At 41.9% G+C, this 280,828-nt stretch overlaps 8 protein-coding genes, 1 long non-coding RNA gene and 4 other non-coding genes across 22 annotated transcripts; 9 read left to right on the top strand and 4 right to left on the bottom strand.

Moving 5' to 3' along the window:
• Nucleotides 1–23,477: 23,477 nt before the first annotated feature.
• Nucleotides 23,478–59,762, bottom strand: rprd2a (regulation of nuclear pre-mRNA domain containing 2a). Of its 2 annotated transcripts, none has more exons than XM_063010975.1 (10): nucleotides 59,570–59,762; nucleotides 35,702–35,831; nucleotides 35,477–35,607; nucleotides 34,381–34,436; nucleotides 34,164–34,290; nucleotides 33,867–34,042; nucleotides 29,933–30,260; nucleotides 29,359–29,580; nucleotides 28,032–28,223; nucleotides 23,478–25,681 (listed from the first exon to the last, which is right to left on the bottom strand). In XM_063010975.1, the coding sequence occupies exons 1-10, from the start codon at nucleotides 59,760–59,762 to the stop codon at nucleotides 23,652–23,654; spliced, it is 3,585 nt and encodes a 1,194-aa protein (XP_062867045.1). In that variant the 3' UTR covers nucleotides 23,478–23,651. The 2 variants fall into 2 exon arrangements, with proteins under 2 accessions (XP_062867045.1, XP_062867053.1); XM_063010983.1 differs by having other exon boundaries at nucleotides 34,381–34,433.
• Nucleotides 59,763–61,904: 2,142 nt separating this feature from the next.
• Nucleotides 61,905–66,681, bottom strand: mrps21 (mitochondrial ribosomal protein S21). Its single transcript, XM_062990073.1, has 3 exons — nucleotides 66,663–66,681; nucleotides 66,309–66,413; nucleotides 61,905–62,362 (listed from the first exon to the last, which is right to left on the bottom strand). Exons 2-3 carry the CDS (start codon nucleotides 66,389–66,391, stop codon nucleotides 62,182–62,184), a joined length of 264 nt encoding a protein of 87 aa, XP_062846143.1. The 5' UTR covers nucleotides 66,392–66,413; nucleotides 66,663–66,681; the 3' UTR covers nucleotides 61,905–62,181.
• A 9,301-nt stretch (nucleotides 66,682–75,982) lies between these two features.
• Nucleotides 75,983–78,919, top strand: crabp2b (cellular retinoic acid binding protein 2, b). The gene is made up of 3 exons (XM_062985537.1): nucleotides 75,983–76,291; nucleotides 77,873–77,989; nucleotides 78,869–78,919. Exons 1-3 carry the CDS (start codon nucleotides 75,983–75,985, stop codon nucleotides 78,917–78,919), a joined length of 477 nt encoding a protein of 158 aa, XP_062841607.1.
• Nucleotides 78,920–89,622: 10,703 nt separating this feature from the next.
• Nucleotides 89,623–115,317, top strand: scamp3 (secretory carrier membrane protein 3). Its single transcript, XM_063010973.1, has 9 exons — nucleotides 89,623–89,687; nucleotides 89,770–89,850; nucleotides 97,058–97,162; nucleotides 97,428–97,551; nucleotides 99,280–99,408; nucleotides 100,554–100,713; nucleotides 102,035–102,136; nucleotides 103,998–104,115; nucleotides 110,299–115,317. Exons 1-9 carry the CDS (start codon nucleotides 89,637–89,639, stop codon nucleotides 110,446–110,448), a joined length of 1,020 nt encoding a protein of 339 aa, XP_062867043.1. The 5' UTR covers nucleotides 89,623–89,636; the 3' UTR covers nucleotides 110,449–115,317.
• Nucleotides 115,318–119,623: 4,306 nt separating this feature from the next.
• On the top strand, nucleotides 119,624–135,899 carry rnf115b (ring finger protein 115b). The gene is made up of 9 exons (XM_062990071.1): nucleotides 119,624–120,682; nucleotides 122,390–122,448; nucleotides 125,750–125,822; nucleotides 125,923–126,161; nucleotides 129,398–129,466; nucleotides 131,124–131,196; nucleotides 131,320–131,413; nucleotides 132,880–132,995; nucleotides 135,378–135,899. Exons 1-9 carry the CDS (start codon nucleotides 120,599–120,601, stop codon nucleotides 135,489–135,491), a joined length of 921 nt encoding a protein of 306 aa, XP_062846141.1. The 5' UTR covers nucleotides 119,624–120,598; the 3' UTR covers nucleotides 135,492–135,899.
• Nucleotides 135,900–141,283: 5,384 nt separating this feature from the next.
• Nucleotides 141,284–209,397, top strand: ash1l (ash1 (absent, small, or homeotic)-like (Drosophila)). 5 transcript variants are annotated; one of them, XM_063010971.1, is made up of 28 exons: nucleotides 141,284–141,442; nucleotides 143,661–143,744; nucleotides 157,965–158,169; nucleotides 161,950–162,739; nucleotides 165,527–169,817; nucleotides 175,010–175,685; nucleotides 176,016–176,189; nucleotides 178,865–178,959; nucleotides 180,708–180,781; nucleotides 180,898–180,943; nucleotides 181,030–181,138; nucleotides 184,255–184,461; nucleotides 185,247–185,393; nucleotides 186,219–186,327; nucleotides 187,700–187,861; nucleotides 187,946–188,016; nucleotides 188,122–188,291; nucleotides 189,019–189,171; nucleotides 189,389–189,443; nucleotides 190,493–190,625; nucleotides 193,197–193,442; nucleotides 195,564–195,650; nucleotides 195,858–195,948; nucleotides 196,131–196,269; nucleotides 198,281–198,453; nucleotides 199,733–199,899; nucleotides 203,902–204,334; nucleotides 206,808–209,397. In XM_063010971.1, exons 4-28 carry the CDS (start codon nucleotides 162,149–162,151, stop codon nucleotides 206,897–206,899), a joined length of 8,691 nt encoding a protein of 2,896 aa, XP_062867041.1. In that variant the 5' UTR covers nucleotides 141,284–141,442; nucleotides 143,661–143,744; nucleotides 157,965–158,169; nucleotides 161,950–162,148; the 3' UTR covers nucleotides 206,900–209,397. The 5 variants fall into 5 exon arrangements, with proteins under 5 accessions (XP_062867041.1, XP_062867040.1, XP_062867038.1 ...); XM_063010970.1 differs by having other exon boundaries at nucleotides 157,962–158,169; XM_063010968.1 differs by lacking the exon at nucleotides 157,965–158,169.
• Nucleotides 209,398–211,243: 1,846 nt separating this feature from the next.
• lrrc71 (leucine rich repeat containing 71) lies at nucleotides 211,244–236,114 on the top strand. Of its 2 annotated transcripts, XM_062990069.1 has the most exons (16): nucleotides 211,244–211,615; nucleotides 215,184–215,222; nucleotides 215,326–215,451; nucleotides 216,425–216,544; nucleotides 218,157–218,232; nucleotides 218,299–218,373; nucleotides 219,318–219,386; nucleotides 219,507–219,666; nucleotides 221,069–221,152; nucleotides 221,849–221,923; nucleotides 222,767–222,868; nucleotides 223,518–223,605; nucleotides 231,827–231,906; nucleotides 232,907–233,018; nucleotides 233,129–233,214; nucleotides 234,265–236,114. In XM_062990069.1, the coding sequence occupies exons 1-16, from the start codon at nucleotides 211,540–211,542 to the stop codon at nucleotides 234,358–234,360; spliced, it is 1,464 nt and encodes a 487-aa protein (XP_062846139.1). In that variant the 5' UTR covers nucleotides 211,244–211,539; the 3' UTR covers nucleotides 234,361–236,114. The 2 variants fall into 2 exon arrangements, with proteins under 2 accessions (XP_062846139.1, XP_062846140.1); XM_062990070.1 differs by lacking the exons at nucleotides 231,827–231,906; nucleotides 232,907–233,018; nucleotides 233,129–233,214; nucleotides 234,265–236,114 and adding an exon at nucleotides 225,350–225,517.
• trnap-ugg (transfer RNA proline (anticodon UGG)) lies at nucleotides 225,048–225,119 on the bottom strand. Its single transcript has one exon. It is a non-coding gene; the product is annotated as a tRNA-Pro (tRNA).
• Nucleotides 226,502–226,573, top strand: trnap-agg (transfer RNA proline (anticodon AGG)). Its single transcript has one exon. It is a non-coding gene; the product is annotated as a tRNA-Pro (tRNA).
• trnap-cgg (transfer RNA proline (anticodon CGG)) lies at nucleotides 229,422–229,493 on the top strand. Its single transcript has one exon. It is a non-coding gene; the product is annotated as a tRNA-Pro (tRNA).
• Nucleotides 229,697–229,768, bottom strand: trnap-ugg (transfer RNA proline (anticodon UGG)). Its single transcript has one exon. It is a non-coding gene; the product is annotated as a tRNA-Pro (tRNA).
• Nucleotides 236,115–236,364: 250 nt separating the features above from the next.
• Nucleotides 236,365–238,349, top strand: LOC134304861 (uncharacterized). Of its 2 annotated transcripts, none has more exons than XR_010008244.1 (2): nucleotides 236,365–236,773; nucleotides 236,992–238,349. It is a non-coding gene; the product is annotated as an uncharacterized LOC134304861 (long non-coding RNA). The 2 variants fall into 2 exon arrangements; XR_010008238.1 differs by having other exon boundaries at nucleotides 236,365–236,779.
• Nucleotides 238,350–238,783: 434 nt separating this feature from the next.
• On the top strand, nucleotides 238,784–275,241 carry setdb1a (SET domain bifurcated histone lysine methyltransferase 1a). Of its 3 annotated transcripts, none has more exons than XM_063010965.1 (21): nucleotides 238,784–238,975; nucleotides 242,080–242,274; nucleotides 244,166–244,401; nucleotides 244,516–244,550; nucleotides 244,633–246,121; nucleotides 246,204–246,344; nucleotides 248,011–248,215; nucleotides 248,324–248,397; nucleotides 249,976–250,166; nucleotides 250,330–250,438; nucleotides 252,444–252,792; nucleotides 254,853–255,075; nucleotides 259,255–259,619; nucleotides 259,707–259,823; nucleotides 259,923–260,092; nucleotides 264,624–264,860; nucleotides 266,112–266,327; nucleotides 269,340–269,438; nucleotides 269,524–269,744; nucleotides 274,677–274,765; nucleotides 274,858–275,241. In XM_063010965.1, exons 2-21 carry the CDS (start codon nucleotides 242,084–242,086, stop codon nucleotides 274,973–274,975), a joined length of 4,875 nt encoding a protein of 1,624 aa, XP_062867035.1. In that variant the 5' UTR covers nucleotides 238,784–238,975; nucleotides 242,080–242,083; the 3' UTR covers nucleotides 274,976–275,241. The 3 variants fall into 3 exon arrangements, with proteins under 3 accessions (XP_062867035.1, XP_062867037.1, XP_062867036.1); XM_063010966.1 differs by lacking the exon at nucleotides 238,784–238,975 and adding an exon at nucleotides 240,998–241,042; XM_063010967.1 differs by lacking the exon at nucleotides 266,112–266,327.
• The last annotated feature ends 5,587 nt before the right edge of the window (nucleotides 275,242–280,828 follow it).

The following is a 280,828-nucleotide window of genomic DNA, read 5'->3' as shown; positions in this document are numbered from 1 at the left end:
GGTGCTGAAACTCTTCTCTCTACAACGCCATCAGCATTCAAGTGGTTTAAAGAACATCTGATCCGAGCAGATTTACATCCACACAGTCAGACCTCCACACGGCCTATTTAGATTTAATTACACACCGGACAGAGCTGGGAGCAAGCGTGTGGCTCACACTGAAGAGTGTAAACACCACCAGCTTTCTGGATTAGTGACTACGGTGAAAAACCTACACAGATTGTTTTAGGGAATTTAAGCTTTCCTTTTGACCCCAGATCCTCTGTTACCACAGCAACCAAGGTGCAAACAAGAAGGTTAATCACCTTTCGACCCAAGTCCACACTTACATCCACAGATGCTTATGAGCAACCACCGTTCAATACACAACCAGAGCTGATTTTTATACAGCCACTGAACTGGCACTATGATTAACCTGGCATCCAGCCTAATATCACTAGCAGATGAGACACAAAGAAAAACAAGGCTGAAAAATTCCTCATCTACATATGTATCCGTTTATTCAACAACATTTAAAATAATTAATGAATAAATAAATGGATGGATGGATGGATGGAGAAGAAAAAGAAAAAGGAAGTAAAGGAGAAAAAGAAAAATGAGAGGAAGGAAGAAAAAGAAAAAAGGATGCAAGAAAGGACTAAAGAAAGGAAAGAGAAAAGTAAGAATTAATGAATCAATAAATTAATAAATAGAGGGAGGGAGGAAAAGAAAAAAGGAAGAAAAAAAATGAAGAAGGAAGAAATAAAGAGGAAGAAATAAAAAAAGAATGAAGAAATGATTGAAAGAAAAAAGGAAGAAAGAGAAAGAAAAAAGGAAAGGAAGGAAGGAAGGAAAGGGAAGAAAAGAAAAAAGAAAAAGAAAATGAAAGAAAAAGAAAGGAAGAAAAAGAAAGAAAGAAAAAGAAACAAAGAGAAAAAAGAAAGAAAAAAAGAAAAAGAAAAAGAAAAAGAAAGAAAGAAAGAAAGAAAGAAAGAAAGAAAGAAAAAAAAGGAAAAAAAGACAGAAAGTAAGAAAGAAAGAATGAATGAAAGAAAAAGAAAGAAAGAAAACAAAAACAGAAAGAAAAGTAAAGAAAAAAAAGAAAGAAAACAAAAACAAAAAGAACAAACGAAAGAAAGAAAGAAAACAAAAACAGAAAGAAAGAAAGAAAAAAGAAAGAAAACAAAAACAAAAAAAACGAAGAACAAAGAAAAAAAAGAAAGAAAACAAAAACAGAAAGAAAGAAAGAAAGAAAGAAAGAAAGAAAGAAAGAAAGAAAGAAAAAAGAAAGAAAAAACAGAAGGAAAAGAGAAAAAAACAGAAAGAAAAAAAAACAGAAAGAAAGAAAACAAAAAAATAAAAAAAAACAAAGCAAAAAAGACAGAAAGAAAGGAAAAAAACAGAAAGAAAGAAAAAAGAAAGGAAAGAAACAAAGCAAAAAAGACAGAAAGAAAGAAAAAAAGAAAGGAAAAAAACAGAAAGAAAGAAAAAAGAAAGAAAAAAGAAAAAAGAAAAAGAAAGAAAGAAAGAAAGAAAGAAAGAAAGAAAGAAAGAAAGAAAGAAAGAAAGAAAGAAAACAGTATGCATCTAAATTTTTAAAAAATCAACTTTTAATGAATATTATCCCCGATTAAACGAGCTGAGTCTTTTCAGTTTAGGATTCCCTCTATACCAAGAGAAAGTGGTAGCAATTTTGACGTCTCACCAAAGATTTCAAACAATGTTTGCTAAGCTTCAGATCAGGACTACATCAAGTGTCCTACATATCACTGTTGTTTATTTAAACCACTCAGCATGGTTTGTGCAGTGCAGCTGGGCTCATTGTGTAGCAAGAAGACCAGCTACTCCTTGTTCTGTGTCCTATTTATTTCCGCATCATTCCTGACCGAATTGCAAGTCCCTGGTGCTTACAAGCTTTTCCAGAATGCAATACTGCCACCAACATATTTCACAGTACGTACAGTATTATGCAGCATTGTTCAATTTCTACCAAAATACTGTCTTGCCTTATATGCAGCTGGACAGACTTTAAAGTGGAGTAGAGTACCAGTTGATGTTACAATAGCTATTCTAACCAGTAGTATTTATTTCGATTCAAACAGTGTGGTTTCTACTCATATTGTACGTTTAGTGATTACATCTTGGTTTGGTAATCTGGGCTTTTCTATGACTAGAGCCCTGACTTGTTCATTTTGCTCTTTTGACTTTGTGTTTGGTCCATGGATCGTTTATCAAACCGATAGACCTTACAAACAGACTTACATCAAAGTCCTTTCCCCAAAATACACAAAGTACTGTTGTGCCCCATCAAAACTAATTCCCATGTCCTTTATTTCACTATTCATAGACATTTTAAAACGATTTAGCCTAATTTTTTTTTAAATGTTCATTATTCACAGATCATCTGACAAGTTTAATTCGAGACAATATTTAAAATGTGCAAACTGAGACAAGGAAGTGTAAAACTAGGGCACTAAATAGTCTTCATGTGATTGTGAATCAGATCCACCATCAATTCAACATGAGTAGGAAATAAAGAGATACAGAAGAGAGGACAATTCAAATCTCTTGATGCCCACATGTATTAGAAGAGAGGATATGAATCAGAGTGAGTCACACAGTGACTCTGAAGCATAAAGAACATTCAGTGGCATCCATACCTCAAAATCATTTTGTGTATATAGACTGCCAAGAGGCCTGAGCCAATATTAAAGGAACTAAAATAATTTTTGCTGGTTGTACTGGTTGTGTACTACAGGGTGTCCTTATTTTCAATAAATATTTCAACAACATTTTATTTTATTAGAATATTAATCAATAACATCTTCAATGTGTTTCCACTATTTGTGATGCAATATGGATGTGTGTGTATTTTAGTAAACATATAGTTAGCTATAGTTAGTAATAAATTCAGTACATGTGACACAATCTCTTATATTCTTCATATGTCTGGGCTGTGGGGATTAAGGTGGCGTGAATAACATCCAACCCTGGCTACATTTTGCAAAAACCTATATAAAGTCTGCCAAAAGCATGTGGTTAATGTGTTTTGATCTAATGAGACCAAGGTTGAACTTTATGGCCATTATTTCAAAAGTAAGTACACTATAAGTACTTACAGTGAAGCATGGTGGTGGCAGCATTATGCATTGGGGCTGTTTTTCTTTATCTGGAACTGAGGCTTTAGTCAATGTGCAGTTCCAAAAATCAGTCAATTATGGCACAAAACCTTCAGGCCTCTGCTAAAAAGCTGAAGATTATGAGAAATTTCAGTCTTCAGCATGACAACAACCCAAAGCATACCCCCAAATCAACAAGAGAATGTCTTCACCAAAAGAAGACCAAAGTTTTGAAATTAACCCAGCCAGAGTCCAGACCAATCCAATAGAAAATCTGTGGGGTGACCTGAAAAGGCCTGTGCACATAAGATGCCCTTACAATCTTACAAATTTGGGGCACTACTGCAAGGAAAGGTGGGTGCAGATTGCCAAGTCAGGATATGCCATGCTGACTCGTACCCAAAAAGACTAAATGAAATCAAAAGGACTTGGCGCCCAGGTGGCACAGCGGGATATTCTGCTATATCCAGGGATACTCCTCGGTTCGGAACTCGGCGTTGCCACCGGTCAGCTGGGCGCCATCTAGCGGGCATAATTGGCAGTGCCTGCAGCAGACACTAATTGGCCACCGTGTCTGCTAGGGTGGGATGACCGGACTATGTGGGTGGGGTCTTCAAAAGCTGTGCAAACACCCTGATTAGCAGATAGAGGCGCCTGTGCAGAGGGCATGGGCGAAAAGAAGGGGTCCGCTAGGACTGCGAATGCAATGCAATCAGGGATCCCCCAGCAGCGGAAGATAAAAATCCGACAATGCTAAATTAGGAGAAAAAAATGGGAGAGAATGCATAAATTAATAGAAAAAAATATAATATTGAAAAGGTGATTCAACAAAGTATTAATTTAAGGGTTTGTACAACTACTGAATTGTTATTTTTTTATTCCCCCCTTAAATATTTCAGTTTTTTTTTTATTGTACATACTGTATTATATGTCACATTAAAGGTGGAAAAATTGTAAAATTATTGATCTTGGTCTCATTTTTTTTTACATCACATAAGCCTGACATTTTAACAGGGGTGTGTAAACTCTCTCGACAGGGCCGGCATCATTTGCATGTTTTCCTATCAGAGCCAGGACATTTGATGCCCTTGAAGTAAAGCAGAATGCACACCAGGACACACCCAGTATAAATGAAATCAGTTCTAAATAAACAATTAAGTTAATCTACAATCCATTTGATCCTTCCAAAAGTCCAGCAGTATACAGAGCAAACAGCACTTCTTGTTAACGTTTCTTTTTCGGGTCATATTTAAATACCAAGCAGCCAATAGATCAGCAGCAAAAGCTGAACACATTTATCAGGGGGGTAAGGCATGCAAATCAGACTTGAGTTCTGTACTGTGGTGTCTAAATGCCGCCTAATGGAAACAGCAATGCTCTGCTAAACAATTAAATAGGAAATTTGGATTGTTGAAAGATTTGTGCCTTAAAACGTGGATTTGGATCAGTTTTACTCACTCATTCACTTTCTAAACTGCTTATCCTAATCAGGGTAGGCTAGAGCCTATCCCAGCTCTCACATCACACATACACTCATACATCTAAGGGCAATTTTAATATCTCCAGTTAACCTGACTGCATGTTTTTAGACTGTGGGAGGAAACACATACAGACATGGGGAGAACATGCAAACTCCACACAGAAAGGACCCAACCCGCTCCACCTGGGAATCAAACCCAGGATCTACTTACCGGGAGGCGACAGTGCTACCAGTTTTAATCAGATAAATGAAAACCTGTTAGAAGAATAGATGGAGATCTGACCTAAGCAGCGTGGTTGTAGCTTCTTATTTTCCTCCATCTCTTTACAATGGACTGCACCTGAGTGCACCTGAGTCCTGAGTTCTTTGTGTTCTCATTATTAAGGCGCTCAAGGTGGTGCGCAGTGGACAGTTTGACACCCCAAATGTCTGGGTGCCTGCTGCCTGGTGATCAACAGATCCATTTGGCTGTGTATGAGGGTCGGACGGTTGGATGGTTTGGTTCTCTCTGAGAATACACTGCTGGCTGGTGTAAAGAAGTGGCCGGTGATTTCATAAGTATCAAGGTATGGGTCTGTAGTCATCCACCTCCATCATCTGACACGTTTTGCTATGGCACTAAAACAACTTCTAGGCACTCAGGTGGCGCAGGGGTGCAACACACTAGCACACCAGAGCTGACATCTCCAACTCGTGAGTTCAAATCTCAGCTCTGCTACCGGCAGGCTGGGCGACTACACAGACAGTTCGTTGGGTGGGATGCCGGAGGAGGTTCCTCATAACTGATGCAATTACGACCTCTGCTGGCTGATCGATGGCACCTGCTTAGAGACGGGGGATAATGGAGAGCAGTGTGTGACTCTCCATACGTGATACCGAGCCCCATATGAACTCGCCTTGAGCAGGTAAAAAGAAGAAGTCACATGTGACGGAGGGGCCGTTGTTAGTCATGCCTCTCCTCGGTCAGGAGTGAAAGTCAGCAACAGTAAGAAGGAAGCAAAATGCAATCAGGTACAGTGGTACCTTGTAACTCAACGTCACCTAAACTCAAAAACTTTAAAACTCAACATCCTTCATCAAGAAATTTGTATCCCTAAACTCAACAGTCGCTTTGTTCAGCACTCGGCTTGAGATGAAACTGCATCTGTGTAGAATAACCGTCAGATTCACTCTGAAAGTGTCCACATGTATCTTTGTTTAGCTGCATTTTCCTCCTGTTTCACTTTTAAACTTGTGTTACAGCTCGAGGTTCTGATCAATTGTAAGAATTAGCTTTTTATTTAAGTGTTTTTTTATATTATATTTGTGTTATTTTCAGTATGTAAGTGTCAAAAACAACCCCATTATTTTATATTAGCCTAAATTACATGCAAGTCCATGTGACCATGGAACACATTAACAGGTTTCCCCATACATCCTTACATCCATACATCCAAAAACACTTTGAAACTCAACGCCTATTAAACTCAATGCCAGTGCCAGAACCAACTGATGTTGAGTTTCAAGGTACCACTGTAATTATACAGTGTATCACAAAAGTGAGTACACCCCTCACATTTCTGCAAATATTTTATTATATCTTTTCATGGGACAACACTATAGACATGAAACTTGGATATAACTTAGAGTAGTCAGTGTACAGCTTGTATAGCAGTGTAGATTTACTGTCTTCTGAAAATAACTCAACACACAGCCATTAATGTCTAAATGGCTGGCAACATAAGTGAGTACACCCCACAGTGAACATGTCCAAATTGTGCCCAAAGTGTCAATATTTTGTGTGACCACCATTATTATCCAGCACTGCCTTAACCCTCCTGGGCATGGAATTCACCAGAGCTGCACAGGTTGCTACAGGAATCCTCTTCCACTCCTCCATGATGACATCACGGAGCTGGTGGATGTTAGACACCTTGAACTCCTCCATCTTCCACTTGAGGATGTGCCACAGGTGCTCAATTGGGTTTAGTCCATCACCTTTACCTTCAGCTTCCTCTGCAAGGCAGTTGTCATCTTGGAGGTTGTGTTTGGGGTCGTTATCCTGTTGGAAAACTGCCATGAGGCCCAGTTTTCGAAGGGAGGGGATCATGCTCTGTTTCAGAATGTCACAGTACATGTTGGAATTCATGTTTCCCTCAATGAACTGCAGCTCCCCAGTGCCAGCAACACTCATGCAGCCCAAGACCATGATGCTACCACCACCATGCTTGACTGTAGGCAAGATACAGTTGTCTTGGTACTTCTCACCAGGGCGCCGCCCCACATGCTGGACACCATCTGAGCCAAACAAGTTTATCTTGGTCTCGTCAGACCACAGGGCATTCCAGTAATCCATGTTCTTGGACTGCTTGTTTTCAGCAAACTGTTTGCTGGCTTTCTTGTGCGTCAGCTTCCTTCTGGGATGACGACCATGCAGACCGAGTTGATGCAGTGTGCGGCGTATGGTCTGAGCACTGACAGGCTGACCTCCCACGTCTTCAACCTCTGCAGCAATGCTGGCAGCACTCATGTGTCTATTTTTTAAAGCCAACCTCTGGATATGATGCCGAACACGTGGACTCAACTTCTTTGGTCGACCCTGGCGAAGCCTGTTCCGAGTGGAACCTGTCCTGGAAAACCGCTGTATGACCTTGGCCACCATGCTGTAGCTCAGTTTCAGGGTGTTAGCAATCTTCTTATAGCCCAGGCCATCTTTGTGGAGAGCAACAATTCTATTTCTCACATCCTCAGAGAGTTCTTTGCCATGAGGTGCCATGTTGAATATCCAGTGGCCAGTATGAGAGAATTGTACCCAAAACACCAAATTTAACAGCCCTGCTCCCCATTTACACCTGGGACCTTGACACATGACACCAGGGAGGGACAACGACACATTTGGGCACAATTTGGACATGTTCACTGTGGGGTGTACTCACTTATGTTGCCAGCCATTTAGACATTAATGGCTGTGTGTTGAGTTATTTTCAGAAGACAGTAAATCTACACTGCTATACAAGCTGTACACTGACTACTCTAAGTTATATCCAAGTTTCATGTCTATAGTGTTGTCCCATGAAAAGATATAATGAAATATTTGCAGAAATGTGAGGGGTGTACTCACTTTTGTGATACACTGTATATGGCTAGATTAAGGAAAAATGCTAAATAACTGAATAAAATATAATAAAAACGTATACGTTTATCTGTGCCAATGAACTATAAACACAGCTTAGGAAACTGAAAACTGGCATTGTAAATGTGTGCATGGTTCATGTAACACACAGGTTACCTTGAATTTCAAATAGCCGGAACACACTGGCATTCGATGTCCTCTAAGCCGCTGTTGCCGGGCAGAGAAAACCAGTCTTGACATCGAGGAGTGTCCACTGGCACAACTGGAACTGAAAAGGAAAGAAAGAGATTAAAATAATAAATACAATTTAAAGGACACTGGATATAAATGTCATGATCTTGAACAGCACTTGATCAGAATCAATAGTGGGTTCAAACTTGAACTGGATTGCATTTGACTTGGATTATCCACATAAACATGAGACAAACCAGCCCAAGAACACATAAATATCAGGGTAGGCTAGAGCCTATCCCAGCTCTCAATGGGTGCAAGGCACACAGAAACACCCTGGACAGGGCGCCAGTCCATCGCACATACACTCATACATCTAAGGGCAATTTTAGTAGCTCCAGTTAACCTGACTGCATGTTTTTGGACTGTGGGAGGAAACCAAAGGAAACCCACACAGGCATGGGGAGAACATGCAAACTCCACACACCCGCTCAACCTGGGAATCAAACACAGGATCTTATTTTTTTTTTCAATATATTCTTTATGCATTTTTTCCCTTTTAGTGTGTCCAATTGCCCCATTGAATCATGCACCCTCTCCACCAATGCCGATCCCTGCTCTGATTGAGGAGAACGAAGGCACGTGGGCAGCATGCCGTATGCATCTTATCACCTACACTTTGACTTTGATGAGCAAAGATGATCAGAGGATCTCCAGTTTGTCAACAAATGTGTGAGAAAACGTTCCTCAAAGAAATATTGGAAGGGATTTGCATATTTCTCCCTCTACAGTGCATAATATTATTAAACGATTAAAAGAATCGGGAGGAATTTCAGTGCGTAAAGGCAGAGAGCGCAAGCTTAAGCTGAACGCCCGTGATCTTCGATCCCTCAGACGGCACTGCATCAAGAACCGCCACTCAACAACAGCTGATATAACCACATGGGTGAGGGATTACTTTAGCAAACCTTTGTCAAGCTCTACAATACAGAGTTACATGCACAAATGCCACTTCAAACTTTACTGTGCAAAAAAGAAGCCTTATGTTAACCATGTCTAGAAGCGGCGTCGACTTCTCTGGGCTCAGAGGCATCTAGGATGGACCATCACACAATGGAAACGTGTATTGTGGTCAGATGAATCAGCATTCCAGGTCTTTTTTGGAAAAAAATGAACGCCGTGTGCTTCAGACCAAAGACAAAAAGGACCATCCAGACTGTTATCAGCAACAAGTTCAAAAGCCAGGGTCTGTCATTAAAAAGCATTTGTCTCTGTTCCAATATCTTCTATTTTTCTGATTCAGATCACAATTTAAACAACAAAGCAAACACAAATAAATTATGAATATTATCTACTGAAAGAAAAATACTGGTCAGCCCTAACTAGCCCTATGTGAAAAAGCAGTTGCCCCCTAACCTACTAAATGAACCAGTTACCCAATTCAATCGGGAGTTGGGTTAAATTTTACTAGTCACATCCAGACACGATTACTGCCAGACCTGTTGAATCTGAACGTCACTTAAATAAAACCTGTGACAATTTAAAGCGGGCTATAATGTCCCAAAAAGCAGCCCATGATGCCACATTCACGTTCGTGTATCAAAGTCATTAAAATCTACCAGTCTGGAAAGGGCTACAAAGCCATCGTGAAGGCGTTGGGACTCTAGTGAACCACATTGAGAGCCTTTGTCTACAAATGGCAATTAACCAGCCTAAAAAGTTATACCAGTATGAATGTCAATGTAAATGATTCCACAATGAGAAAGGCACTGGACACTTTAAAGGAAATGCCAGCCACCCATGACCCCTGAATATCAGTGGTAGTACGCTAGGGTCACCCCAATTAAACAACACGTCAATATGGTCTCCTAGTCCAATCCAAGCTGGTCCAAACAACTGTGATGGTATAACACTTGTAGATCAGGTACAGCAGAGAAACTCTCAAAATATACCAACAATTTGGTGTACATTTTTAATGTCTGTGTATTTACAGTAAGTGCAGACATTGTCCCCCTGTGTAAGTGTTTTCAGGGGAACTGCAATATGAAACTGTTGTCCCCACAGTTCTGTGTAAACAGTGTAATAGAACATTTTAATGCTCTTTGAGCTTTTATACGCTGGCTTCTGTTCAAGAAGCACTTACAGTGGACAGTGTACTCTACACATGCAGTCTGACTAGGTATCGTTACCGTCCACATTGTTGAGGAACGTATACGTCCAAAGTCCAAACAAGAAAATTATTGGCACCCTTGTAAAGAGAACTAAATAATAGTCAGAAAGGTTGTATTTAATTGGCTAAGAATAAGAGAAATGTAATTTTTAAATAAATTTATATCAAGAAATGTACTACTATTTTAATAGTATCTAGTTGTATCCAATTACCCTGATTGCGTTGCGCTTCACCTCTACCGATACAACCCTCCACCGCTGACTGAGGAGCTTCGCAACTGACACGTGCTCAGTACCGACTGCCTCTTTTCACCTGCACGAGGCGAGTTCATATGCGGATCAGCCTTGTGCACGGAGAGCCACACCCTGATCAGCATTATTCCTCAACTCTGCGCAGGCGCCATCAATCAGCCGACAGAGGTAGCAACTGCACCGGTCATGAGGAACCCTGGTCCGGCTTACCCACCCTGTGAACAACAGCCAATCATTGTTCATGTCACCGCCCAGCCCAGCCAGATGGCAGAGCTGAGGTTCGATACGATGTAGCTCTGGTGTGCTAGCGTGTTTTACCACTGTGCCACCTGAGCGGCCCTACTATTTTAATATTTAACAAAACATTTATTCAAAATTATTGGCCCAGTCAGACATTAGTACAAACAAAACATATGAGAGTTCTTCAAAAAGTTTCCACACTAACTTTTTATTAAGAATTTAAATTATGAATATTATCTACTGAAAAAAAATACTGGTCAGCCCTAACTAGCCCTATGTGAAAAAGCAGTTGCCCCCTAACCTACTGAATGAACCAGTTACCCAATTCAATTGGGAGTTGGGTTCAATTTTACTAGTCACATCCAGACATGATTACTGCCAGACCTGTTGAATCTGAACGTCACTTAAATAAAACTTGTGACAATTTATTAAGAATTTCAAAAACAAATGACAGCACTTAACTACATAGTAACCTTCCAATGCATTTTTCCAGCGTCGTACCAAAATATGTTTTTTTTTAGCGTGTAGCCACTGATGCACCGCTGCTTTCACATCATCACATGAAAATCTTCTTCCCCTTACAGCTTCTTTGAGCGTCCAAAAAGGTAGAAATCATATACCGCTAAATCCAGACTATAAGCTCTCTCAGTCTCTCAGACATGACCAATTACTACTACTCCCACCCTCACCGTTTCCAACCAAAATATAAAAGTGCAGAAACTTTTTGAAGATCCCTCGAATTTTTCAAGGATGTTCCTGATATATATCCCAATAGATCACCCAAGAGTGTAAAAACTTTGGGTCACCATTTTTGACTTCATCTTTCACTCAGGGTGACTAAAATTCCCTTTTTATCTCATGAAGACATGAAGGTTAAAGAATACACAAATGAAACGTGACAGTGTGTTGACCTTTAGAAATCAGACAGCTAATTTCCACCAATAAAACAATCTGAGCTGTATTAAAGCTTCTTAGAAAAGGACCCAAATATATACTGACTACAATCAGTGAGGAGGACAGTTGTTAGGGCGGAACAACTCTCTCTTTCATCTAAGCACAAAGCAGAACATCTACAGCTCACTAGATGCCACTGGAGATATCTATGATCGTGTTTACACACTGTTAAATACAGAGGAGGAGTAGTGCCAGAATCCTGTGCCATGAGGCGTCTTCACTACCCGTTGCACCAACATGCCAGCCACTTGTTAAATATTCTGCTTTCATTGTCACCGTTTATCCTGACAAGGGTCACGCTGGGTCCGGTTTCATTGGGTAACACAGGACACCAATTCATTAAAGGGCTTTGGCAATCCTGCTCAGACATAGCCAACCATGTTAAGACCAACCACCCAAATCCCAGCAGTGGAGGGCTAGTGCCCTTGTTCTATGTCTACATTAGCACTGAATTGGTCATTTTGCTGTAGCACTGTTCGAGATTTTTGAACATGGACTCTTCACAAGAGAGTGGGCAGTGATCTTGGGCAATAAAGTCTCAGTTTGCAAGAATTCTTAAGGGCCTTTATTTTTTTATATGGTTTCACAAGAAACCTGGTAAATCATTTCTTTATACACCATACTTGGCACTTTCATGCCTGTACAGTTGTAGCCCAGCGGTGAAGGTTGCTGGTTCAATTCACACCATGGCCAGGTTGCCACTGTTGGGCTCTTGAGCAAGACCCTTCACCCTCAATTGCTTGGACTGTAAGTCGCTTAGAATAAAAGCGTCTGCTAAATGGCAAAAATGTAAATGTACAGGCAAGGGCCTGTGTGCTGTAGCACTAGTAGTGCCGTACCTGTTAGCAACACACTTTGATAAAAGTCATGAGATGGTCATCTAGAACAGTGGTCCCCAACCACCGGGCCGTGGACCGGTACCGGTCCGTGGATCATTTATTACCGGGCCGCACAGAAAGAATGAATAATTAGAGATCGCTACATCAGCAATGATAACACTGCTTTTACACCCCTAGGTGGGAGCAGTGCCTCGTTGCAGCGAAAAAAAAGCTAATTTGTGAGTAGTATAGTTATTCTATTTGAAATCCCCCCGCCTCTGCCGGTCCGTGAAATGATATCTTATATGAAACCGGTCCGTGGTGCAGAAAAGGTTGGGGACCGCTGATCTAGAATATGCTGTTATACTTTCATTTGAACAAAAGCCAACAGATATTGGACTTGGTCAACTTGGCTGATCAATTTTGTTTCTCACTAGGTTTGGGATCCTAAAATTTGACTCTATGAAGCACCAGGAATCATGGCTATTAAATAGTCAACTGCAAAACAGTCAAGTTTCTTTTAAACAAGCCGCTCAGGTGGCGCAGCGGTAAAGTACGCTAGCGCACCAGAGTCGAGGTTTCGAATACATCGTATCGAATCTCAGCTCTGCCTTTCCGACTGGGCTGGGCGGCTACATGAACAACGATTGGCTGTTGTTTAGGGTTAGGGGTAAAAAGTCGGATCATAGGTCCTCATAACTGGTGCGACTGCGGCCCCGGCTGGCTGACTGATGGCGCCTGCACAGGGCTGAGGAATAATGCTGATGGGGGTGTGGCCCTCCGTACACAGTGCCCGTCGGTGTATGAACTTGACTGACTGCAGATGAAAAATGCAGTCTGTACTGACTGTACGTGCCGGAGGGGGTATGTCAGTTGAGAGGCGTCTTTAGTCAGCGGTGAAGGGTCGACTCAGTATAGAGGACGCAATCAGGGTAATTGGACATGACTAGATTGGGGGGGGGTTCTTTTAAACAAAGGATACTAGTTCAATCACCACTACTGCCAAATTACCACTGTTGAGCCCCTGAGCAAGGCCGTTAACTCTCTCTCAATTGCTTGCATGGTATTCGGTCATTATCCACTTTGGATAAAAGCGTCTGCTACACGACATAAATATATACCTACAAAGTTAAATATTCCATTATTTTATGGTTTATATTATATATAAACACCTGTTTTTTTTAACTGAATGAGATTTATAGCAAACATTGCGACCTAATTTTTTTAAAGCATTTTCTCCACCGAGTTTTAGCTCGTCCAGTTTTTTTTTACCCAATTGCGTTATGCTTCCTCTCTACTAGTGCTGACCTCCGCCACGATTGTGGAGAGCGAACTGACACACGCACCCTCCGACATGTGAGCAGTACCCGACTGCATCTTTTCACCAGCACGAGGCGAGTTCATAGCGATCAGCCTTGTGCACGGAGAGCCACACCCTGATCAGCATTAATCCCCTACTCTGTGAAGACGCCATCAATCAGCCAGCAGAGGTCGTAATTGCACCAATTATGAGGTCGCTATCCGGCTGCCTCCCTGGATGAACAACAACCAGCTTCGATACGATGTATTCGAAATCCCAGCTCTGGTGTGCTAGCGTATTTTACCGCTGCACCACCTGAGCGGCTATTTGAACCTAATTTAAAGGTTGTAAATTTTGTATTTTGTATACATTTTTATACAAATCTGTTTAAATCAGTCAAGCAACCCAAACAGAGCATTCTAAACATAACCTATAAAAATCCAGCTCCCCAACAGTGTTTTTCTGTATTTTTAAGCACAAACTTTTAATTTTGTCAGGCTGAAGATAAATAAAAGATAAACATCCCTTCACCACACTAAAGGGTTCTAGGTGAAATCGAGGAGAACTAAGTACCTGTCTTGAGGTCTCCTGAGATATCTTATATAAGATGTAACTAGCATACCATTAAAGGTTTGATCGTCTTCAAACTGCCAAGCAGTAAGACAGATCAATATCTATTATTTGAGACTCCACTTTTTGTACCACAAATTCAATTTAGCACTTAAGCTAATACAAACTTTCCAAAACCAATTTAACTTTTAATGATTTTATCAGCTATTTTTGGTACTACACAGCAACACTACCTGGCAGGTTCAATGCAACTAGCTTTATGTTTTATCCAAACTATGGTGACAATGCAAAATTCAAAAGCCTGTATTTATTTCTACCTTATAAACATCAACCACATGGATACTACTTGATCAAAAATATTTCTTGGCACATACAAAGCAGTCAAGGTCAAACTGCAACACTTACTGTAATGCTGTGTACAGTGTGACCCTATAGAGTTTCTGTAACTGTTACATACACTATAAATTTCAATTAACTATTTAGTTTAGAACTAAACGCATATTCATACTTTTTATTGTCAACAATTAAGCTGTAAAGGTTATACTTAAAATCGACACCTATAAGTATTATTGCTTTGGCCAACATGCATCAACTATTTTTACTTAATACATTTTAATCCAAACAAATAAAAAACTTAAGTCTACATAATTTACCACCAGCACTTTCCTGGGGTTAAAAAGTCAGAATGCCAAGTCCTAAACATGACTGATTTGACTGTGGTTACCTAAAGTACCTTCTTTACTACTACCTTTCTTTACTATCTCAGTTCTGATCAAACTTCACTGTAAACTATCACACACCCAATCACCAACCACTTATCATCACCTGGCAGTGTTGGGTGTCTACACAGAGCTGTATCGCATACTGAGAGCCACGCTATGCTCCATACACCAATCAGCCATAACATTAAAACCACCTGCTTGTTTCTACACTTACTGTCCATTTTATCAGCTCCACTTACCATATAGATGCACTTTGTAGTTCTACAATTAGTTAGTAAGTCCATCTGTTTCTCTGCATGCTTTGTTAGCCCCCTTTCATGCTGTTCTTCAATGGTCATGACTCTCCCAGGACCACTATAGAGTTGGTATTATTTGGGTGGTGGGTCATTCTCAGCACTGCAGTGACACTGGTGGTGGTGTTAGTGTGTGTTGTGCTGGTATGAGTGGATCTGACACAGCAGCGCACTGCACTGCTGGACTGAGAATAGTCCACCAACTAAAAACATCCAGCCAACAGCGCCCTGTGGGCAGCGTCCTGTGACCACTGATGAAGGTCTAGAAGATGACCAACTCAAACAGCAGCAAAAGATGAGTGATCGTCTCTGACTCTACATCTACAAGGTGGACCGACCAGGTAGGAGTGTCTAATAGAGTGGACAGTGAGTGGACACGGTATTATGTTTGTTTGTTTATTAGGATTTTAACGTCATGTTTTACACTCTTTGGTTACATTCATGACAGATACACGGTAGTTACTCATTACACAAGGTTCATCACTTATCAAGGTTATATCGAACACAGTCATGGACAATTTTGTATCTCCAATTCACCTCACTTGCATGTTTTTGGACTGTGGGAGGAAACCGGAGCACCCGAAGTAAACCCACGCAGGCACGGGGAGGAACACGGTATTAAAAACTCCAGCAGTGCTGCTGTGTCTGATCCACTCATACCAGCACAACACACACCAACACCATGTCAGTGTCACTGCAGTGCTGAGAATGATCCACCACCCAAATAATACCAACTCTTTAGTGGTCCTGGGAGAGTCCTGACCATTGAAGAACAGCATGAAAGGGGGCTAACAAAGCATGCAGAGAAACAGATGGACTTACTAACTAATTGTAGAACTACAAAGTGCATCTATATGGTAAGTGGAGCTGATAAAATGGACAGTAAGTGTAGAAACAAAGAGGTGGCTTTAATGTTATGGCTGATCAGTGTATGACTACTCTCAGGGATTGCATATCGCAGTGGGAACCTGTTTGCCAGTTCAGACTTTGTTAGAATTTGCTAGACTGCCACCCAAGAGCCCCAATGCATGGCTCTTTGGCATTTCGGAATTTATGAGACCCTTTTATTAGCTAAGAATCACATTATTTATGTGAAAGATTCTGATGTAAATGTGTCTGCCTTGGAGTTAAAGAAATCACACATTTACTGGGAAGGTAATAAATGAACTTGCAGTACTTGATGAACTTGATGTTCAAGGCATCAGCTAGCCAGTAAGCTAAATATTAAAGCTTAGTGATTTAGCCGCCAAGTCATCTTCCAATCTAGCTAATATAAAGTAGCTTATGTTTGTTAAAGATAGTTTGGTTAACCTAAAATACTATTTAATGGAACTGAGCTTTAAGAATACATTTTGATTTGTGAATTGTCAATTCACACCTATTAAAATTGACCAGCTGTATTGCCTGAAATATGTAGTGGCTCTATCTGGTAAATAAAAGCATTCTTGACTAATAATTGTTTAATAATTAAGTAAAGTGTAAAGATAAAGCCAGTCAGAAATTTGACAATAGTTAAATTATGCTGTACCGTAGCAAGCTAGTTTAGGTGAGGAATGCCCACCTTGGAAAGATGTTAGGGTTAGGGGATTTGGGTAAAATAGTGTTAAAATCCCTAAATAAGCCGCTCAGGTGGCGCAGCGGTAAAGTATGCTAGCACACCAGAGTTGGGGTTTCGAATACATCGTATCGATGGGCTGGGCGGCTGCATGAACAACGAATGGCTGTCGTTCATAGGATTAGGGGGTAAAAAGTCGGATCATAGGTCCTCATAACTAGTGCAACTGACTGATGCCGCCTGCACAGGGCTGAGGAATAATGCTGATGGGGGTGTGGCCCCCATACACAGTGCCCGGCGTATGAGCTCGACTTGTGCAGGTGAAAAATGCAGTCTGTACTGACTGTACGTGCCGGAGGGGGCGGCGAAGTCAGCGGTGAAGGGTCGAATCAGTATAAAGGACGTAATCAGGGGTATTTGGACACGACTAGATTAGGGGAGAAAATCGGGGGAAAAAAGTGGGGAAAAAAATCCCTGAATAATAAACATTAAAATGTTTAGACTTCGCTCATCATTGGGTCTGGTTATTTCTGTATTTCCTATACATTTAACTTCTTTGTTTCGTCAAGCTTGTGAAGCTGAAGGACCTTTTACATTTGGTTTTTGTAGACTTGTAGACACCAGTAAAAATCTTTTAAGGATCTTAGGAAGGTTGAGGAAGCTAAAATTCCTTTCTGTCTAACCAACTAATAAATGTCTTTTAAAAAGATGAATTAAATGTTTTATAGGAAACCAAAAGAGGTTCTTTCGAGATCCCCTCAAAGACCAACTGGCCAGGCACCTTATGTTCAGGTAGTATTTGCTTGCCAATGAGCTAAGACTGCAGAAATTGTTGCGAAAGGAATCACTGCGCTCCTAAAACACACTATATGTCCAAACAAGAACAGGGATCCTATTAGATGTTTGTTTGTTTGTTTATTAGGATTTTAACGTCATGTTTTACACTTTTTGGTTGCATTCATGACAGGAAACGTAGTTACTCATTACAGAAGATTAATCAGTTCACATGGTTATATCAAACACAGTCCTGAACAACTTTGTATCTCCAATTCAACTCATTTGCATGTCTTTGGACTGTGGGAGAAACCCAGAGCACCCGGAGTAAACCCATTATTCTCTGGAATAATGTAAGCCAAGCATTGTAGCTTGGCTTACATGTAGTGAACTACCTTCAACATTGCTATTGAGGCAAGACGACAGCTTTTGATGGGTCATTTTAAAATGTAGGGTTTTAAACATTTAAAATCTACCTAAATAAATTTACTTAAATATAAAGAACCTAAGTATCATAAAGCATCAACCTTAAAAAAGCAATTTTGCTTTTTTTAAAAATTCAAATAACAGAATATTATATTAAACAATATTGAATTGAATGTTTGAAGCTTTAAGTTTTATTAATTATTTATTAAGTCACTTTTTCTAAGCATTTATTAACATACTCTAAATTTAAAAACACGAGGCACGGGAGTAGTAATATAGCACAAAAATATGATTTTTATATCAACTACATTTGCTAACGGCTATGCTATTCTGATAGCATAGGGCCAGTGATAGCTCAGTGGTTAAGATACTGGACTAGTAAACAGAAGGTTGCCGGTTCAAGCCCCGCCACCACCAAGTTGCCACTGTTGGGTCCCTGAGCAAGGCCCTTAACCCTCAATTGCTCATCGTGTTCCGCTCATTGTGTAAGTCGCTTTGGATAAAAGCGTCTGCTAAATGCTGAAAATGTAAATATACTGCTCTTAGCATTGACGGTTTTGCTACCCAGTAGTGTATTAGCGAATGTAGCCCCCTAGTGGCTAACAGACGGTTTTAAACATGAAGACACGTCCAAATATTGGTTAATAACTTAATTTATCGACAAATTAAATATTATTAAATTCTGTTAGGATGTTTTAAACTTAACAGTTTACAATTTTAGTACGGCTGTTTAAAAAAAACATGTGGTATGTAGATGCTATTTAATAGCATTCCTGCGTTTGCTTAGCAATTCATTGGTATCAGGAATGGAAGTTTAGGTATTGTGCAAACTAAAGCTTTTACGAGTCACTAACTTCTCCACTGTTTTGAAATAAACGTTTAAAAATAAAGACCTACAGTGGTGTTCAAAAAAATAGCAGTCCAACACCATTAACCTGATAAATCACTGTTTTTAGTAGAAATGCTATTTCTACATAGCAAATAATTTACTTGAAAGTGTAGAAGAGTAATGAAAACAAAACAAACCCAACAATTAACACATGCATGCCACTCATTCTGAGTAATCGAAGCATTGATTGAAAGTGGGTTGTTCAAAATAATAGCAGTGAGGAGTTCAATTGGTGAAATCATTCATTCTGCAGAAGAACGGGTGTCAATTTTGGCCCTTATTTAATTTAGGAGGGTGGCAAATGTTGCACAGGTTGGTCATAGCGCGTTTCCTTCTGAAATACTGGGTAAAATGGGTTGTTCCAGACATTGTTCTGATGAACAGCGTACTTTGATTAAAAAGTTGATAGTAGAGGGAAAAACATACAGAGAAGTGCAGCAAATTATTGGCTGCTCAGCTAAAATGATCTCAAATGCCTTGAAGTGACAACCAACACCTGAAAGATGCAGAAGGAAGCGTGGAACTACTGTTCAACTGTTCAACTACTGTTCAAAGCGTGGAACTACTTTACTGGATCAAAGAATAGCCAAAATGGCAAATACTCAGCCAATGATCACCTCCAGAAAGAATTAGGAACATCTGAAGTTACCAGTGAGTACAGAAGATGATTAAGTGAAGCCAATTTACCAGCAAGAACTCCTTGCAAAGTCCCGTTGTTAAGAAAAAGACGTCCTGAATGGGTTCAAATTTCCCAAAGAACACATTGACTGGTCCAAAGAGAGATGGCTCAACATTTTGTGGACTGGTGAAAGCAAAATTGTTCTTTTTGGGTCTAGTGGCTGTAGACAGTATGTCAGACGACCATCGAGCACTGAATTCAAGCCAAAGTTCACTGTGAAGACAGTAAAGCATGGTGGTTCAAAATTATGATGTGGGGATGTTTTTCATACCATGGTGTTACGCCTGTTTATCTCATACGAGGGATCATGGATCAGTTTAAATATATCAGAATACTTGAGGAGATCATGTTGCCCTATGTCGAAGAAGAAATGTCCTTAAAATGGGTGTTTCAACATGACAATGACCCAAAACATCTTGGTTACAGACAAACAAGATTGAGGTAATAGAGTGGCCAGAACAATCCCCTGACTTCAATCCCATAGAGAACTTGTGAGCTGAAATCTGAAACGTGTTTTTTTGAGGCAAAACCCAAAATTGCAGAAGAACTGTGGAATGTCGTCTAATCATCCTGTACTGGAATACCTGTTCAGAGGTGCCAGAAGTTGACCGACTCCATGCAACACAGATCTCGGAAACAATTGTTTTGCCACTAAATATTCGTTCAGTAATTTAAAGTAAAGTAAAACCTCAAACATTTTTTCATGTTATAGATCCTTTTTTTGAGTTTTTAAAGAAAAATGCTGGCACTGCTATTTTTTTGAACAGTCCAATTCATTTTTCTTAATTTTCTGTAAAGGATTAACACAAACTGGCAAAATGTTGTTAATGTTTTGATTTAGAATTGAAAGTGTAGTATTTTCAGTGCATTTGCATTTATGGAATTAAAAGTTATTATAATGATTTTGTGCTTTATTCACTTTTTTAAAATCACTGCTATTTTTTTGAACACTACTGTATATCTTCAATTGATGCAAGTATGAATTGTGCTGAGGGGAAATAAGGAAAGGATCCTGTCATACAAATGAACTCAGACACACCATGGTTGAGAAACGATACACTCTTCCATGGAGTTTTTTTCCAAACACTTTATTTACATCAGTACAGTAAAGAATCTTTATGAACTAAGAAAGAATGCTGGGTCGATTCCAGCTCCAGGACAAAATAACTTCTTTTCTTCAGCTTCTTCAGTCATTGTAGAAAACCGCTCGTCACACCTTTGTGGCCTTCGATGCCCACATCAACCCACGAAAATGAGGCTTTTTTTTTGCCATCTGCGGTCTCGAACCTCGTCTCCATACACTCCTTTAAAGATCATGAAACTTTACCAGCTCTAAGTGACACACTCATTCTCTATGAGTTTAGCTTAAGGATGTATAACAATTTCTCTCATAGCTAAAGTAGACCAATTAATAAATAGTCCAATGAAAACAAGCCTGTTTTCTGTATAGGTTAGGCACAAACTGTACATGAAGATTTATATATGTTTATTACTGTTATCATCTTTAACAGAAAACCAATGACCCCGTTTACACCTGGTCTACATTACATTTTGTCTAGTATCTAGATAAGATTGAAATTACATGCAGTTACACATGTTCTAAAGAGATCTCCAAGGTAGCCAGATTGTAATCTGATTGCTGTACCACGTGCAATGCAAATCAGTTGACCATCAGCTGTCTGCACATTATGTCCCATTTCCATTGTTATGCAAAACATGACCAACATTAATACAGTGGGTTACGACAATTACTTTAAATGCGATGCGACCATTTCGTGGTCAGATTTAAAAGCTGACGTTAGCTGCGTTAACCTATGCATTCTGATGTGGCTGGATACAATTCTACTATGCATTAAAATGACCAAGAGTAAACGGAGTCAAGCCACCACAATGGATGTTTGAGTTACTTGCTTAAAGCTAATTGAAAAGTTTTAGACCAAAGGTTCTCAACCCTTGATCAGCTGGGCCGCCGCTGGCCGCATCAGTGGCCAGAATCAAGATCTTGCAGGCTGCCCCTGTTTTAATAATGATACATCTTGTATTGCAGCTGACCACAGGGCTGGGGTTGAAAACCCCTGGTGTAAACCAACGCTGGACATCATCTCTCATTGTACTGCCAGATTCAGGTACAGTTTGGTAATTTCCCCACTATTACACAAAGCCTTGAAACAAATATTCTACAATTTTCAGTTTATATATTTTAAGGTGTTTTATACCTTTTGTAACCTACAAAATTGTGCATTGTCAAAAAATACTAAAAAAAATAGCTTTAAAAAGCATTTATACCCTTGTAAGGTATACAACCTCAGAGGCTCTCATAGAGCACCTTGCTAAGATATAGTAAGATATAGACTAAGCAAAATGAAAACTCAATTAGAGAAGGCACTGAATGTACCCCAGGGCCCAGTTCAGTCCATCATACAGATATTGAGAAAATACAAAACTACAGCCACCCTGCCTAGGTCAGGCCAACTTTTTAAATGTAGTAGCAACCCATAATCTTAAAAAAAAAAAAAAAAAAAAAACAGGCTACTTGGTGACTAGTCAGTGGCTAGGACCAAAAATGATGTTTCTAAAGGTTTTACAGCAAAAAAAGAGGGGAGATGGACGGGTGTCCGAGTGAAGTTAATATACACCGATCAGCCATAACATTAAAACCACTTTGTAGTTCTACAATTACTGACAGTAGTCCATCTGTTTCTCTGCATGCTTTGTTAGCCCCCTTTCATGCTGTTCTTCAAGGGTCAGGCCCCCACAGGACCACTACAGAGCAGGTATTATTTAGGTGGTGGATGACACTCAGCACTGCAGTGACACTGACATGGTGGTGGTGTGTTAGTGTGTGTTGTGCTGGTATAAGTGGATCAGACACAGCAATGCTGCTGGAGTTTTTAAACACCTCACTGTCACTGCTGGACTGATAATAGTCCACCAACCAAAAACATCCAGCCAACAGCGCCCCATGGGCAGCGTCCTGTGACCACCAATGAAGGTCTAGAAGATGACCAACTCAAACAGCAGCGATAGATGAGCGATCATCTCTGACTTTACATCTACAAGGTGGACCAACTAGGTAGGAGTGGACAGTGAGTGGACACGGTATTTAAAAACCCCAGCAGCGCTGCTGTGTCTGATCCACTCATAACAGCACAACACACACTAACACACCACCACCATGTCACTGTCACTGCAGTGCTGAGAATGATCCACCACCTAAATATGATAATACCTTCTGTAGTGGTCCTGTATGTAGAGAAATAGATGGACAACAGTCAGTAATTGTAGAACTACAAAGTGCTTCTATATGGTAAGTGGAGCTGATAAAATGGACAGTGAGTGTAGAAACAAGGAGGTGGTTTTAATGTTATGGTTGATTGGTGTCAATCCCACCTCAATAAGGAGGTCCAGGTCACCTGACTCTCTGAAATGGTGGTTCACTTACTGGGATGCAAGGTAAGCGGAGGAGGATGGTGATGAAGAGGTCTTTCAAGGCAGTGTACATAGTAAACATATTTAATTATTTAATTTAAACAGATTTGCATGTTTGGGACGATTACCAAACTGTACTGAACTCCGGTCTTCCATGGCCAGAGCTGCGCATCTCTGGTTTAGACAGGCGAACGCTTGTTCAAAGACAGACAGATAAGCAAGGACACACCCACACACACATTCATGCACGCACAACTTTTAAACAGATGCGTGGATAAAATCACTTGAGTGTCGGCTTATTACTGGAAATAAAAATAAACGTTAAAGAATTCAATCAAATTGGGAAAAAAAAAAGATAACCACCTCAGCTTCTCTTTATCTTGAAATTTCACGGCTCCTCCGCTTGCTTGATCCATCTCGTCAACGGCATTGCCAGAGCGATTCTCTTTACTTCTCCACTCCAGCTATGCTTCACTTCTCTTGCTGATTCGGCTCTCATCATGACGGCAAGCACTCTTCCCTTCAGACCACATACAAAGTCTAACGTTTGGGGACTTTTTTTTATTTTTTTTATATTCCATTCCAAGTTCAGTTCAGACAAGTTATTTAAGCTGCCCAAGACCACTCTATGCCATAACTTGTACTCCATCATGTCGTGCTCTAGTAGATCTACATTAGGTTGTCAGCAGTTCCCTCTGGCTGCAGCAGTTGATCAACAGTTCAGTAGCGCGGTTGAAAGAAAGGTCTCTTAGGGGGGTAACATGGACCACCGGGTCTTGGACCTCCACCAAAAGGAGGCCCAGGTCGCCTGACCCTCTGAAACGGAGGTTCACTGGGATGCAAGGTAAACGGAGGAGGAGGACGACGGAGGGGTCTATGCATTGGAAAGTGACCAGGGCGTGGACCACGATAGTGTTGAGGCGGAGGGGGTCTGTGCTCGAGACGAGGTCTATGTTGAGGTTGGTGCTGTGGTAAAGGTCTCTTGTCAGCATAAAATGTGTGTGACTGAGGCGAGTGGGGTGGCTCAGTGGGCAAGTACGGGTCTTCAGATAGGTCCTCAGATTCACTACTAGGCTCATGGACTCTCTTTCCACCAGGAGACTCAGTGACCCTATTTTCACTAGGAGGTTCGTCAAGCTCACTTTCAGCAGAAGGTTCTTGGACCCCACTCCCACTAGAAGGCTCATGAACGCCACTCCCACTAGAATTTGCATGGAAGCTGTTTCCACTAGGAGGCTCGTGGACCACCCTAGATTCGGAAGGCTCATGAATCCCTTCTTCACCGGGAGGTTCATGGACCCACTTTCCAACAGGACGTTCATGGACCCCTCTTCCTTCAGGTGGCACATGAACCCCTCTTCCACCAGGAGGTGCATGGCCGCCCCTTCCACCGAACTGTGCATGGGCCCCCCTTCCACCGAACGGTGCATGGGCCCCCCTTCCAACAGGAGACTCACTGAATTCTCTTCCACTAGGATGCTCAAAGTATTCCCTTTCAGGAAATGATGGACGACCAGGGCGCATACCAGGGTGGCGCTGAGGGAGTACAGGTACCCTGGGATGATGGTTATAACCCGCTGGGCCGTTTTGAGGGGCAGGGGGGAAAAGACGTGGTGGGACACCACCATGGTTATGTGCAGACACATTCTGATGGGGATGGAAACGCTCATTAAAATTATTTCCTGGTACATATGGCGAACTCCTTCTACCTGCCTGGAAATTGTCTGCAGGATTTGGACCTCTGATGCCACCTACTTCTGACGGAATAAAGTCTTGCGGAGGAGGTGGGAGCTGAGGAATTGGTGGAAGTGGTGGTAAGGGGGTGTTAAAGAAATTAGGGGGGTTAGGGTCTTGAGATTGCTGCTGGTTTTCTCTATACGATTCAGTTGGGGCTGCCACACGCTGCTCTTGACCGTATGTTTCACCATACCAGCCTTTATCTTCCAACATAGCATTGTTTGTCCTTTTGCCACCGATGGAGTATGGTGTTGCCTGGCCATGCTTCACTGGATTAGTCATAGCTGGCATCTGTTTGTTGCTTGCCAGAGATGACTGTGCCAAAGATGCTGCATGTTGCTTCTGACGTCCCACTTCTGCAAAATCCCTCTGGTACTTGTCTCCTCCACTTTGTGACCCAGGACCATACTGTGAACCATGGCTGTTCTGCTCCTGCCAGGAATTACTTCCATAAGAGGACAAACGGGGTCCACTTACAGAGCTGCCAACCAAAGCAGGAGATGCTGACGTTTGCAAAGGCGCTACATGGTATGAAAGTGTGTTCACTGCAGGATCATCCATGACTTCATCTTGAGTTGGTGTAGCACCAGACTCATCCCTCACAGGAGTTCCTCCCATGTTATCCGTGCTACCTGAAGGACTATCGACAGCCCTAGACCAGGGAAGAACGGTTGGAAAACCCATATTAAAGCCACTCAGTTTTGGATTTTCCTGAAGAAAACTATCAATCTTCGAGTCCAGTGTAGAGCTGACAGAGGTAATAGGTTCTACTTTCTTTTCCTCCACTTTTTTTGGAAGATCGCTGGGCTGAGCAACGTTGGGAGGTTGAGAATGGAGAGACGCATCTGTCTGAGGGGCGGAATTACTAACCGATGTAGCTGCAGATGGCACTTCAGTGGTCTTGGGAGAGGCATAAGCGTAATTTGTGTTGTTGGGGTCTGGGGATGGGTTTATATCTGAGCCTGAAGTGGTTGAGGGTGTTCCAGTCTGATTGTTGCGCAAGGAAGACAGTCCTGAGAGAGGTGCAGAAGAAAAAGATGGAAAAGGACATTTTGGAGGCCAGTATTGGCAATTCTAAAAATCTATCATCTACAATGGATCTGATTTGACATTTTGATTTGATCTATATTGGATCCAGTTATATATATACATTTTCTCAATCTCACAATCCTGCAGCAGACCCAGGCACAGTGGCATTACTGCTGCCTAAAGACTGAAGCACTGTGACATGAAAGAAATAGTACTTACTAAACATGGTGAAAGTAGTAATAAATTCATTAGTCAGTAAGCAAAATGGTAACACCTTTTTTTCTCCCCCATATGTGCTAAACCCTATAATGGTCTCACCAAGAAAGCTTAGAATTGACATGTACACCGATCAGGCATAACATTATGACCACCTTCCTAAAATTGTGTTGGTCCCCCTGTTGCTGCCAAAACAGCCCTGCAACTGTGATGCACTGTGCATTCGGACACCTGACATCTATCAGAACCAGCATTAACTTCTTCAGCAATTTGAGCTACATTAGCTCGTCTGTTGGATCGGACCACACTGGCCAGCCTTCCATCCCCACGTGCATTAATGGCCCTGTCGCCGGTTTACCACTGTTCCTTCATTGGACCACTTTTGATAGATACTGACCACTGCAGACCGGGAACACCCCACAAGAGCTGCAGTTTTGGAGATGCTCTGACCCAGTCGTCTAGCCATCACCATTTGGCCCTTGTCAAACTCACTCAAATCCTTACGCTTGTTCATTTTTCCTGCTTCTAACACATCAACTTTGAGGATAAAATGTTCACTTGCTGCCTAATATATCCCACCCACTAACAGGTGCCTGGATGAAGAGATAATCAGTGTTATTCACTTCACCGGTCAGTGGTCATAATGTTATGCCTAGTCGGTGTAGGTTAGAAAGGCTGTTTTCTTAAAATCATCTACCAGTATTTTTGGAGTAGATACAACCCAAACAAGATTATTTACATACAGCTTATTTTTACCCAAGTATTTAGACTCAAAGTAAGCTCAACCAACCATTACAGGATTAAGCCACTTTCGGATTGTAAAGACTTACCTTATAAAACAATATACTCGGATATTTAAAATAAATTAAACTTTTGTGTGGCTGCATTTTGGACATTATTATTAAACAAAGTGGGAAAAAATAGCTGTTTAGGGCTCCTATTAGATCATGTTAAAAATATTTACTCTACATTGTGAAAAGGCACAAGTAATGCTAAGTTTACAGTTAGCTGTACTTGTTTGTTTATTTTATGGTTTAACGCCATGTTAACACGTTGGTCACATTCATGGCAGGATCATTAAAGTTTTATTTATTTATTTTCCAAGTCTTAGTCTTTCTTGTTTCATCTTAGTTTTATTTATCTTCATATGTAAGTTCTCAGTTTTTTTGGTTTTTTTTCGTGATTTGTTGATTAAGGGGTTTAACATCATGTCTTCATGTAATTAATAATTGTGGCTGAGAGGTGCTTCGTTAGATTTTTCATGTTTTCACACTTTTGTGATTAGTTCAGTTATTGCAAGAAATTTTATAACTTTTTTATAGTGTTTAGAGTTGAAAATTTCTATCAGATTATTCGGGATTCCTAACAGATTTCTTATTGTTCTGTACTTGTGACATTCGATAATGATGTGCTTTATTGTTAAGATGGTATGGCATAGTTCACATGTTGGTGGGGGTCCCCCTATCAATAGGTGTGAATGAGTCAATTGGGTGTGTCCGATGCGGCATCTAGTCCGTACAGCTTGCTCCATTCGGTTTGTTGGCATAAGTTTCTGGTGTGCGTTGATATTGGGGTATATTTCATGAAGTTTATTGTTGTGTTGTAATTCCCATTCAAGCTGCCATTTGTTTCTGATGTATTTAATTATCTGTGGTTTGGTGTCCGATATTAATAGTTTATTTTTTGGTTGTTGTATGGTTGGAGGTTTACGTGCTAGCCTGTCGGCCTCTTCGTTTCCTTGAATGCCAGTGTGTCCTGGGATCCAGCAAAATTTAATTTCAAAGTTTTCTTTAGTTAGTCTTTGGGTTTGTTCTAAAATTGTATTTATAGTTGTAGCGGTACTTGTAGTAATACTTGTAATAAGTAGTAATAAGTATATAAGTATAAGATAGGCACCGAAAAACAAGGCTGGAGGGGGTTCGACAGTTTGGTAAAGGCCTATTCCTGTTCACCAAATTTTGCTCTGGGACATTCAACAAGTTAATGGTCCCTATACTTCTACTACACTGGGTATTATTATGCAAGACAGTGATTTTTTTTAATCAAATTAACATATGCACATGTTAATCAATAATCAGATATTGGTTTTACTGTACATAGATTCCCTTTATTTCTTACCCTGGGTTTTAGACAGGATGTTGAGCAGGGTGCTGGGTTTAATGTCCACCCGGGAGAGTATGCTGGACAGGGGTTTGGACCCAGGGGCAGTTGGTGAGGAAGAAACAGTAGGGCTCTTTACAGATGAACTTGCTGTGGAAAGGGTGCTTGAAGTGCTAGTGGAGGGGCGGGATACCGGGCTTACACCCGGACCTAAAAAAAGGAGAAAAAATCAAATACATTTAATAGAATGCCTTAATTTGTCATATATACATATTAGGGCTGTCGAAGTTAACGCGATAATAACGCATTAACGCGATCTCAATTTAACGCGATTTTTAAAAAGTGCCGTTAACGCGAATTCTATTTGGCCCTGCGAGTCATCCGTAGTTCATGTTGAGACTTGACCGTGCACGGCATCTCTCATTAAGACAGCGTTTCTCTAAGTGTGGGGCACGCGCGTCTGGTAGAACCAACGTTTTAACGTCGGACTTGCCACCGTTTGTTTCATTTGCGGTTTGTTATCATAATGTAACCGAGCATCGTAGTGATGCACTCGCTTAATAAAGAAATAAATACACGGTATATTCACAAGTTGTCGGAAGCAGAACACTTTTATTAACTTCTTCTGTTACGGTACCGAGAGTCATCGCGTTAGCCAAGCATGCTATTACATGAACTATGGAAGCCCCAAAGGGTCAAAACACACTCACTTCGAGTAGAAACGTCCATCAAACCATTGTCACGATACAAACACAGAAAAGTCTGTTACAATAACTACGCCTTATCCCACCTAAAGCACCGCTGATCTACAATGTTTGCTGATGGAGAAATTTTAACCTACAATCTGACATATATACGAAGTCAAGGGTCTCTGCTGGATAGTATTACTGCCTAGTATGTGAGTGAATAAAACAACCTTTCAGTTTTCTCTTGTCCCAGCAGTTTTTAACATTAGTACATTTAGCATAAAATGTGTTCACCATTTTAATGGTAACATTTCACTTAAAAATCCTTGTTTTCTATAACATTTACACAGATTTTTTTTAATGCGATTAACTATATGAAATTCTGAGATTAATTGCGATTAAAATTTTTAATCGTTTGACAGCCCTAATACATATACGGGTGTACAGTACAATTAAATTCAGAGCGCACGTTGGGCTCAATGGCCCAACAGTGGCTGCATGGCAGAGATAGGATTCAAACTCCCAACCATTCAATTGATAGCCCAAAGCTCTACCCACTAAGCTACCACTGTCCCAACTAAATGGTTTCAATAGTTCCCTTTCCCCACAAACGTTAAAGTTTAGTATTTGTTCTAACGGTTCTATCCGTATGCTCTTACCAGAGTTCTTCATGACATTTGTAAGTGTACTGAGGATGGAACTGATTTTGGCTAAATCCACTCCCGCCAGGTTAACAGGAAGCGACGGGGCTGCTGAAGTCACAGTTGGCGCAGATGTTGTGACCTCTTTCACGGGTGCAGCCTGTGTGAGCGGAGTGGGTTCGGCAACAGGGGTTTCACTAGTCCCGCTGTCAGGGACAGGATTCTCCACTCGCTCTTCCACTGTGGGTAGATAAAGGGGGAAAAAATGTTACCGAAATGTGTACACAGAGGCCGTGTGTAAATACCATTTGTTGCGGGTGTGTTTATGCACCCTACCCTTAATCATGTCCAAATATGCACTTGTATTAATTAAAAACATGTTTTTTTTAAACTATCTTTTGGATTTGAACCTACAATCTTCCGACTGATAGCCTAAAGCTCTACCCACTAGGCTACCACTATCCCCACATCTGTGGACACAGGGTGTGACATCAGGACTCCACTGGTCCCCTAATCAGGCAATCTGGACTACTTTACTTCATTCAAGTGAATATTTACCTAAGCAATGATCGAGACAAAGCTCCCCTCATACCTATGATGGTTGCCTCTGCTGACTCGTCCACGTCCGAGAGCTCCATGTCCTCCACATCCCTGTTGTCTCTGTCCCCGGGGGAAGAGAGCGGGCTGGGAGCATCACCCAGGGCAATCAGATCCTCCTCCTCAACCGCCAGGCCATCCAGCTCCGGGTCCGGGGAACAGACGGGTTGTAGGTCATTCTCGGGCGACTCGGAACTCACCGGTGACGGGGCGTCCATCGAGGGGGACGGAATTGGCGAATCGTCTGGGTCAGGTAAGGTAGCTTTGAGTGCATCAAGTTTCCGCTTGAGATGCACTACTCGGTTGGCAAATGTCTGATAAGCCTAGAGAAATACAGAGGTTGATGGGATTTTTATTATTCCATATATACAGTGCCTTGCAAAAGTATTCAGCCCCCTTGAACTTTTCAACCTTTTGCCACATTTCAGGCTTCAAACATAACGATATGAAATTGTAATTTTTGTGAAGAATCAACAACAAGTGCGACACAATCGGGAAGTGGAATGAAATTTATTGGATATTTTAAACTTTTTTTAGAAATAAAAAAACTAAAAAGTGGGGCGTGCAATATTATTCAGCCCCTTTACTTTCAGTGCAGCAAACTCACTCCAGAAGTTCAGTGAGGATCTCTGAATGATCCAATGTTGACCTAAATGACTGATGGTGATAAATAGAATCCACCTGTGTGTAATCAAGTCTCCGTATAAATGCACCTGCTCTGTGACAGTCTCAGAGTTCTGTTTAAAGCGCAGAGAGCATCATGAAGACCAAGGAACACACCAGGCAGGTCCGAGATACTGTTGTGGAGAAGTTTAAAGCCGGATTTGGATACAAAAAGATTTCCCAAGCTTTAAACATCTCAAGGAGCACTGTGCAAGCGATCATATTGAAATGGAAGGAGTATCAGACCACTGCAAATCTACCAAGACCCGGCCGTCCCTCTAAACTTTCAGCTCAAACAAGGAGAAGACTGATCAGAGATGCAGCCAAGAGGCCCATGATCACTCTGAATGAACTGCAGAGATCTACAGCTGAGGTGGGAGACTCTGTCCATAGGACACAATCAGTCGTACACTGCACAAATCTGGCCTTTATGGAAGAGTGGCAAGAAGAAAGCCATTTCTCAAAGATATCTATAAAAAGTCACCTGGGAGACACACCAAACATGTGGAAGAAGGTGCTCTGGTCAGATGAAACCAAAATCGAACTTTTTGGCCACAATGCAAAACGTTATGTTTGGCGTAAAAGCAACACAGCTCATCACCCTGAACACACCATCCCCACTGTCAAACATGGTGGTGGCAGCATCATGGTTTGGGCCTGCTTTTCTTCAGCAGGGACAGGGAAGATGGTTAAAATTGATGGGAAGATGGATGGAGCCAAATACAGGACCATTCTGGAAGAAAACCTGTTGCAGTCTGCAAAAGACCTGAGACTGGGACGGAGATTTATCTTCCAACAAGACAATGATCAAAAACATAAAGCAAAATCTACAATGGAATGGTTCACAAATAAACGTATCCAGGTGTTAGAATGGCCAAGTCAAAGTCCAGACCTGAATCCCATCGAGAATCTGTGGAAAGAGCTGAAAACTGCTGTTCACAAACGCTCTCCATCCAACCTCACTGAGCTCGAGCTGTTTTGCAAGGAAGAATGGGCAAAAATTTCTGTCTCTCGATGTGCAAAACTGATAGAGACATACCCCAAGCGACTTGCAGCTGTAATCGCAGCAAAAGGTGGCGCTACAAAGTATTAACGCAAGGGGGCCGAATAATATTGCACGCCCCACTTTTCAGTTTTTTATTTCTAAAAAAAGTTTAAAATATCCAATAAATTTCGTTCCACTTCACGATTGTGTCCCACTTGTTGTTGATTCTTCACAAAAAATTACAATTTCATATCGTTATGTTTGAAGCCTGAAATGTGGCAAAAGGTTGAAAAGTTCAAGGGGGCTGAATACTTTTGCAAGGCACTGTATATGGCAGTGTAGTTAATCTTTCCGAGCTCACAAATGCCATATAATAATTTTTAGGTAAAAATCCTTTATGTACAAACCCCATTACCAAATAAGTTGGGACATTAAGTAAATTGTAATAAAAGGAAGAATCTTTAAATCTGTTTTAAGTGTTCACACAAAAAAAAAAAAAAAAAGATAATGAAGTTGAACTTGGCTAATAATTAATGTTTTTTTTTACCTTTACGTTTATGAATGTCTGTGTTTTTACTTCTACGTTTATTAATGTCTGTTTTTTAACATCCTTATCGTCCCGTTCTAACTTTTTTAAATGCATTTTCACCCCTTTTTCTCCCAATTTAGTGTAGCCAATCCGCTGCGGGGGACCCGATGGCGTCCAAGGAGGGTGTATATTCGCCTGACACACACTCCCTCCAAACTGTGCACAGTACACCAATCCCTTCTTAAGCCCGAGTTATACTTTCGCATCTGAGCGTAGCGCACGACTCAGCACACTGCGCGCAAACCTGCGAGAAAACCTGTGAGAGCGACAGAAGCATTTATACTTGATGCGTCATTCGTTGCAGTTTTCTCCGGAGCGAAAGGTGGCAGTGCAAAAAGAAAGGCGTACCTGTTCCACAAGAGCTCCTTCAAAAAAATCCTGCTGAAGCGCCGCGCGCGATACGCGCAAAGTTTCAAAGATCGAGATGTGCACGGCCAACGCGCATGGGCGGAGCCACCGCGCGACTGCGTCATTTTTGCCGCGCGCACCCTCGCGCCAGTCGCGATGCGTGAAGTATAACCCTAGCTTTATTCTCCCACTTCATTTGCGCGTGAGACTGGCTTAGTGTCTGGAGAGTCACGCCGCGATCTCTGCGCCCCTCCACTTTCTGTACAGGCCCCCTGGCCAACCAAGGTCCTTATTACACAGAGTTGATAAGCCCACCCTTTAGTCCGGTCTTTCCCACCCAGCTAGAGGGTGTCCAGCTGACAGGTAGCAGAGCTGAGATTCGAACCCAGGAGCTCAGATTCTCAGCACTGGTGTGCTAGCGGGTTATCCCCACCTGGGTGCCCCGACTTTTTAAAATGATGTTTGTGAAAACACTGAGATTGTGAAATCTTGCTGTTATTCAACCGTATGATAGTTGTCACAGGTCAAGCTTCATTTTTAACCATGTTACCGCAATGCTAATTGCTAAATGTTGTTGTGGACCATGCAGGATTTTTGCCGCCAACAGACTGCACACTTTTTATTGTATTACGCTGTTATAAGTTTGATTTGTTTGTTTTATTTATTTTCCCCCATTTTTTCTCCCGACCTAGTCGTATCCAATTACCCGATTAGATTACGCTTCCTCTCTACTGATGCTGATCTCCACTCCTGACCGAGGAGAGCCGAGACCGACACACGCCCCCTCCAACAGGGGTGCAGTACCCGACTGCATCTTTTCACCTGCACGGGGCGAGTTCATGTGCGGTTCAGCTGTGTGTACGGAGAGCCACACCCTGATCAGCGCTTCATCCCCCTGTGCAGACGCCATCAACCAGCCAGCAGAGGTCATAACTGCATCGGTTATGAGGTCCCGTCCGGCTCCCACCCCGTGTGAACAACAAGCCAATCGTTCGTGCGGGCGCCCAGCCTGCCGGATGGCAGATCCGAGTTTCGAGTCAACAAGTTCGAAATGTTAGCACTGGTGCGCTAGCGTGTTTTATCACTGAGCCACCCGAGTGCCCCTATTCATTTGGGTTTTAACGCCATGTTGACACATATGTGTCATTTAATGGCAAAACAGATATTATGTTTATGTCTGATTATTTTACCTTGTCTTTATATTTTAGGGACGTTTAAGATTTTCATGGCTGCAAGGTAGGTTAAAATCGGTCATGTGTTGGAAAGAGTAAAATATCACATTAACTCACAATCAGATCACCCACCCCTGGGAAAACCCCAACCAAAAAATAAGCTTTGACTTACGTTGGCAACTATTTTGACCTCTTTGTACTGCATCTCGTAAAAGATGTCCGCATTCTCCAGCGTTTCCATCAGCGCAGGCCCTTTCTCTACCTCTCCGTTCAGAAAACTCACAAAGTCTCGTAGTTTTGCACTACCATCCTCAAAATCCTTGGAAAAGCGCTTGCCGCCGGCCTTATCTACAACGAAAGATTACAAGAACTCAAAATCTAGAAGACACTAGGCCAATATGGCCAAAACAACCTAATAAGGAAACGCTTCATTGTTTTACGATGGTCAGTGTGGATGTGACGTAGCGACCTTTGAGTTTCTTCAGAGCCGCCGTGCTGCATACGTCCACTCTCATGGCTGCGAGCTGCTTCTCTCTGAGCTCGATCTCATCCATGGAGTTCCTGTACTTTGTAAGGTGGTCGGTGAACGCTGAGGGCTGCTCAAAGACAAGTCCAGAAAAAAAGAGCCATCAGAGAGTGGAACATCTGATTTAAAAGAAGCCGGTAGATTGTGTAGATGCACTCACCACAAACTCGGCAACTATCTTGGATCTCAGTTCTGCTTTCTGATTGACGGGTGCTACTGGAATGAATCGAATACAAAGGCATGTTATTCATTTATACACTGTAGAAATGTCTACTATGATAGTTGCTCTATCCAACATACACTGATAAGCAATAACATTAAAATCACCTCCTTGTTTTTACACTCACTGTCCATTTTATCAGCTCCACTTACCATACAGAAGCACTTTGTAGTTCTACAATTACTGACTGTAGTCCATCTATTTCTCTGCATGCTTTATTAGCCCCCTTGCACCCTGTTCTTCAATGGTCAGGACCCCCACAGGACCACTACAGAGCAGGTATTATTTGGTAGTTGGATCATTCTCAGCATTGAAGGACACTGACATGGTGGTGGTGTGTTAGTGTGTGTTGTGCTGGTATGAGTGGAACAGACACATCAATGCTGATGGAGTTCTTTTAAAAGTCCACCAACCAAAAATATCCGGCCAACAGCGCCCCATGGGTAGCATCCTGTGACCACCAATGAAGGTCTAGAAGATGACCGACTTAAACAGCAGCAATATATGAGCGATCGTCTCTGACTTTACATCTACTAGGTAGGTGTGTCTAGTAGAGTGAACAGTGAGTGGACACGGTATTTAAAAACTCCAGCAGCAGTGCTGTGTCTGATCCACTCATACCAGCACAACACACACTAACACACCACCACCATGTCAGTGTCACTGCAGTGCTGAGAATCATCCACCACCTAAATAATACCTGCTCTGTGGTGGTCCTGTGGGGGTCCTGACCATTGAAAAACAGCATGAAAGGGGGCTAACAAAGCATGCAGAGAAACAGGTGGATTACAGTCAGTAATTGAAGAACTACCCTATACAAATATAAAGTAAGTAGAGCTGATAAAATGGACAGTGAGTGAAGAAACAAAGAGTTGGTTTTAATGTTATGGCTGATCAGCGTATATTCACCTGACACACACTCCCTCTGACGAGCCCCAATAAGGTACAGGTATGCGATCCAGTGTGTGACCCCTTAACCTAAAAATCTGAGTGCATGTTCGGAAGCTTTATTCATTACGTAAGCAAAGATTCAAACCTGCTGGCTCCTCGTGCTGGGTGAGTCCACCTCTGAGCTTGTTGATAATTTCCTCAGGATAAACATTTCTTTCCTCCCAGATGCACAGTATTCTGTCCACCGATTTGCGTATCTTGGAGTCTTTTGAAGTGCTGCGAAATGACAAGGAGAACAGATTCAGAAAATAAATTCACTTGGTGCTTAGATGTGAGAACATAGTTTGACGAATTGGAAGTAGTGTCATACTTTATGAGCTTAACAGCCTCTGGCAGGACATCAGTGAAGGTGGTGCGGTAGACGACGGCATTCTTCCTCTTGCAGTTCTGGATGATGTCATTAGCCAGGTAGAAGAGGTTGAGCCTATGAGATGCGTCGGCTAAAATAGAGCACAAGAAATGATGTCAGAAAACTTGAAGATTATTTACATTAAGAGTCAAGAGATGCTTTATTGTCATTTCAGCTATATACAAGTACATATTGAAACGAAACAACGTTCCTCCAGGACCAGGGTGCAAAAATAAATACAAGAAGACATTCATAATCTAAAGAGTAATTAAGGGAGACAAGACTAGAGACAAGTGTTGGTCAGTACATGGTACTGAGTAAATGGTATGTGAGGTAGAAAACCATATTCTGATATACAGTTAGCAGCATAGGATTTTTTTTATAGCAGCAGAGATAAGAGAGTAAGGTGCAAAAACGCAAAAACTTGTGCAAATATGCAAGTAATACAGTCACAGTAGTACAATACCGTAGTTGTATGTTTTTAAGTTGTGTGTGTGTCAGAGCCCATCATGTATGTGTGTGTGTGTGTGTCAAAGTCCCATCATGTATGTATGTGTGCATGCGTGTGTATGTGTCAGAGTCCATTGTGTGTCCACCATGTATGTATGTATGTGTGTCAGTGTGTGTGTGTGTGTGTGTGTATGTGTGACAGAGTCCACACAGTTTTGACTGTGTGTCAAAGTCCATCATGTATGTGTGCGTGTGTGTGTCAGAGTCTATCGTGTGCGTGTGTGTCAGAGTCCACACAGTTTTGACCGTGTGTGTGTCAAAGTCCATCATGTATGTATGTGTGTGTGTGTCAGAGTCTATCGTGTGTGTGTGTGTGTCAAAGTTCATCATGTATGTGTGTGTGTCAGAGTCTATCGTTTGTGTGTGTGGTATGAGTGTATCAGGTGCAGCAGTGTTGTGTCCATTGTGTGTGTCCACCATTGTGTGTGTGTCCACCATGTATGTATGTGTGTGTCAGAGTCCATCGTGTGTGTGTGTGTGTCAGAGTCCACACAGTTTTGACCGTGTGTGTCAAAGTCCATCATGTATGTGTGCGTGTGTGTGTCAGAGTCTATCGTGTGTGTGTGTGTGTGTCAAAGTTCATCATGTATGTGTGTGTGTCAGAGTCTATCGTGTGTGTGTGTGTGTGTGTGTCAAAGTTCATCATGTATGTGTGCGTGTGTGTGTCTATCGTGTGTGTCAGCTTCCATCCTGCCTGTATGTATGTGTGTGTGTGTGTGGTATGAGTGTATCAGGTATCAGGTGCAGCAGTGTTGTTGGGATTTTGAATAGTGCTTACACCTATCTCCTTTAGTGGGGAACAAATTCCCTGTTAGAACAGTAGGTACAGTTCAAGGCTTCCTGGACTCTCATGGACTCATGGATTAATACATTTGGCTGGAGCGCCCCTCACCTCCCAGCACTGACACCAGCATGCTTACAAATCCCAACAACACTGCTGCACCCGATACGCTCATACCAGTACAGCACACCATCATATCATTATTCTGTTAGTGTCTGTTAGACCGGAGCTTCCCAAACGGTTTCATATAAGATATAATTTCACAGACCGGCTGGGACGGGAGGATTTAAAATAGAATAACTGTACTACTCAAAAAGGAGCTTCTTTCGCTGCAACAAGACGTTGCTCCCACCTAGTGGTAATTGGAGACAATAACACCCATTCAAAAGCAGTGTTTTCATTGCCCTTGTAGCGATCTCTAATTTCGATTTATTTTTTCTGTGCGGCCCGGTAATAAACGACCCACGGACCACGGGACTGTGGGAGGAAACCCACGCAGACACGGGGAGAACATGCAAACTCCACACAGAAAGGACCCGGACCGCCCCCCACCTGGGGATCGAACCCAGGACCTTCTTGCTGTGAGGTGACAGTGCTACCCACTTAGCCACCGTGCCACCCCGAGCACTGTGTTAGACTGCAAATAATTAATCATACAAACTGAATACAATCAGGGAGTCAAGAAGGTGTACAAAGCAAGAGTCAGTCAGTCATTGTATTCCTGCAAAATCTATCTATGGAACAGGTGTAGCTCCTTACAATGGGCAAACATGTTCAAGACAATAAAGTTTCTAATAAAGTGTACATGTTCAATCGTATGCAGACGTTTGGGCATGACAATCAAAATACATTGAAATTTATTCACAAAATTTATTTACACTCAAATGTTAATGCACGGTTACTTTAGATTTAATCAACGCGACAAAAGCATTAATCAGTACGGCAAGGATAACAGCTTGCAAACACTTGTAGCAGGGAGTTTTTTTCTGTACACTCACTTTTCTTGGACAACAGTTAGTGTAAGATATTGTTGGTATGTCTCACATGCACTTCCAATGACGTTCAAGTCAGGGAACAGGGCCAAACTACACTGATCTACACTCACTGTCCATTTTATCAGCTCCACTTACCATATAGAAGCACTTTGTAGTTCTACAATTACTGACTGTAGTCCATCTGTTTCTCTACATACCTTTTTAGCCTGCTTTCACCCTGTTCTTCAATGGTCAGGACCCCCACAGGACCACCACAGAGCAGGTATTATTTAGGTGGTGGATGATTCTCAGCACTGCAGTGACACTGACATGGTGGTGGTGTGTTAGTGTGTGTTGTGCTGGTATGAGTAGATCAGACACAGCAAAGCTGCTGGAGTTTTTAAAATACCGTGTCCACTCACTGTCCACTCTATTAGACACTCCTACCCAGTTGGTCCACCTTGTAGATGTAAAGTCAGAGACGATCGCTCATCAATTGCTGCTGCTATTGCGCTGCTGTGTGTGATCCACTCATACCAGCATAACACACACTAACACACCACCACCATGGCATTGTCATTGCAGTGCTGAGAATGATCCACCACCCAAATAATACCTGCTCTGTAGTGGTCCTGGGAGAGTCCTGACCATTTAAGAACAGCATGAAAGGGGGCTAACAAAGCATGCAGAGAAACAGATGGACTACAGTCAGTAATTGTAGAACTACAAAGTGCTTCTATATGGTAAGTGGAGCTGATAAAATGGACAGTGAGTGTAGAAACAAGGAGGTGGTTTTAATGTTATGGCTGATCGGTGTATACACTCTAAAAGCCTGCATTTCTGGATGTGACAGCAGTGGTCTAAAATTTGCACAGAACTGTACTTTGAAATCTACCCCAAGAAGTTTCCATATTTCCATGAAGCTCCCCCACACCATGGTAGATGTTAACATTTGCACCTTTCGCTGATATATCTGGATGGTCCTTTTTATCTTTGGCACAAAGAACTTGACGTCAGATTTTTTAAATGAAAACTAGTTGAAACATGGACTCAGCTGTCCAGAGCACAGGTTTTCACGGTCCACTCAGGTAGTGTTTCTCAATGCAGCAACAGACTATGTTAAGTGACAACAGTTTTCTGAAGTACTTCTGAGCACATGTGGCTAAACTTATCATACAATTCCACCTTAAGCGTTTCAAGGTCACACACATCCAAGGGTGATTACACGACATGCAATACACAGACTGAGATTTCTCCAGGATGATTATTATGGTAGATGGGGAAAGACCTACAGTACCAGTCAAAAGTTTGGACACACCTTCTCTTCAGTGGTTTTTCTAGATTATTTTTATTTTCTACATTGTAGATTAATACTGAAGACATCCAAACTATGAAGGAACACATATGGAATTATGTAGTGAACAAAAAAGTGTTAAACAAACCAGAATATGTTTTATACTGTATTTTACCAACTCTACCTCTGCACAGCACAACTGATGGTCTCAAACACATTAAAAAAGCAAGAAATTCCAGAAATTAACTCTAGACAAAGCACAAACATTAATTGAAAACCATTCCAGGTGGCTACCTCATGAAGCTGATTGAGAAAATGCCAAAAAGTGTGCAAAGCTGTCATCAAAGCAAAAGATGGCTACTTTAAAGAATATAAAATATAAAACATATTCTGGTTTGTTTAACACTTTTTTGTTTACTACATAATTCCATATGTGTTCCTTCATAGTTTGGATGTCTTCAGTATTAATGTACGATGTTGAAAATAAAATAAAAAATCAAGAAAAACCACAGGAATGAGAAAGTGTGTCCAAACTTTTGACTGGTACTGTAAATTAGGTTCTTTTTGATGATTCTCTTATGAGGTTTGTCACAATGTTGTGAGCCAAGACACATTTTTGCTTGAAAAGTACATATTAAAATACAATTAAGCTAGTCAGTATAAACACTGAAAATTATTTCTTAAATTTTTTGTCATTTTATTAAAGTTTCGAGAGAATTAACAAAGATTCTTGTTTGTATTGTAGTCTACAAAATGTCCCAACAATTCTAGAAATGAAGTTTGTGTACTTATTGATCTACTATATTAAAATTGATGTTATGACTTTGATCGAACTCTCATTAGCTGATCTCACTAATCGACTTAAGTTGTTAAACAATGATTCGACATTAGAGATGGAAGGATCGATCGGCTATGTATCGAAATCGGACGATTTTTAATAAAAATATGCGATCGGTCGATATTTCCTAAATTCAGCAGATCCGATCGCGTGATATATAAACATCACCTCCATGTTAAGCTTAACAGCTCAGTGGATTGATCCAGACTTTGAGCTGCAAAGCACCAACCATCACATCACCGTTCGTCAACCATCACATTTCACAACCTAAAATAACATCATTAACGTTGTGCATCATACATACGATGCAGTTTTGCTGACTGAAATATTTACTTTAAAAAGATAATTCAACCCGGTCACATCTGAGTCGATTCTATCAGCACGTTATATAAACTCCTGGTTCACTTTGGTAAATCGTGAGCGGTTCTAGCTTTTGATGTAGATGAGAACAGAAAACGGTACAGAGCCAATCAGAGGCAAAAGTTTATTAATTACTAAATCCGTTAGTTCAGGATCATCTGCTCTGACTGACAGAAAACTTATAGCTCCACAGGCAGAACGAGTCTGACTCGGTTACAGATCTGTGGTAATAGCAGTTTAATTAAGCCTGAGCTTTTTAATGTAAGAGAGTCACACAAAATGTTCTGTAGTAGTTGGTGTTTATTTAAAACCACGACATTAATTAATAACAGTAAACACGGAGAGATAACTGAGAAGAGAAACTTACGCTTCACATAAAATGAATCGACTCCTGAATCACTTATATCGATACTGTGAACAGAGCGTCTCTCTTAAAGACACACACACACACGCCGTTGCTTTTGTCACCGGTTTATCTTCACTGTGAGCCCTATTTTTAAGGTTTTTTCAGACTGAACTGGATAACATCTAACCTTCGTGTGTGTGTGTGTGTGTGTGTGTGTGTGTGTGTGGTCAGTTAGACTAATGAAATATGTCTCCTGTGTGTGAAATAATGAATTGCTTTAGTTTTAGAAGTAACATAAAATTAGCCACTAACTCACTTGGCAAGTAGATTGTTCAGTGTGCCAACCAAGACATGTTGTGGATGCCTGGAAATATGCTAACTATGCTATAAAGTATGAATTCTTTTTTTTTTTTTTTTATATATATTTTTTTTTATATAATTTTTTTATTTTATTTTATTTTTTTTTTCCCCTTTTTCTCCCCCTTTAGCGCATCCAATTGTTCAATTTTTGCATCATGCTTCCTCTCTGTCTATGCCGAACCCTGCCCTGACCGAGGTGATCGAAGCTAACCCATATCCCCTCCGACACATGAGCAGCAAGCCATATGCATCTTTGCCACCCACACATTTATGAGTTTGGCGCCACCTAGCGTTGCATGCGGAGAGACACACCCTAAGGGCACCCTTTCCCATCCCTGTGCAGGCGCCTCTTAATCAGCCGACAGAGGTCGCAATCGCATTCTGACAGAGAGAGACCCACATCCGGTTCTTTGTCCCGCCCCCCAACTGAGCAACCGGCCAATCGTTGCTCATAGCCACCCAGCCTCGGACCGGTAAGGCAGAGCTGGATTCGATACGGTGTATCAGAAATCCAGCTCTGGTTGCAGCGTGTGTCTTTTTACCGCTGCGCCACCTGAGCGGCGGCATAAAGTATGAATTCTTATGGAGCAAATAAGCAGCAAATAAAGTATGAATTATTCTATCCAGGGTATTTTTGCATTGCACTTTTAAATAGTAACAAACAGGCATTAACCTTATCGCATCCCATTCAAAAACCTTGCCAAGCTTTAATATTCCGACTTCAGCTCTATTAATTCTGATTAGCATGTTTAGTCAGCGCTTGAAATAAACTGTTAGCTAAAGACTCTACATAAAATCTACATTTATGATGCTGAACTGGTGTTTATGTTCATCTCGTTGTTCGGGACAAGGATGTGACTCTCATAGCACAAAAAGATGCAGTCGGCTACTGCACACGTGTCGGAGGAGGCGTGTGTTAGTCACGGCTCTCCTCAGTCAGGAGTGGAGGTCAGCATCAGTAGAGAAGAAGCGTAATGCAACTGGGTAATTAGATACGGTTAGATTGACAGGAAAATTGGAGAAACAATTTGGGTTGCACAGGGGCTATCAAGTTCGAATCTCAGCTGTTTTATCAACCAGCCCTGTGCTATACTGCGATCTGTGAAACCTTGTCTCTAGCAGGTAAAAAGAAGCGGTAGGAGGCAGCAGTTTCAACAGGAGACGTGTTACTTGAACTGGTAGGGAGCAGTGACTGGAGTAAAGTTGCAATTAGGGATGCACCGATCCGATATTAAGATCGGATATCGGTCCCGATATTACCAAAATGAGATAGATCGGGTATCGGATAATTAGGCCGATTCATGGGGTCGATACGTTCACTTTAATTCCTTAAGCCCATACAGGACGTGCTGCTGACTAGGGTTGGGCGGTATGACGATATTACCGTATACCGCGGTATTCAAAAATGGTGACGGTATTCAAAAATGGTGACGGTATTTTTTAAATGTGAAGCGCCGAATTTCTGCTTCAGGTTTACCTTGAAAACTGAGACTTTAGGACATGCGCGCATCCACAGTAAGGGAGGGGTGGGAGGGGTAGGCGGTTGGAGCTCGCTGATTGGCTGTGGGGTGCTCACTGGTGATAACACAGAGACGAGTGAAGAGCCACACTGGCTAGCATTAGCTGTGAGCTAACAAGCAAAAACTGAATAACGGCTCGTCAACATTTTTTATCAGTTCAACCGGAAATGAACACAAGCGCGTGCATGCGCGGACATGTGCTCGATTTACACTGAAGATATATTTAGTAAATAAGTACAAGTGTTGAGAAAAAGGAGCAAACAGTAATAATAACGTTACGCCCAATCCCCTGTTCTGACTCTTGTCTGCCATAGATTTTCCTGCCTATGTAAGAACTATTTTTTCCTAAATAAAAGCGCTATATTAAGAAAAAAGAACGTCTCACCTGTCGTGTAATGTGAATTATAAAATATATTGTCTGGCCCTTTAAGAAAGTTAAGCGCACTATAGGGCGTAGGGAGCGAGTGTGTAGGGAATAGATCGGATTTGTACCGTTTCTGTGCTCGTGTTTTGCACTGAGCTTGTGTGACATGTAAAGTAGCGTTCTCGTTAACCACTCAAATGTTTGGACTTTGAATTATTTTAACATTATTTTACATCACCGTCATCGCAACATGAACATTTACATTCATATTTTTTGTTACGGTATAGAACTTAATTCTGGATTACAGGCATAACTAATCGTACACGTTCATACACTTTTAAGAAATATCTGTAACTATAAAGTAAGCAGTTAACTTTTGAAATATATTGAAGTGTGTAGCTGCTATTATTCTGTTTTGTGTGGGCAGAGAGAGATTACAATGCCAAAATGTTATGTGTTAATGTTTGTGTTAAAGTGTAATTGATACACATGCATTTATACTTATGCGTATTTATTATAGATCAGATAAGATAAGCAATGTTTGACGTTCAGATTGTTAAATCTTTTTATAATAAAACATTGAAATATTGTAATTACACTCAAGTGTGGACACTGTACAGTTTGTCCGCGACACAACCCCCCCCCAATCCCCGCCCCCCCCCCCCCCCCCCCCCGCCGCGGTAATACCGTATACCGCGGTATTTCCTGAAGACGGTATGACGGTATGAAAATCGGCAATATCGCCCAACCCTACTGCTGACGTATGGCGTAGAACACAAACAGGAACAACAACATGGAGCGAGCCAAAGAGTCAGCTGCATGGAGGTATTTCACGCTTGCTATGCCAACAAGTTCGACGGCAACATGCAATATCTGCAGAAGAAAATGTTGCAAGGGGTGGTGGTAGCGCTGCAAAATACAATACAACAAATTTAATTAAGCACCTCCAAAAGTACCATGCTAAAGAGCACGCCGAGTTCCTAACGTTACAGTCGAACAAACAAAAAGAAGCAGGAGACAAAACGACGAAACGGTTAACTGTGGTGGACGCACTGCAAAGACGTGAACAATTTCCAACCGATAGCGTGAAAGCAACAAAAATTACAGAGAAAGTTCTGGAATTTATTGTTTTAGATGCGCAACCAATGTCGGTGGTCGAAGATGAAGGCTTCCGTCGCCTGCTTGAACACATGGAACCACGTTATAATTTACCGTCACGAAAATATTTTTCCGAGACCGCTCTGCCAGAATTGCATTGAAATGAATTGCTCGTTTCCATGAGAAAGAACAAGCCATTGCTGCGTAAGTGAGCATTCATGGCAACCATAGACTGTGAGTGGTGTGAGACTGCACCTAATGTTTATGTTTATAATATTTGATTACTGCTTGTATATTTGACCAAATTACATGTTTATTACTCAGGTTTAGCTGCTAGATTTTATTTTGAATTACTGTTTGCACTAAATATTTACGGATAAGTTTATTTGAAAAAGTTATTTAAGCTACTACTGTTTTTCTCATTGTCAGCAGCTACATTTTATGTTGAATTGCACTAGATGTTTGCTTGTTTACAGTGTTTGATTACTGATTGTATTGTACCAAGGTATTCGTTTATTCTCAGGTTCTTCCGCTGCTAGATTTTATTTTGAATTACTGTTTACACTACATATTTAAAAAATAAGATAGATTACTGTTTGTGTAACTACTTCAGTTTCAGCTGATACATTTAATTTATTTTTTTATATTTTAAGAAGTTTGCCTTTTTTATTTTGAATTTGAATGCTGTGCCAAGGTCCTGCACAATTGTTTATTATTTTATTGACAAATAAATAGCAGTTCAGTACATTTATATCCGTGTTAATTATATTTTGTTTTGCAAACTTAGTAATGTTTAAGTCAATCCTGATGCCTTACGTCTTTCCCACATGATAAAGTATACGGTTTATTAATTCAACAATGGTATCGGATCGGTATCGGGTATCGACCGATATGCAAAGTATATGTATCGTATCGGTATCGGAACTGAAAAAGTTGGATCGGTGCATCCCTAGTTGCAATTGAACATGACATTGGGTGAAAACTAATAAATTCAAAAATTTTGAATTAAACATTACTTCTTTATCTACAATTTATCTACAATGGTATTATTAACATCTCCCATCTAAATTACTAGTCTGGCCCTGAGAGAAATGTGAGTTCAGTTAAAAAGCTGCATTTTTCCACAAAAGAACAGAATTTTTTCTCCCAGTTTAAAAAGAAGCAATGCTTCTGTGTATCGAATACAACTGAATGAGCTGGAAAAAGAAGTAAAAAGGTTAATAAGCCATTATAAACTATTAATAACTGTGTCACTGTGTGTTCATAAATGTGTTTCAGGATTAAACAACGAAACAAAAACTACATGAACAAAACTGAGGTTTTAATCAGCCATTTACCTAAATCGTACTAGGATTTACACCAGTCTTGCATCAGAGGACCACAAGCTTAGACTGAGCCAGACCTTTAGCACATTCAGCTGCTCTCTCTTCCAGCTCTACTCATCAAATAACCATGCATGGAAAAATGTCCTTCTATTGACAGGGCTCTAGAGTGCGACCAATTTGGTCGCACATGCGACCTAATTTCTCAATGGTGCGACTAAAAAAAATCTCAGGTCGCACCGGTGCGACCAGGCGTCCGAGGGAAAAAAAAAACAACAGACACACATTAGGCCAATAACATGGTCTAAACCAATCAGAGATAGTGAAGGGCGGGACAATATTGTAGCGGTGATATGTGAGCGACATTCAGCTCAGCCAATCAGAATGCAGCACCAGGTTTATACACGTGCGTTCGGACGTTCTGCTGTAAGTTTAGTTTTGTATATGAGACTCGCCGGATGTCCCCAGAATGGAAGTTCGGGTTCTGGAGCTCGGCGGTGTAAAGTGTCGTAACGCTTACTGAAGTCCTGACTAAACAGTTAAAGTGACTCTACCCTGTCGTGTGCCTTTATTCCCACACCTCCACCACCGCACAGCAAAAGACCCGCAGCATCCCCACCGGACAGCGGCTAGGTGAGCCGACCCTCTACAGTAGCAAGGGGCTAATGCTAGCGGTAAAGTGCGGCGATAGTGAAAGTAAAAACACGACAATATTTTCGTTAAGTAAAATATAAAAATAACTAAAAGACCAAAATATATTACAATACATGTAGTCAAAATACGCAGTGAGTGCACCGCAAGCGATTTTGGGAATCTGTGTAAAAGATTCAGTAAAGCCGATAATATAATGCACTGCATTTAAGATTACACTCTAACACACACACAAACATATACATATCATTTTAAATATACACACACATATAAATAGATATACACACATACATACACATTTACTCTATTATTTTTATTATTTTTATAAGTGTGCTATAATTAGTCTGTAATACTATAATTAACTGTAAAGAAGACAGTGGCCGGCAATAGTATATTTGTGACTGGTTCTAATACATTTCGAATTGAAAGGCTGAAAAAGCCCAATGCATCTATAAAACACATTACATGCCACGATAAATGCACTGCCCGAGTGTCCCCCTCTCCCCACTGCCCTTCATTGTCAGGCAGCAGCAAACAGATCATCAGACGAGGCCATGTTGACCAGATTGTTAGTTATTTCCAAGTCAATATTGCCTGTATGGACAGTGATTAAAAAAAAAAAAAAAAAAAGTGAACCTGTAAAACTGCGGTGTTAAATGCGATGCGGTCGAAAATTTGGGTGCACCTAACTTTTGTGCTGGTGCACCTAAGAAAAAAAGTTAGGTGCACCAGTGCAACCAGTGCAAAAAGTTAGTCTAGAGCCCTGATTGACTGCTTCTATTGCTTTTAAGCAACTATTGCCCACCAGTAGCTTAGAATTTAACGTCATGTTTTACACACTGTGGTTACATTCATGACAGGACAGGTAGTCTATGGTTACACAATATTCATCAGTTCAAGTCTTTAATGTTAAACACAGTCATTGACAATTTTGTATCTCCAGTTCACCTCACTTGCATGTCTTTGGACTGTGGGAGGAAACCGAAGCTCCCAGGGGAAACCCACAGAAACACGGGGAGAACATGCAAACTCCACAGAGAAAGAACCCAGACCGCTCCACCTAGAAATCAAAACCAAGACCTTCTTGCCAGGAAGCGACAGTGTTACCCATTAGGGCTGGGCGATATGGATCAAAAGTAATATCTCGATATTTTTTCGCTGAACCACGATATACGATATATATCTCGATATTTTGTCATCCCACAAGGTAATAACAAAAAGACACTTCTGAGACAAAGCTACATGTTCCAAATTTTTTACAGGCACTTTTATTAATATTCATGTTGGGGAAGCTTCACACAAGAACGATTTTTCCTTAAAAAAAAAAAAAAAAAAAAAAAGAACTATTCTAAGAAAAAGTTTGTTGTTGATGTGAATTACAAATATATTGTCTGGCCCTTTAAGAATGTTAAGTGCACTATAGGGCACAGTGAGCGAGTGTGTAGGGAATATATTAGAATTGTGCTTATGTTTTTGTGTTGTTTTGCGCTGAGCTTGTGTGACATTAAAAGTAGCGTTCTCGTTACGGCGGTGGGGAGGGGCGAGTTGTGTTCAGTGAGGGAGAGAGGCGGGGCAGGAGAACATGTGCAGAGACAAACTGGGAGAAGAGAAAGACGAACTGTCGGATCTAACTGGAACCAACATCTATATCGATATATGCGATATTGTCTTATATTATATCGCGTATGAAAATATATCGATATTTTATAAAATCTCGATATATCGCCCAGCCCTACTACCCATCGAGTCATTGTGCCGATACTGATAACCTCACACTAATACTTTGAGATTAATATACAACAGAACTACTGGTCATCAAAAAACTTTTACCACTGTGCAATAGAAAGTATCCTGACCAGCAGTATCACAGTCTGGTATGGGAACTGCACTGTTGCTAACCGCAAGGCACTGCAACGAGCCTACTGAAAACGGCCCAGCGCATCACAGGGACTCCACTTCCACCCATTGGGGACGTCCAGAGGAAACGCTGTCTGCGTCGAGCTCGCAGCATTCTTAAGGACTCCTCCCACCCTGCACACAGACTATTTGCCCTTCTGGCAGGCGCTTCAGGAGCCTCCGGACAAGGACTACTACATTGAGGAACAGCTTTTTCCCCCAGAGCTGCTTGACACAAAATGAAAATTCACACCGTTCTCATTTTCCATGACACATTTACACCAGTGTGTTCGAAAACCTAGGGAGCTGCCTCGCTGTCTTACTACCTACATAAGCAGCTGCCTCAGTAGAGAGGATTCTAATAAGACATTGACTTATAAGGGAGGTTATTCGAAAGCGCTACTTAGCGATTCCATCGGGTTTCGCGTTTAGCATCTTGCCATTAAAACCAATAGAATGAGGTGGGACAGCGCTAACATGTCAGTATAACATCTCGATTCGTGTACAGAAAACTGTTACATTTGCTGACAAGCCCAAACTTGCAAATAAAAACACTCAATAAAAAAAAAAAATCAATAATTATTTATTTACGTTTGAAAATAACTTTGTCCGCACCGTCAACCATGTTTATTTTTCTGTGAGAGAAGAGATGCCGCAATGAATTCTGGGATTGCCTTCATCACTAAGGACTAGAGATGGAACGATCGATCGGCTATGAATCGGTATCGGCCGATTTTTTATCAAAATATGCTATCGGCGATCGGCCGATATTTCCTAAATGTAGCCGATCCGATCGTGTGATATATAAAGACCATGTTAAGTTAACAGCTCAGTGGATTGATCCAGACTTTGAGCTACAAAGCACCAACCATCGCATCAAAATTTGTCAACAATCGTACAGAAACCATCGTGAAAGCTCTTCACGACTTAAAATAACATCATTAACGTTGTGCATCATACATACGATGTAATTTTGCTGATTGTAATATTTACTTTAAAAAGATAATTCAACCCGGTCACATCTGAGTCGATTCTATCAGCACGTTATATAAACTCCTTGCTTGTGATGTAGATGAGAACAGAAAACGTTACAGAGCCAATCAGAGGCAAAAGTTTATTCATTACCAAATTCGTTAGTTCAGGATCATCTGCTGAACTTTTAGGATCATCAGAAAACTTTTAGCTCCTTAGACGTAACGAGTCTGACTCGGTTACCGCTCTGTGGTAATAGCAGTTTAATTGAGCTTTTTAATGTAAGAGAGTCACACAGAATGTTCTGTAGTAGCTGGTGTTTATTTAAAACCACGACATTTAATTAATAACAGTAAACACGGAGAGATGACTGAGAAGAGAGACTTACGCTTCGCATAAAATGAATCGACTCCTGAATCACTTACAGTATATCGATACTGTGAACAGAGCGTCTCTCTTAAAGACACGCACGCACGCACGCACGCGCGCTGCTCCGGTTTATCTTCACTGTAAGGCTCTTTTTAAGGTTTTTTCAGACTGAACCGGATAACATTATTAAACCTGCGTGTGGTCAGTTAGACTAATGAAATATGTCTGATGTTGTTGTTTGATGTACTTTATTTACTGCTAAATTTGCAAACCCCCCCCCCCCCCCCTTCCCGAGTACAAAGATGTAGCTTGTCAATCTTTTGTATCCCTTGTAGGCACCACCCTTTTTTTTTTTTACAGATGAGCCCCTTATTTAGAGTAAGATACATGCATTATTAATATTAATAATAATGTGGTGAAAATTCGCCGTACAATAGCTGTCCCTGTGCTCTGACCCCAGCTTACAAACAAGCTGGGATATGTGAAAAAAGAATTTTACTGTACTGTACACATGTATATATAACGGTGTTCTTCTCTTGTAGACATGAAAAGAAGTTGTAGGCTACTGCCATGCTATGAACTCTATAAATACTCCGCCACTAGTGCAGACGCCCCAACCACACAGCAGAAGTCACACTTGTACAGTGGAAATAAAGCCCATTCCACCTACCTACTTCACAGCCAACTATGCCTATTTGGACATCCGGCCTGGGGTTCGCATTTAAGCGCTCCAGAGCTCAGCGGTGGTGATAAAAGCTCCACGCACATCCACATTCTGAGAGGCACCACTGGGAGTATTAAGAGAAACTAAAGGTGCAGCAGCAGACATGGCTGGAGCAAAATCTTGTCCACAGGCCTTAACAATCTTGACAGAACAACAAAGAAAATCCACCATGGTATTGCAAAAGACTTGCAGAATGACATAATGCAGTGTTTCCCAACCACTGTGCCGCGGCACATAGGTGTGCCGTGAGAAATCATCAGGTGTGCCGTGGAAGATTATCCAATTTGGTACTCTAAGCGAGCGCCGTGTAGTGACAGGCAGAACAATTACACTCTCTTCCACTAGAGGGCAGTACAACAATACTTTTTGTGACTTTTTTTGTGATATGCCTTGTGATTTTTCTTATGTGAAATATGTGCCGTGAGTCAAAAAGGTTGGGAAACACTGACCTAATGAATGCTCAGTTAAATGTTTTAGTTAACAATTATACCCGATTGTCGATTACGATTTTTTTTGTTTTTGTATAATGCAATTAAAATAAGACTCAAATTTCTTTTTTTGCATTGTAATTAAAGGCTGCAGAAGTGCAAAAATAGTAACAGCACCACCTATAATTATCCTTTTAAGAGACTCAAACTTTATAACAATAATGATATCACAATAATTAACAATAATTAAAACAAAATAGATCTAAATTATCTATATCCTTATCTATCTATATCTAAGAATAGCTCACAAACAACTTTTATTTTAAATAATGTTCAGCAGAACCTCCTTACATTAGGAAAAAAACTACAAAAAGTTCTTTACAGGTTTCTTAAAAGGAACACGAGCCTGTACTTTGCTGTTTCCACCACTGAGTGAGTCTGTATCAGTATCTACACTGGGGGGCATCATGTGATCACTCAGCTCAGCTTTTATTTTGTCCTCTTGTGATTTGGGGGGTGGATACAACATTTTAAACATTTAAGGATGTGTAATGTGTCATTTTAGTCCCATAAAACTTTCAAACTGTATAGACCACTATTATGTGTCGTAGAATGATTCGATTCTATTGAACAGCCCTTTAAGCCAAAATAAAGGAACCGATTCACGCATTTGGGAGTCGTTACATACAAACGGCTCTTTAAAAGGGACCGAGACAAAAGATTCGACTCCCTATCGCAGAATTCACTGCAGCAGTTTCCCAGACGCGATTTTTTTACTCAGTAACGGATGTGATTTAAAATGTAGAGAATTACAATTCTTAGTACAAAACTTACTTAAGTAAAAGTAAAATTACAGGCTGTAAAATCTACTTTAAAAAGTACAAGTACACAAAAAAAAAAAATGTATTTTGATTCGGTTCAGCGGTGTTTGATTCAGTGAATCTTAATTAAACTCTTCTGTTTGTGTCTCGTTTTGCCGATCGTATTTGCGCTTCTTATTACTGAATCTAACCGTTACCGTGTATAATCCTTGTTGTCTTCCGTTTACTGTTTTGGTTTTCGCTGGTTTTGGACTCTACCTGATTTTGTACCCTGTTTTCGCCCTTTTTATATCAAACTTTCCCTGATTTATATTCCGCGAGCGTCTGGTCAGATTCTGCTTCGTGACGTTGGTATTTTAATTAAAATATAAAGTATGTAAACAATCGCGATTGTCACATTCTAACATCGGGTGAAAACGTTCATGCGAATTAACCGAATTAATCGTGAAAATCGCCCAGCCCCAAGTGGCAACTGTAATATCACTTATTATTATGGCCGAAGTCCACGCTACATCACTTTTGACTAAAAAGCAAGGAATTTGGATGGGCCTGCAGAGTTCTGGGGGACAAACTTATGGAGTTACAAATCAAAACTGGACCTGGCCATATGGAGTCAAGCATGGAGGTGTGTCGGTGATATTGAACTGGCAGTTTTACTGTCTACTTGGCATTACGAGGGGAAATTCTGCCTTCTGTTGTGGAATTAACCCTTGGTAATAATTCCAGCAAGACAATGATCCCAAGCATACTTTCAAGTCAAACAAAGCTTGGACAATAAAATCAGTCATGGAATGGCATCTTAGTCTCCGATCTTTGGTGGGATTTAAAGAAGGCATTTGCGGAACAAAAGCCATCAAACCTCTACGAGCTGGATGCTTACTTGTTACTCATAATGTAAATATGACCTTAATCTAATGACATTATTTACATGACCATGAGTAGCTTGTAATATAGACATTTCAGTGTAATATTTACCGTACATTTACTCAAATAAGATATCACCTAACTACAAACAACTGGACTGAAGGCAGGACAGTTAAGCTCATACATTCAGTGTCTACAAAGCCACACTGTTGTAGTGCATGCAGAATGAGACCAGGAAGCGCACCGTGCTAAGCAATGGTGGTTTTCTGAAGTACTCAGGGCTCAAGTGACTATATTTATTATAGTAGCATGGATGGCACGGTGGCTCACGGCAAGAAGGTCCCGGGTTCGATCCCCAGGTGGGGCGGTCCGGGCCCTTTCTGTGTGGAGTTTGCATGTTCTCCCCGTGTTTTTGCATAAGTTTCCTCCGGTCCAAAGACATGCAAGTGAGGTGAATTAGAGATACAAAATTGTCCATGACTGTGTTTGACGTTAAAACTTGTGAACTGATGAATCTTGTGTAACCAGTAACTACCGTTTCTGTCATGAATGTAACCACAGCGTGTAAAACATGATGTTAAAATCTTATTAAATAAATATATCAGTAGCATCACAATTTATCTTCCAATGCCGACTGAGGGCTCGAAAGGCAAACACATTCTTTGATGTCAGACTTGCCCTATACAATTCATATTATCGTTTTTCCATAGCATGGTAGATGATTCCGTCACCTGTTACCAATTCGCCTGCTTATTGTGAGATGTTGCAAGGCAGTGAGAGTTTGTTTGTTTATTAGGATTTTAATGTCATGTTTTACACCTAGGTTACATTCATGACAGAAACGGTAGTTACTCATTACACAAGGTTCATCAGTTCACAGGGTTATATGGACAATTTTGTATATCCAATTCACCTCACTTGCGTGTCTTTGGACTGTGGGAGGAAACTGGAGCTCCCGGAGGAAACCCACACAAACACAGGGAGAACATGCAAACTTCACACATAAAGGACCCGGACCGCCACACCTGGGGATCGAACCCAGGACCTTCTTGCTGTGAGGCGACAGTGCTTCCCACTTAGCCACCGTGGCAAGGTAGTGAGCGTAACTTGAATATTCTATAAACTTTTTTTACACTATCCCAACTCTTGAGTGAGTTACATGCATCAAATTTACAATGTGAATAATCAAGTAGGTCTGACATGTTATTAAGTAATTACTTTTGTCTGTTAAACAATGAAATCCCATTTACATTATTTTATAAACAAGAAAGCTATTACACAATATAAGATGTACATAAATAAAAAATAGCAGTGTTTAAAAGTGGAAACCATAACCTATTTTATTCAGTCATCTGTTTTTCATAAAGTACATCAAAACCAGCTCATTTAAACAGCAGAATATAAAAACCATTAAAGAATAAGGTTCAATTCCGTTACAAAAAATTATATAACAATGAAAGACAACATAAAATAAACATAAAATAATTCAAACCCATAATTAAACACCTGACTGACGCCAGGGATGAGGACTTGAGTCTGCAACTAAAGTCCGAGTCACATGTAAGTCGCACACACAGCGACTTCAGACTCGACTCGAGACTCGCAAAAAAATGACTCATAAACAACAAGAGTCCCTAGCACCAGAATGTGTTAACATTAGTTACGTGTGACAATTTATATGTATATATGTATACTGTACATACATCTAACAACTGAGTAACATAAGGCCTAACGAAGCTTGCATAGAACAGAGCAGGTTTTGGAGGTGGTTGTGTAAGAATGCTGTCAAACAAGAGTGGTCAACGGTCAAAGAAACAAACCAGACAAGATCAATATTTTGTCAAGCATGTGTAAGACTATCAGACATGTTAAATAAATCAATACAATGTGTAAATTGTCCAGTTCGAGGCTCGATTGTGCTATATAAATCTTAAAATCACCAAGAAAAACATTTCGGCCAAATCTAGGTACGAATAATATAGTCATTTAAATAAATCATTAATAAGTCTAGGTCTTTTGCGAGAAGACCCACAATACACGAATGAGTGAGCTATTCCTAGACCGATGCTATTTTTTTTTTTAACTCATTGGTGCTAGGAGTAGTTCAACTCTGGAAGTTAAAGCCATTGCTCTGTATTTTTGTAAGTCCTCATTTCTATACACCGCCAAATGAAAAAGCACAATACCCAGAAAACCAAAGGACCAACCTGAATATCTGAGAAAGCCAGGCTTACTTAAAGAAACAGAGAGGTGTACAGAGAGGTGTAGCCTGCAAAGGCTAAAAGAAACCATTACTTCTTACTGGGAAACTTCTTACAAACACAGAACCTGTGCTGCATGGAACCCACTTTACCAGCTGTGCCACAATTTCCTAAAGGTATTAATGGATGACGCCCTGCCATATATTGATACCCAATCAATTAAGAATGAAAATGCCTTAAGAATGCCTTTATTTGTCACATATACAGGTGTACAGTACAAAGAAATTCTTGTTTTTGGAAGCTGGGGTCAGAGCACAGGGTCAGCCACTGTACGGCGCCCCTGGAGCCGAGAGGGTTAAGAGCCTTGCTCAAAGACCCAACAGTGGCAGCATGGCAGAGCCGGGATTCAAACTGCCAACCTTTCGATTGATAGCCCAAAGCTCTACATGCTAGGCTACCACTGTCCCGATGCAATTGGTACAAAGGCTACCATACATACGAAGTTGTGACATGGCAGTCTTTGAATTTCAGTGATTTTTGATCTGCAACTGCTTTTAATAAGATGCAAGTTCCTCGAATTTAGATCTATATAACTTGTACCCTGTGTAAAGTCCACAAGCCCGTTTCATGGTATAAGAATGTATTAGTGTTCAAGGCATGAGCTAACTTGCTTTATGGTCCATTTATTAGGATTTTAACATCCTGTTTTACACACTGGTTACATTCATGACAGATTTATCAGTTTAGTCAAGTTAAGTTTTAAGTTTTAATGTCAAACACAATCATGGACAATTTTGTATCTCCAATTTACCTCACTTGCAAGTCATTGGACTGTGAGAGGAAACCGGAGCACCCGGAGGAAACCCACACAGACACGAGGAGAACATGCAAACTTCACACAGAAAGGACCCGGACCGCTCAACCTGGGAATCAAACACAGGATCTTCTTGCGGTGAGGCGACAGTGCTACCCACTTAACCACCGTGATGCCTATTGCAGGTATAACATTTGGAGTGTATTGTTTAGGGATGTCCCGATCACGTTTTTTTGTTCCCGATCCCGATCATTAATTTTGAGTGATATTTTCTAGATAAGAACTAGAGATGCATGAGTACCGATACTGGTTATACCACGCTCATTAACTCGTACTCGAACTCGCAAACGAGGCTCCGATACTAAACATCCGATACCGTGTGCCTAATGCACGTTGCTGCGTTAAGTGTGAACTACCCAACAACTCGATCCGACCGACCGGATCAAGTTTTCTAGCGCGTCAGATATCTGATCCGAGTTGTGCGACTGGGAATGAGTGACATGTCGAACATCCAGTGAGAACGCAGGATACGGCGTGAGGGGAAACGCAGGAGAGGAGTGTAAACAGTTGGGACAGGGGCTTAATTAATATAGTTTATATCAGAAAACACTGGCACACACACGTTTTACAGTATTTCTGATTTGATCGTCCTCTACAAAACAAAACACCCACGCTGCATTGAAAAATTATTAATTAACCTCCAGCTTACTATAGAATAATCCATACTGTTCGTGTTGCCAAATCCACTCAGATTCATTTATTTTTCCTCTTTGATTTTACGCTGCACATCAGCGCACAAACACTTTGATCACTCGCTACTTGTTGACGTGCATTTTTGGACGTGGTATCATTAAACTTCTCGTCACTTCTCACGTGTGTTTTTGTAAAAGAAAAAGAAAAAAAAGGGAGACCAGAGAAGCTCGCCTGCGATACCAGTTGGTGATGGATCGTGTAGTGTGAAACCCCCCTATCGCCGATCAGTCGTGTAGTGTGAAATACACACCGACTGAAAGACTCCCGAGTGCAAAAGATTCAGTCGTGTAGTGTGAACTGTACAGCGACCCGGCAAATCAGAAAGTCGTGTAGTGTGAACTGTACAGCGACCTGACCACTTGGAAAGTCGTTTAGTGTGAACTTGGCAGAGTTTTCATCGCCGAGCGAATGCCGAGTTGCTCCCGAGCCAGAAAATCAGGGCAAAAATCGTGTAGTGTGAACTAGGCATAAGTGTAAGCGCTCGGCGACCGGATCGAGTTTTCTAGCATGTCAGATATCTGATCCAATAGGTATTGGTATCGGTATCGGCAAGTACAAAAATACATGTACTTGTACTCGGTTGGGAAAAAATGGTATCGATGCATCCCTAATAAGAACTGGATAATACTGTTCACACAGTGCACACTTCAAGTACATTACAGTTATTCAAATTAATCCCCTGTATATGTTTAACAACTGAATAGCTCTGCAGTGCTGTAGGAAAAAAATTGCCTGCATCCAAGCTATTGCTTAATGTTCTTTTATTTCTACAAAATAAAAGTAAACAATCTTAGTGCAGCATTGTAGTAGTACAACTAGAACACTCAAAATAAAGTGAAGGTTCTTTTTGAGGAAAATCATTATGAGCCACCGTACTTGTAGGCGTGTTGTAACTAAGCCAATCAGAGTGCTTGATACTGAGATGTCGTTCAGTCTTGTAACTCGTGCTGTATGTTATGCTCCTTTCATACTCGGAGTAAAAGTTATTGTTTTGTAAACCGGGGTGATCCTTGACTCGCACACCATATAAATAGTAAAATTCTACAGTAATGAACGCAGCTCTGCTCCTACCGCCTCGTGAAACGCTTGCAGTGCAGACATTACACTTCACTGTTGACCGCTAACGTAAAACAAAGGATCGGGCTTAGTAAAGCCGATACCGATCAGTTAAAAAAAATCCCTAGTATTTTTCACATTCTGGTGATGCCCTAGATATCTCACGTTGCTAACCAAACCCGATCATGCCAGTTCCTCCACTAAAACGCCAGAAAGATTCGGCCATTCTGCTCTATGGAAGCCTCTCAGATTTTTGTCCAATCTCTTACCATTTCAAAGCTGGACAACTGCAGCTCCTTTCTGGTAGGTCTTCTCATGCCCACTATCAGACCCCAAAGACTGACTGGTCTTCAACCAAAACAGGTGCTGCCACATCTTGCCACTGGCTTGCTGTTAAAACAATTATGCTTGCCCACAAAGCCAAACCCTGACCAAACCCTGACCTACCTCAGAGAACTTTTAAACCTGATTCTGTACCACCTATACTCTTCAAGCCTTAAGTCTGGCTCGTCTTGATCCATCCTTTCGTAGGTCAGGGCAACCCTCACAGCCAGTGTCAATCGAGGGGAGTGATGTGGAGGTGGTCAAGACCTACAAATTCCTCGGGGTGCATCTGGATGACGAACTGGACTGGTCAGCTAACACAGACATCTTGTACCGGAAATGACAGAGCCGTCTCTACTTCCTAAGAAGGCTGAGGTCCTTTAACATTTGAAGGAAACTTCTCCACATGTTTTATCAGTCTTTGGTTGCCAGTGTTCTTTTTTTATGCTGGGGAGGCAGTATTAAGAAGAAGCACGAAGCACGGCTGGACAAACTGATCAGCCGTGCTGGGGCAGTGGTCGGCATTGAACTGGAATCTCTGGTGACTGTGGCTGAAAGAAGGACACTAAGCAAACTCCACTCCATCATGGACAATGTGAACAACCCCCTGCACACGGTCGTCATAAAACAGAGGAGTATGTTCATTGACAGACTGCCGTCACTGAGCTGCTCCACGGACAGACTAAAAAGGTCATTCGTCCCCAGAGCCATTAGGCTATATAACTCCAGCATTCGTGGACAACGGGAGATCACTAAGGACTGAGCGTATATACATTTTCAGCATTTAGCAGACGCTTTTATCCAAAGCGACTTACACAATGAGCTACTGAGGGTTAAGGGCCTTGCTCAGGGACCCAACAGTGGCAACTTGGTGGTGGTGGGGCTTGAACCGGCAACCTTCTGTTTACTAGTCCAGTACCTTAACCACTGAGCTATCACTGCCCTAGTATGAATAAGTATATTCATACACACGCATATGTATGCTAATGTATATAAGGCTATATTGGCCCAATCCAAAGTGCAATACTCATCACTTATCACTGTATATTTAATCTATATTTAATCTGGACCATGTACTGTATACTTGGAACTGCACCTTCCTGCACTTTTAATTCCATTTGTTTATTTTGTTTATTTACACTTAATCCATCCACATCATAAATAAATAACTGCTCTGTAGTTATGCAATATATGTAAAACTCAGGTTACCTTCAATCTGTGGAAGTGTTTGTACTTTTTCAAAATTATATTGTTGTAATTTTTTTTAGTGTGTATTTGATTTTATGTACAATGCTACTGGGACTCTAATTTCCTTTGGGATCAATAAAGTATCTATCTATCTATCTGTCAGAACTCAAGGAAGACAGGCATCAAGGATCTTCTCTGTACTAGCACCAATGTGGTGGAATGAACTTTGTATTTTAAAAATGTGCTCTTTATCTCAAAGGTTAAGTCAAAACTGAGGGAAACTTGAAAATTGCTGCCCATTGCGTCCTCTAGATGGCAGAAACAATTGTTACTTAGAGATGGACTTATTTAAAAAAAAATGTATTTCATATAATTTAATTTGTTATTTATTGACTTTTTTGTACTTTGGTAGACTTGGTCCTCTGGAGCCTGTCAACCTAAAAACGAAGCATCAATAATAGAACAACACTGCTCAATTTCAACTAGCCCAGTTAGCTAGCACTCTACTGCTACCTACTCTCCCCCAGGTGTTAGCCAAGGCAGGCAGCTTAAATTACATTTAAATTAATCATGTAAGCTTATAAACAAGCTAACATTAGACTACAATTGCCCAAATCCTTCTTTGCTTCTCAATATCTAGCCTCAAGGCTAGCATGCTAACTCATAAACCAACTAGGCAGATAGCAACAGCAACTCGTAGCGACTTAGCAGCAAACGCTTTGACGCTTTTTTGGGTTGTGTCCCAAATCGCACACTACAGCACTAAATAGTCTGCTAGATGGGAACACCGGCAAGGGTGATGTTGCATAGCATTCAGTACTCAACGTGCGCATTGGGACGCAGCCGCTTATGTCGCGTAAGCCAACACCAGAACAACCTCCTTAACGCTTAAAACATACATAGCTATGCTATGCTAGGCTAGGCTATCCCGTTAGCCCGTGTGTGACTGTTAGCTGTGTGCTGTAGTTAAGTTAGTTAGCATTAGCCCAACTGCTACTCACATTTGCGCACCCGCTTGAGCCAGCTCCTCACGATCACACTGTGGTATTTCTTGTTCTCTATGCACCAGCTGGATAATCCTTGGATGGACTCCATTGTGTTTGTAAGTCCCTGAAGACGGCGGTCTAAAGCAGACTCGAATGCCGCAGCAGAACCGCGGCTATTGCCGCTCACCGCTTCACTTCCAGCCGCCATTTTAAACAGCAGCAAAAGCAGAGCGGGTCTCTGGTGGCTGTTTGGCTCAACTACAGCTGCAGCCGCCATTAAAGGTGATGGTGCACTTTTAATACACTGGGTGGCACTGTGGACCAGTTTAGGCTCAACGGTCGTTTTTATTATTATTTTATCTGTTCATTAAACGATTTATCCTGGTCAAGGTCACGGTAGGTCCAGTGGCACCCGAAAAAAATCATGGAACCGTGCCATAGAATCGTGGCAGTTGTAGCCTGGCGGTTAAGGTACTGGACTAGTAAGCAGAAGGTTTCTACTGCTGGGCCCTTGAGCAAGGCCCTCCCTTAGCGGATGCTTTTATCCAAAGCGACAATACAATGCAAGCAATTAAAGGTTAAGAATCTTGCTCAGGGGCCCAACAGTGCCAACTTGACAGTGGCAAAGCTTAAACCAACGATCTTCCAATCGATAGTCCAGTACCTTAACCCTTTTGCTACTACTGCCCCATGAGCAGCACGTTGGCTTGGTGGGTAGCACTGTCTTGGTTTTGATTTTGATTGTAGAGTTTGCATGTTCTGCCCGCATCTGTGTGGGTTTCCTCCGGGGGCTCCGGTTTCCTCCCACAGTCCAAAGACGTGCAAGTGAGGTGAATTGGAGATACAAAATTGTCCATGACTGTGTTTGACATTTAAAACTTGAACTGATGAATCTTGTGTAACCAGTAACTACCTGTCCTGCCATGAATGTAACCAGAGTGTAAAACATGACTACAGATACAATAAAATCCTAATAAATAAATACTGACCCATACATTTAAGAAGCAAGATGTTCTTGTATCTTTCTTTAGGTCTGCAATTGTTTCTAAAATGACGCCTTGCTGGGACCAAGAACATGGTTCTCAACCCAATCTGTTACACAGGTTGAGAAAAACCAAAAACTGTTGGTTTGATAGCTGGCTAGATAGATGGATGGATGGATGGATAGATGTGTAGATGGATAGATAGATGGATAGATAGATGAGTAGATGGTTGGATGGATGGATGGATGGATGGATGGATAGGTAGGTAGATTGGATGGATGGATGGATGGATAGGTAGGTAGATTGGATGGATGGATGGATGGATAGGTAGGTAGGTAGATTGGATGGATGGATGGATAGATAGATGAGTAGATGGTTGGATGGATGGATGGATGGGTGGGTGGGTAGGTAGGTAGGTAGGTAGGATGGATGGATAGATAGATGGATAGATGAGTAGATGGTTGGATGGATGGATGGATGGATGGGTAGGTAGATTGGATGGATGGATGGGTAGGTAGGTAGGTTGGATGGATGGATAGATAGATAGATGAGTAGATGGATGGATAGGTAGGTAGGTAGGTAGGTAGGATGGATGGATGGATGGATGGATGGATGGATGGATGGATGGATGGATGGATAGATAGATAGATAGATGGTTGGATGGATGGATGGATAGATAGATAGATAGATAGATAGATGGTTGGATGGATGGATGGATGGATGGATAGGTAGGTAGGATGGATGGATAGGTAGGTAGGATGGATGGATGGATGGATGAGTAGATAGATGGATAGATAGATAGATGAGTAGATGGATGGTTGGATGGATGGATGGATAGGTAGGTAGGATGGATGGATGGATGGATAGATAGATGAGTAGATGGATGGTTGGATGGATGGATGGATGGATAGATGAGTAGATGGTTGGATGGATGGATAGGTAGGTAGGATGGATGGATGGATGGATGGATGGATAAGATAAATGTGAGTTTGGTCATGCCCTAAAAATACTTTTCTTCCCACCTACCTTTAAGCTTCTAACCATGTCACATATACTCTGGTCCAGCACTACTACAATCTAGACATTCAATCAATTTCCTCGCCTTCTTCCCATTAGGGGTCGCCGGCGTATCGTGATCCGCATTATTGATTTGGCACAGTTTTTACGCCAGATGCCCTTCATGACACAAAACCCTCCCTATTTTTATCCGGGCTTGGGACCGGCACTACAATGCACTGGTTTGTGCATCTAGCAGCTAGGTACCTATAGAACAATTCAGTGTCTCCAATTAGCCTAGCTGCATGTTTTTGGACTGTGGAAGGAAACTACACTACAATCTAGACATTGACTTTTGTTAAAACAAAAACTCAACATACATGTTTTTTTATTTTGCTGGCATTATGTTACAGCCACATATGATCAATATTAAAAAGTGTGGAAGTGTAAACAATGCAGCAACAATGTGAAAAAACAACTTTACATTTCATTTACAGGTGAAAGAACTGTAGCCGCTGACCAGATAATTCATATGTCGTTCCACAGGTCTGCTTTGTCCACCTGGCAGAGCAGATTGTTCCCCATATACATTAACCTTATACTGAGTTTGTCATCATAAAAGTCAGTTGCAGCCATCCTCCACGTTGACTAACAACCAAGCCACGGGTCTTGTCTGTTTGTCTTGGAGATGAAGGCGAGTTTGCGAGCCATTTCCATGTTGTAGATTCTCTTGCAGTTTTCGTAGTTCTCCCTCTGCCTGCGCCGGCACGGCTTCTCATAGTAGCGTCCACGCTTTACCGTCTCAATGACTCCATCCAGTGATAACACTCTGAGGTGGGACACAAAAATGGACATAGTGGTGTTAAAAAAAATAGCAGTCCAACACCATTAACTTGATAAATCAAAGTTTTTAGTAGAAATGCTATTTCTACATAGCAAAAATTTACTTGAAAGTGTAGCAGAGTAATGAAAACAAAACAAACCCAACAATTAGGACATGCATGCCACTCATTCTGAGTAATTGAAGCATTGATTGAAAGGGGGTTGTTCAAAATAATAGCAGTGAGGAGTTCAATTGGTGAAATCATTCATTCTGCAGAAGAACGGGTGTCAATTTTGGCCCTTATTTAAGGTAGGATGGTGGCAAATGTTGCACAGGTTGGTCATAGCGCGTTTCCTTCTGAAATACTGGGTAAAATGGGTTGTTCCAGACATTGTTCTGATGAACAGCATACTTTGATTAAAAAGTTGATTTTAGAGGGAAAAAACATACAGAGAAGTGCAGCGAATGATAGGCTGCTCAGCTAAAATGATCTCAAATGACTTAAAGTGACAACCAAAAGCTGAAAGATGCAGAAGGAAGCGTGGAACTACTGTTTGAATGGATCAAAGAATAGCCAGAATGGCAAATACTCAGCCAGTGATCACCACCAGAAAGATCAAGGAACATCTGAAGTTACCAGTGAGTACAGAAGATGATTAAATGAAGCCAATTTACCAGCAAGAACTCCTTGCAAAGTCCCGTTGTTAAGAAAAAGACGTCCTGAAGGGGTTCAAATTTCCCAAGGAACACATTGACTGGTCCAAAGAGAAATGGCTCAACATTTTGTGGACTGGTGAAAGCAAAATTGTTCTTTTTGGGTCTAGTGACCATAGACAGTATGTCAGACGACCATCGAGCACTGAATTCAAGCCAAAGTTCACTGTGAAGACAGTAAAGCACGGTGGTACAAAACTATGATATGAGGATGTTTTTCATACCATGGTGTTACGTCTATTTATCACATACGAGGGATCATGGATCAATTTAAATATATCAGAATACTTGAGATGATCATGTTGCCCTATGAAGAAGAAGAAATGTCCTTAAAATGGGTTTCAACATGACAATGACCCAAAACATCTTGGTTACAGACAAACAAGATTGAGGTAATAGAGTGGCCAGCACAATCCCCTGACTTCAATCTCATAGAGAACTTGTGGGCTGAAATCTGAAACGTGTTTTTTTGAGGCAAAACCCAAAATTGCAGAAGAACTGTGGAATGTCGTCTAATCATCCTGGACTGGAATACCTGTTCAGAGGTGCCAGAAGTTGACCGACTCCATGCAACACAGATCTCAGAAACAATTGTTCTGCCACTAAATATTCGTTCAGTAATTGAAAGTAAAGTGAAACCTCAAAAAAATTTTCATGTTATAGATTATTTTTTTGAGTTTTTAAAGAAAAATGCTGCACTACTATTATTTTGAACAGCCTAATATTCATTTTTCTTAATTTTCTGTAAAGGATTAACACAAACTGGCAAAATGTTGTTAATGTTTTGATTTAGAATTAAAAGTGTAGTATTTTCAGTGCATTTGCATTTATGGAAATAAAAGTTATTATAATGATTTTGTGCTTTATTCACTTTTTTAAAATCACTGCTATTTTTTTGAACACTACTGTAAGTAAGGCATTTGGTTTACTTACTAATTATACTTATCAGCCATAACATTAAAACCACCTCCTTGTTTCTACACTCACTGTCCATGTTACCATATAGAAGCACTTTGTAGTTCTACAATTACTGACTGTAGTCCATCTGTTTCTCTACATACTTTTTTAGCCTGCTTTCATGCTGTTCTTCAATGGTCAGGACCCCCACAGAGCAGGTATTATTTAAGTAGTGGGTCATTCTCAGCACTGCAGTGACACTGACATGGTGGTGGTGTGTTAGTGTGTGTTGTGCTGGTATGAGTGGATCAGACACAGCAGCGCTGCTGGAGTTTTTAAATACCGTGTCCACTCACTGACCACTCTATTAGACACTCCTACCTATTTGGTCCACCTTGTAGATGTAAAGTCAGAGACGATCGCTCATCTATTGATGCTGTTTGAGTTGGTCATCTTCTAGACCTTCATCAGTGGTCACAGGACGCTGCCCACGGAGCGCTGTTGGCTGGATATTTTTGGTTGGTGGACTATTCTCAGTCCAGCAGTGACAGTGAGGTGTTTAAAAACTCCAGCAGCACTGCTGTGTCTTATCCACTCATACCAGCACAACACACACTAACACACCACCACCATGTCGGTGTCACTGCAGTCCTGAGAATGATCCACCACCTAAATAATATCTGCTCTGTAGTGGTCTTGGGAGAGTCCTGACCATTGAAGAACAGCATGAAAGGGGGCTAACAAAGTATGCAGAGAAACAGATGGACTACAGTCAGTAATTGTAGAGCTACAAAGTGCTTCTATATGGTAAGTGGAGCTGATAAAATGGACAGTGAGTGTAGAAACAAGGAGGTGGTTTTAATGTTATGGTTGATCGGTGTATACAGTTTTACAGGACCATGGAACACATTAACAGGTTTCCCCATACATCCTTATGGGAAAAAATACCTTGAAACTCAACACCACTCCCAGAACCAATTAACGTTGAATTTTAAGGTACCACTGTAATATAAAATTGTAGTGTATATTGTAGATTGCAGTAAATATTGTATCTTGTTTATGTAAGCCCTTACATTTAAAAAAGACATTTAAAACATGTCATTTTCTTCTGCTTGCTTGAGTTTTAAATTACTGCTAAGAAATAAAGTTACTTATACATGGAATAGTAAGAGTTATCTTATTTAAATATTTTAAGAAGATGTAGCTGTAATCTGCTCCTTTCTATCCTGTGTTTATAGAGTATTACTATAATTAGCATTTTTACAGTCGATTAATAGAATTTTATACTATACAACCCTAAATCAGAAAGTTGGGACAGTATGGAAAATGCAAATAAATTAAAAAAACACAGTGTTCCTTACATTTACTTTGACTTTATTTAATTGCAGACAGGATGAACCTGAGATATTTCATGTTTTGTCTGCTCAACTTTCAGGCCTGCAACACATTCCAAAAAAAGTTGGGACGGGGGCAATTTAGGGCTAGTAATGAGGTAAAAAAACTAAATAATGATGTGACTCCAAACAGGTGATTGTAATCATGGTTCGGTACAAAAGCAGCATCCAGGTAAGGCCGAGTCTTTGATGAGCAAAGATGATCCAGTTTGTCAACAAATGTGTGTGAAAATTATTGAAATGTTTACAAACAATGTAGCTCACAGAAAGATTGGAAAGGATTTGCATATTTCTCCCTCTACAGTGCATAAGATCATGAAACGATTCAAGGAATCGGGAGGAATTTTAGTGCTTAGAGGCCAAGGCCGCAAGCTTAAGCTGAACACCTGTGATCTTCGATCCCTCAGACGGCACTGCATCAAAAACCGCCACTCAACAATAGCTGATATAACCACATGGGTGAGGTATTACCACAAGGGCAAACCTTTATCAAGCACTACAACACAAAAAAGAGTTACATGCACAAATGCCACTTAAAAACTTTACTGTGCAAAAAAAGAAGCCTTATGTTAACCATGTCCAGAAGCGGCGTCGACTTCTCTGGGCTCGGAGGCATCTAGGATGGACCATCACACAGTGGAACGTTTTAATATTCGCATTTTCCATGCTGCCCCAACTTTTTCTGATTCTGGGTGGTATTAGTCATACAATTTTAGGGTAATTATAGCGACACAGAGTACACAGTTTTGGGCTAATTATCAGTTTTATTGACATTATTATTATTAATACAAAATGTAATTAAAACATTATGAAAGAGGATGCTGCACGGAATACAGTGACCTTACATCTGCTGACCTTGCACAGAAAACATGCTCGCCACACCGTCAATTCTCAAGCCAAATTCATCAATAAAAAAATAAAATAAAATAAATATAAGTAATAAATACCTGTTCAGAGCTTTATATGCAGCATCAACGTTTCCATCCTGAACCATCACGGTCCGCGCTACGAAGCGAAGATGGTTTGCCATTTTCACCCAGTGCTCTGTAAAACTAGCTCGGATGGAAACAAGCAGCAGGTAAAGGTTCCTACGCTAACGCAAGCTAAACGCTAAACGACTTGTTTTGCTGATTTCTCTTAGCTTGTGATTAGGACATAATAAAGTTGGTCTTTTAGACACGGTGGGTCCGGAGCCTACTCAGAAACACTGTGCTTAGTGGGAATACAGTGAAAAATAAGTGGACTACCACCTGTGTTGGTATTAAATAAACAATCATTTTATATATCCACTTCAAACTTACATACAAACTTGTGGCTAAGTGGGTAGCACTGTCACCTCACAGCAAGAAGGTCCTGGAAGGTCCTGGGTTCGATCCCCAGGTGGGGCAGTCTGGGTCCTTTCTGTGTGGAGTTTGCATGTTCTCCCTGTGTCTGCGTGGGTTTCCTCTGGGTGCTCTGGTTTCCTCCCACAGTCCAAAGACATGCAAGTAAAGTGAATTGGAGATGCACTTAAACATACTTATTTAATAGGGTGACCTGGTTCGGGGAAGGAAGGCGGGGGGGTTATTTCATGTCGTTGGTGACACCATGGCAATGTGTATGGGGTAGAGGTTTAAATAGTTGAGAAATGAGTCAATAACCATCCAGCTGTGTTACTGAACTTTAATAAATGTACAGCTGTTCTTTAACAAGGGCCTTTATGGTCAGATAATTTTATTCCTTCACATTCAGCGTTAAGCCCTAAACAATAATAACAACAAATTATAAAACAGTTGTCACCTATGAATAAAAATCCCTTTATTTTTTAGTTTCTTTCATGCATTGTACAATCGTATCAGCCGACTTATTAGGAGTGTCTTTAACTTTAATTTGATTCACTTTAATTCCTTGCTCCCATCAGTAGAAACCCAGCAGTAAGGTGTGTCTTCTAGTGCTGGCTGAGCAATTTCCACAGAATGCAGGGCCATTGTTGACAAGAGCCTCTGTGTTAGTATGTGCACGTGAAAATCAGACTTATTTTAACAAAACAGATGCACTCCTAAAAAGACCTAAAAACAAACCAATGCAAAAACATACACACAGAATAGCGAGTGCAGACTAGAAAAGCCGAATCCCGGAAATTTTTGGTGATTTAAAAATCCCGGCCGGACGCATTTTTTAGGTCACCCTACCATACGTCCTCTTTTTCCCGGACATGTCCTTTTTTGGGGCCTAAAAATGGCCATCACCAAATATATCCGCGATTCGGCTTTTGTAGTCTCTACACACTATTCTTTGTGTGTTTTGAATTTTTATATCTTTCTCCTTAGGTCCTGCCTTCTCACACTTCTCTTTAAAAATGCCCAAGCGTAAATAAAATATTCACAGACGAATTACATAAAAAACGCAGAAAAAAACACACATTTTTGTCTTGGTCGGGATCTTTGGGAAGCAGAATGCATGGCCTGCAGAGCCGACACGTAAATAAAGGTGCCAGTTCATCAAAACACAAAACTGCAGCTAAAGGAGAGAGTCTGTCAGGTAAAAAACAATAAAATAAAAAAAAGATGTTGTTACTGCTGCAGATGGAGTTTTTGCATTTCACACCACGAAGCATCACAGCAGCTTGTTGAAAAATCTGTCCCTAATTCTGAAACAGCTTTTCCAAATGCACGAACTAAGATAGAGGTTATAGTCAATGTCTTAATAGTCGAAATAGCTCTACTGATGAACTATTTTATATGTTGTTATTATTGTTTAGGGTTGAACGCTGAATTGAAAGTAATACGATTGACCTGACCATACATGTATTTGTTAGTTGTCTTGTTAAAAAAGTAGCTGTTTATTTATTAAAGTTAAATTACATAGCTGCATGGTGCATGGTTATTGATGCATTTGTCAAATATTCAAACCCCTACTTTATTTATACACATTGCCAAGGTGCCACCAATTACATGAAATTACTTTGCCAATCCAACCCTCTCTACTTTCAACACAGTTTAGGTGTCTGTCTGGCCCATGCTAACATCCTGCCAAGTGTCCTCTTTTTTGAAAACCAAAATATGGTCACATTATATAAATAATTTTAATAAATAAAAAGCAACTACAAGCATCAACTCAAATTTGTATGGGGGAAAAAGATCATTTAGACGCCATAACTTAATAGCATTAGTACTTTGTTTCAGCTTTGTTGTTGGCAGTTACAGCTTTGAGACACCTACATTAAGATATAATTAGCTTTTTGCATTTTGCTTCTTTTGGCAAATAGTTTTCATTTCATCTTGAGCCTCTTTGATGGACTATTTTAAAATGCTTTGTACATTTTCATTGATTTTAGTCAGGAGATTTTCAAAACTATGCAAAGCATTTACCTTCATTTTTAGAAACCAGTCTTAAGTTTAGTATCTTGACAGAGTCGATAAAATTTTCCCTTTGATATGACCTTAAGCAAAGCTCCATTCATGTTTCCTGTAATTAGATGTAATGCATATCAATATGCTTTTGCCTTTAAATTATTGGCAAATTATCTAAATGTCTTATGCGTCTTATAATGTAAATGTTTGGGGGCGCCCAGGTGGCACAGCAGGATATTCTGCACACCAGCACACCAGCGCTGAGATTCTGAACTCCTCGGTTTGAAACTCAACATTGCTGGGTCTTGCCATCTAGCGGGCATAATTGACAGTGCCTGCAGCAGACTTGTTTCTGCTAGGGTGGGATGGCTGGACTATGTGGGTGGGGTCTTTAAACGCTGTGTAAGGACCCTGATTAGCAGATAGAAGCGCCTGTGCAGAATGTATGGGTGAAAAAGGGCTGCGCACGGGTAGGAAAAGGCGAGAGCAGCAATATACCCACCTTGACTGTGATCAGGGGTCCCCCAGCAGCAGAAGACAAACTGACTACACTAAATTGAGGGTTACTCAATTTACTACTGTGATACTATGATACTATGACAGATGTTGGCTGTTTTACCATCCACTGATAACAGTCTGAAAGGTCTTTTTCAACTTGGGTTTGTGTTTTTAATAATAATGTAGTTTCAATTTATAAATGAAAGTCAAATAAAAGTATGGAAAGTATAGTAAATAACAAAAGCCAAGCAGATTGTATCTTTGGTTTTTCCTACACCCGAACTTACACAGAATAGCCAATCCATCTACTGTGTTTTTTGGGGGGAAGTTGAAGGAAGTCTCAGTGCCTACAGGGAACTTACATAAATGCGTGACACATTTTTGGGCAAGGTTTAAACCAGGTCACTGGGGCCCTGGAGGTATACAGCACCCACACATTACCTACAGCATAATTACCTCTTTGTTTCCTTTTATATTGTAATTGTAATACATTTTAAATCTTATTTGACCTATAAAACCTGTAAAATTCAAAATGCTGTCCAGTAATTCCTTTAAATGCACTGTATGAAATACTGTAATGTTTCTTCCTGGCATCAGTTACTGGCTGTGTGGAGTATTTGGCTTACAAAAGTATGTAGACAGTTCACTGAGTTTGTAGAACATCCCATTCCAAAACCATTGGCTGCCTTTGAATAATAGCCACCACTCATGAAGACCTCCCACACGAGTTTGAACTGTGTCTGTGAGAACTGTTTAATAGTGAATTGTGTCCATTTAGTCAAAAAAACTGATGTTGAAGTAGAAGACCTGGCTTGCCACTGAGGTTACAACTAATTACAACTAATTGCAAGTCATTTAGTGAGGTCAGGACTCCACATTCCCTATTACTGAGTTGATCTCTTCAAAAGCAAGGTAGCTGTTGTTCATTTTAGCAAAGCGTTCAAAGAGGAGGCATGAACTGACTGAACTTCGGCCACTCTCTCCATTTGGACCCAATCTGAACCATAAACACGCAGCTCGTTTTTTTCCCCTCCGCCTTTTCCCGCTCCTTTCTCTGTTCTTGATTTTCTTTGCTCGTTTTCCAGGGATATCATTTCTGCTGCAGACATGCTGAAATGGAGCTGTTGAAATGTGCTGAAGGGAGGGTGCAGGGGGGGAAAGAGAAGGGGAGGTGAGGAGGAAGAGAGTGGAAAAGAAGAGAACTGACTGGGTAATTACCTCCGTGCATTTGGAGCTGAGGATCTTGTCTCAGTTTATTCAACTTTTTTTATCTACCTACTCTCCTTTCTGTTGCTTTTCTTTGTCCGGTCAGCTCTCAGTTTGCTTTCTATTTTGCTTTGGTGCTCTCTGTTAAGCTTACACCACTATTTTATTGTATATCCATTATGGTTTCTTTAACACTTTTATTCAGACCTTCTCAGTTTGTCTGCCCTGTTTCTAAACAGGGAGCTCAGACATCCCAAGTTGCAAAAACTCATTTCAGGGAGGTACCCCCGAACATGGGATATGGGGTGATAACATAACTATTAGGAGCTGCTAACTGAGCCACTAAGCTAACTGTTCGCGTCACACATAGTGCACTAGATAGTGTGAAAGATAATAGATTAATGTTCCCTACATAGTGCACTAGTTTGTATATTAGAAAAGAATTTATGTTCCTTACTTAGTGCACTAGACAGTGTACTAGATAATAGACTTATGTTTCTTACATAATGCTTTAGGTAGCGTATTAGTTAACGGATTTAGGTTCCCTACATAGTGCACTACATTGTATATCAGATAACGGATTTATGTTCCCTACATAGTGCACTAGATAGTATTTTAGATATGAATTTATGTTCCCTACGTAGTGCACTAGATAGTGAATTAGACAGTAGGTTTATGTTCCCTACACAGTGCGCTAGATTGTATATCAGATCATGGATTTATGTTCCCTACATAGTGCACTAGATAGTGTATTAGATAACACATTCATGTTCACTACATAGTGCACTAGAAAGTATAACTAGATGATGATTTGTGTTCCTTACATAGTGCACTAGATAGTGTATTACATAATTAATTATATTCCCTACATAGTGCACTAAATTGTATATCAGATAACGGATTTATGTTCCCTACTTAGTGCACTAGAAAGTATAACTTGATGATGATTTGTGTTCCTTACATAGTGCACTAGATAGTGTATTACATAATTAATTATGTTCCCTACATAGTGCACTAGATTGTATATTCAATCATAGATTTATGTTCCCTACTTAGTGCACTAGACAGTATATTAGACAATTGTTTTATGTTCCCTACACAGTGCGCTAGATAACAGATTTAATACGCGATCGGGAAAAAAAGTCTGTGTCGCCTGCGTGCGCGTTTGTGTGTGTGTGTGCGCTCTTGGCCGCTCGTTCTAGATTCCGGGAGATTTTATCTGACTTGCGGGCATCAGGGAGCCGCTATGTATATGCGGGAGACTCCCGAAACTTCCGGGAGATTTGGGATGTCTGGTAGCTAAAACAACCCAAGTGGATAAAACGTCACATTTATATTCCTATATCACAACTGCTGCTTATAGTACCAGAGAAACGGCTCAGAAGACTCTACGAATTCCACAGTACCACACAAAATCATCAAAGAAACATGGTAAAATGGCTAAAGTGTTACAGATTATATGTAATGGAAACAACACATGGTCAGTTCTGCTCAATTTAACATCCTGTCATGAGGCCTGAAAGAACTCGAGTGTGCTTTCATTTATCATAGCCTCGTCCAACAAAAACAAGTTCACATAACTAGTGAACACCAGGCTATGGTGACTACTCAGTTGTAGTGGTAAGTCAGACCCTTTTTTTCTTGCACTATGTTGCATTATCATGCTGCAATTGACATACTGCGGTAAAGCGTGCTAATGAACTGAGCTAAACAGTACTCAGCAGTCCACTGTGAATTGAGGACAAGAAACAGTGACGGTGCAGCGCCCGGGCTGTATTCCAGTATTGATTTAACATTCCCTTGTCAATCCAAACCCTTGGCATTTATTCACAGCGGATTCCCAGTCACCATTTAAAGGGCCTGAAACATGAAACATCAAGCAAACATATCTTAAGATGTGCAACAGTATACGGGGTCGTCATTGTCGCATATTTTCGTTTCAAAATTCTCCACACATTCTCTATTATGGACAGGTCAGGACTGCAGTCAGGCCAGTCCAGTACCCGTACCCTCTTCTTCCACAGCCATGCCTTTGTAATGTGTGCAGCATGTGGTTTTGCATTGTCTTGTTGAAAAATGCATATTGCTTACTGGCAGAGGTGGAAAGTAAGGAATTACATTTACTCGCGTTACTGTAATTGAGTAGTTTTTTTTGTGTACTTGTACTTTTTAAAGTAGATTTTACAACCAGTTATTTAACATTTACTTAAGTATGTTTTGTATTAAGAATTGTAATTCGCTACATTTTAAATAACATCAGTTACTGAGTAAAATAAACGCTAAATAAATCGCGTCTGGGAAACTGCTGCAGTGAATTCTGAGATGGGGAGTCGGATCTTTTGGCTCGGTTCCTTTTAAAGAGCCGTTCAAAACAATGGCTCTTCATTCTTTTGTTCAGGCAGCGAGAGGCGCTACTGTAACTATAATACAGCCCCGATATTAATATCAATGATGAACAATCATCTGATTCAAACAACACTTAAATGAGAAAAAAAGATTGTTGTCAAAAGTATACAAATTGACAACAAGTATATTTTAATAACAAAAATAGTTTAAAACAATTGCAATAAATCATCTGTTGTATAACTTGTAGCCAAACTGGGCTTACATTTCATTTAATTACATATATAACGACTCCCAAAGGCACGGCTCGGTTCCTTTCGTTCATTTTAAAGAGCCGTTCAATAGAATCGGATCGTTCACGAGCGACCCATCACTAGTGGTTTTACAGTTTGAAAAAGTATTATGGGATGGTCTGTACTAAAATGACACATTACACATCCCTAAATGTTTTAAATGTTGTATCAACATGTTTTTTCTATTATATCTGAATAAAAAACAACTATTGTGAGATTTATATCCACTTGTCACCCTCTCCTGTTAAAAAAAGTAACTAAGTAACGTTTACTCTGAGTACATTTTAAATGAGTTACTTTTTACTTGAGTAGATTTTTAGACTAGTAACTTTACTCCAGAGGTGGAAAGAGTACTAAAATATTGTACTCAAGTAAAAGTACTATTACTTTAATGATTTTTTACTTAAGTACGAGTAAAGTTACTAGTCTAAAATTCTACTCAGGTAAAAAGTAAAAAGTAACTCATTTAAAATGTACTCAGGGTAAACGTTACTTAGTTACTTTTTTTAACAGGAGAGGGTGACAAGTGGATTTAAATCTCACAATAGTTGTTTTTTATTCAAATAAAATAGAAAAAACATGTTGATACAACATTTAAAACATTTAGGGATGTGTAATGTGTCATTTTAGTACAGACCATCCCATAATACTTTTTCAAACTGTATAACCACTAGTGATGGGTTTTCGTGAACGATCCGATTCTGTTAAACGGCTCCTTAAAATGAACAAAAGGAACCAATATATATATATATATTATTATTATTATTATTATTAATTGTTTTTGTGCGCAGTTCTTATCGACAATAATTCACCCATTCCGCTTAGCAGAAACAAACATGATGATTGTTCATCATTGATATTAATATCTGGGCTGTATTATAGTTACAGTAGCGCCTCTCGCTGCCTGAACAAAAGAATGAAAAACATTGTTTTGAACGGCTCTTTAAAAGGAACCGAGCCAAAAGATCCGACTCCCCATCGCAGAATGCACTGCAGCAGTTTCCCAGATGCAATTTTTTTTTGAGTTTATTTTACTCAGTAACGGATGTTATTGTAAAATCTACTTTAAAAAGTAGAAGTACACAAAAAAAAAACAATAATGCGACAGTAATGCGAGTTAATGTAATTCCTTACTTTCCACCTCTTCTTTACTCGTACTTAAGTAAAAATTCATTAAAGTAATAGTACTTTTACTTGAGTACAATATTTTAGTACTCTTTCCACCTCTGGTTATTGGTGCAGAATTTATGCTCATATATGCAAAGTATAGCAGCCACGGTTTCCACAGACCCGCTACCTTAGCTAAACTGCAGCCTGTAATATATATATATATATATATATATATATATATATATATATATATATATATATATATATATATATATATATATATATATACACTATAATTTAAACATAAACTAGACATTACATACAAAGAGACTTGTGGTTTTATTATTTTTTATTTCTCCACAAGTTATTCAAGGTTTTCAAAAGTGTAGTATGTGTATGTGTATTAAATTAAGTTTTATTCAGTGAGGCTGTTTGTAGCCTATATCATAATTGGTAACGTTTAGCTCTTTTCAAAGAGTCATATTAACTGAATCAATAGGTTTCACTCACCAAAAAGAGTCGATTCTTTCAGCTCCCGAAGCGTTCAATGGATTGGCGTCCTATTTAGTGCATTCCTGTCATGCGTGTTTCCAAGTGAAACAGGGCCCGCCGCGACCTTGACCAGGACAAAGAACTTGATAGACATGAAATAAAAAATAAAAAAATGTTCTGCCTGGTTTGTTTGTTTGTTTGTTTGTTTATTAGGATTTTAACGTCATGTTTTACACTTTGGTTACATTCATGACAGGAACGGTAGTTACTCGTTACACAAGGTTCATCAGTTCACCAGGTTATATCGAACACAGTCATGGACGATTTTGTATCTCCAATTTATCTCACTTGCATGTTTTTGGACTGTGGGAGAAAACCGGAGCTCCCGGAGGAAACCCACGCGGACACGGGGAGAACATGCAAACTCCACACAGAAAGGACCCGGACCGCCCCACCCGGGGATCCAACCCAGGACCTTCTTGCTGTGAGGCGACAGTGCTACCCACTTAGCCACCGTGCCGCCCTTCTGGCTGGTTTGAATCCCATGCCACAGAAACATAGGGCGCAATGCAGGTCTATACCCTGGTCTATCACATGACTGTTTCACTCACTCACATTTACATTTTTCAGCATTTTATCCAAAGCGACTTACATTACAGTTTTCAGTCTGAGCAAGTGAGGATTAATGGTGAGGCTTGAACCAGTGCAAAGTCCAGTGCCTTAACCACTAGGCTACTGCTTGTATTTAATTATTCGCAATAACAGCTTCACCAGGTGTAATTCTAAGTAGGCAATCCTAGGTACCCAAATAAAACCCATGCAGACACAGGGAGAACATGCCAAATTCCATACAGACAGTCACTGAAGGCCAGGATTAAACTCGAGTCTCTCTCAGCGGCACCATCGTACTGCCCCAAATAAAATATTTTAAATCAATAGAACTAACTTCTCATGTTTAAATAGAATAATTAACACTTGCCTTGCAGTGAAGGATAAATCATCAACATCATCAACAACTTCATCCTGGTCAAGGTCGCACTGGGTCAGATTTAAAGGGTTTACAATCTTTTCCTCTCACATATATTAGAATGAATGAAAAATGATTGAATTCCTGATTAAACACAGCACTCTAGGCCTTGTGGATGTTTTCTCTATGGTTTTTACTTATTCCTTCCATGTATATATTTATTTATTTAACTCTGCTCTGGGGTCAGATAAAATAAACTACCTAATGAGACCCCCGCCATACCTAAATGGTATTCATGATTCACTGTTTCCTTGGCCCAGCAGGCCCTAACGAGGTTAGGTGGATCTGTCTTTGATTACCAGTGGAAATTCTGAGTTGAAATGCAGTTCATTCCAGATGATGTAGCCAGTCAGGTCAGGAAATCAGAAAACCACATGAAAAGTTCATTTGATCCAGGTGTGGGGGTGATTGGACTCTTATTTCTTATGTGTGTGTGTGTGTGTTCCGTAGGTGTAAATGTCTTCTTGAGGAAAATCGCAGTCGCTGCGGCATCCAGGCCATCGGTGGAGATTAAACAGGATGGAGAGACACTGTCGATTCAAACCTCCACCAGCGTTCGCACCACTCAAGTGTCCTTTACTGTGGGTGAGACTTTCAACGAGACCACTGTAGATGGGCGACCATGCACGGTAAATTTGGCCAGTGGACTTGGGTTGTAATCCAATACATATAATGCCACTGTACCAAAGGAAGGAAATTTTACTTAATTTAATTTGAACACAGCAAGGATTGATTTTAGTCATCCCTGCATAATATACAAACCCTATTTCTGGAAATGTTGGGACATTTTAAAAATGCAATTTAATAAAATCAAGAATCTGTAAATTGTTAATTCTCTTGAAACATTACTTAACTGACAAAAGTACAAACAAATGACTTTACAAATAATCTTTTGACCGACCAGCTTCATTGTATTTTGTATATTAACAAATTCTGAATTTTAATTGGTTGAACCTGCAACACTCAAAACATCTGGGGCAGGGACAGAGTAGAAAGTTTACAGAATATTAAGGTTACACCAAAAGACAGTGGAAACGTGCTGTGGTCAGATGTGCCACGCTAAGGCTTGGTTTGTTTTTATGGTTAAAAGTACGGAGTTCTCTGAGCCTAAGGTAAAAAAGGACCTTCTAGACTGATATTAGCGAAAGGCGCAAAAATCATTATCTACCATTGTATGGGAGTGCATCATTGGCTACAGCACGGGTAACTTGCACACGTGTGACGGTGCCATTGACACTGTGGTGTGCTTAGTGATTTTGGAGAGACAGACGCTGACATCAAGCCGACGTCTTTTCCTGGGAAGTCTCTGCTTATTCAAGCAAGAAAATTCCAGGCCTGCAGTAAGTAGAATCCTCAGTTATCAAATGATTAAAAAGATTAATTAATTGGAAAGGTTATGTAACACAGTGGTAAACATGCCTCTGGCCCAACAATTTTTGAAGATTCTGCAGGTTTATATTTACAACATACTATTAAAATGGTCAGCACCTTCAAATTTGAAAGGCTTAATTATGTTTGACAGATAGCAAATACAGCATTTCACTGTAAGAATGTTATATTAACAGTTAAACATGGAAGTTGTTGTTGTGGGGTTGATTTGATACATTAGGAAATACATTGAAAACAACCCGAATTATAGTTCTAAGAGGGCTGAGTTCTGGCTTGAACCCAAATAGAATGGTTTGGCTCGTCCTGTAACAAGTAGCATATGCCTGAAACTTAGCATTTGCATATATACACACTCACTGAGCACTTTATTAGGTACACGTATCTGGTATGTACATTCATTGTTTATTTGATAAGCTACACCTGTCATACCAAATTCGTGTACACTTTCACCCCCCCGTACCACACTTTAGATCCCACACTGACCAAGTGGTTTGGGTGGTGAACAACTCTCAGCATTAAAATAACACTAACATAATAACACATCTTAATTTCCTTTAGGATATCTATCTATCTATCTATCTATCTATCTATCTATCTATCTATCTATCTATCTATCTATCTATCTATCTATCTATCTATCTATCTATCTATCTATCCATCTATCCATCTATCCATCCATCCATCCATCCATCCATCCATCTATCCATCCATCCATCTATCTATTTAGGGTATGCTAACCCTAAGTACCCTTAGCAGGTCATTTCAAATTTGTGACTTGTAAAACAGCTCTTTTGTCCTTTTTCTTTTTTTTATTTCTTCAGAGCTTTCCAAAATGGGAAACAGACCGAAAGATCAGCTGTGAGCAGACACTGGTGAAAGGAGAGGGGCCTAAAACATCCTGGACACGTGAACTGAACAGTGATGGACAGCTCATTCTAGTAAGATAATTTATAAATCAAACACATTTGATACATGGATACAATGGGACAGTGGTATCCTAGTGGTTAGAGCTTTGGACTATCAATCGAAATATTGCAAGTTTAAATCCAGGCTGTGCTATGCAGCCACTGTTGGGCCCTTGAGCAAGGCCCTCAACCCTGAATGTTCCAGGGGCTCCATACAATAGCTGACCCTGCGCTCTGACCCCAATCTTCCAAACATACTGGGATATTGTACTGAACAGGTATTCAACAAGGCCATTAAGGCATCATTTTTTGTTTCCATGTTTAAGGGGTCATCACAGTGGATCTGGTCCGCATAACATAACACAGTTGTTACACTGGCTGCCTTTCCCCCTGAACATTAGCCAATCATGTCTGGCCGATGCCCCTGACATTCGAGCCCCGGATCCCCAGATCTCTCTAGTAGGTTTTTATTAGGGCTAAACCATTTATCCGATGAGTGGGTTGACGTTTCTCCTAAACAGCAGGCAGTGCTTACAGGCAGCTGTGGTGAATAACCACAGACAGTGGTCCGAGCGGGGACAAGTCACAAACTGATGACAGGAAGAGATGGCACCAGGTTGCAGTATAGGATGATTCACCTTGCAACATACAGAAGTGGAAGGAGCACTGGCAGTGTCCTAGTACCAGATATCACAGGAGAGTAGAGTCTGTTTTGACACTGTATTAGGCAGGTAATAATACTGTTTTGGTTCATTAGTGATTAAAGCCCCTTACAAAAACAAAACAGTTACACGTTTCACAATTAAGGTCCCACTGACATTTTTAATTATATTATATAACATTTTTGACGTACATAGTAGAGGTTCTCATGCATATAGTCGTATTAACTGTTATTTTGTTTGTTTGTTTCAGACCATGAGTGCTGGAGATGTCGAATGTACCCGTATGTATGAACGAGAGTGAGGGCTGCCATGCATCTGCATTCATTCATTATTTCAGTTACTCATTAATACTGTGGTTCTTAGTAGCATGTCTGGTTCTGTTTGTGTGTATGTACGGTGGCCAGCTGAGTCACATTGCATCTACATTTACAAAACAAACAAAAGTATTTTTTTATAATTCACACAACAGCATTGAGGGAGAACGCAAAAATGCTGCATTTGAAAAACGCTGCATTAACAAAAATACTGCAATTCAAAAATGCTGCAATTGAAAAACGCTGCATTAACAAAAATACTGCAATTGAAAAATACTGCCATTGAAAAACGCTGCAATTGAAAAACGCTGCATTAACAAAAATACTGCAATTGAAAAATGCTGCAATTGAAAAACGCTGCATTAACAAAAATACTGCAATTGAAAAACACTGCATTTGAAAAACGCTGCAATAACAAAAATACTGCAATTCAAAAACGTTGCGTTTGAAAAACGCTGCAATAACAAAAATACTGCAATTCAAAAACGCTGCGTTTGAAAAACACTGCATTAACAAAAATACTGCAATTCAAAAACGCTGCATTTGAAATACGCTGCATTTGAAATACGCTGCATTTGAAAAACACTGCATTTGAAAAACGCTGCATTAACAAAAATACTGCAATTCAAAAACGCTGCAATTCAAAAACGCTGCATTTGAAAATCACTGCATTTGAAAAACGCTGCATTAACAAAAATACTGCAATTCAAAAACGCTGCATTAACAAAAATGCTGCATTAACAAACTGATGCATTTCAAAAATGTGATGTGACTCAGCAGGCCACCGTATGTATGTGAGAGAGTGCATGTTGTGTATATATCTCAAACCCTGTATATATTCAGAAGGATTTAACCGTTTTTGTTTTTATATATACATTTTCATGTTATGAACAGTTAATCATTTCATTTCACTTTAAGTGTTCAGGTGGCGCAGCAGTAAATCACGCTAGTTCACTACCACTGAGATTCAAACCCCAGATCTGCTGTGCTATCGTCTGGTTGGACGTCTCCGCAGACATGATTGTTTTTGGGGGAAAAGGCATTCATGACAGAACAGCCTAGACATTGGGAGGTGCACTTGTCGGTGTGCTCTCAGTGCTGGTCCCAGGCCAGGATAAAATAAGGAGGGTTGTGTCAGAAAGGGCATTCGGCATTAAAATCAAATATGTGGTCCAGAATCCATTGCAGGGCTTCGGCCATTCACTGACCCCTCTCTCCATTGTAGCCAGTCGTGTCTGTGTAGGTGCCCAGCCAGTCGACAGCACCTGCTAAGAACGACAGTTAAACCCGGGTCTCAGCGATTGTGTGCTAGCATAATAGACTCCTGCGCCACATGAGTGCTCTCATTTAATCATGTTTTTTCTGAATAAACATTCATACAGTCATTCATTCATTGTCTGTTTTACCACCGCTTTAACCTGGTCAGAGTCACAGTGGGACTGATTCATTGGGCGAAAGGCAGAAAACACCCCGGACAGGTCGGCAATCTATTACAAGGCAGACACACACACTTGTAGTAGCACCAATGAACCTGACTTCATGTCTTTAGACTGTGGAAGGAAACCGAAGCCTAAGGAGGAAACCCACACGGACACAAGGAGAACATGCAAACTCCACACAGAACTTGAATATTCTATAAACTTTACATTATTTTGCCTTAGTTCCAACTTTTTCTGCATATTGCTGCCATCAGCTTGTAATTTGTTTAGATTTACAAAAGACAATCAAGTTGAAATTGGGTTTGTACGTATACAAATATATTTATTGGGATGCAATGTGTATAAGAACATGATTATTTTTATTTTAATAAGTGGTATAAGAGAGATAACCCTCCAAAAAGTAGAAACACTCACTCACTTTCTTAACCGTTTATCCAATTAGGGTCGCGGTGGGGGGCGTTGGATGTGCTGGAGCCTATCCCAGCTTTTCAATGGGCGCAAGGCACACAGTAACACCCTGGACGGGGCACCAGTCCATCGCAGGGCAGACACACACACATACACACACCCATTCACCTACAGGGCAATTTAGTATCTCCAATTAACCTGACTGCACGGTTTTGGACTGTGGGAGGAAACCGGAGCTCCCGGAGGAAACCCACACAGACACGGGGAGAACATGCAAACTCCGCACAGAAAGGACCCGGACCACCCCGCCTGTGGATCGGACCCAGGACCTTCTTGCTGTGAGGCGACAGTGCTACCCACCGAGCCACCGTGCTGCCCAAAGTCGAAAACCAAGATTCCACATAGCAACATGTTTTACCTCCTCATACATTTATTATTACTACTAACAAAATAGTATTTGTTACAATGTATTTAGCTCACAGCAAGAAGGTCCTGGGTTCGATCCCCAGGTGGGGCGGTCCGGGTCCTTTCTGTGTGGAGTTCGCATGTCCTCCCAGTGTCTGCGTGGGTTTCCTCCCACAGTCCAAAGACATGCAAGTAAGGTGAACTGGAGATACAAAATTGTCCAGGCCTGTGTTCGATATAACCTTGTGAACTGAAGAATCTTGTGTAATGAGTACCGTTCCTGTCATGAATGTAACCAAAGAGTAAAACATGACGCTAAAATCCCCAAAAAAACAAACAAACAATGTATTTAGAAATGAAAAATGAAGTACAGCTTGGTGTTAGTTTCATAAATGCTGGGGTTTTGTACTGTATTTAGATTTGGTTACCCAGTTCACAAGTCTTCTTTCCCTTCTGCATTCCGTTTTCTTTTTAAAAATGTTTGTACACAGGGTTTAATATTCTCTATTTTATGAACACACCTTTTTCAGTGCAGTTTGGGGATTAGGGGAGTGGTTGTGGGGAAAGAATGAGTCAAAGGGAAACAATTCTGCCTTATTGTCAAACATTTTATTTGACAATTACTGCAGCTGGTCAGAGAAAGTTTCTCCTTCTGTGTCGAGCTTTATTATTTCACTTTTACTGTGCAATAGTTTTAGGTTCATGAGTTTAACACAGTTTGTAATCTGTTGTTGGTAAAATCATTTTATTTCATTTTCCTAGTCAGGATTTTTTGGGGGGTGGCTCGGTGGGTAGCACTGTCGCCTCACAGCAAGAAGGTCCTGAGTTCGATCCCCAGGTGGGGCGGTCAGGGTCCTTTCTGTGCCGAGTTTGCATGTTCTCCCCGTGTATGCGTGGGTTTCCTCCGGGAGCTCCGGTTTCCTCCCACAGTCCACAAACATGCAGTCAGGTTAATTGGAGATACTGAATTGCTGCTGGAACACTGTTACTGCTGGACTGAGAATAGTCCACCAACCAAAAGTATTCAGCCAACAGCGCCCTGTGGGCAGCGTCCTGTGACCACTGATGAAGGTCTAGAAGATGACCGACTCAAACAGCAGCAATAGATGAGCGATCGTCTCCGACTTTACATCTACAAGGTGGACCAACTAGGTAGGAGTGTCTAATAGAGTGGACAGTGAGTGGCTGGGTAGCACTGTTGCCTCAGAGCAAGAAGGCCCTGGGTGGAATTAGAATTTGCGTGTTCTCCCTGTATCTTTGTGGCTTTCCTCTGGGAGCTCCGGTTTCCTCCAACAGTCAGACAATAAAATGCAAGTGAGGTGAATTGAAAATACAAAATTGTCCATCACTGTGTTTGACATTTAAAAACAAACTTGATCTGATGAATCTTGTGTAACCAGTAACGACCAGGTGTGGCGGTCAGGGTCCTTTCTGCGCTGAATTTGCATGTTCTCCCCGTGTCTGCGTGGGTTTCCTTCGGGAGCTCCGGTATCCTCCCACAGTCCAAAAACATGCAGTCAGGTTAATTGGAGACACTGAATTGCCCCATAGGTGAATGGGTGTGTGTATGTTTGTCTGCCCTGCTATTAACTGGTGCCTCGTCCAGGGTGTTACTGTGTTCCTTGCGCCCATTGAAAAGCTGGGATAGGCTCCAGCACCCCCTCGCAACCCTAATTGAATAAGCGGTATAAGACAGAGAGGGAGGAATGCCCTGGACAGGACACCAATCTATCACAGGGCTTTAACCAAACCTACTCAGACATAGCCAATCAACCAGTTGATAGTATATAGATTGGAACCCGGATCCCAGTGGTGGTGAGTTAGCATAACCTTTGTGTGTAAAAAGTAATTGCAACATTATTTACTGTTCCAATTAGGTGAATTTAATTTTTTAACTGAAGTGATGGGCCCACCTGCTGTGGAAATGAGCAGGGGGCAAAGTTACAGAGTTATGCCCTTTTGCATTGGCATTTATGATATATGTTTATTATAAATTTACACATAAGTGTACAGTCAAGCCGGAAAGTCTGCACACCCCTTTCACCTTCTTCACGTTTATTACATTACAGAATGAAAATTCTACACAAAATAGCCCACAATGACAAAGTGAAAGCAAAAAAATTAAAATGTAAAATATCATATGTACACAAGTGTACACACCCTTTGATATGACACCCATAAGTGAGCTGAGGTGCATTTTGTTTTCACTGATACTGCTTGAGATGGTTCTACAATTTAATTGGAGTCCACCTGTGGTCAATTCAATAGATTGGACTTGATCGGGGATTGCCTATATAAGACCTGCCTGTATAAGATTCCACAGTTGACAGTGCAAATCAGAGCAAACTCCAATCCATGGGGTCAAAGGAATTATCTACAGACCTCAAAAACAGGATTGTGTCAAAGCATAGATCTGGAGAAGGGTACAGAAACATTGCTGCAGCTTTACAGGTCCCAAAGAGCACCGTGGCCACCATCATTCATAAATGGAAGAAGTCTGGAACCACCAAAAATCTTCCTAGACCCGGCCGCCCGGCCAAACTGAGCGATCGGGGAAGACGGGACTTGGCCAGGGAGGTGAGCAGGAACCTGAGGGTCAGTCTGACAGAGCTCCTGCGTATCATTGTGGAGATGGGAAAACCTACCAGAAGATCAACCATCCAGGCAGCACTCCACAAATCACACCTTTATGGTAGAGTGGCCAGACGACACATGACAGCCCGCTTGGACTCTCAAACCATGAGGAACAAGATTATCTGGTCTGATGAAACCACAATTCTTTTACAAACTGTTCCTGTTTCCTGTTTTCTTTAATCAAGCACATACATAAATAAAAAGTAAAGCACAAAAACCTTGTGATTATGATTATATATAAATTCAAGCTTGTCTGTATTTTCTCTAACTGCATTGTGATGTGCTTTGTAGGATCCAGACAGCAAAGCACTCAGAAGAATGCTCTGAGGTTAAATTCAAGACGAAAGAAAGAGAGAGCGAGAGAGAGAGCATGAGCGCCAAAACGAATCTCTGAGGTCCTCTTAGGCTTTTACAATCTCAAAGTTAAACACTCTCCGTGTGCGCTCGGTCCCTCATCTGATTTACTGACTTTATTAGAGAGTGTAGGAGAGACAACATGCCATACTAAGTGCAGTTTGTATTTCTATTACAAATCAGTACACATAATGTGTTTTAAAACATTAAAACCACCTCCTTGTTTCTACACTCACTGTCCATTTTATCAGCTTCACTGACCATATAGAAGCACTTTGTAGTTCTACAATTACTGACTGTAGTCCATCTGTTTCTCTGCATGCTTTGTTAGCCCCCTTTCATGCTGTTCTTCAATGGTCAGGACCCCCACAGGACCACCACAGAGCAGGTATTATTTGGGTGGTGGATCATTCTCAGCACTGCAGTGACACTGACATGGTGGTGGTGTGTTAGTGTGTGTTGTGCTGGTATGAGTGGGTACGAGTTTTGAAACACCTCACTGTCACTGCTGGACTGAGAATAGTCCACCAACCAAAAATATCCAGCCAACAGCACCCTGTGACCACTGATGAAGGTCTAAAAGATGACCAACTCAAACAGCAGCAATAGATGAGCGATCGTCTCTGACTTTACATCTACAAGGTGGACCAACTAGGTAGGAGTGTCTAATAGAGTGGACAGTGAGTGGACACGGTATTTAAAAACTCCAGCAGCGCTGCTGCGTCTGATCCACTCATACCAGCACAACACACACTAACACACCACCACCATGTCAGTGTCACTGCAGTGCTGAGAATGATCCACCACCTAAATAATACCTGCTCTGTGGGGGTACTGTGGAGGTCCTGATCATTGAAGAACAGCATGAGAGGGGGCTAACAAAGCATGCAGAGAAACAGATAGACTACAGTCAGTAATTGTAGAACTACAAAGTGCTCCTATATGGTTAGTGAAGCCGATAAAATGGACAGTGTGTGTAGAAACAAGGAGGTGGTTTTAATGTTATGGCTGATCGGTGTATATGAAATGTCTTTCCTCTGTACTGGTTTGGATAAAATGGGCCGATAATCTAAACCATGCACACGGGAAACGAGGGACAAAATTCCCAAACCTGCCAATGCTGGTTTGGTTCCTGCCTGTTGCCACAGCAACACACCTCATTCCTAAGGTAGTGATGTCATGGGGCCGTGTAGTGCTCGGTTGGCTGAGGTATGTGGGGGGATTTTTGTAGTTCTGAGGGTGAACGAAGGCTGCACCACGCAATCCAAATCTGTGCTGAATCTTTGGCACAAAACCTTCCTGGTGTGGCCAGGCAAAACCGCATCACTGTAGAGGAACATGCCTTTTACTTTGGCATGGGTGGTGCAGACACGCTGGTGTGTGTGTGCTCTAAATTAGTGCTTAATGTCACCCATGTGACTGCACATGACAGCAGATTTAAGCGCCTCAGTAATGAGGGGGAAACGAGCAGAAGAACAAAAGCTCAGAAAAGAAAATACCAGTGTTGGAAGGAGGGGGGGGGGGGGGGTACTGAAGGCTGGGGAGAGACCCATTGACCATTGGCTAAGATGCTGTCGTGTAGGAAAGTAAGTCATAATCACTAACGCGGAGTTAAAAGGCCATACCACAAAGTAAAATGGCATTACAGAGTCCTGACCTCAGCCTCACTGAACAGCTTAGGAATGGAATGATCTGGAAAATCAATTGAGGCATCCTCGATTAACCTCAGTGCCCAGCCATACACACGGCACAAATTCCCAGACATACTTCTTCTTAGAAGAGGAGACACACAGAGATCACTTTAGTCTAATATCATTTGTTTTAGAAATGAGATGTCCAACAAGCTCGATTTGTCCAAATACTTTTGGCCATCTATTGCAGGCCATCACACACTGGATTCTTGAATAGGCTGATGATTTATAACATTGTGTACTGACATTGTCTGGTATATAATATTCATGTACACTATGTGGTTGAAATATGTTGGCATCTGACCATAATTCCAGTTGGCATCTCTAACCGTTTACATTTAAATTTGTGGCATTTGGTGGACACTTTTATCCACAGAGATTTACAGTTTTTAAGCAGTTGAGGGTTAATGACCATGCTCATGGGCCCACCAGTGGCATCTTGGCGGTGGTGGTGCTTGGTAAACAGAATAAAATGATTAATTAGTTAATTAATTAATTTGTTATTTCTACTCCCCAATAGTTTGAGCAATCCAGATTATTTGGCAGGCAACTAATAATGCTATACACTAAATAGGCAAAATTATGTGGACACCCAGAAAGTAAGAAAAGCCTTGCTCAAATACTGAGGTTAAGTGGCGTCACCTTGTGGTCAATGTTTGCAATATCATGCGAGCATTTTTCACTAATAGAGTCGTCTTGATCAGTCTCTCATGATTGTTGTGTCTGTTATATTCACTTAACTTTAATCGTATATGTCTAATATGACAACTTTTCAGCTGGTTTTGTTGTGGTTGGAGATATTCTAAATGGGTTTACTGAAATGAGGATGAAACAGTTTAGGGTTTTTGCTCTCTGATAGTGACACAGTGATGTCATTGGTCATTATTAAATTTATAAATATATTTAAATATATATATTACACCAATCAGCCATAACATTAAAACCACCTCCTTGTTTCTACACTCTATGTCCATTTTATCAGCTCCACTTACCATGTAGAAGCACTTTGTAGTTCTACAATTACTGACTGTTGTCCATCTATTTCTCTACATACCTTTTTAGCCTGCTTTCACCCTGTTCTTTAATGGTCAGGACCCCCACAGGACCACCACAGAGCAGGTATTATTAGGTGGTGGGTCATTCTGCAGTGACACTGACATGGTGGTGGTGTGTTAGAGTGTGTTGTGCTGGTATGATCAGACACAGCAGCGCTGCTGGAGTTTTTAAATACCGTGTCCACTCACTGTCCACTCCTACCTAGTTGGTCCACCTTGTAGATGTAAAGTCAGAGACGATCGCTCATCTATTGCTGCTGTTTGAGTTGGTCATCTTCTAGACCTTCATCAGTGGTCACTGGGGCGGCACGGTGGCTTAGTGGGTAGCACTGTCGCCTCACAGCAAGAAGGTCCTGGGTTCGAACCCCAGGTGGGGCGGTCCGGGTCCTTTCTGTGTGGAGTTTGCATGTTCTCCCCGTGTCTGCGTGGGTTTACTCCGGATACTCCGGTTTCCTCCTACAGTCCAAAGACATGCAAGTGAGGTGAATTGAAGATACTAAATTGTCCAAGACTGTGCTTGATATAAACTTGTGAATTGATGAACCTTGTGTAATGAATGACTACCGTTCCTGTCATGAATGTAACCAAAAGTGTAAAAACATGACATTAAATCCTAATAAAACAAACAAACAGTGGTCACTGGATAGTTGGCTGGATAATTTTGGTTGGTGGACTATTCTCAGTCCAGCAGTGACAGTGAGGTGTTTAAAAACTCCAGCAGCGCTGCTGTGTCTTATCCGTTCATACCAGCACAACACACACTAACACACCACCACCATGTCAGTGTCACTGCAGTGCTGAGAATGATCCACCACCCAAATAATACCTGCTCTGTGGTGGTCCTGGGAGAGTCCTGACCATTTAAGAACAGGGTGAAAGCAGGCTAAAATCGTATGTAGAGAAACAGATGGACAACAGTCAGTAATTGTAGAACTACAAAGTGCTTCTATATGGTGTGTATATACAGGGGTTGGACAAAATAACTGAAACACCTGGTTTTAGACCACAATAATTGATTAGTATGGTGTAGGGCCTCCTTTTGCGGCCAATACAGCGTCAATTCGTCTTGGAAATGACATATACAAGTCCTGCACAGTGGTCAGAGGGATTTTAAGCCATTCTTCTTGCAGGATAGTGGCCAGGTCACTACGTGATGCTGGTGGAGGAAAACGTTTCCTGACTCGCTTCTCCAAAACACCCCAAAGTGGCTCAATAATATTTAGATCTGGTGACTGTGCAGGCCATGGGAGATGTTCAACTTCACTTTCATGTTCATCAAACCAATCTTTCACCAGTCTTGCTGTGTGTATTGGTGCATTGTCATCCTGATACACGGCACCGCCATTGGATGCACATGGTCCTCCAGAATGGTTCGGTAGTCCTTGGCAGTGACGCGCCCATCTAGCACAAGTATTGGGCCAAGGGAATGCCATGATATGGCAGCCCAAACCATCACTGATCCACCCCCATGCTTCACTCTGGGCATGCAACAGTCTGGGTGGTACGCTTCTTTGGGGCTTCTCCACACCGTAACTCTCCCGGATGTGGGGAAAACAGTAAAGGTGGACTCATCAGAGAACAATACATGTTTCACATTGTACACAGCCCAAGATTTGCGCTCCTTGCACCATTGAAACCGACGTTTGGCATTGGCACGAGTGACCAAAGGTTTGGCTATAGCAGCCCGGCCGTGTATATTAACCCTGTGGAGCTCCCGACGGACAGTTCTGGTGGAAACAGGAGAGTCGAGGTGCACATTTAATTCTGCCGTGATTTGGACAGCCGTGGATACAATCCGGGTTAGCACCCGAACATCCCTTTCAGACAGCTTCCTCTTGCGTCCACAGTTAATCCTGTTGGATGTGGTTTGTCCTTCTTGGTGGTATGCTGACATTACCCTGGATACCGTGGCCCTTGATACATCACAAAGACTTGCTGTCTTGGTCACAGATGCGCCAGCAAGACGTGCACCAACAATTTGTCCTCTTTTGAACTCTGGTATGTCACCCATAATGTTGTGTGCATTGCAATATTTTGAGCAAAACTGTGCTCTTACCCTGCTAATTGAACCTTCACACTCTGCTCTTACTGGTGCAATGTGCAATTAATGAAGATTGGCCACCAGACTGGTCCAATGTAGCCATGAAACCTCCCACACTAAAATGACAGGTGTTTCAGTTATTTTGTCCAACCCCTGTATATCTATATATATATCTATATATCTATATATCTATATATCTATATAGATATATAGATATATAGCTACATTAGGACACATCCCGTTCTGTCCTTCCTGCTCACGTGCGCTGTAACCTCAGTCACATGACCGCACTTCTTCAACTCGCTTCTCTTCCGCGCACAACGCCTCAGTAGCTAAACATCCTGAGGAGAAGCTTTTAGTTTAGCATGTTATAAGAAGACAACGTTCTAACTAAGCGAAATAACCGTAAACCATCTTTAAAAACCCATTAGGACTGAATACTTTCGTAAAGAGGGATATTTTCCTGAAAGGGGAGTGGTGAATGTGGCGGCTCGGTGTTAGCTTTTATTTGTATTAGCCTGCAAGCTCGTCTCTTTAAGCCAGATCAGCACCTAGTGGATCTCTTAATCCACCAGATCTAAAAATCAATCGGATTACCGTTCGCGATCAGGGGTTTCAGAAGTTTCCCCACACACCTGTTCTTTAAAGTCCTTGAATAAACTCAGCTACTTAACAGTATGTCTAAGTACACCAGTTTTCCTGAGCTGAATGATGATAATCCATTCCAGGTAATGATCATTTCCATCAGATTTAAATACCTGTTAATGTATTAAACCTCTTTAATTGTGTAACTGTTTCTTTTGTTCATAGGATCCCTCAGTAACCCAGCACAGTACCACCGACTATCCAACACTGGATCTCTATAATCCATTTGACAACAGGGCACCTGGGGTAAATACCAAAACATAAACATATACAAACCACCATTTACATCCAAACCATGGTAATCTTTGTGTTCTTACATTGTCTGGTATGTAATATTCATGTACAGTATATGGTTGAAGTATGTAGGCATCTGACCATAAATAAGCAATAGAACATGAGGGAGTGTGTTTTTTTTATATATATATATATATATATATACACAGGGGTTGGACAAAATAACTGAAACACCTGTCATTTTAGTGTGGGAGGTTTCATGGCTAAATTGGACCAGTCTGGTGGCCAATCTTCATTAATTGCACATTGCACCAGTAAGAGCAGAGTGTGAAGGTTCAATTAGCAGGGTAAAAGCACAGTTTTGCTCAAAATATTGCAATGCACACAACATTATGGGTGACATACCAGAGTTCAAAAGAGGACAAATTGTTGGTGCACGTCTTGCTGGCGCATCTGTGACCAAGACAGCAAGTCTTTGTGATGTATCAAGAGCCACGGTATCCAGGGTAATGTCAGCATACCACCAAGAAGGACAAACCACATCCAACAGGATTAACTGTGGACGCAAGAGGAAGCTGTCTGAAAGGGATGTTCGGGTGCTAACCCGGATTGTATCCAAAAAACATAAAACCACGGCTGCCCAAATCACGGCAGAATTAAATGTGCACCTCAACTCTCCTGTTTCCACCAGAACTGTCCGTCGGGAGCTCCACAGGGTCGATATACACGGCCGGGCTGCTATAGCCAAACCTTTGGTCACTCGTGCCCATGCCAAACGTCGGTTTCAATGGTGCAAGGAGCGCAAATCTTGGGCTGTGGACAATGTGAAACATGTATTGTTCTCTGATGAGTCCACCTTTACTGTTTTCCACACATCCGGGAGAGTTACGGTGTGGAGAAGCCCCAAAGAAGCGTACCACCCAGACTGTTGCATGCCCAGAGTGAAGCATGGGGGTGGATCAGTGATGGTTTGGGCTGCCATATCATGGCATTCCCTTGGCCCAATACTTGTGCTAGATGGGCGCGTCACTGCCAAGGACTACCGAACCATTCTGGAGGACCATGTGCATCCAATGGCGGTGCCGTGTATCAGGATGACAATGCACCAATACACACAGCAAGACTGGTGAAAGATTGGTTTGATGAACATGAAAGTGAAGTTGAACATCTCCCATGGCCTGCACAGTCACCAGATCTAAATATTATTGAGCCACTTTGGGGTGTTTTGGAGAAGCGAGTCAGGAAACGTTTTCCTCCACCAGCATCACGTAGTGACCTGGCCACTATCCTGCAAGAAGAATGGCTTAAAATCCCTCTGACCACTGTGCAGGACTTGTATATGTCATTTCCAAGACGAATTGACGCTGTATTGGCCGCAAAAGGAGGCCCTACACCATACTAATCAATTATTGTGGTCTAAAACCAGGTGTTTCAGTTATTTTGTCCAACCCCTGTATATATATATAATTATAATTATAATTATAATTATAATTATATATAATTATATATATATATAATAAAGAAAATAAATCAAAGAAGCCCTGAATTTCATAATAAATATGCTTTAATATTGACAATACCTTCCGCCAAAAAGTAGTTCCACAACTAATATAAAGTTTAACACTACAAAGCAGACATCCCAAGTTGCAAAAACTCATTTCAGGGAGGTAAGAAGAAAGCAAGTAAAAAAATAAAAATAAAAAAACCTCTTGCACACACCAAAGGATATGGGTGATAACAGAACTCTTAGGAGCTGCTAACTGGGCTATTAAGCTAACTGTTCGCATCACAAACACATTAATGTGTATTACATAGTGCGCTAGATAGTGTATCAGATCACGGATATATGTTCCCTACATAGTGCACTAGATAGTGAATTAGACAATTGATTTATGTTCCCTACATAGTGCACTAGATTGTATATCAGATAACGGATTTAAAACGCAATCGGGGAATAAAGTCTGTGTCACCTGCGTGTGCGTTTGTGTGCATGAAGCTTGTCGTTACTGGCAACGCGTCAGCGGAGTAATACAGTTGTGGTGTGAAAAGGCCGTGCTGTTATCACGAATATCAGCACGGTTAGAACGCTTCTCAACCAATCAGATTGTAAGGTCGGAACTAACTGTTGTATAATCTCAGTTGGCATCTCTAACCGTTTACACTTCAATTTGGGTGCGGCGAGGTGGCTAGATGGGTAGCACTGTCGCTTCACGGCAAGAAGGTCCTGGGTTAGATCCCCAGGTGGAGCGATCCGGGTCCTTTCTGTGTGGAGGGTTAATGAACGTGTTCAGGCACCCAACAGTGGCATCTTGGTGGCAGTGGTGCTTGAACCGGCAACCTTCTGATTACTTAGTCCACCACCTTAACCGCAAACCATGTCTTACAGCATCCAAGATTTTGTGAAATTTTTGTCCATTTAGTCAAAATACAAAGAAAACAACATCAAAATGGAATCAAGCAGAAGTCCTGACTCACAATTGGTGTTCCAGTTCATCTCAAAATTGTTCAGTGGGGTTAAGTTCAGGGTTCTTCTGGAGCAACCATGTATGTGACATCAGCTGTGTTGTGTTTTAAGTCATGACTTCTTAGCCACTTGGGACCACTTATACCATGTATTGGTTCCTGGACCCACTCTCAGGAGAAATCTATAAACACTTGTGGGCCAGTGCCAACTTTGTACATTGTATAATTAGAATCGGAAATATTCAACCCCATAGACTGATCAGCCATAACAAACCACCTTCTTGTTTCTACACTCACTGTCCATTTTATCAGCTCCACTTACCATACAGAAGCACTTTGTATTTCTACAATTACTGACTGTAGTCCGTCTGTTTCTCTACATACTTTTTTGGCCTGCTTTCACCCTGTTCTTCAATGGTCAGGACCCCCACAGGACCAACACAGAGCAGGTATTATTTAGGTGGTGGATCATTCTCAGCACTGCAGTGACAATGCCATAGTGGTGGTGTGTTAGTGTGTGTTGTGCTGGTATGAGTGGATCAGATACAGCAGCACTGATGGAGTTTTTAAATACCGTGTCCACTCACTGTCCACTCTATTAGACACTCCTACATACAGTGCCTTGCAAAAGTATTCAGCCCCCTTGAACTTTTCAACCCTTTGCCACATTTCAGGCTTTAAACATAAAGATATGAAATTGTAATTTTTTGTGAAGAATCAATAACAAGTGGGACACAATCGTGAAGTGGAACGAAATTTATTGGATATTTTAAACTTTTTTTAGAAATAAAAACCTGTGGGGCGTGCAATATTATTCAGCCCCTTTACTTTCAGTGCAGCAAACTCACTCCAGAAGTTCAGTGAGGATCTCTGAATGATCCAATGTTGACCTAAATGACTGATGGTGATAAATAGAATCCACCTGTGTGTAATCAAGTCTCCGTATAAATGCACCTGCTCTGTGATAGTCTCAGAGTTCTGTTTAAAGCGCAGAGAGCATCATGAAGACCAAGAAACACACCAGGCAGGTCCGAGATACTGTTGTGGAGAAGTTTAAAGCCGAATTTGGATACAAAAAGATTTCCCAAGCTTTAAACATCTCAAGGAGCACTGTGCAAGCGATCATATTGAAATGAAGGGAGTATCAGACCACTGCAAATCTACCAAGACCCGGCCGTCCCTCTAAACTTTCAGCTCAAACAAGGAGAAGACTGATCAGAGATGCAGCCAAGAGGCCCATGATCACTCTGAATGAACTGCAGAGATCTACAGCTGAGGTGGGAGACTCTGTCCATAGGACACAATCAGTCGTACACTGCACAAATCTGGCCTTTATGGAAGAGTGGCAAGAAGAAAGCCATTTCTCAAAGATATCTATAAAAAGTCACCTGGGAGACACACCAAACATGTGGAAGAAGGTGCTCTGGTCAGATGAAACCAAAATCGAACTTTTTGGCCACAATGCAAAACGTTATGTTTGGCATAAAAGCAACACAGCTCATCACCCTGAACACACCATCCCCACTGTCAAACATGGTGGTGGCAGCATCATGGTTTGGGCCTGCTTTTCTTCAGCAGGGACAGGGAAGATGGTTAAAATTGATGGGAAGATGGATGGAGCCAAATACAGGACCATTCTGGAAGAAAACCTGTTGCAGTCTGCAAAAGACCTGAGACTGGGACGGTGATTTATCTTCCAACAAGACAATGATCCAAAACATAAAGCAAAATCTACAATGGAATGGTTCACAAATAAACGTATCCAGGTGTTAAAATGGCCAAGTCAAAGTCCAGACCTGAATCCCATCGAGAATCTGTGGAAAGAGCTGAAAACTGCTGTTCACAAACGCTCTCCATCCAACCTCACTGAGCTCGAACTGTTTTGCAAGGAAGAATGGGCAAAAATTTCTGTCTCTCGATGTGCAAAACTGATAGAGACATACCCCAAGCGACTTGCAGCTGTAATCGCAGCAAAAGGTGGCGCTACAAAGTATTAACGCAAGGGGGCTGAATAATATTGCACGCCCCACTTTTCAGTTTTTTATTTCTAAAAAAAGTTTAAAATATCCAATAAATTTCGTTCCACTTCACGATTGTGTCCCGCTTGTTGTTGATTCTTCACAAAAAATTACAATTTCATATCTTTATGTTTAAAGCCTGAAATGTGGCAAAAGGTTGAAAAGTTCAAGGGGGCTGAATACTTTTGCAAGGCACTGTAGTTGGTCCACCTTGTAGATGTAAAGTCAGAGACGATCGCTCATCTATTGCTGCTGTTTGAGTTGGTCATCTTCTAGACCTTCAGCAGTGGTAACAGGACGCTGCCCACTAGGTGCTGTTGGCTGGATATTTTTTTGGTTGGTGGACTATTCTCAGTCCAGCAGTGACCGTGAGGTATTTATTTCACTTGATTGTTCAATGTTAATTGTAAATGTCTTGTATTGTCTGTTTTGTTGTTTAACTGCTCTGTAAGATGTAAGGTGCCCTTGAGTGCTTTGAAAGGCACCTATAAATAAAATGTATTATTATTATTATTATTATTTAAAAACTCTATCAGCATTGCTGTCTGATCCACCAGCACAACAACAACAACAACAACAACAACAACATTTTATTTAACAAGCGCCTTTCAGGACACCCAAGGTCACTTTACAATAAGACCATATAATAAAAACAAAATAATGTATAATAAAATTATAATAAAATACAACATCGACAATAAAAGAAAATGTAGATAAAATAGAAAATGTAGATAAAATAAGGTAGATAAAAGTGAGAATAAAACTCAGCTATAGGCCAGCTGGAAAAAATGGGTTTTTAGGTGAGCCTTGAATACAGTGAATGATGTACAGGCACGCAACTCAAGTGGCAGACTATTCCACAACTTTGACCCAGCTACACTAAAAGCCCTGTCACCAACCGTGCGCAGTTTACTGCTAGGAACTCTAAGCAAATGCTGCTCGGCCGAGCGCAAAGTGCGTACAGGAGAGTGGGTCTGGAGCAGACTACTTAAATACGATGGTGCAAAACCATACAAAGATTTAAACACCAAGATAATTACCTTGTACTGGATACGGTACTGAACAGGGAGCCAATGAAGATGTTCCAGAATAGGAGTAATATGCTCCCAGGATCTGGTGTTAGTTAAGACCCTCGCAGCTGAGTTTTGCACATACTGAAGCCTGTTCAACAGCCGAGCCGGGAGTCCATACAACACAGCATTACAATAGTCAATTCTAGATGTAACAAAAGCATGCATGACAGCCTCAGCAGCAGGAAGGGAGAGGAAGGGTCGAATCTTAGAGATATTCCTTAAGTGAAAGAAGGCTGTCTTGCAGATGTTTTTAATGTGCGGTTCAAAAGACAGGGTAGAGTCCAGAATGACTCCCAGATTTTTGATCTGGGTAGATGATGAAGCATTAAAATCAGGAATAGAGACAGTACTGTTACTCATCTTCTTAACGATGGCTGGAGAAGCAATTAATATAGCCTCTGTCTTATTACTGTTGAGACTCAGGAAGTTCACCTTCAACCATGTGCTCACCTCAGCTAAACACTTCACCAGGACAGGCGTCGGTAGGCTGACAGAAGGTTTAGTGCATATATATATTTGCACATCATCAGCGTAGCAATGAAATTGTAGCCCATGTCGCCGAATGATGTCACCAAGAGGAAGCAAATACAATGTGAAAAGTAATGGGCCAAGGACCGAACCCTGAGGGACACCATGTGACAAAATGCTCGAGTCAGATCTAAAGCCTCCAATTGCAACAAACTGTTTTTTTGCAATTTTACAACACACACTAACACACCACCACCACCATGTCAGTGTCACTGCAGTGCTGAGAATCATCCACCACCTAAATAATACCTGCTCTGTGGTGGTCCTGTGGGGGTCCTGACCATTGAAGAACAGCATGAAAGGGGGCTAACAAAGCATGCAGAGAAACAGATGGACTACAGTCAGTAATTGTAGAACTACAAAGTGCTTCTATATGGTAAATGGAGCTGATAAAATGGACAGTGAGTGTAGAAACAAGGAGGTGGTCATACTGTTATGATTGATCGGTGTATATATATGCCAAGTTTCTGCAGCTGCTGTATCTTTTTTTGAATGGTAGATCAGAAAACACTCATTTGCTCTTAAACAAAAAAAAAAGATGCTTTAAAAGGCCCACCAGTGCATTCACAGATTGTGTGAGATACTAAACACAGATCAATATAAGCATTCTGCAGTGAGTAACAGTGATTGTAACTTTGCCACTATAAGCGGTATCGTGTACTGGAAGTCAACCATCCCTTGTGGAGCTGCTTTGTTCGACTTTTTCCTCCCTCTGGCACAGCCAGTCGTGGCTGTGTGGGCGCCTGAGCAGTCCATAAAACAGCTGAGATACCAACTTGACAGCTCGAGATTTCAGCAGTGGTGGACTAGTGGATTAAACCGCTATACTACCCAGGTGTCCCAAACTGGCACATTTTTGATCGTTGTAGAATTTGACTGTACTGTGGTTGGGTGGTATGGTGGCTCGGTGGGTAGCGCTGTCGTGTCACAGCAAGAAGGTCCTGGGTTCGATTCCCAGGTGGAGCAATCCGGTTCCTTTCTGTGTGATATTAAAATCCTGATAAAAATTTTGTCCACCTGGGACTCGAACCCAGGACCTTCTTGCTGTGAGGCGACAGTGCTACCCACTAATTAATAAAGTTGAAATCAGTGATAATGATTGTCATTATCGTGTGTTCTTTGTTGTGATTTCTTTAGCCTCCACCTCCTTATGCGCCGACGCCCCAATCTGCTCCAGCTCAGACTCCACCCAGCAAGCCAACACCCACAGAGCCCAGGAATTATGGGTCTTACAGCACACAGGTCAGTTTATTTAATTATTAATAAATACAAGACAGCAGTTCATTACGCTAGCCGACCACCGCTGAGATCCGGCTTTTAATCTCAGCGCTGCAGTTCGACAGAAGGGATCCTGACCAGGATAAAGTTCTGTTATTGCTGTTATTGCTGATACACGGTTATATAAACAAAGATAAGATAAACTAAACTAAAGGAATGCTAGTCTGTTATTAGACACAGTATACGCTCTGTTACTTGCTGTCAATTGGCTTTTGTTTCCTCTCTAAAGCAACCTGCAGTGAATGCCTCTACAGCCGACCTACTGAGGAAGCAGGAAGAGTTGGAGAGGAAAGCCAGGGAGCTGGAGAGAAGGGAGAGAGAGCTTGACTCCCAAAGCCGCGGCAATGGATCCAGTAAGTAATGAAACCCCTCCAATAAGAGCTTACCCCTACTCAAAGTACAACAAAAGATTTATTTATTATCTGAGAATAGACACAGGAAATAAATACAACTAGGACAGGTGCTTGGCCATCACAGGGCAATAATATTACAATAATCCTGAACCCTTGTTTTGTGCAGAAGTTACTTTTTTAAATTAATGCCAGTATCGATCACTACCATTCAAGACAATGTAAGCTTTTCCAGTTCACATAATCATGGTAAGCAGATAAATGCATGTTCCAAAATGTTCCCGTGCAGCCCTGTTTTTAAATAATTCTCTCCTTTTTGTTATACGCCCTTAATATCATGTTTATTTGGGGTACGGATGAGCTTTTATTTTTCATTTGTTTTCTATTTTTCCCCCAATTTTCTCCCCTAATCTAGTCGTCTCCAATCACCCCGATTGCGTCCTCTATACTGATCCGACCCTTCACCGCTGACTGAGGACGCCTCTCAACTGACATACGCCCCCTCCGGCACGTACAGTCAGTACAGACTGCATTCTTCACCCGCACGAGTCGAGTTCATACACCGACGGGCACTGTGTACGGAGGGCCACACGACCATCGGCATTATTCCTCAGCCCTGTGCAGGCGGCATCGGTCAGCCAGCAGGGGCCGCAGTCGCACCAGTTATGAGGACCTATGATCCGACTTTTTTACCCCTATGAACGACAGCCAGTCGTTGTTCATGCAGCCGCCCAGCCCAGTCGGAAAGGCAGAGCTGAGATTCGATACGATGTATTCGAAACCCCAACTCTGGTGTGCTAGCGTACTTTTTACCGCTGCGCCACCTGAGCGGCCCATTGTTTGTTTTTTGAGTGCATTTTCATCCCGATTTAGGCATAGCCGATTCCCTATTACGCTTGTGACCTCAACCCACTTCTTCTATCTAGTGGGTCAGTGACTAAAGCACTGGATGAATGTACAATTTTGATAAACTATAAATGTATAAACTAGTTCATAAACATAAGACAAGTGTGTTGATGCAGCAGGCAATGTGGATCATGAGTGACTCTGTTCACATCTCTCTTTTGGTTGCTGTCTGTGAGTGAGCTGTCTATGAAGACATGGTTTAGTGAACTGAACACCCTTGGGGTGAATTGGAATGTTGATATTTAGTCAGACCTAGTCCAACACCATTGCCTGATGTCACAAGACTCACTCCAAAACACTGTGTAAATGTCTGGGAATAGCGTCCCCGAAGAGATGAGGCTGTTATACCTGCAAAAGGTGTTTTAGGGGATTGATGCATGCTCAATAATCCAGGTACACAATCTCACAAAGTTAAATCAGTTCATTTGGACACAAACTTTGGTGTGGAGATACGTTTCGTCACTCATCCACCTCAGACTGAAGAAGTATCTCCACCCCAAACTTTGTGTCCAAATGAACTGATTTAACTTTGTGAGATTGTGTACCTGGATTATTAAGCATGCATCAGTCTTGTATGCATCAAGATAAGGATTAGCACCTTCCCCCAAAACACCTTTGCAGCTGTAACAGCCTTCTCTTTTTTGGGACGCTATTCCCAGACATTTTCAATGTTTTGAAGTGTGTCTTGGAAATTTGTGCCCGTGGGCCTACGTCCAGATGAACTGATTCAGCTTTATGGGTGCAACTCCATATTTTTTTCAAAAGATTCATTAAATTGACTTTGATGTTAATGGTAAATAAAATAACTTTCCTTTTTTTTTGTAGCCCGTCAGAAAAATTGGCCTCCTTTGCCATCTTTCTGCCCGGTGGGACCATGCTTCTATCAGGACATTGATGTGGAGATCAGCCAGAACTTCCAGCGCATCGTCACCATCATGTATTACTACTGGATGTGTAAGCTGAATTTAAAAAATGCTTTGAACTTATTTAGCGGATTGATAAGAAATTGGTATGACATAGTGTAAAATGATGGTCAGAAGTAGTTACACCTATTTGCTGTAGAAGTGTATAGTTAAAAATCAGAAACTATTATCCTGATGTGATAAATGTATCTACATGGGCTGAGGAGTACTTCGGAAAACCGCTGTTACATAACGCAGTACGCCGCTGCATTAAGCAATGTAGCATGCAAGTCTCAGTATATAGGGCAGGACATTTGAGCTCTCAGGCTGCATTGCAGGAGAAACTGTTATGCTGCTGTGATAAATGTATCTACATGGGCTGAGGAGTATTTTAGAAAACCGTTGTCACATAAAACAGTCCGCCGCTGCATCCAGCAATGCAACATGCAAATCTCAGTCTGTGTAGGGTAGGATCTTTGAGCTCTCAGACTGCATTGCAAGAGAAACTGTTATCCTGCTGTGATAAATGTATCTACATGGGCTGAGGAGTACTTCGGAAAACCGCTGTTACATAACGCAGTCCGCCGCTGCATTAAGTATATAGGGCAGGATCTTTGAGCTCTCAGACTGCATTGCAGGAGAAACTATTATTCTGCTGTGATAAATGTATCTACATGGGCTGAGGAGTATTTTAGAAAACCGTTGTCACATAAAACAGTCCGCCGCTGTCTTAAATACTTAAATAAAAAGAGAAATGTAATTGTTAGTAGTCAAGTAGATCTGCTATATTTTTATTTGTTCTATTACGGTCTGTGTTTGCAATATTTTACTCCATCTGGCCACCAACAATGACGGTTTGGACACCCCTGATGTAGTAGGTGATTTCAAACACAGCCTTTATTTGAGAAAAACCACAAGCTTCCTGTTTGACTCCTTACAGATGCTGCAAACCGTCATCCCATGTTGTTGCACCCAATGGTTTCATCAAGCTAAAACCTGAAAGACATTAAAATGCAATAATCTGGTTTAACCACTACCTTAGATTATTTAAAAATGTATCACACCTTTACCTGAAATTACTTGAAACTGTATGGCTGTCAGAATCCTTTAGCATCTTGAAATGTATGTAAAAATTATTTTAAATATTATTTTTTTCATGCTGTGGCTCATGTCTTTGTCTTCTACTTCCGATCGCAGTTACGGCCGGCACTTTGCTCTTCAACCTCCTCTCCTGCGTGGCTATGTTTTGCGTAGACACTTCTGGGGGTGAGAGTCTGGGTCTGTCCATCCTCTGGTTTCTGCTCTTCACCCCTTGTTCCTTCGTCTGTTGGTACAGACCTGTGTACAAAGCCTTCAGGTATGTCGCATCCAGATCCTTTGCAGTGCATTTAACTCTTATTTGCTTTGTATAGGGGTGGCATGGCGGCTCGGTGGGTAGCACTGTCGCCTCACAGCATGAGGGTCCTGGGTTTGATTTCCAGGTGGAGCGGTCTGGGTCCTTTCTGTGTGGAGTTTGCATGTTCTCCTCATATCTGTGTGGGAGATCCAGAAAAAATTATCAACCCTCCCCTTCCCTAAACATGTGCATGGCGATACCTATTTGGTAAAAATTTTGCATGTGATGGTCAGAGGTATATTAAACATTGGCCTGATAGTAGTTACTCATAGTGCACTTATTTAATACAGCAGATATGATCAGGCATAAAGACCTGAGTGATTCTGGTAAGGCCCAGACGACTGAGTTGAAGTATGTTAGAAACTTAGACAAGCCAGGAACCGCAGACAGGTTGTTGGGCGGCCAAGACTCATTGATGCCAGAAGGCATGAAGGGTATAACGTCTGGTACGCACCAATAGACAGGGTACCGTGACTCAGATGGGAGGTCATTTAAATACCCGTGATTAGGTCAATGCTCTGTACAATCTGTTTCCCCTGTTTACAGGATGTAACATAGAGCCTCCACAAGGGGGAGTTCGTGTACAAGTTCATTTAGTGTTTGTGTGCTTGTTGGCTCACATTTATTTGGCTCACAACCCACCCCTGCATTAAATTATTCTGTGGTTGGGGCCAAGTAGTCGCAGGCCAGTCAGAGCACCCGTGTTAACTCCTGTCAGCTATCAAAAGCACCCATAATGGGCACTCGGGCATCAAAACTGGACGTCAGAACAATGGAAGGTCAACTTGTTTGATAAAGCCAGTTTTCTCCCTGATCATGTGGATGGCCGGGCATGTGTAATGAAACCAAATGCAATGTTGGGCAATCCATCTTGCAACATACATAAGTCAACATACTACATGTTCTCATACCAGACACCACTTGCCTCATTTAAATGTTGGTGGTCCTAATGTTTTGGTTCACCGGTGTATGTTGCCGACTACTATATTACAATTTAACAACAGGCTGCAAGCTTTAGCCTTGTGGATAAGGTACTGGACTAGTACCACCACTGCCAGGTTGCTGCTGTTGGGCCCTTGAGCAAGGCTTTTAACCCTCAAGTACTCAGACTGTATAATGTAACTGTAATGTAAATCGCTTTGGATAAAGGTGCTAAATGGCTTAAATGTAAATACAGTAGTAGTTAGTTGTAAAGTGTACATTAAGATAAAGCATGGTAAAGGATGTTGTAGAATTTGCCAGAATCAATATAGTAAAACGATTGTCTCTCTTTTCTTTACAGGAGTGATAGTTCCTTCAACTTCTTTATGTTCTTCTTTATTTTCTTCGTCCAAGTGGTTGTCTACGTCATCATGACCATTGGTATTCCCAAGTGGGGCTTCAGGTAAGATCAGTAACATATAACAGTTCCAAAGTGTTTTTGCTGCACCTATAGCCAACGGGTGTTAAAAAACCTTCCAAATTCATGGCAACAGGCTTTTTTTGTGTTCCAAGCATGACTTTGTCCTGTGCACAAAGCAAATTTGAGAAATAACCAACTCCAGTGGCCTGAACAGAGCCCTGGCCTCAATGCCACCTAGCACCTCTGAGAATTGACACATCTCTTGTAAGACAGACCTACAGAGTAGGCACAGATTCCCTCATACACGCTTCAGACCCCAAAACCTTGGGTTATTTGGGAAGCTGTTTTTAGCCGCAACATTGGCATTCGACTCCTTATTAATTACAATGATTTTGGAGTTTTGGATGTTCGACCAGCTCATGGTCAGGTGTCCACATTCTCCAGATAGATAATCACATGGTGTCCCTTGCCCTCCATACAGGTCCTTTTCTTTGTTGCAGAATTAATGATTATGTGAGAAGTTCTGAGCAGTTCTGCATTTTTCTATGCCTGTATGTTTCGTGTTGCGCCTAGACATTTCTCGGCTACCTTTCATGTCAGATTGAAAGACAATGATTAAAGCTGTACGGTGAATTAAAAGAAAGTAGTACAATTTTAAAAGGGTGCAGGCTGCTCTGGGTGGCGCAGTGTTGTCCACCATCAACTGAAGATACGATCACCACGAGACCCATTCCCCCCACAGACGCCTTTCCAAAAATCTTCTCACTCATTCAAAACGAATGGGACAGCAAACCTCACAACAAACTATATGAAATAGAGCCAAAGGTAGGACGATGCTACACTAGAATGGACAGTCGACTAAATCCGACTATCCTTACAAGATGCCGCATTGGACACTCCAAGGTAACTCACAAGCACCTTGTTATAGGGGAAGATGCAACAACTTGCCAGCTATGTAAAGCTAGACTAACAATTAAACACATATTGACAGACATGAAATTCTATCATGAAAACAATATACAAAACCTACATGGCTACATCACCAAGGGAAATACTCAATTTTTTGATGCATTTAAATCTAAAACATCTCCTATAATTTGTTTTAAACGACAATAGACTTAGGACGCAACCTATGTACCGCCGTATAAATAGCCTCAATGTGCTGATACGGCAAACAAAACAGGCACAATTGGCCGTGTCTGAGGGGGCTGCAAATGTGGCCTCTTCTAGCTGCCTTGAGGAACTGAAAATGCTTGTTTAGCTTAAATTCTCAGCAGGCTGTGTAATACCAACACCACATCACATTGTGGAGCTGCTTCTCGACAGCATGGACTCCAGTATGGTCAGGGTTTATGGAAAAATGAAAGGGGCACAGTACTCAGTAATCTTGAAAAACCAGCTTCCCTTTATTAGTAAGTTTATACTGAAAGGGAAGTCATGTGGAAACAGGAAAGGGCACTCTTCAAACTGTTGCCACAGTTTGAACCATTAATTGTATTCTATATAATTAAGTTATTATTAACTAAAAACAGCTATTAGATCAGTGGTAGCTTACTAGTAATTAGAAGTTTGCTGGTTTAAGGCCCACCACTGCAGTCAGAATTGTAAGTCAATTAGGAAAAACGTGTCTGATACATGCCAAATGAATACTTTGATGTAACTGAAATACCTGAATTAAGAGGCCCATTCACATACATTTGGTCATATACTGTTCCTTTTTAAACCTACTTAATTTATTACGTCAGATTTTGTTGTTCTGGATGTTTCATGAATTACTCCTCATTCACGAGTCATTATGTTTGTTTTAAAGGTTTTTGGCTGCTAATTTTTAGTCACAGTTACATGCCGTGATTGGAGTTGCCTGACTTTGCTACTTTCTGTCTGTCTTTGTCTGTCTGCACAGTGGATGGATAGTTAGTCTTGCTACACTGAGGACTAACACTGGAGTTGGTGTGATCATGATCTTAAATTCTTTGGTCCTCACTGCCCAGGCTGCCTTGGGAGTGGTGTTGCTTAAAAAGGTAAACTCAGTTTCTGTTAAATAGAGGTTCTTCTGTATCTGCTTACTTTATATATACTCTCAGTGGCAGCATCACATTTCAAAACAGTTAAGACAAGGTCATTTTTTTACCATTGGGTTCTATCATCCTTTTAAAAAGTGAATTTTTTTTAAGGGAGACAGCTTTGTACTTCAGGCAAGCCAGTCTAGCACCTGCACTCTCGTAACGCAAAGCCATACTGTAATAAGACATGCAGAATGTAACTAAGGAAAATCCCTGGGATAAAAAACTCATCTGGATTAACATGTTCCAGCTCTTAAATGTTTATGCACCCCTCAGCATTAAGGTTACTTTCATAGATGTGCATGTTACCCATGCTGATAGTCCCAGTTACAATGACAGACGCTGGCCTTTGAACTTTGTCTGGGTAACTATCAGGACAGTCTTTTTTTAATATGACGTCTATTATTTCCAAAAACAATTTGAAAGGTGGTCTCGTCAGACCACAGAACACGTTTCCACTTTGTCCCAGTCTTTCTGAGATAAGCTCAAGCCTGGATAAGTCACAGTTTTTAAATGTGTTAATATATGCCCTCTGCTTTGCCTAGTTTAGTCTAAACTTGCATTTGTAGACTTGTAGCGACAAACCATGTTTTCTGACGAGGGTCTTCTGAAGGGATAATCCGCCAGCACACCAGCACTGAGATTCTGAGCTTCCGGGTTCGAATCTCGGCTCTGCTACTGGTCGGCTGGGTGCCCTCTAGCAGGCTCAATTGGCTAATGCCTGCAGCAGATAAAATTGGCCTTTAGTCGGCTGGCTGGGAAAGATTAAAAGAGGTGATGTTATCAACGCCGTGTAAGGACCTTGGTTGCCAAGGCCGCATGTACAGAAGGTGGAGAAGCACAGGGATCGGGGCGTGGCTTTTCGTACGCGAAGCCGACCTCACACGCAAAATCCACTGAAGTACAGGAGAATAAGTTGGGATTGGCGGACTGCCCACACGTCGGAGGAAGTGTGTGTGTGTGTGAGGTGAATATACACCCTCCTTAGATGCCGTTGGTGTCCCCAGTAGCGGATTGGCTATGCTAACTTGGTAGAAAAAAGGGACAAAATGCATTAAATAACCTCTATATAGACTGGTGTGTCTATATCTCTGTGATCACGTCTGTGATAGCCAGTCTCGAAGCGCACCTTGCTACAGGGAAAAGGAGACCAGCTACTTCTGGGCTACCTGCCAAGTAATATCCTGCAGTCAAGGATTGATCAGTAGCAGAGTAATGCTTTACCTCCTGGCATCTGGAAGAATAATGTCTCCATCAGCACTACGTACTGCTTAATTTATAGAACCACATCTAAGCATTTTATCCGGTTACCTCTACAGCTAGAGACACTCTTGGTATGCAGCCTTGGTTTACACTCCTGTGCAAGCCCAAGATGGTAAAATGTTATGTTTTTGATGGTCCAGACTGTTTAAATAAAATACCTTCCCAAAACTTGACCACAGTAAAAAACTGTATACATGAAAATAAATTTATGTTGCCAAATTGAACAGATCTAAAGGCTCACAGCCAAGTCATAAAGGGATGACCGAGGTCAGAACTTCCCTGTTTTAAGTCTTTCTAGGTGTCTGGTGGCACATCGGTAATCTTCAAGTCAAGTTAAATTTATTTATATAGCGCTTTTTACAATGGACATTGTCTCAAAGCAACTTTACAGAATCCAGGACCAGCAGACCAAAAACCCCTATTGAGCAAGCCGATGGTGACAGTGGCAAGGAAAAACTCCCTTAAAATTACAGGAAGAAGCCGCTCAGGTGGTGCAGCGGTAAAAACACACACTGCAACTGGAGCTGGATCTCGAGTACGTCGTATCGAGTCCAGCTCTGCCTTACCGGCCGAGGCTGAGCGGCTATATGAACAACGATTGGCCTGTTGTTCAGATGGGCGGGACTAAGGTCGGAAGTTGGTCTCTCTCTGTCAGAATGGTGCGGTTACGACCTCTGCTGGCTGATTAGAGGCGCCTACGCGGAGATGAGGAAGGAGTGCTCTTAGGGTGTGTCTCTCCGCACGCAACGCTAGGTGGCGCAGCACCCGTCAATGTGTGGGTGGCAGGTTGCATACGGCTTGCTGCTCACGTGTCGGAGGGGATGTGGGTTAGCTTCGATCTCCTCGGTCAGGGCAGGGATCGGCAGAGGCAGAGAGGATGCGTGATGCAAAAAAATGAGCAATTGGACGCGCTAAAGGGGGAGAAAAAGGGGAGAAAATGCTTTTTTTTTTTTTAATTACAGGAAGAAACCTTGAGAGGAACCAGACTTAGCAGGGACCCATCCTTCTTGGGTGGCCTGGAGGATACTAGCAAAAAAATAATTGGAGTTCTTCATTATTCAGTCCAGTCTGTGATAAAGTCCTGGACATTTTTGGTGCAAACACGTTAGGTTCCCATTAGGGCTGGGTATCGCCACCTATTTCCTGGATCGGTTCGATTCGATTCACAAGGTCCCGATTCGATTCGATTTCCGATTTGATTCGATTTCGATTCAACACATTTAGGCATATTTGAGTTACATTAACAGGTTTTGTTTAAATATGTACAGATGTTCAGAGAACGAATGTGATAACTGTACAAAACACTCATTATTAAAAATATTTGTGTATTTTGTTTACATAAATAATTAATCCAAAACAGAAAACAGTAACATTCATTTTTTATTATTATTAAAATAATAGCATCTGACACGCTACAACAGTGTAAATGTAATGTAAACATACACCTGGCTGTTGAACAGCTTATGCCAAGTTTACACTACACGACTTTGCTGTACAGTTCACACCACGCGACTCATAGGCGAAGGGTTTTACACTACACCATCTATCACCAACTGGAATCGTAGGCGAGCTTCTCTGCTCTCCCAAACTACGTTTTGTCACGAAAACAAACGTGAGAAGTGATGAAAGGTTTAATGATACCACATCCAAACATGCACGTCAACAAGTAGCGAGCGATCAGAGTTTGTGCGCTGATGTGCAGCGTAAAATCAAGGAGAAAAAATAAATGAATCTGAGTGGATTTGGCAACACGAGCAGCAGGGATTGTTATATAGTGAGTTGGAGGTTAATAAATATTTTGTTTTGTAGAGAACGATAAGGTCAGAAATACTGTAAAACTCGTGTGTGTGCTGATGTATTCTGATAGAAACTATATTACGCCCCTGAACCACCTGTTTACAACCTCTCCCCTGTGTTTCCCCTCGCTGTTTCTCACGCTGTTTCTCGGATTGAGAGCCGAGTTTTGATCGCCGAGCGAACACCGAGTTCCTCCCGAATCTAGCGCCGACCCGTCGCCGAGTGAAAATCAGGGCAAAAATCGTGTAGTGTGAACTAGACATTACTTGAGCTTCTGCCGTGCTGAACTGATGTGCAGGTCAGATCTCGTTGCGCAAAAAAACAGTGGCTGGTCGCGCGAAATTAAAAGGGGTAACCATAGTAACAGATTTCCGTGTACATCGTAAAAAGGGGCGTATTTAAAAGATCGATCTCGTCTTTATATGAATCGATATCGGATCATTCAAATAAAGATCGATTCGAATCGAAAAATTGATTTTTATAAACCCACCCCTAGTCCCCATCACATCTAGTAGGAGCAGCATTGTTGGCACTGCAGTCTCGACTTGCAGTCTTTAACCTCAAGAGGGTAAACATGTTTCCGTCAGAACCACATCGGGCTAAAACATCAGAAGATCAGACCTTAAGCTCTTACACAATGCCTACACAGACACGATTGGCTGTGCCTGACAGAGGGCGGGTCAAAGGGATTTCTCAGTGCTGCTGTAATTGCGGCCTCTGCTGGCTGGCTTTTGCACAGAGACGGGGAATAACGGAGAGCAGTGAGTGACTCTCCATATGCAACACGATCCCTGTGTAAAGTCTACTCATGCAGGTGAAAAGAAGTGGTTCTCAGTCAGGCGAGAGTAAGCAGTAGGTACAGTGCCTTGCAAAAGTATTCAGCCCCCTTGAACTTTTCAACCTTTTGCCACATTTCAGGCTTCAAACATAACGATATGAAATTGTAATTTTTTGTGAAGAATCAACAACAAGTGGGACACAATTGTGAAGTAGAACGAAATTTATTGGATATTTTAAACTTTTTTTAGAAATAAAAAACTAAAAAGTGGGGCGTGCAATATTATTCAGCCCCTTTACTTTCAGTGCAGCAAACTCACTCCAGAAGTTCAGTGAGGATCTCTGAATGATCCAATGTTGACCTAAATGACTGATGGTGATAAATGGAATCCACCTGTGTGTAATCAAGTCTCCGTATAAATGCACCTGCTCTGTGACAGTCTCAGAGTTCTGTTTAAAGCGCAGAGAGCATCATGAAGACCAAGGAACACACCAGGCAGGTCCGAGATACTGTTGTGGAGAAGTTTAAAGCCGGATTTGGATACAAAAAGATTTCCCAAGCTTTAAACATCTCAAGGAGCACTGTGCAAGCGATCATATTGAAATGGAAGGAGTATCAGACCACTGCAAATCTACCAAGACCCGGCCGTCCCTCTAAACTTTCAGCTCAAACAAGGAGAAGACTGATCAGAGATGCAGCCAAGAGGCCCATGATCACTCTGAATGAACTGCAGAGATCTACAGCTGAGGTGGGAGACTCTGTCCATAGGACACAATCAGTCGTACACTGCACAAATCTGGCCTTTATGGAAGAGTGGCAAGAAGAAAGCCATTTCTCAAAGATATCTATAAAAAGTCACCTGGGAGACACACCAAACATGTGGAAGAAGGTGCTCTGGTCAGATGAAACCAAAATCGAACTTTTTGGCCACAATGCAAAACGTTATGTTTGGCGTAAAAGCAACACAGCTCATTACCCTGAACACACCATCCCCACTGTCAAACATGGTGGTGGCAGCATCATGGTTTGGGCCTGCTTTTCTTCAGCAGGGACAGGGAAGATGGTTAAAATTGATGGGAAGATGGATGGAGCCAAATACAGGACCATTCTGGAAGAAAACCTGTTGCAGTCTGCAAAAGACCTGAGACTGGGACGGAGATTTATCTTCCAACAAGACAATGATCCAAAACATAAAGCAAAATCTACAATGGAATGGTTCACAAATAAACGTATCCAGGTGTTAGAATGGCCAAGTCAAAGTCCAGACCTGAATCCCATCGAGAATCTGTGGAAAGAGCTGAAAACTGCTGTTCACAAACGCTCTCCATCCAACCTCACTGAGCTCGAGCTGTTTTGCAAGGAAGAATGGGCAAAAATTTCTGTCTCTCGATGTGCAAAACTGATAGAGACATACCCCAAGCGACTTGCAGCTGTAATCGCAGCAAAAGGTGGCGCTACAAAGTATTAACGCAAGGGGGCTGAATAATATTGCACGCCCCACTTTTTAGTTTTTTATTTCTAAAAAAAGTTTAAAATATCCAATAAATTTCGTTCCACTTCACGATTGTGTCCCATTTGTTGTTGATTCTTCACAAAAAATTACAATTTCATATCGTTATGTTTGAAGCCTGAAATGTGGCAAAAGGTTGAAAAGTTCAAGGGGGCTGAATACTTTTGCAAGGCACTGTACATTATGTGCGACTAGATTTTTGGGCATTTTTCCCTTTTTTCTACCAATTTAGTGTAGCCAATCCGCTGCTGGGAACCTCGATGGTGTCTAAGGAGGGTCTATGAAGTGTGTGCAGTCCACCAATCCCTCCTTATTCTCCCATACTTCAGTTGATTTGCGCATGAGGTTGGCTTAGTGTACGGAGAGCCACGCCCTGATCCGTTTGCTCCTCCACTTCTGTACAGCAACCAAGGTCCCTACACAACGTTGATAACCCCACCCCTTATTAGTCCGCTCTTTTCCCACCTAGCAGACTAGAGGCCAATTTTGTCTAGGCAGTTGTAGCCTAGCGGTTAAGGTACTGAACTAGTAAGCAGAAGATTGCTAGTAAGCAATGTAGGCATTGGCTGATTGTGCCTGCCAGAGGGCGCCCAGCCGACTGGCAGCAGAGCCAAGAGCTCAGAATCTCAGTCTGCTGCTTCCAAATAAAGTCATTGACCATGACCATTGTGTCATGCAAAGTGGTGTAGCATGCTAAACACCTGTCTCATTTGCCTTTCTCCTCTGACTTTTGCTCAAGGTTCAAGGTCAGCATTTGCATACCTTCTTTGATTGTTTTATTCCCTTCTCCCAGGTCCACTCTCTGTACAGGCAGACTGGAGCCAGCTTCCAAAAGGCTCAGGCAGAGTTCGCCACCGGAGTGATGTCCAACGAAGCGGTGCGCAATGCAGCCGTCAACGCCACCACCACGGCAGCCCAGGGAGCCTTCACCGGAGCACGCTAGAGGGAGGAAAGACGCGTGGATTAGTACTATGATGATACACAACGAAATCTGTTAGAATCAGTTTATTACACTGTAACTAAGCAACACTCGAACACTTACACTGGGGCACGTCTTGCTTGTGTGGATATTATACAGTAGGTCTGGGGTAATGTACTGGATGTCAGGTGTTTAGTATTGGGATAACTGGTTTTCTGGAATCTTCAATTGGATCTGAATCTTGATGTAGCTCAATTCCTTCTCAACACTGGCACTAGGAACATTTAACTAGGAGATGCTAACCAAGTAGATTTAAATACCCTGACGACACACAAATTGGCTCTTGGACAGGTTCTTTAATGAATGAATGAATGCAGTGAACAGTTCTTCTCTCATTTTGTTGTATTATACGCTGAGCCGATACTACATTTTGCGTATCCTATTATTCCAGTTAGCAGAGAGATATTTAACGTAAAGTCACGGGTTATTTATTTGACAGCCATAGGAAGGACGTTTCTGACTGTAGGGCATGTGTCGTGATTAATGTGCTTTTAATGCTTTGTTTACCTTCTTCAGGAGCACCAGAGGGAAACCACACTTTTTCTTTGTTATAATCCGTCTCCTTCATTATAGCTTCATAGTGGGTGCCATCATTGAGATTCACGCAATGTGCTGTGAAATATAAATTGCATTAATCTCACCCAAGGCCAATTTGCTACTACAACAGGCAGGCATGTATATTTTATGTTAGGTATGGTACCTTCCATTGTGTACCTTCATGTGCCAAAATTAACCTTAATAATGTCTGTAAAAAAAAAAAAACAGTGTGCAGTTACATTACATTAGTGATATGACTGTACCAGCAGTATTAATGAACAGGTTTTTTCTTTAAGTGAAGTGTGCGCTTTTAGTGTGGCCTAACATATTAAAAACAGTAGGCTAGGAATACCCTAGAAAAATATTCGCTCAGGTGGCACAGCAGTGAAAACACACGCTGGAACCAGAGCTGGGATCTCAAATACATCGTATCGAACCTGTCGGCTGAGGCTGAGCGGCCACACGAACAACGATCGGCCTGTTGTTCAGATATGGGCGGGACTAAGCCGGATGGGGTCTCTCTCCCATGACTGGTGCAATTACGACCTCTGCTGGCTGATGGATGGCGCCTGCACAGGGATGAGAAAAGAGTGCTCTCAGGGTGTGTCTCTCCGTACACAACGCTGGGCTGCACCGCACTCGTCAAAGTGTAGGTGATGAGATGCATACGGCATGCTGCCCACGTGTCGGAGGGGGCGTGGGTTAGCTTCGTTCTCCTCAATCAGAGCAGGGAGAGGAAGCATGATGCAATCTGGCAATTGGACGCACTAAAATGGAGAAAAATTTACTGTCTGACTGTACTGTTGGTTCGTTTAGCCACGATACTCTGTTATTAAGGATGCTTGGTTTGCGCAGCAGTCTAATACACTAGCTGATTACTTATAGCCATTTTTTTTGTCCATGAAATGGATAAATCAGGAGAAAAGAGGAGAAAATGCAAGCAAGGCAAATACGTTTCCCTAAAATGTTACTGATATGAGCAAGTTAAAGTTGAAGCTCTGATTAACAAGTTATGGTGGCATTATGCTTTTAATAGTGGACAGTAGTCTTGATGAAGTGTGTGTGACTGGGACAGTAGTCAGACTTCTAGTCAAATTCCAAGTTTGGTTGATTTTCTATGTGTAAATATGTTAACACATGCGCTACAGGAAGCTGTAGCCGATTTTCCCTTTTTCTGCCCGTCAATCATCCTCTCACTAATGCTGGTCCCTGCTCCTGATTGGGGAGGACGAGGCTGCTACACACCCTCTCCGACACGTGCACAGCAATCGAACATCTTATCACCTACACTTGACGAGCGCAGTGCAGTACAGCGCTGTGTACGGAGAGCCACACCCTCTACCGCACTCCTTCCCCAACCAGCCAGCAGAGATCGTAATCGCACTAGTCTGAGAGAGAGTCCCCATCCGGCTTAATCCCGCCCCTATCTGAACAATAGGCCAATCGTTGTTCATGTGGCCGCTCGGCCTCAGCCGGCAGGCAGAGCCAAGATTCGATACGATGTATTCGAGATCTCAGCTCTGGTGAACAGCGTGTATGCTTTACCGCTGCGCCACCTGAGCGACTTAATGCACAAATTTAAAAAGCTGATTGGCACATTTTCCCCCAATATGTTAAATTACACAAAGTTACGTCACATTTACCGCTTTGTAGGATTTTCTTTAATATGTTTAAGGCTCTGCGTGGGTGGCACGGTGGCTAAGTGGATAGCACTGTCGCCTCACAGCAAGAAGGTCTTGGGTTTGATCCCCAGGCGGGGCGGTCCGGGTCCTTTCTGTGCGGAGTTTGCATGTTCTCCCCGTGTCTGAGTGGGTTTTCTCCGGGTGCTCCCAGAGTCCAAAAACATGTAGCAAGGCTAATTGGAGACACTGAATTGTCCTATAGGTACCTGGCCGCTAGGATGCATAAACCAGTGCATTGTAGTTCCAGTCCCAAGCCCGGACAAATAGGGAGGGTTGTGTCAGGGAAGGCATCCGGCGTAAAAAAAAAACTGTGCCAAATCAGCGATGCAGATCACTATCAGCAAACCGACGACCCCTATCGGGAACTGCATCACAGTGGCTCAGTGGGTAGCATGATTGGCTGACCCCCGCCCCAGAGTGGAGAGCGAACTGACACACGCACCCTCCGACACGTGTGCAGTACCGACTGCATCTTTTCACCTGCAGGAGGCGAGTTCATATGCGGATCAGCGTTGTGCATGGAGAGCAACACCCTGATCAGCATTATTCCTCTACTCTGTGCAGACGCCATGAACCAGCCAGCAGAAGTCGTAATTCGTAATTGCACCAGTTATGAGGTCCCTCTCCGGCTCCCTACCAGGACGAACAACATCCAAACGTTGGTCATATAGCCGCCCAGCCCAGCCGGATGGCAGAGCTGAAATTCGATACGATGTATTCGAAATCCCAGCTTTGGAGTGTTAGCGTATTTTACCGCTGTGCCACCTGAGCGGCTTAAAATTGAAATATAAAATAAAATGAAAATGTACTTAAACTAATATTCACCACTTGCAGACTGTTATTGGATAAAACATAGGCATGTATAATATGTAAATAAAATGTATGTTATGTAATAAAGTAAGTAGCATTTATAACACTATTGCTACAATGTTTATGATTTAACTTATTAGATGCTGCTCGCTTTGCCTCCACCGTGCTTCAGCACAGGATGTCATGCTACCTAAGAAATCTATTAAGTAGCTCATAGATTCTTTAATTTTTCCCAATTCCCCCCCAATTCTCTCCCCTAATCTAGTCGTGTCCTATTACCCTGAAGTCCTCTATACTGATTTTACCCTTCACCGCTGACTGAGGACGCCTCTCAACTGACATACTGACTCCTGCATTTTTCACCCGCACGAGTCGAGTTCATACACCGACGGGCACTGCGTACGGAGGGCCACACCCCCATCGGCATTATTCCTCAGCCCTGTGTAGGCGCCAGCAGGGGCCGCAGTCGCACCACGACTTTCTTACCCTCTAACCCTGAACAACAGCCAATCGTTGTTCATGCAGCCGCCCAGCCCAGTCGGAAGGCAGAGCCGAGATTCGATACGATGTATTCGAAACCCCAACTCTGGTGCGCTAGCGTACTTTACCGCTGCGCCACCCGAGCGGCAGCTCATAGATTCTAAGTTCGCTCTTAATGGCCTGTTTAAAAATGTACGAGGGTTCTTAAAAAAGTTTCCGCACTTTTTTTTAACTAATCACATCACAGTTCTACAGTCACCTTCCGATGCATTCTTCCCATCGTCGTACCAACTTTTTAATGCCATCAGCCGCTGATGCACCGCTGCTTTCACATCATCATCACATGAAAATCTTCGTCCCCTTAAAGCTTCTCTGAGCGTCCAAAAAGGTGGAAATCAGATGTCGCTAAATCCAAATATAAAAGTGCTGAAACTTTTTGAAGATCTCTAGTATTATGTATAGATGTATAGCTTTATTCGTTACAAAGAAAGCAAGTTACATTTACATTTTCGGCATTTAGCAGACGCTTTTATCCAAAGCAACTTACAGTACAGTGATAGTATATAGTCTAAGCAATTGAGGGTTAAGGGCCTTGCTTAAGGGCAGTGGCAACCTGCCAGTGGTGGGGCTTGAACCAGCAACCTTTGGATTACTAGTCCAGTACCTTAACCACTAGGCCACAACTGTGCTTAGTGAGGCATGGTTAGGGTGTTTTACTGTGTTATTTCTGTCAGTAAAATAAAGTAGGATGTAAATTACATTCATCTATCTGAAAGTCTCACTGGAAAGCCAAAAATATTTAGTCAGAGCTGTCATGTCACATTTTCTACCTTATCACACATTGCTCCCACATTATGTAGCCCTTGTTGATTACAACCTAAATGCGTAGTCAAGTGAAGAGTACAATGACATACAGGATGTTTTTGGAAATATGCAAGCAGTCCCATATTTCTACCAAAGAAGTCACCAGATCACAACCAATGATCTGGAGAGCGTTTGCCAAGGTTACAGATGCAGATTTAAATGAAATAAACCATTGCCAAAACTAGTGCTATTGACCACGGTTATTGAATTATTTTGTAGATGTAAATGCATTCAGTGAAGAAATGATCGTTTATACTTCTAAACTGTATCTGGAAAATGTTTAGCACTGTTCGCATAATGCCTTTAATATGAGCTTTTGTATAAATAAACTCCTATACTGCATTTCCCTAATACTGTGCTTAATTTGAATCCTAAAAGTAATGTTGAATGATTTTCTTTACCAGCCATAACATTAAAACTACACTCACTGTCCATTTTATCAGCTCCACTTACCATATAGAAGCATTTTGTAGTTCTACAATTACTGACTGTAGTCCATCTGTTTCTCTACATACCTTTTTAGCCTGCTTTCATGCTGTTCTTCAATGGTCAGGACCCCCACAGGACCACTACAGAGCAGGTATTATTTAGGTGGTGGATGATTTTTAGCACTGCAGTGACACTGACATGGTGGTGGTGTGTTAGTGTGTTGTGCTGGTATGAGTGGATCAGACACAGCAGTGCTGCTGGAGTTTTTAAATCCCGTGTCCACTCTATTAAATAGACACTCTTATCTAGTTGGTCCACCATGTAGATGTAGAGTCAGAGACGATCGCTCATCTATTGCTGCTGTTTGAGTTGGTCATCATCATCAGTGGTCACAGGATGCTGCCCACAGGGTGCTGTTGGCTGGATATATTTTTGGTTGGTGGACTATTCTCAGTCCAGCAGGGACAGTGAGGTGTTTAAAAACTCCATCAGCGCCGCTCAGGTGGCGCAGCGGTAAAAGACATGCGCTGCAACCAGAGCTGGATTTCGAAGGAGCGTCGTTTCGAATCCAGCTCTGCCTTCACGGTAAATTGGACGTGCTAAATTTATATTAAAAATTTTTTTTTTTTTAACTCCAGCAGCGCTGCTGTGTCTTATCCACTCATACCACCACCATGTCAGTATCACTGCAGTGCTGAGAATGATCCACCACCCAAATAATACCTGCTCTGTAGTGGTCCTGTGAGAGTCCTGACCATTGAAGAACAGCATGAAAGGGGGCTAACAAAGCATGCAGAGAAACAGATGGACTACAGTCAGTAATTGTAGAACTACAAACTAGAGCTGATAAAATGGACTGTGAGTGTAGAACAAGGAGGTGGTTTTAATGTTATGGCTGATTAGTGTATATCATGCTTTAGAATTAAAAAACGTTTCAGCAGTTCAATCTTTAACACATGCTAACTAGCTTTAGCCTTCTTCAGTGTGCTGTCTGAGTAAAACAGTTCCAGATTGTTAAGCGCAGTGCAAACTGCCATCATTTATCATTCAGGTTATTATTCACTGATCTGTAGGAAAATATATTCATGTTGCCTTTTAGCTGTTAAACATCTCCTGTCCTCCTCGGTTTTGCACATGCCAAATATATCTCTAAATAAGTGTTTTTGTGTGTGTGTTAGTGCTGTAGGCCAGTGATTTACAGCCCTGCTCTTACACACGTCTTCAAACGTATCAGCCGGCTAGCTCGCGTTTTTTGAATTAACGTGGCTGTGTTGGAGCATGGTTGGGAATTCTTGCTGTATGTCAATGTCATGTTTCTCTTTGTGTTTATTTGTTTTAATAAAATTAATGAATAAGCCTCTGTGAGTGGGATTTTGCATTGTTTTGTAATCAGTGGGTTATGGATATGCTAAAGCCATGTTATTGGCGTAGTTACATAAAGGTAGATGACCGTGTGTTTCACATAATTTCTATTTTAAATTGCTTTAACAAGTCATAATGTGTTATAACCAGGCAGTAGATTGAAATATTTGTTTGTATAGCTTTATAGCATCCAATTGCTCCAAAACAAGCTGTATTTTATCAAGTGTAAACCACATTACACACTACAACTAAACTGACACTTTTTCCCTGCTTTACATGATTAAAAAATAGATTTTTTTATCCATAACTTCAATAGCATTTAAAGTATTCAGCAGATCAATAACTTCAATAGCTTTTTCTCCCTTTTAGCGTGTCCAATTTCCCAATTGCATCATGCTTCCTCTCCACCAATGCCGATCCCCGCTCTGATTGAGGAGAACGAAACTAACCCACGCCCCCTCCGACACGTGTTCAGCAGCCGTCTGCATTTCGTCACCTACACTTTGACGAGTGCAATGCGGATCAGCACTATGTGCGGAGAGACACACCCTGATCAACGCACTCTTTTTCCGTCTCTGTGCAGGCGCCATCAATCAGCCAGCAGAGGTCGTAATTGCATTAGTTATGAGAGAGTCCCTATCCGGCTTTTAATATCCCACCCCTATCTGAACAACAGGCCAATCGTCGTTCATGTGGTCACTCCGCCCAGCCGGCAGGCAGAGCTGAGATTCCATACGATGTATTCGAGATCCCAACTCTGGTGTTCAGTGTGTGTTTTACTGCTGCGCCACCTGACCTGCGTGTAGCTTTATTTACAATGGACATTGTCTAAAAGCAGCTTTACAGACCGGACAAAAATCCCTTCATGAGCAGGTTGAGGGCAACAGTGGCAAAGAAAAAGTCCCTAAATTTTACAGTGACGTAAGATTGAGAGGACGCAACAGGACCTCCATCCTTCTTGGAACATGAAATAATGAAACATATATAAATTATAAACTATAAATCAAATGTATTATAATAAAATAAATGAATGTAAATTATAGGGCAGCGCTAGCTCTGCAATTTAGGTAATGGAGTAGTGAAGGGATGGTTGTAATGCTGCCAAGTTGCCACTATTGGGCCACTGAGTGATTAGATTTACTTAGATTTTAGATTTTTGCATGATAAAGCTGTGGTTTTTGTTAAATCTTTACTTCTGATAAGTTCAATCTACTACTCTTCTTAAGTTACTCAAGTTATTAAAGTTAAAGTTAAAATGCAACCCCTTTCAAAAAAAATAAATAAACAAAAAATAAATACTTCCAACATTGTGGCAACAGTTTGGGTAAGGCCATTTCTTGTTCTTAAATGACTGTTGACCCTGTGCTCAAAGGAGAGTCCATAGAGACATGGGTGCATCCCAAAGCACTAACTGATGCCTTTTTTATTCGTGACCTAGAAGACAAGTTGACCATCTTGCTACAAGTTGGCCCTGCTAAACAGTGTAGGTCACATACATACTAACGCCTAACCTCATAGCATATGACCCAACTAAAAGTCTAAGTCACCTGCATACTGCTCCCTAACCTCATAGCATACGACCCTACTAAACAGTGTAGGTCACCTACATACTGCGACCTAACCTCATAGCATACGACCCTACTAAACACAGTAGGTCATCTACACAGTGCCACCCAACCTCATAGCATACTACCCTACTAAACAGTGTAGGTCACCTACATACTGCTCCGTAACCTCATAGCATACGACCCTACTAAAAGTCTAGGTCATCTACACAGTGCCACCCAACCTCATAGCATACTACCCTGCTAATCAGCGTAGGTCACCTACAGAGGTAGTGTGCAAATATTTTGTCTAACCTCATACTACCCATCTATAAGGTGTTCAAAAATCTTACCAGTGTGTAGGTGACCTACAGTGTTTAGTAGGGTAGTATGCTATGAGGTTAGGCGGCATTATATAGGTGACCTACAGTGTGTAGTTGGGTAGTATACTTTGAGGTTAGGCGGCTGTTTGTAGGTGACCTACAGTGTTTAGTAGGATCGTTCGCTATGAGGTAAGGCAGCTGTTTGTAGGTGACCTACAGTGTTTAGTAGGGTAGGATACTATGGGGTTAGGTGGCTGTAAGGTACACTTCATAGTAGGGTAGTAAACTATGTGGTTAGGGGGCAGTATTAGGACACAGCTATCTCCAAATCCAGACCTTTCTGTGACATTGCTAATATGCTTTTGACGGTCTCTGTTAGCTAATGTGTACCCGTGACGTAGAAGGAATTTGGTGAAGGTGAGGCTGTTTAGTAGAGTACTTACTACAGTGTGTGGTTAGGGGGTCATTTTTGGGCACCACCTTTGTAAAGTGACCTACACTTGATAGTAGGGTAGTGAACTATGTAGTTAGGGGGCAGTATTAGGCCACAGCTTCCTCCAAATCCAGAACTTTCTGTGGTGTTGCTAATGTGTACCTGTGAAATACAGGGGATTTGGTGAAGGTGAGGCTTACTATAGTGTGTGGTTGGGGGGTAGTTTTTGGACACCGCCTTTGTAAAGTGACCTACACTTGATAGTAGGGTAGTAAACTATGTAGTTAGGGGGCAGTATTAGGACACAGCTTTCTCCAAATCCAGAACTTTCTGTGGCGTTCCTAATGTGCTTTTGACCATTTCTGTTTGCTAATGTGTACCCGTGAAGTGGAAGGAATTTGGTGAATGTGAGGCTGTTTAGTAGAGTACTAACTATACTTTGGGGGTTGGGGGGTAGTTATTGGACACCGGCTTTGTAAAGTGACCTACACTTGATAGTAGGGTAGTGAACTATGTAGTTAGGGGGCAGTATTTGAACACAGCTTTCTCCAAATCTAGAACTTTCTGTGGTGTTCATAATGTGCATTTGACGGTTTTTTATTTGCTAATGTGAACCTGTGAAGTAGAAGTAATTTGGTGAAGGTGAAGCTTACTTCAGTGTGTGGTTAGAGGGTCATTTTTGGACACCGCCTTTGTAAAGTGACCTACACTTGATAGTAGGGCAGTAAACTATGTAGTTAGGGGGCAGTATTAGGACACAGCTTCCTCCAAATCCAGAACTTTCTGTGGCGTTGCTAATGTGCTTTCGACGGTTTTCATTTGGTAATGTGACCCCGTGAAGTTAAAGAAATTTGGTGAAGGCGTGTGGTTAGGAGGTAGTTTTTGGACACCGCCTTTGTAAAGTGACCTACACTTGATAGTAGGGTAGTAAACTATGTAGTTAGGGGGCAGTATTAGGACACAGCTTTCTCCAAATCCAGAACTTTCTGTGGTGTTCATAATGTGCATTTGACGGTTTTTTTATTTGCTAATGTGAACCTGTGAAGTAGAAGTAATTTGGTGAAGGTGAAGCTTACTTCAGTGTGTGGTTAGAGGGTCATTTTTGGACACCGCCTTTGTAAAGTGACCTACACTTGATAGTAGGGCAGTAAACTATGTAGTTAGGGGGCAGTATTAGGACACAGCTTCCTCCAAATCCAGAACTTTCTGTGGCGTTGCTAATGTGCTTTCGACGGTTTTCATTTGGTAATGTGACCCCGTGAAGTTAAAGAAATTTGGTGAAGGCGTGTGGTTAGGAGGTAGTTTTTGGACACCGCCTTTGTAAAGTGACCTACACTTGATAGTAGGGTAGTAAACTATGTAGTTAGGGGGCAGTATTAGGACACAGCTTTCTCCAAATCCAGAACTTTCTGTGGTGTTCATAATGTGCATTTGACGGTTTTTTTATTTGCTAATGTGAACCTGTGAAGTAGAAGTAATTTGGTGAAGGTGAAGCTTACTTCAGTGTGTGGTTAGAGGGTCATTTTTGGACACCGGCTTTGTAAAGTGACCTACACTTGATAGTAGGGTAGTATACTAAGTGGTTAGGGGGCAGTATTTGGACACAGCTACTGTATCTGCCACTTGGACGGCATTAAGCGCTGGTACTGAATGAAGATGGCGGAGGCGGCTGAGATTCGGCTAAACCGTTATTTCTGTCACTGCTGTAAAGCTAAAGTGGAGCCCAAACTGCCGGTAATTTACATGTTTAAGTTTGTTTTTGTTTAATGGCGCACGTTAAATGGAGTTGAATGGTTTAACACTGTGACAACTTTTGTAATGTAAAAACCCGTACATGTAATACATGTACATGTAAACAAGTAGTCTGTTTGTATTTCTTTCCTTTAAACTATAGAACATGAACATGTTAGGTGACGTGTTAGTGCTTCGCTTGACCAGCCGGTTTTCCCTGTTCTAAGTTTAGGAATGACATTATTGCTATATTTAGCGCTGATAGAAACAAGGAGGTAAATGACTTGTGTGTTATATTGTAAATTATGTAAAATATGTTGCTCATGAGCAGTTAAAGTAATAATATATAAATTAGTTTGATAACAGCCGTGTTGTTTTTGTAGCGGCAGGTTGTTTGGACACAAGAACAGCACGCGCCTGGTGTAACTCTGACCACGCCCCCTAGCCCGTGCGTGTGTATTTTTATGTCCGCGCGCTCGCGTTCACTAAAGCGCGTGCACAGGCAGTTCCAAATGACCATCCGAAAACTGGAGGGTGAAAGATATTTACCATTTATTAATAAATAACCCAATGCTACACTGTATTAAAGAGTGCAAGGGCACTTTTTAGTGCACTTACCCCCTACCCCCCTCAAATTTTCCTCCCAATCTAGTCGTATCCAATGAACTGATTTGTATTCCCTCCTCCACTGCTACTGACCTCCACTCCTCCAGAACAGGGTTTTTTTTTTTTTTCAAGCGACCCACATTTTGTCCATGATTTTTTGTGCGACCCAAGCGACACAAACAATACATCAAAACAGAACACAAAACGAAATCTACTTAATTCATAACAATGGTGGCAATCTGGTCCCACTGTGGTTTACAAGGTGTAACAAAAAGCCTCCACAAAGGGGCGTTCATGTACATTGTCATTTTGTGTTAATGTGCCTCTTAAAATTAGTTTATATAATTATTATTATTTTTCTCTGGGCTGGGCGCCTACATGAACAACGAGTGGCTGTTGTTCATACAGGGTGGGAGCCAGATAGGGACTCCTCGTAACTGAGGGAATTACGACCTCGACTGACTGATTGATGGTGCCTGCACAGAGTCCAGGGGAAAAAGCGTTGATCAGAGTGTGTCTCTCCGTACACAAAGCTGATCCACATATGAACTCGCCTCGTGCAGGTGAAAAGATGCAGTCGGGTACTGCATACGTGTTGAGGGGGTGTGTGGCAATCTCGCTCTCCTCAATCAGGGCAGGGATTGGCATCAGTAGAGAAAGTCGGGAGAAAAAGGGGAGAAAGTGCATAAACAAAAAAATTCAAAGAAAATACCAAACACAAAACGAAATATACCTAATTTATAAAAATGGTGGCAATCTGGTCAAGTGTAGGTCACCTACATACTGCAACCAAACCTCATAACACACATTAGCACACATTAAGCATAAAAACAGTATTTAAAAATCCCAACAACACTGCTGCACCTGAAACACTCATTGCCGTGCATTATCTGGCTTTGTATTTTGATTGGTAAATGGGGATCAGAGCAATATAACGACTACAATTAGTAATTTAGTCCCCTAAAGTTTATCTTTATGAGAGGTATAGCTTATAAAAAATGCATGTGCTATATACATTGACAACTAACAAAGTGCTTGGTAAGTGTATGTTTTATATTGTTCTTGTGTTACTTTTGTTACTCAAAATTACCTATCTATACACAGGATTTGGTTTGTCCCAGCTGTGAGTCTGATTTTATTGAGGAGGTAACAGAAAACTCCAGGTGAGTCCATATGTATTAATATCATACTACAGTGGTCTATCAAAGGCCATTAGTCTTTGTTAGGGAGCAATCACATGAGAAGCAGCAAAACCGCAAGCCTCTGCACAAATCACCACTTTGCTCAGAGCTTGGCTTGAGCGGTGTGTTAAAACATCATTAAAGTGCGTATATGAGACGAATATGCATTTGTCTTAGCTGCATTTACTGCAATGTTTCACTTTTAAACTTGTTTTATAGCTCGGGGTGCTGAGAAATTGTAAGTATCAGCTTTTCCAAAAAAAAAAAGTCTAAAACGCTTAATGTGAAAACACTAAACCTCTAATTATTTCTGGTCATAAGTTCTCTCCACTAATGAAATTCCTCGGTCATTGTTTTAATACAGTAAGTCACATTAAGTTTTATTCACATTTAGTGTTGTTCATATGGACTGAGTCATATCAAACAGTTCGTCTTATTGGAGGCGCCTTGAAAAGGTCAGGCAAGTGAAAAAATTGCGAGCCAGACGCGTCTAAAGTGCCGCACTCCATAGGAAACAACGTCACAGCCAGCGCAAAAGCGGTTTTGCTGCTTCTCATGTGTAAGCGCCTTTAGTCCAGCTAAATATGCAGTTTCATGCAAACGTTTGGGCACCTTTGTTTCAATGAGGTATTTAGTTGATTTCAAATTAGATATTTTGTTGATTTTTGATGTGAAAATAAATACACAACCTCCACTGCATACATTTTTTAAAATGTTGTTTTTGCAAATGTACACGTGTAGTCACTTTTTAATCTATGGCTTTTAAAATAGAATTAAAAAATGACAAGGACAAGTAACAAGGTATGGACACCCTACTAAGTCAGTACTAAGACACCTTTAATGGAATCCATTATTTTGTTTACGCATGTAATATCTCCTGTGCAGACATCCCAAGTTGCAAAAACTCATTTCAGGGAGGTACCCCCGGACCTCAACCCCGACCCCCCAAGCCCAAAAAAAAAAAAAAAAAAAGCTAAAAAACCTCTCGCACACACCAAAGGATATGGGTGATAACAGAACTTTTAGGAGCTGCTAACTGAGCTACTAAGCTAACTGTTCGCGTCACAAACACATTAATGTGTACTACATAGTGCACTAGATAGTGTGAAAGATAATAGATTTATGTTCCCTACATAGTGCACTAGATTGTATATTAGAAAAGACTGTATGTTCCTTACTTAGTGCACTAGACAGTGTACTAGATAATAGACTTATGTTTCTTACATAATGCTTTAGGTAGCGTATTAGTTAACAGATTTAGGTTCCCTACATAGTGCACTAGATAGTATTTTAGATATGAATTTATGTTCCCTACGTAGTGCACTAGATAGTGAATTAGACAATTGGTTTGTTCCCTACACAGTGCACTAGATTGTACTGTATATCAGATAACGGATTTATGTTCCCTACATAGTGCACTAGATAGTAGTTTAGATATGAATTTATGTTCCCTATGTAGTGCACTAGATAGTGAATTAGACAATTGGTTTGTTCCCTACACAGTGCACTAGATTGTATATCAGATCACGGATTTATGTTCCTTACATAGTGCACTAGATAGTGTATTAGATAACACATTCATGTTCACTACATAGTGCACTAGAAAGTATAACTAGATGATGATTTGTGTTCCTTACATAGTGCACTAGATAGTGTATTACATAGTTAATTATGTTCCCTACATAGTGCACTAAATTGTATATCAGATAACGGATTTATGTTCCCTACATAGTGCACTAGACAGTATATTGGACAATTGATTTATGTTCCCTACACAGTGCGCTAGATTGTATATCAGATAACGGATTTCAAAGTCTGTGTCGTCTGCGTGCGCATTTGTGTCGCTCTTGGCCGCTCGTTCTAGATTCCGGGAGATTTTATCTGACTTGCGGGCATCAGGGAGCCGCTATGTATATGCGGGAGACTCCCGGAACTTCCGGGAGACTTGGGATGTCTGCCTGTGCCGCTGACATTCCCTTAGCCAATAGTGGCCAGATCATTTTATTTCTGTACACTTCAGATGTTGGCTTCTGTGGTGACGTCATAGTCAAGGTTTCCGTCTTTTAACACTTCCAACCAGCTCATGTTTGTGTAAGTATTCCTGTGTGAGCGAAGCCTTCCTGGGTCCGGGTCCTTTGCTTTTACATAGGGGTTTTGCTTTGTCTTTCTGGCCAGCATCCAAACAGTTTCATCAGAGAAATTTTAGAGTGCTTCAGATCTTGCTTTGATCTCCACAGTTTTCTGCTGTATACATCATTTTATAGCCTTTCCCTGCTTTGTAGGCATCAATTAGCTTCGTTTTTAGACAGATGTTTAAAAGAGCCTTTGGTTTTTCGGCGTTAGCACAAGGCTTAAAGAGCCAGATAATATGGTATGCTTTGGAATTTTCAGCAGTCCTCGTTTCAGCTCTAACAAGTCAATTAGGCAAGTTAATTAATTGTGTTTATACTTGTAGTTCGGTTCCTTTGGTCCGGACCAACCAAGAAAATGAGACAATGTTACATTTTAGTTCTGGTTTGCTTAGCATTCACACTTAAATATTTACAACTGAACCAAAATAAGTAAAATAAATTATGTTTGTCGCATGTATGACATGGTGATGACATGACATGACATTTACCTTTATAATAATAATTGTTTCCTTTGCACTCACTGGCATCATGTGACATTATGTTGTGTTTGATTCATTTCACGCCTGAAACGAATTGCACAAGAATTCATTTAGAAACGGGAGACCTTGGTGTCTCCAATAAACCTCGACTGCATGTCTTTGGACTGTGGGAGAAAACCAGAGCACCCGGAGGAAACCCACACAGACACAGGGAAAACATGCAACTCCATACAGTAAGGACTCGGACCACTCTACTTGGGAATCAAACCCAGGACCGTCTTGCTGTGAGGCAACAGTGCTACACACCAAGCCACCGTGCTGAATGCCCTTTCTGACGCAACCCTCTTTATTTTTATCAGGGCTTGGGACCAGCACTCAGAATGCACTGACAAGTGCACCTCCGAATGGCTAGGCTGTTCGACTATATCCCCCCACCTATACCTAGCCAATCATGTCAGTGTAGGTGCCCGCCAGCCAATAGCACTGCCAAGATGCAGCGTTCGAAGTGGCTAGTGTGATTTACAAATGACAGAATTTGGCCAGGGGTTCCCGAACAGTATATAAACTAAATGTTTATGGCTATAATACATGTAACATGAAATGGAGCAAAGTAATACAAATAACTGCATGAAACAGATCTTTAGTCTTTGATCTTTAGTCTTTGATCTTCAGTCTTCTACAGATTGAGGACACTGCAAGTGACGAGGTGTTGGCCAGTGATGGCATGGCTTCTCACTTTGCTGAGGTAACACTTGTAACTTCCAACACCTACATGGTTTAGTGATTTAAACTCAATAACACACCTAAAATTGTTGAAACTACTTCTAATCATGAATCTTCGTTAGTTATGGCAGCTGCTCTTCCTGGAACGTTCCGCCCTGCTCTCCAACCCCATCGCCTCCAACTCCAAATCTCTCACCAGCAGCTCTACTCTTCCCACGGCGCTTTCTGATCCTCCACCAGATGCATTACGGTCTAGAGTTTCTCCAGGAGATTGTTCGGAGTCCTCAAATGTTCAGAGGATTCCTTCACAGCCCGATCTACAGACACACCCAGAGACAGACCAAGGACCAGCGGTGGAGGGGTTTGTACATTTAAATATGCATTCGATTAAGTTTTAGTACTAGATGTGTGAAGGTGATTAGGTTCGATGCAAGTCTGTCAACATCTGCGCTCACATTGGATCTGGTTTTAGTGTTTAATGTATGAGGGATCTTCAAAAAGTTTCAGCACTTTTATATTTTGGTTGGAAACGATGAGTAGTAATTGGTTGTGTCTGAGAGACCGAGAGAGCTTATAGTCCAGATTTAGCACCATCTGATTTCCACTTTTTTGGACGCTCAAAGAAGCTTTAAGAGAAGGAAGATTTTCATGTGATGATGATGTAAAAGCAGCACTGCATCAGTGGCTACACGCTCAACTAAAAACATTTTTGCTGATGGCATTAAAATGGTATGACATCGCAAAGGAAGGTGACTGTAGAAAAGTGATGTAATTTGTTTTTGAAATTCTTAATAAATAGAGTTTAAAAAGTGCAGAAACTCTGAAGTATCCTCCTACTATAGCTGAGACCGAAAGCTGACTAAAGCTGAACTGAGAACTTCAATATTGTAAAATGAGAACGCTATACATAATCATCACAATCAGCCACCTTCCATTGCAAATAAGGTTTATTAGTGAAATGTACAGACTTTCAGCTGTTTGCAATAAAACCAATCAAAAAAGAACAATTTAAATGGTTCAACATGACTAATATAACAAGTGGTTGCTCCAGTTTTAATCCAAAATACTACTTTTAATGACTAAAAATTCACTAATATTATTTGGCTTGGATGTTGCCTTCTTTATTAGCCTTCTTCACATCCCATCAAAGATTTTTATCTGGTAAAATACATGTGTAGCCTCATACAGATGTTTGATATGTTACACGAGGAGTTTTTCAAACCGAATGCGGCCAAACTATGTCTAAAAATTACTCGGTGCATTTAGCTTTGATTGTTGACAGCAATATGCATCATACCTTTTATAATCTAGGAATTGAAGCAGTGAAGGGTTATGATTAAGGCCCTACCTAATTCATAGCGGTGAAAATTGCCGTTTCCCATGTAATAAGCAATTTGCAGTGAAATGTAAAATTGAGGGTTTGTGTTCTGCGATTTAACATTTTTTATTCACATATCATTCACGTAGTGCCTCACGTTTACTGGTTAATTTGCACTATGAGGTGGTCTTAGCAATCCTATGGCAATTTAGTTAGCAATCGATTAGTCAAAATGTGCAAGATGTCAAAATTTAAAGCAGCTAAAAACTCCCAATCAATTCTGAGGAGGGCGTGTCGAAACATGGTCAAAGATGAGTCTTGCACCGTCGCATTTATTCTATGATTCAATTTATGAGTGTTATTTAATGACTACCGTGAAATCTGCGATTTTTGAAAACCGAGGTCCGTGAAATGGAGTACATTTTCCCATGAATTTAGTTGGGCCCTAATTATGATCCATGCTGTGCTATTAAACAGTAGGACCTTGATAATGCTGGCATTTATAGTTTTGATTCTCCAGTGACTTTAAACTCAGAACATTAAATGTTTGAGCCACCGTTGAGACTGACGGATTACAAAATGAAGAGTTTCTAACATAAATCTCGTCCTTTTTATTCAGTAGCTTGAACACGGCAATCAGTACAGCCGTGACGTTTTTCCCCACTGTATTTCAGTTCAGTATCAGCATTCTTAAAGAGCTGTTCTTTTTCAAGTGATAAGTTTTAAAGCCTGTATAACGCCTGCACGCCAAATGGGTTTCCGAAGGTCAGATAAGTGCTTGGCTGAGGGAAGGCTGGCCATACAAATCACTCTATTAAAATGAGTACAGATGGGCAGTAAAGTGTGAATAGGTTCGGTTGAGCAGGTTGCGTGTTAGTGTTTACAATGAGGCATCACATATGGTGCAGTTTTACATAATGTGTGTTTTCACCTGTTATTACTGGCTGCTTGCTATGCTGCCCTCTGTTCAATAAACAGCTAACAGTTTCGTAGATTAAAAGCATCAGGCTTAACCGTATGTCAAGATTCCTTTTCGCTTTTTATTCACCGCTAAGCCTCTACATCTCCAGAATAGCCAGCAGTTTGTCTAGCAGCTTTCCAGGCTTATATCAGGCCTTTTTAGTGCTCTGAGTGTACAGAAAGCATGCTAAACTCTATAGACTAAATAAGCAGACCTTTGTTTGCCTTTTCTTCTCTCTGATCCCTTAATTACCTTGATTAGATCACTTACAATGTACAGTGTTTCACTTAGAGCTTTAGCAAAACATCTAAAGCTGCAACTAATCAATTATATTGACACTGCTAACAGGAATTGTTAATGGATTTCTTTATGGATTAGCTGTCATTAGGATTGCTTTATTAGAGGAAGAATACATTGTAGCATCGTTTGTAGAGTATTCTACATTGTAGAATACAAGCATCGTAGAAGCACCACTTGTAGACACAAGTATACGATAAAAGTACCCTCAGACAAAAAACAAGACGAGTTTACTCAGAAAGACAGTTCTAGAAGCTGAACTTGCACTTTACAGGAACAGGGAACAGGAAACTAGTGCGTAAATAACGTAAAGAGAAAGTCACATGCAGGATGAAGACCTTGTTTAGCTATTATTAATTCACATGAGCAGACTAGAACACAGACGAAAATTGATATTTGTTCAGCTTCCCTCAAACAGCTCATTATAACTAACACAGTGCTGAATGCTATATTTATATTATATATATTTATAGTTCAGATAATCAGATAAACAGAACCTGCACTCTATGAACCGTGCTGGCTCTCTACCGCTGGGATCCAGGGTTTGAATCCCCAGCGGTGCTATCAGTCAGTTGGCATTTTCATACGAACATTATTGGCTGTGTCTGGGTGATTTTGGGGAGGGGGGGTAGCATTCATGGTATTTAGCAGATGCCGTTAAGCAAAGCAACTTACAATTGTGACTGAATACGATGTAAGCAAGTAAGAATTAAGGGTTTATTTCAGGGGCACATTAGTGGCAACCTTTCAATCAGTAGTTAAGTAACTTAGCCTCTGACCTACCATATATGAACAAGATTACAGACCTTAGCATTTTGCTATGTTAATATATTTATTTTATGGTATTTACAGACAGTCAGGGATTTTCATATACAGGGTTAGATCCCCCCACTGCTGCCACCTTTTTGCACGGGACCAGTTTCAAACTGAATTACTGTATATAACCAGTGCCGTGAGGGGTTAGGTATGGCTGAAACAAATCAGGAAGACTGTTGGAAACACTTGTCTGAATTTTTTTAAGGATCGTCCAGGAGTTCTTGACTGGCCTATTCTCCAACTCTGGTAGTGCGAGATCCCAGCTGTCATCATGGTAGGTGGTTATTTTTTGTGACCATAATTTGCTTGTGCTTTATACACCGATCAGCTATAACATTAAAACCACCTCCTTGTTTCTACACTCACTGTCCATTTTATCAGCTCCACTTACCATATAGAAGCACTTTGTAGTTCTACAATTACTGACTGTAGTCCATCTGTTTCTCTGCATGCTTTGTTAGCCCCCTTTCATGCTGTTCTTCAATGGTCAGGACCCCCACAGGACCAACACAGAGCAGGTATTATTTAGGTGGTGGATCATTCTCAGCACTGCAGTGACACTGACATGGTGGTGGTGTGTTAGTGTGTGTTGTGCTGGTATGAGTGGATAAGACACAGCAATGCTTATAGAGTTTTTAAACACCTCACTGTCACCGCTGGACTGAGAATAGTCCACCAACCAAAAATATCCAGCCAACAGCGCCCCGTGGGCAGCGTCCTGTGACCACTGATGATGGTCTAGAAGACCAACTCAAACAGCAGCAATAGATGAGCGATCGTCTTTAGTGACTTTACGTTTACAAGGTGGACCAACTAGGTAGGAGTGTCTAATAGAGTGGACAGTGAGTGGACACGGTATTTAAAAACTCCAGCAGCATTGCTGTGTGTGATCCACTCATACCAGCACAACACACACTAACACACCACCACCATGTCAGTGTCACTGCAGTGCTGAGAATCATCCACCACCTAAATAATACCTGCTCTGTGGGGGTCCTTTGGGGGTCCTGACCATTGAAGAACATAGTAATAGCAGGTTAAAAAAGTATGTAGAGAAACAGATGGACTACAGTCAGTAATTGTAGAACTACAAAGTGCTTCTATATGGTAAGTGGAGTTGATAAAATCGACAATGCGTAGAAACAAGGTGGTTTTAATGTTATGGCTGATTGATGTATATACATACATACACTGTCAAAACTTTGACAAATGTTAATCACTTGTCAAAATTGTTGCGTTTAAAATTATATTTGCAATGAAGTGATTATTATATTGACGTTTATGCGCTTGTCGGTTCAAAACTCAGCTCTGCCATCCGGCAGGCTGAGCGCCTACATGGACAACGATTGGCTTGTTGTTCATTCAGGGCGGGTCCCGGATGAAACCTCATAACTAATGCAATTCTGACCTCTGCTGGCTGATTGATTGCGCGTGCACATAGGCGAAGGATAATGTGTTGATCAGGGTATGGCTCTCTTTATGGTACACAAAGCTGATCCGCATATGATCTCGCCTCGTGCAGGTGAAAAGATGCAGTCGGCTACTGCTCACATGTCGAAATGGGCGTGCGTTTGTCTCGGCTCTTCACAACCAGGGCGGAGAGCAACATCAGTAGAGAGGGAGCGTAATGCAATGGAGTATTTGGATACGATTAGATTGGGAGGGAAATTGGGGACAAATGCAAAAAAAAAAAAGTTGACATATTAATGATACAAATTTAACTGTAAACTGTAAGATATCAGTTTTTGACCAAATTCAAAATCAATTATCTGTGTTTGTAATTGCAAGTTACAATGTTGGAGTCATAATAGAATTTTGAAATTTAATCAACATTTGCCAAAGTTATAGGCAAAGGTACAAAGGTCCCTTTTTTTCTCACAGTATATATATATATATATATATATATATATAAATGCGATCTTGCTTCCCAGGTCTGGAATGTTGCACTCAAACCCGGGAGATTATGCCTGGGGACAGGGAGGGTACGATGCAGTCATCACACAGGTAGGTGGTGTCATTACTGACCAAGCTGTCCACTCTGCAATTGATTTTTTGCTTTTAAAAGACAGAAATTGCATGAATTATGGAATATATTCTCTCTTGCTCTGTCATCTTTCTACCCCTCAGTTGCTGGGTCAGTTGGAGAATGCTGGTCCCCCACCTGCTGAGAAAGAAATGATCTCATCCCTTCCTACCATCCACGTCTCCTCAGAGCAAACCGGTAAGTTCCCATCATTCTCTGAGTCATCACACACATACCACCATCCTTCATCTGTTACTGTGATACTGTGGGAAAAAAAAAGTCCCACACACACATTTCTAGATGCCTCACCATAAGGGATTTTCCAGCATTTTTTTGGCACACAACAATGCACAGTTGGTTTGAAGAGGTGGTAAAGGATGATACAAATAATGAAAACACAAATGAAAACAAAAACAGGAACAATGGTCAGGACTCTCCAGGACCACTACAGAGTAGTTTTTTGGGTGGTGGATCATTCTCAGCACTGCAGTGACACTGACATGGTGGTGGTGTGTTAGTGTGTGTTGTGCTGGTATGAGTGGATCAGACACAGCAGCGCTGATGGAGTTTTTAAACACCTCACTGTCACTGCTGGACTGAGAATAGTCCACCAACCAAAAATATATCCAGCCAACAGCGCCCCATGGGCAGCGTCCTGTGACCACTGATGAAGGTCTAGAAGATGACCTAGAAGATGAAACTGGTCCCGTGGCAACAGTGGGGGGATCCAACCCTGTATATGAAAATCCCTGACTGTCTGTAAATACCATAAAATAAATATATTAACATAGCAAAATGCTAAGGTCTGTAATCTTGTTCATATATGGTAGGTCAGAGGCTAAGTTACCTAACTACTGATTGAAAGGTTGCCACTAATGTGCCCCTGAAATAAACTCAAACAGCAGCAATTGATGAGCGATCGTCTCTGACTTTACATCTACAAGGTGGACCAACTAGGTAGGAGTGTCTAATAGAGTGGACAGTGAGTGGACACGGTATTTAAAAACTCCAGCAGCGCTGCTGTGTCTGATCCACTCATACCGGCACAACACACTACACACTAACACACCACCACCATGTCAGTGTCACTGCAGTGCTGAGAACGATCCACCACCTAAATGATACCTGCTCTGTGGTGGTCCTGTGGGGGTCCTGACCATTGAAGAACAGGGTGAAAGCAGGCTAAAAAGGTATGCAGAGAAACAGATGGACTACAGTCAGTAATTGTAGAACTACAAAGTGCTTCTATATGGTAAGTGGAGCTGATAAAATGGACAGTGAGTGTAGAAACAAGGAGGTGGTTTTAATGTTATGGCTGATTGGTGTATGTTAGTCGCTTTGGATAAAGGTGTAAATGTAAATGAGTGTGGCTGAAGTAATTCATTAAATGAAATCAATAATTCGAAAGAGAAAAATTAAGTTTCAAACCAAGTAGCTGGTGTGCTAGCGGAATATCCTGCTGCGCCACCTGGGCGCCTTGAGTTTAAGTGTTGAATTATGAATACCTTCCGAATCCACCACAGCTATTCAAGGGCAAAAAGTTCAGCATTATTTGTTTAAGTGCCATTTAAAGCTCTCTTTCAAATGGAAATGTATTCTAATGAAACACATATTCTTATTCCTGCTTGACCTGTTTTTCTTTCATTCGTTCATCTGTCCTCCAGCAAGGCGTTTGGAATGCCCTGTGTGCAGGGAGGAGTACTCACCAGGGGAATTGGTCCGACAGCTGCCCTGTCTGCACTGTTTTCACACTGACTGCATAGTGCCTTGGTTACAGCTGGTGAGAGATGATGAAACAGACATTTTACATGAGCAGTAGCTAACAGTTTTTTCTATATCTAAAGGGAATGAAGTTTAACACACACTGACATCATTGCTCTTTAGAGTCGTAATCTTGGGTGGCTTTTCAGACAAAGCAATCCAAAGATGTTTCTAACTGATCTGGCATTCCCAAACAGGATATTGAAATGAACTTCATTTACATATCTAAAGCAAACCCGTTTTTACAGATATTTTGCTTGTAAGACAACCCCTTTACAATAGCCTAGGGGCCTACACAGACATGATTGGCAATATCTAACCTCTTATCTTACCTAACGCCACGGACCAAGAAATGAGCCTTTTTCCATGTAATATACAATTTGCTGTGAAATTCAAAATGTAAGGTTTATGTTTAGCGATTTAACATTTTTCATTTGTGTAGCATTCAAGTGCCTCATGTTTACTGGTTAATTTTAGATTAGATTAGATTCAACTTTATTGTCATTACACATGTACAAGTACAAGGCAACGAAATGCAGTTTAGCATCTAACCAGAAGTGCAATAAGCAGCAAGTGCAGGATGTACAATATCTACGATATACTGTACATTATTTACAGAATATTGGCAGTGGTATGAACAAGATCTACAAAGTTGAATCAGTTCATCTGGACACAAGTTTGTTGTAGAGATACGTTTCGTCACTCAATCCGAATGACTTCTTCAGACTGAAGAAGTCATTCGGATTGAGTGACGAAACGTATCTCTACAACAAACTTGTGTCCAGATGAACTGATTCAACTTTGTGGATTTGTGTACCTGGATTATTGAGCATGCATCAACAGAGTATGAACAAGATATACAGGTAAATATATTATTGAATGTACTATAAACATGATATATATATATACGTATATATATATATATATATATATATATATATATATATATACAGTATATATATACTGTATATAGATATATATATATATATATATATATATATATATATATATATATATATATATTTAAGCAATAGAACACGAGAGGGAGTGTGTTATCGCGAATAACATCACGGCTGTGATTTGGTCGCAGGCACGCAGTGCCGTAGATCATCACAGTCGTGATGTTATTCGCAATAACACACAACCTCAAGTGTTCTATTGCTTTTATACAACAGTTTTTACAAAATAAAGAAAGAAAATAAATCAAAGAAGCCCTGAATTGTGAGTGTGTGTGTTTGCCCTGTGATGGACTGGCCACCTGTCCAGGGTATTTCCTGCCTTTCACCCAGTGAATTGTACCCACTACGACCCTGAACAGGATAAAGCGATGGTAAAACAAACAATAAATGGTATTAGATAGCAAAACTGCTCCCTCCTTTGGCTGCTCCCTTATTTAGTGATCGCCACAGTGAATCACTCTGCTCCGCATTCCTGATTTGGCACACTTTTAACCCTGGATGCCCTTTCTGACACACAGCTCCTTAACTGTTTGGGCTCTGCAAATCTTACTGGCTCTGTCAATGGCTAGGCTGCTCGCTGACCCCTGTCCCTTCCCAAAAATAGCCAATCTCGTCTGTGTAGACACCTGACCGACCAATAGCACCGCTGAGATTCTATCTATATATATATATTTACACTGATCAGCCATAACATTATGACCACCTCCTTGTTTCTACACTCACTGTCCATTTTATCAGCTCCACTTACCATATAGAAGCACTTTGAAGTTCTACAATTACTGACTGTAGTCCATCTGTTTCTCTACATACTTTTTTAGCCTGCTTTCACCCTGTTCTTCAATGGTCAGGACCCCCACAGAGCCACCACAGCGCTGCTGGAGTTTTTAGATACTGTGTCCACTCACTGTCCACTCTATTAGACACTCCTACCTAGTTGGTCCACCTTGTAGATGTAAAGTCAGAGACGGTCGCTCATCTATTGCTGCTGTTTGAGTTGGTCATCTTCTAGACCTTCATCAGTGGTCATAGGACTCTGCCCACAGGGCGCTATTGGCTGGATATTTTTGGTTGGTGGACTATTATTTAAAAACTCCATCAGCATTGCTGTGTCTTATCCACCCATACCAGCACAACACACACTAACACACCACCACCATGTCAGTGTCACTGCAGTGCCGAGAATGATCCACCACCCAAATAATACCTGCTCTGTGGTGGTCCTGGGAGAGTCCTGACCATTGAAGAACAGCATGAAAGGGGGCTAACAAAGCATGCAGAGAAACAGATGGACTACAGTCAGTAATTGTGGAACTACAAAGTGCTTCTATATGGTAAGTGGAGCTGATAAAATGGACAGTGAGTGTAGAAACAAGGAGGTGGTCATAACATTATGCCCAATCGGTGTATTATCTTAATTTATGTCTATTTTCTGTTGTTTACAGCATGATACTTGTCCTGTGTGTCGGAAAAATCTACATGGCGAAGATGTCAAACTTCTAAACCAGACTCCAGCTGAAGAGGCCGGCTCTGTCACCAGAGAAACCTCCAAAACTTAGCATTTCAGAAAAGACCTCATAATACTTTCTCTTCTTTAACAAGAACTCCTCACAATTTACATCTATGCTGCAAACCAAATTCAACTAATTAGCTATCAGACTTTTATTTAGCTGATCCTCACACTTAATTACAAGTATTTCTTAATATCTTATAGTTCTGTGTGCAAGCGTATCATATGTCTGGGTAAACAGGCCCTGAAAACACTGGTCTAGACTGAACTTCTTATGTTTACACAACGTTCTTGTTATGTCAGTCTGAATTTAGACAAGCCTCAAGGTGTCTTGCATTCCTCGAACACAAACATGGCAGACTTCTGTGCTATAAAGTCAGCAGCATTGTTTGGTTACCTTGTCGCCTCTGAATTCTACCTAAAGCACATCTAAGCATTAAAAATTGCACATAAGTTACTTTTTCTTAAGTGAGTTCTTATAAAAAAAGTTAGTTTGAGATGGTTAACATCTATTCTTGCTTCATGGGTTATTTTGCAGATTATTATTGAATTAAAATGCAATTGTGTGCAAAATTTTCCTGTAGATTAGTAAGTGTGCTTTGATGTGAAAGATCATAGTTTTGGGGGACATTATTTCAGGACCATATTTGCCCTATCACTTGTAAAAGTAAATGTTTCAAAATTGAAAAGATATATGGTGACCTACTGCTCGTATTAAATAGTTTACACATTTACACTGTTGTAGGTAAACCAGGGGAGAATAAGTTGGGGACTGAAGGGCCAGAATCTAGCAATCTAGTTTGGCGATTTGCCTGTTCAGACACACCCGATTCAACGGGCAAGGTAAATTCCAGGCTAAGTGGGTATAACAGAGCAGGAAAATCACCAAACTGTGTTAAATTTCATTGTAGACATTGTGGTGCACACCCAATATAACTTGTTTGTTTGTTGTTTAAATGCAAGCATGAGTGCTTGGTCCTGGTCAGGGTCGTGTTGGGTGCCAGGGCAGCAATTCATTCCAAGGTAACACACTTACATATTACACTCTCCCACTTACACTTAAGGGGGAATATAGTGCAGCCTGTTCCCCCTCTGCATGTTTTTTGCTGGTGGGAGAAAACCTATACTGACATTGGGGAGAACATACAAAACTTCTCACAGACGGACTGGAAGTGAGGAATGAAATCAGGACCTCGGGAGCCATGTTGCTGTGGGGCACCCAATACTTTCTGCTTTTTAGACACTTTTAGGGTGAATATGACACTGTGTACAGCTTTATTCTCAGGGTCATTTCTGTTCTATTTCTCCATCTAATGGCATTATTATTTATCAAGACAGTGTTTAAGGATAAACTCTGACACATCTTAATATTTAGTCGCAATAATACTTTGCTTTCTCTGATGGATCTACAATTTATTTCAGATACACTGATCAAATTCACCATGGACACGGTGCTGGTCAGCTAATGAAATGTTTTATTGTGAAGTAAGAGAAAACCTGTGTGGCAGAACATGCCAAACTTTTCACATCAAGTAACTGAAGCCTAGGATTGAAGCTATAACATTTTTCGCTTCATCTCGGGCTGTGGTGTGGTGGTTTTGGCATCACCTGGTAACACTAGGCACAAAGCAGAAAGATTTAAACACATTTACACCAATTAACACCAATATTATCCTTTACATACCATTCATATTGTTCTTTGACATTTTATAATAATTAATAATAATGTTTTAATTATTATTGTCATAGGAATTTGTATGTAAATTATTTTTAGCTTTAGTTTTAGTCCTTGCGATACTGCCAGATGCACAACTTGCATATTCTGCCATGTCTCTATCTACCTAATCTATAAAGTATCTATCTATCTATCTATCTATCTATCTATCTATCTATCTATCTATCTACCTACCTACCTACCTACCTATCTATCTATCTATCTACCTACCTATCTATCTACCTACCTACCTACCTACCTAAAATTTGTCAATTTATTTATACATACATTCACCAAGCAAATACCAAGAAATGGGTTGCAGTTTGTCTTTCGACTTCACTCGCAAAATCCGCGATGGGACTGAAGCTCCCAGTGATTAAGTGATGTGTAGATCTCAAAATAGCTGTCAATCAAAACGGGATTCAGCCTTTCAACTGATCCTCCAATCATCTTGCAGAAGCTCCGCTCCTAATCTATAAAGTATCTATCTATCTATTAACTATCTATATATTTATCTATCTAGGATTGATGTAATTCACTGCTTTATGACAGGTTATAATTACATGTCATCAAAAGAAATGTAGTAGTGGTCACGGATGCACCAGCCATCAGAATCATGCTGTGATCCTCTGAAACAGGTCAGGAACCATCAGATCGTAAATATCTGCTGATTGAGCAACTACAGCCACGCCCCTTGCCACGCTGACCAATAGGATCACTGAAATGAGCGCGACCGTGGAAAACGCTCCAATAAAAACTCCTGTGTGTGAGTGTTGGTGTAAACAATACTGCAGCTCACCACAAAACCGCCCTCTCCAAACTGCTTAATAATCCTTATATACTCACTTAATAACGCCTGCTTCTCTTTCAGTGAAAATGCTAAATGTTAATAACACCTTTTATTTTGGGTGACAAGAAGATAAAAATGTAATGAAAGTAGGGTGGCCACTTCCATAACACCCAAAAAGCATGGCATGACAGTGGATGGTCTTAATATAATTGTGACTAAAATACCATATTAACCATATTATAATGTTCTCACCTCATTTAGAGTCTACTTGTGATATTTCAGTACAAAAAGCATACTACCTAGCATTCCTACTCTTCAGAATTAAAGTGTGATGAGCCGAGCTGTATGTTGTTTTCTGTTTTGGCATGTTGACAGCATGAACAAGTATTAAAACTAGGTAATTAACTAGCATTTCAGGACTGGACGTTCAGCAATAAAGTGGATTTCCTCACAGAAAGTTGTGGCTTTAATATTAATATTTCATATTCATTTCTTTTGACATGTTTGTAAGCCAAATAAAGACAGACAAATTAATTATAATTGTTACAAGCATCCGGTTAGCTTGCAAAGAAGGACAAATACCTGTTTGTCCAGGCATTGCGTCGGACTGCAGACAGGCAGTTGAAAAACCAGTCCGTCCACTCTAAAACTGGACATATCGACACCCTAAATGAAAGGGAATGAAAAACAAAGTGAAACTAGCATTTTCTTTCAACCTAGTTTCACTTCAGTGAACATGATTGAAATGTTGAATAGTAAAAAAAGGTAATAATGAAGACATAGTACTAACATGTCTGCTGGTGAGGACCATGATGAGTCTAGTGTCACCTGTAAACCTTTACAGAGCATCACACCCTAACACAAATACATTCACTAATTTACCCACGTTTGGCCACATTTAGTGTAGACCTAATTTTCTGTAAGATGCAACCTGTCTATGACATGTAATTCCATGTTATAACAATGTAATCACATGGTGGTCTAGGCCAGGGTTTTTCAAACTTTTTTTCAATCGAACCACATTATATCCATGATTTTTTACACGACCCAGGCAACACAAACAATGCATCTTAGTCGCTCTGCTCTGTAACCTGGTCCCACTGTGGTTTACAAGATGCAACATAAAGCAAGCACGTTTTTTTTGTGTTAATGTATTTAATTATTATTTTTTTCCCTGCAACCCATTTTTTTGGCTCAGGGTTTGGAAAGCTCTGGTCTAGGCTTGCAAACTTTTTATAGCCAGCTAGGAACTTGAAGTAATTCTTGATGGATTTTACCCAACCCCAAAGAAGAACAGATGCGTGAACAACCCCATAATTATAGAGTTCAGGTGTTTTAGCCACTTTTTAGCCATTTTTGAGAGTGTTGGGTCATTGTCCTGCTGTAAAAGCCAGTCCAATGGTCATAATTCAGCTTAAGGGTCAATACTAACTGTTTCACAATGGCTTTTAGAATTTGCTGATATTTAGTTAAATATATTCCTCCATTTATGTGTCATTGTCTACCTGTGCCTTTACCCAACCCCAAAGCATAACAGATGTGTGAACAACACCTTAATTATCGGTTTCAGGTGTTTAAGCCACACTTGACAAAAGTACAAAAACAATTATTTAAAGTAATTGCTTTAATCTTTCACATGACACTTTGGAAATGCCCTTTCTTGTTCCAGTATGATTGTGCTCCTGTGCACAAAGCAATGTCCATAAACGTTTGAGAAGTTTGTCATGAAAAAAAATCAGTAGCATGCACGAAATTGGAACATCGGTACTTAAACTGACACTAAACGGGCACTTTTACAGTCAACTAAATTGGCACTAACTCCCACAGACACACTCCAAACTCTTGTGGAATGTCATCCCAAAAAAGTAGAGGCTATTGTAGCCCCAAAGAGTGGTGTTATAGATGTCATGTAGTTCCATGTTATAACAATGTAATCACATGTGGGTCTGGACTTTCAAATGTCTATACAGCCAGCTAGCCAACTTGAAGTAATTCTTGATGGATTTTAGAGTATGTGTTTAGTCGTTGTCCTGCTGTAAACACATTTGCTTTCAGAATCTGCTGATATTTAGTTAAATATATTCTTGCTGTGGAGAAAATCCAGTAGCAAGAACAAAACTGGAACATCAGTGCTAAAATTGACACTAAATTGGCACTAACTCCCACCGACACACTCCAGACTCTTGTGGAATGGCATTCCAGAAAAGTAGAGTCTATTGTAGCCCCAAAGAGTGTGATAGATAGATAGATAGATAGATAGATAGATAGATAGATAGATAGATAGATAGATAGATAGATAGATAGATAGATAGATAGATAGATAGATAGATAGATAGATAGATAGATAGATAGATACCTTCACAGAGCATCACACCCTAACACAAATTCATTCACTAATTTACCCACATTTGGCCTGTTTAATGTAGCCCAAATTTTCTGTTAGATACAAACTTCCAATGACATGTAATTCCATGTTATAACAATGTAATCACATGTGGGTCTGGACTTTTTAAATGTCTATACAGCCAGCTAGGAACTTGATGGATTTTAGAGTGTGTTGGGTCGTTGTCCTGCTGTAAACACATTTGCTTTCAGAATCTGCTGATATTTAGTTAAATATATTCCTGCTGTGGAACATCAGTGCTAAAATTGACACTAAATTGGCACTAACTCCCACAGACACACTCCAGACTCTTGTGGAATGGCATCCCAGAAAAGTAGAGTCTATTGTAGCCCCAAAGAGTGTGATAGATAGATAGATAGATAGATAGATAGATAGATAGATAGATAGATAGATAGATAGATAGATGGATAGATAGATGGATGGATGGATGGATGGATGGATGGATGGATGGATGGATGGATGGATAGATGGATAGGCGTGCCACCTGTACACACAGTGTGAATGGACTATATAGCCAGCTAGAAACTTGAAGTAATTCTTGATGGATTTTAGAGTATGTGTTGGGTCGTTGTCCTGCTGTAAACACATTAGTTTTTAGAATCTGCTGATATTTAGTTAAATATATTCCTGCCGTGGAGCATCGGTGCTTAAATTGACACTAAATGGGCACTTCTACAGTCAACTAAATTGGCACTAACTTCTACAGACACACTCCAGACTCTTGTGGAATGGCATCCCCAGAAAAGTAGAGTCTATTGTAACCCCAAAGAGTGTGATAGACAGATGTGTGTGTGTGTGTGTGTGTGTGTTCTCTCTCTCTCTCTTTCTGTTCCTCGCTCTGTCTCTATGTCTCTCACCCCTCCTCCCTCTCTGACTGACTTGACTGGGAGAATGCCCGTGTGTTGTACTGACAGAAACGCTACGCTACGGGCTCAGCGGACATGGAGGCCCGATTAACGGGCAGAGGCCCATTCCCACGCCTGTAAAACTCGGCCCTGCGCGGTCCCGGACCAGGAAAAGCTGGCGACATTTAGGAATATCGCATGCGAAGAGCTCAGCGCCAAGGACGAGCGGGAGAGAAGGAACAGAAATGTGAGGGAAAGATCCATTTCGGATTTCTGTTGATTCAACGCGGCCGCCATTTTGTTGACAGTTGGTGTTTTTTTTTTTAATAACCCTGACTGGGGCTTTATTAGAAGAGCGCTCGTTTAACCTCCTGTTTGCGGTTGTGTTTCGGTGGACGCTATTATTTTCATTATTTTTAGTCCTTTTTTATGTTATGTGAAGAAGGACTAGTTTGCTCATGTAGCCGAGGCACCGTGTTAGCTCGCCGTGCTGCGTTGGTGCGGGTTGCTCGCAGTTAGCCAGTTAGCCTTATCAGCAATGTGCCACTGACAGGACACACAGCCCCGCTCAGACTTCACAGGCTCGTCTGGAAGGGAAATTCATCCAGAATGATCCAGTCTAGAATATAATACAGACGAGTCAGTTGGCCATGTGGGGTTTGTTTTTCTGTGGTGCAAGCCACGTCGGTAGAAATGCCAGCATACTGATTGCAGGTGGACCATGATAAATGATAGCTAGCCTGGTGAGTGAGGAGCTAGCTGCTGAGAAAGTAATGCACGGTTTATTCATCACCGACTCTGAATCAATTAATCAATCGACTCATCTACTTTCCATTTAAACAGTGCACACGGTGCAGGCGACTCAGTGTGTCATTTGACATCCCAGTGTCGCGTCCTACTTATTAGGACGTAGGTAGGGTCACTGTTGTGATAAACATCAGGCGGACTAGTTCGCTGTGTTTGTATAGTGAGACACGATATGTTTACCTCGTAAATAGGAAAACAAACTGTAGTATCTGACAACTGATTGTGTACACTTTTTTGACCAGTACACGTCAGCGGTCAGTGTGACTACTCAGCCGGACTGATGTCTTCATCTTTTGGGTACATCTGTCCAGATCTGTCCTCCCTCCTTCGGAATATAAAAAAGGATATTTTACATTGTCAGCATTTAGCAGACGCTTTTATCCAAAGCAGTTATGACTGAACACAATTTTGAGCTTTAAGGGTTAGGGGCCTTGCTCAGGGGCCCAACAGTGGCAACTTGGTGGTGGTGGGGCTATATATTTATATATATATATATTTATATATAAACATCCACTCACTGACACTTCTTATATGTGGGGGGCGACACGTTGGCTAAGTGGGTAGCACTGTCGCCTCACAGCAAGAAGGTCCTGGGTTCGATCCCCAGGTGGGGCGGTCCGGGTCCTTTCTGTGTGGAGTTCGCATGTTCTCCCCGTGTCCGCGTGGGTTTCCTCCGGGTGCTCCGGTTTCCTCCCACAGTACAAAGACGTGCAAGTGAGACGAATTGGAGACACTAAATTGTCCGAGACTGTTCGATATAAACTAGTGAACTGATGAACCTTGTGTAAAACATGACGTTAAAATCCTAATAAACAAACAAATTTATATGTGGACCACTGTTCGTGTTAACGGGAGTTTGTGGACAGTGAAGCTGATCCTCTTTTCCGCTGATGCTTTGCTACTCGTAGACGTTTGTTTTTCAGTATTTACACTAGCAGGTGTGCTTGGATTTGTATCCACCGGTGGAGTTCCTATAGAACGTTTTGGCTCACAGTAAGAAGGTCCTGGGTTCGATCCTCAGGTGGGGCGGTCCAGGTCCTTTCTGTGTGGAGTTTGCATGTTCTCCCCGTGTCCGTGTCTGCCTGTCATTCTTTCAGGAGCTCCGGTTTCCTCCCACAGGCTGATTGGAGATACAAAATTGATCTTAAAAACTTGTGAACTGATGAATCTTGTGTAATGAGAGTAATGAGTAACTACCGTTTCTGTCATGAGTGTAACCAAAGTGTGTAAAACAATCTCTCAGCTCTAGAATCTGTAAAATTCTGTTTACTCATTTCTGTTTACTAATTTTTGTTTGGTTTACCATTAAGTCTGTTTAAACTGTTGTTTACTTTACTCTAGATTTAGTCTAAAATTAGAGTAGAATATGTGTTTTAATGTTTAGTCAGATCTAGTCTGAATTTTATTAAGTTTGATCTTAAATAAATAAATCAGTCAGACGAATCTGATGAATCTTGTGTAACGAGTAACTACCGTTTCTGTCATGAATGTAACCAAAGTGTGTACAACAATCTCTCAGTACTGAACGCACACGAGTTGCGCCGTGCGGAATACTGTTACTTTTTTGCTACGCTTGTTTAGCTCATACCTGCTGGGATTTCCTCCCGAATTTGACCCCCTTTTTGTTTCCCTTTTCATGCATTTTTGGATGCCAGCAGTGTGCCACAGAGACCATGTTGGATCGCAGGATGGCATGATTTCGGGGTGAATGATGTGATCGCGCTTCAGACCGTTTATCACGGGTGAGTGGTTTTGCACTTCTTTTTTTACAATTCATTACGAAGCAGTGTGGCTCACATGGCGTGAGGTTCATTTCCTAGAAGGGGATGTCAGAGAAAGTTCAGTTTGTTTCAACATGCGACTGTTTGGATCGTTTATGACCTCCTCGGCACTGCCAGAACGAACGATGGGAGTCGATGGCTAATTTACGAGCCGTTGCAAAATTGCACAGCTTCACGCCAGATCGGATCTTTATTAGGCATTCATGACAGATTGACTGTGTCGGGATTCCGACCGGCAGCTTTGAGAATTAGTCTGTGAAGAGTCCGATTTCTTTTGGTTGTTTTTGGTATGTTTCAACCGTTGAGGTTCTACGAACATAGATGGTGATTTATAAAACACTCAACCTTAATAGATTAAAACTAAGGATGGGGATTTGCACCTGTCAGGCTTCTGACAGAGGTGAAGTTAGGATAACCTCAGCTACTACTGACCTGCCTCATTACACATGCAAATAACTGAGATCTGTCTGCTTAGTTGTTTACACTGGAGTACAAGCATGGATTTTGTGGCATAGCTGGTACACAAGGTTGAAACTATTTGAAATAGTGATGGGCTGTTTGGGACTGAGCCAGACCTTAACTGACCTGCTGGATTCTCTGCTGGAGAATCTGTCTAGAACCTTTGAGTCACCTTTGATCTCTGACCCCCAGTCAGGTCAATGGCTGTCAAGGCAACGGAGTTCAGCGCTTGTGCCATGCCACAGGCTGTCCACAAACGAGGCGATCGGCTGTGCTTTATTGTTCGGGTTAGGTTTGGAATTGCTCTCGAGTTACTTTGATCTACAAGCAGTAAACATTGTGAATGTGAATGTGAATTCTTCTAGAATTGTATTCAGTTTTATCACTTAGGTCTAGATTCAGTTCAGATTCCTTTGGATCTGGAATCTGAAATGATATTAGTAGGATTTCAAATAAGTCTGCAAGTATGTTCACTTTATTTTGTTTGATGTGTCCGTCTGTTCAGTTTAATGGAGTCAGTCTAAAAGTCTGCTTGGTTGCTGTTGATGTCCAGAGTCTGATTTAAATAAATAAAACTTCATCAGTCTGATATACTACTTTAGAATCTAAAATTCTGTTCAAATGAATATAGTTAGTAGGGCTGGGCGATTTTGCAAAATTTTAGTCCCATAAAACTTTCAAACTGTATTAACCACTATTATGTGTCGTAGAATGATTCGATTCTATTGAACGGCCCTTTAAGCCAAAATAAAGGAACCGATTCGCGCATTTGGGAGTCGTTACATACATACGGCTCTTTAAAAGGAACCGAGACAAAAGATCCGACTCCCTATCGCAGAATTCACTGCAGCAGTTTCCCAGACGCGATTTTTTTACTCAGAAACGGATGTGATTTAAAATGTAGCGAATTACAATTCTTAGTACAAAGCTTACTTAAGTAAAAGTAAAATTACAGGCTGTAAAATCTACTTTAAAAAGTACAAGTACACAAAAAAAACGACTCAATTACAGTAACGCGGGTAAATGTAATTCGTTACTTTCCAGCCAATCCTGATCGCGCTCATCGGCTCCGTATTTTGATTCGGTTCAGCGGTGTTTGATTCAGTGAATCTTAATTAAACTCTTCTGTTTGTGTCTCGTTTTGCCGATCGTGTTTGCGCTTCTCATTACTGAATCTAACCGTTACCGTGTATAATCCTTGTTGTCTTCCGTTTACTGTTTTGGTTTTAGCTGGTTTTGGACTCTACCTGATTTTGTACCCTGTTTTCGCCCTTTTTATATCAAACTTTCCCTGATTTATATTCCGCGAGCGTCTGGTCAGTTTCTGCTTCGTGACATGTTGGTATTTTAATTAAAATATAAAGTATGTAAACAATCGCGATTGTCACATTCTAACATCGGGTGAAAATGTTCATGCAAATTAACCGAATTAATCGTGAAAATCGCCCAGCCCTAATAGTCAGTATCAAATGCTCTGTATTCTAGAATTGGTCCAGACTTATTATTGATTCAGTATTAATCTTTTTATAGTCTAGGTGGCTTAGTAGCACAGCTGGCATTGTTGGTGTCGCACAGCTTTACGTATTTTTGGTTCTGTGTAGCGTTCATGTTCTTAGCATATCATGTCTCCAGTTTTTTCCATCTCAATTAAGTTTGCAAGTAGGTGGATTCTTCAGTTAGGGCATATTACTCTTAGTTATGAGTATGTAAATGTTTATACCATTCGAAAACTATGTTTGGTAGCTCTAGAATCAGTCTAAACGTCTGTTAACTAAGCTTTAGAATCAGTTCATTTCTGTTTGGTTTACTGTTGAGTCTGTTTGATTTTGTTTAGTTTGCTCTAGAATTAGTCTAAAATTAGAATAGAATAGGCCGCTCAGGTGGCGCAGCGGTAAAAACACACGCTGGAACCAGAGCTGGGATCTCGAATACATCGTATCGAATCTCTGCTCTGCCTGCCAGCTAGGCTGAGCGGCCACATGAACAATGTTGTTCAGATATGGGCGGGACTAAGCCGGATGCGGTCTCTCTCTCTCTCATGACTGGTGCAGTTATGACCTCTGCTGGCTGATTGATGCTGCCTGCACAGAGATGAGAAAAGAGTGCTCTCAGGGTGTGTCTCTCCGTACACAGTGCTGCACTCATCAACGTGTAGGTGATAGGATGCATATAGCTGCTGCCCACATGTCGGAGGGGGGCGTGGGTTAGCTTCGTTCTCCTCAGTCAGCGCAGGGATCAGCATTGGTGGAGAGGAAGCATGACGCAATCGGGCAACCGGACACGCTAAAAGGGAGAAAAAGGGGAGAAAATACATAAATTATATATATATATATATATATATATATATATATATATATATATATATATATATATATATATATATATATATATTTATATATATAAAATTAGAATAGAATGTGTGTAAAATGTTTAGTCAGATCTAGAAGTTGTTCGAATTTTATTAAGTTTGATCTTAAATAAAACTGAAATTCTGTTACTCTTAAATTATGTTCAGTTTGATTGTATTAGGTAAGCTATAGAATCAGTTTAATATTGTAGTTAGTTAACTAATTAAGACTAAAATTGAGTTCAGTTGGTTCTCGAATCATTTAAAAATTCTCTTCAGTCGACTTTAGAATCAGTTAAATTTGGTTCATTTGGGTCTAGATTTAGTCTAATTCAGTTCAGTTGGCTATAGAATAATTGTTTCAGTAGCCGCGTTCACATGCAGCCCGATAATCCGTTAATAATCGGATTACATCTATGTATACGGAGTAGACTAGTTTGCCATTACGTATACATTTTCTTTCCTATTGAACCGTGTGGGGGCGGCACGGTGGCTCGGTGGGTAGCACTGTCGCCTCACAGCAAGAAGGTCCTGGTTTCGATCCCCAGACGGTGCGGTCCGGGTCCTTTCTGTGCTGAGTTTGCATGTTCTCCCCGTGTCTGCGTGGGTTTCCTCCGGGAGCTCCGGTTTCCTCCACAGTCAGGTTAATTGGAGACACCGAATTGCCCTATAGGTGAATCGGTGTCTGTGTGTGTATGTGTGTCTGCCCTGCGATAGACTGGCGCCCCGTCCAGAGCGTACTGTCTGTGTACCTTGCGCCCATTGAGAAGCTGGGATAGGCTCCCCCCCCACTCGCCACGACTCTAATTGGATAAGCAGTTAAGAAAGTGAGGGAGTGAACAATGTGGGTAATCCTTTAAATAATCTGTTAAATAGTAGAATCATAGCCATGTAGACACTTGTATCCGATTACCCGAAGTACATTCTGCGCACATACAACTCATCCAGAAGTTTCATGTCGTCAGTGGTGGGACTGGCATCCATCCCCTGCCTCGGAATATTGCAGGACATGAAATCTTCCTCTCCCCACTTCTTTAATAAGTGAATGTGAAATACATTCAAACAAACAAACAAACCATCTGAAACTTTAGGTAACGTACTGCTCCTCTTACTCTGACTGGACCCGCGTGATGCTCGTTGTCAGGGTAACGTGTACACTAAGTGGTACTCTACACATGCGGATCATTTTAGATTGGATTACTCGTAGCGTGCACACACAAAGATTTTCATCGGATTGTTGAATAGTGTGTACATGAAAACACCCCAGTCTTAAATACTGCCTCATTAGATTCATTGTAATTGAATCATTTGTAAACACTGCAGCACAATGGTAGGTAGTGTAGGTTTAGCACAGCACCAGGGTCCTGAGGATCTGGGTTCCAACTTCACCTCTTAGATCACAGGAGTTTGACATGTTTTTTCTTTGTCACATTTACAAATAGATTTCGTCTGGATATTCTGTCCAAAGGTGAAAACATGCAGAAGGTGGACTGGCTGTTTGAGTAGTATGTGTAAGCGTAAGGGAGTAGGTGTAGGGGACTTCATGAGCGGACTTGGAGCAATTGAATTTCCTCTGGATATTCTGTTTACCTCTAACCAAAGCAGAAAAGATGCAGTAGGTGGATTGGCTGTTTGAGTATTATCTAGGTGTAAGGGATTTCATGAGCAGACTTGGTGCTACCCTAAGCAGCAGGGTCCAGAGGATCTGGGTTCCAACTTCACCTCCCTGGTCACCGTTTGTTTTTCTTTCCAAAGCTGAAAACATGCAGTAGGTGGATTGGCTTATTGAGTAGTATTTAGGTGTAAGGGACTTCATGAGCAGACTTAGTGCTACCATAAGCAGCAGGGTCCTGAGGATCTGGGTTCTAACTTTGCCTCTCTGGTCACCATTTGTTTTTCTTTCCAAGGCTGAAAACATGCAGAGGGTGGATTGGCTATTTGAGTAGTATTTAGGTGTGAGGGATTTCATGAGCAGACTTAGTGCAACCATAAGCACCAGGCTCTTACCAAAGCTGAAAACATGCAGAAGGTGGATTGGCTGTTTAGTATCTGAGTAGTATCTAGGTGTAAGGGATTTCATGACTGGACTTAGTGCTACCCTAAGCACCAGGGTCCTGAGGATCTGAGTTCCAACTTTTTTCTCTGGATATTCTGTTTACCTTTTATCAAAGCTGAAAAGATGCAGAAGGTGGATTGGCTGTTTGAGTAGTATCTAGGTGTGAGGGACTTTATGAGCGGACTTAGTGCTACCCTAAGCACCAGGCTCTTACCAAAGCCGAAAACATGCAGAGGGTGGATTGGCTTTTTAAATGGTATTTAGGTGTAAGGGACTTTATGAACGAACTTACTGCTACCCTAAGCACCAGGGTTCTAAGGATCTGGGTTCTAACTTTGCCTCTCTGGTCACCGTTTTGAATTTGACATTTTTTTGTTTTAGTCACATTTACAAATGGATTTCCTCTGGATATTCTGATTACCTTTTACCAAAGCCGAAAACATGCAGAAGGTGGATTGGCTGTTTGAGTGGTATCTAGGTGTAAGGGATTTCAGGACTGGACTTAGTGCTACCCTAAGCACCAGGGTTCTAAGGACCTGGGTTCCAACTTCACCTCTCTGGCCATCGTTTGTGAGGAGTTTGACATGTTTGAGTATTATCTAGGTGTAAGGGACTTCATGAGCAGACTTACCGCTATCCCAGCTGTGATTGAGAATATTGAGCATAATAAAAACGGGAGTGCACTGTAAAACACTGACTAATCAGAACGATGAATAACGCTGTTACTGGCATCTATTAAAATTTTTGTTTGGGTTTTTTGCCGTGACCTCAACTAAGCAATAAAACCAGCCGTTTTAGCAAAAACAACCCACGTTTCAGCATTTATGTCCAATAAGTACCAGGGCTGTAAAAGGAAATGGCAAGAAGTTGTTAGTGTCTCCACAGCAATCTGCTTTATTGCTCTTTTCATCTGTTGTTTTAAGCTTCTCATTTCCATCCAGCCACCGCCATGCACGCTGAAGGTCTGACTTTAATTTATAATACACGACACGTAAAAGACGTGTTTTATTCTTAAACCTAGGCTTTTAAAAGTGAAAAGAGCTTGACTAGACACTACAGTGGCAGCTAGATTTCACTTTTTTTCTTTTCCTTCTTTAGTTTTTCCTTTTCAACTGAAGTAAAAGAAGAGGCGTTACATTATGGATATGTTTTAGTTGCGGTTACGTAAATATAACCTTAGCTTTTAGACCGTGTCAGAGAGAAGTGGAAAACTCTCGAGCTGATTGAAAAGTGCTTGCGATATGAAAAGGTTTAAAAGCTAACGAAAATGTATTTTTAAGCTTACGGCCCTGTTAGGCTTTCAAAGGCAGAGCCAAAAACCGCAGCAGATCACTTCCCAGTTTGTCTGCAGCTATTTTTTGGTGAACCCCCCCCCCCCACCCCTCGCACTTTTACCCCTTTCAAATCAAACCAAAGTGTGTGTGTGTGTGGGGAGGGGTGTAAAGGCGATTTAATGTTCGTGTAGTGAAAACGTTCGTAAGACCTGCAATAGTTAGGAAATAACAGAATGATTGTCACTATGGGAGAGATAGACAGAGGAAATAGAAGGAGGGAGGGAGCGCAGAAGAAAATGTGTTTTTGATTACCAGGAACAGAGAGGCTTTGCTTTGACCGCTGTACTGTAAGCCTTCCAAGCGAGCAAGACACGGAGCACGGGCGACCGAGAGAGAAAAAAAAGGAAGGAACGTACGGTGCGGTGCGGTACGATGGAGGAAGGGAAGAGAGTATGGGTTGTTATGGGTTGTAGCGAAGAAAAAAAAAAAGCTTTTACAATTTGAATGGCGGCATTGGGTTTTACAGATCCAGAATGAGTAATCGTAGTAAACACGGGAACGTGGGCATGGAGAAAGTCAGGCAAGACTCCAAGTCCTGGACCACAGTTTATAGTGGCAGAGAGCCTGTGAAAAGCAATTTCCATGCACAGAATGCTGTCGCTAATTTTCCACAGAGCATACCCGCCCCCCGCTGTCGAGACTATCCGTGCTCACCGGCGTACCGTTTAATTGATCCGGGTGGTCTTAATGAATCCTTTGCACTGGTTGTAAGCTCTTGCTCTAAGAAGAAGCATAAGGCTGCTTCCTGTGTGCCTCTTGATGTCTGTCGACCGCTCTTGTTCTTGCACTCTCTTGCGTTATTGTTTTGATTGGTTGATTGTAGAAGACTGGAGAAAGCAGCCAGACATCCATACACTGAATTTACAGGTCTGTCTTCCCTTTTTGAGGTTTCACCCAGAGGCTGGACCTTCTTCTTTTTATATATATATATATATATATTAGGGCTGTCGAAGTTAACGCGATAATAACGCATTAACGCAATCTCAATTTAACGCGATTAAAAAAAATTGTGCCGTTAACGCAAATTCTATTTGGCCCTGCGAGTCATCCGTAGTTCATGTTGAGACTTACCAGCGTTTTTCATTTGCGGTTTGTTATCATAATGTAACCAAGCGTGTAGTGATGCACTTGCTTAATAAAGAAATAAATACACAGTATATTCACAAGTTGTCGGGAGCAGAAAACTTTTATTACTTTTTCTGTTACGGTACCGGAAAGCTGGAGTCATCGCGTTAGCCAAGCATGCTAGTCCATGAACTATGGAAGCCCCAAGGGGTCAAAACACACTCACTTCGTGTAGAAACGTCCATCAAATGTCACGATACAAGCACAGAAAAGTCTGTTACAATAACTACACCTTATCCCACCTAAAGCACCGCTGATCTACAATATTTGGAGAAATTCTAACCTACAATCTGACATATATACGAAGTCAGGGGTCTCTGCTGGATAGTATTTCTGCCTAGTATGTGAGTGAATTACAGTTTTCTCTTGTCCCAGCAGTTTTTAACATCAGTACATTTAGCATAAAATGTGTTCACCATTTTAACTGTAACATTTCACTAAAAAATCCTTGTTTTCTTCTTTTTTTTAAAAAAATTCGATTAATCGCGATTAACTATATGAAATTCTGAGATTAATCGCGATTAAAATTTTTAATCGTTTGACAGCCCTAATATACAGTGTATCACAAAAGTGAGTACACCCCTCACATTTCTGCAAATATTTCATTATATCTTTTCATGGGACAACACTATAGACATGAAACTTGGATATAACTTAGAGTAGTCAGTGTACAGCTTGTATAGCAGTGTAGATTTACTGTCTTCTGAAAATAACTCAACACACAGCCATTAATGTCTAAATAGCTGGCAACATAAGTGAGTACACCCCACAGTGAACATGTCCAAATTGTGCCCAAATGTGTCGTTGTCCCTCCCTGGTGTCATGTGTCAAGGTCCCAGGTGTAAATGGGGAGCAGGGCTGTTAAATTTGGTGTTTTGGGTACAATTCTCTCATACTGGCCACTGGATATTCAACATGGCACCTCATGGCAAAGAACTCTCTGAGGATGTGAGAAATAGAATTGTTGCTCTCCACAAAGATGGCCTGGGCTATAAGAAGATTGCTAACACCCTGAAACTGAGCTACAGCATGGTGGCCAAGGTCATACAGCGGTTTTCCAGGACAGGTTCCACTCGGAACAGGCTCGCCAGGGTCGACCAAAGAAGTTGAGTCCACGTGTTCGGCGTCATATCCAGAGGTTGGCTTTAAAAAATAGACACATGAGTGCTGCCAGCATTGCTGCAGAGGTTGAAGACGTGGGAGGTCAGCCTGTCAGTGCTCAGACCATACGCCGCACACTGCATCAACTCGGTCTGCATGGTCGTCATCCCAGAAGGAAGCTGACGCACAAGAAAGCCCGCAAACAGTTTGCTGAAGACAAGCAGTCCAAGAACATGGATTACTGGAATGCCCTGTGGTCTGACGAGACCAAGATAAACTTGTTTGGCTCAGATGGTGTCCAGCATGTGTGGCGGCGCCCTGGTGAGAAGTACCAAGACAACTGTATCTTGCCTACAGTCAAGCATGGTGGTGGTAGCATCATGGTCTTGGGCTGCATGAGTGTTGCTGGCACTGGGGAGCTGCAGTTCATTGAGGGAAACATGAATTCCAACATGTACTGTGACATTCTGAAACAGAGCATGATCCCCTCCCTTCGAAAACTGGGCCTCATGGCAGTTTTCCAACAGGATAACGACCCCAAACACAACCTCCAAGATGACAACTGCCTTGCTGAGGAAGCTGAAGGTAAAGGTGATGGACTAAACCCAATTGAGCACCTGTGGCGCATCCTCAAGTGGAAGGTGGAGGAGTTCAAGGTGTCTAACATCCACCAGCTCCGTGATGTCATCATGGAGGAGTGGAAGAGGATTCCAGTAGCAACCTGTGCAGCTCTGGTGAATTCCATGCCCAGGAGGGTTAAGGCAGTGCTGGATAATAATGGTGGTCACACAAAATATTGACACTTTGGGCACAATTTGGACATGTTCACTGTGGGGTGTACTCACTTATGTTGCCAGCCATTTAGACATTAATGGCTGTGTGTTGAGTTATTTTCAGAAGACAGTAAATCTACACTGCTATACAAGTTGTACACTGACTACTCTAAGTTATATCCAACTTTTATTTCTATAGTGTTGTCCCATGAAAAGATATAATGAAATATTTGCAGAAATGTGAGGGGTGTACTCACTTTTGTGATACACTGTATATATATATATATATATGCCTCCTCTCCACCTCTGACACATGGGCAGCATGCGGGGTTTCTCTGAACCTTGGTGTTCTGTAGAGAACCGACGCGCGTTTCCACCAGTTTTTGAGAACCAAGCAGCGTCATCATCGGTGGGCGTTACTTACTAAGAGTTAAGAGAAGTAATAACATGGCGGAGTGTGTGGATTATGTGCGAGCATTTGTGCTGCTGTTACAGATGTTTGTTTTCATGTAAAAAGCAGCGATCTAAATATCGGTGATAAGAAGACGTGACGTGTTTGTCTCAGTTGTTGTTTTCTTTAGTTTATTGACGTGAGAGGAGTTTTGCGCTTCGCTTTCACCGCGACTCTCGGCGCAGATAGCCGATTTACTCAGCGCTCGACAAAAGCGGTGAAACATCATTAAAGTTCCACAACACGAACAAACATCTGTGTGAAATAAACATCAAATCCAGTCTAAAATACCACATGTATCTGTGTTTAACTGGATTTACTTCACGTGTGTTTATGCAGCTCGGGGAGTTAAAAAAGCTTCACGCTTTATTTTTCACGTTAAGCGTTTTCCCTTCTGTCCGGGTCACTTTTATCTCGTAATATCACACAATTCACCTTTTTAAAGGCGCTTTGAAAATATCAGCGGCAAACTGGTTCAAAATGTAATCAGGTGAAGTTTAAAATGTAAAAATGCAGCATTAAGCTCCATACGCCCACTGACAGACGTCACGGTTCGGGCTGAAAAACCAAGTATTCTGTGGTGCCAGATTGGCCCTCTAGTTCGCTGTCTGGAACCTCTTTTTTCCTGGTGGAAACACGCGGAACCGGTTCAAAATCAAGTTCGGGAACCGGAACGGGCTCAGTGCCGCGCCGGTGGAAAAGGGGTATTTGTGCACTGAGTGCAGTGCAGCTCAGCGTTGTGTACGGAGAGACACACCCTGACAGCACTCTTTTCTCATCTCTGTGCAGGCGCCATCAATCACCCAGCAGAGGTCGTAATTGCACCAGTCATGAGAGAGAGACCCCATCCGGCTTAGTCCCGCTCAGATCTGAACAACAGGCCAATCGTTGGTCATGTGGCCGCCCAGCCTTATCCGGCAGGCAGAGCTGAGATTAGATACGATGTATTCGAGATCCCAGCTCTGGTTCCAGCGTGTGTTTTTACCGCTGCGCCACCTGAGCGGCTCGAAATCCATTTTCTGAATAAGACTTTAGGTTAAAATGGTCATTAAACTAGACTGAATCTAATGCAATTAAAGGTTGTACACAGAGCCCACATGTGCAATGCCAAATTAGCCTGAATCTATCCTCAGTGTTTCCGCTACATGTACTTTGCGGTGGCGGGCCGCCGCTGCTTAATTATTGCCGCCGCTCCATCAGAATTTATTAGAGATGGAAGGATCGATCGGCTATGAATCGGTATCGGCCGATTTTTAATCAAAATATGCTATCGGCGATCGGCCGATATTTCCTAAATGTAGCCAATCCGATCGTGTGATATATAAAGACCATGTTAAGTTAACAGCTCAGTGGATCGATCCAGACTTTGAGCTACGACGCGCCAACCATCACATCACCATTCATCAACAATCGTACAGACACCATCGTGAAAGCTCTTCACGACCTAAAATAACATCATTAACGTTGTGCATCATACATACGATGTAATTTTGCTGATTGTAATATTTACTTTAAAAAGATAATTCAACCCGGTCACATCTGAGTCGATTCTATCAGCCCGTTATATAAACTCCTGGTTCACTTTGGTAAATCGGAAGCGGTTCTTACTTGTGATGTAGATGAGAACAGAAGATGTTACAGAGTCAATCAGAGGCAAAAGTTTATTCATTACCAAATTCGTTAGTTCAGGATCATCTGCTGAACTTTTAGGATAATCAGAAAACTTTTAGCTCCTTAGACGGAACGAGTCTGACTCGGTTACAGATCTGTGGTAATAGCAGTTTAATTGAGCTTTTTAATGTAAGAGAGTCACACAAAATGTTCTGTAGTAGTTGGTGTTTATTTAAAACCACGACATTTAATTAATAACAGTAAACACGGAGAGATAACTGAGAAGAAGAACTTACGCTTCGCGAAAAATGAATCGACTCGTGAATCACTTTAAGCGATACAGTGAACAGATCATTTCTCTTAAAGGCACAAACACACACACACACACACACGCTGCTCCGGTTTATCTTCACTGTGAGGCTCTTTTTAAGGTTTTTTCAGACTGAACGGGATAACATTAAACCTGCGTGTGTGTGTGGTCAGTTAGACTAATGAAATATGTCTCCTGTGGGTAAAAAAAATAATTGTTTGATGTACCCCCTATCGGAATCGGCTATCGGCCGATATCCCTGAAAGGAGATCGGAATCGGTGCCAAAAACCCCGATCGGTACATCTCTAGAATTTATATAATTACATGAAACCGCAATTACCCCCGTCCCAAAGCACTCACAGGCGGTCAGTCTTACAACCCGCGTTTCCACCAGTTTTTGGGAACCAAGCGCGCGTCATCAACGGTGGGCGTTACTTAAAGAAAGTAAAGAGGAGTGATGTGGAGTAATGCGGAACGTGTAGATTATGTGTGTGTTCGAAAAGCTAGTGAGCTCTCTACATAGACTCATTTTACGTCATCCTGTGCGCGCTCCCGAGAAGGAGGCTGTTCGAAATCCTAGATGCCTACTGAGGCATCTTAATATTTCAATGTTATTTTGACTCAAGAACGAGTAAGCATCCGACGCTGCCTTAGTGATCAAGGCAATCCCAGAATTCTTTGCGGGTCGGGTGCTCTTCTTTCACAGAAAAATAAACATGGCTGACGGTGCGGAGAAACGAATGGAGTTATTTTCAAATGAAAATAAAATATTACTGATTTTTAACTTGTATAAACTTGTACCGAATGTTTTTATTTGCAAGTTCAGGCTTGTCAGGAAATGTAACCGTTATCGGTACATTAAGGGAGGCTATATTGACATGTTAGCGTGCTGTGCTACCTCAATCCATTGGTTTGAATGACAAAATGCTAAATGCTAAATGCGAAACCCGATGGAATCGCTGTCTAAGTAGTGCGTTCGAATAACCTGCCTTATAAGTCATTGACTTATTAGAATCCTCTCTACTGAGGCAGCTGCCTATGTAGACAGCAAGGCAGCTCCCTAGGTTTTCGAACACACCCTATGTGTGAGCATTTGTGCTGTTGTTACAGATGTTCATTTTTATGCAAAAGCATCGGATTGGAACTATCGGTGATAAGAAGACGTAGACGTTTGTCTCAGTTGTTGTTTCCTGTAGTGCATCACGTGAGAATCGTTTTGCGCTTCGCTCTCACCGCGACCCTCGGCTCAGATAGCCGATTTGCTCAGCGCTCGACTTGAGCGATAAAACATCACAAAAGTTTCACGACACGAACATCCATCTGTGTGAAATAACCAATAAATCCAGTCCAAAAGCTTGGTGCTTGTGTGGTGGTTCTGCAGCTCGGGCTTTTGAAATTCGGCTTCTCGGGATTTTCGCTCGGCGGCTGGTCGGCGCTAGATTTGCCGGCTCGGGAGCAACTCGGCGTTCGCTCGGCGATCAAAACTCGCCTCTCCGAGCGCTCGAGTTTTCTAGCACGTCAGATATCTGATCTGAGATGTGCGACTGGGAATGAGTGACATGTCGAACAGCCAATGAGAACGCAGGATACGGTGTGAGGGGAAACGCAGGAGAGGAGTGTAAACAGGTGGGACAGGGGGATAATATAGTTTATATCAGAATACATCAGCACACACACACGTTTTACAGTATTTCTGACCTGATCGTTCTCTACAAAACATAACAACAAAACACCAACATTGCAAAAATATTTATTAACCTCCAGCTCACTACAGAACAATCCATGCTCTTCGTGTTGCCAAATCCACTCAGATTCATTTATTTTTCCTCCTTGATTTCATCACGTCAGCGCACAAACACTTTGATCACTTGGTACTTGTTGACATGCATTTTTGGACGTGGTATCATTAAACTTCTCGTCACTTCTCACGTGTGTTTTTGTTTAAAAAAAAAAACGTATTCTAAATAGGTATCGGTATCGGTATCGGCAAGTACAAAAATACATGTACTTGTACTCGTACTCGGTTGGGAAAAAATGGTATCGATGCATCCCTAGTTGCATTGCAAAAAATATCCACTCCTTCATCCAGATTCATTTATTTTTCCTACTTGCTTTTACACTACACATCAGCGCTCGAACAACTTTGATCATAGTTTGGGAGACCACATAGACTTGTCTGAGAGTCCTCATTTTGATAGATTGTATGGTGTGTGACCCCCTATCACTGATCAGTCATGTAGTGTGAAAACCACAATGACTTAAAAAGCTCCCGATAACAAGAGATCAAGTTGTGTAGTGTGAACTGTACGGCGATCCGAACAACTGGAAGTGTGAACTCGTGTAGTGTGAACTTGGCATTATTGTCAGTCTTTGGTGTTCTCATCAACACCACCCAATGGAGCTCTCGTGAACTAGATAATATAGCATTCACACTTCTGCTTGCGAGAAGACGAATCCTCATTAATTGGAAGTCTCATTTCCTTCCCTTTTATTCTTTGTGGTTGAGAGATGTTATTTTCCTCTTGCATTCCTCTGAGGGGTTCTACAGACAACTTTTAAAGGTGCTGGTCACCCTTCATTACTTTTTTCCTTTTTCTTTCTTTTGGGCAGCAGTCGTATGCATTTCGTCACCTACGCTAGACGAGATCACCTGCGGATCAGCTCAGTGTACGGAGAGACACACCCTGATCAACGCACCCTTTCCCCGCCCCAGTGCAGGCACCATCGATCAGCCAGCAGAGGTCGTAATTGCATCAGTTATGAGAAAGTCCCTATCCGGCTTGATGTCCCACCCCTATATGAACAAGGCAGAGCTGAGGTGAGACTCGATACGATGTATTCAAGATCCCAGCTTTGGTGTGCTAGTGTGTGTTTTTAATAGGGCTGTCAAACAATTAAAATTTGTAATCGCGATTAATCTCAGAATTTCATATAGTTAATCGCGATTAATCACATTTATAAATTTCAATTTTTAAAAAAGGAGGTGGTTTTAATGTTATGGCTGATCGGTGTACATACACTAACATACACAAAAACTCATTCACAATCAACACAGTGTTGTTCCCTGGGTTCTGACAACTCATACTAGTGACTATATTACTTGCATCTTTGCACAATATTACATTGTTTTTGCACCTTATTCTCACCTTATTCTACCTGCTGCTATATAAACCCTACGCTGCTAACTGGATATCAGAATACGTTTTTATTAGGACTGTCGAAGTTAACGCGATAATAATAACGCGTTCCAGTGTTGCCAGATTGGGCGGTTATCCGCCAAATTGGGTGGATTTTGTTGGAAAACAATTTAATAGCATTTAAATAACACTTCTGTTTAAAAGAAAATATTCAGTTTTAAGAAGCACCAGCATTGTAGAAGGATATTAAAAGTGAAGTAAATTTTCAATGCTGATTTGGCTTAATAGTGTTGGTCAGTCTGTATCATATTCTTGAAATGATCAAGTATTGCAAAGGAATATCTTTGAAATTCTTCCTCATAATGTTAAGGTTGCTATATTTTGGTTTTTCACTTGTTAGGGAAAATTAAGAGAGAAAAAAGCTTATTATTATCGTGCGTGTGATATATATCATTTACGTGATCTGCGTATCACGTTACCACTGTGTGTTGTACGTCACTGAGCTGATATGTGTATCAGGTGACCAGCGGGTAACGGCGTGTTATGTTTAAGTGTGATGCTCCAAGTTGTGGATTGAGCAATAAAGACAACACGTTCTCCACATAACTAGTGTCATTTGTATTTCGTGGTTAAGTACAAAACATAACAATGCGGGTCTTCGTGATGTAATTCTACATGGCACTCACTGCCTGTATAGGTAAATTTTCCTGTATAGAATTTGCGTTAACGGCACTATTTTTTTAAATCACGTTAAATTGAGATTGCGTTAATGTGTTATTATCGCGTTAACTTTGACAGCCCTAGTTTTTGTTTTTTTTTATCAAAGTTTGTTTTTGTTTTTTAATACAATTTAAAAAAAAAAAAAAAAAAGAAAAAAAAAAAAGTCCCCTTCCCCCCAGACCAAACATGAGTATTCAAACTTAAAATACAGCCAGTATACAATAAATTAAAACAGAAAATGCCATCACATTAAAGTTACATATGTCAATGATACCGTCGTGCCGTTAGCCCCCATCTCCCCAATATGTGCCAGAAAGGGCTGCCAGATATTATAGAATTTCTCGGTAGACCCCCGGACAGTGTATCTAATCTTCTCCAGTCTGAGATGACTAGCGACCTCTGTAAACCACTGGCAATATTGACAGCCCTAGTTTTTAATGCTGCCCCACCTGAGCAGCTTCATTACTTTTTTTCAAATCCTATCCAAGTTTCCAATGGAAGACCTAGGTTGTGATCCCTCTTAACTACCTTCTCCTTTCATTTTTTCAAAAATACATTATTATTTTTTCCTCTTTTCTCTTTCTTTTGAATTACATTGGCTTGTAATAATAATAAAGGTCATTGAACTAACATTGTCAAGCTAACCACTGATATTCGAATGAAACGTGTGTCAACTCTTGAATGGCATAAATCCCTGTGTATAGAGTGATTTTGACCCATCTACATTAAATACACCTAACTGTATAGTGATTTAAAAAATGAACATGTTAATAATTCATTTATTTATTTGAATTTTTTGTTGAGGTATTTCATTTTTGTCATTCAAGATACTATTTTAAGCCGCTCAGGTGGCGCAGCGGTAAAACACACGGTAGAACACCAGAGCTGGGATCTCGAATACATCGCATTGAATCTGAGCAGCCACATGAACAACGATTGGCCTGTTGTTCAGATAGGGGTGGGATTAAGCCGGATAGGGACTCTCTCATAACTAGACTGAGACTCAGTAATTAGCACTACACTGATATATATATATCAGTGTAGTGCTAATTACTGAGTCTCAGTCTAGTGCTGATGCTGATTCTGTTTGGCCAGCCATCGGTCTACACTGTTTCTCGCCCCTCGCGTACACTTGGTCCCTGGTAAAGAAGGGTAACTAAATGTAGCACAGGTACTCATGTACAGTATGGGTCAGCTGGCAATGGAAACAACCACTATGGGATGCTGGGATGTGGGATCATGGATTTAAAAATGTACAGTGCCACAGGGTACCAGCCATTGGAAAAGGAGCAAAAGTTCACATATTTGACTAAATGTGCTATACATTAATCAAATAAATATTGATGAGAACAATTTTTAAGAAGAATCCTCGCACGTCCACTTTCTCTCACTGTAGCCCCAAGCGGACTTCAAATCCCAAGAGCTTGAGCACTCATCACCGCTAATGTGCTACATATGACTCCTGGGCTATTTACCCAAGCCAGGAGGTCAGTTCCCCCCTGAGTCATTGATCTTGCATGAGCCAGGCGGTAAGGTAGACGGCCAGTGTTGCGTACTACCCTATTAAAATTACTAGAGAATTTTAAGAGAGCTCTCTATATCTGGAATAACCCTGTTCTCTTGCCTCTGCATGAGCTGTCTATCAAATCTGTGGTCTTTTTTTTAAACAAGTTGCTGGTTTGTACATGCTGTAGGGCGCTCACTCTAGACTCTGTACAACCTTGAATCCTGCCTTAGGCAATATAAATATTGCTTTTTATGGTTTGTTCTTTTTTATAGTCACACTTTGTTTGACATTTTGTTCAGCCCCTGCACTTGGGTTCAGAATCAGCTTGCTGGCTGTCTGTCTATTTATAGATGGATGGATGGATAGATAGATACTTTATTTATCCCAAGGGAAATTATTTAACATGTTTTTTGCCACCCTCTTGTCTGGAAAAAAAGTGACACAAACTAAAGAATAAACACTATAGTAGTAGTACAACACTGATGGAGCTACTGGAGAGGCTGCCACTCGAGACGGCGTCTAGCCTAGACTAGACTTTGTTCATCTGTCTGCGTATCTAATCATTTATCATTTTTCTTTTTTTTTAAAAATATTTTCTTTATGCATTTTCTCCCCTTTTTCTCCCTTTTTAGCGCGTCCAATTGCCCGATTCACCAATGCCGATCCCCGCTCTGATTGAGGAGAACGAAGCTAACCCACACCCCCTCCGACACGTGGGCAGCATGCCGTATGCATCTCATCACCTACACTTTGACGAGTGCAGTGCAGCTCAGCGTTGTGTACGGAGAGACACACCCCGAGAGCACTCTTTTCTCATCTCTGTGCAGGCGCCACCAATCAGCCAGCAGAGGTCGTAATTGCACCAGTCATGAGAGAGAGACCCCATCCGGCTTAGTCCCGCCCATATCTGAACAACAGGCCAATCGTTGTTCATGTGGCCGCTCAGCCTAGCCGGCAGGCAGAGCTGAGATTCGATACGATGTATTCGAGATCCCAGCTCTGGTGTTCTAGTGTGTGTTTTTACCGCTGCGCCACCTGAGCGGCCATATATAATTTTTCTAAAAGGAAATAATAATAGTGTAAAAGTCATCAATTCCTAATGCACATCTAAATCTCTGGGTATCTGAGGCTCCACATTCACAACAGGATGTTGTTTTTCTGAATGACTCTCAGTGTATTTAATAATAATAGCGATGAGCATGACTAATTATCTGTTTTGTCTTTATCCAATCAGGTTGAAGGTGACGAGGGCCGGGCAGCCAGGAAAGGACGACACAGCCGCAATCCAACAAAGATTTCTTTCTTTCCGACTTGCCACCCTCCTCCCCACCCTGTCTACGCCTACCGGACGCCTGCACCCCCAGTCTTAACAACTTCACTGCTTTCTAACGCATCATATTTACTCAGCCCGGCCCCGTTTTCGCACATCCCCAATGGATCAGAGGACACAGGGAGGAGGGCCCACCACACCACCCCCACTCCCCGCCAATGCCCTACCGGTCGAGCACGAGAAGGACGGAACAGGTGGAAGGAAGGAGGACGAGGATGAGAACAAGAAGCTGGAAAAAGAGAAAGAGGGCGTGTCGGGTGACCGTTGCAACTCAGGTGGACCCAGTAATAATAATAATCAGCAGCAGCAACATCAACAATCTCCACAATTCTCTGTCAAAGAGACCAACTACTCAGAAGGCAACGTCAAGCTAAAGATAGGCCTCCAGGCAAAGCGGATGAAGAAGCCTCCTAAAATCCTCGAGAACTACGTGTGCCGGCCGGCCTTTCGAGCAACCGTTAGACACGGGAGCCGAGGCGGGGGACGGGGTAAAGCCCGGGGGGGAGCGACCGATGGAAGTAGCAGCACTGCTAGTACGCCACACATTAAGGAAGAAGAGAAAGGACCATCCATTAACCACGGAACTCTTCAACCCTCCTGTGTTCCAGCGAATACCGCACCCACAGCTTCTCAGTCTCCAGTCATTTCCACAATTGCCGCGACTTCTGTAAACGGAACTGCACAAAGTAAAAAGGTAAGCAGGCTTTACACAGGTGGGCGCTCGGGCACACCACTGCTGGAATCCCTAGTCCTTGAGTTCAAATCCCAGCTAGGGCGGCACGGTGGCTAAGTGGGTAGCACTGTCGCCTCACAGCAGGAAGGTCCTGGGTTCGATCCCCAGTTTGCATGTTCTCCCCTTGTCTACGTGGGTTTAGTGCTCCGGTTTCCTCCCACAGTCCAAAGACATGCAAGTGAGGTGAATTGGAGATGCTAAATTGTCTAAACCTTGTAAACTGATTAACCTTGTGTAACTACCGTTCCTGTCATGAATGTAACCAAAGTGTAAAACATGACGTTAAAATCCTAATAAACAAACAAACAAATCCCAGCGGTGCTATCGACTGGCCGGGTGCCTACACAGACACACGATTGACTGTGTGTCTGTAAGGGGAGGGACAAAGGTCGAATCAGGGCTCCTCGTTGCTTTAGCAATTGCGACCTCTCCGCATGCTACACTGCTATCTGTGAGACCCGCCCCTGGCAGGTGAAAAGAAGCGTTTTTGTTGCTTCTATTTTTGCTCCTACAGTGGAAGAATAATGTAAAATAGTCGCCCTGATTTAAACATTGCAAACTGACCACCAGATATGAACTTGAAACACACCCCCTTCAACACATTCGTAGTATCCAACTGCTTTTTTTCACCTGCCCAGAGCAGCTTCACAAAGGGGATGGTACAGCATATGGATAGTCATGCACTGATCTCCATTATTCCCCTGACCAGCCTGCAGAGGCCGCAATTGCAGCAGTAATCGAGTAATCCCTTTGGCTGTCCCACCCTCAGACATAGCTAGGGATGTCCCGATCCGATCTCAAAGATCGGAATTGGGGCCGATCAAGGCATTTTTTAACTGATCGGTATCGGCTTTACTAAACCCGATCCTAATCCCGATCTTTTGTTTTACGTCAGCATGTCCGCTGTGTGGAAATAGTTTGAATTGGAAAGTGAAACAAGTCCAGCAGCGACGTGTAACGTCTGCAATGCGAGCGTTTCACGAGGCGGTGGGAGCAGAGCTGCGTTCATTACTGTAGAATTTTACTGTCTATATGGTGTGTGAGTCGAGGATCACTCCGGTTTACAAAACAATAACTTTTAATCCGAGTATGAAAACTTCAGGACCATAACATACAGCGTTACCATGTTACAAGACTGAACGACATCTCCGTATCAAGCACTCTGATTGGCTTAGTTATGTAACCGAGCATCATAGTGATGCACTTGCTTAATAAAGAAATAAATACACGGTATATTAACAAATTGTCGGGAGCAGAACACTTTATTAATCTATTCCATGCACTATGGAAGCCCTAAAGGGTCAAAACACACCCACTTCGCGTAGAAACGTCCATCAAACCATTGTCACAATACAAGCACTTTAAGAACTGGTTTTCCTTCATAACAAAATAGAGCCTTTCCATTTTATTTTGGTATTCAGGTTTTACTGTAATGCTGTTAAGTAACTTATTTGCTTGTTTTTTTATATTCAAGTTAAGCTGCTACACCACTTTTGAGTGGAGATTTCTGTTCATTGTAGTGCATCACGGCATTAAACAGAATTATGTTCTTTGAATGTAGTTCAAAGTGAAACTGTAATTATCTCACTCATTTTGAGTGTTCTAGTTTTACTACCACAATGCTGCACTAAGTTTGGTTACTTTTATTTTGTAAAAATAAATGAACAATAAGCAATAGCTTGGATACAGGCAATTTTTTTCCTACAATTTTTTTGCAACCCAGATATTTTCTTTGGCCTAAATTACCCTAAAGTTGTTTTATTTCTGTATGAATTCTCTATAGTTGTCTAACAAATGCTAAACAAGTTGATTGATGAAGTCCACCAATCCCTTCTTATTCACTCATACTTTGGTGGATTTGCATGTGAGGTCGGCTTCGCGTACGGAAGGCCATGCCCCGAACTCTGCTCTCCTCCACTTTTTGTACAGGTGCCCTGGGCAACCGAGGTCCTTACACAGCGTTAAAGACCCCACCCTTTTTAGTCCTGTCTTTCCCACACAGCAGACTAGAGGCCAATTTTGTCTGGTCTGCTCCAGACATTAGCCAATTGTGCCTGCTAGAGGGCGCCCAGTTGACTGGTAGCAGAGCCGAGATTCGAACTCTGGAGCTTCGAATCTCGGCACTGGTGTGCTAGCACAGTGGTCCTCAACCACCGGGCTCAACCCACGATACAGAGCCGTGGGTCATTTATTACCGGGCTGGGCAGAAAAAAAAAAAATAATTAGAGATCGCTACAAGAGCAATTAAATTTCCAATACTCTTTGGGTGTTATTGTTTCTAATCACCACTAGGTGGGAGCAGCGTCTCGTTGCACTGAATAAGCTTAGGATTCACGCTGATTTTCCACTCTATAGTTATTCTATTTTAAATCCTCCTCCGCCGGTCCGTGAAATTATATCTTATATCTTATCTTAATTATTCTTGATGTTGATGTACTATTTTGATTTTGTACTATGATTTGTATGGTGTATGTACGTATTTGTTTTGATTATTTGTCTTATGTAAAGCGTCTGAGTATCTTGAAAAGCGCTATATAAATAAAATGTATTATTATTATTATTATTATATGAAACTGGTCCGTGGTGCAAAAAAGGTTGGGGACCACTGTGCTAGCAGATTATCCCACTATGCCACCTAGGCGCCTAAAAGTTAAAATTTTAAACTTTAAAAAGTTCACGATAACATTTACTTTGTGTCTTGTATTTTGTATTGCTTCTCATTCAATAACTTGCTGTTTTTTACTCTAGGGTACTCCAAAGCTGGCTTGCAAGTCAGAAGGAAAGACAGTTGTGAAATCCTTCGCATCTTCAGAGAAACCCCTTAACTTCCACAGCTCCGTATCAGACATCAAATCGCATTCCTCTGGAAAGAAGAGTCTCGTACCCCAACCCAACCCTTCATCCCCCGCACCATCTCCTGTTCCTAGAGCGTCAACGCCACACGACCCCAAAATCGATGGACTCACAAAACCACCTCAGTACATTTACACTGACAGCCAGAAGGAGCAGGAGAGAGGAGTTCAGAACTGGGGGAGTCCTACAGTCACGGAGAAACTCGCACAGCTTATAGCCATCTGCCCGCCTGCTAAGTGCCCTAAGCCCAAAGCCCGCAAAGTGAACCCTGCTTCAGCACAATGCAGCTCCCCTCCTCTGATCTCTAATTTGCAGCGGCCCGAGCGGGCCATGGCCAACCGAAACACATACTCCCGCCTGGCTCACCTCGCTCCTCCTCCACCGGTGTCACGACCCCCAGGTCGTCCGTATGGCTCACGAAACAAAGACAGCATCCTGGAGAAGCTCTCGGGCATCCCTAGACAAGAGGACGTTGATGGACCCGTAAAGGAGTCGATTATTATTCCTGCAGCTTCCTATGGCAGCAGTTGCTTAACTAGCAGCAATGACAGCAAAGACTGTGATAATAGCATAGGAATGAAGTCACACTCTCACCTTGAGCACTGCTCCCCTCATTCATCCACATCTTCTTTTTTCTCTTCCTCCGCCTTAGAAAGAATAGGGAGTATAAACAGCCTTCATGGGACACCTGCCCCCCTTGGTTTACAGATCAGACCAAGCCCCATAGAAACAGATGATAGTGTAGAGAGAGAAAAAAATAAAGACGTTGATCATCTTAAATGCTTAAGCAAAAGTTCTTCCCCCACATTGTCAGCGAAGCAGGACACTAAAGAGATAGGTAATGTAGCTTCACCTAGAGAGAGAGAAAAGAGCTCAAGTCCAGACAAGCGAAGTCCCACTCAGATAGATCACACTACCAGAGAACATAGTCCTCCAGAGTCTGCCAAACACATTGCTTCTCCTTTTGACACTTCTGGTACAAGTAGCACCCTAGCACCACTTTGTGATGACGATGACCCTGCGTCCCCTCCATCACCAGCTGAGCAAGACTCTAAACCTTTGAAAAAACGCCGGGGTCGAAGACCTCGTTGGACTAAGGCGGTTAGTCGCATGCACCGGGCAGTGGAAGATGATACTTCTAGTCAACCTGAAGCTACCACACCGCAACCTGCAAATCCTATTTCCTCATCACCTGTTCGCCGGCCTGTAGGGAGGCCCTCCAATGTCGATTGTGTGCTCCCTGCTAACTCCGAACTCTGTTCACCACCACCCAAGAAAAGGGGTCGGCCTAAATCCAAAATGCCAACCCTGGATGAACCTGTACGTGGTCGCCCATCTCTCAAAGTGTCCCCTTCAAAAGTATACTCCTTACCCAAGTCCAAAGAGGAGCAGGATCCTCCTGTCTTGCACCCAGAAGTAGATCTAAATCCCCCTAAACCCATGCCACGAAAGCGAGGCAGACCGAAACGTCTGCCTCCGACGCTGCCACAGGAGACCCAGCCTCCGACGCTAGCTCCGGAGTCGGCAGACGATGTGGCAGGCGACAAGGGCTTCAACAACGTGGGCAATGGGCAGCTTATAATGAAGACGCTCATAGGCAAGATCAACAAAATGAAGACGGTAAAGCGAAAGCGGTTCCTTAACCAGATCCTCTCCGGGTCAGGTTCAGGAACCGAGCAAGATACGACTAAAAGTGCGAGCATGTCAGCGACCGGGGGTGCGGCAACACAGTCTCTCTCCTCAATTGCTGCAAATTTTAGTGGCAAGCATGGACCTCAGATTAATGTGAGCAAAAAAGGGACAATATACATGGGTAAAAGAAGAGGTCGCAAACCAAAAACACCAGCCAACCCTTCGCCAGGTGCCCCTACACCGCCACCTGAACCCTTTTTGACCCCAAACACCTCTTCTCCACATCACTCACACCAGTCTCAGGTGTCACAAAACCAGCAACACCAGGTTCCCCCATCTGACATCTTCCCCTCTCCGTCGCTTTCACAGTCCAGTGGGGGTCAAAGCCCTATCAGCGATGCTAGTTTTGTGGAGCCGGGTTCAGGGAGCTTCATGTCTCATTCGCACTACACCCATTCCCATCAGGGCCACCACTCGTTTCCTTTTACCCCACCGACATTTTCGGCACCTTCCACTCGTACTCTCGGGGCTTCCACGTCTGCACCCTCCTCTCAGAAAAAATCTTCCTGTAGAGGCCACCACCATTACTACAGACAACATTATCACTGCCCTAAGATCTCACCTCCGAGGCCATTACTGCCTACCTCTCCTGCTCCTCTTAGTGAGCTGAAAGAGGCCACGCCTTCCCCGGTCAGCGAGTCTCACAGTGAGGAGACTGTCCCAAGCGACAGTGGCATTGGAACCGATAACAACAGCACTTCTGATCGTGGTGAGAAAGCTGGAAGTGTCAGTGGGTTAGCCGGTTTAGGGGCCCCACAGAGCATGACCGGGGGATTACTAATGCCTGGTATAATGGGGTCATCTGTGGGCGTTGGGGTAGGGCATAACTCTAGAGGAAGTAGAAGACATTCATCCTCTGTGCTTCTCGATTGCCCCTCTCCGACGACATCTCCGCTCGGAGCAATGTCATCACCTGACCCACGCCGGCCATGCCCAGTGGCTCCTTCTTCTTCGATAGGCCACAAAGAGAAGCACAAGCATAAGTGCAAACGCAGAAGCCATGGCTGCCCAGGTTACGATAAGCTGAAAAGGCAAAAGCGCAAACGCAAGAAAAAGTACTTGCAGCTACGGTCTCGAAGGCAGGATCCTGACTTCCTGGCTGAGCTCGATGAGATATGCGTGCAGCTAGGTGAAATAAGAATTTCACACCGCACTCCTGCCCTTCGCTTGGGCAGCAGTTTAGGTTTCGGATCAGGAGCAGCTGGTACAAGTCACGGAAGTAGTATAGCTGGGAACAGAGCAGGCAGTAGTATTGGAAGTGGCACCAACCCCCCACCTCATCATTACCTACATAGAGATCTTTTGCCCACTATCTTCAGGATCAACTTTAGCGGGTACTATTCACCTCACCCAGCCTATCCTTGCGATTCTTTGCACTATGTACGTAAGCCTGATCTCAAGAAAAAACGTGGAAGGCCCCCGAAGCTGCGAGAGTCGATGTCAGACGTGCCTTTTGTTCATGGACTAGGGTTCCCCCTTTCCAGTGGAGGGTTTTATCCCTCATATAGCGTCCCATACTCTTCTGCTCCTCTCGGACTCGGATATTATCGAGGCTATCCCCCGGCCAGTGCACTCTTCGCCCACCCACACCACCAGACTCCACATTCGGTCCCATCCCACCACAGCCACCATTCCCCTTCCTTCCCCCCACCTCCTCCCCCTTCATACGTTCATCATCATCACCCATCGCACCTTCTTCTTAACCCTTCTAAGTTCCACAAGAAAAAACACAAGCTGCTACGACAAGAGTATCTTTCCGGTGGTCGTTCAACACTACTCTACCCTTCCTCTGAACTGTCGTTCGGGTGGCACCACAAACACAAGCACAGGCACAAGCACCGTGACCGTTGCGCAGAAGAAGAGGGCGATGACGGTGGAGGAGCTGGAGATGGCGGCGGAGGAAGAAGTGGTAGCGAGAGCATGGGAGCCGGAAGAATGGATCGAGCAAGAAGAGGAGGAAGCATCGAATCACTCCAGCGTTACGGTTTTGGTCAGGATGGCTCCACTGACCCTAGCGCCAAGAAAAAGGTGGCAGCCCCTTCCGGTAACTCCCCTTCTTCCTCTTCGTCATCCTCAGCGGAACGCTACAAGCAGAAGGATAGCTCTACGGCATGCCTAGTGCCTTCAAGGCTATCCCTGAGCCAAGGGAATCGAGGGCATCACAACGTGGACTCCTGGTTTAGGATGGGCAGCTATGATTATGATTATTCCAAGCTCTCCCATAATCAGACTCCTAGCCAGGGGGTATTCTCCGATGGACACACGCAAAATTCGATGCAGTGCTCGGACAGCGAGGAAGACGAGCATACTTCAGCTAACGAGGAAGACGATTCAGGCCCCAGACACACCAACCTGTTTGCTTCTGCCCTCAGTCGGACTTCTCTTAGAGGTAACCGGAGGGGCAAGGGTGGGAACACGGAGGTCCCGAACCTGACACGGTTGGACAGGTCACAGAGGAAAGAACGCTCCACATCTGCTGAGAAGAAAGAGTCAGGTAAGTGACTAGCCCCTGTTGGGCCCTTGAGCAAGGCCATTAAACCTGAATTTCAGTCTCCAGGCACTCTAAAGTCAGAGGCTTAGGTCTAGAAGTGGATGAAAATGTTTTCTTAGTGTAGTTAAGGTACAGTAATCAGAACGTTATTGGTTCAAGCCCCACATCTACCAGCTTGCCAGTGTTGGGCCCTTGAACAAGGCCCTTAATCCTGAATTTCAGTCTCTAGGCGCTCTAGAGACAAGTGGATATTATACAGTGATCAGCCATAACATTAAAACCACCTCCTTGTTTCTACACTCACTGTCCATTTTATCAGCTCCACTTACCATATAGAAGCAGTTCTACAATTACTGACTGTAGTCCATCTGTTTCTCTACATACCTTTTTAACCTGCGTTCAGGACCCCCACAGGACCACCACAGAGCAGGTATTATTTAGGTGGTGGATCATTCTCAGCACTGCAGTGACACTGACATGGTGGTGGTGTGTTAGTGTGTGTTGTGCTGGTATGAGTGGATCAGACACAGCAGTGCTGCTGGAGTTTTTAAATACCGTGTCCACTCACTGTCCACTAGACACTCCTACCTAGTTGGTCCACGTCGTAGATGTAAAGTCAGAGACGATCGCTCACCTATTGCTGCTGTTTGAGTTGGTCATCTTCTAGACCGTCATCAGTGGTCACAGGACGCTGCCTATGGGGTGCTGTTGGCTGGATATTTTTGGATGGTGGACTATTCTCAGTCCAGCAGGGACAGTGAGGTGCTTAAAAACTCTGTCAGCATTGCTGTGTCTTATCCACTCATAACAGCACAACACACACTAACACACCACCACCATGTCAGTGTCACTGCAGTGCTGAGAATGACCCACCACCCAAATAATACCTGCTCTGTAGTGGTCCTGTGGGGGTCCTGACCATTGAAGAACAGCATGAAAGGGGGCTAACAAAGCATGCAGAGAAACAGATGGACTACAGTCAGTAATTGTAGAACTACAAAGTGCTTCTATATGGTAAGTGGAGCTTATAAAGTAGTCAACAGGTTGAAAAGTAAAATGTAATGAAAAAATGTAATATTGGTTAAAATGTACCTTACTAGTGTCACATTTTTTTTCAAAGCCTGATCAAAGTTCAAGCTGAATGACAAATGAATTGCACTGTTAAATCCATCCATTATTAATGACTGCTTGTCGAAGCCAAAGGACGCACAGTACCATTACTTAGCAACCAGGATGTAGATAAATACAGGGTATGGTAGAATAACTGTTTGATAACAGCACAGTTTGATATTTAAGGCACTCAGATTTCAGCCTGTTTGCCCATTTAAGGTGCTTTGGCCACATACACACAAGGGTTTGACACAGTACTGGGACACATTCACCTCATCACAGGTATTTAAATGATCTGCAATATGAGTAGCCTTTTGTTGGTCTGTACCAGATGGCATAGCCTTCGGGTCCTTTGGCATCACCGAGTCTTGGCAGATTGTGGCTTGATCCTTCTCAGACCAAGGTATTGGTGGGTACTCACCACATCTGTTTCGGAGATAATTTCCGTTATCTCTTATAATGGCCCTTATTAAAGTCACTTAGTTATTTATGATCATATCTGCTGCATTCATGAAGAAAAAGGTGAAGAATGCCTTTTATTTGTCATGTATACATGTATAGAGTACAATGAAATTCATTTTCCACATATCCCATCTTGTTTGGAAGCTGGGTCAGCCATTGTTTGGCACCCTTGGACAGACAGGGTTAAGGGCTTCGCTCAAGGGCCCAACAGTGGCTGCATAGCAGAGCCTGGATTTGAATCCACAATCTTCCGACTGATAGCCCAAAGCTCTACCCACTAGGCTACCAACACATGCACTACGAGTGAGTCCCATTAGCCCAACATTTAATACATCCTTGACCATCACTTGCACAATTGTTACCAAATACGCATGGCAATGCACAGTTCAGGGGTGGTTCTAATGTTTTGGCTCATCCTTGTACAATTACTAATAATGTGAGACTAGAAATCAGCTTCAGATATTCCAAAATAGGTTTGTTGTTAGGTTTGTTGTCAGGTGGCGCAGCGGTAAGGTACGCTATCTCACCAGAGTTGGGGTTTCGAATACATCGTATCGAATCACGGCTCTGCCTTTCCGACCGGGCTGGGTGGCTGCATGAACAAGGATTGGCTGTTCAGGGTTAGAGGGTAAGAAAGTCGGACCATAGGTCCTCATAACTGGTGCGACTGCGGCCCTGACCGATGGCGCCTGCACAGGGCTGAGGAATAATGCCGATGGGGGTGTGGCCCTCCGTACACAGTGCCCGTCGGTGTATGAACTCGACTCGTGCGGGTGAAAAATGCAGTCTGTACTGACTGTGCGTACCGGAGGGGGCGTATGTCGGTTGAGAGGCGTCCTCAGTCAGCGTTGAAGGGTCGAATCAGTATAGAGGACGCAATCAGGGTAATTGGACACGACTAGACTGGGGGATAAAAATTGGGGGGAAAAAGAGGGGGGAAAATATATAATAATAATAAAAAAAATAATAAAATAAAATTAAAAAATAAATTAAAAAATATATAAAAAAAATAATAAAAAACCCCCCAAAAAACCCCAGTATAAACCAGTTTGAAGACCAGACCCAAAAATACATTTTATTAGAATTATCAGAGACAATAAACCTTGTTTAAGGGGGTTAAAGGGACAGTGGTAGCCTAGTGGGTAGAACTTTAGGCTATCAATTGAAAGGTTGACAGTTTGAATCCCAGCTATGCAGCCACTGTTGGGCCCTTAACCCTCTCAGCTCCAGGGGTGCCATACAATGGTTGTATGTATGTACGATGTACTGTACATATGTCTATATGACAAATAAAGGCATTCTTTATGTTGTGTTATTAAAGCAGGGTTTGCTGATTTCAGTCCCACATCATTATTTCTGTTAGACAGTGTAGTGCTACTGATTGATTTCGAACATAAAGCCATCAACATCTGCCATAGAATGTAAACACCAACCTAGAGTGATCGCAGAAATATACAGCACATAGAAAGGTAATAATGCATAGCTAAAGGATTACCAGAAGCCAGCCTTTTTTTGCTGACTGAGATGGATGAACAGGGAATGTGTGTGTTTGTGTGTGTGTCTTTACATGTGAGAGTATGTAGAGTGTCCCTAGCCAGACAGTGTAATGTAGTGTGAAGTCAGATGGATTAATCCAGGATTATACGTCAGGTTGCTGGGTCAAGCAGTGGTCAATGACTGCATCTCCTGTAGCTAAGGAAGGTGGTGTACAAAATAAAAGAAATACATAAGATCAATATTTTTTAATATTAAAATTGATGTGTAAAAAGCATTTGTTAATGCAGTAATGCAGTTAAAATGTGTTTTTTTTAGCTTCAGGTTTTCTAAAGCAAAATCAAAGCGAATATATATTTTGTTAATTAAAGCAAAAAGCTGATTAAGACAGAGAAATGATATAGGAATAATAGCGCAGTTGTTGCCTAGTGGTTAAGGTACTGGACTAGTAATCTAAAGGTCGCTGGTTTAAGCCCCACCACTGCCAGGTTGCTACTGTTGGGTCCTTGAACAAGGCCCTTAACCTTCAGTTGCGTAGACAATATATACTGTCACAGTAGTGTCACTTTGGATAAAAGCGTCTGCTAAATGCCAAAAATTAAAATGTAAATGTAATAGAAAGCTGTTAAATATTGAAGGGAAAGTGATTAAAAGTTGTAAAGGGGTGCCAGGTGTTGCCCTGCACCTGCTAGAATCGAAAATGAACCCAATTTGCTAGATGCTTAACCATGGTAGGCCAAAATAACGGAAACTAAGTAACAAATGACACAGCACATCAGCAGCCCGCAACCGAGAAAATGGATAGAAAAGGGATAGAGCAGAAATGAAAACTTTTTGTTAATATGCGCTTATGGCGCCTGTGACTACCAAGTTTTTGGAAAAAAGAGGAAAGAAATGAAACACAGAATGAGCCCCGGACAGAAATACCAACATCGGACCTGCTCCTGAAAGTATTGAATGAAAGGTCTGAATGCTTTTATGAATAAAAGGATTCAGTTCTTAATTTCTGATACATTTTAACTTTATGGGTGATTAAGTGTGGGTTGATGGGTAAAAATGTTAAAATATCAATTCAAAATCGAACCCACAACACAAAGTGTGCAAAAAGGGATCTGGGATCAAGGGCTCTGAATACTTTTTAAATCATGTAATTTTCATTTGTGTCCAAAGCGACTTACACTACACAGTCTAATCAATTCAGTGTTAAGGGCCTTGCTCAAGGGTTCAACAGTGGCAACCTGGTAGTGGTGGGGTTCTGCATACTAGTACATACATACTACAACTGCCACAAATCCACTACAAATCCACTCTGGGTGGCACAGTGGCTTAGTGGGTAGCATTGTTGCCCAGGTGGAGCGACCTGTTCCTTTCTGTGTAGTTTGCACGTTCTCCCCGTGTCTGTGTGGGTTTCCCCCGTGAGCTCCAGTTTCCTCCCACAGTCCAAAGACATGAAAGTGAGGTGAATTGGAGATATAAAATTGCCTTTGACTGTTTTTTTTTTAATCTATTTTTTCCCACTTTTCCCCCCAATTTTTATCCCTATTCTAGTCATGTCCAATTACCCTGATTGCGTCCTCTATACTGAATCGACCCTTTTGCCACTGACTGAGGACGCCACTCAACTGACTTGTGCCCCCTCCGGCACGCGATCAGTACAGCCTTCATTTTTCACCTGCACGAGCCGAGTTCATACACCGAGAGACACTGCGCACGGAGGGTCACACCCCCCTCAATGTTATTCCTCAGCCATGTGCAGTTATGAGGACCTATGCTCCGACTCTACCCCTAACCCTGAACAACAGCCAAACGTTGTTCATACTGCCGCCCATCCCAGTCGGAAAGGCAGCTGAGTTTCGATATGATGTATCTACAAACCCAACTCTGGTGCGCTAGCATACTTTTACCGCTGCGCCACCTGAGCGGCGCCTTTGACTGTGTTTGACATTAAACTTGAACTGATGAATCTTGTGTAACCAGTAACTACCTGTCCTATCATGAATGTAACCAAAGTGTGTAAAACATAACGTTAAAATCCTAATAATAAATAAATCCACTGTGTTTATACACTATATTTCTTATCAATATATGTTTTTCTTTGTCAATATGACATGTCCTTTTGTTTCTTGAAGGAAACTGCGGTATACAGACTCGATACAGTCATTTCAGTGGCCCCGAATGTTCGGAACCTCCTCACCATCGACACCATCACCAAGCTTCGCTATCCGTCCCCCACCCATTCTCCCGCCTCTCCCCCTGTGGCCTGGACCAGCCCGGGGGAAGGACGAGTCCTTCCACGCGCTCATCGCAACCTTCGTACTGCTTCGACACTTCCCCCTCGCGCTCTTCCCATCGCTCGGCCCAGCCTCCCCCCAAAAACAACCTACATCACGTCAACAAAATCCTCCGGGCTAAAAAGCTGCAGAGGCAGGCACGCACGGGCAACAACATGGTGAAAAAAAGGGGGCCGGGGCGGCCTCGCAAGAACCCACTGCCCTCGCCTCCCGCGTCGCCTCCGATGTCACCTCCACACCCTGCCCCTGAACCAGAAAAGCATAGCGGGGAATGGCAGGAAGACACGGTCAATGACGCCATCGAGTCCGTCATACAAAGCCAAAAACGGAAAAGCCGTAAAAGAAAGCGCTGGGACAGGGACGATGACCGGGAGGACGACGAGGAGGCAGCTCAGGAGGGAGAGGAAGAGGAAGCAGGTAGGCTAGAAGCTAGAGAAGAGGAAGCGACGACGGGTGGACAACCAACCGGAGGGAAGGGATGGCCGGCACATGAGGAAATGCAAAGTTTTCGTAGGTATGCTTTTTGAATTTGATCTTAATTCAAGCCCACACATTTTATTTTTAGTTTGAACCCTTTGAGCTTACTTGAGTCTAAATACTTGGATAAAAATAAGCTGTATTTAAATTATCTTGTTTGGGCCGTATCTACTACTTATTTTCTTGGTGAGACCATTAAATGGTTAAATAAAGTCAGCTGTCTGTCAGCTGTTGTACATCTGACATCTTAACTCAAATTGATTGACCGGGAAGGCCTTCAAGCTTTTCTCAAGTGTCCACTGGATCATGTTGCATTCAGATCAAAAAGAAATACTCCCACGGTTACTGAATTTCTTTTACCTTTCAGTGCCGTAGAGGGAAAATCTGACGGCCAGTCCTCCCCTGAACGTACCGCTCCAACACCAGTGGAACAAGCTCCAGCCGCATCAGTGACCAGCCAACGGGAGAAGAAACCTGCCAGGCCGCCTAAAAAAAAGTTCCAGAAGGCTGGACTTTATTCGGACGTATTCAAGACAAATGAGTACGTTAAGAGCTATGAGTACTGAGCGCACAAGTTGTTATTAAGTGAATTAGTAGCCTGGGTGTTGAGTAGGCTTTTTTGAGTATTTGGGACTAAGCCGGATGGGGTCTCTCTCTCATAACTGGTGTGGTTACGACCTCTGCTGGCTGATTGATGGCGCCTGCACAGAGATGAGAAAAGAGTGCTCTCAGGGTGTGTGTCTCCGTACACAACGCTGAGCTGCACTCGTCAAAGTGCAGGTGATGAGATGCATACGGCATGCTGCCCACGTGTCGGAGGGGGCGTGGGTTAGCTTCGTTCTCCTCAATCGGAGCAGGGATTGGCATTGGTGGAGAGGAAGCATGACGCAATCGAGCAATTAGACACGCTAAAAAGGGAGAAAATGCATACAGAATATATATATATATACAGTGTATCACAAAAGTGAGTACACCCCTCACATTTCTGCAGATATTTAAGTATATCTTTTCATGGGACAACACTGACAAAATGACACTTTGACACAATGAAAAGTAGTCTGTGTGCAGCTTATATAACAGTGTAAATTTATTCTTCCCTCAAAATAACTCAATATACAGCCATTAATGTCTAAACTACCGGCAACAAAAGTGAGTACACCCCTTAGTGAAAGTTCCTGAAGTGTCAATATTTTGTGTGGCCACCATTATTCCCCAGAACTGCCTTAACTCTCCTGGGCATGGAGTTTACCAGAGCTTCACAGGTCGCCACTGGAATGCTTTTCCACTCCTCCATGACGACATCACTGAGCTGGCGGATATTCGAGACTTTGCGCTCCTCCACCTTCCGCTTGAGGATGCCCCAAAGATGTTCTATTGGGTTTAGGTCTGGAGACATGCTTGGCCAGTCCATCACCTTCACCCTCAGCCTCTTCAATAAAGCAGTGGTCATCTTAGAGGTGTGTTTGGGGTCATTATCATGCTGGAACACTGCCCTGCGACCCAGTTTCCAGAGGGAGGGGATCATGCTCTGCTTCAGTATTTCACAGTACATATTGGAGTTCATGTGTCCCTCAATGAAATGTAACTCCCCAACACCTGCTGCACTCATGCAGCCCCAGACCATGGCATTCCCACCACCATGCTTGACTGTAGGCATGACACACTTATCTTTGTACTCCTCACCTGATTGCCACCACACATGCTTGAGACCATCTGAACCAAACAAATTAATCTTGGTCTCATCAGACCATAGGACATGGTTCCAGTAATCCATGTCCTTTGTTGACATGTCTTCAGCAAATTGTTTGCGGGCTTTCTTGTGTAGAGACTTCAGAAGAGGCTTCCTTCTGGGGTGACAGCCATGCAGACCAATTTGATGTAGTGTGCGGCGTATGGTCTGAGCACTGACAGGCTGACCCCCCACCTTTTCAATCTCTGCAGCAATGCTGACAGCACTCCTGCGCCTATCTTTCAAAGACAGCAGTTGGATGTGACGCTGAGCACGTGCACTCAGCTTCTTTGGACGACCGACGCGAGGTCTGTTCTGAGTGGACCCTGCTCTTTTAAAACGCTGGATGATCTTGGCCACTGTGCTGCAGCTCAGTTTCAGGGTGTTGGCAATCTTCTTGTAGCCTTGGCCATCTTCATGTAGCGCAACAATTCGTCTTTTAAGATCCTCAGAGAGTTCTTTGCCATGAGGTGCCATGTTGGAACTTTCAGTGACCAGTATGAGAGAGTGTGAGAGCTGTACTACTAAATTGAACACACCTGCTCCCTATGCACACCTGAGACCTAGTAACACTAACAAATCACATGACATTTTGGAGGGAAAATGACAAGCAGTGCTCAATTTGGACATTTAGGGGTGTAGTCTCTTAGGGGTGTACTCACTTTTGTTGCCTGTGGTTTAGACATTAATGGCTGTATATTGAGTTATTTTGAGGGAAGAATAAATTTACACTGTTATATAAGCTGCACACAGACTACTTTTCATTGTGTCAAAGTGTCATTTTGTCAGTGTTGTCCCATGAAAAGATATACTTAAATATCTGCAGAAATGTGAGGGGTGTACTCACTTTTGTGATACACTGTATATATATATATATATATATATATATATATATATATATGTATAAAAGTTTGCAGGGTGGCAAAAGTCTGGACCAAAAAGGGGCCGGGGTCTTCAATACTGTTTAAGGACTCTGGTTAGTAGCCCAAGGCACCTGTACAGGAAGTGGCGGAGCGCAGAGATCAGGGTGTGGCTCTCTGAGCACGAATTCTGACCTCACACGCAAATTCACTGAAGGTATGGGCGAATAAGAAGGGGAATGTGGACTGTGCACGTGTCGAAGGGAGCGTGAGGCAGGCAGAAATGACCCGACCGGAGTCTCCACCAGTGGAAGACGAATTAACTATGTTAAATTGGGAGAAAAAGAGGAGAAAATGCGTAAACAAAATAGCAACAAAACCCCAAAGTTCTATTGGCTTTTACATTATTGGATTTGCATTCGTAATGCAGTTTAACGCTGTTCATGTCTTACAACTAGACAAGCTCAATGAATCATTTACCTGATTGAATCACTAGCTGATTCAATTGTCTTTCCACCTCTGTATTGTCATGAAATTTTTTTGTGATGAAATGTTTTGTAAGGCATCCACTAACTTTAATGCATGTTTGTTATTGCACTGACTTTAATTTTTTTATCTCTTCTTCAGTCCTCGTGGTCAGCTGCTCCAATTAAAGAAGGAGAAACTGGAGTATATACCTGGGGAACACGAGTATGGCCTTCTACCGGCTCCCATTCATGTTGGTATGTCTACTCAAGCCTCTTTGTTGACACTAGCCATACGTTTATTAAAAAGTCAATCCACATGGCTGAATGAGCCTGATCACGCAGTAGCCCCCAAATCACATTTATTACAGTGTTATACTGTAAAGCCATGAGCTTGGGCATTCTATTACAGACTTCTGTTTTGTTTTTATTTGTTCAATTTGCATTTGTGTACTAGTATGGGGGTTTGAATCCCAGGCTGGGTTGCATGTGAACTTAGCCCAAGGGGAAGGGGGGGGCATATCAGTGCACCTTAAATGCTGGTCCCAAGCTCAGATAAACAGGACGGTTGGGTCAGGAAGGGCATCCAGTGTAATAAAACTCAACTCAAGCCAAATCAAATATGTGGTCGAATGATCTGCTGGTGTGACTTTCAATTGCAACAACCCAAAGGAATCATTCATTCACCTACTGTCCCAACTCCTGAATTGGGTTTGTAATAGACCACTGAAGTCGTGTCGTCATATTGTAGTCCATGTTGTTATGCCCATATTTGGTAACCCGGGTCTAAGACAAATTTTGAATGGGAAAAATGAATAAAGATTTAGAAAATTGCCTCTCTCGCATCCTGTAGTCATAAAAAAATGTTCCAGAGCTGTTACGTTTTGTTTTATGGAGATTCTTCTGTCTATTATCACTGGATCCTCTGAATTACGAAGTCGTTAAAGAGTCAAAATATGAATATTGCTACATGTAAGCTAACGCTACTGCGCACTGAATTGACGTCACTAGACTGGAAGCCTCTTAAATTGTTCTTTTTTTTCTTTTATAAGCCTCTTAAATAACCGCACGAAGCAGCGTGATTCACCGGTGTAACTGTGTAACAGTGCGGTGATATTCACAAGTTTTACTTTATATTTTTAGTAGCTAGCTACATTAAAGTAGAAAGCAAGGATGGTCGGGTGTTACACCTTTGGTTGTACTCAACAAACGCGGGCCGCTCTGTCCGTCAATTCGATCGGGGTACTTCAGTGACGTCTAATTAATGCGCAGTAGCATTAGCTTTCGTGTAGCATTATTAGTGTTACGATCCTTTAAAAACCTCGTAATTCAGAGGATCCAGTGATGTACAGGAGAAAAATGTACACAGGACAAAACGTACAGGGTTCTGAACATGTTTATTTAGCACAGGATGCGTTAGGCGATTTTTTGAAAACCCCGTTTATTTTTCCAATCGAAAATCTGACTTAGACCCGGGTCTCCAAATATGGGCATAACGAGGACTACAGAATGACGCACGACTTCAGTGGTCTATAAGGGGGAAGTCCTCCCAAAATATAATATGCCAATATAAAGTCAAATAGTCAGTGAAGAGTGATTTTGAGACTGTAAGGGAAAGGATGGAACTCTGAGAGTCTTGTGTGGCTTCTTAGTTTGGCTACCACCCCCTTTCTTTTTATCTATTTATTTATTTAGAAAAACATACATGTGAAAATCTGTGGAAGCAATAGGAGGTGGGAGGACGAGAAATGGGAGGATTTATCAAAGAGGAGACAAGAGAATGATTGGTAAATATATAGGCAGTCAATCAGGATTTGGGAGGAGTTTCAGACACGTCGTTTTCTCCCAAGCTCATTACGTCATAACGTTGGTTGTCTCAGAAGAATTGGTTAGGTAGGGAGTTACACTGGCTTTCTGTGTAAAACCACAGCCTGGAACATTAAATCAGCTGTACAGTTAATCTATTAGTCTATTATTAACCACGGTCTGCCTCCTCTTGTCTCTAGGGAAGTACTTGAGGCAGAAGCGCATTGATTTCCAGTTGCCTTACGACATCCTGTGGCTTTGGAAACACGACCAGGTAGTTTGCTAGTACAACTTCTTGTTATTGACACAGCCCTTTTGTTTCTGTACTTGGGTTATGCTGTCATGTGTCAGACTCTCACCTCTTTAACTAGATGTTATTGTTTATTTCAGCTCTACAAGAGACCTGATGTGCCTCTCTACAAGAAAATAAGATCCAGTAAGGCTTATATATTGTACTTTTAAGCTTGAGCACCATGTAGTCTGATGAATTTGCAAATAACAAAGATAAATTCTTGCTCTTAGACGTATACGTTGATGTGAAGCCTTTCTCAGGCTATGAAGCTACTACATGTAACTGCAGGCTTCCTGAGGACCGTGATTCAAAGGGCTGCATGGACGATTGCCTGAACAGGTAAAATACTTAATTGAAAACTTCATTTTATAGGTGTTACTGGTTTAATACTGATTTGGGGGAAGAAAAAAAAGCCAGTCGTCCTAGATACAACCATGAGGTTTTTGAACAACTCGGCATACCTCCTGTTAAAGTAGATGCTAGGGATGCAAATTTAGCCAATGTTTTCTTACCAACATCAGAGTTTCATATAAATAAATCATGCTTTATTGATAAAACAAGTGTCATGTAGCTAAGGCAGCTCTAATGTTGAACAGAAACACAGTGAGCAGAACCAGTTCAGCACTCAGAATGTAGATTATAAACAAGCGCTAACTAAATATGCTAACTGAAAAATACAGACCCAGTCAGTACTTTAAAGCTCTTTATGACAACACGAGTGTTGTTATTATAATAAAGTTTTACTCTTATACTGGAACATGATGCAAAATATCCACATCATGTAAGTGCTGTTACTCACAGTTTAACGTGCACTTTAACTCTATACTGGGGCGGCACGGTGGCTCAGTGGGTAGCACCGTCACCTCGCAGCCACAAAGTCCTGGGTTCTGTTCCCAGCTGGAGTATCCGGGTCCTTTCTTTGTGGAGTTTACATGTTCTCCCTGTGTCTGCGTGGGTTTCTTTTGGGAGCTCCGGTTTCCTCCCACAGTCCAAAGACATGCAGATGAGGTGAATTGGGGATACAAAATTGTCCATGACTGTTTGACATTAGATTACACTAGACAGGTTAAACAAGACAGACAAACATGTGACCTATGCTAAAGCTAACCTAAACTAAACACATATGAACAAGGCTAAAGCTAAGCTAAATGCTAATACTAATCTAAACATACATGAACAATGAACCCAAGCAAATGCTAATCTAAATGCAATGCTAAACATAAAGCCTAGACTAAGACAAACGGGAACAAAACTAAACAACACATGAACAGTTACAACCAGACAGGACAAACAAACAGGGCCTAACAGGAGCTAACAGACAGAACTAAGATACAAGGCTAACACACAGAGCTAACACACAGAGCTAACACACAGAGCTAACACACAGAGCTAACACACAGAGCTTACACACAGAGCTTACACACAGAGCTTACACACAGAGCTTACACACAGAGCTAACACACAGAGCTTACACACAGAGCTTACACACAGAGCTTACACACAGAGCTTACACACAGAGCTAACACACAGAGCTTACACACAGAGCTTACACACAGAGCTTACACACAGAGCTTACACACAGAGCTTACACACAGAGCTTACACACAGAGCTAACACACAGAGCTTACACACAGAGCTTACACACAGAGCTTACACACAGAGCTAACACACAGAGCTTACACACAGAGCTTACACACAGAGCTTACACACAGAGCTTACACACAGAGCTTACACACAGAGCTTACACACAGAGCTTACACACAGAGCTTACACACAGAGCTTACACACAGAGCTTACACACAGAGCTTACACACAGAGCTTACACACAGAGCTTACAAACAAAGGTTAAGGCAAAGGCAGGCAGACAGTATCCAAATAATTTGCTAAGGTAAATCTAAGCAAACCAAACCGACAGCACAGAGTCACATCAAAAAATAGTCTCCGCTCACCTGTTCACCAGCTCCTCTCTTAAATCCTCTGAAATGAGGTGCAGCTGGGGCTAATTAGCAGCGGGGACCAATCACATTAGGGGCGTTGGCTCTAACATGTGCTCCTGGAGAGGTGGGTGTGGCAGGTACACCGGAGTTCCAGGTTCCAGGAGCACATAGAGGCTGGAATGTAACCAGTGATACCTGTCCTGTCATCAATGTAACCAAAGTGTGTAAAACATGATGTTAAAATCCTAATAAATAAATACTTTTATACTTGAACATGATGCAAAACATCCACATCATTTATGTGCTGTGTTACCCCCAGTTCCACATGTGCAGAGTTTACCATGCAGTTCAACTCCATACTGATACAAAACTGCTTCTGTTTACTTTAATGCGTAGTAGTTTCATCAGTCCTGATTTGCCTAGTATTAGTTCATAACGTTCTTCTGGTTGTGTCAGAATGGCGTAGCTCTTTTTACAGCTGGAAACGAAAGTGGTGCATGTGCGCTGTTTGTTTTATTAGGATTGTAACGTCATGTTTTACACTTTTGCTTACATTCATGACAGGAACGGTAGTTACTCATTACACAAGATTCAGCCGCTCAGGTGGCGCAGCGGTAAAAAGACACGCTGCAACCAGGGCTGGATTCTGAGTACAATCGTATCGAATCCAGCTCTGCCTCACCGGTACGAGGCTGAGTATGAGTATGAGCAACGATTGGCCGGTTGCTCAGTTGCTCAGAACCGGATGTGGGTCTCTCTCTGTCAGAATGCGATTACGACCTCTGTCGGCTGATTAGAGGCGCCTGCACAGAGATGAGGAAGAGCGCCCTTAGGGTGTGTCTCTCCGCATGCAACGCTAGGTGGCGCCACACTCGTCAATGTGTGGGTGGCAAAAATGCATCCGGCTGCTGCCCATGTGTCGGAGGGGATATGGGTTAGCTTCGATCTCCTCGGTCAGGGCGGGGTCCGGCATAGACAGAGAGGAAGCACGATGCAAATTGAACAGTTGGATGCGCTAAAAGGGGGGAAAAAAATTATTACACAAGATTCATCAGTTCACTCCAGACAGAAAGGACCCGGACCGCCCCACCTGGGGATCGAACCCAGGACCTTTTTGCTATGAGGCAACAGTGCTACCCACTTAGCCACCGTGCCGCCCCGCATGTGCACTGAAGCTGGGTCCAAGTCACCAATTTTGATTTCTTATAATTTGTATGAGGGAGATTTGTAGCTCCACCCTGTTACACCTCTGTTGTAGAACATTCTGGATTTCAGTACCAAACTACTAGAGTAATAGAGTACTAAATAAATACTGATTTCTGTCATACATCTACATATAACCAGTGTTCACTTAAGAAGTGTTAAGCAACAGAAGCCTCGATTTCCATTCTTTTATATGAATTGAAAATAGGAAACAGCATTTTTAAAAAATACAAATGAGTTAATGAGGTTTCAGTTGCTTGGTTCTGGAAGTACAGTACAGGAGTTCACCCCTTTCTGTTGTGTCCCCTGTTTCAGGATGATTTTTGCTGAGTGCGCTCCCAGCACTTGTCCTTGTGGAGAGAACTGTGATAACCAGCGAATCCAGAGGCACGAGTGGGTTCAGTGTCTAGAGCGCTTCAGGACAGAGGGGAAGGGCTGGGGCATCCGCACTAAACAGCCACTGCGCTCCAGTCAGTTCATCATCGAGTACCTGGGAGAGGTGGTCAGCGAGCAGGAGTTCAGGTGAGACGAGCTTATAGCAAGTGTATCCTAATGTGCCTCCACTTTGCCCTTGATGGGCCATTCCACCAAATGGGTGCCATGTGGAAGATGGTTGTATATGAGTAACAGGACTGAAAGTGACAGGACTGAGTTTTTTTTTTATAGTGTTTATGCATTTTCTCCCTTTTTCTCCCGACTTTAGCGCGTCCAATTGCCTGCTTGCGTCATGCTTCCTCTCCACTAATGCCGACCCCAGCTCTGATCGAGGAGAACGAAGCTAACCCACTCCCCCTCCGACACGTGGGCAGCAGCCGTATGCATTTTTTGTCAGCTACACGTGACGAGTGCATATGCGGATCAGCACTGTGTACGGAGAGACACACCCTGATCAGTACATTATCCCTCGTCTATGTGCAGACGCCACCAGTCAGCCAGCAGAGGTCGTAGTTGCATCAGTCATAAGAGAGTCCCTGTCCCTATAGCTTAATATCCCACCCCTATGTGAACAACAGGCCAATCGTTGTTCATGTGGCCGCTCAGCCCAGCCGGCAGGCAGATCTGAGACTCGATACGATGTATTCGAGATCCCAGCTCCGGTGTTCTAGCGTGTGTTTTACCGCTGCGCCACCAGGACATAAAATTAGTAAATACATAAAATATAGAACACGAACAAATCACAAATTCTTGTTTTTACATTGCACTGCATTTTACAAAGTGTCCCAACTGTAGAAATAGGACTGTAGTCTACGTATTAATGCCATTATATGTTATTAAACGACTGCTAAATGATGTTTATCTATCCATAGGAGTCGTATGATGGAGCAGTACTTCGCTCACAGTGGGCAGTACTGTCTGAATCTGGACAGCGGCATGGTGATCGACAGCTACCGCATGGGCAACGAGGCTCGCTTCATCAACCACAGCTGTGAGCCCAACTGCGAGATGGAGAAATGGTGAGAAGCGTAGATAATTGAACTTTATAACAAGGTGGTAACAAATATCTCGGAAACGTACGCATCAGTCACACGGTGACATCACTCACATACAGTAAGTCATTGAGACTGTAATAGGGATTGATCTGGGTATTAAAGCTTGAGTGGCTTGTTAACAGATAAGTCGTACTTGGTTACTTAACATCTGTGGTTGTGACTTTGCAGATGTTGACCATAATGAACGGCTTGATTAGCGGAAAGATGAACATCAAAAACAGGGCGCGGCTTTCGAGATCTAGGCCACAGGGCTAACATCTGGCTGGTACCAAGAGTGACACACACACACACACAAGAGAGAGAGAACTTTAAGACTAGGCACGGGTGGGTTATCCGTCTTGTCAGGGATGAATAATTATGTGTAGCTGGTAGGAGAGGGTGGGGACACAGCTGTGCCGCTTTGTAGTCATTTTTATCCACACATGGACATTCCTTTATTCATACGGAATCTTTCTCACACACACACACACACACACACACACACACACACACACACACACACACACACACACAATGACTTTAGACCATTGTGTCTAACAGGGATTTGGTGTACAGCTGAGAGCTTTTATCAGCTTTTGTCACATTACCATTATACTATAAATTAAACTGTTACGGTCACGAATAAATACTTTATGAAAATATAATGACCTCAGACATAGCCACACAATCACAACCTATCACGCTAGCCCACCACCACTGAGACCTGGGAGTGGGCTAGCCTGATAGATAAGCATCATTTATTAATATTAATATGCTTAGCTCACATTTGGTCTTTTGCTCTTCCCCCAGGTCAGTGAATGGAGTGTACAGGATCGGTCTGTTTGCCTTAAGAGACATGGACAGTGGGACAGAGCTCACTTACGACTACAATTTTCACTCCTTCAACACTGAAGAACAGGTATGTTCGTGGTTCCTACTCATACCATACACTCACATATAGAGTTAGGGTCTGTTTGAAAACCTATTGAGCTGCCTTGCTGTCTACTGCCTACCTAGGCAGCTGCATAAGTAGAGAGGATTCTAATCTACATAAGACTCTTGCTTACTAAGCTAACACAGTTTGCCTCAGGCCATTCAAACCAATGGTTTGAGTTGACACAACCCTTCGTGTACCGAAAATGGTTAAATTGTCACTGACGGGACATAAATGACACTTGTACACCTTTATACAAATTGAAAAGCAATGAGAATTTATTTACATTTGAAAAGAACTCCGTTCGTTGCTCCACATTCGTCCGCCATATTTGTCTTTTTTGTTGTGCCGCACTAAATGCTGTGATTGCCTTCATTGCTAAAGAAGCATCGAATTCTTCCTCATCGTTCAGTCAGATTATCACTTAGAATTAAGGCACCTCAGTAGGTAGCATTTTAGGGTATCTAAGAATTTAGACATGCCTTCTTCTCGGGAGCGTAGGATGACGTAAAATGCATCTACGCAGCGAGCTCACTGGGTTTTCCGACAGACCCTCGGTGTTGGGGTTAAAGATGGTTTTTAACCAATATGCAGTTGTCATTCTGATTAAAATATTAAGCACACCACATGTTTTATATAAACACGGCTGTAAAGGGCCTGGACGGGCCTGGATTACAGTATCATGCCCACCTGCCATGTCATTGTAGGCCTCATTTAGCTGTTTACCTGCTCTGTCTTACTTTGAGGCCAGTATGCCAGGTTCGATTCAGTCTGGCCTGGTTTTTCTGCCAGTGTTTGTGGGGGTTTTTTTTTTTTTTTTTTTTTTTTGGGGGGAACTTAGCAGGTGATGATCAGCTATTTCTCCCCTTTGCCCAGACATAGGCAATAATTTCTGGGTAGATGCCCGGCTGGCAACAAATGTTGTGGGCTAGCGAGCGCCTAATAAGAAAAGATAAAAAATTCCAAACCTTGTTGTGACTAACATGTTTTTACGAATGTATGTAACCTTTCACCTTAACTGTATGTATCATGCCCGCCTGCCATGTCATTGTGGGTTTCATTAAGCACAAATGCACTTCAGCTGTGGAAGTTCCTTTAAACTCTGACCTCATTACTACCTGGTATATCTGTTTACCTGCTCTGTCTTCCTTTGAGGCTGTTATGCCGGGTTCAGTTTGGTCTGACTTGGCTTTTTGTGCCAGTGTTTGTGTTTTTTTTTTGGGAACTTAGCCGGTGATGAGGTGCTATTTTGGCTTTGACTTTTTTGCTGTCTGTTGTAGTTCAAAACGTACATTGTTACATTTATTGTCATTAAAATTGTTCTTAAGTAACGTCACAATACTTTGTTCTTCTATAGCAAGCCTGTATGTGCGGCTCTGAAGGCTGCCGTGGTATAATTGGCGGCAAGAGTCAACGGATCAATGGCCTTCCTGGGAAAGCGGCAGGGTCAGGAAGCGGCGCCCGGAAATTCGGGAGGTTAAAAGAGAAGCGCAAGTCAAAGCTCCAGCTGAAAAAACGGGTGTGATTCTTACTCGGAAATAAAAGTAGTTCCAGGACAAAAAAATTCTAATTGGTGTAACATTCAGTGTCATACTTTTCGTAGGAGGAGGAGTCCAGTGACAGCAGCAAGTTCTACCAGCACCTCCTAATGAAGCCCATGTCAAACAGAGAGCGGTAGGTTGAGATTTTAGATTTCAGCATTACACAAGCACCTAAATTTAAGTGAAATTTAATGCAACCACCACCCAGCATCCTCAGGCCGACTGCTCCTGATTGCAGGAACTTCGTGCTGAAGCACCGGGTGTTCCTGCTGCGCAACTGGGAGAAAATTCGGGAGAAACGGGAGCTGTTAAAGAGAGAGGGCGAGAGGGAAAGAGAGAAGGATGGCAGCCTCTCGCAGTACGCCCGCTGGGGAGGAGTCATCCGCGATGACGGCAACATCAAATCAGGTGTGTGTGTGTTCACTTAGGTCATTACATAGGTCATTAAACAATGAGGTTTGTTTAAATGTACTTATATGGCATGCATTGAACAATGTGTTCATTTTCATTGACCCATATTCTTCAGTCTTGGTCAGGGCTGCAGTGGATCCGGTTGCTCTGGGGAATGCTGGATGCAAGGCTGGAATATCTTGGACAGGGTGCAGTTCCGTTGCAGGGCTCATCTATCACCCACCCCCCCCAGACATAACCAATCATGTCTGTGTAGACGCCCGACTGGTCGATAGCACCTCTGAAATTAGTGTACAAATACACGACAAAACTGCCCTAGATGAGCAAGCTGCCCCAGAGGTGCCGCGACAGGCATTTCCTGAGCAGGTGTCACACTTGGACCAAAGCAGTCTAACAGGTTGCCTGTATGGGGTTTTCCTGCCTTGCACCCAGTGTTGCCGGGTGAACCAGACCCGCTGCGACCCTGACCAGGATGAAAATAAAACAAAAGCATGAACACTTCCTAAAGCATGTTCAGCTTTAAGTAAAATAGCATGAGCAGCTGTGTAAAAAGAAGCAGAAGATAGCAGCCTGTATGACACAGGAGCATGTGTTAGCCATCAGCCACTCAGACAGGAAAGATTTACCTGATGGGTGGAATTAAGCCTAAATGAAAGCAACTGGCTAATGCTGAGTCAGGTTGGGATGGGTAACAGTAACATGTGTTTGTGTGTACCCCTTTTAGACGTGTTCTTGACGCAGTTCTCGGCGCTGCAGACCTCTCGTTCAGTGCGCACACGCAGACTTGCCGCCGCTGAAGAAAACACCGAAGTCACACGCACAGCACGCCTTGCACATATCTTCAAAGAGATCTGTGATATGATCACCAGCTACAGAGGTTAGCACACACACACACACACACACACACACACACACACACAGCAGAGTGTGGATAAGACAAGAGTTGATCCATGTATATTGCTTTGTCAGTAAGCTTTAAGTCATTGTCGTGTCTGTCGGCTATAATGGCATGGCAGGTGGGCATCATACTGTTTACTTGAGCTGAACCCCAGACCACCATGTTCTCTGATTTTTCCCTCTCTTTCTTTATGCAGATTCATCTGGACAAACACTTGCTGCTCCCCTGCTGAACCTGCCTTCTAAAAAGAGGTAAGAACATTTTTATCACTTACATTATAGTATCTTGTCCTCATGCTAAGATCATTATGTTCATATTTTAAAGGCCTTGTATGATCGCCTTAATAAATGAACATTTGTCCAAACAACAGCCTCATCTACAGTAAATAGTTTGTCTAGGACCTTCTAAGAAGAGGCAAATCCGCTTTTGCGCTGGCTGTGCCATTGTTTCCTTTGACCCAGTTTAAAGCTGACCTTTTCAAAGCGCCTCTAATGAGACGAACTGTTTGATTTGACGTGGTAAAAATGACCTAGGTCGTACAAACTCTTAATGGAAACAAAGCTTAACATGGCTTATTGTACTAAAACAATGGCCGATTAATTTTATAAGTGACGAAAACTTATGAACTGTAATAATTAAGGCACGTTTAGTGTTCCTGTGTCGTTCTTTTAGTGCATTAAGCAACAGTAAGCTTTTTTCATGATCCGGAGAAGCTGATTCTTACCGTTTCTAAGCACCCTGAGCTGTAACACAAGGTTAAAAGTGAAACCACTATACGTTGAGGAAAATACAGCTAAACCTAGATACACGTGGATGTTTTCTGAGTGAATTTGATGGTTATTTTACACAAATGCAGATTTGTGTCGTCACTTTAATGATGTTTTACCACACTGGGCAAAATGCAAAACGCTTCTCATGTGTATGTACCCTAACAGTGTAGTAGACTAGGGTATTTTATAGGCCTACTCAGTCTTGGGAGTAGCTTCTCTAAATCTTTCAAAGGCAGATTTATACACCAGAAGTCCGACCTGCCGTTCTGGTTTTGTCTTTAAAGTGCCTAGCCAGTCCAGCGACCCCACCACTCGCTTCCGGATCTCTGTGCCGCTGGGCTAGTGCATTAGACTACTGCCAGCCCTAAAATACCTTGAATGAAAGAATGTTTTGGGTAAAAAAAGTTGGCCATCATAAAAATAATGCTGATAAAACAATTGAGAAAACGATGTTTTTTGGTGGGGTGTGGGGCCCGATTGTTGGTATATGTGTGTTTGGTGCCTCATTGTTTGTATTTCTGTGTTTACAGGAACATGCAGTACTATGAGAAGGTGTCCGATCCTCTGGACCTCAGTACCATAGAGAAGCAGATCCTCACCGGACATTACAAAACAGTGGAGGCCTTCGACACAGACATGCTTAAAGTGTTTCGCAATGCTGAGGTCAGTCGAACCACACCCACCCTTTATTTTATAGCTAGTTCAGATCTGCACAAGGCTACATTTTCCACCATGGATAGATATGATCGTATGTCCAGCTGATTTTATTGGGGTCCAACACATAGAACAAGAAATTCAAAAACTGCGCATGTAAAACTATTTACTGTGCGTTAATATAGTAAATGTGGAGATAAGTAGAGTGCAAATCTGCCTAATAATGAAAGACTAACACTAACCATGCAGGGTATATATGCAATAGCTGAAGAAAGGCTTTTGAAAATTGTCATGTTAAGACATTTCTCACCTGAAATACTGTATGGACATGTATCAGTGAGAAAGAATGCACGTGGAAAGAACTGTACATTTACCTTGCTTGCTAATAGTAATCAGAAAAAGCTCATGGTGAGTTTAGACAGGGGGGTAGAGTTAAACATTATTAAACAGAGAAGTTAAACATTATTAAACAAACTAGCTGAGCACTCAAGTGATGCAGAGCATTTAAGATTGAACCTCAGCAGAGCCACAGACCTGGCTGGGCATCCACACAAAGACAGTTGGCTGTGTTTGAGGGAGGGAATGTCTGACGGGGTCTTTTCCATCTGTGATATGGATCTTTTGACTGGTTCGGACACCTCCGTGAGTAATGGGGGAGTCTCATAGAGCGTGGCTTTCCATATGCGATATGGCATTGTAAGGAAACCAAGCACTGGCTGGATATAAGAAGCTGGGACAGATTGGACACGTGTTGGAGGGGGCGTGCGGTGATCCGGCTTTGATCAGATCTGGCACAAGGCAAGAATACCCTGTTGCAGGGCTTCAGACAATCATGTAGAGTGGGCAGCACTGAGATCTGAATCTGGATTGGCGCCCCGTTCCTGGCTGAAACGGGTGCAAGCAGACCCGCCACGGCCCTGACTAGGATAAAGCAGTTGAAATAAAATGAAATGTATACACTACTAATGAATGAATCCAGCAACACCCATTATTTTTTAGGGGTTGGATGCCAGGTTGCCATCATTTTTGGGGTTGGATGCCAGGTTGCCATCATTTTTTGGGGTTGGATGCCAGGCTGTCATCATTTTGGGGGTTGGATGCCAGGCTGTCATCATTTTTGGGGTTGGATGCCAGGTTGCCATCATTTTTGGGGGTTGGATGCCAGGCTGTCATCATTTTTGGGGTTGGATGCCAGGTTGCCATCATTTTGGGGGTTGGATGCCAGGCTGTCATCATTTTTGGGGTTGGATGCCAGGTTGCCATCATTTTCTGGGGTTGGAGGTCAGGTCGCCATCATTTTTTAGGGGTTGGATGCCAGGCTGTCATCATTTTGGGGTTTGAATGCCAGGTTGCCATCATTTTCTGGGGTTGGAGGTCAGGTCGCCATCATTTTTTAGGGGTTGGATGCCAGGTTGCCATCATTTTTTAGGGGTTGGATGCCAGGCTGTCATCATTTTTTGGGGTTGGATGCCAGGTTGCCATCATTTTTTGGGGTTGGATGCCAGGCTGTCATTATTTTGGGGGTTGGATGCCAGGTTGCCATCATTTTTTGGGTTTGGATGCCAGGTTGCCTTCATTTTGGGGTTTGGATGCCAGGTTGCCATCATTTTCTGGGGTTGGAGGTCAGGTCGCCATAATTTTTTAGGGTTGGATGCCAGGTTGCCATCATTTTTTTGGGGTTGGATGCCAGGTTGCCATCATTTAGGGGGTTGGATGCCAGGTTGCCATCATTTTTTTGGGGTTGGATGCCAGGTTGCCATAATTTTTTAGGGGTTGGATGCCAGGTTGCCATAATTTTTTAGGGGTTGGATGCCAGGTTGCCATCATTTTTTGGGGTTGGATGCCAGGTTGCCATCATTTTTTGGGGTTGGATGCCAGATTGCCATCATTTTGGGGTTGGATGCCAGGCTGTCATTATTTTTTGGGGTTGGATGCCAGGCTGTCATCATTTTGGGGGTTGGATGCCAGGTTGCCATAATTTTTGGGGTTGGATGCCAGGCTGTCATCATTTTTGGGGTTGATGCAGGGTTGCCATCATTTTTTAGGGGTTGGATGCCAGACTGTCATCATTTTTGGGGTTGGATGCCAGGCTGTCATCATTTTTGGGGTTGGATGCCAGGTTGCCATCATTTTTTAGGGGTTGGATGCCAGACTGTCATCATTTTTGGGGTTGGATGCCAGGTTGCCATCATTTTTTAGGGGTTGGATGCCAGACTGTCATCATTTTTGGGGTTGGATGCCAGGTTGGCATCATTTTTTAGGGGTTGGATGCCAGACTGTCATCATTTTTGGGGTTGGATGCCAGGTTGCCATCATTTTTTGGGGTTGGATGCCAGGTTGCCATCATTTAGGGGGTTGGATGCCAGGCTGTCATCATTTTGGGGGTTGGATGCCTTGTGATCATGTGATTTCAGTTCAATTTACAGCTCAGTTGTCTTGTGTCATTACCAGAGCGACCGCTTTTCTTTTCGGTCTTTTAATAACAGGCCTGTTTGTAGTAGTTTGTATTAGTTCAGTGCCCCTCAGTTGAACCTTGTCAGTTGCATTGATGGGTTTTCTCGTGTCCTCTGTCCTCTAAAGAAATACTACGGCCGAAAGTCCGCCGTAGGCAGGGACGTGTGCCGACTGCGCAAGGCTTATTACGGCGCGCGGCACGAGGCCGCCGTTCAGATCGACGAGATCGTCGGCGAGACGGCCAGCGAGGCGGACAGCTCCGATTCAATGGAGCGCGACCACCAACATGTTAACAAAGACGACGACGTCATACGCTGCATCTGTGGCATGTTTAAGGACGAGGGCCTGATGATCCAGTGTGAGAAATGCATGGTATGTATTAAAGCTTTTGTAAGCAGCTGAACCTTTGATTGTTTTGTTTTTGTTTTATTAGGATTTTAACATCATGTGTTACACCTGGTTACTCATGACAGGACAGGTAGTTACCGGTTACACGAGTCACAAGTCCAAGTTCAGTGTCAAACAACGTCACAGGTCATTTTTGAATCTTACATGTCTTTGGACTGTAGGAGGAAACCCACACAGACACGTGGAGAACATGCACACTCCACACAGAAGCGACCCAGACTGTTCCATCTGGGAATCAAACCCAGGACCTTCTCGCGGTGAATCAACAGCGCTACCCGCTGAGCCACCGTGCCGCCACTTTGATTTTTTGTCATTTGCCATAGAGTTTAGGACGGACCCAGTGGCATGGTCCTCATTCTCCTTCAAAGAGCTTGACACCAGGATGTTATTTTAACTGTGAAGGGTGTGTATATACCCCTTTAAACAGCTGCTGGATTAACGGAGTGTATCGCTACACACTTCCCTCCCTCCCAGTTAAAATTACTCCAGCACCTGTTGGTTTCCTAAAAGTTAAACAATTAATAAAAATGAACAAAATAAAAAGAATGATTCAGGTTATTATAGGGCAAATATTGTAGTATAACAGCCCACTTGCCATCAAGAGCCGCAGGGGGACACGGACTGCAGTATCATGTTCACCTGCCATGCCATAGACCACTGAAGTCGTGTCGTCATATTGTAGGCCACGCCATGTTGTTATGCCCATATTTGGTAACCCGGGTCTAAGAGAAATTTTGAATGGGAAAAATGAATAAAGATTTAGAAAATTGCCTCTCTCGCATCCTGTAGTCATAAAAAATGTTCCAGAGCTGTTACGTTTTGTTTTATGGAGATTCTTCTGTCTATTATTACTGGATCCTCTGAATTACGAAGTCGTTAAAGAGTCAAAATATGAATATTGCTACGTGTAAGCTAACGCTACTGCGCACTGAATTGACGTCACTAGACTGGAAGCCTCTTAATTTGTTCTTTTTTTTCTTTTATAAGCCTCTTAAATAACCGCACGAAGCAGCGTGATTCACCAGTGTAACAGTGCGGTGATATTCACAAGTTTTACTTTATATTTTTTGTAGCTAGCTACATTAAAGTAAAAAGCAAAGATGGTCGGGTGTTACGCCTTTGGTTGTACTCGACAAAAGCGGACTGCTCATTCCATCAATTCGATTGGTCCAGTGATGTACAGGAGAAAAATGTACACAGGACAAAACGTATAGGGTTCTGAACATGTTTATTTAGCACAGGATTTTTTGAAAACCCCGTTCATTTTTCCTATAGGAAATCTGACTTAGACCCGGGTCTCCAAATATGGGCATAACAAGGACTACAGAATGACGCACGACTTCAGTGGTCTATTGGAGCAGGCATGAGACATGGGGGTGCTTCATGATGAATCAACAGCCTTCGCTTCTTATTAAGCATTAATTTAAGCTTTAAATAGAGGCTTGGCTGAACTCCGAGCCACTTGTACTTGTGAGTGTAAGTTGTTTGTAGGTACCTGCACGACCTGCAGGGCAGAATCGTGCCGCTAGTCATTTGAACTATTTTCTAAGAACTTAGCCAGAAAGAGACAGAGAAGCCAGTCTTGTCTGTATGGGCGCCTGGCCGGTCGACAGCACAGCTGAAATCCTGACTCGAGAGCTGGAGATCCAAGCAGTGGACGAGCCTGTAGGCTCACAGTCGTCGTTCCAATTTTCAAATGTATCCAATTTTGGCAATATAGTGCAATCATATGGGTGGCACGGTGGCTCGGTGGCTAGTACTTTCCTCACAGAAAGAAGGTCCTGGGTTTGATTCCCAGGTGGAGCGGTCTGAGTCCTTTCTGTGTGGAGTGTGCATGTTCTCCCCTTGTCTGCTCCACTTTCCTCACAGTCCAAAGACATGCAAGTGATGTGAATTGGAGATACAGAATTGTCCATGACTGTGTTTGACATTAAAGACTTGAACTGATGAATATTGTGTAACCATAGACTGACTACCTGTCCTGTCATGAATGTAACCAAAGTGGGTAAAACATGACGTTAAAAATCCTAATGAAATAAATAAATAAAAACAACAATCATAATGTTTTCTCATGCATTTTTGCAGGTCTGGCAGCATTGTGACTGCATGCGACTAGAGGCGGAGGTAGAACACTATCTTTGCGAACAGTGTGATCCTCGCCCAGTAGACAGGGTATGTCACCTTTCACCCCTCCTCATTTCTGTCATTACTCTTAACTACCAGCCTGTCTGGTAATACAAACAAACATGCTGAGCCGTGCAGCCAGTAACTATTACAGTCTGTAAAGGAAATGAACCCTTATAAAAGTATACAACTTACTATTGGCATTAGAGATGTTTGATTATCTTGATGTCTCACTATTTTTGTGTACACCAACAGGAGGTCCCCATGGTGCCTCAGCCTAGTTATGCTCAGTCTGGCTCCATCTATTATATCTGCCTGCTCCGAGACGAGCTGCTGCTGCACCAGGGTATGTATGTGTGGAAGTTTAGGCATACGAGTGAAACTGTTTGGATAATCTAGATGACTAATTTATTGATCATCAGTCTGGGTCAAATTGTTATGTTGATCCCCTGTAGAGAATGTGTCAGAATTTGGATATGATATGCAACATGCTTTGCAGATACTCATTGTTCTTTCGGTGCATATCAGGTGACTGTGTGTACCTGATGAGGGACAGCAGGCGCACTCCAGAGGGCCAGCCGCTCCGTCAGTCCTACCGTCTTCTGTCCCACATCAACAGAGACAAACTGGACATCTTTCGCATTGAAAAGCTCTGGAAGAATGAAAAGTAAGCAACATCCTAGATACCAGTACAGTTGAACCTCGGTTTAACAGACCTCCATTTAACGGATTTTGGATTTAACAGACAAAATCTGGAAACCAAATGTTTGGTCCTGTTGTTTAAAATTTCCCAGACAACTACCAGGACCAGTAGTTCAGTAATTGTCCGCTAGCCGGCTCGCTTTGTTCTCGCCTTTACTCTATGCTTAGTTATGCACCAGTGCTGCTCCAGTAGCCACCAGCAGTGCTTCAGACTCAGAATAATAGATACTCTGTTATAGAGTCACCACTATACGATCACGACAAAAAAACAAACATCTCCTCTACCACACAAGGTAATTGAAATTTCTCCCCAGTAGTACAGCACACCAGTTTAATATTTATTTACAGGTTTTACATGACATATTCAGACATCCCAAGTCTTCCGGAAGTTCCGGGAGTCTCCCGCATATACGTAGCGGCTCCCTGATGCCCGCAAGTCAGATAAAATCTCCCGGAATCTAGAACGAGCGGCCAAGAGCGACACAAACGCGCACGCAGGCGACACAGACTTCTTTCCCCGATTGCGTATTAAATCCGTTATCTGATATACAATCTAGTGCACTGTGTAGGGAACATAAATCAATTGTCTAATATACTATCTAGTGCACTATGTAGGGAACATAAATCCGTGATCTGATATACAATCTAGTGCACTGTGTAGGGAACATAAAACAATTGTCTAATTCACTATCTAGTGCACTGTGTAGGGAACATAAATTCATATCTAAAATACTATCTAGTGCACTATGTAGGGAACATAAATCCGTTATCTGATATACAATTTAGTGCACTATGTAGGGAACATAATTAATTATGTAATACACTATCTAGTGCACTATGTAGGGAACCAAAATCCGTTAACTAATATGCTACCTAAAGCATTATGTAAGAAACATAAGTCTATTATCTAGTGCACTAAGTAAGGAACATACATTCTTTTCTAATATACAATCTAGTGCACTATGTAGGGAACATAAATCTAGTATCTTTCACACTATCTAGTGCACTATGTAGTACACATTAATGTGTTTGTGACGCGAACAGTTAGCTTAGTAGCTCAGTTAGCAGCTCCTAAAAGTTCTGTTATCACCCATATCCTTTGGTGTGTGCGAGAGGTTTTTTAGCTTTTTTTGGGAGGGGGGGCTTGTGGGGTCTCGGTCCGGGGGTACCTCCCTGAAATGAGTTTTTGCAACTTGGGATGTCTGCATATTTACATATATTTAAGTTGTTCATTTTACTGTTCATCATATGTGCATGCTTAGCACTTATGTGGACCGGTGCTCCCCCTTTTAGTCTGTTAAATCGAGGTTCCACTGTTTAACAGTAATGACAGTATTTTACCGTGCTTGTCTAGTACAGGGGTCTTCAACCTGTGGGGCTAGTAGGATTGTGGGTTCAAGTCGCAGCTCTGCCTTTGAGCAAAGTCCTTAACCCTCTTGTCACCGGGTTGCCATACAACAGCTGACCCAGCGCTCTGATCCCAGCTTCCAAACAAGCTGGATTTTTCTCACCTAGCTCAGACTGTAGTGCTCAGCTTGAAGCTCTACAGTTCAGTATTGAATCAGGCGCTTAGGGATTATTTCCTTTTTTCCTTTCACAGTACACTTGAAGTGTGGTTTCTTTTATTTTCTGATTCTGTTCAGCTCCTGCACTTGGGTCTAGAATCAGCTTAGTGGTAAAATTCACTGAACTCATACCTGGGGCAAATCTGTGGCTCGAACCAAAGATCGAAACCCCTGACAGTTGTTCAGACGTGCCATTCCTTGGTATTTGCTGATTTGATCTTCATGTCTAACTGTATATGTTCATTTTAAATGTGTGTAGGCATTGTAGGAATTTATAATTAATTATAATCAATAATGTCAAATAATAATAGATAAATAATCATTGATAAATAATAGATTTGGTTCTGGAACAAAAATGCAAAGTGTGAAAATGCGGATGCCTGAAACGCAATGCCTCTGTCTGTCTGCTAGGGGTGAGAGGTTTGCCTTCGGTCATCATTACTTCCGACCTCATGAGACCCATCACTCGCCCTCGCGCCGCTTCTACCACAACGAGCTGTTCCGAGTGCCCCTATATGAGATCATTCCTCTGGAGGCAGTGGTGGGCACGTGCTGCGTTCTCGACCTTTACACGTACTGCAAGGGTAAGACACACGCTGCTTTGAAACACTAGACCGAACACACACACACAACTTGGCAGGCTTGTCATGGAGTCGGCTTACTGTACAGGAAGGCAGGCTGGCATCCCCTCCTCTCTCTCTCTCTCTCTCTCTCTCACACACACACACCCAAACAAAGACATAAGTATGCTATAGACATGCTTACTACTTACTTATACATATATTAAGGCCCTACCTAATTCACATCCATGAAAATTGCATGTTTGTGTTTGTGTTTAGCGATTTAACATTTTTCATTCACGTAGTGTATGAAATATGAGGCGCAATATGCAATGAAGTTAATGTAACAGACTTTCCTGTGGTGTAGTGTGCTGACAATGTTTGATGTATGTGTTTGTTGTATGTATTAAGTGCATTTTGTCACTTTGTGGATTCCATAATCAATGGAAAAGTGTGGTTCTCTACACACGTGATCATCGCTCTGTAGTCTGTCACCTCAAAAGGGGTGGCTCGGTGGGTTGCACTGTCGCCTCCCAGTAAGAAGGTCCTGGGTTCGATTCCCAGGTGAAGCAGTCTGGGTCCTTTTTCCCCAGTGTCTGCGTGGGTTTCCTCCAGGAGCTCCGGTTTCCTCCCACAGTCCAAAGACATGCAAGTGAGGTGAAATGGAGATACAAAATTGTCCATGACTGCGTTTGACATTAAACTTGTGAACTGATGAATCTTGTGTAATGAGTAACTACCGTTCCTGTCATGAATGTAACCGAAGTGTAAAACATGACATTAAAATCCTAATAAACAAACAAACAAACTCCCACCTAGGGGTAATAAGAGACAATAACACCCAAAGTGTGTTCCTTATGTCCAGTCTACTTTCTACTTTGTTTTGAATGCCGTCACTGCAGAAAATCCTGCTTCACAAAGATAGAATTTTGGAACTGGAGCAGTGTTTTCATTGCTCTTGTAGCGATCTTTAATTTTTTTTTTTTTTTTGTGCGGTCCGGTAATAAATGACCGGTACCAGTCCATGGCCCGTGGTTGGGGACCACTGGTGTAGTGTGCTGACAATGTTTGATGTATGTGTTTATGTATTGAGTGCATTTTGTCCCTTTGGGGATTCCATAATCAATGGAAAAGTGTGCTTCTCTACACACGTGATCATTGCTCAAAAGAACAAGCCAGTAAAGTATTTTGCTCCTGATAGTTTGTCCAAGAAGTCTAAAGCAGCTAAAAACACTACTCAGGTAATGCCCAACCGACTATGTGGATACCGACACTTTCTAACATTCCCTCTCTCCACACCCAGGTCGGCCAAAAGGCGTGAAGGAGCAGGACGTGTACATCTGCGACTATCGCCTGGACAAATCCGCTCATCTCTTTTACAAAATCCACCGTAACCGCTACCCAGTCTGCACTAAACCCTATGCCTTCAACCACTTCCCCAAGAGACTCGCACCCAAGAGAGACTTTTCAGTGAGTAAATGTCTTCATTCTAATTTATTTGCTGTTTCACACAAGCGTAAATAGTTTCTTGTGTTCTGCTGGAACCTGTAATACTAGGGCTCTGGAGAATTACCTTTCCGCCAGCTAATTCAGCAGGCGTTACTTCACTGTTGTGGTCTTGTATACTACAGGGAGTACAGTACAGAAAATGTGTGTGGAGCCTTAACAGTGCAGTTCTGATTTTTTTAAGGTTGCTAGCAGATCAGGAGTGGGGGTGAGAGAGAAATAAGCTCCAATAAGCCACAGCTGGAAAAACTTAATAAATTGGGCGGAAGAACTCAATAATGTCAAAAAATCATAGATACACTGATCAGCCATAACATTAAAACCACCTCCTTGTTTCTACACTCACTGTGCATTTTATCAGTTCCACTTATCATATAGGAGAACTTTGTAGTTTTACAATTACTGACTGTAGTCCATCTATTTCTCTGCATACTTTTTTAGCCTGCTTTCACCCTGTTCTTCAATGGTCAGGACCCCCACAGTACCCCCACAGAGCAGGTATTATTTAGGTGGTGGATCATTCTCAGCACTGCAGTGACACTGACATGGTGGTGGTGTGTTAGTGTGTGTTGTGCTGGTATGAGTGGATCAGACACAGAAGCGCTGCTGGAGTTTTTAAATTCCGTGTCCACTCACTGTCCAATTTATTACGCACCCCTACCTAGTTGGTCCACCTTGTAGATGTAAAGTCAGAGACGATCGCTCATCTATTGCTGCTGTTTGAGTTGGTCGTCTTCTAGACCTTCATCAGTGGTCACAGGACGCTGCCCGCGGGGCGCTGTTAACTGGTAATTTTTGGTTGGTGGACAATTCTCAGTCCAGCAGTGACAGTGAGGTGTTTAAAAACTCCAGCAGCGCTGCTGTGTCTGATCCACTCATACCAGCACAACACACACTAACACACCACCACCATGTCAGTGTCACTGCAGTGCTGAGAATGATTCACCACCCAAATAATATCAACTCTGTCGTGGTCCTGGGAGAGTCCTGAGCATTGAAGAACAGCATGAAAGAGGGCTAACAAAGCATGCAGAGAAACAGATGGACTACAGTCAGTAATTGTAGAACTACAAATTGCTTCTATATGATGGAGTTATAAGTGGAGCTGATAACATGGACAGTGAGTGTAGAAACAAGGAGCTGGTTTAATGTTATGGCTGATAGGTGTATGTATAATCAGTTGGCTGGCAGATTAGGAGTGGGGGTGGCAGCAGCTGTGGGAGAAATAAGCTCCAATGAGCCACAACTGGACTGGGTAAAAAACTCAATAAATTAGGTGAAAATTGGGTGGAAGAACTTAATAAAGAATAAATTAAAAAGGAATCACTTAGTTCAGCTGATAGCAGAGCTGAGAGTTGAACTGAAGTGCTGGAGATCTCAGTGTGTTAGACCACTGCGCTTTTTTAATAGCAGAAATGGCTGTGTCATCCTAATGCGCTGAGCATTTTTTGCTGAATCATACAGATGATGTCATTTTGTCTGTATCAAACAGGGAAAAAGTCATCTTTATTCATCCAGGCTGCCTTGTTACATTGATTATTTGGAGTGGAGTTCCGTTCTTGCCTGATACAGATCAAATTACGTTATCAGGTTTTTTTCTTTCTGTAAGGCGAATATGAGAAAATAATGCAAACATTTTTACTTTTATTTTATATTAATAAGGGCAAGCATGACTGTTTCCTTTCAGTAGAGAGTTTGCTCGTCCGGTACATTGTGATTGTGCCAGTCATGAACACAGATGTGCTCAATAAACTAGTATAAAGAAGACGATGCCAGCAGGGGATTATTTTATACTCAAGTCACACATTCTTTAATGCGCCCCCAGTACTACTCAGTGTTTAGATGTTTACTAGTTTGAATCCAGTTGTCTTAGTCATCATCCATAAAACAGATCATTTAATGCAGGGGTGTCAAACTCATTTTAACAGAGGGCCACTTTAGCAATACTGCCCTCAAAGGGCCATTTGTAACATATCCTGCTGCAATTGCAGTCTGCTTTGTATTGTATTTATAAGATAAGATAAGATAATCCTTTATTAGTCCCACAATGGGGAAATTCACATCGTTAAACAAGAAATGGTAACACATTGGGAGAGTAGGAGATAAAAAAAAAAAACCAGCAACCACATTGTGCTCCCTAAGGAGCACACTATGGTAACACGAAAAAAAAGCTCCTTACAGCACACAAGCACATGTAAACATAAGAACATAACATAGTCACACAACGAGCCACGGGTTAGGGATGTAGGGATAGGAAAGTAACCAAACTACGACAAGCAGCCCCAGCGATTCGCAGCCAGTATGCCGGCGCGCACTGCAGACCCGTCCTGCCGTATTGGTGGGATTAAGCTAAGAAGTTTGGAAGGCGTCGGGTGATGGGTTGGGATGTCTATATCTATATTGTATCTATGTCTATATTGTATGTCTATATCTATACCTATATCTATATTGTACCACCAACGCAGCCTCATAACACAAAAGACACACAGGTCTTTTTTTCTTGTAGCACAAGCATCAATTATCCTCTTTTTGGACATTTTGGGATTATTTGTAGATATTTCTTTACTCAACTTGTTAAAAAAACTGCTTTAGTTAAACTGAAGAAGTCACTTTTATTGAGTGGCGAAACGTTTCTCTACAACAAACCTGTGTCCAGATGAACTGATTCAACTTTGTGGATGTGTGTACTAGGGTTGGGCGGTATGACGGTATTACGGTATACCGCGGTATTTAAAAATGGTTACGGTATTTTATAAATGTGAAGCGCCAAATTTCTGCTTAAGGTCCGCCTTGAAAACGGAGACTTTAAGACCTGTGCGCATCCACAATAAGGGAGGGCGGGAGTTGTAGGTGGTTGGAGCTCACTGATTGGTTGTGGGGGTGCTCACTTTTTGAGACGATAACACAAAAGCTAGGGAGCGCTCTACATAGGGTGTGTTCAAACACCTAGTGAGCTGCCTTGCTGTCTTACTGCCTACATAGGCAGCTGCCTCAGTAGAGAGGATTCTAATAAGTCAATGACTTATTATAAGGCAGGTTATTCAAACGCGCTACTTAGACAGCGATTCCATCGGGTTTTGCTTGCTAAGCTAACAGTTAGTATCTTGCCATTCAAAACCATGGTATGGGGTGGCACAACGCGCTGGCATGTCAACACATCTGTGTACCGAATACGGTTACATTCACTGACAAGCCCGAACTTGCAAAAAAACACACTTGTGCAAGTTTATACAATATAATATTATCTCTTCGCAATACTCGGATTTCGGATTTGAATTCCGACAATAAACAGCTTTCATTATGACTGGTTAATTCCCCGTACTGATGTGAAGCAGAATTGGTGCATTACAGCCAATAAGAACGGCGCAAAAATGAAAAGAACATATAAAACATATATGTAACGGTTCCCAGAGATGCGACTCGGTTCATTTGAAAGAGTTGTTCAATAGAATCGGATCGCTCGCGAACGACCCATTACTAACAGAGAGACGTATGACGGTATGAAAATCGGCAATATCGCCCAACCCCAGTGTGTACCTGGATTATTGAGCATGCATCAAGAGATTTAGTTAAACGCTGATGTGGAAACACGAAATGCAGTCACTTTGCTGGTCACATAATGGACATGCATTGTGGGAGATGAAGTTTATGTACGATTTATGTACAATGTTTTAAAGACAATCACTCACCTTTTATGCTCTCACGTGCCACAATCGACACATTTAGCAGACATTTTTATCCAAAAACGACTTATAATTATCACTGAATATAATTCAAGCAGTTGAGAGTTAAGGGCCTTACTCAAGGCCTTACGGCAAGTTGGCAGTAGTGGGGCTTGAACTGGCAACCTTCTGGGTCCAGGATCTTAACCACTAAGCTACCACTGCCCTGTGTATGACCTTTCACGTTTTACAACAATCTCATCTCCAGCTTCATTATGCTGATTTGTTTTACTCTCTCCGTCAGCCTCACTTTGTGCCGGATAACTACAAGAGGAATGGCGGACGGTCAGCCTGGAAGAGCGAACGCTCCAAAGACACGGGCGCCGGCGACGAAGACCCCTCCCCCGGCGGGTCGTGCGAGCGGCTGTCCAACTCGAGAGACGCGGAAGGGAGAGGAGACGGAGAGGCAGAAGCAGACACGAACTGTAACCACGAGGACTCCTCGACGCCACTGACCTCACTAGCGCCGGCGCAGGAGCGGAGGAGAGCCGATGAGGAGGAGGACGAAGAGGCGGATGAGGACGAGGAAGAGGAGAAGAGAGTGGCGGAAGAGGGCCGAATAGAGGCAGAGGCCTCCTCGATCACCTCATCGGCCCTGCATCCATCTTTCCCAGCACAGCGGGAGCGACTGCACAAGTTCATGCAACCGCTATTGCATCGGACTCTCAACAAGAACGGTATGGCCTTCAGTTTGCTGGGTGGGAAAGACCAGACTAAGGGGCGGGGTTATCAATGCTGTGTAAGGACCTTGGTTGCTCAGGGCGCCTGTACAGAAAGTGGAGGAGTGCAGAGGCTCTCCGTGGCTCTCTTAATGCGAAGCCGAACTAACACGAAAATACATCAAAGTATGGGTGAATAAGAAGGGATTTGTTGAGTATACTCTCTTTGGACGCCGTCGGGGTCCCCAGCACCGGATTGGCTATGCTAAATTGGGAGAACAAAATGAGAATCAGTTGTTGCAGACTGTGCCGACTACTCGATCCACCGGCTGTTACAGCTGTGTTTTTTCTTAAAGTATAACAGCACAGCCGATCATATCTGTATGTAGACGCACAAACAGCTAACATGATTTGAACCCTGGATCCCAGCAGTAGGGGGCTAGCGTAAGTTACCACTGCACCACCTGAGTGCCCGGCCCTAATAATGCTGAACTTTTTTTCTTGTGTACATACAGTGGTGGAATTATTTTTTTAGCATATACAGTGGTACCTTGTAACTCAAACACCCCTAAACTTGAAATCTTGCGTAGGCCTCACTGCACAGCAAAACAAACATAAGAAGCGTTTTGGTATTTCAGTGTTTTTATATTATAATTGTGTTATTTTCAGTGTGTAAGTGTCAAAAACAACCCCATTATTTTACATTAGCCTAAAATATATGTAGTTTCACCAGACCATGGAACATTTTACACACACAATTTCACTCAACATATACAGTGGGGGAAATAAGTATTTGATCCCCTGCTGATTTTGTAAGTTTACCCCCTTACAAAGACTTGAACAGTCTATAATTTTTATGGAAGGTTTATTTTAACAGAGAGAGACAGAATATCAACAAAAAATCCAGAAAAAAAACATTAAATAAAGTTTATAAATTAATTTGTATTTAATTAAGGGAAATAAGTATTTGATCCCCTACCAACCAGCAAGAATTCTGACCCCCACAGACCGGTTATGTGCCCATGAGGCACACAAATTAGTCCTGTCCCTGTATAAGACTCCTGTCACAGAATCAGTTTCTTCCGTTCAAATCTCTCGACCACCATGGGCAAGACCAAAGAGCTATCAAAGGACGTCAGGGACAAGATTGTAGACCTGCACAAGGCTGGAATGGGCTACAAGACCATCAGCAAGAAGCTTGGTGAGAAAGAGACCACTGTTGGTGCGGTAATTCGAAAATGGAAGAAATACAAGATCACAGTCAATCACCCTCACTCTGGAGCTCCATGCTGGAGCTCACCTGGTGGGGTAAGAATGATTCTGAGAAAGGTGAGGTCAGTCCAGAATTACACGGGAGGAGCTTGTCAATGATCTCAAGGGAGCTGGGAGCAGAAATACTGGACCCCAAGAACACCATCCCCACCGGGCATTTCTTTGCCTCCAAACAATACTTATTTCCCCCACTGTATGTGATTATGAACAAATAAAGTTCATTAATACAGGGGTTTTCAACCTTTTTGGACATGCGCCCCCCTTCGTGTGCCAACCGCGAACTTGCGCCCACCCCCCCCTTCAACCAACGCACAGACATCTTCTGACAAGCTAAAATAACATAATTAACGTTGTGCACATCATACATACGATGCAATTTTGCTGATTGAAAATATTACTTCATAATTACTTCATCTGAGCCGATTCTATCAGCACATTATATAAATTCGTGGTTCACTCTTGTAAATCATAAGCGGTTCTTGCTTTTTGATGTAGATGAGAGCGGAAACCGTTACTTCACAGAGTCAAGCATAGACAAAAGTTCATCAGTTACTAAGTTGGTTAGTTCGGGATCATCTGCTCTGACTGACAGAAAACTATTAGCTCCACAGGCAGAACGAGTCTGACTCGGTTACCGATCTGCGGTAATACTCAGTATAATTAAGCCGGAGCTTTTTAAGGTAAGCGAGTCACAAAATGTTCCAGTAGCTGGTGTTTATTTACAACCGCAAGATTCATTAATAACAGTAAAAACAGAGAGATGTCTGAGAAGAGAAACTTACGCTTCGCATAAAATGAATCGACTCCTGAATCACTTATATCGATACTGTGAACAGAGCATCTCTCTTAAAGACACACACACGTCCTATAACAGCTGCCGTTGCTTTTGTCACCGGTTTATCTTCACTGTTAGCCCTATTTTGAAGGTTTTTTGAACTGAACTGAATAACATTAAACGTGCGTGTGTGCGTGGTCAGTGAGACTAATCAAATCTGTCTCCCGTGGGTGAAAAATGTATTGCTTTAGTTTTAGAAGTAAAAAAATCTCGTAACGCCGCGCCCCCTGGTCAGGCACTCGCGCCCCCCCAGACAAGTACTCCCCACAGGTTGAAAACCCCTGCATTAATAAGAAGAATATGTTTTTTTTTTTTAATAAATAATAGGGACTCATTCTGACTGGATTCATATGGAAGTAATGGACATTTCTTTTTTGTCTTTAGCTATAGACCTTAGTTATCTCCTTCAGGAGGGTTCCGGTCGACGGCTGCGCAGGCGCACACTCGGGCAGGGTGACTTTGTGAGCAGGAAGTGATGACGGCGACGCACCTGGCGGGCACCGAGCTCGTCTCCCTGTTTTCTTGCACAGCAAAAAAAAGAAGAAAAAAAAAACACGGATACGCTGGAGGAAAGACAAAGGTGAAGGTATGAAAAACGAGGGACGCTCGGAAAACCTTCCTTCCTCTCCGGTTTGTTTGTTTTTTCTAAATGAACCTAAAAAAGAGACCTGCCAAGGGGAATTGAACAGGGCATTTGCTTTTTTGTGCCAGTCGTGAGAGAATTATTACCCTGGCGCGTTAAAAATAGAAGAGTATGATGCAACGACTCAAGTGTCAAATGAACATAGGAACATGTTCTATTTAAGCCTTTCGCATATTAACTCTTATTAAAGCGTCATGTCTGATTTTTTTCCATTTCTAAGCGTCACCAGAGGTCAATGGTTTTGTCTTGTTTTGTTTTTTTATTTTTACATGGTACTACATACATACTGTATAAAGCTTCTTGGTCTGGCAATGCTGCCGGACAAGAGAGGAGATCAATCCGCCCTAGCGAATAGAAACAAAAAGAAAGAAGCAAAGCGTCACGGAAAAGCGAGAAAGAGAAGCAACATAGGAGGTGCAGTGTAGCGCACATACACACTGCCCACCGACTGACAGCGGAGAGGCGAAGCAACCGAGAAAGAGCTAACTGCACTTTTTTTCTAACAACACGGACTTCATTTGCTCCTAGAGATAAACACTAAGGCTCAGCGCAGTATTGAAACAATGCTGTACGGACAAACACGACAGAGAATCCAGGACGACTTTTTGTCGTGCTTGCTGTCATGTCATACTGTAATTATATTTGGAAAAAAAAAGTGGGGCGGATGGGGAGGGGAAGGGTTGTATTTTTGTGTGTGTGCGTGCGCGTGCCCGCTTGGGGTTGTCGGAGAAAGAGACCGAAATCTCTTGTCTTTAAAAGCTCGGAGATTGGTCTGTAAAGCATCTTGCCCTGTTTTTGAGTATTTAATTCACCAGCTCGACAAGATATTTCACCAGTAGGGGTGCACTAACTTTAAATGTAACGCCTTAGAACGCCATGGTCTTTGTATGTGTGTGTGTTTGTGTGTGTGTGTGTGTTGGGTTGCTGGCCTGAATGTATGACCCGTCAGAGGAACACTTTTAGAAAAACGTAAAAAAAAAGGGCTTGATGGCAATGGACAGATCTGTGTGACCGGATATGATACGTGACGTGTCATACAGTGTCATATGAGATTCGTGGAGGGGCTTTAGGCTGTTGCTTTTGTTCCATGTATTGTGTTCTTGATTATAATGGGCAGTTAATGAACTAATTATAATGAGGATTTTTTTTTAGCCCCATAAGCACGGCCCGTTTTAGCCAGCGCTATCGTTGCCCCTTAGATTAACTGACAGAATGAACGGGAGGTAGGAGGCGTGAGATGAAACTGACGGATAAGTGAGAAAGGTGTATATGATGTGCCAAGCTATGTACATATGCAGACGGGAATATGTGAGAGATTTCTCCTAAAAGCAATATCTTAATAATGGATTTTTTTGTGTATTTTATTGTACAGGACTCGACCCTATATGTATTATTATTACTGCTATTATTATTATTATTCGGTTTGTATTAACGTCGCTGTCCATTTATGCTCAAGGCTTGTAGCTAATAAGCATTACTTTTTTTTTTTTTGGGAGGCCAACGAAAAGAAGAAAGCGAGCGAATCAAGCAGCCCAAACTTACACCTTGACATAGGAGGATAGCGAAACGAAACAGACTCGTTAACCCCCAGACCTGACGACTGTCATTGTAATTATTAATTTTAACATAATAATTAGTAATATTACTTTCCGAGAGGAGAAAACGCTCCTCGTTTCTTGCTGCAAAGTGTTGAACACTAAAAAAACTAAATGTAAAGATGCTATTTTGGAAGAAGACGGTAACAACGACTTATAAAACAAAAAAAAAAAGAAAAAAAAAAAAGGGGAAAATAAAAAAAATCTGTCAGCTGAATATCATCTTAATCTTATTTTACTTTTCCTTCAGATTAAAAAATGTTTGTTTTCTGATACTAGTCATACTGATGCTTGTGTTTCTTGTATTTGTGTGTTTTTGTGTGATTTGTTTAGTTCTTTTTTAGACAATCACAAAAATAACATGCAAGCGTTGTATATGGACAGACTGACAGACATTTCCGTGTTGTGTACAGTTTGTCGAAATTTCTTCCACTCTGGTTCAAAGTTTGTAATTATGATACTAAAGTCATGAAAATGCTGTTGGTTTTTACTTTTTTTTGTTTTGTTTCGTTTTGGGTTTTATATTCTATTTGTTTTGTTTGTTTTTTAATAAAAAGCACTACATTGTTGTGAATATACCTGCCTGTTGCTCCTACATTTAGCCAAGAATCATGTGATAGTTCTTTACTAGGTCATAACTATTGATACTCAAGGTATACAGTCAAAGCATATTTTAATTGTATGGATAGTCAATTAATACATCTGCAAATAAAGTGAATTTTAACTATGGAGTAGAGCTTTTTACATTGTGTACGATTATTTGTATTTTTTACAAGCACGGGTTTGATTCGGTGAGCTCATGTAGCGTAATGGTAAGAGCCTGAATTCCAAGGGGTTTGAACCTAAGCCTGGGCTCACAAATACAGAAGACACATGAGTCCATCTCAAGATCTAGTGAGCTGCTTCGCTGCCCACTGCATTCTGACATTAAACTTTAAAAGGCAGACTGCACCTTTATACAAATAAAAATGACTCAGTATTTCTTACATTTGATAAAAACGTAGCTAGTTATGTGAGGCACAACTTTTTTTGAGAGGAGTTGTGCCGCACTGAATGCTGGGATTGCTTTCATGACTGAGGAGCTCCCTTATTCGGTCAGAATATCAGTCAGAATAAGGTGTCTCAAGGCGCTAGGTTTCAAGACAGACCCATGGTGTTATGTGAACCTACATTTTCGGGGAGACACTTCGGGGGAGACGCATGTCAGTGCTTCCAAACTCATATAAATAAGTTCACGGGTGTGCAAAGATTCTCCACTGTGTCTGTGGGAGTTTGTGCTCATTCTTTTGTGAGCAGCTGTGAGTTCAGGAAATAATGATAGATGTGAATGCCTGTTTCAACCAATATGGTAAACTTGTTTTATTAAAGTGTTAGAAACTGTTATAAGAATTATTTCCATGAAAATTATATTAAAAAGGAGCAGTATCGAGTAAAAAGTAACTCATTTAAAATGTACTCAGAGTAAACGTTACTTTTTTTAACAGGAGAGGGTGACGAGTGGATATAAATCTCACAATAGTTGTATTTTATTCAAATATAATAGAAAAAACATGTTCATACAACATTTAAAACATTTAGGGATGTGTAATGTGTCGAAAGGAACCGAGTCGTGCCTTTGGGAGTCGTTATATATATATATATATATATATATATATATTTTTTTTTTTTTTTTTATTAAATTTTTTTTTTTTTTTTTTTTTTTTTTTTTTTTTTTTTTTTGTGTGCGCAGTTCTTATCGACGGTAATCCACCCATTCCGCTTAGCAGAAACAAACACAGACACATCTCTGCACAAGAGAGGATTTTTCTGAAACCGAGCGGAATGTAATGCAATGAAATGTAAGCCCAGTTTGGCTACAAGTTATACAACAGATGATTTATTGCAATTATTTTAAACTATTTTTGTTATTAAAATATACTTGTTGTCAATTTGTATACTTTTGACGACAATCTTTTTATCTCATTTAAGTGTTGTTTGAATTAGATGATTGTTCATCATTGATATTAATATCGGGGCTGTATTATAGTTACAGTAGCGCCTCTCGCTGCCTGAACAAAAGAATGAAGAGCCATTTTTTTGAACGGCTCTTTAAAAGGAACCGAGCCAAAAGATCCGACTCCCCATCTCAGAATTCACTGCAGCAGTTTCCCAGACGCGATTTATTTAGCGTTTATTTTACTCAGTAACTGATGTTATTTAAAATGTAGCGAATTACAATTCTTAATACAAAACATACTTAAGTAAATGTTAAATTACTGGCTGTAAAATCTACTTTAAAAAGTACAAGTACACAAAAAAAACTACTCAATTACAGTAACGCGAGTAAATGTAATTCCTTACTTTCCACCTCTGGGAATAAGGTAAGCACATAGATATTAATATTTATTTTAATTATATTTGCCTACCAAACAAGAACATTTAAAACATTTGGTGACCTTATTACGGTATATAAAAATCCTCGAATTAAAGTAACATTTTCCACAACCTGCATGAAAAGCCGTATCCTGAAATGCTTCAATTAGTGTAAATAGTGCACTATATAGGGTTTACGTGACTGTTCAGTGTAGTCAGTTGGAAGCTATTTAGGACTGAGCCACAGTGTAACGCGCTGAGATGGTTGTTATGGCCACTGAGACGCTTGCAGGCTAACGAATCTCTGAGGAAATTTAACTCTTAAATACGCAAATAAATACAAAATAAAGTTTTACAAATACAAAATAAATCATATTATTAGCATTTTAAACTCATTATCGTCGTTTTTTGTTTTCAGTGTTGCAAGTCTGAAGCTTATTAGTGTGAACGCCTCGGTTAGCTAGCTAGTCTGTTCTTAATTTGTCTTTATAGTAAATACAAGTCCGTATATATTCATATTTTCAAAATGAAGAAGAGAATGGAGAAAAGCAGCAAGGAGAGAGGAAGCTCTGGGGTTGAAGAAGAGCCTTTAAAAACTGCAGGTTGGTTATTTAACTCTATTTGAGCTCTAACACATGACTGTTCACAGTTGTATATATGATGATATATGTATGATACAATATATGTTTGTGCATCTCTGGTCAAATGACATTTTGTTGACACTTCATACTCCATGGTGTCCACATACTTTTGGCTATATTGTGCATTGATAATCTCTGGAAGTCCATGTTTGCAGACCAGTTGCTCTTGGATAGATCCGCCACCAAGCCAAGATTCTTCAATTCTGCCGCTCAGGTGGCGCAGCGGTAAAAACACACGCTGGAATTAGAACTGGATCTCAAATACATCGTATCGAATCTCAGCTCTGCCTGCCGGCTATAAGGCTGAACGATTGGCCTGTTGTTCAGATATGGGCGGGACTAAGCCGGATGGGGTCTCTCTCTCGTGACTGGTGCAATTACGACCTCTGCTGGCTGATTGATGGCGCCTGCACAGAGATGAGAAAAGAGTGCTGTCAGGGTGTGTCTCTCCGTACACAACGCTGAGCTGCACTGCACTCGTCAAAGTGTAGGTGATGAGATGCATACGGCATGCTGCCCACGTGTCGGAGGTAGCGTGGGTTAGCTTCGTTCCCCTCAATCAGAGCAGAGATCGGCATTGGTGGAGAGAAAGGATGACGCAGTCGGGCAATTGGACGCGCTAAAAGGGAGAAAAAGGGAAGAAAATGCATAAACAAACAAAAAAAGAAGATTCCTCAATTTTGAGATAATGGCTCTCAATGTGGTTCGGTGAAGTCTTAGAGTCTTAGACAAGCCAAGCCATTGGAATGCCTTTTAGGCTTTTAACAATTTTCCTGGATATTTTGTGTACTTTTTCTGTTAGTAAATAATTGGAACACCTCTTTGTCCAAGAAAGAAAGAGGTGGCATGGGTAGCTCAGTGGGTAAGGTACTGGGCTACTAATCAAAAGGTTGCTGGTTCAAATCCCACCACCACCAAGTTGCAACTGATGGGGCCCTGAATAAGGCCCTCAACCCACAGTTCCTTAAATTGTATTTGGTATTTAGTCACAATTGTATGGCACTTTAGATAATGGTGTCTGCTCTATGCCGTAAATATAAGTGTGCGCTGAATCCAAAATAGACATACAGCAACTTGTATGATTAATTTTGTAGTGTGGAAACTTTTTTTGTGGACACCTAACCATAAGCTTGTTGGACAACCATTTGTGACTAAGCCTTTAGAATCACATTCATTCAAAAGAGCTTTTGTGAGGTCTGACACTGGCATTAGACAATAAGGCCTTTTTTCAACATCAGTATTCAAATTAGTGGGCTTAATGTCAGGGCTCTGTGCAAACCACTGAAGAGTGCCTGTGTGCACTGGGCCAATGTAATGCTGGAACAGAAAAAGGCATTGTAGGCATTATAGGTACACTACATGGACAAATATATATATATATACAGTGTATCACAGAAGTGAGTACACCCCTCACATTTCTGCAGATATTTAAGTATATCTTTTCATGGGACAACACTGACAAAATGACACTTTGACACAATGAAAAGTAGTCTGTGTGCAGCTTAAATAACAGTGTAAATTTATTCTTCCCTCAAAATAACTCAATATACAGCCATTAATGTCTAAACCACCGGCAACAAAAGTGAATACACCCCTTAGTGAAAGTTCCTGAAGTGTCAATATTTTGTGTGGCCACCATTATTTCCCAGAACTGCCTTAACTCTCCTGGGCATGGAGTTTACCAGAGCTTCACAGGTTGCCACTGGAATGCTTTTCCACTCCTCCATGACGACATCACGGAGCTGGCGGATATTCGAGACTTTGCACTCCTCCACCTTCCGCTTGAGGATGCCCCAAAGATGTTCTATTGGGTTTAGGTCTGGAGACATGCTTGGCCAGTCCATCACCTTTACCCTCAGCCTCTTCAATAAAGCAGTGGTCGTGTTAGAGGTGTGTTTGGGGTCATTATCATGCTGGAACACTGCCCTGCGACCCAGTTTCCGGAGGGAGGGGATCATGCTCTGCTTCAGTATTTCACAGAACATATTGGAGTTCATGTGTCCCTCAATGAAATGTAACTCCCCAACACCTGCTGCACTCATGAAGCCCCAGACCATGGCATTCCCACCACCATGCTTGACTGTAGGCATGACACACTTATCTTTGTACTCCTCACCTGATTGCCGCCACACATGCTTGAGACCATCTGAACCAAACAAATTAATCTTGGTCTCATCAGACCATAGGACATGGTTCCAGTAATCCATGTCCTTTGTTGACATGTCTTCAGCAAACTGTTTGCGGGCTTTCTTGTGTAGAGACTTCAGAAGAGGCTTCCTTCTGGGGTGACAGCCATGCAGACCAATTTGATGTAGTGTGCGGCGTATGGTCTGAGCACTGACAGGCTGACCGCCCGCCTTTTCAATCTCTGCAGCAATGCTGACAGCACTCCTGCGCCTATCTTTCAAAGACAGCAGTTGGATGTGACGCTGAGCACGTGCACTCAGCTTCTTTGGACGACCAACGCGAGGTCTGTTCTGAGTGGACCCTGCTCTTTTAAAACGCTGGATGATCTTGGCCACTGTGCTGCAGCTCAGTTTCAGGGTGTTGGCAATCTTCTTGTAGACTTGGCCATCTTCATGTAGCGCAACAATTAGTCTTTTAAGATCCTCAGAGAGTTCTATGCCATGAGGTGCCATGTTGGAACTTTCAGTGACCAGTATGAGAGAGTGTGAGAGCTGTACTACTAAATTGAACACACCTGCTCCCTATGAACACCTGAGACCTAGTAACACTAACAAATCACATGACATTTTGGAGGGAAAATGACAAGCAGTGCTCAATTTGGACATTTAGGGGTGTAGTCTCTTAGGGGTGTACTCACTTTTGTTGCCGGTGGTTTAGACATTAATGGCTGTATATTGAGTTATTTTGAGGGAAGAATAAATTTACACTGTTATATAAGCTGCACACAGACTACTTTTCATTGTGTCAAAGTGTCATTTTGTCAGTGTTGTCCCATGAAAAGATATACTTAAATATCTGCAGAAATGTGAGGGGTGTACTCACTTTTGTGATACACTGTATATACTGTATGTACGTATATATATACAGGGAAATTTTATTCCTCCAACTTTCCACGAACAGTTTAGTGAAGGCAGTTTCCTGGTCCAGCATGACTGTGCCCTTGTGTACTAAGCAAGGTCTATAAAGACATAAAGAAAAGATTGATTTAAAGAAACTCCAGTGGTCTACACAGAACCCTGACCTCAAGTCCACTGAACAGCTTTGAAATGAACTGGAATATCAACTGATGCTTTCTTGATCAGCATCAGTGCCCAGCTATATAAATGCTCATTTGACTGAATGGGCACAAATTCCCACTTACATACTTTAAAGACTTGTGAGAATCCTTCTCAGAAGAGTGGCTGTTGTTATAGCTGAAAACAGTACATATAGATCAATCTGTTTTAATACCATCTGTTTATAAAATTGAATGTCCAGCAAGATTATGGTTTTCCAAATCCATTTAGCAATATTGTGCAGAAGACATTGCTTTCATCCATGTCTTTTACTGTCTATCATTTAGGACTGAACACACAAGACAAACTCCCAATCCTTACCATAGGTAAATAGACAATTTTCTTCCAGTTCTTGTGTTTTTTTGCCATATTTCTGTGTTGTCTTGCTTGACATTGACTGTTTAGCTATGTTTCTGTGACTCTTGACAGATAAATTCCAGTGCTGTGGCAATATAGAGGTGGAATTTCCAGAGCTGTGTACCTTAGCTGGCATTAGAGAAATCCCTGCTGTTAAACAACGAACAACAGAATCATCTTCCACAGAGCAAGCAAATGGTATTAATGACCTTTTGGAATAAATAAAGGTTCAAACTTAGAAAGCATCATGTTTGATATCAATAGCTTTACTTACCATATAGAAGCACTTTGTAGTTCTACAATTTTTGACTGTAGTCCATCTGTTTCTCTACATACTTTTTTAGTGTGTGCTGTGCTGGTATGAGTGGATCAGACACAGCAGCGCTGCTGGAGTTTTTAAATACCGTGTCCACTCACTGTCCACTCTATTAGACACTCCTACCTAGCTGGTCCAACTTGTAGATGTAAAGTCAGAGACGATCGCTCATCTATTGCTGCTGTTTGAGTTGGTCATCTTCTAGACCTTCATGAGTGGTCACAGGACGCAGCCTATGGGGTGCTGTTGGCTGGCTATTTTGGTTAGTGGACTATTCTCAGTCCAGCAGTGACAGCAAAACTTCATGAGCGTTGCTGTGTCTTATCCACTTATACCAGCACAACACACACCAACACAGTGCTGAGAATGATCCACCACCTAAATAATACCTGCTCTGTGGTGGTCCTGGGAGAGTCCTGACCATTGAAGAACACCACGAAAGGGGGCTAACAAAGCATGCAGAGAAACAGATGGACTACAGTCAGTAATTGTAGAACTACAAATTGCTTCTATATGGTAAGTGAAGCTGAGAAAATGAACAGTGAGTGTAGAAACAAGGAGGTGGTTTTAATGTTATGACTGATCAGTGTATATACTATTTATTTCATCTTAAGCAGTTAACAACATGGGCATACTTACCGGCTACAAATAGCAAAGGAAGTTGATAAATAGATAAATGGGATAAATACAGAATACTTGATAAAATACTGCATAAGTACTCTGTCACGACCAGATGACTTACTGAACCAAAAACCTTCACGCATTACATTGTTGGGTTCTTATTTATTTTTTTTATTAATTATTATATTTATTATTGCTGTGTAAAACATATAATTTTCATATGTCTATTATTAGAAGGTAGCCAACCCCAAACCTTCTCTAAAAGGTCTATGACTACTTGGTCTTCTAAACCCTGCCTTCAAATAGAGATCGAAAACGAGGACCATCGAAGTATAAAAAGAGTCAGAATATCTGGTAAGGCAGCATGTTTCTACTCAACGTTTTTACTGTGCACTTCAAATACAGCTGTGTTATTATATAATAATAACTGGAATATAATATCATTATTATTACTAAGTACTGTCAAGTCGATTCCTGACATTCTGTTTGGGTCTTCAGGCTTCTTACAGGCGTATTCATTACCAGTTCCTCCAACTGTATCACCCATCTTGCTGGTTGTCCTCTTCCTCTTTTACCTTCAACTCCTCTAAACATAACTGTCTTTTCCATTAATTGGTTCTTCTCATAATGCGACCAAAATAAGAGAGCTGCAGTTTGGTTGTCTGTGCTTCGAGTGAGAGGTTGGGTTGAATTTGGTCAAGGTTCCATTTGTTTGTCTTATTTGTCGTCCATGGTACTCTCAGAAGTCTTCACCAACTCCAAAGTACAAAATCATCAATATTCTTCTTGTATTTTTTTATTGTTAAGCTTTTACATTCATAAAGAACTACAGGGAAGACCATAGTCTGGACAGTTCTGAGCTTTGTTTGAAGATACAAATCTTTATATCTAAAGACCTTTTTCAGTTCCTTCATTTTTACTCTGCCAAGTGTCAGTCTGTGTTATATTTCCTGACCTCTGGATTATTTTCTGTTAATAACTGAAGAATACACTGTCCACCACTTGATCGTCTCCATCAGTGGTAAAGTTAATCTTGTTTGCATGACTTCATGTAGAGCTAAAGTCCAATCTTTTCACTCTTGTTCTTTCTTTCTTTAATTAGGCCGTCAGGTTTTTTAAAAATAATTTTCTGTAACAAGTGCTGTGTCATCTGCATATCGAAGGTTAGGATGTTTCCTTCACCAATCTTGAATCCTTGATCATCTTCCTTCTCTTATTATATGTTCAGTGTACAAGCATGTACAACATGGATGGTGACAGAATGCAGCTTTGTCTGACTACTTTGCCAATATAGAATCACTCAGTTTGTCCATTTCCTGTCATGACAGGGGCTTGTGGCTTGTTGATCAGTCAGACGACGTATACTATCAAACTGCTTGTTGGATTCCTAGTCCTGTTATCAATGATATTTGATAATTGTGACAGACAAAACGTACAGGATTCAGAAACTCTTCATATTGTACATCTTTGCAATGTACCCATCCAAAAAATCTGCACTCAGATATACAGAGGATTCAAAAAGTATTCACACCCCATTTTACCCATCATTCTACTCTTAATCCCCCACAGGACAAAGGGGAAATATGTTTTTAGATTTTTAAAAATCGAAATAATTTATTCACAAATGTATTCAGACCCTTTATTCAATACTGTTGTAGAAGCCCTTTGGCAGCAATTACAGCCACAAGTTTTCTTGGACATGTCTCCACAAGTTTTACACTCTTGGATTTGGGCAGTTTCTTCCACTCTTCATTAGAGATCCTCTCAAATGTTGTTAGATTTGATAATGACTATCCTAACCACAATGTGAAGTGTCAAACACTTTACTTTTGTGAATAAGAGATTTATTTTTTATGGCAATTAGGTGGAGATTAATGTATAGAAAATAATTATAGAGTAAAAAACAAAGTGTGCAAAAAGTCAAACCCTATTAATGTCAATCCCTGTGATGTGTGATGTTATCTAGGATGGAGGGTGGATGAAGCGATGACCCAGGTGTTGGGTAAAGTTTTACCATCTCTCCCTGATCTGCAAAGTCTAGAGTGAGTATTCAGTTATATGCATGTATTTTTTAGGTTTGGAAAAATAATACTTGATGTGTTTTATAGGATGTGGCAGGCTGGACTGACTGACTGCATTTTGACTACATTGATGAGCACAGTTTCTTTATGCACAAATCTCAGGTAACTACAAAAGAAGAATGTTTACTGTGTATTAGTTTGTTGAACCTTGTATTCTCCAGTCAATCCTGTTTAACTCAGGTTAAGATTAGTTTATTGTTTTTACACAGCATGTGAACAAGTGTACAGTATAACCAAAGTTATTTAAACTTAGTTATAACAGTGATACTAGGATACGTTCTGCAAATATGTGATACCATGTTCCTATAGCTTATAAGTTTATCAGATTTATATCAAAGAAATAGGACATGTCATATGCACAGTCTGTAGATCCTCTTACTGTAGTGTCCAGTTTGTCTTCTATTGGCCAGGCGAAATGGGGTCTGTTTTTCTTCACCACATATCCACAAGCTACACTGAGGTGTCCTATAAGAATTGAAGTAAATTGAGGGAAATTTTTTTACATGTCCATGATTCAATAGCTTTTAGCATATGTGTATACAATTAAAATTTCAGTACCACTGCACCACCCCACCTTTATCTTGCCCTGGTTATTCCCATGAATATTGGTGTTTTCTCTAGAAACTCTGGTTTTTACACATCTCCCAAGAACAGGGAGAAAGTTGGTTGGCTACTTTAAATTGTCCCTGAGTGTGAGTAAAAAGGAAATGGGTTAGATTGACACCCTGACCCTGAGTTTAATCAGGGATTAAGCAGTTAGTGAAAATAAATAAACAAAAATATTTTACTTGATTGTGATTATGGGTGATTAGGTGTAGACTGATGGGTAGAAATGGTCTGAATACTTTCTGATCCACTGAATTAATTGGCGATGATTATTTATATACACTAAGTTTGGGATAAATAGTTTTTAAAGCATTGTATACAATTACATTTTATACATTTATTATGTGTTGGCTTCATTAGCACCAACTAAAAACTTGAAACATCTATTGGTCTGCATAAAACTTTTGCAATTTATGTTTTTTTCTTTATTTCTGTGACAGGAAAGTCCTTTTGGAGGGAAACCCTCTTCCAGAACAGAGTTATCATGTCCTAATAGCAGAGAACAGTATGTAAGTTTCTCTCACATACTTTTGGACAGACATAATAAAGTTAAATGTTAAAGAGAGGCATGTGAAAGCATTTTGCATGATGTAGAATTTCTGTATTGTTTTCTACCTTGGTACTGCTAGGATAACTCACCTGTCATTGAGAAACAACCGTATAGGGGAGGAGGGGGCACGTCTGATTGGTTCAGCGCTTTCCACTGCCTGCTCCGCCAACAAAAATCTGCTGTCACTCAACATGGCCTTCAACTCTATTGGTGATGCAGGTGCCATCCATATTGCACAGGTGCTGACATTATTGACATTTACAATGCAGCAGTGGTCACGCGGTGGCGCAGCTTTCCACAGTGCTTTCCAATAATCACATTATAACGATACCGTGGGTCTTGAAGTCCTGGGTTTGAATCTTGTTTCCAATCATGTTCTTCCTGTGACCTCCCAAAACATGTAGAAGGTGAATTAATAAGGTTTCAGTAAGTGAATGTATGAGTGTCACCCTGTGGTGGATTGTGGCCCTACAAAGGTGTACCCTGACCAGGAATCAAAGGTTGGTAAAATAAATTAAAACACTGGACAAAAGGCAGGAACACAGCCTGGAAAGGATGCCAGTCCACTACAGGGTGACACAAACTCACACATTTACTTACTTAGTCACATCTATGGGGCAGTTTAAAGCATCCAATCCACTCTCTTTGTTTTCTCACGGACAGTAAGTTACCCAAGATGGAGATCAAACCCAGATCCTCAGGTCTCATGTTGCTATGCAGCACTCACTCTACCAGATGTCCCACCTGACCTCATGGTTGAATGCTTACCTAAATTGTTTACCTGCATATATTAAATTCAGATGTGAATAGTCGCAGTGTGGACAGTTTATTTACGCCCTATTTTTAGATTGCATGTATGGAGTTGTAGATGTGATTTTAAGCCCATATTTGGTACATCTAAGTGGGTATTTAAGATCATAAATTGTGAGTGTGTCTTTAAGTCCTCAATTTATCACACCTAGCGTATTTAAAATGGATCAGGACAAAGCAGTATGTAACAGTATGACGCTAACATACCACTTGAGAGTTTTTGACACAGAAAGTCTTTATGGACCAGGTGTGGCACCTACACGGACAACGACTGGCTCGTCTGTTGGGTTGGATGCGGGAGGGGATTTCTCATAACTGATACAATTACGACCTCTGCTGGCTGATGCGTGATTCTTCGTACACGAGGCCGAGTCCCATATGAACTCGCCTCATTCAGGTGGTACAGTCGGCTACTTCACATGTGTTGGAGGGGACGTGTGTCAGTCACAGCTCTCCTCGATCAGGAGTGGAGGTCAGCAGCAGTAGAGCTGAAACTAAATGCAATCGTGTAATTGGACACGATGGGGAGAAAGATTGGAGGAAAATTGGGGAAAAATGCAAAAATATAGACACAGTTTTAATAGCAATTTCTACTGTCTACTCAACCTGTCGGAATGAGTGGTGGAGAAATACAGAGGGCATAGCATAATCCTCTAAAAATATTTGCTTGTAAGAAATTTTATTAGTCTGTTTACACTTAATTTGTCTACTGAGTGTTAACTGAGCCATTTAAAATTAATTAACCATTTAAAGCTTACCACTACATTTAAACTTGTCTTCTAATGGCCTGATTGTCATGCTTACCTTTTTCTTTATTGTTTTTTTTTACAGGGGTTGCGTTTTAATCGCACATTAATGCATCTATCCCTGGCGAGCAATCACATAAGCGATGCAGGTGCATCCTGTTTGGCTGAGGTACAAGTTTATACCACAGGTTTCCATTAGGGTTTAGTTTTGGGTCTTGATTCTTTGATCATTAAACCATTTTTGTGGATTTTTACATTTGTTTTGGATTGACCTGCTGTAAACCCAGTTTTAGCATCCTAAAGGCCTTTAGGTCTTCAGTATGCTTTTTGCAAGGCAAGCCTTACGTCCTTCTTGGTTATTAGTTGTCTTGCAATGTATACGATTTTTGCCCTCTGTTTTATTAATAGTGAAATCATGCACACTTACCATATAGGGTGGATGAGACCTGCAGTTTCTTAGATGTTTGGTTTTTTTTTGTGTACTTTCCGGAGCAGTCATCAGTGCATATTCAACACAGTTTCAAATTTTTTTCCATTTTCAAAAAATGGTTCTCGCTGTGGTTCACCAGAGTCTTAGAAATGGCTTTGGAACCCTTTTTGGACTTTTTATATCAAAACATTTCCTTTTTTCAGCTATATTAACAGGGCTAGTAATAAGTGCTTTGTGTAACTAGTCTAACTGAAACCAATTTTTTAGTTTGGTTAATTGGTTTGATTGACTAAAGACGTAAAGAATTTCCACCAAGGGGCAGTTTTTTTTTTTTACTTTTTTAGTTGGCTCAGGTTGTCTTTGTCTTATATAAAACTTTTCTTTAAGAGCAATGTGCAAAAGTAGAAGTAATCAGGTATTATTCCTTTTTTCTAGGTTTTTGGCCCATTTGCTCTAACACATGAAGAAATAGTTGAGAGGAGAAGGCAGCTAATAAAAAGGAACCAGCAGGTAACAACACATACTTAAGTTTCTGTTATGACATGTTTCTGTTATATCATGCTACAGTTTCTGATATGTCCTGTTTCTGTTGTCATGCTATATTTTATTTTATGTACTATGCTTATGTTGTATTTTCTCCAAAGCCAAAGTCTCTTCTGCAAGGGCGGCTTGTTCCTTAGGGCGAAGAAATTTTTCTATCACATTCAACCAGTGTGACAGTCTGTCTTGCCTCTGAATATCGTAGTCCAATCAGCGTCGAGTTGTGTTCCGTACAGTACCGCCCCTTTTCGGTGATTTCAGTCTGATTAAAAATCGCCCGGATTGCTCTGATAGACTCTCATATTAAGGCACTTTTTTTGCAAACTGTAGGCGCTGCAATACAATCAGTATGGGTTCCGGGAGGGCTCGCACTTACGTGCTTGCATCACACGTAACCTGGTGTAGCGATAATTGGAGCAGCTAGCGATCTCGTCACCATGACTACCATTACCTCAGGATCTGCTGCTCTTAAAATAAAATGCTATCTGATGAAGACTGTTAGTGTGAAGGCTTTACTTAATTTTATGATTAATGGTAAAGCTGGTCTCATGTTTAAAGTAATTTGTGAGGGCAAACAGAATTTGTGAGGGCAAACAGAGGGCAAACAGAAAACAGATGACTTAAGACGTTAATTATTTAAGCTTTAATTTACCCATTGAACGGGTCACCTTGGCCATCATCGCAACCATTGCCCCCCCCCCCCCGAGAGATTTGGCAGGAGCCGCCACTGCTTTTCTGTTTCTTCAGTAATTGTAATCTACCTATTAAGTGCCATTAATTTCTCTTTTATTACTTCTCTTTATCATTTCATAGCCAGTTAAAGAAGATTCTACATGTGAGCAGCTTCCCTCCATTCCCAGTAACTCATCACTGGAACACATCAGTAAAGGAACTAAAAGTAACACCAAGAAAAAGGTAGAGTAGTCATTATTATTTCTCAGTCACTTCCTTCAAGTTTTGATATACACTGATCAGCCATAACGTTAAAACCACCACCTTGTTTCTACACTCACTGACCATTTTATCAGCTCCACTTATCATATAGGAGAACTTTGTAGTTTTACAATTACTGACTGTAGTCCATCTGTTTCTCTGCATACATTTTTAGCCTGCATTCACCCTGATCTTCAATGGTCAGTACCCCCACAGTACCACTACAGAGTAGGTATTATTTAGGTGGTGGATCGTTCTCAGCACTGCAGTGACACTGACATGGTGGTGTGTTAGTGTGTGTTGTGCTGGTATGAGTGGATCACACACAGCAATGCTGCTGGAGTTTTTAAATACTGTGTCCACTCACCGTCCACTCTATTAGACACTCCTACCTAGTTGGTCTACCTTGTAGATGTAAAGTCAGAGACGATTTATAAATAAATGCCAGTGGTTTTAGAATGGAATGTCCATCATGCTTATATAGGTGTGAATGGTCAGGTCCATCTATATCGTCATACATTTTCTATAAAGTTAGGCAAAGTTACCTGACTCCAGTAAAGGAAATATCAAATAACGTCTTGAATTTGTTTTGTTTTTGTGTGTGTGTGTGTGTGTGTGTGTGTGTGTGTAGGATGCCCCTAAAAAAGATGAGAAGCTTCCAGCCAGTCAAAAAGTGGCAACATTGGGAAAGAAAGAGGACCCTAAACTAGTGAAGAAAAGTAGGAAAACTTTAATACATAATCATTTATAACTATTAAATATCAATTATACAATACTTATATACTATACGATAAACTACGATGAATCAGCACCCAAAGCAAGAATTATACCCCTAGACCAACAAGATACATGAGGTGTTCGAACATTCTCACCAGCCATCTGCTGTATACAAATAGTGAAGCTTTTATAAATGTCATAGTATAGAATCAATTTGCAGTTGAGCAATTTTTGCCAAGTTTCTTCCTAAGGGTTTAGTGGATAGGTGTCAATATGTGTAATAACCACTAGATGGCGACAAAACATCATCAACAAATGTATGAGTATTTAACTGACTATTTAAATTTTTAACTGAATATTTAAATTATTAAATAGTAAAGTGACGTGACAATATTGCACAATGAGGCCAATATAGCCATTCTGATTCTGATATATATATATATACACATATACACCGATCAGCCATAACATTAAAACCACCTCCTTGTTTCTACACTCACTGTCTTGTCCATTTTATCAGCTCCACTTACCATATAACTTTGTAGTTCTACAATTACTGACTGTAGTCCATCTGTTTCTCTGCATGCTTTTTTAACCTGCTTTTACCCTGTTCTTCAATGGTCAGGACTCTCCCAGGACCACCACAGAGTAGGTATTATTTGGGTGGTGGATCATTCTCAGCACTGCAGTGACACTGACATGGTGGTGTTGTGTTAGTGTGTGTTGTTCTGGTATGAGGGGATAAGACACAGCAGCGCTGCTGGAGTTTTTATATAACGTGGGCCAGTGATAGCTCAGTGGTTAATGTACTGGACTAGTAAACAGAAGGTTGCCGGTTCAAGCCCAAGTTGCCACTGTTGGGTCCCTGAGCAAGGTCCTTAACCCTCAATTGCTCGCTTTGGATAAAAGTGTCTGCTAAATGCTGAACATGTAAAATAATGTGTCCACTCTATTAGACACTCCTGCCTAGTTGATGTAAATGTACATTTACATTTGTCGTAGATGTAAAGTCAGAGACGATCGCTCATCTATTGCTGCTGTTTGAGTCGGTCATCTTCTAGACCTTTATCAGTGGTCACAGGACGCTGCCCACGGGGCGCTGTTGACTGGATATTTTTGGTTAGTGGACTATTCTCAGTCCGGCAGTGACAATGAGGTGTTTAAAAACTCCAGCAGCGCTGCTGTGTCTTATCCACTCATACCAGCACAACACACACTAACACACCACCACATAAAAAGTATGTACAGTAGAGTCAGTTTTCTTCATAATTGTCCTAATGATTTAGAGGTTGGGAAACACTGCGTGCAACAACCGCTAGATGGCGACAGAGTTTCGTTAAATAAATCAAGTGTATCTAACTGACCTGGCAACGTGGCAAATAAACTGCTGTCACAACTGAATCACTGCAGATCATGTTACTAGAATGTTAGTCAAGAAATAAGTGGGCTCGTCCGGGATTTGAACCCGGGACCTCTCGCACCCAAAGCGAGAATCATACCCCTAGACCAACGAGCCTCTTAAATGGTATTGATGTTCAAACTTTTTTGCCAGTCCCCTGCTGATCATTTTTGATAGTTTTCTTGACGACTGTCCTAAGGATTTAGCAGTTAGAAAGCACTGCGTGCAAGAACCGCTAGATGGCGACAAAGTTTCGTTAAAAATCAAGTGTATTTAACTGACCTGGCAACGTGGCAATTTTTTTATCTAACATATATTCACTGTTTCTATCTGGCTCGTTGGCCTAGGGCAGGGGTCAGCAACCTTTAACACCCAAAGAGCCATTTGGACCCGGTTTTCATGGAAAAGAAAACACTGGGAGCCGCAAATACTTCTTGACATCTAAAATGAAGATAACACTGTATATATTGTTTTTTTACTTTTACGCTTTGTATAAACTATAGTGTGAAGTGCTACAGAGAAAATTAAATTTTATTTATGTAATGAACACATTTTGAACTCTGGTCTCTTTCAAATGAATTAAAAAGCTGAACTTTAATTATCCATGTAGCAAACTAAATGCCGTGAACCGTCATCCTTATATCGCCTTTGGGCTTTCGGAGCGTGTAGCGGAGGCTTGACCTGAATTAAAAAACTTAATTGGAAAAAAAAGACTATGCCACTAAACAATGAAAAATAAATATTTGCAAAATATCTGCATAAATATCTCGATAAATGCACGGCGCTTTGGCGGGTATACCGACTTCCGAGTGTGTGACGGTTATTTTGAGCAACGAAAAATAATAAAATATAATTTTATTTTAATATTTAAGATCACAATAATCTTCCAATTTAGAACTACAATTTAAGAAAAGAACTAACACAAATAAAATACACTTCAATTAAATACTTAAAATTTATTTTCCCAAGCCACGCGGAGCCGCAGTATAAGGATGAACGAGCCGCATGCGGCTCTGCAGCCACGGGCTGCCGACCCCTGGTCTAGGGTTCTCGCTTAGGGTACGAGAGGTCCCGGGTTCAAATCCCGGATGAGCCCACTTGTATGATTGTTTTCTTAAATAAATATTTTTTGCAATGCAATGTTGGTGTTTTGTAGAGAACGATAAGGTCAGAAATACTGTAAAACTTGTGTGTGTGCCGATGTATTCTGATAGAAACTATATTATCCCCCTCACCAAACTCATTGCAAGTCGCAACCGACTGATCCAGATATTCAACATGCTGGATATCTCTCCTCAGCCGCTCGGATCGAGTTGTTGAGTAGTTCACACATAGCGACTGAGAGCCGTTTAGATCGCTGAGCGAGCAACATCTAATGTAATAACAGCAATAACCACTAGATGGCGACAAAGTATCGGGAACAAATTTATGAGCATTTAACTGCCCAGAAAACGTGGCAAATTTTCAGTTCAACATAGTTTTTAAACATGTTTTTGTGTGGCTCGTTGGTCTAGGGGTATGATTCTCGCTTAGGGTGCGAGAGGTCCCGGGTTCAAATCCCGGACGAGCCCTCCTTTTGGTTTTTACCTCAATATCGCTTGATTTTGACAGAAAATGGATTTACCATTGTCATAAGAAGCTGTTGATAATACACAATTGCTTAACATGGCACTTTATGATGAAACTAACAAGTTCAGCTGCTCATCCGAACTTTGCACCTCATTGGACTACCTGAGGGATATTACTAACATGTAGGTGAAGAAAACCTGCGGGCTCGTCCGGGATTTGAACCCGGGACCTCTCGCACCCAAAGCGAGAATCATACAGTCTAGGGAGACCAGGGGTGTCAAACTCATTTTCACCGAGGGCCACATCAGCATTATTGTGGCCCTCAAAGGGCCGATTGTAACGTATCCTGCTGTGATGGCAGTCTGTTGTTTTTCTTGGAGGCTGAATTCTGCATATATATTGTCCTCCTTTACCACAGACACGGCCTCATAACACAAGAGACGCACCGGTTTCTCTTCCTGAAGCACAATCTTGTTTTCATTTTCATTAAATTTCCTCCTTCTGCTTAATTTTCTTAATTATCTTCTTGTACATTTTGGGATTATGTGTAAATATTTCTTAACATCATCTACTGGTGGGATGCGATCACTTTGCAGGTCACAAAATCAGCATTTATGTAGGATTTTACAGTGTATTTTAAGACAATCATTCTGCCCTCACTAATAGTTTATCCCCCTTGCTCAGCTAGACAGACAGACAGACACAGACAGACAGACAGCTCCCTTCAGAATACAGTCGGTTTTATTTGCTTCCCAGCTGTGTGATACACTGTGTGCACCAGAATGAAGTAAAAAATACAAACAATAAAGACAATAAAGAACTTAATACAGTACAAGCACACAGCTGTAGTCAAGTGTTACATCTGGTACAATATGAGATTTAACCAAACGTAGAATAGCGCTAACAAGTTAGCATTTTGTGTAAAGATTCTAATTGCTATAGTAACGGTAACAATTGTATTTAATTACGGTAAATTTGTAACTAAAACGCTGTGATATACTCACTAAACATTTACTAACAACTGAGAATATAAACGCCACTACTTACAGACGATGCTTTGGTATTATATTGCAAGATAATTATTTATATTTATTTATTATTGTTTACATTACTGACTACGCTACCCCGCATTATTTTGCCGTAAAAGTCACATGGCTTCTCAGCAAAGGTCAAAGTTAGTTGCCATGACTACGATGTCACCGGTTGTCTCTTAAAGGCGCAGGAGCGCATTAAATTATAACTGCGTCTCTGTAACGACTCGAACCATCACAACAATCATACAGTCGTTTAAGCTCTCGCGGGCCACATAAAATGACGTGGCGGGCCGGATCTGGCCCGCGGGCCGTGAGTTTGACACCCCTGCCCTAGACCAACGAGCTCATTGTTTCTACACTCACTGTCCATTTTATCAGCTCCACTTACCATATAGAAGCACTTTGTAGTTCTACAATTACTGACTGTAGTCCATCTGTTTCTCTGCATGCTTTGTTAACCCCCTTTCATGCTGTTCTTCAATGGTCAGGACTCTCCCAGGACCACCACAGAGCAGGTATTATTTGGGTGGTGGATCATTCTCAGCACAGCAGTGACACTGACATGGTGGTGGTGTGTTAGTGTGTGTTGTGCTGGTATGAACGGATAAGACACAGCAGCGCTGCTGGAGTTTATAAACACCTCACTGTCCCTGCTGGACTGAGAATAGTCCACCAACCAAAAAAATATAGAGCCAACAGCGCCCCGTGGGCAGCGTCCTTTGACCACTAATGAAGGTCTAGAAGATGACCAACTCAAACAGCAGCAATAGATGAGCGATCGTCTCCGACTTTACATCTACAAGGTGGACCAACTATGTAGGAGTGTCTAATAGAGTGGACACAGGATTTAAAAACTCCAGCAGGGCTGCTGTGTCTGATCCACTCATACCAGCACAACACACACTAACACACCAACAACATGTCACCAAGTGCTTCTATATGGTAAGTGGAGCTAATAAAATGGACAGTGAGTGTAGAAACAATGAGGTGGTTTTAATGTTATGGCTGATCGGTGTAATGTCTGATGCCTGTTGTTTAGCATTATAGGGATCCATAATTGTATTAGCAACCAACTGGCAAATGCTCCTGATTGCTCCATGTATTATTATATTTATTATATTTTATTATATTAATTTTATAGTGTAACCACCCTTCCTCAGACATAGCCAGTCATGTCTGTGTGGACGTCCGATTGGCCAGTTGCACAGTGGGCAGCAGCAGTTCCCTAGTATATCTTACCACTGCAACACTTGGGTGCTCTTAGCACTCTCATATTAATAATTTCATATTTTAATAAATGTACACTTGTTCGTCCGCTAACTGTAGACTAGTTTCAGATATACCACCTACAGCAGATAGAACTGCCCAATACCGCTGAGATCCAGGGTTCGAATTGTGACAATGCACTTTGCCTGTCAAGCATCTACACAGATATGATTGACGACTTCTGGGAGGGGGTGGCTGAACAGCCTAGAAATTAAGAGGTGCACTTTTCAGTGCGCTCCCAGTGCCGGTCACAAACTCGGATAGAAACTATATTATCCCCCTCACCAAACTCATTGCAAGTCGCAACCGACTGATCCAGATATTCAACATGCTGGATATCTCTCCTCAGCCGCTCGGATCGAGTCGAGCGAGACTAGTGGCTCGGAGGTTACGTGGTACAGAGCGAGGTTTCCTAAGAGATACAGCAGAATATGCACAGGAAAGATACTGTACAGCACTATTCCTTGTTCCATATCTTGCTGACTACACTAAATGGAACATAACTTGATTCAAGGAGGTGGTTTTAATGTTATGGCTAAGAGGTGTATGTGGCTCGTTGGTCTAGGGGTATGATTCTCGCTTCGGGTGCGAGAGGGCCCGGGTTCAAATCCCGGACGAGCCCTTCTTTTGGTTTTTACCTCAATTTTGCTGCATTAATTGTGACAGAAAACAAATTTACCATTGTCATAGGAAGCTGTTTATTATACACAATTGCTTAACATTGCACTTCATGATGAATCTACTAAGTCCAGCTGCTCATCCAAACTTTGCACCTCAGTGGACTACTTAAGGATTGTTATTAACATATAGGTGAAGAAAACCAGCGGGCTCGTCCGGGATTTGAACCCGGGACCTCTCGCACCCAAAGCGAGAATCATACCCCTAGACCAACGAGCCACATACACCACTTAGCCATAACATTAAAACCACCTCCTTGTTTCTACACTCACTGTCCATTTTATCAGCTCCACTTACCATATAGAAGCACTTTGTAGTTCCCAGTGCCGGTCACAAACTCGGATAACAATAACAAGAGTTGCGTCAGGAAAGGTATTCGGCACAAAAAGCCAATCAGGTATGCTGACCAGAATGAACCACTGTGGTGACTCCTAAATATTGGAGCAACAAAAGAAAAAAAACGAAATACGTAACAAATTTTTGGGAAAATTTCTCCTTGCCAACTGTTAATGGTAGTAAGATACAGTATAAGATAAGATAAGATAAGATAAGATTCCTTTATTAATCCCCATGGGGAAATTCGAATGTTACAGCAGCTCCAGTACAGTGTAAGTACAGTAAGTAGAATAAATAAATGTAGAGTAGAATAAAATTTAAAAAAATTATACAAAAATTACTATTATACAACAGTGTGGTAATTACAACAGTATAAAAAAAGCACTATATATACTATATGTAAATATATACATATGTGTGAATAATGAATTATAGAGTCCAGTGCTGGGAAACAAGGGAAGGGGAGATCTTGATACTACCTCCAGACTGTCCAGCTGTAGACCCACAACAGAACCGGCTTTCCTGACCAGATTATTTAGTTTATTGGCATCTCCAGCCTTGATGCCACCACCCCAGCACACCACCGCAAAATAGAGGGCGCTGGCAACCACAGACTGATAAAAAGTTTTCAGCAGTCTGTTGCACACATTGAAAGCCTCAGCCTCAGGATCCTCAGCCTCCTCAGAAAAAACAGTCTACTCTGTCCTTTCCTATAGATGGCATCAGTGTTATGTGTCCAGTCCAGTTTGTTGTTTAAATGTACCCCAAGGTACTTGTAGGAGTCCACATTCTCCACCTCCTTTCCATGGATGAAAACCGGAACAGGGGTGCTTCTGTTCTTCTGGTAATCTACCACAATCTCTTTAGTCTTGCTGATGTTGAGCTTCAGGTGATTTTCACTGCACCATGTAGTGAAGCTCTCGATCAGTCCTCTGCACTCCTCCTCGTTGTCTCTGGTGATACATCCAACAATGGAGGAGTCATCGGAAAACTTCTGAAGGTGGCAGGAACCAGAGTTAAATCGGAAGTCCGAGGTGTATACCGTGAAGAGGAATGGTGCTAGTACAGTTCCTTGGGGTGCACCAGTGTTGCAAATCACAGACTCAGAAACACAGCCACCCACTCTGACATATTGTGGCCGGCCTGTGAGGTAGTCTGTAATCCATGATGTGGTATCGGGGTGCAGGTGCATCTCCAGCAGCTTCTCACTCAGTAGGCAGGGCTGGATGGTATTGAAGGCACTAGAGAAGTCAAAGAACATAATTCTCACAGTGCTTCCCTGCTTGTCCAAGTGAGAAAGGGCCTTGTGTGTCATAAAGATGATCGCATCATCCACCCCGATGCATGGCCGGTATGCAAACTGCAGTGGGTCCAGGAAATCTGTCAGCTGAGACCTCAGGTGCCATAGAACCAGTCTCTCAAAGGTCTTCATGACATGTGATGTCAGAGCCACAGGTCTGTAGTCATTGAGATCGCTGGGACGATTCTTTTTCGGCACCGGAATGATGCAGGAGGTCTTCCACAGTGTAGGCACCTTCTTCAGTCTCACAGAGAGATTAAAGAGGTGCTGTAGGGGAGTATATTATGCTTGTGGGTGGTGGTACAGGAAACATTGCACTCTGGAAGCAAATGTGACATTCTGGAAGCAAATGTGAAACAGTCAGGTAAAGCCTCCAAGTAAAGAGAAATGAGCAGCATGACATACCTGTAGGTGGTCTATGGATAGTAATTTAGTGTTGTGAAAAATGTACGTTTATCCAAACCGCCATAGGTTTTAATGTTGCGACAATTTTACAAAGGCCCAAATCTACAGTATACAATCTATACAATCTTGAGGGGCCCAAAAGCCCCACCAATGCCTGTAACTGTATGTGTTTAATATATTATTTTGCCAAGCTGTATTTTGTTACAACATCTAATTTTTTTTGCTGTTAATCCCAGACTCAGATACTAAGCTGCCACAAACCCAAGGAGGAAAATCAGAAGGGAAAGACAAGCAACCTTCAGCACCTGAACACCAGGTAAGGAGTAAAAGAGCAAAAAAGATCACACATACAAGCACAATAATTCCAAAAAAGGGGGACTGTCCATTTTTCTTTCCAAAACATGGAGATGAAGAAAAAGTCAATCTTAATTATAAAAACCCCATTTCATTTGTAAAATGCACTAAAAATAAGAATCTGAGATTTATTATTTCATTTGAATTCTGACAAACGTAGGAAGAAAATACTTAATATGGACAAATTTAGAAATGTAATTTTAGGATGGGGCAAAATAAGAGTAAAATGTAAAATGTAATCACTGACATCCCTACTAAGGACACAAAGTTTTAAACAGAAGCATTAAACAGAAGAATCACATGGGTGATACAAGTAAATCAGCACTGAATAGTTCTGCCATCATAATAATGAACGGATACTGACCTGCAACTACTATAGTTACTTTCTATTTTCCCAGCCAAGTTTCCGTTATCCTGACCTTCAGTCCATATATAGAAACTGGTGCTGGTCAAGGGCCAGGAAGATAGCAAAGGACCCCAGTCATCCCAATAATGGTCTGTTATGGTCTGGGAAGCATTTTCACACCTTGAAGGCCAAAACAGAAAAAATGAGAGGGAGCTTTTTGGCCCCTTAATCAAAATAGCAGTCAGGACTAAATATTCTAAAATAGTAGTCAGGACTAAATATACTAAATATATATTTGCACGTTTGGTACACTTTAAATTGCTTCTATTTTTTTATTATATAAAGTTTCTATTTTAATTTTAAATGTTGACATTTTTTAAATAAAAATATATTTTTGGACCAATTTTGTGCTGGTTACTAATGTGGCCGAGTGGTCACAAAAGCATTTCTCTACCAGTTGTACTGTGTATGACTTTATATATGTGACAAATACATTTTGATTTGATTTGACTTTGACAGCTGCTTTACAAGTCTAAAAAAGGGGTTCAGGGGTTATGGTTTTATAGAAGAATGAATTTTAAAAATAAAGCTCTGGCTGTATGGATGTGTGTATTAGTCAGGAGACGTTGTGGAGACACACGGTCCTTTGCTGGTTCCTGGTGTACAGCATGCTGATGGGAAAGTCATTCACCCAGGAAACACAACACTGAAATCACTGAACCTGTCAGGTCAGTTATATAGAACTCATACTTCATGATATATATAAGACTTCGATGCTTTGGCAAAACATTGAAATAAACACATTGAACATTGATGTTATTCCATACTGTTCATACAGGTAACAAACTGACACAAAAGTCACTTCAGATGTTCCTGTCGGTGGTGAAGGCTCAGGGTGAAGGTCTTCTGCGTCTTTCTCTCAATGTGAGTTTTTTTTTGCAGTTTAATATATAAAACGTTCAGCAGTATTTGACACTTGTACAAATACAATTTTTACATTATTTATTTGTATATACAATATGACCAAAGTATGCGGATGTCAGACCATGGACTTGTTGGACATGCTATTCCATAACCATGGTCATGAATATGCAGTTGGCTCTCTCTTTACAGTTAGAACAGCTTTCAGTTGTGAACAGTTCCTTCAAACCAAACTTGGCAAACTATGTCTTTATTTATTTATTAACCTTGCTTTGTTCACAGATGAAACAGTCCTGCTAAAACAGGGAGTCCAATTGTTTGTTTATTGGGATTTTAATGTCATGTTTTACACTTATTACATTTATGACAGGAACGGTAGTTACTCATTACACAGGTTCATCAGTTTATTAGTTTAATATCAAAGCAGTCATGGACAGTTTTATATCTCCAATTCACCTCACTGCACATCTTTGGACTGTGGGAGGAAATCTGAGCTGCCGGAAGAAACCCATGCAGAACATGCAAACTCCACACAGAAAGGACCTGGACTGCCCCACCTGGGGATCAAACCCAGGACCTTTTTGCTGTGAGGCGACAGTGCTACCCACAAAGCCGCAATGCCGCCCTAATAATCCCATGGAACACTTTAATTTCTTAAAATAACGTTTCTTCTGTATATCCCAGCTTGTTTGGATGCTGGGGTCAGAGTGTAGGGTCAGCCAGTGTAGGTACAGCACCCTTGAACCTAGAGGGTTAAGGGTCTTGCTGAAGAGCTAAATATTGGCTGCATGGCAGAGCTAGGATACAAACCCACAATCTTCTGCTTGATATGCCAAAACCCTTATATAACTACTGTTATACGTGTACATCTGTTAGCAATGAATGAGGCTGAAGCATCTGGACTTAGAATAGAGGTGCATCCACATACTCTTGGTCACATAGTGTATGTACAGTGCAGATATAATTCATTTTCTATAAAGTATAGTGGGCCTATTAATAGCTGTCTTTACAATATTTTGCATTGGTTTGACCTTCCACTATTATTTTTCACAGAGAAACAGCTTTCCAGCAGACTGTGACACTTTCCTGGAGATACAAGACGTTATAACACTTAAGGATCCTCAAAAGAAAGCCAATCTCTCAGCTTAGAATCAAATTTAAACATTTAAAATGTTTTCCTGACTACAACCCAATGGAATAAGTTAATCTACAGAAGTGCATAATGTGCATAAGTGCTTTTGTTTGCTCGTATTTTTGCTAATTTGTGAACATACAGGCCGAGAAATCACCTTAAATTCCATTAAACTGTCATAACAATAGAGATAGATAACGTATGGGTAACCCGATCTTCATTGTTGGATTAAAAGTAGAATACATGCAGGGACATACACTGATGAGCCAACATTAGGACTAATATGCTTCCACAGGTACACAGATACTACAAGACATCTTCAGTCCTGTGGTATTGTCAAAGACGAATCTTTTCTGGAACCAATTGAACCCTCAGACACAATCAGTAAGTTTCAATAAGTTTATTTAGAAAAAGTTGATATCTCTCATCCAGATCTTTAGCTGCAGCGTTCTGTGGCCTCTCCCATGAAGGATAGTCAAACAGACCCAGAGTAGTGTGTGTGCTGAGACTTTACAGTCAACCCACCCAGAGGTCCATTTCTCATCACAACACCCAGTATTTTTCCACTGTTCCTGCAACAGAGACAGTTTGTCACGTGCGTACCTCTCTGTAATCTTTTCTACGGCCTTGGCCCAATTCATCATCATGACTAGAACTGTATGTTCAAATTTAATATTCACAGTATCTATTACTAACATATTACAAGCAGATCCTTCCATTTCTATACATTGTGATGCCATCTCTTTCATGGGTAAATGATGCAGCCATTGGTAGCAAACCTGTCGACGTATTTCCAACACTCCAGTGTCTAGGTCTGATGCCTGTGTGCCATTGTTGGTGCTAACATAAGCAATTTGACTGGCCTGTGACTACACAGCCCTATACACAGAAGGGTTTGATGGACTGTCTTTTGTGACACATTTACATTTCATCACAAGTATTAAAATGATCTGCAATTTGAAGCACTGTAGCCCTTGTGTTGGTCCGTGGACTCGCGATTTGCCCGGAGAGTAGGTAGCCAATTCTTCTCTGCTCTCTTCGTAAGCTGCTCTCTTTAAATACTCGAATATACGTACAAAACACATCTGGAATCCATTAACACTCTAGCTTCTAGCTTAGACGTCAGACCCTGTTCATAGAGAAAGAAACAGAGTCTCTCCTTTCCATAGGCTTCCCAACTTCCAGCAGATCCCTTAACACCAAACCTCTAGGAGGAATAACCTCATATCTCCTGATTAGGCCATAAAAATGGAGATGTGGAATGTTCTACAAAAGGTACACTGGCGCCATTATGGAATGTCTTCTACAGCATCGTGTTCCAGTATGGCAAATGGATAACCCATATGAAAGGATGTGAAATGTTCTAAAAAGGGGTATCTGAATAAAATATCTTGTATAAACTTCCAGACACCTCAAATGTTTTTAGAGTACACGCACAGAAAGATGCCATCTGTACACATAAAAATAACATCTTTATTTGTTAGCACGTAAGTTGTTTTCGTGTGGAGACAATATTTTTAAGCGTCTGAGCAAGCAAGGCTTAAACGTTTTGGCCCTGATGGCCTTCCATACAGATGCACTTTCTGCAACAGCCAGGCGACACTGAGAGGACTCTTTCATAATTTAATGCATTTAATACACCTGTTTATTGTATTTTTTACACAGCTTGGTAGTAACGTCTTTTCAGAAGTGTGTATAAACTCTTTTCATCCTTAAGTTGCTGTAACGTTGCAAATTCACCTTTGTGGGATAATAAAAGACTCTTATTCTATCTTATTCGTGCAGCCCAAAACTTTGCTGATCAAACCGAAAGGATATTTTAGGTAGGTTTAATTTTTTAAATCATTATATTATATTAAATTCATTTTATTTACAGTCATGAATGTGCTGGAGGTGCAGGCCCTTTTCACATTTCCGGGTTTGGAATGCGGAAGTAAAAAATAGCAGGGTAAACAGTGCAGCTTAGCCGTACCGGTTAAATGGAGCAGCATAGCAAGTGCTACTGTAGCGTACCTTTTTGCTCTAAGAATAAAAGAAAACATCCACATTGAAATTTTCACGTCTTCCCCAAAAATGTACATTTACGCCTTAAATGGATTACTGCAATTAGGAGAGAAGAAGGTGCCAAATGTACTATTCTGCGTGGCAGTACGTATGTGTGTAGCCTGCACTTCAAGCCTGAGGAGGTGTATGTGAAAGAGGGAGGGAGCAGAGTTAGACTTAGAAAGAGATCGGTTCCATCGCGATTTGCCTGGAATGATTTTGGGAGTCGGAAGGATCGTCAGGCACCATACAAGAGGGCAAGTGCTCGCCTCGGTTTTAACATCGAAGCCGCAACGGAAGAGAGAGACGAGCAGGAACCGGGAGCTATGCTAAATGAGCCTATGGCTAATGTTATGGAGCATGATTACTGGCATCCTCCGTCTCCCGGTGGTGGTGAGTAACATTACAACTAAATATACCAATATAACAGTCTAAAGATACTATATTTATCTGAATAACAGTGTAAAGATGCAATACTTCCTGAATAACAGTCTAAAGAGTCTAGAATATAGCCTGAACGAATGTCCAGCACATCATTTGACTTCATTTTAGATATTTAATGTAAAAGAATATAGTAATGTAATGTGTTCCTTCTTTTGTCACAGGTGCAGTGGATGCTGCATCTGCAAGGATACAGGAGCTGGAGCACAAGGTGATGGAGCTGGAGAATGAAATAAAGCAGATTCTGTTTCTGACAGACCAACCTAAGCTGAATTATTTCAATAATAATAACAATTCAATAAGTCATTTTCAGGTTCTAGAATATTTCAGTTCAGATTCATGTATTTTTTCTAATTTACTTTGTACAAAACTCTGCTTACATGCTTAAACCTTTTCATCACTTTTCTCAACCACTCAGGGCCATAGCTAATGATCTGGGGCCATGTAAATAGCCATGTAAAAAATCTGGGTGTCATTTTTGATCCCGCTCTTAAGTTTGAGAAACAAGTTAATGCTGTTGTGAGAGCTAGTTTCTTTCAACTTAGGAACATTGCTAAAATGAAAAGTATCCTTTCTTTTAATGATTTGGAAACAGTAGTGCATGCTTTTATTTCCTCGCGTATCGATTTTTGCAATTCACTGTACTTGGGAATCAGTCAGTCAAGCTTGTCACGTCTACAGCTGGTTCAAAATGCAGCCGCGAGGCTCCTGACCGGTACCAAGAAAAGGGAGAGCATTACCCCCATACTTGCATCATTGCATTGGTTACCAGTCAAATATAGGATAGAATTTAAAGTTCTATTATTTGTTTTTAAGGCTTTACATGGCTTGGCTCCGAGCTATATCGTTGACCTTCTCTGTGTTTACTCCACTCCGTGAGCTCTACGATCCTCTAACCAACTGCTCTTAGCTATTCCACGTTCTCAAATGAGGTTTAAGGGTGACAGGGCCTTTTCTGTAGCTGCCCCAAGACTCTGGAATAGTCTTCCACTTTTCATAAAGGAGTCCCACACAATAGATGCCTTTAAGTCAAATTAAAAAACTTATTTGTTTTCTTTGGCATTTGAGTCTTCTTAATGAATAAGTTTTTAATATTTTTTGGGTTGTCATAGCCATCTTTGTTTTAGTGGTTTTATTTGATTTATATGTTGGTGCGTATGTATGTTATTTTGTATGTATGTTAATGATTTGTTAAATGTTATATGCATAGTTGAGTGTTATTTATACTTGATTTTAATGTACAGCACTTTGGTTGTCTTTTAAATGTGTTATAGAAATAAAGGTGACTTGACTTGACTCTCCCTCAAGCAAATATGGTTTCTCTATGGTTAGTTGTTCAGGTGTTATGGTTATTGTCTAGAGGATGTTTTTGTATGTTGATGTTGCTTCTGTTGAAACAACACTGGATATGGAAAAATGTTTCATGAATTAAGATGATCATTTTAATGAATTTAAGTAATTCAAGTTTGCATACTTTTATAAATATTTACTAATATAATAAATCAAATACATTTTAACCTTCTTTTACTCTGTGCCTTTTGTTTGTTTGTCAATTCAGTTACGGTTATTAAAACAAATGCATTCTTTAGAACACAATATTAATATTGTCTCAGTGAACATGTTTATTTTTGAAGTGCATTTAAGGGTAAAATGTTTCTTTTTGTGCACTTAAAAACAAATTACTACAAACAAATGTCTAAATATATTCTCAGTGCTGGTTTATGTACATTTTTTAAGGCAAAATTCAATATTTCAACAAACATTATGCAGAGACGCAGTGAACTCCATTACAGCGGCGCTTTGTTTACCCTGCTAAATGAAACCGGAAATACGTCATCGGGCTCTGTGAAAAGGGCGTCACCGTTTACTATCCGCCGGGTCAGGGGGCGGAGTCTGTCCGGAATACGGGTAGGAAGAGTTAACACCTCTATTGGACGCTTCCGCACAGTAGCAAATTTGAAACCATGTAGCGGCGCCCGAACCAAAATGAAAATCTACTGGGTTTGTCTCGGAACCGGTTCCACTTCGGTCTAAAAGAGCGAACACACAGCGAGTGATGAGATACAATGATCTGACAGGTTCTTCTTAAAGCTGAAGAGTTTCTATAGTGCAGGGCGGTTGATTTACGACGCAGACGAAGTACTGAAGGTAATTTACTGTTTTTTGTACAGAACTAAACTCACCAGGTTTTTTTATTAACACGACATGATGAATAATGTCCGAATTAATTGTGAAATGTGTGTTTATTAGGTGAACAGCTGCACCAGCGCCTTGTTATGTTTACATGCTTAGACGGGTGTGCTAACTAAGCTAGCTGCTATATTATATCTAATTTAAAAAGTTGTACTTGTACGTTATATAGAAGTGTATCTCTGGTATTAATTCCTGTAGAAAAAGGTCATGGTTTAAGTTGTACATAATGCTTCAGCGTTTTATTGTGAGACGCCATTGCTGGACTCAGCGTCTCCTCTGCATGTTTGTCTACTCCTGTCTAAAGTTTATACACAGTCTTAATTTTTCTGTCCAAATATTTTTGACAGTGTCAAACTACAAAGCACAAATATCTTGAAAGTCTTGAATCATAATAACAGCTGAAACTACACGCTTGTACAAACTTGTTGTCTTTCCATTTACCACGAGGGAAATTCTGGGCTAAATAAGACCCCCCCCTAGTGGCCATAGAGGGTATGACATAACCCCCTCAAATACTATTATTTACACTGCCTGGCCAAAAAAAAAAAGCTCACCATCTGGATTTAACTAAGCAAATAGGTAAGAGCCTCCCACTGGATAATTACTGCATGTGTGATTATGTTTCAGCTGGCAACAAGTTATTTAACCCTAAGTGATGCAGTGTGTAGCTTCTCATTTGTTAAACAACCATGTGGAAAGACACATCCTGTGGTCGTGGAAAAGATGTTAATCTGTTTCAGAAGGGTCAAATTATTGGCATGCATCAAGCAGAGAAAACATCTAAGGAGAAGCTGAAACTACTAAAATCGGGTTAAGAACTGTCCAGCGCATGATTAAAAAGTGGAAGGACAGTGGGGGGGAAACATCATCTTCGAGGAAGGAATGTGGTCGGAAAAAAATCTTGAATGATCGTGATCGGCGATCACTTAAACGTTTGGTGAAATCAAATGGTAGAAAAACTACAGTAGAACTCAGGGATGTTTAATAGTGAAAGTAAGAGCATTTCCACACGCACAATGCAAAGGGAACTCAAGGGATTGGGACTAAACAGCTGTGTAGCCTTAAGAAAACCACTTGTCAGTGAGGCTAACCGGCAAACACGGCTTCAATTTGCTAGGGAGCATAAAGATCGAACTCTGGAGCAATGGAAGAAGGTCATGTGGTCTGATGAGTCCAGATTTACCCTGTTCCAGAGTGATGGGTGCATCAGGGTAAGAAGAGAGGCGGCTGAAGTGATGCACCCACCATCCCTAGTGCCTACCGTACAAGCCTGTGGGGGCAGTGCTATGATCTGGGGTTGCTGCAGTCGGTCAGGTCTGGGTTCAGCAACGTTATGTGCCCAAAGAATGAGGTCAGCTGACTACCTGAATATACCGAACCACCAGGTTATTCCATCAATGGATTTTTTCTTCCCTGATGGCACAGGCATGTTCCAAGATGACAATGTCAGGATTCATCTGGCTCAAATTGTGAAAGACATTTTCACACATGGATTGGCCACCACCGAGTCCAGACCTGAACCCCATTGAGAATCTTTGGGATGTGCTGGAGAAGACTTGGCACAGTGGTCCAAATCTCCCATCATCAATACAAGATGTTGGGGGAAAAAATTTAATGCAACTCTGGACAGAAATAAATGTTGTGACATTGCAGAAGCTTGTGGGAACGATGCCACAGCGAATGCGTGCCGTAATCAAAGCTAAAGGCGGTCCAACGAAATATTAGAGTGTGTGACCTTTTTGTGGCCAGGCAGTGTATTTATTCATTAGGGTTCATGTTAGACACGGTAGTCACTCGTTACACAAGATTCATCAGTACACAAGTTTAATGTAAAACACAGTCATGGACACCTTGTACTGTAGGAGGAAACCGGATCTCCTGGAGAAAACCCATAAGGACATGGGGAGAACATGCAAACTCCACACAGAAAGGACCGCCCCACCTGGGGGTCGAACCCAGCATCTTCTTGCTGTGAGGCGACAGTGCTGTCCATCACCTCAAATAGAATGTACACAAGAACAGGTGATTGATGTGAATCACAAAGATCTTGTATAGGGAAACGTTCATTAATTCTCTTATCCTCTGTTTTACCTTTGCTTTATCCTACTCAGGCTTGCGGTGGGTACAGTTCACTGGGTGAAAGGCAGGAAACACCCCAGACAGGTCGCCAGTCCATCACAGGGCAAACATTACATTTACATTATCGGCATTTAGCGGACGCTTTTATCCAAAGCGACTTACAGTTGTGACCGTATACAATCTAAAGCAATTAAGGGTTAAGGGTTATGCTCAAGGGCCCAATAGTGGCTGGTTCAAGTGGTGGGGCTTGAACCGGCAACCATCTGATTACTAGTCCAGTACCTTAACCACTAACACACACACATATTCATACCCAGGACAATTTTTAGTAGCTTTAATTAACCTGACTGCATGTCTTTGGACTGTGGGAGGAAACCAGAGTACCTGGAGGAAACCCACGCAGACACAAGGAGAACATACAAACTCCATACAGAAAGGACCTGGGCCGCACCACCTGGGAATCGTACCAAGGACCTTCCTGCTGCACGGTGACAGTGCTACCCACCAAGTGTTTAAGTTACAAGCCATTAGGTCCAGAAGGTAGTTCATATCAATAAAGATGGACCATCACACAGTGGAAACGTGTATTGTGGTCAGATGATTTTTGGAAGAAATGGATGCTTTGTGCTCCATACCAAAGACGAAAAGGACCATCCAAACCTGTTGCTGTTATCAGCAGCCAGTCCAAAAGCCAGGGTCTGTGTCAGGTAATGTACATTTCTGTGATGGCAGCATTAATGCAGAAAAATACATTAAGATTTTAGAGCATCATGTGCTGCCTTCAAGATGACATTTTTTCCAGGGACGTCAATGCCTTTTTCAACAAGAGAATGTGAAACCCCATGCTGCACACATTCATCACAGGGCATAACAAATCGTGTCTGTGTGGACACCCGGCTAGGACCGTAATGATTTATTGCTATTAATACCATCTCTGACCTGTCTGTATTTATCTTCTGCATGTGTGTGTGCACGCCCAGTGTCATGATGAATAACGACAAGAACGAGGAGTTGAACGTGACTGGGGAGGAGCTGCAGCGCTGGGTTCGGACACAGGTGGATAAGGACGAGCGGCTGGTGCGGAGGCAGGCGCAGCTGGCGCAGGTGGAGGAGTGGGTGAAGCAGAAAGAAATGGAGGCCACCTACAACCGAATGCTGTACAGCAATGCCTGCGAGTAAGAGCCAAATTCATAACAAGACAAAAAAAATAGATGTTGGTAGATGTTGGAGATGTGCCACTCAGGTCTGTAAATTTACATTTTCAGCATTTAGCAGACGCTTTTATCCAAAGCGACTTACACAATGAGCTGAACACAATGAGCAATTGAGGGTTAAGGGCCTTGCTCAAGGACCCAACAGTGGCAACTTGGTGGTGGCGGGGCTTGAACCGGCAACCTTGTGTTTACTAGTCCAGTACCTTAACCACTGAGCTATCACTGGCCTGGTAAATGATATTTAATGCAGTTGCACTGTTTGAACACCAGAGGTCAGAACAAGCATTGTATGTAACCTGACCTCTTTTATGATTATTTTATTAGTTTAAATGCAAAACTGCTTGTGTGTGTGTGTGTGTGTGTGTGTGTGTGTGTGTGTGTGTGTGTGTGTGTGTGTGTGTGTGTGTGTGTGCGCGAAACATAGTTATAAACATGACAAGTCATGCAATGCCTATGATGTAAACATGCACAAAAAGACTACAGTAATTCCCAAATGATTACCCTCACACTAGGGGTGCACACTTTAATACAGAATGTGCAAAAAAGGAATGCAAAGCACTGTCGCCTCAAAGCAAGAAGTTCCTGGGTTTGATTCTCAGGTGGAGCTAATGGGTCTTTTCTATGTGGAGTTTGCATGTTCTCCCCGTGTCCTTGTGGGTTTCCTTTCGGGAGCTCCGGTTTGCCCCCACGATCCAAAGACATGCAGTCAGGTTTATTAAAGCTACTTAAAAACTGTCCTGGGTATGAATGTGTGTGTGTTTTCCCTGTGATGGACTGGTGACCTGTCCAGGGTATTTCCTATCCTTCGCCCAGTGAACTGTACCCACTGCAACCCTGAGTTAAATAAAGCGGTGGTTAAAAGATGAGCCATAACATTAAAACCACCTCCTTGTTTCTACACTCACTGTCTTATCAGCTCCACTTACCACATAGAAGCACTTTGTAGTTCTACAATTACTGACTGTAGTCCATCTGTTTTTCTACATATCTTTTTAACCTGCTTTCACCCTGTTCTTAAATGGTCAGGACCACTACAGAGCAGTTATTACTTAGGTGGTGGATCATTCTCAGCACTGCAGCGACAATGACATGGTGCTGGTGTGTTAGTGTGTGTTGTGCTGGTATGAACGGATCAGACACAGCAATGCTGCTGGACTGAGAATAGTCCACCAGCCAACAGCGCCCCGTGGGCAGCGTCCTGTGACCACTGATGAAGGTCTAGAAGATGACCAACTCAAACAGCAGCAATAGATGAGCGATCATCTCTGACTTTACATCTACAAGGTGGACCAACTAGGTAGGAGTGTCTAATAGAGTGGACAGTGAGTGGACACGGTATGTCTGATCCACTCAAACCAGCACAACACACACTAACGCACCACCACCATGTCAGTGTCACTGCAGTGCTGCGAATGACCCACCACCTAAATAATACCTGCTCTGTAGTGGTCCTGGGAGAGTCCTGACCATTGCAGAACAGCATGAAAGGGGGCTAGCAAAGCATGCAGAGAAACAGATGGACTACAGTCAGTAACTGTAGAACTACAAAGTGCTTCTATATGGTAAGTGGAGCTGATAAAATGGACAGTGACATTGTTATTGCTGATCAGTGTATATTCTATAGTGTATCTTTATCATTCATTCATTCTTCATATCAATTTTAATCAGAATATTGAGGGTGCTGTGGATTGATTGAAGGGTGATGAATCAAATAGAATTGTAAGCCAACAGTATTATGGTCCACATTTCTTTTTTATTTATTTATGTTATGATATTGTTAATATAATGTATAGCCAATTCAGTTAGTGAATTTTGTCTTCACAAATTCGGCTCATTTTGTGTTTTGAATCAGGTCGGTCCTTGAGTGCGAGTCTGTAATGAAAGGCCTTTATGGAATGCTGGGATTGGAGTATCATGACACGGACTCGGAGGAAGAAGAGGGAGCCAAATCCACAGAAAATGTCATTCATGTTCAGGATGAACCTGGAAGTCGAGAGGAGGAGAACAACGACGACGACGATCCAGCTGATATGGGGGAGGACGATACAGCTGATGTGGACGATGACTATGTCGTTATTGATTTGGGTGGTATGACACTTTCTTTTTTTTTTTTAAAAGCAATAAACACCTAGAGATGTGAATCAAAATGTAAGTGTGTTTTCTGGATCTTTTTGACCTGTAATTGTATGTCCTTCATTTCAGCTGCTGCTAATGAAACAGCAAGAGATGAGCGAGAGGTGAGAGGAAGTACTCTGGACATCGCTCACAACCATACAGTCATGTTTAAAAATGCTCCTAACGTTTCGATCTCTCTTCTAGCTCTGTCAGGAGAAGTCACCTGCTGGCATGCAGTCTCCTGGATCTTCTGAGAAGACGTTAGTTCGGGCAGCCAAAAGGCCTGCGTTCGTTAACCCTCAGGCTAAAACGAAGTCTATCACACCCTCCAGATCTCACCAGAGTCTTGCTAAACCGACTGTACCGACTGTACCCACTACTAATCCAGCACACAAAGATTCTTCCCCTCTTTCTGATGGATCATCTATAGCCTCCCCTGTAGTAGCCACAGATTCAACCACTCACTTTGCACCCACGTGCAGTACAGAGGGTTCTGTTTCACAGTCAGGGTCGTTCACCCAAACGTCCAGACTCTCAGGGAATTCTGGTACTGGATCATCAGAAACTGACTTACCCGACCAAAGACCCGTCTCTAGCCACACAAGCTCCACTACACATGTTAAAAACAAAACTGAAGGTATTAAAAAGTTGAAGCATAGTGGTTCCAAACCCAGCAAAAAATCTTTAAGCTCTCCCAGATCCAAACCCAACGAGCCTTCAAGCTCTGCCAATTCCAAACCCACTGACAGGCGTTCTAGATCTGCCGATCCCAAACCCACTGACAGGCGTTCTAGATCTGCTGATCCCAAACCCGTTGACAAGTCTTCAGACTTGGCCAGTCTCAAGCCAGGCATTAATCCTTCAAGCCCTGCAGGTCCCAAACCCAGCTCTGCCAATCTCAAGCCCAGCAATGAACCCCCAAGCTCTGCTAATCCCAAACCCAGAAATGAACCCCCAAGCTCTGCCAGTCCCAAACCCAGAAATGAACTCGTAGACTCTGCCAGTCCCGAACCCAGCAACGACCATTCAGGATCTGACATTCCTGAACCCAGCAATGAACATTCAGGCTCTGTTAATCCCAAACCTAGCAAGGATCCTTTAGTCTCTTCCAGTACCAAATCCAGTAATACACCTGCAGTCTATAGCATTTTTGAAACCAAGAAAAAAAAGACTAAATCTGTCAGTCCCACACCTAGCAAAAAAACGTCAAGCTCTTTTAGTCCTACGCCCAGCAACAAGCCATTAAAGTCTGCCAGCCCCAAAACGGGCAAAAACACTGTACAGTCTACCATTCCCAAATCGACCCATGAACCATCAAACACGACCAGTCCAAAACTTACCAAGAAATCTTTGCGCTCGGCCAGTCCCAAAGCCAGCATCAAGCCATCAGGGCCATCAAGCTCTTCCAGCAATCTTCCAGTACCCAGCAATGAACCGTCAAGCACTCCAAGTCCTGAACCCAGCAATGGACCATCCAATTCTACAACAAGCAGTGCCTCCACATCCTCCAGCACCACTGTTAAAACTAAACCCACAGAGAAATCTGATGATCCTAACCAAGGCAACACTGAAGCAAGCGCCAGTCAGACGCCTAATATTAAAACACAGACCTCCAGTCCTGTAACCAGCACTCAGCCTGGTACCTCCACCACAGTTAATTCAGCCTCTGATAGTCTTTCAAATAATAAAGAAGGTACAAGATTTTTTTATTTGTCTGGTTTGGCTTTGCTTGATCTTTTGTAACTCCTGTTTCTTTTTATCATGGTTCTTCCCAGGTTCTGAGACGTCATCCGTCCCAGCAGCTGTACCTGCCAGCGTTCAGCAGGAGATAGAGCTGAAGGTCAATATGAGCATTCTTGGAAAGCGGAGGACTAAAACATGGCATCAAGGCACAATTTTAGACATTAAAACAACCGGTAAGGCTTTGTGGATGATGTAGTTAAAGTCCTGTAATGTAAGAAAGCCATAAGATTAAATCCACCTCCTTGTTTCTACACTCACTGTCCATTTTATCAGCTCCACTTACCATATAGAAGCACTTTGTAGTTCTACAATTACTGACTGTAGTCCATCTGTTGCTCTGCATGCTTTGTTAGCCCCTTTTCACCCTGTTCTTCAATGGTCAGGACCCTCACAGAACCAGCACAGAGTAGATATTATTCAGGTGGTGGATCATTCTCAGCACTGCAGTGACACTGACATGGTGGTGGTGTGTTAGTGTGTAGTATGTTGTGCTAGTATGAGTGGATCAGATACCGCAGTTTTTAAATACCGTGTCCACTCACTGTCCACTCTATTAGACACTCCTACCTAGTTGGTCCACCTTGTAGATGCAAAGTCAGAGACGATCGCTCATCTATTGCTGCTGTTTGAGTTGGTCATCTTCTAGACCTTCATCAGTGGTCAAAGGACGCTGCTCACGGGGCGCTGTTGGCTCTATATTTTTTTGGTGTCACTGCAGTGCTGAGTGATCCACCACCAAAATAATACCTGCTCTGTAGTGGTCCTGTGGGGGTCCTGACCATTAAGGAACAGGGTGACTGCAGGCTTAAAAAGTAAGTAGAGAAACAGATGGACTACAGTCAGTAATTGTAGAACTACAAAGTGCTTCTATATGGTAAGTGGAGCTGATAAAATGGACAGTGAGTGTAGAAACAAGGAGGTGGTTTTAATGTTATGGTTGATCGGTGTATATGGTGTAGTATTTGGTCAGCTATTCAGGACACACCTCTTAATCTTTGAATTCAGTTGTTCATGGCTTCACGGATAGGTGTTTTCTCTGATTGAATGGGCAAAAATTCCCACACTTCAAAATCTTGAGTAAAGCCTTTCCAGAAGGGTGGAAGCTGTTATAGCTGCAAAGCAGGGATCAACTCCATATTAATGCCAATGGATTTAGAATGGGATGTTCAAAGCCCCTGTTGGTGTAATCTGTAGGTGACCCGATACTTTTAAATACCTATTTTTAAGTGTTATGCTTTATGAATTGCCCACTCAAACACAAGTTTACACCTGCAAATGGTTTACACTTGGAAATATTCAATATTTAACCTTAATGCTGCAGGAACAATATTAACACAATACGCAATAAGCAATGCACTGCGTTGCATTTACAATTGCAGCATTTACCAGTATGACTAAATACAATTAGAGCAATTAAGGGTTAAGGGCCTTGCTTAGGGACCCAACAGTGGCAACCTGGTGGTGGTGGGGCTTGAACCAGCAACCTTCTGATTACTAGCCCGGTACCTTAACTGCTAGGCTACCTTACAGCGTTCGTCTTTGTTCTGACACCCCACATAAAACGTATCTACTAAAAAGCATCAAAGAGATGCGCATCTAAATGTGCACTCGAGCATTTGGACTAATCGCAACACTGGTCAAAGAAGAACACCATACCTTCTGTAATATGTAGTATGTAGCTGGGAGCATCATGATATGGGACTACTGTGAATGCTGAGGCATTTCATGTCATCTGAGGACACGCAAACTGACCAATGTTCTATCTTATATCTAGTTTTGTTCGATGATGCTAAAAGTAAGTCAACATTATTTAGCTATTTTCTTTTTCCCCTTTTTCAGAGACTGGTCCTAGGTATAAGGTCCTGTTTGAAGGGAATAAAGGCAAGAGTGTGTTATCTGCTCATCACCTGGCATGCGTAGGGCCTCCTTTGCTAAAGGATCTGTCCGTGGGATGTCGAGTTGTGGCAAGCTACAAAGAGCTGGACCAGTCATGGTTCCTTGCCGCTATAGTGGCCGAGATGCCGGATCGTAAAAACCGGATGAGGTGGGTTTGAAGATTTTAAAAGAACATTTTGTACCATGTGGGCTGTTTCTCACTTCTGTTTTGGCATTAGCTGTTACTAATAGCTAACGATTGTCTTGAATGTTTCAGGTTCTTGGTGTTTTTTGATGATGGTCATTCAGCCTATATTGCCCTACCAGATCTGCATCTGGTCTGTAAGCCAGGTAAGTGAGAAAATGAATACACATTCATCTTACTTAATAGCAAAGCAAGCCGTAACTACCCCGCTCCAACAATGTCCCTACCCACCATCTGATCTCAGACCAGCCATAAAAGCATACACCGCAGAAGCTTGGTAAAAAGTATAGGACACTTTATAAGATCCATCCTACTATAAGAACAGACAGAATAGAAGCTCAGGTGGCGCAGCTGTAAAAACACACGCTGTTCAGCAGAGCTGAAATCTCGAATACATCGTATCGAATCCCGGCTCTGCCTGCCGGCTGAGGCTGAGTGGCCACATGAACAACGATTGGCCTGTTGTTCAGATAGGGGCGGGATTAAGCCGGATGGGGACTCTCTCTCAGACTAGTGCGATTACGATCTCTGCTGGCTGGTTGGGAAAGGAGTGCGGTAGAGGGTGTGGCTCTCTTTACACAGCACTGTACTGCACTGCACTCGTCAAGTGTAGGTGATAAGATGTTTGATTGCTGTGCACGTGTCGCAGGGGGCGTGGAGCAGCCTCGTCCTCCCCAATCAGGAGCAGGGACCAGCATTAGTGAGAGGATGATTGACGGGTAGAAATTGGATGCGCTAAAGTGGGAGAAAAAGGGGGGGAGGGACAGACAGAATTCAATACCCAAATTATTTAAGCAAGATGCCATATAGGACACACCACACTCACTCCTAACTACCTGATAATGGGAGACCAGGCCTCCACTTGCCCCCTCTGTGGAGCAAGAACCCCCTACTATCGGTCTGTTCGAAAACCTGGTGAGCTGCCTTACTGCCTACTGCCTACCTAGACAGCTGCCTAAGTAGAGACGATTCTAATAAGACATCAGACTTATAAAACAGGTTATTCAGACACACTACTTAGACAGGGATTACGGCAATTATGCCACTTCAGTTTTTGCTTAGTAAGCTAACACATTTGACCCTCAGGCCACTCAGACCAATGGGCTAAGGCGGCACAACTTGCTGGCATGCTAGCTAACATCTCCCTCCCTGTACCAAAAATGGTTAAATTGTCACAGACAAGACTGAATTTGCAAATAAACGACACTTGTACACCTTTATACAAATTAAAAATCAATGAGAATTGATGCTGGGATCGCCTTCACCAATAAGGAAGCGTTGGATGCTCACTCGTCATTCAGTCAGATTATCGCTTTGAAATAAGGCCCCTTAGTAGGCAGCATTTTAAGGCATCTAAGAATTGAGACTTCTTCTTGGGAGAGAGTGTAGGATGACATAAAGTGCGTGTGTAGAGAGCTTACTAGGTTTTCGGACAGACCCTATGCATGCTTAAATTATTAGAAGCAATAGGACTTAAAAAAAAAACCCATATAAGCTATGAAAAAACATTCAATTAAACCCTACACCTTGACAGTTACTAAAACAACACCCTAATCGATATTACAATCCATATAATTCTTGTTTTGAATTCCTATAAAGAAACATATAGACTTTTTAAAGATGGAACCATTTATTCAGCCATGATAATAGCCATAGCAGCTGACACGGCACTAAGGATCAAACAAACAATGTCTGTTTCTTAGCCCATCTCTATTCTTCCGTAGTGACTAACGTATGTGACGACATAGACGACAAGGAGTGGCATGACGAGATGAAGGAATATCTGCAATCGTATCCAAACCCTATTTTTGTAGTGATGCGAGTGGGGCAAGAAAGCAAGGCTCTGCGTGACGGCAAAATGGAACCCTGCGTCATCACTCAGGTCGATTCCAGCTTGATCGAAGTCAAATACAAGGTGAGACACAATCGTTGCTTTTGTTTTATATTTCACATTTCCATATAAACTGGGACAAAAGCTTATGCAATATTTATATTTCAAATAACTTTTTAGTGGCATATGCCCACAGTAATATCTGACAAGACGCTAAGCTTGTATCTGCTTCTCTTTTACGTCTCAGAAGGATCAGGAAAAGGAGTGGTTGTATAAGGGCTCCAATCGACTCGAGCAGATCCAAAGGATCAAGATGCGAATGGCTGAGCAGAAAAAAGAACAATCCATCAGCAAAGGTATTGTTAGATGTGTCTCTGTGCACTGTTTCTCACACACAGGCTATACCTGGGTGTGTCTTTATTATAAGTATTTTGACTGGTCTTTTGAGTATTTCTTTTTATTAAATCGTATTTAATTGCAAGACATCAAGAATTAAATTGAACTATTTAGTATTGGTAGTAATTCTTACCACAATCCTGTGAAAGTAATGGGCATGAATTAACCATCTGCAAACTCTGATGCATCAATTTCATTTATTAAATGTCCACTTTTTTGTATATTTGGTTTTATTGTACAAATATTGGGACAGTAGGAAACAGAGCAATGATTTTTCAACCAGCATTTTAGTAAAAACCTAAATATTTTGTTATAAAAAACATGTAACGTGTTCCAAAAACGTGTAGGAATGAGCAATTCTGTAATTATTTGGGAACTGAGGACACCAATAGTTGTGGTTGTGTAATTATGATTTCCACTTTTTAATATGGCAGTTTACCTGCTCAACAGACCAGGGACACCGTTGTGTATTGCTTTTAATATTTAGTCACACGTTTCAAACAGAAGACAGATTTGGACTGCAGACAAGCCAGTCTAGCACCCAATCGTGACAGCTTCACCTTTCATACAGGTAGATTTTTTTTTTTTAGAAGTTTTACAGCATCCCTAGTTTGTTAGTTTGTTTGTTTATTAGGATTTTAACGTCATGTTTTACACTTTGGTTACATTCATGACAGGAACGGTGGTTACTCATTACACAAGATTCATCACTTCTCAAGGTTATACCGAACACAGTCTGGGACAATTTACCGTAGTATCTCCAATTCACCTCACTTGCATGCCGGAAACCGGAGCACCCGGAGAAAACCCATGCAGACATGGGGAGAACATGCAAACTCTACACATCTGGGGATCGAACCCAGGACCTTCTCAGCATCCCTGGTCTTATGCCCCTGTTAGAAATGTATTGGAATGTGTTGCAGGCATTAAAATAGGAACTTTGCATCTGAAAAATGTAGGTAGCACTGTCACCTCACAACAAGACGGTCCTGGGTTCGATTCCAAGGTGGAGCGGTCCGGGTCCTTTCTGTGTGGAGTTTGCATGCTCTGTCCAGTTTTCTCCCACAGTCCAAAGACATGCTGGTTGTAAATTGGAGATTCAAAATTGTCCATGACTGTGTTTGACATGAACTGACTTGAACTGATGAATCCTGTGTAACCAGTAACTACCTGTCCTGTCATGAATGTAACCAAAGAGTGTAAAACATGATGTTAAAATCCTAATAATAAATAAATAATAGAAGGTGAAGGTACAGATTACAAAAATGCAGGTACTGTTAAACATGGATTGATTTTATTTGCAGTGGACCAACTGTCTCTACTTTTTTGGAATCATTAATTCAGGATGCTTCATTTAAAGTCCATATGTCGACACACTAACTGTTTAATTCACTGTTTTGTTAAATGCATTAAACTTTACATTTCAGTGTTTTTTAATTGATGATATTTATAGTTATTGTAGTTTTTATGTACAGCATTTGATAAATTAAGAATTGTTTTTGGTGATGTTGTTGCCTTTGCTGTGGTACAGAGAAACATCAGATGTATTTATATTTTATTGGTATTCTGATATATTGTTAAAACAAACAATCAGAAAATATCAGTCATGTACAAACTATCTGTAAAACTGATATGCACACAAACAGGGAATAATAGAGATCAGTGCATAACTCTCGGTACGTGATGCTGATCCGCGTGAAACCCGTCTGGTGCAAGTGAAAACAAGTGCTTGGCTATGTGTCAAAGGGGGCGTCTGTTAGATATGACACTCCTCTGTCAGGGTAGTGGTCTGCAGCACTGCAGAGAAGATACAACTGGGTAAATTGTGTACTTGACTTGACCCATGCTTTTTTCCTGGATTATTTTAGACCAGTGTGTCTTAATGTTGTGGAAAAAGATACAGTTTTATTAACACATTGTAATTTTGTATTTTCTTTCAACCTTCTTTCTTTCTCTCTATCTAAGCTGGATGGATGCCAAATCAGAAGAGCAGTAAGCCAGCCACCACCACCACCACCACCACCTCCACCACAGCTGCGACCACCTCAACAACAGTTACCACAGATACTACGGCCTCAAAACCTTCTGCTTCTCAAAGTGATTCATCAGTATCATCATCGTCGTCATCATCAACAACATCATCAACATCAACGTCAACAACATCATCATCATCATCAACTGCAAATAAGTCAGTATTGCAGCCCAAGATCATCCTAAACAGAATTAAGTTGCCTGCACCCGAACCGGCCACTGATAAGCAACCTGAACCCACCGTACAAACAGAGCCCACAGTAACACCTTTATCTTCACCAGGGTGAGTTTATTTACTGAAGTACTTTATCTGATTCATTTCATACACGATTGATGCTGATTGCACCGCTGAAATTGATGATATCATATGTGGTTGTGCAGAACAACCACATAAGGTCTGTCATTACATTTAGATAGATAGATAGATAGATAGATAGATAGATAGATAGATAGATAGATAGATAGATAGATAGATAGATAGATAGATAGATAGATAGATAGATAGATAGATAGATAGATAGATAGATAGATAGATAGATAGATAGATAGATTCAACTTTATTGTCATTGCTCAGTACAGGTACAAGGCAACGAAATGTAGTTAGCATCTACCAGAAGTGCAAATAGTAGCATTGTGCAAAAAAAACCAGAGAATATTAGTAACATATACCTATGATTAATATGAATATAAAGTTATAACTATAGCTATTTACATATATGAAATTATATCTAGGTACATAATACTATATACATAATAGCAATAATAACAATAAGCATATTAATAAAAATAATTAATATGTATTATAATAATAACAGTAATAATAATAATAAGGATTAGTTAGGTATATATTAGTAATAACAGTACTAGTAATAAAGGATGAGTAAATAGTAACTATACAGCTGTAACTATAACTATGGTGGATGGTGAAAAAAAAACTATAACTATACATATATACAGTGGGGCCAAAAAGTATTTAGTCAGCCACTGATTGTGCAAGTTCTCCTACTTAGAAAGATGAGAGAGGTCTGTAATTTTCATCATAGGTATACTTCAGCTATGAGAGACGAAATGAGAAAAAAAAATCCAGGAAATCACATTGTAGGATTTTTAAAGAATTTATTTGTAAAATAAGATAAGACTTTATTGATCCCGAAGGAAATTGCAGTTTTATTGCAAATTATGGTGGAAAATAAGTATTTGGTCAATAACAAACAAGCAAGATTTCTGGCACTCACAGACCTGTAACTTATTCTTTAAGAAGCTCTTCTGTCCTCCACTCATTACCTGTATGAATGGCACCTGTTTGACATCGTTATCTGTATAAAAGACACCTGTCCACAGCCTCAAACAGTCAGACTCCAAACTCAACCATGGCCAAGACCAAAGAGCTGTCGAAGGACACCAGGAAGAAAATTGTAGACCTGCACCAGGCTGGGAAGAGTGAATCTACAATAGGCAAGCAGGTTGGTGTGAATAAATCGACTGTGGGAGCAATTGTAAGAAAATGGAAGACATACAAGACCACTGATAATCTCCCTCGATCCCATGGGGTCAAAATGATCATGAGAACGGTGAGCAAAAATCCCAGAACTACACGGAGGGACCTGATGAATGACCTGCAGAGAGCTGGGACCAAAGTAACAAAGGCTACCATCAGTAACACACTACGCCGAGAGGGACTCAAATCCTGCAGTGCCAGGCGTGTCCCCCTGCTTAAGCCAGTACATGTCCAGGCCCGTCTGAAGTTTGCCAAAATGGAACTTTTTGGTAAAAACTCAACTCGTCGTGTTTGGAGGAAGAAGAAAAACCCAAGAACACCATACCTACTGTGAAGCATGGGGGTGGAAACATCATGCTTTGGGGCTGTTTTTCTGCAAAGGGGACAGGACGACTGATCCGTGTTAAGGGAAGAATGAACGGGGCCATGTATCGTGAGATTTTAAGCCAAAACCTCCTTCCATCAGTGAGAGCATTGAAGATGGAACGTGGCTGGGTCTTCCAGCATGACAATGATCCCAAACACACAGCTCGGGCAACGAAGGAGTGGCTCCGTAAAAAGGATTTCAAGGTCCTGGAGTGGCCTAGCCAGTCTCCAGACCTCAACCCCATAGAAAATTTGTGGAGTCTGTGTTGCCCAGCGACAGCCCCAAAACATCACTGCTCTAGAGGACATATGTCTATTTAGTCATGCCCGCATGAGTTGTTGACTCTAGCTTTCTTTAAAAACCATCTGGGCACAGAACTTCATCCGTACTAAGGAATTATAATATTAGCCCTCACTGTCTTAATTTGGCAAATTATAGCAGCCAAAACTATAATAAATATTTGTCTTGTCCGTTGCAGCATTATGTACCCCAGCCCTGAGGAGAAAGACAACACATCCCATAATAGTGTTTTCCCTCTCCATATGCCTCGGCTAAAGTATGTACCACATCGATGCTGCCCGGCATGTCTGTATCAGGTCAGGCCAGTCCAAAGGAATCAGCACCATGGCCAGAATCCCCTACTCATCCCTCTGCTCTATGGTTTTCGCCGAATGACTGCCAGAAAACGTCTGGATGGAAAGGTGAGTGTAACGGGATATGTATACTGGTGCTGGTCATAAAATTAGAATATCATGAAAAAGTTGATTTATTTCAGTAATTCCATTCAAAAAGTGAAACTTGTATATATACACCTGCAAAGGCCTTTAAATGGTCTCTCAGTCTAGTTCTGTAGGCTACACAATCATGGGGAAGACTGCTGACTTGACAGTTGTCCAAAAGACGACCATTGACACCTTGCACAAGGAGGGCAAGGCACAAAAGGTCATTGCTAAAGAGGCTGGCTGTTCACAGAGCTCTGTGTCCAAGCACATTAATAGAGAGGCGAAGGGAAGGAAAAGATGTGGTAGAAAAAAGTGTACAAGCAATAGGGATAACCGCACCCTGGAGAGGATTGTGAAACAAAACCCATTCAAAAATGTGGGGGAGATTCACAAAGAGTGGACTGCAGCTGGAGTCAGTGCTTCAAAAACCACCACGCACAGACGTATGCAAGACATTGGTTTCAGCTGTCGCATTCCTTGTGTCAAGCCAATCTTGAACAAGAGACAGTGTCAGAAGCGTCTCGCCTGGGCTAAAGACAAAAAGGACTACCGAGTGGTCCAAAGTTATGTTCTCTGATGAAAGTAAATTTTGCATTACCTTTGGAAATCAAGGTCCCAGAGTCTGGAGGAAGAGAGGAGAGGCACAGAATCCATGTTGCTTGATGTCCAGTGTAAAGTTTCCACAGTCAGTGATGGTTTGAAGTGCCATGTCATCTGCTGGTGTTGGTCCACTGTGTTTTCTGAGGTCCAAGGTCAACGCAGCCGTCTACCAGGAAGTTTTAGAGCACTTCATGCTTCCTGCTGCTGACCAACTTTATGGAGATGCAGATTTCATTTTCCAACAGCACTTGGCACCTGCACACAGGGCCAAAGCTACCAGTACCTGGTTTAAGGACCATGGTATCCCTGTTCTTAACTGGCCAGCAAACTCACCTGAAAATGTATGGGGTATTGTGAAGAGGAAGATGCGATACGCCAGACCCAACAATTCAGAAGAGCTGAAGGCCACTATCAGAGCAACCTGGGCTCTCATAACACCTGAGCAGTGCCACAGACTGATGGACTCCATGCCACACCGCATTGCTGCAGTAATCCAGGCAAAAGGAGCCCCAACTAAGTATTGAGTGCTGTACATGCTCATACTTTTCATCTTCATACTTTTCAGTTGGCCAACATTTAAAAAAAAAAAAATTTTTTGTGTTGGTCTTAAGTAATATTCTAATTTTCTGAGATACTGATTTTGGGGTTTTCATTAGTTGTCAGTTATAATCATCAACATTAAAAAAAATAAACATTTGAAATATATCAGTCTGTGTGTAATGAATGAATATAATATACAAGTTTCACTTTTTGAATGGAATTACTGAAATAAATCAACTTTTTCATGATATTCTAATTTTATGACCAGCACCTGTATATATATTATTACATGCTATCATTTGCAATATGTCTGAGTTATTAAATCTGTAAGAGAAAATGAATGTACACCAATCAACATTAAAACCACCTCCTTGTTTCTACACTCGCTGTCCATTTTATCAGCTCCACTTACCATGTAGAAGTGCTTTGTAGTTCTACAATTACTGACTGTAGTCCCATTTGTTTCTCTGCATGCTTTGTTAGCCCCCTTTTATGCTGTTCTGCAATGATCAGAACCTCCACAGGACCACCACAGAGCAGGTATTATTTAAGTGGTGGATCATTCTCAGCACTGCAGTGACACTGACATGGTGGTGGTGTGTTAGTGTGTGTTGTACTGGTATGAGTGGATTAGACACAGCAGCGCTGCTGTAGTTTTTAAAAACTGTGTCCATTTACTGTCCACTTTATTAGACACTCCTACCTAGTTGGTCCACCTTGTAGATGTAAAGTCAGAGACGATCGCTCATCTATTGCTACTGTTTGAGATCTTCTAGACCTTCATCATTGGTCACAGGACGCTGCCCGCGGGGCGCAGTTGGCTGGATATTTTTTTGGTTGGTGGACTATTCTCAGTCCAGCAGTGACGGTGAATTATTTAAAAACTCCTGGATCGCTGCTGTGTCTTATCCACTCATACCAGCACAACACACACCAACACACCACCACCATGTCAGTGTCACTGCAGTGCTGAGAATGATCCACCACCCAAATAATACCTACTCTGTAGTGGTCCTGGGAGAGTCCTGACCATTGAAGAACAGCATGAAAGGGGGCAGAGAAACAGATGGACTACAGTCAGTAATTGTAGAACTACATAGGAACTAAAATGGACAGTGAGTGTAGAAATAAGGAGGTGGTTTAATGTTATGGTTGATCAGTGTATATATTTCAGCTGTCATTGGTGGAAACGGTAATTAAAGTAGTTTGCTCTTTAGCTGATAAACCTAGCTGGCAGAATTTATCTTAAGGGACTTTATACTATTCATGTACTACACTAGAGAGAGTGTACAATAGAAGCCATCGTGTTTTAACCTATGTAAGGCAAACATGTGGAAGCAACTTATTCAAAAAGTCATCTTCAGGTTCAAGTTTAATGATTTCTCCATATTCAAATAGATGGTTCCTGTATGACTGGAAATACTTGCTTGGGGCATTGAAGTTGCCCCAAGTTGGCAGCCGACTAAAATAGGAATGCAAATGTAATTCTGGAAATTGGTTAATGCAAATAACTTATAAGAAAAGTGAGATGTGATACAGCCTTCTCCCTAATGCATACTGTATGATGTGTATTAACCAGACATACTCTTTAGTACAGTAGTATGTATTTAGCACATGTTTTATATTGTGGATAAAGTTAATTTTAGTTATCATAATTTAAAAGTTAGGAGGGGGATTTGTGTGGTTCAGTGGTCTATTATGCAAGCGTGCCACCTCTGAGACCCATGTTCAAATTCCAGCGACACTATTGGCTAGCCAGGAGTCTATACAGACACAACTGCGATGGATTGGCACTCTGTCCTGTCCTGGTGTGATGTTCTTGCCTATAGCATCCAGTATTTGTCGATGAAATCAGACCTGTCGATGTAGAAACGGATATAGTGATGAACAGACACGCAAGCTGAGTTTCTGTTTATCATAACGCTTGTTGGGCTCTGACACAGCTTTACAACTTTTCCTTGATTAAAAGTCTATAGGCTTTAGGGTGTGACTCAATCCATCTAAACATAAAACACAGAAGCAACGTATTAACAAATATATGCCATTGATGTAGCCAAATATGTGCTATGTTGGCAAATACAACTAACTAGCTTGAAGGCGACACTCAAAGTTCAAACAGTTTTTAAAACCTGCTTTATAGGGGGCCAAAAATACCTTGCAAGCCGTGGGCCGTAGTTTGGCTATCCCTGTGCTTGACAAATGCCACTCTAAAGTTTATCTTCTGTAGAGTAGATCATTAAAAAAAAAATAGCAGGGCACCCAGGTGGCGCAGTGGGATATTCCGCTAGCACACCAGAGCCGAGATTCTGAACTCCTCGGTTGGAAACTCGGCGTTGCCAGCAGTCGGCAGGGCGCCATCCAGTATAGGCAGTGCCTGCAGCAGACACTAATTGGCCACCGTGTCTGCTAGGGCGGGATGACCGGACTATGTGGGTGGGGTGTTCAAATGCTATGCAAGCACCCTGGTTAGCAGACGAGGCACCTGTGCAGAAGCACGAGAGTAAAGAAGGGTTCCGCTAGGACTGCGCACGGGTCGGAGGAGGCGTGAGCAGCAACATACTTTCCTTGAATGCAATCAGGGATCCCCAGCAGCGGAAGACAGGTCGACTACGCTAAAAAATCGGGAGAAAATGCGTAAATAAATAGAAAGAAGGTAACAGCATATTAATGAGGCCGGAGGTCCCTTCATTTTTAGTAAAGCTAGCTTTGTGAAGTTTGATCGTAATAACCAATTATAATAGGCATTTGTTTTTTTGAGACATGATGGTGGACTGCTTAAAGTCCAGACCTGTCTCCCATTACAAATGAGTAGTATACATTGAAGTGTAAAATGAGACAAGACCCAAACTCATCACTGCATGTGTAGACGTAAGGTCATAGTAGTTATCTTTGAAGTGGGTGTAGTGAGTGTCAGCAGCTTTATTCGTTTGCAGCCCTTTTTTTCCTCAATTAAATGACATTTAGTTCCGTGACGTGTCCTCACACTATCCTTATCTCACTGACCTCTCGCTCTCCCAGGTGTCTTTTCACGTCTTCTACCGTTCTCCGTGTGGTCGGAGCATGTGCGAGATGGAGGAGGTGCAGGATTTCCTGTTCGAGTCGCGCTGTGACTTCCTGTTCCTGGACATGTTCTGCCTGGACCCTTTCGTGCTGGTCAAACGGGCCATAATCCCTTCCTCCATGACCAGCCAGCCCCAACTGTACCTGCCAGACATTTCAGAAGGAAAGGAAACGATACCTGTACCCTGTGTTAATGAGGTGGACTCTACCCGTCCCGACCCTCTGACCTACATCACACGCAGACAGCCTGCGCCGGGAATCTTCGTCAACACAAACCTTGACTTCATGGTGGGGTGTGACTGTACCGATGGCTGTCGTGATAGGTGGGTTTGAATGTTTAGACCTGTACTGACAAGTTTTTATGGTTTAGTTGAATTAACAGGCTTCTCATAAATCTGTATGCATTGCAGGTCGAAGTGCGCCTGTCACCAGTTAACCATAGATGCTACGTCGTTGTTCACCGGTGGCCCTGTGGACGTAACTGCTGGATACACGCACAAGCGACTGCCCAGATACGTACCTACTGGGTAAGCATCCTGTAAATATGCTCTGCTCTTACTGGAAATTAGTCCACCAGTCAAACTGTTGATTAAGTTTGCTTCTTTATCCTCTCTACGCTGCTTCAGGGTGTATGAATGCAACCCTCTGTGCCGCTGTGACCCGTTGCTGTGCGGCAACAGGCTGGTGCAGCACGGCCTTCAACTGCGCTTTGAGGTCTTCATGACTCAGCACAAAGGCTGGGGCATCCGCTGCCTGGACGACATCTCCAAGGGAACGTTCGTGTGCACTTTTACTGGTATGATACCATACATATGATCAGTAACCCTAACCTAAATACATTTGATGTCCAGGTGGGTGCTCAGGTACCCCTTTTCCATGCCGATGCGGAACAGGCTCCATTCTGGTTTACAAACTTTTGGGCCGGTTCAGCGTGTTTTCAGCAATCAAAAGAGGTTCCAGACTGCAAACTTGCGTTCGCAGCTGGCACCAAAGAATCGTGATGTCATCTGTGGGCAGGGCTCTAGAGTGCGACCAATTTCTCAATGGTGCGACTGAAAAAAATCTGAGGTCGCCCCGGTGCGACCAGCCGTTCGAGGGGGAAAAAAGTCTCTGTGACACTGAAAGTCTCCGGTGCAACAACAGACACACATTAGGCCCATAATCTAATCATATCTATATGTCTAAACCAATCAGAGATAGTGAAGGGCGGGACCAGCGTCTTCAACGGTGGGCGTTACACAGCGGAAGCTAAGAGTAGTAATAACATGGCGGAGTGTGTAGAATATGTGTGAGCATCTGTGCTGCTGTTACAGATGTTGGTTTTTATGTACAAACATCAATCAAATATCGGTGATAAGAAGACGTGACGTGTTTGTCTCAGTTGTTGTTTTCTTTAATTCATTGACGTGAGAAGAGTTTTGCGCTTCGCTTTCACCGCGACTCTCGGCGTAAATAACCGATTTGCTCAGCGCTTGACTCGATAGATAAAACACCATTAAAGTTCCACGATACAAACAAACATCTGTGTGAAATAACCATCAAATCCAGTCTAACGGATCTGTGTTTAGCTGGATTTACTTCACGTGTGCTGTTTATATTTCACGTTAAACGTTGTTCGTTCTGTCCGGGTCACTTTTACCACCTCATATCACACAGTTCATCTTTTTTTTAAGGAACTTTAAAAAATATAAGCGGCAAACTGACTCAAAATGTAATCATGTCATGTAGCCTATGTCAATAATATGCGTCTCGTTAACCTGCATTAACCATATGTGATATTCTTATCATTAAATGAGATGTGCAGTTTGAAGCCCTCAAAACACCTTGCACCTTTAATTTAGTTTTTCTTTTTATTTCATTTATCTTGAGTTTAAATTTCAGCTCAGCACTTTAAGCACCAACATTTTTTCAATAAGTTACCTTTCTTGTAGAATTGTGCTTCAAATAAAGTACTTTATATTGACCAGATTGTTAGTTAATCATTCACAAGTCAATATTGCCTATATGGACAGCGATTAAAAAAAAAAAAAAAAAGTGAACCTGTAAAACTGAGGTGTTGAATGCGATGTGGTCGAAGATTTGTGTGCACCTAACTTTTGTGCTGGTGCACCTAGGAAAAAAAGTTAGGCGCACCAGTGCAAAAAGTTAGTCTAGAGCCCTGGTGGGTGTGTCAAGTTGGAGAGGTTTGGGTGCTTTTACATGAGAACCTACTGTGCCATTGTTTCCCTGTTTAGCTTGGCGCTACGCTTCCATCTTCTAAAGCTCACCTGATTGATTTTGAGCCAGTTTATCGCTGATATCTTCAAAGCGCCTTCAATGAGATTAACTGTTTATGACGTGGTAAAAGTGTTCTAGGCGGTACGAACAAAGCTTAAAAAAAAAAAAAAAGCTTAACGTGGCTTATTGTACAAAAACAACGGCCAAGGAACTTCAGCAGTACAGAGCATTTATAACCAGTAATACTTAACACAGATCACAGCTTCGTAACTGACACATGATCAGTACCGACTGCCTCTTTTCAAATGCACAAGGGGAGTTCATATGTGGACCAGCTCTGTGCACGTAGAGCCACACCCTCCCTGATCAGCATTATTCCCCAGCTCTATGCAGGCGCCATCAATCAGCCAGCCGAGGTCGTAATTGCACCAGTTATGAGGAACCCTGGTCCGGCTTTCCCATCCCATTGTTCAAATAGCTGCCCAGCCGGATGGCAGAGCTGAGATTCGATACAATGTATTCAAAATCCCAGCTCTGGTGTGCTAGCGTGTTTTCAAGACATTAAGCCACGTTAAGCTTTTTTGCATTAAGCCTTTTTACGTTACTCCTGGTAAAACCAATTCTTAGCGTTTATTAGCACCCCGAGCGCAGAGCAAGGCACCAATCTGCGCCAAGGGTTGCGGTGAGCAAAGCGCAAAAATGCTTCTTATGTGAATGCACTAGAGAAACCAACAACTTATTTTACAGCAACTTTCTACGTCTTTTTATCACCAATAGTTGATCGATGCTTTTTGCATTAAAACTAACAGCACAAATGCTCACAGGTAATCTACGGGCTCCATTACCATGTTACTACTATTTACTTTCATTGCGCAACGCCCACTGTTGATGACGCATGCCGGTTCTCTAAAAAGCACCAAGGTTCGAAGAAGCCTGAACGGAACCTATTCCAGAACCAGAGTTCTTTTGGTGGAAAAGTGCTAACGACGGTCTTAATGGACGTTAGCTCTGCAATGTGGAGGCTTAAACGGTGCTGTCTGAAATGACCGGCTGTCTGAATGGGTTAAGCGCTGGCACAAATGGTAGAAAAGATGGGGCATAGTGGGACTCTTTGTATGGGGTATGTTGTTGAAATCCACCGCTGGCTGGTGAAAAAGAAGCAGTGGCCGACTTCACGTGTGGGAGGGGCGATTGCCAGTCTGTGGCTCTGCTAGGCAGGGGTGGTGCATGTGGCAGAGGGATTGGATTAAGGAATTTGAAAAGATTAAATTGGAAGAAAAAAAGCGGGGAAATGGCATAAATTATTGACGACTAGGAAATGGAAAATTCCCTGTCATGCCAAATAATAATTGTTTTCTGACCTTGGCACAAGTAAACTGCATTTAGTGATGTGTAAATTCCAGGATTTTAAGAAATTTGAACCCGAGTTAACAGGTTATTAAATGTACAGTAGTGTTCAAAAAAATAGCAGAGATTTTAAAAAAGTGAATAAAGCGCAAAATCATTATAATAACTTTTATTTCCATAAATACAAATGCACTGAAAATACTACACTTTCAATTCTAAAACAAAACATTAACAAAATTTTGCCAGTTTGTGTTAATCCTTTATAGAAAGTTGAGGAAATTGGAAAGGAATATTAGGCTGTTCAAAAAAATAGCAGTGCCAGCATTTTTCTTTAAAAACTCATAAAATGTATCTATAAACTGAAAATGTTTGAGGTTTCACTTTAAATTACTGAACTAATATTTAGTGGCAGAACAATTGTTTCTGAGATCTGTGTTGCATGGAGTCGACCAACTTCTGGCACCTCTGAACAGGTATTCCAGTCCAGGATGATTAGATGACATTCCACAGTTCTTCTGCTATTTTGGGTTTTGCCAAAAAAAAACGTGTTTCAGATATCAGAACACAAGTTCTCTATGGGATTGAAGTCAGGGGATTGTTCTGGCCACTCTATTACCTCAATCTTGTTTGTCTGTAACCAAGATGTTTTGGGTCATTGTCATGTTGAAACACCCATTTTAAGGACATTTCTTCTTCGACATAGGGCAACATGATCTCCTCAAGTATTATGATATATTTAAACTGATCCATGATCCCTCGTATGTGATAAATAGACGTAACACCATGGTATGAAAAACATCCTCATATCATAGTTTTGTACCACCATGCTTTACTGTCTTCACAGTGAACTTTGGCTTGAATTCAGTGCTCAGGGGTCGTCTGACATACTGTCTACGGCCACTAGACCCAAAAAGAACAATTTTGCTTTCATCAGTCCACAAAATGTTGAGCCATTTCTCTTTGGACCAGTCAATGTGTTCCTTGGCAAATTTTAACCCATTCAGGACGTCTTTTTCTTAACAACGGGACTTTGCAAGGAGTTCTTGCTGGTAAATTGGCTTCACTTAATCATCTTCTGTACTCACTGGTAACTTCAGATGTTCCTTGATCTTTCTGGTGGTGATTATTGGCTGAACCTTTGCCATTTTGGCTATTCTTTGATCCAATCGAACAGTAGTTCCACACTTCCTTCTGCGTCTTTCAGGTTTTGGTTGTCACTTTAAGGCATTTGAGATCATTTTAGATGAGCAGCCTATAATTTGCTGCAAAACGATGTCTGAAACAACCCATTTTACCCAGTATTTCAGAAGGAAATGCACTATGACCAAGCTGTGCAACATTTGCCACCCTCCTAAATTAAATAAGGGCCAAAATTGACACCCGTTCTTCTGCAGAATGAATGACTTCACCAATTGAACTCCTCACTGCTATTATTTTGAACAAGCCCCTTTCAATCAATGCTTCGATTACTCAGAATGAGTGGCATGCATGTGTTAATTGTTGGGTTTGTTTTGTTTTCATTACTAATTTTTTTGCTAATGTTGGACTGCGATTTTTTTTTAACACCGCTGTATGTATAGTCTTTTAGAAATGCAGCTCAAATCATACAGTCATAACCTGTGAATGTAATAAATACATTGATACAGAGGTGCAACAATTTTAGACACAGCATCCTTTTTCATTTATTGCACTGTTAGAAAGGTTAACCAGTCAAAACCAGCCCTCAGCTATTCATGCTAACCTTCCCGCTGTTTTTTTCATAGGCAAGATAGTCACTGATGAGATGATTAGTGCAAAAGTAGCAACATCTGGCAACGAGTATCTGGCCAACCTGGACTACATCGAGGGAGTGGAGAAACTGAAAGAAGGTTACGAGAGTGAAGCTTATTGCTCTGAAATAGACGAAGAGAGCGAGAAGAAGACTTGCGTAACAATGACAACAGGGGCATTAAAGAAACATGGCATGTTCCAGTTGGACGCTAGCTCCAGCAGTGGTGAAGGTACTGCAGCAAACATAAAACCACAGTCAGCACACAAACACAGTCAGCACAATAGTTTACTTACAGGCACTTATAGGGATGCTTTTAACCTGTAGTTGAATGTAGCTATTTGCACTACCACCCGGGGCCACCTAAAATACCACCAGTGGTATAAGTACCTCAGTTTGAAAACCACTGCCTTAAACGATGATTTTGTGGTTGCTTGGGTGGTGTAGCAGTCTAATACCCCAGCCTAGCACTGCTGAGGTCTGGGATCCAGTCTCAGTGGTGTCTTTGACCTGGTCAGGTGCTACCTAACCTACTTGCAGCAGTACCTACTTGCATCTTATGGATTCCTAAGGGAATCAGCTGCTGGCTGGTAAAAAGGAGAGCCAAATGGCTTCATGTATGTCGAAGGAGAAGAAAAAGACTGGCTGTTTTTGTCATATATACATACACTGATCAGCCATAACATTAAAACCACCTCCTTGTTTCTACACACACTGTCCATTTTATCAGCTCCACTTACCATATAAAAGGACTTTGTAGTTCTACAATTACTGACTGTAGTCCATCTGTTTCTCTGCATGCTTTGTTAGCCCCCTTTCATGCTGTTCTTCAATGGTCAGGACCCCCACAGGACCACCACAGAGCAGGTATTATTTAGGTGGTGGATCATTCTCAGCACTGCAGTGACACTTACATGGTGGTGGTGTGTTAGTGTGTGTTGTGCTGGTATGAGTGGATCAGACACAGCAGCGTCCCTGCTGGACTGAGAATAGTCCACCAACCGAAAATATATCCAGCCAACAGCACTCTATGGGCAGAGTCCTGTGACCACTGATGACGGTCTAGAAGATGACCAACTCAAACAGCAGCAATAGATGAGCGATCGTCTCTGACTTTACATCTACAAGGTGGATCAACTAGGTAGGAGTGTCTAATAGAGTGGACAGTGAGTGGACACGGTATTTAAAAACTCCATCAGCGCTGCTGTCTGATTCACTCATACCAGCACAACACACACTAACACACCACCACCATGTCAGTGTCACTTCAGTGCTGAGAATGATCCACCACCTAAATAATACCTGCTCTGTAGTGGTCCTGTGGGGGTCTGGAACTGGACAAGTGTGTAAGTTGTAGGTGGGAGGGGAATAAAGGATGGAAAATCAGAGCGAGGGCAGCAAACATTCTGGCTTGACTGTGTGTATGTATGTATAAACGTTTGTCTATATATACACATACCTACTTGTAAACTTTCCATCTTAGAAAAGGAAGAGCCAAACCAAAAGACGCGTGAAGAAAATAAGAACAGTGGTAAAAGGAAGAGAAAATTTGGGGACGAAGATGAAGATTCTGAAGATTCTTCGATGGACTTAGATGACGAGGATTATAAGATAAGCTCAGATGATGCTAAGGCATGGTTGTCAAACAGTGACTGCAGAAAAAGCTACACCACACGGAGGAATGCTAAGGTCCTTGACGGTGAGATGCCATGTCTTTTGTAGAAGCATAATATACACTGACGAGGCATAACATTATGACCACTGACAGGTGAAGTGAATAACACTGATTATCTCATCATCACTGCACCTGTTAGTAGGTGGGATACATTAGGCAGCAAGTGAACATTTTATCCTCAACGTTGATGTTAGAAGCAGGAAAAATGAACAAGCGTGAGGATTTGAGTGAGTTTGACAAGGGCCAAATTGTGATGTCTAGACGACTGGGTCAGAGCATCTCCAAAACTGCAGCTCTTGTGGGGTGTTCCCGGTCTGCAGTGTTCAGTATCTATCAAAAGTGGTCCAAGGAAGGAACAGTGGTAAACCGGCGACAGGGTCATGGCCGGCCAAGGCTCATTGATGCACGTCTGGAGTAAAGGCTGGCCTGTGTGGTCCGAACAGACGAGCTACTGTAGCTCAAATTGCTGAAGAAGTTAATGCTGGTTCTGATAGAAAGGTGTCAGAATACACAGTGCATCACAGTTTGTTGTGTTTGGGGCTGCATAGCCGCAGACCAGTCAGGGTGCCCATGCTGACCCCTGTCCACCACCAAAAGGACCAACAATGGGCACGTGAGCATCGGAACTGGACCATGGAGCAATGGAAGAAGGTGGCCTGGTCTGATGAATCACGTTTTCTTTTACATGTGGATGGTCGGGTGCGTGTGCGTCGCTTACCTGGGGAACACATGACATCAGGGAAGAAGGGGAAGAAGGCAAGCCGGCAGAGGCAGTGTGATTGTTGCAATGTTCTGCTGGGAAACCTTGGGTCCTTCCATCCATGTGGATGTTACTTTGACACGTACCACCTACCTAAGCATTGTTGCAGACCATGTACACCCTTACATGGAAACTGTATTCCCTGATGGCTGTGGCCTCTTTCAGCAGGATGATGCTCCCTGCCACAAAGCAAAAATGCTTCAGGAATGGTTTGAGGTGTTGACTTGGCCTCCAAATTCCCCAGATCTCAATCCAATCGAGCATCAAAACATTTGTCAGTTTGACAAACAAGTCGCAACTTACAGGAGTTGAAGGATCTGCTGCTAATATCTTGGTGCCAGGTAACACAGCACACCTTCAGGGGTCTAGTGGAGTCCATGCCTCGATGGGTCTGGGCTGTTTTGGCAGCAAAAGGGGGACCAACACAATATTAGGCAGGTGGTCATGTGTAAGGTGGCCTGATCGGTGTATATACCTGTATGTATTTATAGCATTATATACAGTGTATCACAAAAGTGAGTACACCCCTCACATTTCTGCAGATATTTAAGTATATCTTTTCATGGGACAACACTGACAAAATGACACTTTGACACAATGAAAAGTAGTCTGTGTGCAGCTTATATAACAGAGTAAATTTATTCTTCCCTCAAAATAACTCAATATACAGCCATTAATGTCTAAACCACCGGCAACAAAAGTGAGTACACCCCTAAGAGACTACACCCCTAAATGTCCAAATTGAGCACTGCTTGTCATTTTCCCTCCAAAATGTCATGTGATTTGTTAGTGTTACTAGGTCTCAGGTGTGCATAGGGAGCAGGTGTGTTCAATTTAGTAGTACAGCTCTCACACTCTCTCATACTGGTCACTGAAAGTTCCAACATGGCACCTCATGGCAAAGAACTCTCTGAGGATCTTAAAAGACGAATTGTTGCGCTACATGAAGATGGCCAAGGCTACAAGAAGATTGCCAACACCCTGAAACTGAGCTGCAGCACAGTGGCCAAGATCATCCAGCGTTTTAAAAGAGCAGGGTCCACTCAGAACAGACCTCGCGTTGGTCGTCCAAAGAAGCTGAGTGCACGTGCTCAGCGTCACATCCAACTGCTGTCTTTGAAAGATAGGCGCAGGAGTGCTGTCAGCATTGCTGCAGAGATTGAAAAGGTGGGGGGTCAGCCTGTCAGTGCTCAGACCATACGCCGCACACTACATCAAATTGGTCTGCATGGCTGTCACCCCAGAAGGAAGCCTCTTCTGAAGTCTCTACACAAGAAAGCCCACAAACAGTTTGCTGAAGACATGTCAACAAAGGACATGGATTACTGGAACCATGTCCTATGGTCTGATGAGACCAAGATCAATTTGTTTGGTTCAGATGTTCTCAAGCATGTGTGGCAGCAATCAGGTGAGGAGTACAAAGATAAGTGTGTCATGCCTACAGTCAAGCATGGTGGTGGGAATGCCATGGTCTGGGGCTGCATGAGTGCAGCAGGTGTTGGGGAGTTACATTTCATTGAGGGACGCATGAACTCCAATATGTACTGTGAAATACTGAAGCAGAGCATGATACCCTCCCTCCGGAAACTGGGTCGCAGGGCAGTGTTCCAGCATGATAATGACCCCAAACACACCTCCAAGACGACCACTGCTTTATTGAAGAGGCTGAGGGTAAAGGTGATGGACTGGCCAAGCATGTCTCCAGACCTAAACCCAATAGAACATCTTTGGGGCATCCTCAAGCGGAAGGTGGAGGAGCGCAAAGTCTCGAATATCCGCCAGCTCCGTGATGTCGTCATGGAGGAGTGGAAAAGCATTCCAGTGGCAACCTGTGAAGCTCTGGTAAACTCCATGCCCAGGAAAGTTAAGGCAGTTCTGGGAAATAATGGTGGCCACACAAAATATTGACACTTCAGGAACTTTCACTAAGGGGTGTACTCACTTTTGTTGCCGGTGGTTTAGACATTAATGGCTGTATATTGAGTTATTTTGAGGGAAGAATAAATTTACACTGTTATATAAGCTGCACACAGACTACTTTTCATTGTGTCAAAGTGTCATTTTGTCAGTGTTGTCCCATGAAAAGATATACTTAAATATCTGCAGAAATGTGAGGGGTGTACTCACTTTTGTGATACACTGTATGTATTTATAAACACTATATACTGGATATAGCATTATATATACATATAAATATAAACTATAATACATTTATAACACAAATATGTATGATATTCAAATTCATATATACCATACTTTTTTATTTTTGCTGATAGTTGATGACAAGTTGCTGAACGATGTCCAGAAACCTTCTAAAATTTCAGAGGAACAAACAGAGGTTACTGCCTCTGTCGCCAAACAGATGAGGAAAGAAGGTTTGTCTTAATCGTATTTACTTTGATTTCTTTACTGTATTTTTAAGCTGCCAGAATGATTTACTCTTTATTAATGTGTTTTTAGGACCGGGCGACTCTATGATGGGTTTTGCCAAAAAGTCCACACGTGCTTTTGCCATCAAATCTAGCCACAGGAGGGTGAAGCCACTAGTAGTGACCACGGAACCAGTTCCGACAACAAAGACGGTGCAAAGTAGGAAGTGTACACGGAGCCTGTTCGATGGAGAGAAGGGCTGCTATCTTGTTGATGCTAAGCAGGAGGGCAACCTGGCACGATACATAAATGTAAGAAAACTCACTGTACATAGTGGAACAGTAATGTACTGTGTAATTGTATAATAGGTTAGGAAATCTTGATTGGGTATAAAATTGCAATCTCCTGTTGGGAATGAATATAGTGGTCAGTCAATCAATCAGTTAAAAGGAGGATCCAATAAAAGCTTAGTTTTTGTAAGCAGTCAGTTATTTAAAATACACCGATCAGGCATAACATTATGACCACCTTCCCAACTGACTGGTCTGCGACTACGCAGCCCCATACTCAACAAACTGTGATGCACTGTGTATTCTGACACCTTTCTATCAGAACCAGCATTAACTTCCTCAGCAATTTGAGCTACAGTAGCTCGTCTGTTGGATCGCTCCCCACGTGCATCAATGAGTCTTGGCCGCCCATGACCCTGTCGCCGGTTTACCACTGTTCCTTCCTTGGACCACTTTTGATAGATACTGACCACTGCAGCTGCAGTTTTGGAGATGCTCTGACCCAGTCGTCCAGCCATCACAATTTGGCCCTTGTTAAACTCGCTCAAATCCTCACGCTTGTTCATTTTTCCTGCTTCTAACATCAACTTTGAGGATAAAATGTTCACCTGCTGCCTAATAACAGGTGCCGTGATGAAGAGATAATCAGTGTTATTCACTTCACCCGTCAGTGGTCATAATGTTATGCCGGGTTAGTGTAAATCAGCTCAAGTTTTCAATTAATTATGTTTTAACCATCTATCGTTCATAATACTGTTAGCCAACCCAATGAAATCTAATCTGTGTAGGGAAAGACCAGAAACCAATGTTAAGTTTGCATGACCGTTGAGTTTTCAGACTGCATTGCATGCAAAATTATCATGCTAATTTTATAAATTTAGCCACATGGGCTTAGGAGACTTTAAAAAACGTTGGCGCATAACGCTGTCCGTCACCGCATCGAGTGAAACCTGAAACTATTATGTAAAGCAAAATTCTAAGCACAAATGGCACTGAAGTTTCTGAGCCTAAGCACTTTATAGTTTGACACTTGAAAAGCTGATGTCGAGTTTTCAAGACCGTCCAGACTTTTATCAGTGAAAGATGCAAAGTCAAGGCATATATTGGGACTATAGAGAGACACTTGTTGCCGTCAGGGTGTCGTCTTTTCTCAGGATGTCCATCTTTACTTCAGTGAGAGAATGCCAGGCCTCATTCTGCATGCACTACAAAATAGTGCCCTAGTAGTTAGAGTGCATATGCTTGACAGGCCTGCCTGCAGTCCAGATATGTCTTCTGATTAAAACCTATCGCACATCATGAGGAGGAGAATTAGACTAAGATGACCACTGACTGTTGAGCAGCTGAAATTCTGTATCAGTCAAAATGTGCAACAATTCCACTTGCAAAAATGCAATCAATTTCCAAAAGATTAAAAAGTGTAATTAATAGGAAAGGTGATGGAACAGTGCTACAGATGTTTGTGTTGTAGGTGATGCAAGTGATGTAACGCAGCTGTAAACAGGCCCCGTCCCAACTTTTAGGGAATTTGTTGCAGTTGCAAATAAAGAATGAGTTTGTGACTATATATTTAAAAGAATAATTTCGTTAGACATTTTTCTTTTGGCTGCTCCTGTCTGCATTTTCTCCCGATCTAGCGCACTCCATTTGTCTTCCGCTGCTGAGAGATACCAGATTGCATTCGAGGAGAGCACGTCGCTGTACACACCTCTTCCGACACGTGCACAGCCCTCCTCTTCTCGCCCCTGTATTCTGCACCGGCGTCTCTTCCGCTAATCAGGGTCCTGATACAGCGTATGAAGAAACACATAGTCCGGCCCCCACCCTGCAGATACGGTGGCCAATTAGCATCTGCTGCAGGCACTGTCAATTATGCCCAGCCGACCGGTGGCACCCGCTGCCCTTTCTGACACAATCCTCTATCCGGGCTTGGGACTGGCACTGAGAGTGCACTGACAAGTGCTAGTGTACTTTCCAAAGGCTAGGCTGTTTCAGCCATTTAGCCAATCATGTCCGTGTAGACACCCAACCGGCTGATAGCACCACTGCAATCTAAGAAGTGGTCTATGCATTCTGACTAAACCTGTTTCTCACTATTTAATGTTTTAAGATAATTTGTTCTTGACCAACAAAGTAAGTTCCAGGATTAAAAAACTGTTGTCGTGGCTCCCAGGTGGCGCAGTGGGATATAACACTAGCACGAGATTCTGAACTCCTCGGTTCGAAACTCAGTGTTGCCTCCGGTCGGCTGGGTGCCATCTAGTGGGCATAATTGACAGTGCCTGCAGCAGATACTAATTGGCCGCCATATCTGCAGGGTGGGGGCCGGACTATGTGTGGGTGGCTCTGTAAGGACCCTGATTGGTGGAAGAGACTCCTGTGCAGAATGCAGGGGCGAGAAGAGGAGAGCTGTGCAGGTGTCGGAAGAGGCGTGTACAGCGACGTGCTCTCCTTGGATTCTGTCAAACGATTAAACATTTTAATCGCGATTAATCTCAGAATTTCATATAGTTAATCGCGATTAATCGCATTAAAAAAAAACAATTTATGTAAATGTTATAGAAAACAAGGATTTTTAAGTGAAATGTTACCATTAAAATGGTGAACACATTTTATGCTAAATGTACTTATGTTAAAAACTGCTGGGACAAGAGAAAACTAAGGGAGTTTTATTCACTCACATACTAGGCAGTAATACTATCCAGCAGAGACCCTTGACTTCGTATATATGTCAGATTGTAGGTAAAAATGTCTCCATCAGCAAACATTGTAGATCAGCGGTGCTTTAGGTGGGATAAGGCGTAGTTATTGTAACAGACTTTTCTGTGCTTGTATCGTGACAGTGGTTTGATGGACGTTTCTACACGAAGTGAGTGTGTTTTGACCCTTTGGGGCTTCCATAGTTCATGGAATAGCATGCTTGGCTAACGACTCTAGCTGTCCGCTGTTCGGTACCGTAACAGAAAAAGTAATAAAGTGTTCTGCTCCCGACAATTTGTGAATATAGCGTGTATTTATTTCTTTATTAAGCAAGTGCATCACTACGACGCTTGGTAACATTTGAGAAACGCTGTCTTAATGAGAGATGCCGTGCACGGTCAAGCCTCAACATGAACTACCGATGACTCGCAAAGCCAAATAGAATTTGCGTTAACGGCACTATTTTTTTAAATCGCGTTAAATTGAGATTGCGTTAATGCGTTATTATCGCGTTGACTTCGACAGCCCTAATATATATATATATATATATACAGTGTATCACAAAAGTGAGTACACCCCTCACATTTCTGCAAATATTTCATTATATCTTTTCATGGGACAACACTATAGACATGAAACTTGGATATAACTTAGAGTAGTCAGTGTACAACTTGTATAGCAGTGTAGATTTACTGTCTTCTGAAAATAACTCAACACACAGCCATTAATGTCTAAATAGCTGGCAACATAAGTGAGTACACCCCACAGTGAACATGTCCAAATTGTGCCCAAATGTGTCGTTGTCCCTCCCTGGTGTCATGTGTCAAGGTCCCAGGTGTAAATGGGGAGCAGGGCTGTTAAATTTGGTGTTTTGGGTACAATTCTCTCATACTGGCCACTGGATATTCAACATGGCACCTCATGGCAAAGAACTCTCTGAGGATGTGAGAAATAGAATTGTTGCTCTCCACAAAGATGGCCTGGACTATAAGAACATTGCTAACACCCTGAAACTGAGCTACAGCATGGTGGCCAAGGTCATACAGCGGTTTTCCAGGACAGGTTCCACTCGGAACAGGCTTCGCCAGGGTCGACCAAAGAAGTTGAGTCCACGTGTTCGGCGTCATATCCAGAGGTTGGCTTTAAAAAATAGACACATGAGTGCTGCCAGCATTGCTGCAGAGGTTGAAGACGTGGGAGGTCAGCCTGTCAGTGCTCAGACCATACGCCGCACACTGCATCAACTCGGTCTGCATGGTCGTCATCCCAGAAGGAAGCTGACGCACAAGAAAGCCCGCAAACAGTTTGCTGAAGACAAGCAGTCCAAGAACATGGATTACTGGAATGCCCTGTGGTCTGACGAGACAGAGATAAACTTGTTTGGCTCAGATGGTGTCCAGCATGTGTGGCGGCACCCTGGTGAGAAGTACCAAGACAACTGTATCTTGCCTACAGTCAAGCATGGTGGTGGTAGCATCATGGTCTTGGGCTGCATGAGTGTTGCTGGCACTGGGGAGCTGCAGTTCATTGAGGGAAACATGAATTCCAACATGTACTGTGACATTCTGAAACAGAGCATGATCCCCTCCCTTCGAAAACTGGGCCTCATGGCAGTTTTCCAACACGATAACGACCCCAAACACAACCTCCAAGATGACAACTGCCTTGCTGAGGAAGCTGAAGGTAAAGGTGATGGACTAAACCCAATTGAGCACCTGTGGCGCATCCTCAAGTGGAAGGTGGAGTAGTTCAAGGTGTCTAACATCCACCAGCTCCGTGATGTCATCATGGAGGAGTGGAAGAGGATTCCAGTAGCAACCTGTGCAGCTCTGGTGAATTCCATGCCCAGGAGGGTTAAGGCAGTGCTGGATAATAATGGTGGTCACACAAAATATTGACACTTTGGGCACAATTTGGACATGTTCACTGTAGGGTGTACTCACTTATGTTGCCAGCCATTTAGACATTAATGGCTGTGTGTTGAGTTATTTTCAGAAGACAGTAAATCTACACTGCTATACAAGTTGTACACTGACTACTCTAAGTTATATCCAAGTTTTATTTCTATAGTGTTGTCCCATGAAAAGATATAATAAAATATTTGCAGAAATGTGAGGGGTGTACTCACTTTTGTGATACACTGTATATATAGAGAGAGAGAGAGAGAGAGAGAAAATTTAATAATTTAATTTAAATTTAAAAAATGTTGTCATTTAAAAATTCACAACTTTCTTCGTCACTCTGTGTCCTCAGCATAGCTGCAGTCCCAACATGTTTGTCCAGAATGTGTTTGTGGACACACATGACATGCGCTTTCCCTGGGTTTCATTCTTCACCAACAAGTAAGTGGCTCCAGCTTTTGTTTGTTCTTCTTACCATCACAGTTGGTTTTTAATTTGAGATGTTCATCTCCACTTATTCTGTTTTCTTTTAGGCGTATCCGGGCTGGGACGGAGCTGACGTGGGACTACGGCTACGAAGTGGGCAGCGTTGAGGGAAAGGTGTTGCTGTGCTGCTGCGGCTCAGCCAAATGCACAGGAAGGTTACTCTAAGTGCCTCCCTCTTAAATAAACAAAACCTCCAGCCTCATGAATGGACCTCTGTTTCTAGAATACTTTAGACTGTGTTGTGAAGACATTCAGGTTCCTCATGGATTGTTTACTGGGTACTGAAATTTGTACTCAGCATGCTTATGTAGAAAAGTGGAATTTTAATGTTCTTTTAGCCTCGTTATTTGTAGGATGTATCATTTAATTAAACAGAATGTTGTGTGTTTTAATAAAAAAAAACTAAACAATAAACGAAATGTTCATATGAATGGGGAATTTTGGAGAAAGTTTATTTAAGCAAAGAGTAAAGCCAGAGGCTAAACCCAGAATGACTCTCTTGTCCTTATGTGACATACACTGTTAAAGGATTAATTGTATTGTAGCAGTATAACTAGCATGGCCCAGAGCTATAATGTACAGCACCAATTAAAGAAATAAAGCCATGGACTCCCCAAGACCACAAGAAAGTGTCTTATGGTATCGGATATCAACACGTTAACAGCAGATCCTTTAAGCTCCCAAGTTGTGAGGTGGGGCTTCCATGGATTGGACTTGTTTGTCAAGAACATCCCACAGATGCTTGATTGGATAGAGATCTGGGGAATTTTGGAGGTCACTGGCCAGTCAAAAGTGCCAATGCTACAATAGACACAGACAGACAGACACTTCATAGATAGATAGATACTTCATATATATATATATATATATATATATACAGTGTATCACAAAAGTGAGTACAACCCTCACATTTCTGCAGATATTTAAATATATCTTTTCATGGGACAACACTGACAAAATGACACTTTGACACAATGAAAAGTAGTCTGTGTGCAGCTTATATAACAGTGTAAATTTATTCTTCCCTCAAAATAACTCAATATACAGCCATTAATGTCTAAACCACCGGCAACAAAAGTGAGTACACCCCTAAGAGACTACACCCCTAAATGTCCAAATTGAGCACTGCTTGTCATTTTCCCTCCAAAATGTCATGTGACTCGTTAGTGTTACTAGGTCTCAGGTGTGCATAGAGAGCAGGTGTGTTCAATTTAGTAGTACAGCTCTCACACTCTCTCATACTGGTCACTGAAAGTTCCAACATGGCACCTCATGGCAAAGAACTCTCTGAGGATCTTAAAAGACGAATTGTTGCGCTACATGAAGATGGCCAAGGCTACAAGAAGATTGCCAACACCCTGAAACTGAGCTGCAGCACAGTGGCCAAGATCATCCAGCATTTTAAAAGAGCAGGGTCCACTCAGAACAGACCTCGCGTTGGTCGTTCAAAGAAGCTGAGTGCACGTGCTCAGCGTCACATCCAACTGCTGTCTTTGAAAGATAGGCGCAGGAGTGCTGTCAGCATTGCTGCAGAGATTGAAAAGGTGGGGGGTCAGCCTGTCAGTGCTCAGACCATACGCCGCACACTACATCAAATTGGTCTGCATGGCTGTCACCCCAGAAGGAAGCCTCTTCTGAAGTCTCTACACAAGAAAGCCCGCAAACAGTTTGCTGAAGACATGTCAACAAAGGACATGGATTACTGGAACCATGTCCTATGGTCTGATGAGACCAAGATTAATTTGTTTGGTTCAGATGGTCTCAAGCATGTGTGGCGGCAATCAGGTGAGGAGTACAAAGATAAGTGTGTCATGCCTACAGTCAAGCATGGTTGTGGGAATGCCATGGTCTGGGGCTGCATGAGTGCAGCAGGTGTTGGGGAGTTACATTTCATTGAGGGACACATGAACTCCAATATGTACTGTGAAATACTGAAGCAGAGCATGATCCCCTCCCTCCGGAAACTGGGTCGCAGGGCAGTGTTCCAGCATGATAATGACCCCAAACACACCTCTAAGACGACCACTGCTTTATTGAAGAGGCTGAGGGTAAAGGTGATGGACTGGCCAAGCATGTCTCCAGACCTAAACCCAATAGAACATCTTTGGGGCATCCTCAAGCGGAAGGTGGAGGAGCGCAAAGTCTCGAATATCCGCCAGCTCCGTGATGTCGTCATGGAGGAGTGGAAAAGCATTCCAGTGGCAACCTGTGAAGCTCTGGTAAACTCCATGCCCAGAAGAGTTAAGGCAGTTCTGGGAAATAATGGTGGCCACACAAAATATTGACACTTCAGGAACTTTCACTAAGGGGTGTACTCACTTTTGTTGCTGGTGGTTTAGACATTAATGGCTGTATATTGAGTTATTTTGAGGGAAGAATAAATTTACACTGTTATATAAGCTGCACACAGACTACTTTTCATTGTGTCAAAGTGTCATTTTGTCAGTGTTGTCCCATGAAAAGATATACTTAAATATCTGCAGAAATGTGAGGGGTGTACTCACTTTTGTGATACACTGTATATATATATATATATATATATATATACACAGAGGTTGGACAAAATAACTGAAACACCTGGTTTTAGACCACAATAATTTATTAGTATGGTGTAGGGCCTCCTTTTGCGGCCAATACAGCGTCAATTCGTCTTGGAAATGACATATACAAGTCCTGCACAGTGGTCAGAGGGATTTTAAGCCATTCTTCTTGCAGGATAGTGGCCAGGTCACTACGTGATGCTGGTGGAGGAAAACGTTTCCTGACTCGCTTCTCCAAAACACCCCAAAGTGGCTCAATAATATTTAGATCTGGTGACTGTGCAGGCCATGGGAGATGTTCAACTTCACTTTCATGTTCATCAAACCAATCTTTCACCAGTCTTGCTGTGTGTATTGGTGCATTGTCATCCTGATACACGGCACCGCCATTGGATGCACATGGTCCTCCAAAATGGTTCGGTAGTCCTTGGCAGTGACGCGCCCATCTAGCACAAGTATTGGGCCAAGGGAATGCCATGATATGGCAGCCCAAACCATCACTGATCCACCCCCATGCTTCACTCTGGGCATGCAACAGTCTGGGTGGTACGCTTCTTTGGGGCTTCTCCACACCGTAACTCTCCCGGATGTGGGGAAAACAGTAAAGGTGGACTCATCAGAGAACAATACATGTTTCACATTATCCACAGCCCAAGATTTGCGCTCCTTGCACCATTGAAACCGACGTTTGGCATTGGCACGAGTGACCAAAGGTTTGGCTATAGCAGCCCGGCCGTGTATATTGACCCTGTGGAGCTCCCGACGGACAGTTCTGGTGGAAACAGGAGAGTTGAGGTGCACATTTAATTCTGCCATGATTTGGGCAGCCGTGGTTTTATGTTTTTTGGATACAATCCGGGTTAGCACCCGAACATCCCTTTCAGACAGCTTCCTCTTGCGTCCACAGTTAATCCTGTTGGATGTGGTTTGTCCTTCTTGGTGGTATGCTGACATTACCCTGGATACCGTGGCCCTTGATACATCAAAAAGACTTGCTGTCTTGGTCACAGATGCGCCAGCAAGACGTGCACCAACAATTTGTCCTCTTTTGAACTCTGGTATGTCGCCCATAATGTTGTGTGCATTGCAATATTTTGAGCAAAACTGTGCTCTTACCCTGCTAATTGAACCTTCACACTCTGCTCTTACTGGTGCAATGTGCAATTAATGAAGATTGGCCACCAGACTGGTCCAATTTAGCCATGAAACCTCCCACACTAAAATGACAGGTGTTTCAGTTTCATTGTCCAACCCCTGTATATATATATATATATATATATATATATATATATATATATATATATACAGTGTATCACAAAAGTGAGTACACCCCTCACATTTCTGCAAATATTTTATTATATCTTTTCATGGGACAACACTATAGACATGAAACTTGGATATAACTTTGAGTAGTCAGTGTACAGCTTGTATAGCAGTGTAGATTTACTGTCTTCTGAAAATAACTCAACACACAGCCATTAATCTCTAAATAGCTGGCAACATAAGTGAGTACACCCCACAGTGAACATGTCCAAATTGTGCCCAAATGTGTCGTTGTCCCTCCCTGGTGTCATGTGTCAAGGTCCCAGGTGTAAATGGGGAGCAGGGCTGTTAAATTTGGTGTTTTGGGTACAATTCTCGCATACTGGCCACTGGATATTCAACATGGCACCTCATGGCAAAGAACTCTCTGAGGATGTGAGAAATAGAATTGTTGCTCTCCACAAAGATGGCCTGGACTATAAGAAGTTTGCTAACACCCTGAAACTGAGCTACAGCATGGTGGCCAAGGTCATACAGCGGTTTTCCAGGACAGGTTCCACTCGGAACAGGCTTTGCCAGGGTCGACCAAAGAAGTTGAGTCCACGTGTTCGGCGTCATATCCAGAGGTTGGCTTTAAAAAATAGACACGAGTGCTGCCAGCATTGCTGCAGAGGTTGAAGACGTGGGAGGTCAGCCTGTCAGTGCTCAGACCATACGCCGCACACTGCATCAACTCGGTCTGCATGGTCGTCATCCCAGAAGGAAGCTGACGCACAAGAAAGCCCGCAAACAGTTTGCTGAAGACAAGCAGTCCAAGAACATGGATTACTGGAATGCCCTGTGGTCTGACGAGACCAAGATAAACTTGTTTGGCTCAGATGGTGTCCAGCATGTGTGGCGGCGCCCTGGTGAGAAGTACCAAGACAACTGTATCTTGCCTACAGTCAAGCATGGTGGTGGCATCATGGTCTTGGGCTGCATGAGTATTGCTGGCACTGGGGAGCTGCAGTTCATTGAGGGAAACATGAATTCCAACATGTACTGTGACATTCTGAAACAGAGCATGATCTCCTCCCTTCGAAAACAGGATAACGACCCCAAACACAACCTCCAAGATGACAACTGCCTGGCTGAGGAAGCTGAAGGTAAAGGTGATGGACTAAACCCAATTGAGCACCTGTGGCGCATCCTCAAGTGGAAGGTGGAGGAGTTCAAGGTGTCTCCTCCACCAGTCTAACATCCACCAGCTCCGTGATGTCCTCATGGAGGAGTGGAAGAGGATTCCAGTAGCAACCTGTGCAGCTCTGGTGAATTCCATGCCCAGGAGGGTTAAGGCAGTGCTGGATAATAATGGTGGTCACACAAAATAGACACTTTGGGCACAATTTGGACATGTTCACTGTGGGGTGTACTCACTTATGTTGCCAGCCATTTAGACATTAATGGCTGTGTGTTGAGTTATTTTCAGAAGACAGTAAATCTACACTGCTATACAAGTTGTACACTGACTACTCTAAGTTATATCCAAGTTTTATTTCTATAGTGTTGTCCCATGAAAAGATATAATGAAATATTTGCAGAAATGTGAGGGGTGTACTCACTTTTGTGATACACACATATATATATATATATATATATATATATATATATATATATATATATACTGTATACAGTGTGGCCAAAAAGTATTTAGTCAGCCACTGATTGTGCAGGTTCTCCTACTTAGAAAGATGAGAGAGGTCTGTAATTTTCATCATAGGTACATGAGAGACAAAATGAGAAAAAAAAATGCAGGAAATCACATTGTAGGATTTTTAAAGAATTTATTTGTAAATTATGGTGGAAAATAAGTATTTGGTCAGTAACAAAAGTTCAACTCAATACTTTGTAACATGACCTTTGTTGGCAATGACAGAGGTCAAACATTTCCTGTAAGTCTTCACCAGGTTTGCACACACTGTAGCTGGTATTTTGGCCCATTCCTCCATGCAGATCCCCTCTAGAGCAGTGATGTTTTGGGGCTGTCGCTGGGCAACACAGACTTTAAACTCCCTCCACAAATTTTCTATGGGCTTGTGGTCTGGAGACTGGCTAGGCCACTCCAGGACCTTGAAATGCTTTTTACGGAGCCACTCCTTCATTGCCCGAGCGGTGAGTTTGGGATCATTGTCATGCTGGAAGACCCAGCCACGTTCCATCTTCAATGCTCTCACTG

This window comes from Trichomycterus rosablanca, chromosome 2 (genome assembly GCF_030014385.1).
Source record: "Trichomycterus rosablanca isolate fTriRos1 chromosome 2, fTriRos1.hap1, whole genome shotgun sequence".
Classification (NCBI taxonomy): domain Eukaryota; kingdom Metazoa; phylum Chordata; class Actinopteri; order Siluriformes; family Trichomycteridae; genus Trichomycterus; species Trichomycterus rosablanca.
The sequence above is the reverse complement of the archived record's forward strand: the minus strand, read 5'-3'. Positions and strand labels throughout refer to the sequence as shown.

Coding starts and splice junctions, on each gene's coding strand:
- rprd2a (XM_063010975.1), bottom strand. CDS start 59,762: ATGGCGGCTGGAAGTGAAGCGGTGAGCGGCAATAGCCGCGGTTCTGCT. Junction 35,832..59,569: donor GCTCAAGCGGGTGCGCAAAT/GTGAGTAGCAGT, acceptor GCTCTATTTTAG/CCGACGCATCTCATAGGCTC. Junction 29,581..29,932: donor AGCAGAGGCAACCATCATAG/GTATGAGGGGAG, acceptor ATCTACCCACAG/TGGAAGAGCGAGTGGAGAAT.
- mrps21 (XM_062990073.1), bottom strand. CDS start 66,391: ATGGCAAACCATCTTCGCTTCGTAGCGCGGACCGTGATGGTTCAGGAT. Junction 62,363..66,308: donor GCATATAAAGCTCTGAACAG/GTATTTATTACT, acceptor GTCCCACCTCAG/AGTGTTATCACTGGATGGAG.
- crabp2b (XM_062985537.1), top strand. CDS start 75,983: ATGCAGTTCATTCCAGATGATGTAGCCAGTCAGGTCAGGAAATCAGAA. Junction 76,292..77,872: donor TAGATGGGCGACCATGCACG/GTAAATTTGGCC, acceptor TTATTTCTTCAG/AGCTTTCCAAAATGGGAAAC. Junction 77,990..78,868: donor GTGATGGACAGCTCATTCTA/GTAAGATAATTT, acceptor TGTTTGTTTCAG/ACCATGAGTGCTGGAGATGT.
- scamp3 (XM_063010973.1), top strand. CDS start 89,637: ATGTCTAAGTACACCAGTTTTCCTGAGCTGAATGATGATAATCCATTC. Junction 102,137..103,997: donor ATTCCCAAGTGGGGCTTCAG/GTAAGATCAGTA, acceptor CTGTCTGCACAG/TGGATGGATAGTTAGTCTTG. Junction 104,116..110,298: donor GAGTGGTGTTGCTTAAAAAG/GTAAACTCAGTT, acceptor CCCTTCTCCCAG/GTCCACTCTCTGTACAGGCA.
- rnf115b (XM_062990071.1), top strand. CDS start 120,599: ATGAAGATGGCGGAGGCGGCTGAGATTCGGCTAAACCGTTATTTCTGT. Junction 120,683..122,389: donor AAGTGGAGCCCAAACTGCCG/GTAATTTACATG, acceptor ATCTATACACAG/GATTTGGTTTGTCCCAGCTG. Junction 129,467..131,123: donor AGATCCCAGCTGTCATCATG/GTAGGTGGTTAT, acceptor CTTGCTTCCCAG/GTCTGGAATGTTGCACTCAA.
- ash1l (XM_063010972.1), top strand. CDS start 162,149: ATGGATCAGAGGACACAGGGAGGAGGGCCCACCACACCACCCCCACTC. Junction 180,782..180,897: donor GGCTTTGGAAACACGACCAG/GTAGTTTGCTAG, acceptor TGTTTATTTCAG/CTCTACAAGAGACCTGATGT. Junction 186,328..187,699: donor CCTTCAACACTGAAGAACAG/GTATGTTCGTGG, acceptor GTTCTTCTATAG/CAAGCCTGTATGTGCGGCTC.
- lrrc71 (XM_062990069.1), top strand. CDS start 211,540: ATGAAGAAGAGAATGGAGAAAAGCAGCAAGGAGAGAGGAAGCTCTGGG. Junction 233,019..233,128: donor GAAATCACTGAACCTGTCAG/GTCAGTTATATA, acceptor CTGTTCATACAG/GTAACAAACTGACACAAAAG. Junction 233,215..234,264: donor TTCTGCGTCTTTCTCTCAAT/GTGAGTTTTTTT, acceptor TATTTTTCACAG/AGAAACAGCTTTCCAGCAGA.
- setdb1a (XM_063010965.1), top strand. CDS start 242,084: ATGATGAATAACGACAAGAACGAGGAGTTGAACGTGACTGGGGAGGAG. Junction 242,275..244,165: donor CTGTACAGCAATGCCTGCGA/GTAAGAGCCAAA, acceptor GTTTTGAATCAG/GTCGGTCCTTGAGTGCGAGT. Junction 269,439..269,523: donor CAAACAGATGAGGAAAGAAG/GTTTGTCTTAAT, acceptor ATGTGTTTTTAG/GACCGGGCGACTCTATGATG.